The sequence below is a fragment of the Magnolia sinica genome, chromosome 18 (genome assembly GCF_029962835.1).
Source record: "Magnolia sinica isolate HGM2019 chromosome 18, MsV1, whole genome shotgun sequence".
Lineage (NCBI taxonomy): Eukaryota > Viridiplantae > Streptophyta > Magnoliopsida > Magnoliales > Magnoliaceae > Magnolia > Magnolia sinica.
Window position 1 is genome coordinate 45736096 of NC_080590.1, and position 235071 is coordinate 45971166.

General features: G+C 39.7%; 3 protein-coding genes across 11 annotated transcripts; all 3 read right to left on the minus strand.

Annotated features, from left to right (window-relative positions):
* Positions 1-14332: 14332 nt before the first annotated feature.
* On the minus strand, positions 14333-70586 carry LOC131232602 (lycopene epsilon cyclase, chloroplastic). Its single transcript, XM_058228946.1, has 11 exons — positions 70118-70586; positions 66900-67071; positions 45841-45976; positions 45627-45737; positions 45448-45550; positions 35481-35624; positions 35289-35396; positions 19770-19866; positions 19555-19686; positions 17288-17420; positions 14333-14794 (listed from the first exon to the last, which is right to left on the minus strand). Exons 1-11 carry the CDS (start codon positions 70409-70411, stop codon positions 14629-14631), a joined length of 1596 nt encoding a protein of 531 aa, XP_058084929.1. The 5' UTR covers positions 70412-70586; the 3' UTR covers positions 14333-14628.
* Positions 70587-94935: 24349 nt separating this feature from the next.
* LOC131232259 (transcription factor GTE8-like) lies at positions 94936-130142 on the minus strand. 6 transcript variants are annotated; one of them, XM_058228487.1, is made up of 13 exons: positions 130047-130142; positions 120045-120132; positions 117651-117833; positions 115828-116558; positions 115639-115693; positions 115421-115561; positions 114824-114858; positions 114634-114706; positions 114482-114541; positions 109803-109924; positions 109533-109599; positions 95845-95963; positions 94936-95745 (listed from the first exon to the last, which is right to left on the minus strand). In XM_058228487.1, exons 3-13 carry the CDS (start codon positions 117667-117669, stop codon positions 95542-95544), a joined length of 1626 nt encoding a protein of 541 aa, XP_058084470.1. In that variant the 5' UTR covers positions 117670-117833; positions 120045-120132; positions 130047-130142; the 3' UTR covers positions 94936-95541. The 6 variants fall into 6 exon arrangements, 5 of the variants coding, with proteins under 5 accessions (XP_058084470.1, XP_058084473.1, XP_058084474.1 ...); XM_058228490.1 differs by having other exon boundaries at positions 130052-130069; XR_009164828.1 differs by having other exon boundaries at positions 95726-95745; positions 109533-109658; positions 109794-109924.
* A 42999-nt stretch (positions 130143-173141) lies between these two features.
* Positions 173142-215075, minus strand: LOC131233997 (uncharacterized). 4 transcript variants are annotated; one of them, XM_058230939.1, is made up of 13 exons: positions 214628-215074; positions 207574-207716; positions 199936-200052; positions 195325-195439; positions 193172-193309; positions 181715-181810; positions 181514-181627; positions 177570-177638; positions 177309-177379; positions 176919-177012; positions 175942-176106; positions 175741-175830; positions 173142-173372 (listed from the first exon to the last, which is right to left on the minus strand). In XM_058230939.1, the coding sequence occupies exons 1-13, from the start codon at positions 215018-215020 to the stop codon at positions 173280-173282; spliced, it is 1698 nt and encodes a 565-aa protein (XP_058086922.1). In that variant the 5' UTR covers positions 215021-215074; the 3' UTR covers positions 173142-173279. The 4 variants fall into 4 exon arrangements, with proteins under 4 accessions (XP_058086922.1, XP_058086923.1, XP_058086924.1 ...); XM_058230940.1 differs by having other exon boundaries at positions 175942-176070; positions 214628-215072; XM_058230941.1 differs by lacking the exons at positions 181514-181627; positions 181715-181810 and having other exon boundaries at positions 214628-215075.
* Between the last annotated feature and the right edge of the window lie 19996 nt (positions 215076-235071).

Here is a 235071-nt window from a genome sequence, read left to right on the forward strand (position 1 = left end):
TCCAATACATTCCAAAGATGACGTGTCAAACAATCCTTTAATCACACGATGCCCACGATGGTGTGAACCTATTGAATGACTTACAGTTTGTACAAACTTTGTAGACTGGCATGTAATGCATATTTATCTGGACGTGCATAGCACCATGGGTTCCATACTAATATAATTTAATTGGAAAGGTATTAGGAAAGAAACCTAAGTTTTGATTGAATTTAGATGCTTATTTAGCATATTGGCAAGGCTTTTGTCTTGGTATTTAGCTCACAGGCTGGTCTCTACCATGCTGAGTCTAATTTTTACACCCCTATTTTTAGTATAAGAGAAGAACTTACTTTGGTAGGGTTTGAAGGATACTGCACAAGCACTTCTAAATTATCTAAAAATTACATAAATAGCCTACAAGTAAATATAAATTGTCTAAATTAAGGGTTTAGATAACAGAAATACTCCTAAGTTCATGGAGCTGGGTAGGAAAATTTTGAACCATTAGTTACTAAGCATGTAGAAGCCTCTTAATTACCCATATACACTTATGTTTTAAATCCTTTTGCATGTCCTTTTAAAATGCAAAGTTCACAACGCTTAGAAAACTACATGAAGAAAAAAAATACCCCTTATGTTATATATTTTATAGATATACAATCGAATATTTTATATTAATTACTTTTTATGGCTAAACTAGAAGATCCTATCTAACTCATATAATGAAGCCGTCATCATTGTGGTCGTTGTCACCATCATGGCCTTGTCCTAGCTATGTGAGGTCCATAAATTAGTGGTGAATTGATGGTTCCATCACTCACCATGCGTTCCTTCCCATTGTCATTAGCCTTACCCCATTATAAGAGGTAGAGACCGTAACAACCAAAACTACTTCAATTATGCTACAAAATTTATGTGTATGCCCCATATAGCTCAAATATATGGTAATTTCCATACCTATAATATGTGGCCATGGGCCTAATTTGAAGCTGAATTTGATAAATGGAATAGGTCGGGGCAATATTTTGTAAAATTCTTTGTCAATGCCTAGCTTTATAGCCCAGAAAATGTACCTTTTATGAGTGTAATAGTCTCGATTAGACCTGAAATTACTAAAGTTGAATGTAATCTACCACATTTCAATGCAATGCTTAAGTTTATACATCTACCCTCCCGAGATGCGCCTAATTCCTAAGGACAACAGTGTTCAAAAGGAACATGAATATGCTAAACAATGGGAATTTACTAACAAAACATAAGTATATTTGTTAAAAGAATATATGAAAAGCCTACTGTAATTCAAATGTTTTGTTGATATATTAAAATCAATTCAAGACTCACATAAAAATTTCTTAGTTTGATAATGCAATATATATATATATGTGTGTGTGTGTGTGTGTGTGTGTGTGTGTATTGAATTCCAAACTTTCTTTTCTACTTATGGTATTAAATTCTAAATGTCTTGCTCGTATACACCTCAGCAAAATGGAGTTATGGAATGCAAAAATCAGCATCTCCTTGATGTTACCTGCTGCATTTTGATTGAAGTGATAATTCCCAAAGTTTACTAAGATGGGATAATACTCACGATAGCATACTGGGAAAATAGGATGCCATCTATGCCTCTGGTCAAATGTTCTCTGCTAGAACTATTAATATTCACCAAGTTGGTATTTTATCTTCCACCTAAAATCTTTTTAACTACCCACACCTAGATCCATAGCTCAACTGGCAGACTGAGTGGAGATACCTTGTTTCAACACTTAAGGTCTTGGTATCGATCCCTAGCGGGGGTGGCTAACATGGAGTGTGTGTACTGACATGGGTGTGTACTAACCAGCTAACCCAAAAATAATAAAATAAAATAAAATAAAATCTTTTGACTGCCTTTATTTTGTACGTGATATGAGTCTTTTTTGGGATAAGTTAGACCATCGCTTTGTTCAACGTGCTTTTTGAAGAATATTTCCCCATGTAAAAAAGGATATAAATGTTACTATCTCACTATTTGGGGCAAATATGTTTCATGGGATGTGGCATTCTTTGAGAGTATCTCATATTTATTATCTTTAACCCTCCATCAGACACTCTTGATCTCTCAGTTATTGATGTAGATTCTCATATTGCAAGTGTTACTTACCATCTCACCACCATCTGATCATTTGGTACCAGATCCCACGGGTTTTGATCATAACCTTCCCATTACCATCCGAAAGGCCAAACTTGTGGTAGTTCCACCTGCTCGGAATCGGTCCACTATGCATCCCATTGATAATGTGGTCACTTACTCTAATGTTTTTCATTCTTTTACATTTTTTCTTTTTATATTGTTATCCATTTTTATTCCTTCTAAGGTAAAATATACTTTGGAGGATCTCTAAATGAAAGTAACTATGCTTGAAGAGGTGGCCACCCTATAGTATTAAGGAACTTAGGCGTTGGTTGATTTGCCCACGAGCCGTCATGTTGTTGGTTGTAAGTGAGCATACACTCTAAAATATATCCTTAATGGTTTCGTTGCTCACCATGAAGCATGCTTGGTGGCCAAAGGTTTTAATAAGAAGTTTGACATTGATTTTAGGACACTTTTTAACTAATGGTTAAACTAAATTCCACTTGTGTCCTCCTTTCTATTATTGCTCATCATCGCTTACCTCTTTATCAATTAAAATTAAGAGTGTATTTCTTCATAACAACATGCAGGAATAAATATATATGAATATTCCTCATCATTTTAACCTTCAGAGTCTATGGGTAAAGTGTGTCGGTTGAAAAAAAAAGAAAGTATTACATAGCTTGAAATAGTTTCCACTTATATGGTTCAAGCACTTGGTTCTATAATTGAGAACGTGGGTTTTTTACGGTGTTTCTCTGACCATTCAGTCTTTGTTAAGTGGCCTGCTTCTTTTGTTACTATCTTGATAGCTTAACTTGATAACATTGTTTTTAGGGGTAATGATGATGTTGCAATTTGCCCAGATAAAGGACTTATGAGGCTGTAATTTTGAGATCAATTATTATTATTATTATTATTATTATTATTTTTTAATTTTTTGTCTTTTACATTACTTTCTTGGCATTGAGGTTAGGCGTTTAAAAAAGGTCTTCAACTTAAGTATACTCTTGATCTTCTTCAATCCACAAGTATATTTAGTTTAAATCCATTTGATACTCTTATTGAGGTGTTGGGATTGTACCTTAGAAAACCAATGTTTATTTGACTTATTTTAAGCATGTTTCTCATTCATTCATCGACCTAAGTGATATGTGTGAAACATGTTTATTCTTGTGAGTTTATAAGGTTTGTCTTTAAGCATCATGAGATTCGACACAAATTCTTATGGCCAAGAGAATATTGTAGTCCATAGATCTCAGTACTTTAGCCATGACACATATCTTTAGACATGTATGTGTCATTCAAATTGGTCATTTTATTTGAGGGGATTTACTTACTGTCAAGATGAACAATATCTATCATTGGGCCCTAGTTGGTGTCGTTGTGCATTTGTCTTACCCCACATGGGTATATTTGTATACCAAATAGCTCCTTTGATGAAGCCTTTATACACTTACATTCGTAAAACCTCTTACAAGTAACTAACTTGGGAAGCTCATTATGACCAAACTAGAAGATACTTGCTATTACACTACGTCTATCAAATGTTTAACTTGAGGATTTGTAGATGGAGAGATCGTGATATATACTGCTTTGACTCGCTTTATGAGGCTACTTAGTGACTATTGTAAGTAGGTGTGATTGGATGGTTTCATCAGAGTCCTCAAAATCCATACAGTTCAACATGGGATCCACTTGGTCTGCTCGGAACATTAGAATGTGGGTTGATCTTATGATTTGGACTATCCATCAAGTATTTTAAAGACTATACAACACTTTTTTAATTTTTGATTGGTTATGTTTAGTATCTATCAAGTACTTTAAAGACTATACAATACTTTTATAATTTTTTATTGGTTATGTTTAGCCCAGCACACATAGCCCAATGGAACACCACCATGTGTTAACATGTCTATCGAGAAAAGAGGGCCACTACGAGAGAAGGACATATGACTGTTGCACGAGTGGCACGTGACCAAGCTACATAAAGCCCTACCAATACTAAAAATCTTGTAATCTAACATATGCATGACAAGCCCATCTCGCAAAATCATGATGAAAATGAAAATTTTCCAGAGATGATTGATGCTTTCACAAAGATTATGGAGGATTAAGAAACAGAATCTTCTATAATCAGAAGAAGATCAGGGCATGATGGCATAAAGAATCCAAATCTTATTGGAACATGGCCAAGTAACCTATGAGAAATGTCAAGGAAACCTCGACTCAGCCACCGCCCTCTATTTCTATATAAGTAGCATTTTATGAAGAGCTTTGGGCCCTCGCCACATACAACTAATCAATCTCTACAATGCAACGCTACCTATCCTAGTTTTAGCTTAGACGTTCCACTTTTGTCCAGTCATTATGCAGCAAGTCTAGAATTCTTAGTTTAGCTTAGATCAGCTACTGTCTAATGCCATTGTTATAGTACGCTTTAGAAGTAGATTAAATATCCACGATCTTCATTGTCAGATTCCGTTGATCACTGAGTTCATACTTAGTTGACCACTCTCGTCATACAAACTACACACTATAGTTGCTCTGTTCATATAAACAGTTGTAAGTAATTTTTTTTAATTTTCTCTATTTAATTTATTTAATGATTATACTGTTTTTACATGCAAATCAATAAAATTGGCGACCCGGCCTTAGTTGTTTTAATCATAATCATTCATTATCACATAACTGAGAAACCTGAGAACCACAATCACTATTGAAAGAAAAAGTCCGTAGTGCAAGGCAAAAGGATCCTATTAAAGGACCAACCATTTCCTTCATAAATTGCCTAATTGTTGTAACATTGGTGACTAAACAGTTAGATCAGTCTTCTCAAGTCTGATCCTAATCCCGCTAGTTCTAAGGTCGTGATGATGTCATAGGACTTATATAGGAATATGACATCCAACCTAATAACTGACGAGTTGTTTAACCAATTTACCAGAGACCTTATGCCCATTAGGTTGATCGATATTTTGAATCAACCATGATCAAATATATCAATCGGTTCATTACACAGTGTGGTGAAGTATCGACCAATGACTTTTTGATACTCAAGTTGTTTGGTAACTCCTTAACAAAATTGACCATAGCCTTTATACATTTGTTTTGTTCGATAGAATGAGAGAAGGTTTACATATAAGCCCACCATGATCGATAGTGTTCATCCATCCCATTCATCAAGAGTGCTTCACAATTGTTTTCTTTGACACAACTCTTCACTATTGATCAGGTTTGCGGGGCCACCATGGTGTGTATAAGAAGTTATGCAAATTCTAAGCTTATGTGGGGCCACTATGATGTCTATCTTCCATCCAACCAATTAGACATGTGTGCCTCACTAGGATAAAGGGATAATAAAAGAGTAGACCTAAAACTCAGGTGGACCACAATGTGTGAATAAAAGGTAGCCTTATTTTCCATTGCACCTATGTTGTGGCCAACTTGAATTTGGGATAGATTTGATTTCTGTTGTGCAGTGAAGTGGTTTTAATATACACATTACTGTGGACTATGCAAACAACAAGAGTGGTATAACTAGGCTAACCAAAATAAAACCTTGTATGTGCATCCACGCATCGTACGGTTCAGTAGTCACTAACAAAGAAAAAATCTTTCAACCTCAAGGTCACCATATAGGCCCCCCCCCCCCCTCCCCTTGTAACTACTCAATAAATTAAGGTGATTTAGTTTATTGCCCAAGGAATCTTATCTTAACTACATAAGTACACATGTCAAAGTGATGCACACATATGAGAACAACACCCACATGATGAGCAAGTGGGTGTGATTTTTGGACCGTATTTCATTGAGAATGGGTTCTACCTACAATTCTTCCAGATCCTATACAAAATGCCCCTCTCATCTGACATTAATGAGTAATATTAATATTTTTCTCACATGTAAGTGTAGTCATCTTCAATGTTTTCCGTATTGTTATCAATGGTTGTATCACACCCTTCATATATGAAAATATATTTGGTTATCATATGGAAAATATTGGATGTATCACGTAACGTATCGTTGTTTTAGGAAAACATGAGAAAATATTGGAAAATTGTTCAAATTTTTCAATGAAACCTCGACTCAGTCACCACCCTCTATTTCTATATAAGTAGCATTTTATAAAGAGCTTTGGGCCCTCGCCACATACAACTAATCAATCTCTACAATGCAACGCTACCTATCCTAGTTTTAGCTTAGACGTTCCACTTTTGTCCAGTCATTATGCAGCAAGTCTAGAATTCTTAGTTTAGCTTAGATCAGCTACTGTCTAATGCTATCGTTATAGTACGCTTTAGAAGTAGATTAAATATCCACGATCTTCATTGTCAGATTCCGTTGATCACTGAGTTCATACTTAGTTGACCACTCTCGTCATACAAACTACACACTATAGTTGCTCTGTTCATATAAACAGTTGTAAGTAATTTTCTTTAATTTTCTCTATTTAATTTATTTAATGATTATACTGTTTTTACATGCAAATCAATAAAATTGGCGACCCAGCTTTAGTTGTTTTAATCATAATCATTCATTATCACATAACTGAGAAACCTGAGAACCACAATCATTATTGAAAGAAAAAGTCCGTAGTGCAAGGCAAAAGGATCCTATTAAAGGACCAACCATTTCCTTCATAAATTGCCTAATTGTTGTAACATTGGTGACTAAACAGTTAGATCAGCCTTCTCAAGTCTGATCCTAATCCCGCTAGTTCTAAGGTCGTGATGATGTCATAGGACTTATATAGGAATATGACATCCAACCTAATAACTGACAAGTTGTTTAACCAATTTACCAGAGACCATATGCCCATTAGGTTGATCGATATTTTGAATCAACCATGATCAAATATATCAATCGGTTCATTACACAGTGTGGTGAAGTATTGACCAATGACTTTTTGATACTCAAGTTGTTTGGTAACTCCTTAACAAAATTGACCACAGCCTTTATACATTTGTTTTGTTCGATAGAATGAGAGAAGGTTTACATATAAGCCCACCATGATCGATAGTGTTCATCCATCCCATTCATCAAGAGTGCTTCACAATTGTTTTCTTTGACACAACTCTTCACTATTGATCAGGTTTGCGGGGCCACCATGGTGTGTATAAGAAGTTACGCAAATTCTAAGCTTATGTGGGGCCACTATGATGTCTATCTTCCATCCAACCAATTAGACATGTGTGCCTCACTAGGATAAAGGGATAATAAAAGAGTAGACCCAAAACTCAGGTGGACCACAATGTGTGAATAAAAGGTAGCCTTATTTTTTATTGCACCTATGTTGTGGCCAACTTGAATTTGGGACAGATTTGATTTCTATTGTGCAATAAGGTGGTTTTAGTATGCACATTACTGTGGACTATGCAAACAACAAGAGTGGTATAACTAGGCTAACCAAGATAAAGCCCTGCATGTGCATCCACGCATCATGCAGTTCCCTAGTAGTCACTAACAAAGAAAAAATCTTTCAACCTCAAGGCCACCATATAGGCAGGCCGCCCCCCCCCCCCCCCCCCCCCCCCTTGTAACTACTCAATATATTAAGGTGATTTAGTTTACTACCCAAGGAATCTGATCTTAACTACATAGGTACACATGTCAACGTGATGCACACACATGAGAACAACACCCACATGATGAGCAAGTGAGCGTGATTTTTGGACCGTATTTCATTGAGAACAGGTTCTACCTACAATTATTCTAGATCCTATACAAAATGCCCCTCTCATCTGACATTAATGAGTAATATTATCATTTTTCTCACATGTTAAGTGTCGTCATCTTCAATGTTTTCCGTATCGTTATCAATGGCTGTATCACACCCTTCATATATGAAAATATATCGGTTATCGTATGGAAAATATTGGATATATCACGTAATGTATCATTGTTTTAGGAAAACATGTGAAAATATTGGAAAATTGTTCAAATTTTTCAATGAAACTTCAGAAATATTATAAAGATGTCCATTCACACTTAAAAATCAAAACATCACAAAAAATAAGCGTAAATAATATATTTTCTTTGTATAGGGTTTTAATCCATATATTATCTAACTAAACAACTATATTTAAGATCAATTTATAAATCATAGAAGATATGTATAAAAACATACACAATTAATTGTTTTTCAAAATTACACGTGGTACACAAGTAATTGAAATTAAACTATCAAATTATGTCTCGTAATCCAAAATTTAGGTTAATTTCCTCGTCCAAACGAGATTGGTTGACATTGCCCAATTTCAACAAGCAACTATCCATGAATCAACAGCCAGGATCGTTCAAATAATTTAATTTGGGACTATGACTTAAAAATACTAGGTCCCACAATTTAATTCATTTAATGTATGACATGTGTACAGTTTCTTAGTGCATGTGCATTTAAGTATCTAAGTGTTACATGTGCTACTAGGGTATTGTCTAAACCTCATTTTAAAAGAGGTTGCGTTTGAAGTGGGCCCCATCATGATGTTTATGTGAAATCCTCCCAAACCACTAAGTCAGTCACCCAATGTTAAGCCCGAGGCCCAAAAATAAACCCCTCCATGTTTCAAGTCGATCACACGATTGGAAACATGAACAGGGCGACACTCACCCTTCAAAATGTTTCCCTTGGTGTGGCCAACATGAATCACGTTTGGGCATGATTTTTCAAGCCATGCCTAATTTTTTTTGTGGCATCTAATGGTTGGAGTGGATTTCTTATAATCATCATGGTGAACCTTGTTAAAATCAAGAGTGGGAGGCTCTCTCCAAATTGTTTCCTTTGGCGTAGCCCACTTGAATCACAAGCCAGTCTGAAATTTTTTTTGCCCTGAACATTACGTGGAATTACATATTAAATGGTTGGAGTTGATCTTACATGCACATCAAGTGGGCCCTATGAAAAAAATAAGAGTTTCCCTTTTTTTTTAAAAAAAACAATATATTAGCCTCTTACGCCAAACACCACTATGTCACCGGATCTAGCAATGTGGGTGGGACCCTGACTGTGGGGCCAACCTCAATGTATGTGTTGTACATCCACGCTATACATTCCTTTTGCTATCTCATTTCAGGGCATGGACCGAAGAATGAAGTAGATCCAAATTTAAGTGGACCACACCACAGGAAATAGTGGTCATTGAATGCTCACCCTTAAAAACTTCTTAGGGTCCACCATAATGTTTATTTGCCATCCAAATAAGGTAACACAAGCTTGGATGAAGGGAAAACATAAATACTAGCTTGATACACAACCTTTGTAGCCCACAAAAAGTTCTTAATGGTCAATCACTACTATTTCTTGTGGTGTGGTTCACCTGAGATTTAGACTTGCTTTATTTTTTGGCCCATATACTAAATTGAGCTAGCAAAATGGATGAATGACCCGGATATACAACTCATACATCGAGGTGGGCCCATGGTGATGGTCCCACCCACATTGTTGGATCGATGTTGTAGCTAATCCACGGTCCAAGGGTGCCCAAACTTGATTTTTTATGGGGCCCACTGTGATGTGTTATGTAAAATCCACTCCAACCATTTGATGTGTAATCCCACCTTAGGCCCATGCCTATGATTTTGGTGGGCCACAACAAAAGAAACAACTCGAAGAGAGGCATCCACCCTTGATTTTTTTAGGACCCACCATGATGATTATATGAAATCTACTCCAACCTAGATGCCACAACAAAATTTAGGCATGGGGCATAAAAATTAAGCCCAAACATTATTCACGTGGGCCACATCAAGGGAAACAGTTTGGAGGGTGAGTGTTGTCTTATACATGTTTCCAATCATATGGTCCACCGGAATCACGGTTGGGGCTGATATTTAGATTTGGCCCTACGTTGGGTGATGCATCTAGTGAATGGGTTGTATTTTACATAAACATTATGCTGGGGCGCACTAGACTCGTCGATCCCTTTCTCACATAGACACGTGCCAAAAAGGAAACCCTTTATTTATATTTAGCACAATATTATAATATCTTGCAATATTTCCCATGATATAAGATTTTTTGTTTTTGTTTTTGATACTCGTGTGTATTGTATAGGCCAGGTGTGATATCCGTATTATTGGCCAATAATGTCGATATTGCAAACATGGGTTATCCTTGATCTTTTTTATTTTGCATAGCACATAGGGGTGGCGATGAGCCAAGTTGAGGCTATTAAGCCTGATTGATCACGACCAGATCAAACGGTCCAAAAGAAGCCACGTGATAGCCATGCTACCCGAAGTGTAAAAGAACTTCAAAGTGATGAGATTTGGACGCATACATATGAGAGAATTAAACGTTAAAGTTTTATTAAAAGTAACTTTTTGCAAAGTAAGTCCTATCGACGTAAGTATCTAAGCAATCATTAAACTTTAGAGTCTCACCAAAAGCAACTCTTGATACAAGAGCTAGTGACATGAGGAATCGAACAAGTTTCCTACCTAAGAGCCCAATGACGTGATGACTCTAATAAATTGTGGCAAATGAGCTTCAAATGGAAGAGCTAAAGGCACACTTGTGGGAGAATTAAATGTTAGAGTTTTATGAAAAGTAACTCTCTGCAAAGTAAGTATATAAACAATCATCAAATGCTAGAGTCTCACTAAAAGCAACTTTCAATGCTAGAGCTTAATAACACGAGTACTAACAAATTTCCTATCTAAGAGCCCAGTGACGTGACAACTCCAATAAATCTTTCTATGCATGATCGGAACAACAAGAGGCGTACATGATTTCTTGTACATGTAGTTTAATACAATGGGTTATACTTTTGTGGAGAATTAAAAAAATTTACATGGCTAACTATTCAAATATCTAATATTGTTGAACCATTCGTAAAGCAACCACCTCTCAAAATTTATAGAAGCAACACTCGAAGAAAAGCTCTAGGCCCAAGCCATAAACAATCAATATCTCTACGGCTCAACACTGCCCTTATCTTTTGCCTTCTATAGATGTTTATTAATTTAGCATCTTATCTTACTCACTCCACTTTTGTCCAACTATGTTGCAGCAAATCTGGATCCATTAGTTTAGAATAGCTACCGTCTAGCGCATCACTGTTGTACATACTTAGGAAAAGGCTAAATATCTATGACCCCATTGTCGGATTCCTAAATTATCAAGTCCATACTTGATACATTATCAATAACATACTGCTAACTTCATACCACGATCATCTAGTAGTTTCAATGACCCAAGTCGTTATAGGTATTTTATTCTCTCCATTTAGTTTATTTTTCTTTTTTATGATTGTATTGCTTTTACATTCCAATTAATAAAATCAACAATCCAACCTTAATTTTACTTTTGTCCAATCCTTATTGTTTTATCGAGAAACCTAATACGCTATCACCATTAAAAGAAAAATCCTTGGTTCCAAGGTAAAAAGATCTCATTCAAGACTAAACCTCCCATTCTAAAATCACATGATCGTTGTAACAATTGTCAGCTGAACAATCAAACCATTCTCTACAAATCTATAGTTCGAACAATCAAACCATTCTCTACAAATCTATAGTTCTAATCTAGCTAGTTCGACGTTTATGGTCACAAGCATTCAATCGATTCGAGTCAAATACGACTTTAACACACTCGACACTAATCTAATTGCACAAGTTTAACCGAATTCAGGCTTTTCATAATACATGTGGACACGCATCTAGATTGAACAACAACATGGGCCTGCCAAAGTAACTCAAGGCTTACCCCAAAACTTAAGGCCCTTGGCTTGACATTGGTAAAAAGATCTCATTCAAGACTAACCCTCCCATTCTAAAATCGCATGATCATTATAACAATCTTCACAGATCTATAGTCCTAATCTACTTAGTTCGGTGCCGAGGGTCATAATCATTTAATCGATTCAAGTCAAATACAACTTTGGCACGCCCGAAACTAATCTAATAACACAAGTTTGACCAAATTCAGGCTGTTCGTAATACATGTGAACACCCGTCCAGATTGAACAACATCGGCCGGCTAGGGTAAGTCAGGGCTTGACCCAAAACTTAAGGCCCATGGCTTGAGCCTGGAATGGGCCTTGCATAGGGGGCCCAAACCCAACCCAAAAAAATTGGTTGGGTCCAAGCTCGACCTGATCTGACCTGATACTGATACTGGCCTAAAATTGATAAAATCCCAATTTTTGACTTAAATTTTCCTCATCTGCCTGTTTTATCAAGTGGGCCACACGTGCACAAAGAAATAAACATGATCCAAGGTACATTATTGCCTAAGAATTAGAATGGCATATTTTTAGGATATTACAACATGTACGTATAAAATCGGGTCAGTTGGATCAGGCTAAAATTACTTGCGCCCAACCTCGGCCAAAAATTGATGAGGCCATTCCAGACCATGTACAAGCAATAGGTCCAATCCCAATCGAAAGCTGGGTCAGACAGGCTACCCGGCCCCTTGCCACTCTCAGTTGCAGCACATGCACGAAGGTGCCTACCTGTTGAACGATTTGGAACTTGTACAAACTTTATAAATTGGCATGTACTGCATATCCGTCCAGACGTGCACAGCACCAGGGGTTCCCTACTGACTGAGCATTATTGCAAAGCTATTGGGTTAGCAAGCTGAATCTAGATGCTTATATAGCAGGCTAGCCAGCCAGTTTGTCTCTGCAGGGCTTGAATCCAGTTTTTACACCCCTATTTTTATTACAAGAGACCTTTGATACTCTGTTAGAGTGTGGTGGATGATGCTCAAGCACTTATAAATTACCTACAAATTGCATAAGTAGCATACAAGCGAAAATTAAACTGTCCAAATCATGCGTCTTAGTTTAGATGTATATTGAACAAAATATTATCCTTATTGGTGGACATGAAAATAATCTAATGGTGCTATTTTCAACAATTAAGTGTCCGCGAATAAGAGGTTCAAATTGTTCAATCAATCTGATTTTGGGACTGATTTGGAACAATGGTTTCCACATTTTACTCACTTTACTTCGTGTTAATGTGTGCCACATGCACGATTTCTGAGTGTCTGAGTGTCATGTGTCATATTCTACCAGTGTATCAAATAACTCCCCTGTATCAGAGGAGCCTAGCTCTACATAGAGTCCTCTTCCCTGTATCTCACCATTGAAAGATGGGTCAGAATCTAGCAAGCATTTCATTTAGAATTTTCAGAGTTCATTCCCTTCGTACAATGCCAGGAGTGAGAAGTCAACAGTTTGCAGGTTTTAAATTTCTACTAGTGAGACAATGCTTATGATCCAAACCGTTGATATAATGGGCACATTATGAATGGTACATGAAAAAAATATCTCTAGATTGGAGAATCCAAACCATTCAATTGGTGGCCAGCATTTTTCTTTTTTTGGTAATTAGGCCGCCAACTAGTGTAGATACTAATAAAGAAAATATACTGTAAGCCCATCAACTAAGAAATTGATAAAGATTTGTCAGTTAAGATCTTCCAATCAACGGGATTTTGGTAGACGTGTTGGTCGTTTTGAGGCCCATCAGTTTGGATTAGGAAGGGCTCCACTTGCACAACTTGAAAATCTGAGCAAACCTTCAATTTTGGTCACCAATTTCACTGTTACAATCCTGAGATACCTATTATTTTCAGTTATCCTCAACTTTTAAGATCTTTGCAGTCTCTTTTAATCCTGTAACTAAAAATAACTGTGATTTTCAGGCTATGATGCACGGGAAAAGTGACCAACAAATCGGATGATCCAGAATCACATTCATGCATGCCATGTGTCAGCCGTAGGGTGGATGAGCTGCCACATTTTAAAAAGTTGTGGTCAACACACAATAGAGTGAGCCCATTTTCCATTTGTATTGAAAAATAACATAAGAGACTTCCTCTTGGAAATTCAGCAAATTGGAAAAAATATAATGATGTGATGACATCAATGGAGGTTGTTTTGCAGGTTCTGTTTGAGGTGAGATGAGGACTTATATGATACATGACCCACATTGTTGCCCATTACATGGAGTTTTTCAATTCGGACAAGTGAGGCCTAGTGTTCAGTAATCTAGACCACTGTTGGGCCCCATTGTAGATGGACCATGACTATCTCCTTGATGGGAACTTGTGGCCTACAAATACACAGTTAAGAAGAGAAATACAGCAACAGTCCACATTCGACTAAGAAATGTCTCAAGATTGGTAGCTGGTATCTTCCATTCAAGATATTTGTGCAGGATGGTTCATCCATGCTGGGTCTCAATTACCGAACCATGGGTCAGGACTGAAAACCGGTGTACTGTGCAAAGACGCTGATTGCAATTTTTATGTTCATTTACATTGCATTGAAATCTTCTACTGAAATCCTGGAAGACTCCAAGTTTCCACGTGAAAAGGCTCTGAATTTATGAGATCTCTCGATATAAGGATCAAGTCCATCAAGAAAGGGCCAGGAAAAAAAAAAAAAAAAAAAACTCATACATAGAATACATATATATATATACAAGGATCGAACGCTGAGGGAGAACTTGTGCATGGTGTAGTATTACTACTTTATATGAGAAAACAGCGCTGGAATACGAAGTGGGTAAATCTATAGGGTGAGATATGTTCTTACCAAGATTGCCCCAGTTGGATCTGAAAAGAGATGCCTGACTAGGCACATTCGCATGCTCTGTGGTGCAATTACAAACATGTATAAAGCAAACCATACGAGGTCGGCTGATGAGAGTGTGGATCCAAGGAATCCCTGCCACATCCTGCAGCATGGACATCAATCATCTGGTTGGAAGGCAAGCAAATGATAGGCAAATACAGTTCCAGATAGCAGATTCGATGTACATTCAGGGAGCACAAACAAATACAAGTAATGTCGGAGGGAACTGTAATGACTTTCTTTGTATACAACATTGACATTGAAGAACATCAAGGAATGTAGGAGAAAAGAGACTTTGATTTCTGGAGGGATGAAAAACCAACAACATCACATCCCTGTTATCCTGAGTTTTCAATTACCTAGGATAACTATTCATCAAAATATGGAATTAATGAATTTAAACACATATCAGGATTGCCTGGCTTTGCTGTCACTGTTGAGAGCTTCAAGAAGTTGCTTCTTCCTTACATTCTCTCTTTAGGTAACTCTTTGAGATGGTGAAGAAAAATGTGAGAGAGGAAGAATTGCATGTATAGCCTCTTAAGAGCCCTAAATCCATCAAGAGTCCTTGGGTCTCAAAGCCTTCACACTTTTTGAAGGTTCACATTTGCTAGGATTCCACCACATGATCAAGTGGGAATTGTGCCAGCTCATGTCATGTTGAATATGATCACATTACAAATGGGCCCCACTGCCATGCTCATCCATCTTAACAACCTCATTTTGGCTTCACTCATCCTATGAACATGTTCTTTAACTGCCCAACATTCTATCCTATAAAGCATGGCTAGTCTTATACCTATCCTATAAAAATTTTCCTCAAGTATAGCTAGTATGCGGCGATTGCACAAAACTTTAGAGGCACATCTATATTAATTATTAAATATATAATAAAATTACTAAAAGTACAAAAAACCCTGCCAGTGGGAGTTTAATGCTTTCACTGCCTGTCCCAAGCCTAGATGTAGGGTTGGGCCAGGTTGGCAGCTGGTATCAAACTTCCGCCACAACTTTTATCATGAATCATGATAACATAATAATAAATTATAAATATAATAAAAAATACAAAAAATAAAATAAATCATCAGCATCATTTTCTTATCCTCCTCCTTTTCCTTTTCCTTCTTCCTCCTTGTCCTTTTCCTTCTCCTCCTTGAATAGGGAGAACGGTTAATGAGTCCAAAGCAATGTTTTAAATATAAACGATATCGGCTGATATATCCCACGATATATCTTGTATCCCACCTGTGTGATACGAAACGCACAGGTAGTGTTGATATATCCCACATGTTCGATCTAGTGAGTATTTTCAATTTATGGTCCCTTTTTTTATTGAAATTATGTTAAATTGGTGATAAATGGTTATAAATCCATTGGTTCTTCATGTTTTGCATGAAAAATTATGGAATTAGAGTTTTGATTTCGATATCCATTGGTTCTTTATGTTTCCATGTTTTGTTTTGAATTTTTCTTCAACCAATTGTCAATTGAGACTAATTTCGAAGTATTTAGGCGTATTTGATAAAATGATAATCACATACACTCTAATTTTGAAATTTGAGTATAGGTGGTCTGATTTGGGGAAAATTCGATTTTCCCCAATTTCTCCCAAATTACTTGCGATATTGCACTCCAAACATGAAATCAAGCATATACGAGGTCTGATCTACTGATTTGTCGAGTCCTCGCCAATTTTTGAAAAATAAAAAATAATTTTAATTAAAAATTATTAAATTTTTATTTTTTTTCGAAATTTCCCTTCAACCAACTGTCAATTGAGACTAATTTCGAAGTATTTAGGAGTGTTTGATGAAATGATCATCACGTACACTCTAAATGCTTTGCATTCAATTTGAATATAGTTGTATTAGTTCAGTCAAACAACGCAAAGCTTAGGACCCTATACAAAGGAACCCTATTCTGTGAACTTCCTTTTTGAGATATTATTTAAAAGTGTGTACTAAGGTCTTTTTTTATAATACCTGAAGTTTCATTGAAAAAATAACCATTTTCCCAATGTTTTCCCATGTTTCCCAAAAAGTGCGATAAATTACCCGATACAAACGATATATCCTGTGCAATAACCGATATGTATTTGTATCCCAAGGATGCGATACGTAAAGCGATACCGATATTTCGAACACTGGTCCAGAGTCAACCTAGGAAACAAACCGAGTCACTTTAAAACCATGAGAATCATGCTCAGTCACATTGAATTGACAGGTTTCCAATCTAGTAACCCAATCAACGTTGGCCTTGTTGACTTGGATGTCTCTCATGTTGACCAGCCTAGTTTGCAAAATATGCATGTGCCCGTGTCCAAGTTAAATATGCAAAAAAAAAAAAAAAAGAGCACGATTGCAGACAATCATAACATTTTGTATCGAATGGGAGGCTGCTTAACATTATTGACATCATATTCATGTAATGGCTCATATTTGATATTTTTTGTTAGTAAATCTGAATCCAATACAAAGAGTGTCAAGGAACAAACAATATCCATTTTGTACTGACAAATGAGTTTAAGAATGTAACACTATTACTCCATGAAGCTAGCATGAATGCAGAAATGTGGAACTTGGAAGTCTGAACATACCAGTTAGGTAAGCGGAAAAAAGTATTGAAGAACTCTCTGATACCCTCAATATCCAACTGCAAAATTAATGCTAATCCAAAGAGAAAGAATGATCTCTGGCGCTTTCTCTCTTGTGGCCAAAGAGTTTTCCATGCTGACAGAGAAAAAATTTTTTTTATATAAAACAAGATTACATAGAATAGTAGTATGCTCATAAAATCACAAACTATTATCATCATGGATGCTTAGCAGCACAACTATAAAATATAAATTATGAAGGATGGTTTTGAGATCCGCGTGCTTTAGTTATAAACCTGAGATTGATAGATATAAAATGGTGAATGACACTAATCTAATTGTACGACCAAAAGAAAGGGAAAATTTTACCAAAATAAGGCCTTTTTTGTTAATATAAGCCAAAACAGAACTAGGGCTTGTCTATTTGCACAAAAGGCAGGGCTTACAAAGTATTTGCTTAGCAGGGTCAATCTTGTACAGACTCAACCTAGCTAAGAAATGCAAAGAAGATTCACGCAAATGCACATTGAAGTTTTAATAGTATTTTGAAACATGCATGCCAACATGCTGCATGTGTGAGAGATTCAGGCCATTCACCAAGTAGGCCTCACCACATACATGCTGTAGCCCATAAATAGACTAGTCAGTGCATCAAATGAGCCACACATGTGCGTTGAATATGGGACACTAGTTATGTATTTCTAACTATCTTTTCTTATTGGTGCACCACAAGTGTACTCAAGTTATTCAATAACTGTAATGGTGATAGGGGCCATAATGGCTGTTACAACCCTTGTAATAGTCGTTGCGGCCCCCACCCACCCAATTTCTTTTTTTCTTTTTTCCTTCTTCTTCTTCTTCTTTTTTTTGAAAAAAAAAGCCTGTATCGGCCCGGCCCCATAACAAACTGTTACAGGTCATTTTTTTCCATATCAGTTGTTACAGGCCCGTAAATGTGATGGTTCCCACCGTTACCATTACGGGAACCGTTTTTGAAACCTTGATCGTACTTTTGCTTGTAGAATGTCATCTTTGACTTCCTAGTTTAACCTTTTATTCATAGACTACAGTGGGGCACAGTATGGATCAATATTTGTTGGGCCGATACAATGAGTGGTCTAACAACCAAGGGTGGGCCCTTACATGGTAGATGGTCTGGGAATTAGACTTTAGCACAGTCCCATGGGGTGAAGATTTTTTTGGGCCCGAAGGTAGTTGCTAGAATGAGTTTTGCAAGATTAGGATTAGGCAAATATTGTTGCAAATCATAACATATATGCAAATGAAGGATTTTCAGCCCTGTTTTGGCCAATATTAAACCAAAGGCCCTATTTTTTATAATCTTCCACAGATAAAGGAAAACAGATCAGGGCAATCATAGATGCTTAGGAATTTTTTGGTCCCAAAATAGTTTTTAGAATGAGTCCTGCAAGATTAGGATTTATAAACACACACACATGCACACACCACACGCACGTACACCCACCATCAAGCACCATTTTGGAACACACATGCACGCATGTGCATGTGCGCACACAAACCCTCATGGAGCACTATCTTGGAGAACACCTACACCAGCAAGCCTGCCTGCACTCGTGCGCACACACTCATAGTTAATTCCACTATAAAGGAGCAGCTAATATTGTATGCTAGTACTTAAATATCATATAAGGGCATATGAATGATGAGCTTTCAAATAAATAACATTGTGCTTAATAATATGACTTAATACCCTCATCGATCGCCAAGTTTCACCACCCTTATCAACTGCAACTCAAAAGTCCCAATTGATCACATGTGATGTATCATATCCTTATGTTTGTTCATAGCCTTATAACATTCATATATTTGTTTGATGGCAAATTATCAAATTGTTCAAGTAGTTTATATTAACAAAACCTTAGTTTTGTAGTTTCTAGGGCTATCCTTTAAACCCTAGTGGAGTCCAGAAATACTCCAATGTAGATGTAGGTAATTGTTCAAGTAAAATGTAATTGCAATACCCATGATGCAGTGGCAAGAGAAACAAAAAGGCAGTCCATTATATCTACTTAAAATACACTTGAGTTAACACCATTCGACACAAATACTCTCTATTAACTAACTATTTTTAATGAGTTGTGAGTTACTGGATTTTGAAGTGCCATTATATTGAAAAGCTAATACTAATGATTATAATTGTTATGATGATGACGACAAATACATGATGGTGCCACTTGTTTAGCAATAAAAATGGTTGTCATTGACCAATATAATGTGGATACCCATACCTTGCGTCGACACATTCTCAATACTCTTTTCCCATGGAACAACATGCTTGGAATAGGTATGCCGCTTCAAAATATTTGCAATTGCAGAAGCATAAGCTGGAGCCTCTGACAAGGACCGTACAACTGAATAGCCTGTTTTGATGTAGGTAATCAACACAATCACTTGCAAATAATTAAAACCATAAAAATAGTGGGTAAAGTTGCAAGTTTCTTGCCAGTGGCTGGGTGCACCATACTGGCTGCAGCACCAAAGGCAAGGTTCTTTTGCTGTGTATTTGGTAAGGATCCACCAACAGGAATATAAGACCACTCCTGCACAGTAGATCAAAAGATAGAACTCATCAGCACATGGTTAGTAAGGGGTAGTGGGGATATTATGAATATAATTCAATCACCAGCATTCCTACATGGAAATTGTTTTAAATACAATGAATCTTTTAATGTTTATGTAATTTATGCTAAAAGTGGTTCATTAGATTAGAGGACTATGCAAGGATGCAGAAAATGATTGCTTCCATGCAATTACATAAGAGTGAAATCATAAACATGAGACGAAGATGAGATACCTGCTTTTAAAAAAGCAAAAACGAAAAAATGTACTAGATAAGTCAAAAGCTGAAGGCTGAGCCTCTAAACAAATACAATGAATCATGGTGAAAATTTGGCATGTAAAATGTACAAAAGGGAGGGAGGTGAAAGTAAGAATGCAGGATATGATGAGGTGGGCATGCATTGTGGTAGACAGGTGGCTAAACACAAATCGCTTGGCTTTTATGCAAGCAACCCAAACATTTATTTTTGGGCATTTGAAATGCTGAAACGAAGAAAAAGAGCACCAACCGGCACAAACATGTAGTCTACAAAATGATGACCCAGTTTATATTTACATAAATAAATATAATACACATCATCATATATAGGCAAAATAGTGAAGATGCTTTCAAGTATCTTAAAACTTCTAAGAAAGTTAAACAAGTACCTAGAAGTTGTAGGCTGAAAAACGAACAGCAGTATTGAACTATATAAATCATCAGGATCATATTGCAACTACTTAGGTTTGGCTTTGCTTATACTATTTTTTCCAACAATCCTACGGACTTTTCCTCAGTAAGTAAACAAACCTTCATATTCCTTTTCACAACCTCAATCCAAGTCCTTTTAGGTCTTTCTACCATCCTATTTTCAATCCCTTCAAATCCACTCGATGTTCCCCTCACTAGAGCCATCTTCAGCCTTCTTTCATTTCACCAAACCACATCAATCTGCTCACCATCATTTTGTCTTTTTGGGGATAACTCCTAGGTTGCTTCACCCTTCAGGTGACTTCGTTCTTAATTCCATCCTTTCTAATGTTCCCACATGTCCATCTTCACAACCTCATCTCTGCAACACTCAAATATCTGCTCATGCCGCCTTTTATTTGCCCAAAATTATGCCCCATATAACATAGCAGGTCAACTAATTTACCTTATAGAATTTTCGTCAAGTTCCATAGGCAAGTGATGATGACCACAACACCTCATAGGCAAATCCCAATTCATCCTCCAATCTCTAGTTCTATTGGAAACATCCTCATCAATCTCTTCTTAATAATAGAGCCAAGTAACAAAAAACGTCACTGTGAGGAATCTCTTGACCATTAGTTCTAAATTTAGTCTTGCCTCTATGATTGCCCTTAATCAAGCAGCAATCCAAATACTCCATCTTAGTTGTGCCAATTGTAAGCCTCTAGACTCATGAGCCTTCGGGTAAATGTTCTACTCAAGTGTCGCTCCCTCGAATCATGCTTTGAACTTGTGCTCCCACTGTTGCTTCTTAGAATTTTATCCTTGCTAAAAGTTTGAAATAGATACTTCCTCACCCTTGCACTCGAATCTGATGCCACGTCCCTTCACACTTAATGCAATTATTGTTGACACGTGTGTACACGTGTGGCCATATGGCATGCTCCGATCATTCCATCCACCCTCGTTCTTCTTGTAACAAAGAGGAGAGGAGCTAGTTGTGTGGGGCATGCATTCAAATAGGGAGCGTTTTCTCCCGGAATGCAATGAAAGGCCCAAATGAATAGTGAAAACAGTGGCTATCTATGGAAGCCATGGCAAGAGAAAAAGAAATATGGGGAAGGACATAATCTGAGAACCGTTTGTAGAGATAATTGATGCATTTGGCAATCCAGTACCAGGTGGCAATCCTCCCTATTCGACCTGCATCCGCGTGACACTTCATCCCGTCAATTGCTCTTCATTAGTATTAGAGCATAGGTTCGGGCTGGTGGTTTTGAGTCTTGTTGGCCAATTGTCTTTTCCTCTGTACATTCTGAACACATTGACTTCTTGGGTCGCTCATTATCATTAAGAATACTTTGAAGATCTACTGTGCTAAGCAGATTATTCTTGCCAATGTGCTCTCCATTAGAGTCATTTGTAAGCTCTCAGAAAAGCTTCTCAAGAGGAAGAAAGGAGCACCTCTTTGTTTTTTTATTAGCCTTCTGGTAAATCTTACTTTAATCAACCAGGAACAGAGAAACCAAATCATTGATTGCTTGTATTTATCTGCATTTATTGTATCTGTCAAGCTCACTCCAACCCAACTAAGCTACTATCATAGGTTTCTTTAGCAAGCCGCTGAGCAACTAGGACTTCTTTAGCCGAGCCAAGCTACCATCTTGGATTTCTTTAGCCAAGCTATAGAGCTAATTGGAAGTTGTTTTTTAGCCTAAGCTACAAATCAGATCGACTTGATTCATGTGCTTGTTTTTTAGCCAAGCAAGGCCTAGTCAGCTTTCATCAAGCCCAACCCATATACGCTAGGCCCAAGCTCAGTTGCACCCATTTAAGATCATTTTATCAAATCATAGATAGTCCATTGCAGTGTTTGCAGTATCGATACTATTGGCTGATATATCAGCTGTTATTATCGATATTGCACTCCAGGGATACGAAACTTCCCTGGAGTGTAACTGGAAAACCTAAAATCCTATGCATCGAGTGATATATCGCAATGTATTGGCGATATTTTCCAATATCAGTGAGTTATCACGTCTTTTTTCTTAAGCCTTTTAGTTGGTATCATTGATACCTGTCGATATCGATAGATATCAACGATACCACGACAGGTATCAATGATGCCACGCAGGAAGCCTCCTGTTTTCTTAAGAAACCCCCCAAAACCCATTTTTTTCCCAATTTTCCCCTCAAATTTCTTATTTTGAAGAAGCTTTCAGGTGGATTTTGGTCCATCTTTTGCAAGGATTGGGAGAAAAGCCAACATTTCAAACCGAATTCATCATTTTCTCGGATTTGGGGCCGTTTCTCAATCGGTGAGGTATTTTTCTTTTTTATTCTTTAAAAAATAAAAAATAAAAAATAAAATAAAATAAAATAAATCATAGAAAGGTATAGTGAAAATGTTTTGCAATGAAAATCAAGGATTTCAACCTTTGATTTCAAGATTTGAGGGTAGGTGGACCAATTTGGGGAAATTTGGGAAAAGTTCGAATTTTCCCCAATTTCTCTCAAATTGTTTGCAATCTTATACTTCAAACTTGAAATCAAACATGAATGAGGCATTGAAGCTCGACCTACTAATTTATAATGTTTTTGTGAAATTTCGGGATTTAAAAATAAAAATAAAAATTAATAAAAAAATTATATTTTTTTTTCGAAATTTCACTCCTACCAACAGTAAATTGAGTCCAATTTTAGAGCATTTAGGATTATTTGATGAATTGATCATCACATACACTCTAATTTCGATATTTGAGTGTAGGTCCGATTTGAAAAAAAATGGGGATAATTCGAAATTTCCCAAATTTCTCCCAAATTCGTTGCAATATTAGACTTCAAACATGAAATCAAACATGTATGAGGCATGATCTACTAGTTCATGTAAATATTTATGTCTTCAAAATTAAATAATATTTTTTAATTTTAAAAAAAAAATTCCAAAAATTATTTTCTACCAACAATCAATTGATTGCATTTTCTGAGCATTTAAAGGTGTTTGATGATTTTTCCGAAAATATAATTATATATTTATTTTTAAAAAAATTAATAAATGTGATTTTTTTATGCAGTGTACTACTTTTGCTTACATAATGTTCATTTGTAGGTAAAACATGGTAGGAGGAAGAGGAGGGAGACAACCTGATATTGGATGGAGGTGCAGCTAGTCTATTCCCGATAATCAATTCGGGAGTATATGTAATTTATGTGGCCACGTGTCCAAGAGTGGGGGCTAATATGCTTGAAGGAACATTTAGCGAGAGGGTATCGCAATGTTTTGGACTATCCTAAGTGCCCATAAGATATGAGAGTAGAAATGATGGTTGTGTTAAAAATATGTGAAGATAAGAGATGACTGAGCTACGTGGGAGAGGGAAATTAGGGAGGAGTTGGGGCGGCCACCATTCGTAGGTGAGGATGTAGTGGATCTTGATGACGAGAATGATCCTGAATACATATGCATAGTTCAGGAATCCATACGAGATCAATGGAAAAGGGATTGAGAGAGACAGTGGGAAGAAAGTAGGCCTAGATTTGAAGGGTCTACCCATAAGCATGGTAGGAGGAGTGGAGCAAGGGGAGTGGGACAGGGGGTAGTTTTGGGGGTGGTGGAGGGAAGGGTCGTAGGTGAGGAGGATTATGGGGTATGAATCGTAGCAATAGCCAGTGTTTTGAATAGCATGTAGCATTCAACCCCCTATATCATGTAGCGAAACCTATGTCACGTGTAGCGTAAGCAACACGATACTTCCACTTTTTTATTTATTAAAAATAGAAAATATATATATATATGTGATAAATAGTAAGAGAGAAAATCTCCCTCTTTTGAGTTTACTGAAAAACAAAAATTCACAATGGATGGCCATTTAACCATAGTTTATGGACAATAAACACTGCACGGTTGACAGGTAGACTATAGGACCCTGGTCCTTTGTTTCACCTCACAGTCAGACGTCTGCTAATTGGCCTAACCCATGGACAAGTCCGCCGGTGCCCAGTGCATCCGAGACCAGTGTTCAAAATATCAATATCGCGTTACGTATCGCACCCTTGGGATACAGATACGCATCGGTTATCGCATGGGATATATCGGTTATATCACGTAATGTATCGTTGTTGTTGGAAACATGGGGAGACATAAGAAAATTGGTTGAATTTTTCAATGAAACTTCAATAAATATTAAAAAAGGCATCAATACACACTTATAAATCAAAACATTACAAAAAACAAGTGCATATAATAGGTTTTCTTTATATGGGGTTCTAATCCATGTGTTGTCTAACTGCATTAATGCAAGTATATTCATATAATTTATAAATATAAGAAGACGTGCGGAAACACAAGCAATACATTCAAAAACAAAAGAAGAATCATTAGATCATGTTACATACATGTTTGATTTTATGTTTAGACACAAAGATTGCAACTGATTTGCGAGAAATTGAAATTTTTTATTTTTTATTTTTTTATTTTCCGCAACTCGGCTCATCTCCTCCAAATCTCGAAATTGAAGCTCCCAATCCATAATTTTTCATTTATAACAATTCGACACTAATTTTACATGATTTATAGAAGAAAAAAAATCGAAAAAAAAAAAAAGATCATCGGATGGAACATGTGGGATATATCCCACTACTTGTAGGTTTTGTATTGCATAGGTGAGATACAAGATATATCTTGGGATATATCAGCCGATATTGTCGATCCTTGAAACACTGCCTGATACTTATGCCATATCAACCGCATCGTCGCCACGAGAGTAGAGGTGCCACCCGTGCGCCAATCCAACGCTCCATTAGTCAGATATGGCCCATTGAATCCACAACCCAAATCGTGTACCTTGTTGAATAAGCAACCCTAGTGGGCCTAGGCCCAACAGGCCAAAGCCCAAGCCCATGGTTTAAGGCCCTTTAAGCCCATAGTCCAAAGACAATAGCTACAAGACAAAATAAGGCTCCAACACACACTAAAAGACAAGAGAAGCTCTCTTCTCTAACCATCATCATTACCCATCATGAGAGGTGGTCCATGCTTGTTGCCACCTCATCTCACATGCAACCAATGCATGGCCTTGGAATGGTCATGTCACCCTTTTCCACCAATCATACCTCATTGGCATCCACATCACATGCCATCTCACCATCCACCACTTTAACGGCCAATGTATGTCATGCCACCATCCTACTTGGCCAATGTGTGTGCTAAGCCCTTCCACACCATTAATCCACCTCAACACCCCAAGCACCAATAGGAATTTGTAAAATTGCCACCAAGACTTTCCACTATCCAAGCCACCTCACCGATTCTCTTCTCTTTGCACCAATGACATTTGCACAAAATGCCACATCACATGCCACATCATACCATTTTTCTCTATATAAGAGAGGGTCTCTCTAGCATTTCTCCCCTTATAACACTTACCAAATTCCCTAAATTTTGAGAGAGAATAGTGAGTTGTGGGACCAAGGAGGTGGGCCAACCATCAAACTTAACAAGGATACAAGCCATCAAACTAAGGTGGGTCATACTCCCCTCCCCCGTTCTTTCCTTTCTTATGGCTAGGTGGGACACCTCTGTGGGGCGCACCAAGGATAGCCACGCTGTCCACTGGCAGCATGTGGGGCTCACTAATCATGGGACCTCACCCTTTCTTTCATAAGTTCAAATTTTTGGTACTTGGTGTGTGTACATATATATATATATATATATATATATATATATATATATATATATATATATATATATATATATATATATATATATATATATATATATATATCAACTTTGTGACCTCGTCACAGGCCCTACCCACATCTGAATCGGGGTGCTGTCACTTGGGTCTTGTAGGTCTCATACCAGAGTCCATGATCGGCCTCTTGGACAGCCCATGGCAAGCCCCACACGAACCGGGTGCAACATCCAAAAGTGGACTGAAACAAATAATGCAGATTTCTATGCACAGTTTTTGCAACTACCCTACTATAGGCCCATCACCACAGATTGCACACACATGATCGAGCCCTGTCTTAGGGCTTTTGGAGCTCATAGACAGGACTATCCGGGGCACTTGAAGGTACGCCAAAAAGTGACCCCACATGATTGTGGGATATGCCCAAAAATGGGCCGAACCCATTTCTGCACTGCACTTTCTGCACAGTTTTTCCAGGAGCTCATGTTTGGGCCCTTGCCATGATTTGCAGACACACATTCAGCAGGCCTCACCTTGTGGGTTTTGAAGCCCATACATAGGGCTACCAGAGGGTCATACCCCTTCGCTAAATGCAGGCCCCACATGATCACAAATCAGACCCAAAAAATGGCCCGAACCCATTTCTACAACAGAAATCGTTTTGAAACAAAACTTGGAAGCCCACATCTGTGGGGTCCATCACCTGTCCAAGGCTTCTATTGGCCCATCTAAGCCCTGTGCATGATCCACTGATCACGGTGTACCCAAAAACTAGGTGGGCCACCTATGGAGAGTAGATCCAAGCCATCCAAATTCTAAGGTGGCCAAATCTATCCCTATATTTTCGTCCTCCTTTTTGTTTTGTATGTTAAAGTGGGCCCCACCATGATATTGTGGTGGTGTTTGGATGGCCCCAAACCATATCTAAGTGGGCCACTCTCTTTGAGGATTTATGGGAATAAAATCCCTTTGAGGATGCATGGGAATACAATCCACCATTGAATCCCATGAGGCTCACTTCCATGTATGTGGTTCTACATGATTCTTTGTTACTTTAATTGTGTTTGTGGGGCCCAAATTTTGTATGATGATAGTATACTTCATGAAGACTGTATGTACCAAAATTGGGATCAATGTAATCTGTCTAACCTATTCATCCGATTTATGCAATTTGGGCCATGTTTGTTGTCGGTGCAGTGGTCAACACTAACACCCCTCAAAACGGACCAGATTGTGGGGCCCTTAGATATCTAATAGATTCCAAATTTTGTAGGATGACAGTAGACTTGATATAGAACGTGTCTACCAAATTTGGGGTCAATCCGATATGTTTAACCTCTTCATTTTATTTATGAAATTCAGATCGGATTTGCAGTCCAGTGCAGTGGTCAACACTGACACCCCTCAAAACATACCAGATTGTGGAACCCTCAGATATCTGATAGATCTCAATTGTGGGATGATAATAAACTTGATATAGAATATGTGTACCAAATTTGGGGTCAATCTGATATGTTTAACCTCTTGATTTGATTTATGAAATTCAGATCAGATTTGTTGTCCAGTGCAGTGGTCAGCAAGGAAACCCCTCAAAACAAACCAGATTGTGGAACCCTCATATATCTGATAGATCCCAAATTTTGTGGGATGATAGTAGACTTGGTATAGAATGTGTGTACCAAATTTAGGATCAATCTGATATGTTTAACATCTTCATTTGATTTATGATAGACCAGGTGGCCAAGTCCACTGCCGATGGTCAAGCAGGGAAAACAAATGCAATCTTCATTGACAGAGTGGGTGGCCGAGTCCACTATCGTGTGTCGAATGGGAAGGGGTGTGACAAGCACAACGTTTGCCTCATTGGGAAAATAGTGTCACCCACATTGTTGCGTGGGGGCTTAGTCCCGATCCCGCGTGTGGCAAACATGTATATATATGGGCCATTGTGAGGGAATTGCACCGGAGTTGATTTTGATTACGGATATAGTTTTGGCTATGATGGTACATACGCGATATGCTGACAGGTATGGTATTCGTGCATTCAGGATTGCAGATGTGTAAATATAGTCTAGGTACACATTTGTGGGCCACGGTCCCGAATAGGTATGGGACTATTCAGGATCAGGAGTCTATCATCCTGTAATCACTTCGCACGTTAAGTATGGGACTAACGTGGGTTATGACCCTTGGTATGAGACCCCTATCGGCCCGCTATATTGCGCACTATGACTCAACCATTCATTTTGTATTCTTTTGTAACATGCCACTTATGATATCATGCCTGTGATAACATGTTTAACATGCTTAGCGGTAGTTTATTATGCCTATGTCTATGATATCTCTCGCGATTGAGGAAGGTTCATGATAAGTCGTGCTCACCTTCTGGCACATAGTATGATCCACGAGCTTGTTGCTCACACCCATATTTCCTTATGTGCTTTCAGGACATTAACAGGCTCAAGGTGCCTATAGGCATTGATGGACGTCCTTATCATAGTTTTCCTTCTATTTTGGAATTTTGGACTTGTAAACATGATGTACTTTGGACTTTGATGATGTAGTCGTTTTGGGATGTTGATATTTTATATTTTCATTATAGATGTGGTTCTCTCTCTCTCTCTCTCTCTCTCTCTCTCTCTCTCTCTCTCTCTATATATATATATATATATATATTCCCACTTCCACAAGTCGGATTTGGAGTTTGGGAATTTGGTGAGCCCGTTCGCCAAGTTTGGTACATGACGAGGTAGTTAGAGCAACCTAGGAACGATGCTTGGGAAGCTGGAAAGCCCGGCTGCCAATTTCGAGGCGTGACAAGGACATTATACACAGCACATACTACACTCTATAATTGACAGTACACGGTGTATAGTAGTGGCCCACATGATGGACTGAACAGTTGGAATCTATACCATACGCACACCACAGTGGACCCCACGCATGTAGCCCACATGATGGTTGGATGGGTCAAATGCATGTCACATACACCACAACAGGCCCCACACATATCTTTGTTAAAAAAAATCCATAGGAACTGGCCTCCTAAAAAAGAAAAAAAAAAATTGAAAAAATAAAAAATAACCACAAATTTCCATCCAAAATGAGAAGAAAACTTGTTAAGAGAGATTAAGGAAGAAAAACATACCTTGAATAGAGATTCAATCAATCAGAATCTGATTTTTTTGAGCTATGTGTCCGTACGACTATGAAAAGGGAGAAACCTAATTCCTCCATTGTTTGGGCTTCAATGCTCTTGAAAATACAGCAATCGGATGTTCTTGCAGGGCCAATTCAACGCCTAAAGTTTCATCTTCAATGAGCTTTTCGATCGAAAGAATTAAAAACACTTAAGAGGGTTGGACCGGGAGTTGCGGCGTTGAGATAGGGCTTTCGAAAGAAAGCTCTATTCGAAATCCTTATAAGTTAAAAGCTTTTTAAAAAATATATATATATATATGAGTCCCCCACCATATATTTTCAAAAGCCCTATTTGAAATCCTTTTAAGTTAAAAGCTTTTTTTTTAAAAAAATATGAGTCCCCCACCTTATATTGAGAGGAATAAACTCTCATCCATACATTTGGAGGCCCATTTCTAAATGGTTTCGATTGTTAAAAAGGTTAAGTGAGCACATATTTATAATCTACTCATTGCCACATGTGTGAAGGATGGTCTGGATAGCTCGCCTCCACATACTACCACGTGTGAGAAGTATGGGCCATCACCATTTTAAAACAGTTTGTTTACTCACAACATAAAAGAAATCTTTTATTTTAAAGAAAATGGAGCATGCTCCTAAGGTGTACGCAACACGTTACGGTTGCGTAGCGTATGCAGCTACAGGGGAAACGCACTATTTTAAGGTGTTACATAGCATTTTTGGTACACTACGCTACATTGAAATTCAAAACATTGGCAGTAGCATGAGGGTGTTAGATCTACATTTAGATCCGAGGATGAGAATGTACGTACTAGAAGGTCGGGGGGGGTGATTGGTTTAAAAGATACGAAAGGAGATGTTTAGTAAAAGGGATGTGAGGAAGGTGGGGAAGTTTATAGCAATGTTTTTTTTTAAATATATATATGATCAAATCCTGGTCAATGTTGTAGCGAGCCCGCACTTCAATAATATCATAAGTGAAGTGCAATGTGAGGGTAAGGGTGTGTTACCGCCCACGCCTCGTGAGATCAAGAGGAAGTACCAGTATGCAAAAATGAAGACTTGCGTGGATTCATATAGACAATCATGGAGATGTATGGCGGCACCGTCATGTGTGACGATTGGACAGGACCGATGAGGATATTGGTTATAAATTTTATGATCTACTATACGGTACAGGCAGTATTCCTAAAGTCCATAGATACCAATAATAAGATTAAAAATGAGGATTACATTAACAAACTAATGCACAATGCCATACAAGATGTTGGGAGGAAGAATATTGTAAAGTTTGTTACAGATAATGGGAGTGCATTTGTCAGGGTGAGGAAGGATATAATGGACAAGTATTGTATGTATTGGACCTCCTGCGCAGCCCATTGCATCGATCTCATGCTAGAAGTGATCGGGGATAGGCCATCAGTGACGGTTGTTATTACTAAACTCATCACGATGTTCACAACCCCAAGTGTAGGGTTGCAATATAGTAATAATCTCGATAAGACCGAGGTCGAATCCACAGGGTTTGAAACTTGTACATTTCTGAAATTAACTAGAAGTAGAACTAGAAGAATATGTGAAACTACTTCTGAACTATTTGGGAGAGTAATTGTGAATAAAGTAATTAAAACTAAGAATTTAAAGGTGAGAACTAAGGTGCTAAGGATCCACTTGTAGTGATCAGGGAGCCCTCTTGCTTAATTCAAGTAACACAATTAGAATTAGAGTCTTATCCTATACAATTAGAAAATACATCAATAAAACCAAATCTGAAATTCTATTGACCTAATTCTCAATGAAGGAGAACTATGATAATTGGCACGGATTCCATCACCAAACCATGCCGAGGAAACAATGGCAAACAACAGGATTTACGAATCCCATAATCTCAAACCAGGAGAATTGTGAAGATTAGGAAGGATTCCATCACCCTACCATGCCCAAGGGATGATGGTGAACAACAGGACTTACTAATTTCACAATCTCAAATCAGGAAAAGAAGATACTCAAAGCTATTGCAGGTCTACTATAATTTGAGTCACAATAAATCATTAAAAACTGAAAGTATTCCTTAAATATTAAATTAAAATCCATGGAGTTCAACACAAACATAAATCAAAGCAATAGAAACATCCCATCATGCTACAAGCTTCACCTCTTAGCCCTAGCTAAGAGGTTTAGCCAACCATAGAAATGATTGGACCAAAGTCTCTTAAGAAAAACATGAAAACAACTAAGAAAGAAGAAGAAAAACTCTTGGGGACGGCTTCTCCACTCTTTTGCTTCACTCCTTAAACCCTAGAAGATGTCTAGGAACATCCTAGGGAGTCCTATTTATAGCTGTGGAACTCCAACAACTTTCGCACCTAGTTGGAAAATTCTAGAAACCGCCTCAAATATACGCAGTTTAGTAAAATAGACTTCACTCTGCGCAATTTCATAGAATGACCCAGAGTTTCAGAATATGCTTTTTCAGGACAATTTCAGGATTCCTTTTCTTCACTTCAAATCTTTGATTCTCTTCATTCCTCACTTGGTTTTCTTGGATCTTTGGCATGTGAATTCTTCAATCTTGGTCTCCTAAGATCCATCTCTTGCCTTGGTGATTCTTGAGCATCAAATACATGCTTTTAGCACGATTTTCAATCCAAGCTCTTAAATTCACCTTACGACACAAACACGAGTAAAATAGAACATTAAGCATTATCATGTTCATAAAACCAAGATATAAATGGGGGATAATATGCAATATTTGACCCTCAACACACGACCTTTATATACAACCACACATTGTTATTATCTGAGATGCGTGAGACATGTGATAGAGATATAGTGCTCGCCATAAATTTTATTGCCTTAAATAGCATCCTCGAACACAGCAGGGGCTATGAGCCTACAAGAGGTTTTCAACTCTCGAGAATACACAGATTAGAATAAGAATGAGAAGAGAGTAGCCAAAAGAATCAAGGAGCTTGTGTTGAGCAACACGTTCTAAGAGTGTATGCGCAATGGGGTGGGTATTTTGGAGCCCATTTATGTTGTGTTGAGGATGGTCGATAACAAGACAAACCCGTCGATGGGATCGTTATATGCGTCCATACAATTGATGAAAGACATCATCCAAGCTAAAGCCCTTAAGGCATATAAGTGGGTGCATGCAATACTTGATGATCGTTGGGAAAAGACACTTTCTCACCCACTTCATTAGGCCGGTAAGTAGTTATATGATTTATTTTGTTCGTTTATATGCTTTAGTACTTTGTTAGTTCTTCGCATATCATGTATCCCTATTTTATTGTACTGATGTGTAAATATTTCAATCATGTTGGGTTTCAACATATTTCCTTAATCCCAAATACCACTACAGTCAAAGACAATTCATTGAAGAGGGTTGTACATGAGGTGTCCGATCACTTATTCCCTCATTGTCCGAGGAAAGGCACCTTCGGTAATAAAGTAAATATGTTCCGCACTTACATTCTCTATATCTTAATCTCACCATTCCATACTTATTATTATATGCCATCAATAGATTGTTAGATTCCGTGAAGCAATTGGAATATTCAAGTGTGAGGTCGCAGTGAGGTCGAGGAGTTAGATGTTGGCACATGAGTTACTGCATTAGTCCCTTATTAGAACTTAAAGTTAGTTTTCATATTATTTTAGCAGGTTTGAAACTAATGGAAAAATACATATATAATTCGCAAGCAAATGGTGGGCCATGTACGAGCAGCAACTGGTTGTCCGTATACTCACATAGACGGTGTCCTCCTCACCCTGTGAAAGGAATTGGAGCACATTCTCCCTCATTTACATGAATAAGCGCAACAAATTGGGGTATGGGTGGCTTCAAAAGCTAGTGTATTGCCACTACAGCATGAAGCTATGAAAGAGGCTACTCTGCTCGAAAGGAAGAAGAAAAGTGCAGGACTCATTGAACCCGATGGCAGTTGGACATCATGCATATGTTGAAGAAGGCGAGAAGGACCCACTTTACTAGTGGGTTAGGTCAGATGACTTGGATACTTTGGATGGGTGACCGGAGCAGCATGTGGCGACGAAGGCGGCATCATAGGAGATTGATGTTGACGCTCATGTGGAGCAGCAGAGATCTCCTAATGAGGCTTTTGACCCATTGACAAGGATTTTAGAGGGCATCCCACGTCAGTCACTATTACATGGGACACATGGTGGTGAGACATTATCCGACATTGAGAACGAGACAGAGAGTGATGTGGGGGGAGGGTCTAGTGATGGTGATGACAACGATGATGGTGACTCTAATGATAACGGCAATGATGGTGATGGTAACGACGATAACGTGTCTCGTCTTGGGAATCGGTTGCAAAGGCCTGTTAGCCCATTCACTGGGAAGAGAGGTATTAATCATGCCCCCTAGGATAATGACCATGGTTCTTGTCTGGATTAACCACGGCCCTGACTTGTCATTAAAAAAGCATACACGAGTAAGAAGCTACTAAAGAATGAGACACGACAATTAACAGAATTAGAGGAGCAGTGATTGGCAACATCCATGAGGGACACGCACGATCGTGGGAGTATCAGAGGCTCTAGATCTGGATCATGGGCGAGGCAGAGGAGCTCGAGTTCCAGGCCACAGTATGGATATGGATCACAGACACAAGAAAGTAGCTCAAGTTTCGTGCCATAGTATGGATATGGATACAAACCTAGTGGATATGTGACGAGTGACTCCAACAATTATGATTATTCGTTTTTTTATTGTGGTCAAGAGTTCACCTCCGCATACGGGCAACGGTATAGATATGGCCAACAATATGGATACCTAGGAACTCCATCTATGCCCATCCCCGATCCATATCAACCACAGATTGTGACGATTACGCAGTACTCACGGATGGGCATATTGGTTCAGTTCGGAGAGGATGAATACCAATGTTATGTCAGACAGAATCTTAATTGGTACCATTCTAGTATGACCTAGGCACAATAATGTCAATTTATGGAGCAACAATACTTTTCGCAGCCCCATCGAGATGGAAACAATGATTACGAGCCACCACACAGCTCTATGTGGGTCTAGGCCACAACCACTCACATCATTCATAGGTATATTTCTCAAATTTTACTTCTTTTACTTTTGAATGAATTGGTTGTGTTTTCATACATCTTCTTACGTTTATATATGTTATGAATTCAATTTAAATACAGTTGCATTGGTTGAATCAAACAGAGCATAGCTTAGGACCCTATACAAAGGAAACCTATTATGTGCACTTTTTTTAGATGTTATGATTTAAAAGTGTGTATTAAGGTCTTGTTTAACAATCCCTGAAGTTTCATTGGAAAATTCACCAATTTCCCAATGTTTCCCCCACGTTTCCCAAAAAGTGTGATACATTACCCGATACAAACAATATATCACGTGCGATAACCAATATGTATTTGTATCTGAAGGGTGTGATACGGAACGCGATACCGAAATTGCGAACATTGTTTCAAACACGTTGGTAGAAATTGATTTACCAATAATCTATCCCAAAGGAAGAAATTTATCAGCCAGCAACAAAATGAAACCATCGATGTGGAAAATATGATGCCAATAATCCCAGGTACAAACATGCTCAAATCTCACCCAAATACATACCTAGAGAAATATGGTGAAAGTTGAAACATTACATATTAGCTTAAAAAGATTCTTTCCATTACTATACTCATCGTCGATGCTAAACAAATTTTGTTTTATATGATGCAAATTCTTAATTGTCTTATTTCAGGAATCTGATTAAGTTATATTGTATGAGACTTTGAAGGACGCATGTGCATTTTTTGCATTTGAAATCACCAGAACTTGGATATGTCAAACAGATGATAATTTAGCTCAATGAATTACCTCTTCATAAGTTTTCATAATTCGAACACCCATGCTCTCCAAGCGTGACATAAGTTTTTTCTTTAATAGACCAAAGGGCATGGCATTTCTTGAGGCCAAACAAGTTTCCTGCAAGCAGATTTCTCTAAATGCTAGAGTGCATTACTGGAACAAAGGCAAGCATATTGAAACATAAAATGAAATATAGCTAACCTCAAAAAATACTCTTGTTGGTGACATGGGCATGGCATAAAGAAATGTTGGATGCTCTGCTTCTTCACATTGTGCTTTCTGTTTCACGAAATCTCTATAGTCCATGAAAACCATTAAGCTAGGATCATATGGATTATTTTCCACCTGGAAATTTGAAAAGAAAAAAAGAGAAAAAAAGAAGAAGAAGAAGGAAACTGGCTGAAACTTCAACAGATTAACATGTAATAGCAAATTTACATTGCTGAAATTTCCTTGAACATAAAATAGTGGCTATGATAAATTGAAAAAAAAGAAAAGAAAAGTTCATGCTATTATATCCAAAACAGAATAGCTTTCTACACGGTCCTTCACAATAACAAATATGTTATAGTCTACCCCCGAGGACTATGGGGACTAACCACCCCTTGCTTTTTTTTTTTGTTGCATCAACTCCCCTTGTTCAGTAAACCAGCATAAAATACCACCTACCATCAAAGGAGAAGGTAGAATAATGGGCTTGAGTAATTTTTTTTCTTGCAATTATGCCCTTCTTCTTCAAAGAGGTTTGCTAATTCCTCATGCTGTCATGCAACTCTACTAGTTGCAACCTAAAAGGCTGGGACATGTGTCAGACATCCACAACATCCATACCATGAACCAAGTTGACCTACCATGAAGACAACCTAGCTCGAATCACGTCCTTCCATTGATAATGCCCACATATATGAACGATACGTGGAACGTTACCTTTTTTCTTTTTCTTTTTCTTTTTCTTTTTTTTTTTTGAGAGGTAACAACGACTTCATTAGAAAACCTGCCAAAAGCGAGAAAATGATACAACAATAAGAAAAACAATCAAAGAAAAGCTCAGCCAAAGCGGCCTTTACATGAACATCCCAACTCATCACAAGACCTTTGATTTTACTAATAACCACATCTACACTCTCACAAACATTCCTAAAGCATCACCCATTCCTAGCTCCCCAAATTCCCCAAAAAACTGCCATAATAAGCAACCTCCAAACAGCTTTCCTGGCTTTGCCACACCTTCCTCCATGCCACACCCAGAGAAGGTCCTCAACCGACTTGAGCATCACCCACCTGGTGTGAAATCGACTGAGGAAATGATCCTAGAGGCAAAAGGGCAATGAATGAATGATTGATCAATTGATTCCTCATCCTTGATGCACATGAGATAAATATTGGGAAGAATTAAAGCTCTTCTTTGGAGATTGTCTATCATATGGATCCTTTTTCGGCCCACAAGCCAAACAAAAACCGTCACACGGGGAGCTCTGTAAAACCACTGATGGGACAGATGAGGCGGGCCAACAGGATGAGCTATCTTCAAAATCAACCAGAAAATTGAGTTGACCGAGAACTTCCTTGAAGCACTCCACACCCGAACAATCGAGTCACTAGCGTGAATCACAGGCTTGACGGTCTTTAGGATATCAAGCAACCCAGCGAACTCCTCGATCTCTACCTCTGACATGTTCCTACGAAATGGAGAGGCCCAAACCACCAAACCCCCAACTATAGAAAAGCAATATGTCATCACTATAAAGCGATCAAGAGCAAGACAAGCTAACCTCGGGAAGAGATCCTAGAGCGCCGAATCAGCACACCAAACATCGACCGAAAATTGAATACGAAGCCCATTACCAAAGCACCAGGGAAATGCCCCAACAAACCAGATAATTAGTCTCCACAACCGATTTTCAGAGAACCAACACTCTGTGGAGAGAAGATCCCTTCGCAAACCATCTGCCCACCTAAGTTCCATACTTAGATGCCACCAGTTCCCTCCAAAGCCTACCCTCCTCGACCACAAACCTCCAAATCCACGTCCCAAGAAGAGTAGAATTCATAACATCCATAACATCTTTCTTAACGATGTGCCAAATTTTCTAGAAGAAAAGAATAGGGAATCAGTTGCAGTTGGCAGCCTTATCGTTGCACATGGAACTTAAGGCTGCAAGCACTTCTTCCTTCGAAAAATTTGCCTCCCAAGCGAGTACACTTCTCCAGACAATAACATGTTTAAGTCAAGCCTATCCAACCTAGGTCTCCGCTATTGCTCTCCTGACAAAAGAATTTTATGGGAGACTATAGAGTCCCAAATCTTGCTTCTGTCCAAAGAGCTAGATTCGCTAATAATCAAAATAGAAATCCTATTCCCACGAGCATGAGCTCTGGTAATGCTATGGAAAAAACGAGTGTTCATCTCCCTCTTTAAGCCATAGCAATCTAGACCCTTGCCGCCATTTAATTTCTTCTTCCTTAGCCTGATTGGCAAGATGAAGAGACAAATTAGCCCTCCTCACTCTGCCCTCTGATGAATCATCCCCCTCCTCTAGAAGATCTAACTCACGAATCTCTTCTACCATCAAATCAAATTCTTCCTACCTAGCCCCGAGGACTTCTTTTTCCAAACTTGAGCTTTTCTTTTATCATCTTTAATTTTCTGCTTATCCTGAAACCGGCATATCCGACAACCAAGAAGGACCACCATTCCTCCACTAGCTGCACAAAACCTTCAACTTCCAGCCAGTACTCTTCAAATCTAAAAGGTCTTAGGCCCCAACTCCCCTCATCCTCCTCTAGCAAAATAGGGCAATGATCAAACGTGATTCTTAGAAAAGCACATGATTGACCAATGAAAATTTGTCAATCCAATCAGCAGAGACCAGGAACCTGTGCAACCGTGACATGGACACATTTTCTTGGCCATTAGACCACATGAATCTGACCACGCCATTGTCTAAAAAATGTGCGTGACCAAATGATGTACCACTCAAATTTGCCAAGTTGGCATGTCTATCTGTAGTTAGAGGCAAGGTTTAAAGTATTGTCTGAAACTAGTACGTATCACCCAATACATACGAGTATAGCCCATGAAGGATATGGGGGTGTTGGCCCTATATCAGCTTGAAACAGCCCAATATAGGGCAATACTAGGTGATAATGGTATCAGTGGTGAACAATACATTATGTAATACACCCATTTCAAACCTTGGTTAGAGGTGCCTTATGTTTGAAGCAAAACCCTTCTTTCAAAACCAAGGAACACTGAACATTTGCTGAAGTGCACATGCAACTCTACATGCTGACACGGCCAATAATGTGTGTGTGGGACATTCAAGCCTTGTATCACCTGGGCTGACCATGTAGATTACTCAACCAAAGTTCACGTGGGTCAGATTGGAACGTCGAATGTGGATAATTTTTCTAATTGTCCATGTCTTTTAGTATGTACCTGACCACTCGATGGCTCATCTAGCCTCATTTCATGTTAGGTCATCCATGCCATAGGCCCCACAAGATTCAAGGCTTGGGCCTCCATCCATATGCCAATTTAACAAATATGACCACATGTACAGATGTGTGCAAGCTTAGCAAAGCAATTAAAAAACTACTTTAAGTGTATATGTAGATCAATCCAGATCGTCTAAATTGTAGACCGTTGGTATAGACCATGCATAAAAGTCGCACTATTTAGTCAATCCTCACTATCCAATTGATATGCTATCACAAGGATGTTAAAATAATGTCAACAATCAAAATTCAATATACGGAACCAGATGATTAGGATTCTAGCCATGCTCCATTCACAATGGGTCCTAATTTGGACAGTCCATATTGCCACACATGCATGGCACATGTACAATGGATGATTCACTATCATCTATGCCCTTCTTCAATAACCCATATGAAGAACCCTCTTTCTCTCTATCAATGTGAGCAAGAGCCATTTCCCCAAGTGGCTAGTCAGTGGTGATTGTTGGAGAAATAAATGTTATATATTTTATTTTCAAAGCTGCCTCAAGACACTATACTATTTTCTTAATAAAATAGGTTGGGGAGTTCGTTAATTCCTAAATATCAATTTCTTCCTAATATTTTATTCTCATGCTCTTCTCAAATAACATGGTATAAGAGCTATGGTTTCTCCAACCCTAATTTTGCCATCATCCCCTCTTCCTCCTTCCTTTTCCCCTTTTCTTTTCCTTTTCTTCCCTCCTCCTCAGGGGATTTCTCTCCGACCGCTGGCAGCCACCAACGAGGGTTCTTCACATGGGTCATTGAAGGAAAGCATAAATGGAAAAATACATAAACAATTAATGGAAGCACTTCACTAGATGATAGGAAGCATTTTAAGAAGATTTTGCAAAGAAGAGGGTTAACTAGAAGAAAACTTAAACTAGCGGTGGATGAGTTTGTAAGTATCATATTCGAGGGGGCCTTGGTCCTTTTCCCTATCCTATATACTATCATCATCTTCATCATCATCATCATAGTCTTGTCCCTACTATTTGGGAAGGCATTACAATTTACAAATCATGTTTCACTAGTCAATCCTATATAAGGTCCCTATGTTCGATCAACAAACAATATTGTATAAAGTATGATATTATTGATATGCATCGGCATAAATCTACCAATAGCTTATCAATTACTAAGAAACTATGTGACAATTCCTCTATAAATGCATAGGATTTGTTAACGGTATCTTAACCAGAACTATCTGATACATTGAGAAGATTAAGGATCTATCAGATGTTCTTTTTCCCCAAAAACCACCCTCCCCTCAGAACTTAAAAATCTTTTGTGAAATTATCCCCCATACACAAAAAGGATTCACCTTGCAACAAAAAACAATAACATCAACAATAATTAAAAAAACAAAACAAAACAACAACAAAAAAAGCCTTCCAATGGCTCAAACCTGAGCATCCAATTTCTCAAAAGTGCCTATGCACCCTGGACCAAAACTATGATTGGGAAGAAGAACAGGAAGCCCAATTATGACAAGAAGGAGAAGACGGAAAGACTCAAAAAGTAATTTGTTTTCGTTGACATCAGAAGTCTACAAACAAGAATCCACATGACAAACCCTCAAGTTTTTACATTAAAAAATGAGAAATAACATAAAAATGAAATAGGGCTAGACTTCAATACTAATAACTAGTCTCTAGTTCAGGACCTAACTAAACTACCCAATTACTTGAATTTCTAATTCCAAAAAAAAAAAAAGGAAGAAGAAAGAAAGAAAGAGAACATGAGCATCAACACACTTATAATTCGAAGGTTGAGCGGAGCAAATTCTTGGGAAAAAAAAAAAAGGAATTTTAGGACAATGATCCTCCTAATTTGATTTCTGGAACAGAATCTTTCTTTAAGCCAGTTATTACCCCCTCTACACTTGAATAAATTGCAAATGGATTCAGGAAATTTCTCCTCCAGAATATAACAGAGTCAAAAGTATTGCGCAACAATTTTGCACCGTGTAAGGAAATCCCAAAACCTTAAAACTAGATGGGCCAAAATGATGCAAGACTTTGACATTTCTGTCTATTCTCACAACGTCCTTCCTACTCTCATAAAGTATCTCTCACTCTCACGAAGCATACTCCTCTCAACACTATCACAAAGAATGCTACTTTGAGACATCTTAGACACTCCCTACTCTCTAGAAGGATTTCTTCCTTATTATTTCTCTTTTGCTGGCACCTTTTACTCTTTTAGATACATGCTCCACAGATCTATTTCTTCCCTCTTATTTATGTCTCTGTTGGTGGCACCTTTTACTCTTTATGAAACTCCTCAAGAAGAATGTTTTATGGATCTGTTTCTTCTTTCTTATTTACAACTCTTTTGGAGACATCCTTTACTTTTAAGGGATGCCCTAAGGTGCCCTTCAATTAGTGGAGGGTACCACTTATGGTTGTCTCACACCTTACCTTTTCATTTCACACATTTTCATCTCTTTTGAATTTAGAACCATTTCCTTTTACATCTCTACTGGTCAAACTTAATTCAAAGACAACTACCACATAAGAATACGCATAGCATCCAATTACTGGTAGCCAACTGCCACATAAGCATCCACATGACACTCTAACCATTGGTATCCAGATGACACACATTGCCACGTAAGCATGCGGTGTGGAGACACATGTCATGTGACCCACGTGCACATTGTACTCTCAAGGTGCATGCCACATTGTATCCACATGTCATCCACACGCACAAACACAGCCAAAGTTTTAAAGAAATAACAAGGAACATTTTCAACCCTAGACTTGTGGGTAAAACCCAAGTAACCTAATCAATAAGGTCGCTACCCATATGTGATAAAAACCAAATTAGTTTTGTAAATAAAGACAGTGATATATTTTGTAAAACATTTTGAAAGTTAATTTATTTTGAAAAAGAAAAGAAAAGAAAAGAAAACTCCAAAGTACAACACAAGTTACATGGTGGCTTGTATTTCCATTGTGCATGGAATCAGTTCCAATGCATATTTTACATGTTATCAAATTTCCATTGTGAGGCAAACAAGCTCAAGAGTCAAGGCACTCAAATGGTTCCAATGCACATATAACATGTTATACACACTTGAAATTCAAATTGGCCAGACCAAAATACAGTTGCAAGAAGTGCGAAGGGAAGCAGCAACAAATTTGAGTGGGGGAGCAGGGAAGCATCTATTCCAAAATTATAGCAAGAACAAACAGCAAGGAAGTGGGAGCAGGGGCATGATCCATGGTAGAGTGGCACCTTAGTAGAAGTTGCATACAACTACAAACCCAAATAAGAAAGGTCCAAAGTGTTCTTTAGCGCAATCCATTATCTACGCCTTAAAATCTTTAAACAAGCAACTATAGCAGAATGCTCATAGATAGAAGGGATCACTACTTAGATGAGATTAATTTAACAAATATAGGAAAGGGCAGTGTTTGAAATATCGATACTGTCGGCCAATATTATCATTATCGCACCACTGTGAGATGATACACTCGCGATAACCCCCGGAAGATACCAAAAAATCCAAAATCCAGATATCGGCTGATATATCGTCGATATCGCACCAAAAAACCCAAAAATTTGAATTAGAAAAAAAAAATTAAAAAAAATCGGAGAGTACCTGGCTGTAGCGGTGATCGGAGGTGGGCCATTCGACAAGTACGATTTTCTTGCCATTTTCTTCAACTTCCCTCTTTCTCGGAGATTCCGGCGAGGAATCAGGCCGGACCAACGAACCGTTCCTTCCAGAACGAGATTTGAGGGGTTGCGTGCATGAAAGACGGATCGGAATGCGTGGATGGGGGTAAAAATGGAGAGGGAAAGTGAAAGAGGGGCGCGGATGGGGAAATCGGATTGCATACTGAGTCACTCAGTACGCTCTTATCGTACTGAGTAAACTCTGTAGGGCCCACTGTGAATTCATGTGGTTTGTCCACACCGTCCATACGTTTTTCTAGATCATTTTAGGGGTTGAGCCCAAAAATAAAGTATATCAAAATCTCAAGTAGACCATACCAAAGGAAACAGTGGAAATATTGATTTCCACCGTTGAAATATTTATAAGGCCCCCAATGATGTTTATTTGTCATCCAAACTGTTCATAATATCACAACGACATGGATGAATGGAAAAAACAAATATCATCTTGATCTAAAACTTCTATGGGCCCCCAAGAACTTTTCAACGGTAGACTTCAATTCAAACTATTTCAGGTGGTGTGGTCCACTTGAGCTTTGGATATGATTAATTTTTCATTTAAAGCCCTGAAATTATATGATAAAACGGATGGACAGATTTGATAAAATGCATGAATGATAGTGGGCCCCACAGAGTTTACTCAGTACACTGCGCAATCCGCTTCGGCGGATGGGGTAAAGGCTTGTCGTGGTGCGTTAGTCAATACGCTTTTATCGTACTCAGTAAACTCACTTGGGCCCACCTTTAATGTATGTGGTCCATCCGCGCCGTCCATACGCTTTCCCATCTAATTTAAGGGTTGATCCCAAATTTTAAAAAAATATAAGATCATACCACAGGAAACAGTGGTGATACTAATTTCCACCGTTGAAACCTTTCTCCACTGTTTTCTATGGTGGGGTCCACTCGAGCTCTGGATCTGACCCATTTTTTGGCTCATGCTATAAAATGATCTCTTCAAATGTATGGACGGTGTAGATAGAAAAAATACATCATGGTGGGACCCACGTAACTTGGTGACGTCTTGTGCAACGGGCGTTCATATGAGATTGTGTACTCAGTACGCTCTTATCTTACTGAGTAAACTCTGTTGGGCCCACCGTGATTACACGTGGTTTATCCACGCTGTCCATCCGTTTTTACTAATCATTTTAGGTGTTGAGCCCAAAATTGAACCATATCCACAACTCAAGTGGACCACATTACAGGAAACAGTGTTGAATGAACATTGACCATTAAAAACATTTTGGGAGCCATAAAAGCTTTGGATCAACCTGATATTTGTTTTTTCCCTTCATCTGGGTCTTTAGGACCCAATCAACAGATTGGATGTCAAATAAACAGTACAGTGGGCCTTAGGAGGATTTTAATGGTGGATATCCAATCATTATTGTTTTCCTTTGGTGTGGTCCACCTGTGATTTATATCCCTTTGATTTTTTGTATCAATCCCTAAAATGATCCGTAGAAATGGATGAACGGAATGGATGAAACAAATACATTATGGTGGGGCCCACAGAGCACCGACCACCAGCCATGAGGCCGGTGTCAGGGGGAGTAGCCAATCCGCGTGCGGAAGATACTGACGGGTTGCGTAGCCAGACTGGCTACTGAAGTGACGCACCAAGTTCTGTGGGGCCCACCATGATGTATGTGTTGTATCTACACCATCCATACATTTGGGTATATCATTTTAAGGCATGAGACAAAGAATGAGTTAGATCCAAATCTGGAGTGGACCCCAACACAGAAAACAGTGGGGAGAGGGACGCCCACCGTTGAAACCTTCCTAAGGTCCACTATGATGTTTATCTGAGATCCAACCTGTTTATAGTTTATAAGTTCAAACAGACATGAAAGAAAGGAAAAAACAAATTTTAGCTTGATTGAAAACTTTCGTGGCCCTTACAAATTTTTAATGGTGGGCGTCACTCTCTCCACTGTTTTTTGTGGTGGGGTCCACTCGAGCTTTGGATCTGACTCATTCTTTTTCTCATGGCCTAAAATGATATCTCTAAATGGATGGATGGTGTGGATACAACACATACATCATGGTGGGCCCCACAGAACTTGGTGCGTCACTTCAGGGTCCACCATGTCATTTACTTTCCATCCGACTTGTTGATACGTTCATATACACACCTGTATGAAGTGAAAACATGCTGGGAATAAAACAATCACAGCTCTGTAGGGTAAAACATGCTGTAAATGTAATATCTACTGTTCATCCGATGATCCGTACATACAAAATATAAGCCTGATTAAAAAACTATTGTGGGCCACACCAATGGGAACGATGTAAAACTTCTTCCAAATTATAAATTCACGTCGTGAGGCCCACCTGAGTTTCTTTTATCAAGATGAATTTTGTACCTTCTCTTTATTTTAATGAGTTACACCTGATTAACGGCTTTGATTGAAGGTCCACATCATGGTGGCCCCTAATTGCTAACCTAGTGTTGGCATCAAATCTCATTGTTTCATGTGGTGTGGCCCATCTGAGTGGGGGATCTATCTGATTTTGATATATTTATAAATATCATGCATTCAATTTAAATATAGTTGCGTTAGTTCAGTTAAACATCGCATAGCTTAGGACCCTATACAAAGGAAATTTATTATGTGCATCTTTTTTTTTTGAGATGTTATGATTTAAAAGTGTGTATTAAGAGCCTTTTTAACAATCCCCAAAGTTTCATTAAAAAATTCAACCATTTTCCCAATGTTTCCCCATGTTTCCCAAAAAGTGCGATAAACTACGCGATACAAACGATATATCCCGTGCGATAACCGATACGTATCTGTATCCCAAGGGTGCGATACATTGTGCGATACCGATATTTCGAACACTGGGAAAGGGATTGCTATATAAATAGTAATATCAAAATACAGTAAGATGACATTGAAACATTTTGTGCAATGTGAGTTTTGTATAGAATAATGAACCACAAAAACATTGTCATAATTTAGACATGTCTTACCTCAACCTCCACACCATAAGCTGTCTGCACAGAGACACGAGGACCACCTACCTCATACTGCAATAGTTTCCCTGAAGCTGCTCCAGATGCAACAATAGCAAGCCTGTCATAATGGCAGCAACAAATTAGAAACTTATACTGCTCGAAGTTCAGTGGTAGTTCAGTGTATCTGATGGCACCTGCAAGGAATCATAGTGTTGCCTTCACAAGCAACAAGACTATTACCATCATTTTCTTCAATGATCTTTTCCACTTTTGAATCTAGGTATGCAACACCAGACTCGAAACACCTGGAGAAAATTAGTAGGCATCAGGTCTCACTAAATTTCCCAGGCATGAAACAAAAATGAGCTGGAAACATGCAAAATATTTAGGGCAAACAGTTGTCCTTACCTCTTCAATAACTCTTCATGTAGCAAATGTCGACTAACTCGACCATAAGCACGGCCGATAACAATGGGATCATCGCTATCAAGATATACAATTGTATCCTGCCAAACATGCTCAATACAGCCTTCAAGCCCAAGACCTGAAAGAGAAAATGTTTATCTTCAACTTAAGTAAACAGTCATAGTAGCTAGGAGAATCTCAAAATGGATCTAGGAAAGGCACTTCACATTATTACAAAACTAACGAAAGGATAAGAAATGAGATCTTAGTCAATGCATGTTATTCTATTGGAATGCACGTGGTCGGAAATGTTCGGAGATGGAGGACTATAGTGTTGGTATATGTATTATTGTTGTATTATTGATCCTGTTTTTGTAAAGTATGTACTACAGATTAAGGCATTTAGTCATGTATACAATAGAGGCACTTTCGCAGTCTTTATGTGTGTGTGTGTGCGCGCGCGTGTGTGTATTTAAAGGGAACAATGCTTAATTATAGATTAGTTATGAATTTCAAAGACTCCTCTCTTATTGACAAACCGAACAAATTTTTTCCTCAAATCTCAAGGGAAACTTAGTTCAATATGTTAGATTATGTGCACCTATCAAACCTGTTGGACACATTCACATTTTATTTTATTTTTTGTATGTTCTTTAGATTTTATTGGTGATTATGTATTGGAAATTTTCAAAACTTAGCGGAATTTAATGTTTTTAAAGAACTCCAGATTTTAACTAGTTCAGTAAGGATCCACGCTTTTGATAATCTCAGATTTCTAAAACCCAAAAATCTTGATTATCAGTTTAGATTTTACTTGAACCGAAGGAGTGATGAAGAACTCAAAACCTGTCGATGCCATTCTTCTAAACTAAGAAGTTCCTCACTGATCAATCCCAGTTGAAGGAAAGTGGAGAGCCCTCACGTCAGCCCACAATGTAGGGTTGAGGAGATGCACGTCCACATGCAGGTGGATCCCACGCTCATGCACGCATGATGAGAGAGATGGAGTTCTCTATCTATGCACTGTCTCTCTCTAATTCATGTGGGGTACCTCTTCCTTCTGGGATAGAGTCTATTTATAAAGGGGGATTAGGGTTTCAGGGATGCACTAGCTATGGTACTCCGCCACCCTACAGTTTTCCATAGTCCCTACATGAATGGAATCATGTAAAACTGCCTTATCGATGCATATATATCTGATTTGATCGTTCCATTGCCATGGCCATCCACCAACGACCCATCGCCCATGCCAATAAAGTGGTGGACCATCATATTATCATCAAGTGCAAAGAAAACATTTTTAACTGTCAAAACAAAAGTTTAACGGTTGAAAACATTTACAGTCTTTTAAAACCTTTTAAGTGTTGGACCCAGTGAAAAAACCACCTGATGAACCTATCTCTTAGATCTATGCCATAAATGTGTTCTTAGGAAACCAGTGGATTGGCCCATGTAATGATCAACAAGCCTTAATAGTATTTGGAAAATTTTGGAAGTGCAGCGTAGTTAAATGTTTTTCAAATTTCCATATTATTAATTAAGTTCTAGGATCTCCATCTTTGATATCTTTGACTTCAAAAATCCCAAAATCCAAGTGATGACTATTTTAGATTTTACCTGAACGAAGAATGCGCGCGATGTAGTGGATCCATGGTGTGCCGTAAAGGCCGTTACGTAAAGGTAACAGTGGCAACCGTTACACGTTACGGGGTCATAACGGTCATAACAGCCGTTATGGAAAAAAAAAATGACCCATAATTGCAGTTAACAGTACGTTACTTCCCCTATAAAGGCCATAATAGTTCTATAATGGTTTATTACGAGACATATACAGGTTTTTCATACTTTTTAATCAACATTGTGGGGCACATATAGGTTTTTCGGGGTTTTTTTCAATAAATAAAAAAATAAAGAAGAGAGACCGTAACGGCCATTTCGGGGCCATAATAGTCGTTATGCCCCGCATCATAAAGGTAATGGTGGTGGCCGTTACGGCCACTGTTACCGTTACAGAACACCTTGAGTGTATCCCTTGTTGGCTCATGCAAGGATTAATGGACCGTGATTGATGCACCCAGCCACACCCACTTTTATCAGCCACATGGTAGCCTCAGAAAGTGAGCCAAACCACATATAATCAAAGCATTGACCCTCACACATCCTTAGGTTTACGGATTTATCAAGTTCCAATACATATCAAGTCTAACAGTCCAAGCAAATGGCCTCCTAGACTAGTGACTTGATCTCGATCCACCAGTGCAAGTGCCCAATAGGTGCAACGAGATCCTATATCCAGTATTTGAAATATCGGCATCGCATTACGTATCACGCCCTTTGGATATGGATACGTATCGGTTATCGCATGGGATATATTGGTTGTATCGCATAATGTATCACTGTTGTTGGAAAAATGGAAAAAAATTTGAGAAATTGGTCGAATTTTTTAATGAAACTTCAGTGATTGTTAAAAAAGACATTAATACACACTTATAAATTAAAAAATTATTTAATTTAAAAAAAAAAAAAAAAACAAGTGCATATAATAGGTTTTCTTTGTATGGGGTCTTAATCTATGTGTTGTCTATCTGAATTGATGTAAGTATATTCAAAGTTTATTCATATAATTTATAAATGTAAGAAGACGTGTGAAAACACAAGCAATAAATGCAAAAGCAAAAGAAGAATCACCAAATTAGGTTACATACATATTTGATTTTATGTTTGGACGCAAAGATTACAACCGATTTGCAAGAAATTGAGATTTTGATTTTTTTCATTTTCTGCAACTCGGCCCATCTCCTTCAAATCTCAAAATCGACGCTCAAAATCCATGATTTTTCATGCAAAACATAAAATATCATAGATTTGTAACAATTTGACACTGATTTAACATGATTTATAGAAGAAAAAAAATGATCGAAAATCGAAAATGCTCACTGGATCGAACATGTGGGATATATCCCACTACTCATGTGTTTCGTATTGCACGGGTGGGATATATTGAGGGAAATATCAGCCGATATTGTCGATACTTAAAAACATTGCCTGTATCTATGGCACACTTACACTCCCATATGGGATTGGGCCAAGGCAAACTGATGGCAAGTCATGCCTGGTGGTGTGGACTTTCAATGTGACCCAAGTCAGTCCCCTCACAGATTATGACCATCATATCATCATGTATGACCATAGGTCTTCTATCCTAAAACCCGTGATGATCATGGTATAACAAGGCATTGAGATCCATGGACCATGACTTTTCCTTGGGCAGTGACCGTAATGTCCAATATTGAGTTCCCAAGGACAACCAGAGTGATGCAGGACCGATGAGTGAATTAAGTAACATGTGAGATTAAGTAACCGAATTAAGATATAACAAAAAAACATAAACGTTGCTATATTCATCACAAATAGCATGAAAATCAATTGAAAATCATGCATAATCCTGACCCAAGGTACCAACATCTTAATACAAGATCATTGAATAAAAAGAAACTAGATCTAATGGATGTAGGGACATCCAATTAGTATAGGGTATAGTCTATTTCAAAATAGGAAACCTAATACAACCTAGGGTGAAAATTAGAGTTTGGGTAATTTTGGGAAAGTAGGAAAATTAGGGATTTTAGGTTTAGGGTTAGAGTTTGGATTGTGGATGGGTATGGGAAAGTTGGGTTTGGTAGAAAACGAAGATTTGGGATGGGAGAAATAAGAATTCGAAAAAAATACCTTGATGGAGAAGAAAAGAGAAGATGGTGTGGGGAAAAATGAAAACCTCACACCTCCATTGATGAAGATTAGCCTCGCACCAATCTTCACTCCAAATCACATAGAAGTATCTGCAAATCACATGAAGATGGGAGAAGAAAGCAAGAGCTTTTCTCTTGTGTTTTTAATCACGAAATTCAATGGGAGAGAAGTCAGACACACCCCTCTTTTTATAGATTCAAGAAGTTTCAAAAATTACATTAAAAAATAAAAAAAATAAAAATAAAAAACCCTATCATGTGAATTTTAACGAAAATAGCCCTAGTATAAATAAAATCAACTGCAACACTCGTAATGTGTCCAAATATAAAATAATCAAAAACTAAATCTTAAAATATGATAAAGTCTAAAACTGATGTGGACGATCAACTATCAAAGGCCCAATCATGTGATCTATGCAATCCAATGGCCCGATTGTCGTGCCCCTTCGATCCAACGATCTGGATCACTCCATAAAGCAGCCCATGTGCATCTTCCCAGTATGGGATCTTCTAAATGCTCGCACATGCACATGGGGTCTTTAGCACGATCACGGGTACTCGCCTAGCCACAGGGAAATCGATGCAGCTCGCCTCTTCCTCTGATACGTACGTAAGGGTGTACGTGACGTGATGTCCTCATCACAGAGGGTCACTCTTCTACTTATGTTCATGCACGTTTAAGGCACCGCCACATATTAAGGCATAGAAATTTGTCCATCTAGGACCCTTAGTCATCATGATCTACAGTTGAGATCATCATTGTCACGTCCACATGGTTTGTGAATTGGGCTCACATTGGTTTTCCAAGGCGTAAAAATCCAACAAATAGATGCACCCAACCACACAAACTTTTTGCTGGAACTTTTGTTGGCCATGCGATAACCTTGTAAAGCGAACCAAAGCATATATAACGAAGAACCTAACCCTCGCATGTCCTTATGTCTAAGGATTAATCACATTTTAGTGTGCCCACAAGTTAATCATAGTCTAAGCAAATGGGTTTCCCATACTAGTGACTTGATCTCGATCCACCAATGCAAGTGCCCAATAGGTCCAAACTAGGATCTTTTATCCATGGTACACTCACACTCTCATGTGGGGTAGGGCAAAGACACACCGACTCAAAGTCGTGCCCGGTGGTGGAGACCTTCCATCTTGATTAACATCAATCCCCATTATAATGATGACAATAAACCCTAGGTCTGTCCTATAACTTGTTAGAAGGTCATGGTATAAGAGAGTATTGAAGTCCATTGACTATAACTTTCCCTTGGTCAATGATTGTTGTGTCCAATCCCAAGCTTCCAAGGACAACCAGAGAATCCATCCTCTACTTAACCCATATTTATGTACATTTAGGGCTTGTTTGGTTTTTCCAATTATTGGTATTTGGAGGTAAAAAGTCATCATTACACCAAGCCGCGCGTTTGAAAATCCTGAATTCGGACGCAGTTCTGACAGCGTCCAAAACGGCGGTAAAGACGCCTTTTGCAGAGACGGGATTTTACTACTCCCTGCAGACGGTAGTTCGCATTTGATGGTACTGACACCGTCAGTTCGGTGGTCCGCATGAGCACCGATCGTGCTACACACCCTGATATCATGTTTTAAAATTCAAAAGCAAGCCCTTTTCTTCCGAACTCACCAACGCACTCGTCCAGTAACAGAGCATTCGACCTCAGGCCAGGTAAACGATGCACCCTTCTACCAGATATCTTTTGCCTATCATCAGTTCTTTCTTCCCTGTGTTTACTGTCCAAACCTCTGAATGATTGTTCATTGCTCGATGGCTATTTGGTGGTAAGGCTTTCATCTTGGCGGTCATCGGCGGCTTGCGCATCCTCTATTTCCATACTATCTCAGGTATTGAAACAGTGAAAAATGCATTTTAATCCAAATGTATTGCTCCTGTTCATCTTCATCCAGATCACACGCTGAGCTTGATGTCCGTCTATTCGGTAGCTTGCATGTTACTGCATGTCTATTGCCATCTAACATTTTACCATTTCCATGATCCCACTTGCATTGCATGTTTTTGGAATGTCATCTTTTCCATTTGTCGTCTTCGTCACTCGATTTTGATGTTCATTGCAATCTCCATGGCCTGATCCGTCTGCCTTCTTCTACTAACATCTTCTCCAATACCCCACTTAGGTATTATATGTATTATGATTCGGTTGAAAACCCCTTTATTTCACCCCTTTATTCCACTATATTTTTTCTTTAACATTTACGGTAATTAATCTTTTACTCTATCATGCAGAAATATCCTCTACCGTCTACGACTGACATCCACCCCCCGCCAGCAGCTACGGCAATGCCAGAACAGGTAAGTCATGTGGCTCTGTTGAATGACTGGAGACCGTGAGTAAGTTAGTAATTCGTTTATGAAATAGAAGCTGATGTCCTGTTCTGGCTTGTTTCAGACACTTGTGGCCCACATGTTTGACATTGATCCTGTAAAACAAAAAATGGTCGGCCATCATATGGGTGCTGACAACCAAATAGGCCTTATGTTCTCCTTCTTCTACTTTCACAATGAATATACTCATTGCATGCCTCTTTCCTTGATACATTCCTAGTCCAATAGGCCCATGGGATACTCGCTCGGCTGTGTGTGTAGATATCAGAAGTTATATCATCTCTGTCATGGTTAACTGAACATGCTGAGACTGATTTCAGCTATGTGTAGCTATCATTTGTCATTCCTACAATGCCATGGTTAACTGAACATGCTGAGACTGATTTCAGCTGTGTCTAGCTCTCATTTGTTATTCTAACAGAGCCATGGTGAGACTGAACATGCAGTGACTGATTTTTATTGTATATGTAGTTATGATTTCTTACATCATCTCATGCTCAGGTTAACTGACCATGCTGGGACTGATTTCAGATGTCTGTGTAGCTAATTAATCTCTTACATCATCTCATGCTCAGGTTAACTGAACATTCTGAGACAGCTAACAGCCATGACATATATTTGTTCTACTATCTGAACATGGTTACCTATCATTTCTCATATTATCATTTTCATGGTTAACTAAATAAATAGAGACAGTTATCAACCATGACTCATATTTGTTCTACTATCTGGACATGGTTATCTATCATTTCTTATATTATCTTTCCCATGGTTAACTAAACATGTTGAGACAGCTATCAACCATAACAGATATTTGTTCTACTATCTGAACATGGTTGCTTAGCATTTGTTATATTATCTTTGCCATGGTTAATTGAAAATGCTGAGACAGCTATCAACCATAACAGATATTTGTTCTACTATCTGAACATGGTTACTTACCATTTGTTATATTATCTTTGCCATGGTTAACTGAAAATGCTGAGACAGCTATCAACCATGACTGATATTTGTTCTACTATCTGAACATGGTTACTTACCATTTGTTATATTATCTTTCCCATGGTTAACTGAACATGCTGAGACTGATTGTAATGTGTGTGGCTATCATTTGTCACTCGTATAATGCCATGGTTAACTGAACATGCTGAGACTGATTTCAGCTGTGTGTGTAGCTCTCATTTGTTGTTCTAACAGAGCCATGATGAGACTGAACATGCCGTGACTGATTTTTATTGTGTGTAGTTATGATTTCTTACATCATCTCATGCTCAGGTTAACTGACCATGCTGGGACTGATTTCAGATGTCCGTCTAGCTAATTAATCTCTTACATCATCTCATGCTCTGGTTAACTGAACATGGATGGGACTGATTTCAGCTGTGTGTGTTGGGGTGATTTCTTACATCATCTCATGCTCAGGTTAACTGAACATTCTGAGACAGCTAACAGCCATGACAGATATTTGTTATACTATCTGGACATGGTTACCTATCATTTCTTATATTATCATTGCCATAGTTAACTGAACAAATAGAGACGGTTATCGACCATGACTGACATTTGTTCTACTATCTGGACATGGTTACCTATCATTTCTTATATTATCATTGTCATGGTTAACTGAACAAATAGAGACAGTTATCAACCATGACTCATATTTGTTCTACTATCTGGACATGGTTACCTATCATTTCTTATATTATCTTTTTCATGGTTAACTGAACATGCTGAGACAGATATCAACCATGATAGATATTTGTTCTACAATCTGAACATAGTTATCTATCAATTTTTATATTATCTTTGCTATGGTTAACTGAACATGTTGAGACAGCTATCAACCATGACAGATATTTGTTCTACAATCTGAACATGGTTACCTATCATTTGTTATATTATCTTTCCCATGGTTAACTGAGCATGCTGAGACAGCTATCAACCATGACAGATATTTGTTCTACAATCTGAACATGGTTATCTATCAATTGTTATATTATCTTTGCCATGGTTAACTAAACATGTTGAGACAGCTATCAACCATGACAGATATTTGTTCTACTATTTGAACATAGTTACCTATCAATTGTGGCCTTTATCTCATGCTCGCGTTAGCTGAACATGCTAAGTCTGATTGCACACAATTCAAATGCACCTCATGTAGAACCTAAACAACCCCAACATTTTCGTCCCCCTTGGCTGACTGTCTCTCTAAGCCAGTCAATGAACCTATATAGAAGAAAACTACGACTCATTTCCTAGTGCGGAGTTGACAACAACTTCAACCTCACCCTGAATGGTCTAATGGACAGTCTCTCGATTGACAGCTTGGAAATACGTATGATTTGGACTAGGAACTGAAGCACCAATATAATAATTTCATTTAAGAAGATATAGGATACCAAATATAGACTGAACCTTTCAAATTTCCCTAGACCAGATATATGGAATTGGTGCTGAATATTGATGTGTTTGATGCTGCTGAATCAACCGAACAGTCGGTGTGTTATACAAGAAAACAACAAAACATGGATGCACATGGATGAACGGAGGACGAATTGGCTGCCTTTGCAGCTACGGTTGCTGCAGCAACTATAACAATTGCAGTTGGTGAATATTGCAATAATATTTTATTTAAATCACCCTTCAGATTTAGAGACTTTGAAAGAAAGAAGCTAATAAATGGGATTATTAGAGCGGGTGACAATGAGTGTGAAGTACAACTTAGAATGAACAAAGCTACATTCTTCAACCTATGCTCGTTTATGAGGGATAGAAATCTACTTCCAGACGGAAAACATGTATCTATGGAGGAACAACTTGTCATGTTCCTTCACATGGTAGGACATAATGTTAGAAACCGTGTCATTGGGCATCGGTTTATAAGATCTGGAGAAATGGTGAGCCGCTATTTTAGTAAAGTGGTGGATGCTATTGTCGGATTGTATTCCGAGTTCGTGAAACTCCCAGGTGTGGATACACCAGTCGAGATCCTAGTCAATCCTAACTGGAATGATTACTTTTAGGTATATTAAAATCAGATTATGCAATGTTGCGCAATGTCATATACTTTATCTGTTTTCCTGATTATTCATGGTGAAAATAGGACTGCATTGGTGCAATTGATGGGACTCATATACCCGCCTATGTACCGGCATTAGAAAGTGCAACTTACCGTAACAGGAAAGGGGTACTTTCTCAGAACGTGCTGGGTGCATGTACATTTGACATGAAGTTCGTATATATGCTCGCCGGATGGGATGGATCAACTTATGATGCACGCGTCTTACAGAGTGTTTTGATACATTCCATCGATCGGTTTATTATATACCTGCAGGTACTGAGTCTATAACTGTCTGACAGGCAATTGATAATTCGATTTGTCACACAATTAGATCGATAATTTATCGTAATTAATTGTAGGTAAGTATTACGTAATTGATGCTGGTTACGCTCATTTTTTGAGATGTATGGCTCCTTACTGTGGTGTACGGTACCACCTCAATGAGTATCGCACAGGCCGCAATCCTTCCAATAAGAAAGAACTATTCAACTATCGACATGCTCAACTAAGAAACGTTATAGAGAGAATTTTTGGAGTATTGAAAGCTCGCTTTCCAATCCTCAAATCAGCTCCGCCATACAACCTTCTCACGCAAGTGAAGATAGTCATCGCATGTTGTGTTTTACACAACTTCATCCGTATATCTGGAGGAGATAGTTTGGTAGAAGATGAAATCGCATCTACAGATGTATTGGAGAGTATAGATTTATCTCCATGCAATATTAACGTGACACAATATAAGAAGGACGAATGGGCGACATATCGAGACAATATTGCAACTAGGATATGGAACGAATCTCATCCCGTGAGTCGTATAGTTTGAAATTTGAATTGTAATTTGACTTTTTACAGTAGGTAATATCATCACATGACTATACTGTCTTGCCTAGACGGCCTGTGGTAGAAGATCCCTATATACTTTTGGATGATTGTAATGATGAAAATCCCCATTTCTATATACTATCTTCAGTTTTTACGTATTATATTTCAGCTATTGTAAATTAATGCATCCTCATGACCTAGATGCTTTGGTTGTACACGTTACACTAAATATGCTTATTGTGCTATTTTTAGATTATCGAAGTATATAATGACGATGATATGAATCCAAATAGGCAGGACAACCAAACTACACCAACGAAACATTCTAGGCAAGGTCGGTGTGATACACCCCGAAGGACATTACGCAAATATAAATCGAAATTGCTTGATGAGAACGTTATGTCAGGTGGTGTTATGCACTGGACCGACCAAATGGATGATTGTCTCATCGATACATTGATGGACGTGGTTGTTAACGGCTGCAAGAGTGCAAACGGATTTAAAAAGGAAACCTATAAAATAGTTGTGGAAAGTGTTAGGAATGCACTAAGGATATTAGTTGTGGAGAAGCATGTTAATAATCACCTGCGAACACTAAAGAGGTTGTATTTTGAGATTCGGGACACCCTAAACACGAGTGGGTTGGTTGGGATGACGATAAGAAGTTCGTAACTGCGTTAGATGATGTCTGGGATGATTACATACGGGTGAGATTGATAATTTCATTTATCATTTATATTGTCCAAAACTACTCGATTGAGGTGTACTAATCAATATATTTCTATGTCTTTGTCAATAGTCACATCCCTATGCCCAACATGTTCGGGGGAAATCGGTAAGAAGGTACGATGACCTCGTGTTCTTATTTGGAAGTAACCGAGCTACTGGACTTCGTGCTTCGACTGGAAATATGCATACACAAAGGGGTACGAGAAAGTATCACGATGACGATGTTACACTGATATCATCGGTTGATTTTAATGACGATACACTTGTTCTGTCAAGTGACGATGTGAGAGATAGTGGACATAACATCCAATGCTCATTTCAAAGTCATGACGGTGCGCATATTGCAAATAGAAGTCTGAATCATAATGACAACAACTCCATCAACACGGGCAGCACAATCAATTCTAGGAAGAGAGGCAGATTAGAACGCCCTTGCGACATAATTGGCAAAGGGATGAGTGAGGTGGCAGATGTTGTCAAGTCCCTGGCAATAACATTACACAAAGGGAAAGACATCATACGTATGGAGCAAATTGTATCTGCAATCGAGCAGATTGATGGCTTCATAAATAACGAAGTCGTACGCACAACAAGGATCATGTCCAAAGATGAACAACAATCTGCATCGTTTCTTTCGCTTCCTGAGTCCATGAGGCTTGACTTTGTGTTGATGATACTTGCACCAGATCAGTCTTTTGACTGATCTTTTATCCACTAATCTTCTCTTTTAGGATATTATCTTGATATGGCTGGTCAGTCATTTGGTTTTTTTGACAATATTTTGGGTTTTCTAAATGAGCTAGTGAAGTATACTAGCTGTTGAAATGCTGGATGCATTTTATTTTTATTTTCTGCTATACTGTTTTACTGCTAGCAGTGCTGAGAAGCAGCTGGATGACTGTATATTTTTTTGATGATAACTGTCACGTTTTTGGATTCGGGCCTGTAGTTAATGCTTATTCCTCACTGCCTAAAAACCTGTATTACCTGCTCTTACTTTAGACGTAACCTTCATATTATGTCGGACTATGCTCCTTATATCTGCATAGGGTACGTACTAACTATGTAGGTCTATTTACTCACAATATCAGGTATGATGTAATCTTCATGGTTATCTCAAGTATTCTCTACTCTAAATGCAAAAGGCCATATTTCATATTGTTGTTCTATGTTTCCTACAATATTTAAGCAACACACCACTGATATTTCTCAATATGTGCAGATGCCTAAAAAGGTTTACGTTGTCTTCAATAGACGCCGGTCAGGTGTCTACCATAACTGGGAGGAATGTCGTCAACAAGTGGAGGGATACTCGATGGCCCGCTTCCGTGGATACAAATCCACATCAGAGGCATTCTTTCAATGGAAAGAATTTCACGACAGTATGGATGTGACAAATGCATCCACACTTGAGACGCAGGAGGATCGTGACAGCAGCGGGTCCACGTTTGGACGGCGTTCTGTGACCGCTCCCATGAATCCTCTACCGACTTTCCATGGACCATCCTTTTACTGTCCATCTGCTAGTGGGAACTACATGCGGGAGGACATTGATGAAGATACAATGAATGCACTTTCGGCACTGATTATGATTATCTTCGCCTGCCTGGTTCTAATCCTCACCATTCACCTCATGTCTTGGCGGTACTGATGGCTGGGCACAGTGGTTGTTTAATTAGGTTGATGTAGGTTTGGCTGTAAAGGCTTTTTTTCTTTGGAATGTTTTGGACAATATTTTCGACTTTAGTTTGCATCGTTGACACTCTTTTTGTTTTGGGCATAATATGTTTTGGACTTTCATGTTCTTGTAATACATAATGGATGGCTCTTTCAGGTAAACCGGGATACCTAATATTACAACATCTACTATCAGGGGTATATGGTCTATCAATACCCTTCTACATGATAGTGTGCAGATCTCCATGTTCATCCATTTTCATCACAGGTTGACTCTGTGTAGATAAAATACACAGGTATGGAGAATAGTTAGATCCTATGCTGTTGCATTGTCCACTATATGCAGATGGACGTCAGGATGCTGGATTTGGGTCCTGGTCGTATAAGACCCTGAGTGGTCCGATGCTCTCATTTGTAACCTCCCAAACATAAACAGTCTGTTTCAAAAAAACAAACAGGTGTTTTGAGTAGCTGTATAACTGGAATGGTGGACACCATAAGCCTATTAACAGACTGACGTGACTAGTACAATGTATTTCCAAACAACTGGTCATAGAGTTATTGTCTATTACACCCTGAAAATTTCAAACAACAAGCGTGGGAAAGCAGTATCCCGATACTGCTCCAATGATTAGTAATACATGTAAAGAAGTTATTATGATGTCTTTACAGCCAATTATAGTGTAATTTGGAAAACCAAACCGGCCCTTACGAAGTGTCCATATATTAACTACGGCATATTAATCTATCTATCCAGGGCACTTGGTCATCATGGTCTACAGCTAAGATCATCAACATCACATCCAAATGGTCAATGGATTGGTCACATTGGTTTTCCAGGGCACAACTTCAACAATCTCTCACTTGCCCTAAAACCAATCTATGCTCAAATCCCTCAAGCACAAATGTCAAACCGGACTTCTTACCCGAGAGGATTGAGAAGTCACATTGGTCCTCTCAAGAAAGTCCATACAAGTCCTCTAATGGTAAGTCCCACTGTCTAACATATGCAATTAACAATAAAGTAGAAATAGTTGCGCATAACAGCAATTCCATAGTTGTCGCATCTATAGCATGCATTTATCCCATGACCATAACCCGGTCATTTGACTATTCAAGTTCACTAAAGAACTACATGATCCATTGAGAGAGTAAACTTGTGCATCCACAATTATTATGGAACTGACCAGCATGTATCATGCTAAACCAGATAGTGTTACCATGAGAGTGACATAAGCAACCCAATATTGACACCCCCACAAGAAGCCACGCATCCATATAAGTGGATCTAGAGTCATATATAAACAAAGGTCGTTCTAACATGAACATCCTCACTATGAGCAATAAACCAGGGTCATTACAATGTACTTTTTCCTCCCATTGATTAAGAGTTCACATCTCTAGTCTCATCCAATATCTATCCAGTCTAGAATTAAGAAACAATTTGCTATAGGGATCGGATTTGAGCAAGCCAACTATGCCTTTTGACTTCTGTCCCTGAGTGATACTATTAGGTCAGCTCATCTAAGCAACACCCAAAACCAACCTTTACCATGGTAGGAACATAAATACTAGTAATGTATCCCTCCATCACATACAATGTGATCAACATCTCATCCCTAGTGCTCAATGCTCACTATCAAGGTGAGATCAATTTGTCATTCATTCACAATCACACCACTTGTCATGTGGGAATATGTCTCTTTTGTGATTCATAAAGTATCACCAAGTGACACAACCAGAGCTTTGTTCTACATCACCATCACCTATCACGTGGGTGGTGATTACCATCCTTTCACAAGGATCGGGATGTGAACAATGATTGGAGCAACTTCACTTAGTTCCATCATCCAGACATCCCTATGAGGCATTAATCCCGATCTTTCACTAAGACATTTTATTCTTTGCATGTCCTATGATGGAGTTATGTGTGTAGTGCATCATATCCATCTAAGGCGAATGAATGGAATATAATGTTCAATGCTTGACACGAGATTCACCTCAGAGAGTGTAAGTATCCAATCATATCACATCTATAACATGAATCACACACATCTCATGGCCATAGTAAAACATAAAGTACGAGGAATCAAAATCAATCATCTTGTTAGAGTCCTTTTATATACATTGATACACCATCCTCTAACGGCTTGAGCTTTTAGAGAAAGTGGTTGTTTGGCATAGTATCAGAGTGGAAGGTCAAGTGTTTGAATCCTGGGAGCGGCAAATATGCCTCAATTAATATATTTTCCCACGAGGAGCCGTTTATGGTGTGAGTTGTGAATGTCCCTCCACTTGGGTGTGAGTTGTGTCCCTCCACCCTTGCCTAGTTTGTTTCCGTGCGGAGTTCCACTCCGCACGTGCAGGGGAGTGTTAAAGTCCCTTGATATACATTGATACACCATCCTCTAACAGCTCGAGCTTTTAGAGAAAGTGGTTGTTTGACACATCTCACATGATTAAACCACAGTTTCTTAAAAGAACAGTAATCAGCTAGTTTTTAAACCAAAACTATAGTATGTAAATTGGATCACAAACCCTAAACCAAATCTATCATGTGATCTACATTGATGCTCCTAGTCCTCAAAGTTGCTCATCTGCTCCTGGCCTATACACACTCATCATGTCTTCACCTTCCGGCATGTCCCTTTTGAGTCTTTGCATCAACATAGTCATAGTTTAGCAATTTGTTAGATAACATGTTAAGCAATCCTTAGAATCTTAGGAAAGTGAGAGGAGAGAGTCATTCCTGCATTTGCCTCCCAAGCTAGTTGCTTCTTGTAGGTCGTGCACTCATTCTTGAAGTGACTCAACTTCCCGTAATGCCAACAACCACTCTTGTTCTAATTGCCCTTTCCTTTCCGCTTTCCCCTACCCTATCTACCAGCAAAAAACCTCTTGCTCCTGTAGGGTTGTTGTTGAGGGTCAAATATTGCATATTAGACCCCATTTATTACCTGATTTTACGAACTTGATACCGTTTAATGCCCTACTTTAATTGTGTTTGTGCTATAAAATGAAAATAGGAGCTTGGACTGAAAAACAGGGTACTAAAAGCATGGATTTAACGCTCCGAAGTCACCAAGGCAAGGGACGAACCCCAGGGAACCAAGATCGACGGATTTACACGCCAGAGATCCGAGAAAATCAAGAAACTGAAGCTCAAGTGGCTTGAAAGTCAGCTAGAACGCAAGATCACACGGTTTCCACCATCTGTTCAACTCAAGACTTCATATATGGCTTGAGGAGCATAGATTAACTGTACACATCAAATTTCAACCATTGGATCCCTGTGGAAGTGACCCGACGGACAGATCAGCCCATAAACTATTGATTTCGGGCCCACCTGTTATCCGGATATGCTTCAAAATTGGTCTTGACGAGTTAAATGATATGACATAATGGATGGACGAAGCGGATCTACCAAAACATCACAGTGGGACCCATGTACACGGCATGAGTGTGCACGGCACACGTGCACAAGATGCGCACCGAACCAGGGGAGTCGGTCAGCGTACGCTGACCTGACTTCCAGCCTTCAAAAACGGCAATTGTCGTTTCTGCTGCCGCAACCGACGCAGGAGGTTCTTTTGCGGAAGCCGGTGGACCACCATCATGGCCCATATGAACAATCTGAACCGTCCATCATGCAGAGGGGTAAAAAAAGGTCAAACCGATATTGACCGTGTGTAACCCTACACGCGCACGTGCCGGCCACAGCGGCCACAAATAGACTGCCCTGCAACGTTCAAAACAATTACAACATGACTAATTCAGTGGACCACATCAAAAGCAATCCAAAAGCAGTCATTTCTGACCGAAATTCTGAGAAGAATCCGGTGGACGGAGTGGATTTCTCAAAACAAAATCGAAGTAGGCCCCACCGACTTCAACAGCGAACCCATCTTGCGCAGGCCCTGTTTTCCGCGTCCGGACGAGTCCGGGATTTGCGGCGAGTAGTGGGTCACGATCGTTAATCGTTTGAGTGATCCAGACCGTCCAATGTGTCCACAGGGAGGCCAATACCCTATCCATGATGTCAGTTTCGAAATAATTGGACAGTCGGTCGCGCAAACCGAGTTCAAAAGCAGGGTGTTTTCGCTCCTTGCGCAAACCGCCTCTCTGCTGCGTGCCTTGCGTAAAGAGGTCGGTTCTCCAAGCTGACTCTCTCCACCGTCTTCCGTGCCTATAAGAAAGATAGAGAGAGAGAACGGGGAGGGGGATCAAAATCCATCCTTTGGGACGTGAGCACAAGAGAGAGTAGAGTTTGTTTTTATTTTCTTTCTTCTTATTTTTATTTTTATTTTGTTTTGTTTAAGGGATCCAGCCCATTCATGTTGGGTTGAACCTCTTAGCTAGGGCTAAGAGGAGAAGCTTGTGGAGTGATGGGACTAATTCTTATGTTTGAATGAATTTGATCTTAGTTGATAATTAAGGAATGCTTTTAGTTGTTAATGGTTTGTTGTGACTGAAATTACAATAGATCTGCGATGGCTTGAGTATTTCCTTTTCCTTTTTGTGATTATGAAGTCAGGAAGCCCTGTTGTTTACCATCGTCTCCTGGGCATGGTTAGATGATGGCACCCTTCCTACCGTTCATACATCTCTTAGATTGACTGTAGATCGGTTTAATTCTGTTGTTTGCTTTGTCTCATAGATATGGTTTTGTGATGGAATCCATTCTAATTTACTTCAATCTTATCTCTTTAAAACTAGATCAAAAGACGTTCAGATTTGATTTTCAAGTTATATCTTCCAACTGGATGAAGATGGGACTCGAAGTCCAGTTGATTTCATGAATCGACCGTGGATCTCCCTGATCTCTACAAGTGGATCCTTGGCACCCTAGTTTCCTACCTTTAAATTTCACAATTTTTAGATTAATATTCTCACCATTATTCCCTCATACTCACTTGATTTAGATTTCATCTTATTCTAGTTCTAGTTCTGGTTACTTTCAGATTACGTACAGGTTTCAGTCCCTTGGGATTCGACCTCGGTCTCACCGAGTTTATTACTACATCACAACCCTATACTTGGGGAGTGAGCAATCGTCACCCTGATCCCCTTGCTCTTTGCCTCTCTTATGTTTCTTGGGATTGGGCTTGCTACCAGATGGACCCTCAGTCAAGTGTGCAACTAGCGACTTCTCATGCTTAGCGTTATTGACCTTATAGAGAGCATTAATTATGTATGGAGTTGTCTCTGAGTATTTCTGATCATTCATGTTGTAGTTGTCGATGAATCTAGTGTAGATGGGCGTCTAAGACATGAGAATTGCATTCATCAATGTGGTTCCTCGTTGATAGCCCTAATCATTTCAAGTTCGTTAGTTATCTCAAACAATTTTACCACATGCTCGCTAACAAAAATGTCCTCCTGTAGCTTCGTGTTATACAATTTACTCTCGAGGGCTTGTACCTGGGCAGCAACTTGGGAATCGAATATTCCCTTTAGGCGAAGGTAGACATTCCTCACATACATCATGTTTTGCAACTGATTGCAAAGAACATCAAAAATCAAGGCTACTATGCATACTTTGGCCCTCTGAATGTTTCAACAGTGGGAAGAATCACTGCCCCCCCCCCCCCCCCCCTCTCAAGGATCTAGCTGGAGATGAACGGTCCTGTAAAGGGCTCTGTGGGGCCTACTGTGATGTATATGTTTTATCCACACCATCCATCCATTTTTCCATATCATTTTAGGGAATAAGGCAAAAAACCAGACAGATCTAAGGCTCAAGTGGGCCACACTACCAGTGGGAATTAGGTGCTTACCATTGAAAACTTCTTGGGGCCACAGAAGGCTCTGATCAAGCTGATTTTTGTGTTTTCCCTTCATCCCGGTTTATGTGAACTTATGAAGAGGTTAGATGGTAAATAAACTTCACAGTGGACCCCAAGAAGGTTTTAACAGTAGTTGTTCCATTCCCACTGCTTTTTGTAGTGTGGTCGACTTGAGCTTTGGATGTGCCTCATTTTTTGGGATCACGCTCTAGAATGATCTGGAAAAGTTGATAGACGATGTGGATCTGACACATAAATCATGGTGGGCCCAGAGAAGTGCTACACGTTAAAAGTTGGGTTGTGTATTTTTTTTTTTAAAGAGTTTACGGAGCGCATTCTGGATTCACCATAAAGCCAGGCCTCCTTAGTGGAAAAGATTTTGGTGGGGGGGATCACGGATAGGGGTGAACACGAACCGAGTTAGCTCATTCGACTCGACTCGAAAAAGCTTTGAACCTAAATTCGAGCCGAGTCGAGCTGATTTTTTGAGCTCGAAAAATTTTTCGAACCGAGTTCAAGCTTGCCCGAGCTCAACTCGACTCGAATCGAACCCCAACTCGAATTAAACTCAGATCGAACTAGTTCGGTGACTCGGTTACTTTGATATTGATGTTGCTCACCAAGTGTTTGATGAAATGACTCAATGTCGGCTAGTGGCAAGGAAGGTATGTATATGAAACAAATACCATTTTTCCGTGGTTTTGATGTTGCCTATAAGGTGTTTGATGAAATACTTGTTGCTGTTTTACATACAGTGAGAAGCTGAAAGTGCCCTACACGCGTTTGTGAAAATGCCACAAAGGCTCGATTTTGGCTCGAACTGGCCCGAGCTGCTGACCGAACCGAGCCGAGCTGGCCAGTCAGGCTCGAGGACCGAGCCAAGCCAAGTTCGAGCTGGGCTCAGCTAGTGGCTGAGCTGAGTCAAGCTGAGGCCAGCTCGACTCGGTGTACACCCTTAATCACGAAGTGCTTTCCAGGTTCAACGTAAACAAACAACTCTTAATGTAGATCGCTTTTTGAGTTCCGCATTTCATGATTTTCTTCGGTGTTAACAAACAGGCCCAAAGTTTGATATCAATAAAGTTATTTTTCCCTCTCTACTCCATTATTCTTGTGGATATACTCTTTTCCATTTCTTTGCTATTTTCTCTGCTGCAGGAAGTTTTTATGTTCAAGATCCAATAAGATCAAGCTAAAATTGTTTTCTAAAGTTATTTTCAATCTCTTAAAATTTTCTCCTGGATTATGCATGCCAAAGACCCTCTTTGAGTCTTCTTGTCAAGTGGAATCAAAATCATATTTTATGCTTATACAACGTGAAATCTTGAATGGTTCTGGATTTGGAAACACATAAAGTGGTTCAGTGCTTCCGCTGACCAAAAACAATGGGGACTGCGACTAGAAATTTGCAGATAGGTATTGAAACAAAAGCAGAAGTTATAAACGGGTTGATAGCTGAATAGATTAGGCTTAAGTATCTGCCTGTTTTAAAATGCTACATAATCAATTCAGGGCAACACTCATTAAAAAGGGACTTCGCTACTTCCTCTAGGGCCTGCCAAGAAATCACATCCATATGATGCAAATATCCAGTTTTTTAACAATTTACATTTCCAAATAAAAGCAAGGCATCTACTGCCCAGTTCACAACTGCAACTGTTTCTCAAGCGAGTTCAAACACCCACGCATTATTCAGTCAACTTAGCTACATTGATTGTTGATCAGCTTTAGGTCATGATTTTTTAGGTTCATCTGATTGCCTCTTCCTCTGTCATCCCTACCTATAGTTGCACAAATGTGAAGAGAAGTGCCACAGATTCAGGTGCGGGAGTGGAGAAGCATCTATTTCAAAATGTTAACAAGTAAAACAGCTAGGAAGCAAGGTGCCGCTATGACCTTTTTTCTTTTCTTTTTCCCTTCAGAACTGTATCGGCCCCACAATGGCTGTTATGGGCCATTTTCTGTAACAGTCATTACAGCCCCGTAACACATAACGGTTACCATCACCATTACGTAATGACCATAACTGCCGTCATGTAACCTTTTTTAATACCTTGCTAGGAAGTGGGATCTGGATCACAAGTTGGTCTAATTGAAAGAACTAGAGACACATCAGACCCAATCTAACTAGAGAAGTCAATGCCTGAGTTTGAGAAGCTTCTGGACCAGTGGGCCTAAGCCATTCACATCTAGGCATGCAAAAAATCACAAGGTATCAATTATGTTAGGAAAGAACAAATTTCAATGGTACTAAATACAAGGAAAGCATTGTGGATGATTAGGCACAAAAGCATAAACATGTGGCATAAAACACTACTTGATAATGCACATCAACAATAAAAACTAAGGCTATCATGGGCCGGTTGCGGGCCACGAAAAATCAAAATTCAAATTGGCTGGGTCTGAAAAGATCAAAATTTGGGCCATGGCCAACTCCATGCATGTCCCGTTGACAGCACTAATCAAAAGATGCCAACAACTATGCCAATAAGATAAGGAGCCTATATATATATATCATTTAGGGGAAAATACATGGAAAAATATGATCGAAACGAGCTATCAATAAATTTTGTATGCTTCATAACAATGGAGAAAAATATAGGTGGCGTCTTCAAAATGATGTACAAAACTCATAACGGTAAACAAAAGAACAAGAGGACATACTTCCTGTACAAGTACAACGGCAATTAACAATATGTGATGCTGTAGTTTCGCAGCAAATATGAAATGATAAATAGAAGAGCCTCTCAAAATTAAATGCTAGCATTTTGACATGTCCCTAATTTGATTCTGAAGCCAGGTATATGAATTCAAGGGGAAAATTAAATAAAGAGTTCATAGCTGATCCTACTACCAATTCAAACAGAGTATACCTTTAAATTCATCCCGCCATACACCATAATTATTTGTAAATGGAAGGTCTGGCCCAATAAGGCCAACGCTCAAGCCTTGTTTAGCAGATTCTGCAGCCAAGGAGAGACCAGCTGGACCACAACCAATCACAACCAAATCCAATAGAGAATTCCCAACAGATATGGGTGGCAGCTGCAAGATACATCCATCTAAATGAGGATCAATAAATAATGACTAGAAGCAGATGAATTGAAAACCTAAAACTATTAGAAAGCCAATAAAAAACAACAACAACAACAACAACAGAACATTATTGAATTGGAATGAGTTGTAGACTAAAACTTTCGCATCAGCAATTGGTAGTAATAATTTTATACATTCAACATAGTACAATTTGTAAGCATGCAGTGCCAGCCAAACCTGCTGAGCATGATTGGAAAGTGTGCATGCAGGTTAGTTTTGACTTCGGGAAGAATAGCCATTGATCATAGCCTTGTTAGTTCACTAATGAGACAAGATTCAGTGGTATATAAACTACAAAATTTATTAAAATACTTGCACCTAAGCTAGTTATTATTGAAGACAATAGTATCCCTACCAAAGAATCAAATAACAAACTATAAATAAATGCGCTAACATATCCCCTCAAGCAAATTACATGAGCACGTAGAGATTGTCCCAAATGTAGGGGAACTTCTCCTTGAATAGGTTTTAGGAAGAATGTCTTCTTGTCCCTTTTACCAGAAATGCATCCCTGGCCTAATTAGCTAGGCTAGGCCTCCTATGTTCTTACTTTGAGAGTCTACCATGTGCCGTTCCAAGAGCCCAGGTAAAAAGAGGGTTGACATCTGGTGGGCAGCTGATTGCAGAACTTTCTCCAATCAACCATTTAAAAGTCAACTTCAAATTGTTGTGAGAAAGGCTAAGGTGGTACTCATGATGCAAGAGGTCCTCTTTCCCAAACAAGTAGAACAGAACATTTCCATCAGCCTAAGAACCAATCTGAACCTTCACCAATCCAAGCACACTCTTAGGATGACCCAGCCCATCATTTAATCACAAATCTCTCCAAATTGAATGCAAAATGTGACACATCACAAAATTGATAAATCCTCAACTTTGGATGACACCAGCATTTCAATCTAGAGAAACTAAAAAACCTACGTTCCACACATCACAAACCTTTAGAGTCCAAGAAGAACTCACAAAATAATAATGATAACAATAACAACAAACAAATTTTACTAAAATCAGCACCCTACGTGAAGAACAAATTCAGCAACATACTTACAACCAGAACTGTACAACAGTATTTTTTTATTTTTTTTAACACACCCCACACAGTCACTCCTTAGTGGAATTTCACCCTACATGAAGAACAAATTGAGCAACATACTTACGACCAGAACTGTACAACAGTTCAGTCAACTATAAAGCCCCACAACTACTAATCTAGCTGTCAATCATCAAACTAGAATGATTGGATGACCATTTGATAGGACTTCCTAGCACATCCAAGATCAGTCAATCTAAATCTCCGAATAGGAAATTATGGCCATGTTGTCAAAAACTGTCTATCTAGAGCTCCAAGACATGAGTAAACTTTTCTCGTGTTTTGAGTTGTCATGCCAATTTGGCAAAGTTACATAATTGCAAGATTTATAAATGTGAAACCACAACCTAGTTCCACCCCAAAACAACTTAGGCATGATCTCATAGGCCAAACCACTACATATTTGACAAGGACAAAGCTGATTCAATGGCCGATTAGTCTACTGGGGGTACTCGAGAGGAGACTCGACTCATGCCAACGAGAGCAAAATTTGAAGCTGACCATCAGCGGAGCTAATGATGACAACATAGGGGTTTAGAATCAAGAAATGACTGTGGGAATGGTAGACAAAATCGCAAATCAAATGGCATAATCATTGATGATGGAGGTTGGGCCAATGATGAAGCGAGTACAACAACCACGACATTTAGTCAAATAGCATCTGAAGTGACGGATGTGAATGGTTGTGATGTATGTAATGGCGAATCACCTTGGCTTTGGTTGAGGGGCATTTTCCAAGGGCAAATTTAACATTTTTTGCATGCTAAGTGAGAGGCATTTTTCCATGGCAGAAAGGTCCTTTTACCTTTAGTTTCTTGAACTCCAAGTTAGGGCATGGTATCAAAGCGAGAGAGATGGTCATTTAACTTTGAACCTAGAAGGGTTTTCCCTTGTGCTTGCAATATGGAAAGAAGATGCATGTGTGTGTGTGTGTCTCTCTCATGGGGAGAGTTTTCTCCAATTTATTTCTTCTTATGTTTTCGCATGGGAAAGAGAATAGGTGGGATAGTTTCTCAAAGTTCTCGTGGTTGCGTGATGAGGAGAGGTGGGTTTTCTCTTCTTTTTTCTTCTTCTTCTTCTTCTTCTTCTTCTTCTTCTTCTTTTTTGAGCAATGCTTCCCTTGTATCTTGTCTTCCTCATTTTGCTAGTAGAATGATTTGCCACTGCTTCCCCATGGAGGTAGTCACGTTGTGATGGCCCATGTTAGTCTTATGTTTCCTTCTCTACTTATTTCAATGTGAACCCAAAGCAATGATGATGTTTATTTCACATTATCTTCACACCATCAACAAGAAACAGAGTTGAAGCACTTCGCAATTGGGATCTCAGTTCAATTCCCCAATTGTGAATGGCGAGCTCCCAGTTCCGCCCACTACACGCACTGAGCAATGTCCCACACATCAACATATAGATTCCAATGCAACAAACTCCACCACAACCCATTGCAGACTGGACCCAATACACGCAAAACCTTTCAAATAATGGAAACAAATCAAATAGATGTCCCACTCCCTTGCGAACGTCGACCACTTGCTGAGAACCAATTGAGCCACATTTCCTCCTATTAGCAAGAAAGTCATGACGAGTCAACTTGCTATTCCAAAAGGCAAAACCCATTCCACAGGAGCTTTCGATTCACTTGGTGAAAAACAAAGAAATGTGGCTTATGCTGCGAAGCAGCATCAACACCTCTCTCCTAAAAAAATAAAAATAATAAAATAAAATAAAAAACAAATAAATAAAGGTAAAAGAGCATCTGACAAGCTAGCATTGTTAAGTTCTATAAATTCCAGCAAGAGATAAAGAGGACTACTACTCTTCCAAGGGATCTATCCATCTACCGCTAGCTATATGGACCACAGCTAACAGTCACTGTCATTCATGAGAAATTCAAGAACCCCCAACCTGATCAGCGATCTTGCATTGCTTCTCCGCAGGCTTCCGCTCCTGCATTTGAACAAACAGTAGTTGAGTGCCTCCTGCCTTGATATAATCTTCCTCATCGGCGAAATCATCCCTGACTGCAGTGTAGCTCTGCTCTCTCCCGTCGGCGCTTGTCGCAACGTACAGAGACCGTCTTCTCTGCTGCTGCTGCTGCTGCCGCCGTTGCTTAGTGAACACTCTCCTTCTCCGGAAGGAAATCCAATCTGGGCAGGACACTGCTAGGGCTGCTGAGTGACGAACACCAAAACACTCCATTGCTGTGATTGTGAGAGAGAGAGAGCGTGATGGACTCTTTCAAGATCTTCTCTCACTCAGTCTTTCTGCATCTCTCTCTCTCTCTCTCTCTCTCTCTCTCCCCAGAAAGTAATGAAATGAGAAGAAAAGAAGGTACTAGCATTCACCCTCTCGGGAGTTTCCGGATAGGGAGAGGAAGGGAAGGGAGTCTCATTTGCTCGCGTGACAGAAAGCGAACGGTTACCGCCATCCACAGCTGTCCACATGTCCGACTCTCATTGGGTGGAACTTTTGAAATAGCAGCACTCGGATATGAAAGGGAGAGGATTAGCTACGGCCCCGGCCTCACCCAACACAGTGCGGCCCTGACTGTGGGGCCCACATTGATGTACATTTTGTACATCCATTTCGTCCATACGTTTTATCAGCTAATTTTAGGTTATAAAACAAAAAATGAAGCAGATCTAAATCCATGTACACCATACCACAGGAAAAATTAGTGATTGACCATTAAAAACTTCTTATGGCCCACAAATTTTTAGATCAAGATGATATTTTTTCTCCTTAATCCAGGTATTTTTGATATTATAAACATTTTCGATGGAAAATAAAAATTACGGCCGGTATTTCAGTGGGCCTAGAAAGTTTTTAATGGTGAGCGTTCAATAACCACCGCTTCCTATGTGTGGTCCACCTGAGACTTTTATCTTAGTTTTCTCCTCATGATCTAAAATAATCTAAAAAGAACCATGGAAAGTGTGGATATATGTCACATACATCAAAGTAGGCCCCATGGTCTGGGCCGCACGGTGGTGGGTAAAGCCGGGCCGCACCTAATCCGCTCGCGACATGAAGTATAGATAGTCTGGCAGACGTCGATGGATGATACGCAGTCAGTTGGAAATTACTCCAAACTAGCTTACGTGGCATAAAAATAATTCAAATTAGACCTTAAAGTTATTTTAATATCTTAGATATATCGTTAACCAAATATCAATCTTATTCGGTTATTTAAATATTATATTAATGGAAATTTATTGGATGGTTAGAAATAAAAATATCCACTAGTCTTGTTTCAATGGATGAATCAGAGGTTAGGATTATTCAACCAACCTTATTTGCATGGAGTAACTAAAAAGGACGGGACTACGCAATTTATCGGTTTAATTGGGTTATTATATGCCAGGTGTACTATTTTTAAGTGCCTGCGTATTAAGCGTCATACGCAGCCGGAGAATCAAATAACTCCCAGTGAAGTAGAGGAAAAAACCTCTGACAGTCTGGCAGAGAATGGTGGATGATACTCGGGCACTCCGGAGATGCACACTTGGGATATGGGTAACTCAAATAGAACCGACCAAATAGTGGGACCCACTTCATACGGTTCATAACTAAAGATTATGTTGCATTTATCGCTTCACTTTCTTTTTCTCTTTTTTCTTTTTTTTTTTTTTAACCCACGCGCACACACTCAACACACTCACGCGGCGCCATGGTGGGATTTCACCACCTATGATACTTGAACTCTTGACCGGGTGTCGAAACTCCCGAGTCTACCCCCGGAGCAAGTGTAAGGATCCGATTACACTACTAATTTGGACAGTTTAATTTGAGTTACACGAATCCCACGTCTACATTTTCAAGCGCATGTGTGTCATCCTTCATGTTTTGCCTTGAGTATCAAATAGCTCCTCTATTAAGGATAATAGTGTCGACAGGCCGGGCCTAGGGTAGGTCTCGGCCCGGGTTTTGAACCGTTTCGGCCCGAGCCATCGGCCGAGCATATTCAAAATTCTGATTTTTAGGCCGAAGCTGGCCCATTCACACCCTAAGATGATACAAGGGCAGACGTGTTACACGGATAACAGTACCGTAGGGATCACCTTTATCGTATGTTGTATATCCACGCAGTTCATCCGTTTTTACAGCCCATTTTATGATATTGTCCCAAAAACTAGGCATATCCAATTCTCAGGTGGACCACACCACAAGAAGCAGTGATGATTAAATGACCATCGTTAAAAACTTCCCAATGCCCACCGTAAGCAGATCCGGAATGTTTTTTTGCCATCCAACCCTTTGATAAGGTTAAACAGAACGGGATGAAGATAAATACAAAGAGTAGCTTGTTCCAAAATTATCTTGGCCTGCAAAAAGCTTTTAAAGGTCATTCACCTCATTTACAGTCGTATGGCCCACCAGAGATTTGGATAACATACTTAAATGAGCCGAAAAATCGGATGGACGGCGTGGATATGAAACATATTAATCAAGGTGGGCCCCACATGATAAGGGTAACACCAACTAAGCGGTTAACCAGGTAACAGCTAATCCCACACCCAGATCCATAGCTCAATTGGCAGACTGAGTGGAGATACCTCGTTTCAACACTTGAGCGGGGGTGGCTAACATGGAGTGTGTACTGACATGGGTGCGTGCTAACAAGCTAACCCAAAAAAAGAAAAGAGTTACAGTTAATCCGCTCCCATAATACAAGAGTGGAACTTTGATAATCTGGCAGAGTAGAATGCTTGATACTCGAGCACTGAGAAATTAAAGGCATTGAATACTAGTAACTAGATCAATGTTGGATGGATCTTTAAGTGAAAATTACATTGGGCACAATATTGGACATTTAATGGACAGTCGGGATAGAAAACAGTCAACGGTCCTAATTCAACGAACTATTGTCCATTAATCAGAGGTTAAGATCATCCAATCAATCTGAATTTTGGGCTGATGACCTACTTTAACTGGGACCCACAATTCAGACGAGTTGATTTTGTTAAAATGTGACACGTGTATGGTTTACAACCGACTGCTTATCAACCATCACAAGTTCGTGCTTTCATTTGGTACATGTTGATGATCGATGCAGTGATCCAAACCATCGGAATGATGGGGTTGGCTCATGCACTAAATTCCTTCAAGGCCCACATGAAGAGATGACCGGATGATTGGAATCGTCTATCTTCTCCATCCCACCGTATATGAACTTGCTGCTGAAATAATCATAATTTCAAAATTATTTTCTGAAGATTTTGTGAGCCATTAAAAATGTTATTTTCAACTGTATAAATGCATCCACACATTTGTAATGGTCATTGTTACGGGAAAAAGGGCTGATCAATTGAAGAAGATCAGGTCGGAACCTTACACACTCGATCAAACCGTGCAAATAACAGCAATTTCAGACTCGACCTCTGACTCTGAAGTCGAAAAAGAGACAAGACAGAGCTCGACATCCTACAAGCAAGAAGGACCATAGACCTCTATGAAAGGGACTCAACCAAGGAGATAGCTCGGTATAACCCAAGTCGGCAAGCCCCAGGTCGGTGCATCCTAGGTTGATACACTTCAGGTCAGATCAGACCACCTCCTACTGAGGTCCGACCTCACCCAAGATCCTGGCTGAAGATCTAAGAAGCTTATTGTAATACAGATTCGCTTGGGACGAGAATCTAGAGTGGTCATTACGTCTCCCAATAAAATTGAAATCCTACCACAAATATATCCTACTAAATGAGGAGATCTCCCTTACACCACCCCCTCTCCTCACCTGTATATAGGAGTCCCTTTGATGGTGAAAGGTACACACAATTCTATGCCTAAAACCCTACTCTCAATTAGACCTAGATTCCTCAGCTTGATTTGGCATCAGAGGGTCCCTTGTTATAGTCAGGGTCTCCTTTGTTTTCTTCTTGTGCAGATACACGAAGATCTAAGGAAAGCTAACTAGTTTTCTGCATCAATAGTTTGGCACCATCTGTGGGAACGACATCGAAAGCTGTTCTCATCTCATCATAGTCCAACAATGGCAAAAGAGAAGAAGATAGCTTCGGCCTCCTCTATTGCACCTGACCTCGCACCACCGGAATAGTCTGCCTACCACTGAGATTCTTCTTCTCAATTGCAGGCTGATTCCACGCTTGTGGAGCTGATGCAACGATCTCAAAATCGATGACGACGACTTATATCCCTCGAGTAGCAAGTTAAAATGTTGAACAGTAATATGAACTCTATTAAGTAGATGTTGGAATAGCTACAGCCCCGTCCCACGCAGGGGGCCGGGCAAAATGGTAGAACCAACAGTTTAAGAGCTCCTTGAACCATTCGACGTGCCTGATACCTCCCGCTAGAGTTGGTAACTCGAAACGTCAAGACTGATACCTTCTCACGTCTCTAGCACTATCGCGCTGGACCCTTCCGACTTGCACCATGAGTTGGATATAAAGAAGCACGACAAAGCACCTGAAACAGTGGTCGAGGCTATGGCTGAAAGTGGTAAACCCTGGGAATTCGAGCTCAATGACCTACGAGGTCAGATCGGTGACATACGGCAAGCTTACCGCTCAAACGCCTCGACCTCAATGGAGGCAATACTAGAAGAAACCGAGCCTTCGTGCACCACCGACATCATGCATATGCAACTCCCGCCGAGGTTCTATATGCCTCAGATTGCCCCATACTCCGGAACCACCGATCCAGTCGAGCACCTGAAATCCTTCAGGGGTTGGATGGAGTTGCACGGCGCATCAACCACAATCATGTGCCTTGCAATTTCATTAACCCTGGTAGGAGCAGCTTGGAAGTGGTTCTAACAACTGAAGCCACAATCGATTAGTTCTTTCACGCAGCTCAGGGAAGCCTTCATCACTAGCTCTATTAGAGGGAAAGAAAGCCTCAAGTCAGCTTCCCACCTCCTCAATATCGTTCAGAAAGAAGGTGAGCTATTGAAGGATTATATCAAGCATTTCAACTTGTAAACGATGCAAGTACAAGCACATTCGAAAGAAATCGCTCTAACCGTTATGATGGGAGGCTTAAGAGAAGGAAGGTTCCTATTCTCATTTGATAAAAACCCTCCAATGATGATGGCCGACCTCCTCAATAGAGCTCAAAAGTACTCTAACGCCAAAGAGCTCTTCAACCTACGGAAAGCTGCTCGGAACAAAGAAAGCTCGGCTAGAAAAAGATGGCCTAAGGAGGAACCCACCTTAGGCAACGACAACAAGAGAAGGAAAGATGATGAACCGCCAAGGAGCCAGCACCCGAACAGACGACCTGACAACAGGTTCATCTCGTACACCCCTCTCAACATAATGCCTGAGCAGGTCCTCATGGAAGTCCAAGACAAACGGATCCTCAAATGACCGAACAAGATGAAATCTGATGCCGACAGGCGAAAGTACTGTCACTTCCACCAAGACCACAACCACTCAACTGGTGACTATTTCGACCTTAAAGAGAAAATTGAAGCCCTCATCCGCAAGTGCACCTATGTAAATATGTCAACAGAAGGGAAGAATGGGTTGATCCAAATGACCAGCAGCCCACCAACAATGAACCTACCAGGAAAATCTGCACGATCTTCGATGGACTTGCTGGGGGAGGAGATTTGAACCGAGCTCAGAGAGCTCATGCCCGAAGTATCAGTCACTCCAACTTGAAACATCAGATCCATGTCACCAATAGACCTTCGAAAGAGCAAAAAGTAACGCCTTGCGATCTAACCTTCACTGAAGAGGATGCCCAAGGAATTCACCATCCCTATGACGATGAACTTGTGATTACTATGACTATAGTTAACCGCAAAGTGTTTTGGATCTCGATGGAAACCGGAAGCTTGGCCGATATCCTCTTCGCTGAAGCGTTCGACAAAATGGGAGTCGGACAGTCCCTACTTCGAGCCGTCAAAACTCCCCTGCTGGGATTTGCAGGAGATAAGGTTACATCAGAAGGGTCAATTCAGCTCCCAGTCACCGCTAGAGATGGGCAAAACCAGACAACGACCATGATCGATTTCCTAGTGGTAGATTCTCCTTCCGTCTACGATGTCATTCTCGGACGACCCTCACTCAACACTTTTCGGGTCATCGTGTCAACGTACCACCTTGCGATGAAGTTCCCTATCGAGCATGGTACCGGACTAGTTAGGGGAGACTAACAGGAAGCTCGACAATATTATTTTATGGCATTAAGGACTTAACAACAAGCAATGACATCACCTCCCTCGATCCCCGAGAAGATTCAACTGAGAGATGGCGCCTAGTGGAAGACCTCATACTCATCCCGCTCAACGACTCCGACCTGACCGGAACAGTGTAGATCGAGTCGTTCCTAACACTACCATTACGAGATGAAGTTATGAGCCTCCTTCGACGATATGACGATATATTCGCGTAGTCTCATTAAGGCATGCCTGGTATCAGCCCGGAGGTTATAATCCATAAATTCAACGTCAACCCCGACTATTGACCAATCTGGTAGAAGCGAAGAGCATTCGAGCCAGAACGATACACCATAATCGGAAATGAAGTCGAAAAACTCCTTAAGGCCGACCTACTTCTCAAGCCTACTTTGCAGACTTGGAAGTAGGGGGGCTTACTGTTATGGGAAAAAAGGGCTGACCAATTAGAAAAGGTTAGGTCGGAACCTTATGCACTCAACCGAATAGTGTAAATAACAGAAATTCCAAACCCGACCTCCGACTCCGAAGCCGAAAAGGAGACAAGGTCGAGCTCAATGTCCCACCAGCAAGAGCGACCACAAACCTCTATGAAAGGGACCTAACCAAGGAGATAACTTGGCATAACCCAGGTCGGTACGCCCTAGGTTGGCACGTCCTAGGTCGATATACTTCAGGCAGATCGGACTGCCTCCTACTGAGGTCCGACCTCGCCTAAGATCTTAGCCAAAGATCTAGGAAGCCTATTACAATACAGATTCGCCTGGGATCTCAGCCGGGAATCTAGGGTGGTCATTACGACTCCCAATATGATTGAAATCCTACTACAAAGATATCTTAGTAAATGACATCTCCCCTATGCCACAGCCTCTCCTCACCTATATATAAGAGTCCCTTTGATGGTGAAAGGCACACACAATTCTAAGCCTAAAATCCTATTCTCGATTAGACCCAGATTCCTTAGCCTGACTTTGGCATCAGAGGATCCCTTGCTCTAGCCAGGGTCTCCTTTGTCTTCTTCTTATGTAGGCACACGAAGGTCCAAGGAAGGCTAATCAGTTCTCTGCATCAATAGTCATAATCATCTTTTCATCTTTTTTAAGGCTGGAAGTCTGGCGGGTTCAACCCGATTGACCCGTAATCGACCTAGCATTGGATTGGGCTCGGGCAGGATGTATTGAGTTTGGTCTCGAGATAAGGCTATAAAAACACCAACCCTCGATGAAACTTCGGACGGGCTTGGGTTAAGGTCTTGGGTTGCCTGACTTAACCCGAACTCCATCGACATATAAGTTATAAATTATAATTGAGTGTGGATCGTTCGTGTTGAAGGCCCAGTGCCACAGGGTCTCATTGGTACACACCATTTCCAATGACTTGAGCTAACAAGATATGTCGGATTTCTCTCTTTATAGACACCCCACCCAGGCTAATATCTTGAGAAGGCTAAGACAGTCCGAGAACTATGACCCTAATTTGCACCCGAAACCCTAACCCGCACCCCGAAACCCTAATCCGGACCTGAAACCCTAACTCGCACCCCGAAACCCTAATCTGCACCCCAAAACCCTAATCCAAACCTCTAAACCCCACCTTAACCTTAGCCTAGATCCTGAACCCAGCCAATCCCGAATTCTAACCCAAACCTAAAACCCGTCAGAATCAGAATCAGCATGGAAACACAACTGTTTGAAGCTAAAAGCCCGGAAGTAGACTATCAAACGAGCCAGCGCACCAAACAAGGCCCAGCAGACAAAGCATGGCCTAAGCCTGGCCCGAGCGGTAGTTTGACTACCACCGGCGGTACTCAGATTACCTCCACTTGTAAGGTGCGTGTGTCCTCCGAGCAATAGCTGTCTATGCGCCTGAAAGTCAACTTTCTTTTGAAATTACCCCTCCAGCCAGTACTATTTACCTTTTTACCAACACCAAGAACCAATGGGAGTGCACCACATGGCATTTCTTTCTCCTCAACTACTCACAAGCTGCCATGTCAGCTTTCACCCTCCATAATCCTAAAAATTACCACAATGCCATTGGAAAAGGCTATAAATAGCCATCTCCTCTTCTCATTTTCATTCAACACTCACCAACTAAGAGAGGGAGAGAGAGAAAAAGAGAGAGAGAAAGAGAGAGGAAGAGAGTGAAGGAGGGAAGGAGCTCTCAAGCCTTCAAGTTTATATCTTACCCCATTCAAGTTTAGCTACCCCCTAACCCTCCTCTCAACCTTTTCAACCCATAACCCTAGCCCAGATTGGTTATGGTTCAGTTCATATCTTAACCTATTCAAGTTCAAGCTAAAAGACTCATCCATCTCATATACAAGCATTAATCATAACACTTATTCCCTTCTCAACCCCCTTACTCCTCTAGATTTCTAGTGAACGTATGTTCTTTGACTTGCCGTACATTGGATCTTGGCATATCAGAAATTCCTAGCAATCTAGTCCATTTTTCGTACTTCTTTGCATAAGCATCATCACATCTGCCTTCTAGACACGCCGTTGGACGTATGCTATGGCTTGCAGAAATCTTGGATCTTGCCGCATCAGAAATCCATATGTGTGCATGGTCCTATCACGACCATATCATCCGTCTCTTGAGATTGTTTACCACACAAAGTAGAGACCGTACATTCGTACGGGTGGAGAGGGTGCCTAACACCTTCCTTATTTGTAACCGAGGTCTCTTACCTGGAATCCCAGATCGCAGACCAAGAGTCAATCTAAGGTAAGAGAGTCTTTAGATTTCTCCAACCTTACATATTCCGCGGGTTCTAGTCGATTGCAGGATTCTGAGATTAATTGGCTAGTGGCAACTCCAACATCCACAAATCAGTCCAATCACTTTACAATTCAAGACCAAAAACATGCCCATCAGCGTGGGCGCCGATTCCCAGTGTTCACAATCTCCCAAATAGATTGCGTGCTATACAACATGATTTTTAAAGTAGTTGTCCTATATTTTAGCTTCTTTGTTTAGAAAAAATAAAATTCTTTACCATAAATAAGTACATATATAATTACTAAAATCATATATACAAAAATAAGACATGTATCAAAATATAATACACTAATGTAATAACAATAATATTAGCATGTATCCGCCCGGCCAATCCGACCAAACCCACTTGAATTGGGCTTGAGTTGAGAATTCCCAACCGGAGATTGGGTTGAGTTGAGTTAAGATTTGAGGTATAGAACCTTGGGTTGGGTTAGGGTTAGCACCAACCCAACCCAACCCAACCCAACCCAACCACTTTTAGCCCTAATCTTTTTAGCAAAAGTTTCTTACGGTGGCCAGCAAAAAAGTAGAGCCCACAGCATGCACAGCTCCGATCATCAGATCATCTAAGCATGTGAGCTCAACGGGGACATGGGAAACGAACTCATTGGAGGATGCTAGAAACGGAATGCTTAGCGTTTTATCGATTGATTGTGAACCGTTGCTTTATTTTCTTTCTTAATCGTCTGTCTCTTGGCCACTATATTTGAACGGTTGGGACTTTTCCAATGGGGGAGATTTTTGGTACATCGTCCATCCATATCGAGGCCCATCATATCAATGGTTCTGTGAGTGTCAAGGCCCACCCGTATTTCTTCCTTCAATGCCTCCTCGCTTCAGGCCTTCTTTGCCTTACTCCTTGTGCATCATAAATGAAGGGTCCTGATGCTCTTGTCTGTAGGGCCATGGTTTGGTAATCCAGACTACTGAGCTGATGGGCCCCACCATTAGTTGGGGATGTTCCAAAAATCTTCCATATCAAAAGTTACTAAACCTTCCATCCGTGGCCTAGAAATACATGGTCAGGAGAAAAACAAAGCAATGGTCCAGGAGAAAAGGGCAAAGATTGGATGTTTGGATTTCGAGTATGGAAAAATTCGCGGTGATCTCCCATATTCTGTGGGTACCGTAAGATCAACAGTCTGGATCACCGAAAAATGGACCCGCTTGTAGTAAATAGGCGCATCAGACACTGAGATGAGAGGAACGTGAAAAGCTAGTCACTGCAGTCGCTTCACACGTGGGCACGCGCGTGTAATGTTGGAGCCTCTCATCAGGTGATCCTCACTGTTTTGGTGCCAAGTGTCATTAATCCGGCCCGTCTGATCATAAGGTATGCCACACGTGTGCATCCAACTTGGTACGTTGTTCGCAAGGTTACGTTCTCAGGCATGTGCGGTGAACGTTCAGTAGCCCAAGGTCAGGCCAGTCCACTTATCAGTTGGACCACACATGCACACTGAATGAGGACCGTTCGGTTGTTTTTATAGCAAGTCTGCCCGTTTCTCATACACATATGGCCCACCTGACGAGTGGGCAGTCCTGAATTTTATTAGGAACATTCATCATGGGGCACACATGATTAAAGGTCCGGATCTACCACATGTTTGTGAAGTTGGCACACTTGGGACTCTTTAACCGCATGGGCAGAATTGGACGCGAGTTTAAGGAGTTCATGTAATCTAAAGGCTCCGTCAGGCCCACCGCGATGTTAATGTAAGATCGACCCCATCCATTGATTTTGCCAGCTCATGTTAAGAGAAGTAGCCCAAAACGAGGCAGATCTAAGCCTCAAGTGAGCCACACCACAGAACCAAATGCCCACCATTAAATCCTTAGCGGCTCACCGTGATGTTTGTATGCCATCCAACTCATTCACAGGGTGAATCCCACCGGGATGATGGGAAAACACAAAACCAAGCTTGATCGAAAACCTTGGCGGGCTTCCAATTCCAACTGTCTCTTGTGGTATGGGCCACTTGAATCTTGGAACGGCTTTAATTTTGGCCTTTTGGGCACTCCACATAGAATGAGTTGGAGAAGGCGAGGAGCTGACAGATGGAGTGGATTTCATAAAGACATCGCAGTGACCCCACACTTTAGGTCAGAACTCGCATCCTCAGCTTTCTAGAGCCCTTAGGAGATTGACCTTGGCACTCGTGAGTACAGCTGGGTAGAGCTGCGCACCCGACGGCTCGGCTCGACTGGATTGACTCTGACTCATCTAACTCATTTACACCTGACTCAACTTGAACCAAATGGGTGAGTCGTCCAAACCGAACTCAAATCGACTCAAGTCTGAGTAACCCACACCCAAATCCATAGCTCAGCTGGCAACCTGAGTGGAGATACCTCGTCTCAACACTTGAGGTCTTGGCATCGAGCCCTAGCGGGGGTGGCTAACATGGAGTGTGTGTATTGACATGGGTGTGAATTAACAAGCTAACCTAAAAAGAAAAAAAAAGAAAAAAAAAGTCTAAGTTACCCAATAACTTGACCCAAAATCCAATCTAGTCGGATTCGATTCGATACGAAACCTGACTCAATTTGGATTTGGGTATATTTATAAAAAAAAAAAATCATAATTTTTATTCTAACTACTCTAACCCTACCATTGCACCTGACCACGACTCAATCCCAAAATCTCTCTCCCTCCCTCCATCATCCTCATTCTCTTCCATTTTGGACAGTTTAATGTTAGATAGATAGTATGCTTTTATATAACATATTTAAATGCACATACCTGATCTGCGCTCCATCTCTCCATTTCTCTCTGGATATGTTTCTTCCTTTTTATTTCTCATGTCAAATATCTTCACATTGCTTAGATATTTGACACAATAATGAAATGGACGATCAACTTATTTGGAAAGATATGAGAAGATGCTGCCGGAATTTTAGTGTAGGTGTTGAAATAAGAATATGAAAGTATTACAATTTATCTAACTTTGGATGAGTGACTAATTTAGAGTTTAGTATCTAGTGCTACTCTAATTTAGTGTCTTTCAATTAGTAGATGACTAGTGAGGAATTTTTTAATACTCCTAGCAGTTTGTCAGTCACTTCACCAATGATATTGGAAGAAGGATTAGGTCTAGAAGATGAAGAGATGTCCATTAATATTAGTACCTCACAGTCATAAAGTTTAGTAAAAGCAAAAAAAAAAAGATCTATAGTGTGGGAAGATTTTGAAGAAGTAACCTTAAAAAACGGCGCAATGAAGATACAATGCAAGCACTGCAAGGCTCAATATGCTAAACAAGTAGATGAGTCAACCATAACTATGAAGAAACACCTTTTAAAGTGTCATAAAAAAGTGAGAAGTCAGACCTCAGGCCAACATATACTTTCATTTACTCAATCTTTGGTTTATCCGTCGCAAGGTACGTTATCCACATACAAGTATAACAGAAACCATGTGAATGAGTTGATGGCCAAATTTATTATTGTTAATGAAAAATTATTTCAGATGGTGGAGAATCCTTTTGTCGAATTAGCAAGAGGCCTTAACTCCAGATACAGGAAGGTCTCCCTTACAACAATAAAGAAAGTGTGCATGAAGATGTATGCAAGTGAGAAGGTCAAGTTGAAAGTACAGTTGGAATCGCTTTTCCGAATCAGCCTGATATCAGATTTGTGGACGATATCCAATCAACAAAAGGGATATATGTCACTAATTGCCCATTATGTTAATGCCGAGTGGAGGCTTTGCAAAAGAGTTATAAACAAAATGGGTATATGTCACTGACTGCCCACTACGTTGATGCCGAATGGAGGCCACCGATGACTTGTATTTTGGTGGAAAAATATTTTATGTTAGGTATTGTGCTCACATCCTAAACTTGATTGTATAACATGTGCTTAAAACAATTGAGGTAAAGATTAAAAATATAAGAGAGTGTGAAGTACATACATGGATCATCTTCACTATTAAATACATAGAATAAGATCATAAAACGGTTGAATTTGTTATCTCAGAGAATGATGAAGCTGGATGTCATGACACGTTAGAATTCAACTTACGAAATATTGGATTTAACGATAACTTTTAGAGATGTATTTTCTCACTATGCGAACCATAATAGTGCGTATTAATGGTTGCCTTCTAATGATGATTGGACAAGAGCTGAAGTAGCTTGTAAGTTCCTTTTAGTTTTTTTACGACACAATGAAGATCTTTTTAGGAAGCAAGTATATCCAACAACAAATATATTTCTGCCAGAACTTTGAAGAGTAAAAGATGTTTTGTACAGAAGCTATTGTGGACTAGACTTTATACAATTAATGACTTTGGGAATAACTGTTGCAGTCGTTCTTGATACTCGATACAAGATGGTCATGGTTATATTCATTTTTAAAAAGTTATATGGTGAGAAGAGTTCCATTGAAGTCGATAAGATTCCTGATGCTGTTGAAAATTTGTACAATCTCTATGTAGAAACTTTAGGAGCCGCAAAAGGCAATACTGTAGGACAGACTCCTCCATTGGGTTCTAGTTCTAGCATTGATGTACATTGAAACACGATCGGTAATTTCATGTCTTTCATTGCACAAGTTGAGACTCAAATGCAGACAACCCAAATAGAATTCAACCATTATCTTAAGGAGCCAGTTGTAAAGTATAAAGGCGAAGAATTTGATCTTTTAGACGGGTAAAAGTCGAAAGCTCTTGAATCACAGTATGCTGTGCTCTCGTTAATAGCACAGGACATATTATCATTTTCAATTTTAACCGTCGTGTAAGAATCTACTTTTAGTACGGGGAGTAGGATTATAAACAAGTATTGAAGCTCACTTACACTAGAATTAGTTAAAACTCTCATTTGTACATGGGATTAGTCGTGTCTGATCTAGAAAAAAGTTAACTCTGTTGATGAAGAGTTCAAGAAAGAAGATAGTAAAAAGCAGGATGAGACATTACCTGTAACAATTGCACGAAGCAAGATGAGACACCGCCTTCTATTTCTCTTACATTTTATTACGATAATTCAATGGTTATTATTTGTGGACTTGAATTGTATCATTTGATGGGTAAGTGGATATTTTCTATGCTTATCACTTATCAACTTATATATTTTAATATTTATTTTTTATATTTTTTTCTCTTTTCATTTATGCTTTAAATGGTTTCTTAAATCTCAAATGGTTGGTCAATTGCGTTTATTTATCTTTATTCTTTAATTATTTATGCTACATCAGCCTAACCAAATATATTTTCTTTTAAAATACAAACTTATAAATATGTCATCGGAAGATGATCCATCGATGGATATTTGGGATTATGGAGCCCAAGTCTACTCCCAAGACGAAAGGATAAAGTTGCAATGCAAGTTATGTGGAAAATAATTTGTAAACAAAACAAATTAGTTAAAATTACATTTGGCTTGTCGGGGAGGAGACGCTGCCCTATGTAGCAAAGCTCCTCAGAAAGTTTGAGATTTATTTCGAGTCATTCTCGACTCAAATATAAAGGCTTTTACCACCCCTTCTCCTACAACCACTACTAGCCATATAAGATATATAAAGTAGGCCTATCATAATTGAAGAAGGGTTAAGTAGAAGAATTGTCCCCACAGTTAGTAAAGAAGAAGAGGATAGGCTATAAACGAAACAAGAATAACATGATTATAAATAAGTTGTAAAACAAAGCTTGAAATTAGCATCCAGGATCATACAATAACATAAATCCCCCCGAGACAATATGATGCTGAAACAGGCACGAGTATGAGACATAAGCCAAGATATAAATCATCAAAGTTTTTAAAAAGTCTTGTAGCATTCTATAGGCAATTGGGAATCCCTTACAAATCAAATCATAAAAAGATACTGAAAAAATTTGTTAAATCTACGAATGAGGATGATGGAAAGGCATCTCCACCATCTAATTCAGCAGAGGTAAACAATTATCTTTTAGATACCTCCAGCTTGGACTTAACCCAAAGTTTTTCCATAGTTCAAGTCATAAAAAGAAAACTAAAGGATGATTCTGGCGACGAAGGTGGAGGAGGGGGTTACTATTATGGACAAGTTTACTTAGGTTACACGCCATAAATGCATTCATTATATAGAGGTTATTGAATAAATGAATGGTTTATTAGTTTGTATGTGGAACTCCATTTGATATTCTGAACATATTTTTGATTTTTGATAATATTTATTTATTTTGTTCATTTTATGGACATGGTTTATTTACTTTTGATTTCAAAACTGGATCAAGTCGGGTTAGCCCTAACTTTGTTTGACTTGACTCGATGCCCAGCTCTAGGACAAGTCTTCTTTACATCGCAACATGCAACAAATGCAATCGGGCTCATTTTATTTTTTGCATCGCTAATCTCATACCAAAATGGGAGAGGAAAGGAGAAGTGATATAAAAATGTAGGCTTGTTTCATACACATGATTTTGATCATTGAAACATTTGTGGCATATCCAAGAGTGCTTTTAAGCGATGCCTGTATTTTGAACAGGGCAGGTTGTCGATTACTTTTAAATCATTTATTCTTTTTTGTACACAAGTGAGCCACTTAATGATCGCACTGAGCCCTTCACGACTAGTATAGTCTGAACACCCCAGGGCTAGATTTTTAAGCATGGGCTTAGCCCTCGAGTCAAGTGTTTGAGCCCAAGCCCTAGAAAGCTAGCCCGACGACTCGATCCAACTCGACCCGACTCGGTACTTCTGACCGGGTCTAACTTGGTCCGAATTAGTTCAGGCCAGATTCAAACTTGGATCGGGTCATGCATCTTGGACTCGGTACCGAGTCGGGTCGAGTTTGGGTTAGGCCTGTTTCAAAACCGTATCAAGTCGGGCCAGCCCTAACTCGGTTCGACTCAACTCGACCACTCGGTTCAGATCGACTCACCCACTCGGTTCGGATCAAGTCGGGTTCTAAACGAGTCGAATAAGTTGAGTTTGCCGAGTCGAGTTGTCCAGTGCCGAGCTCTACTCGTGAGCATCTCTATGGCCTGTTGATCTATTGCTCGTTGGGCCATTGAGAGCCATAGGCCATATCTTGGCCTTTACATCTTGGTAACTTGATATCCTAGCCTTTTAATCAGTTTAACTTTATCCATTTATTATGTAACAAGTATGCTATTATTGGAAATGTTATTGATGAGGCGAAAGCTATGGACTTATTAAAGACGACAATGGATTCAGATAGGGTGAGGCCAATGTTAGGATTGCCAATAAGCCAGGCTAGCTCAACTCGGGCCAGGCTTGGGCTAGAGTATTAAGACCAAGGACTCACCTAGAGCTTAAAATTCAAGCTCGTTTCTCAATTGAACTAGTTTTCAACCATACACAACAGCTTGAAAACCCAACACGAATTTGGCCCACCCCATTAGGGTTCACAAAGGTGACTTCGTAATATATATAATGTATAAAAATCTTCATTTATGCCATTACACTCATAATTGTTTTGTAGCCTGTGATCGGCCTAAGAAACACCGGGTTTGAGATGGACTATTTTGGCGCTATATGTGTGTGTGTGTGTGTGTGTGTGTGTGTGTGGAAATGGTACTATGAGGTCCACTTCATGGGAAGCTTCCCATGAGGTCAAGCCCATCTTGATATGCAATGGACATCCATTCCATTAATCAAATGCCCCATTCCATCGGAAGTCATGGGCCTAAAAATCAGGCCAATCCATGATGTAGGCAGGCTACACCGCAGTCAACAATTGAGTGTGAATGCTTGACCATTGAAACCTTCCTAATTGTCACACCCCGAAATTCGGTACCCGAGTTGGCTACGCCCGAACCCGAATTTCAGGACTGTGAGTTGACTTTAAACAAAATATACACTACAATCCACATTATTTTCATGATTTTTACAGCAATCAGAGCAATTAAAAGAATAAAAATCATTGTCATTAAATAATGTCCACTAATCAATCCTTGAAAATCTTCTTACATTAATATTTAAAAATAAATAATAATAAAATACATTGAATTTTAATTAATATTTAAATAAATAAAAGGAAAAGTCTTCGATCTTGTCCAATTGACTCTTCATACACAAACCCTGCAAAATAATTTATAAGAGTGTGAGCGCAACGGTTCGTAGGGTCATATCATTCCCAAAATTGAAATTTCTACATCAGCATGTAACGAAGAATATAATATGAAAACTCGAGTCGTAGTGTGTAGTATCGCATGCTGGTAGGGGCCTCGCACCAATGGCCATAACTCACGTTAGTCCCATTCCTAACGTGAGAAGCGATTCCAAGATGATAGACTCCTGATCCCGAATAGTCCCATACCTATTGGGGATCGTAACTCACGAACGGGCACACCAAAACTGTATTTACACATCCACAACTTGAATATAAAAGGACATTAATATTCTACTAATAATAAATGAAATTCTGAAAATGAATTAAAAAAAAAAAAAAAAGCTTTTGATCCGTTTTTGGACTTTACCAAGGCAGAGCACCCGTGCGCCCATTTTAGGGATTAACCCAAGGTAGAGCACTATGACCATTTTGGACCTCCCAGGGCAGGGCACCGTGCATCCAACATTTTAGGGAGTCGGGGCAAAGTACCCATGTGTACATTCACTTAATCTTAAATAAAGAAAATGCAACTTTCATCCTGAAACACTGGTTAGGGATCGAATATTTAGATATGACACTTCCTGGAACATGAGCCAGGAGTCGAATGTCCACAATTGCTAAATTTTAAAATGCGGTACAAAATAAACATCCCTTTCGAGAATGACCCGAGTAGAGCACCCATAACAACTTGATCATTTCTAGGGTAGAGCACCCATAACTTACTCATATTTAAAAGAAGGTAGCAATAATCAATTGAATTAATTTCATATATTAATAATAAAAAAAATGCATTTTATTTTACGAGCACCCAAAATCAAATAACTTGAATCAATAATGTGAAATATTAATTAATGGAAATCAAAGTACATACTAATGTAGGCTTTTCAACCGGGAAGATCACCTACCTGATTTAGTGTGACATATCCTATGTATGGCTGGATTAGGCGAGAAGATCTAAGATCGATACAAATGCGGTCCATTCGGCCCGTTAGATCAAGTTCAACTCAATTCAACATAACGTCACTTGGACTAGTAGCACTCGGTAAATATTTTCAATATAAATGATGTCATCCCTACACAAATTATACATGCTAATTTATTAAGATCTACACCAAGGTTTCTAATTCTTTAATATTAAAATATAAGAAAATAACACATTAAATCACTGAGTTGACTCAGTGAGTCGACTCGAATCAAGGCTACTTTAACGTATGAGGTCAAAGGATGGAGAATAGAAACTTAGCTCATAAATGGCTCTAAGTCAGAATCTGAAATCAGTTCGGATGATCAGACCAGCGGGTCATCGGGTTGACTCACTGAGTTAACTCGATGAAACTGCCTGCTTCTCTTTCTTCATTTTATCTTTATCTTTTCTTCCTTTTATAACTATTTTCTTATCTTCTCTGATCTCTCTCAATGTTACTCTCTCGATCCTCTTTCTCTTGTTGATGGAAAGACTGATTTTTGGCACCGTAAGGAAGACAAGGGTCGTCAACGACGAATTTGCAACCAGTGAGTTTTTCTTCATTTTGAGGTTGATGGACGATGTACATTGGTGTATGAAAGATTGTAAGTGCATGACAATGAAGGTCCAATGGATTTTTGCTAGTGGGTTCTTGGTTTAAAAGTTCTACACGTCACGAGCTGTTGACGTGACCTTCTTGGAGTATTTTATAGTGTTGAGGATAATCCCAAAGAATTTTGAATAGCTTAGATGTTGTAATGTGAGAATGATGGAGAAAGAAGTAGGCAGTTATTTTAGATGGTGTGGTCCACCTAAGTTTCAAATATATTTGATTTTTTGCACAACCCAATACCTCAAGGGATCTATTAAATGCATGGCCGAATCTCTCATAAATGCTCACATTATTAGGTGGACATTTCAAATTAGTCCAACCAGCAGTGGATTAAATAGTAAAAAAACAACGGGTCCATGCACACGTAATGCCTCCTCATGAAATACTTTTTAATACCAAGTTGTATGCAGGTACAATAGGAACGCGTGTCAAAGATATGACTTTTGCATCAAATCTGACCCATTAATTAGATGTTATCAAACAAGCCCCACTAATTAGATGCTATCTTCCAAAAATTAGTAAATGGTCCTTGTTACAAGAGCCATACATGTGAATTAAATTTAAACAGTTGAATTTGATTTTTAACTGCTCACTTAAAAAAAAATAAAAATAGAAAGCTTACTTTTTTTGATAGAAAATGTCTAACTATTGATTAAAGAAAAATTATAGTTTACATTCGTCATATACTTAGCTCTCTCTCTCTCTCTCTCTCTCTCTCTCTCTCTCTCTCTCTCTCTCCATCTAACACTCTCCCTCCCTCTATTACATTTTCACGGGGGCTTGGTATCTCTCAACTAGCCCACCATTAATCTTTGATAGGGCCCACCATGATGTGTATGTGAAATCCACTCTGATTATTAGATGTGTAATTGCATGCTGGGCTTAGAGCTAAAAAATCAAGATAATTGTGATTTAGGTGGGCCACACTAAGGAAAATAGTTGGAAGAGAGACATCCACCCTTGATTTTTACAAGGCTTATTGTGATGCGTATGTAAAATCTACTCCAACCATCATATGCCACACCAAAAGCTAGGCTTGGGGCTAAAAAATACGGCCCATATATGATTTAAGTAAGCCATACTAAGAGAAACAATTTGAAGGGTGCGCTTTTCCTTGTATATTATTTCCATCTATGTGATCCCCCACCAAAACTACGAATGTGGCTGATCCACAGGCCCTGAATATAACATGGGGTAACACGCCTGGTGGTTGGGGTGATTTCAGATGAACACTATGGTGGGGTCCACCTAAGCCACTACCCATTTTCTGAAGTGCTGTGTATCAACTCCTCTCCTAACATTTATTAGAATTAATTAATTCCTAAATTAGGTTATTAATTGGACATACAACTATTTGTGTGTGCCCACTCTCTCTCTATATATAATGCTCACCTACTCATGGGTTCTCATGACAATTTGTGAGAACTTTTTAAGAACACATCTCCTGTAATATGAGCCCAAAATCTGAACCGTTCACGTGATGCAACACCCCATAAAACCCTTGGGGCCCAACTTTTACCCTTATCCAAAATTTTGGTAGGCCATGGCAAAAGAGAGACAAATCAAGGGAGGAAACTATTTTCTTTTGCCATGGCCCACCAAAGTGCTCACCAAAGTTTTGGATCAGATGGAAGTCGGGACCCAAGAGTTTCATAGGGTGTTGCATCATATGGATGGTTCAGATTTTGGGCTCATATAATGGGAGATGAGTTTTGACAAAGTTCTCACGAGAACTTGAAGAACTTGTGCGTGGGTGAGCATCTCTCTCTCTCTCTCTCTCTCTCTCTCTCTCTCTCTCTCTATATATATATATATATATATATATATATATATAATGGTATTAAATGGTTCGGGGAGAGGAGTTATCTTACCTCAATGGAAAAGGGGTTGGCGGCTTGGGTGGGCCCACCTTAGTTTAATGTGAAATCCACCCCAACCATGGAGTGCGTGACCCCATGTCAGGCCCAAGGATCGAAGATTAGCACCATCCAACTTAGGTGGGCTACAAGATTGGAAACAATGTATAAGATAAAGCTCACCTCTAAATTGTTTCTCTTGATGTGGCCCACCTTATTACAAACATACCTAACTTTTAGACCTCGAGGCTAAATTTTAGTTTTGATCTAATAGTTGAAGTAGATTTCATATATTCATCACGGTGAACCTTGTGAAATCAAGTGTGGACGTGTCACTCTTAACTATTTCTCTTAGTGTGGCTGTCAGTAGCATTGGTTAGCGTGACCTTCCACTCTAAGCCTTGTTGGAATATTTGGTTGAATTAAATAGACTATTAAAATTCGAGAACCAAAAAAGAAAATAAAATTAGAGATAAAAAACTTATATATTTGAGTCGAGGGGTGACGTGCGTCACTCGGCTTGAAATCGAATTTGCTCCCCTTGGACAGTGTTCCAAGTGCAACATGTTTTCAGAGCAATCAACCTCCAGGATACAACGACTATGACCTGGTCCCAACGGTGCACTCACTGTACGCGGGCTCGAACCACTTGCAGTTTAACCCGAAAGTACTGAGTTGACTTAGCGATGAACTCAATAAAATTCTTAGAAACAGAGAGAGTTTTATAAGAGGAGAGGAGAAAGGTTTTTCGTACTTTTAAAAACAGGAACGGAAGTCCTTATATAGACTCCGAAGTGGTGCATAAGCACCCTTTAGAAAGGGTTAGGTCCGTTGGGTTTAAACCCAATAGATGTGACCAACCAGAACAGACACATCTTTCTGGTTTAAAACGAAAAAGCGCAAGTGCAAGTATACTCTCGCAACTAAAGTCTCGCGAGTACCTATACATACACACCCATGCGAGTACACTCGCACCGCACCGCACCCGCCCCGGCGCCCACTCCCAGCTCGTCCCGTCCCGTCCCGCATGCGCATACGGACTCGGACTCGGCTCGGCTTGGCATGCGTGCCTGTGTGTGGTCAATAGCATAGATTAGAGCTATTAGCATAGCCCCCTCCATAGGACCAAATTTACATACCCTTGAATGAGGCTCAAGCCACAAGGCAAAAACTCTATCTTATATACAAGATATTTTCCTTTGTCAAATCCAATGTGGGACAAAACTCATAACTCAAAAACACTAAAAATTTCAAATGTAGAGGGAAATCGAAAAATTTGAAAATCAAAATTTTAATGTTTATTTTGAAACAAAATACAACAATCCCCCACATGTTTCAAAATAAAAACTCTTTCGGGTTAAAGTGTAATAATTGTGTAATGGTGCTGGTGTCACCATAGACTTGAACCGACATTAGAGTAAGCAAGATAGGTCTATAGGAATCAGGTGACACCATAGTCGTGAATATGAATCCTTTTAATGTAAATCGCAAGTACATGCCACTCACACAACTCTTTCTCTGCAAGTGATTTTGCGGTTCGGTGCGTTTCGGCCATACACCATTATCTGAATTTTATGAGTGCTATAGAGAATTCACCTACATTCTCATAGGAAGCGACCTTCACCTTCACACCCATATATGTGAATTCCATCAAGTGTATGCAACAACTGTATACACTACCAAATATATGACTATGAATTCATTAAGAGTTCTAAAAAACTCATCCTTTTGCGTTGCTGCTCGCACTGTACACCATAGAAGGAGCTCATATAACTCAGTGCAATCGTCTACCTCGTGTTTTGTTGTTTACCCATTGAACCTATCTGAAGGGATCTCCACTTGTATAGGTTGGGTTGCCGACACTAATAGCTCATATATTAGGTCCAGCCCCATTCCCTTCGATGTATCATTGACTAACCTTTTAGATAGTCCTTTGGTTAGAGGATCTGTTAGATTTTTTTTCTGACCTCACAAAGTTAATAGAAATGACTCCATCATGCAATATGTGTTCCACTACGTTGTGTCTGAGTCTAATATGCCTGCCTTTTCTATTATATATTTTACTCTTTTCTTTCGCTATAGCTACTAGACAGTCACAATGAATAGACACGGCCGATACAGGCTTTGGCCACAATGGTATATCAGTTAAGAGATTTCTAAGCTACTTGGGTTCTGATCCATCATTTTCTAAAGCAATTAACTCATATTCCATTGTTGACTGAGCGATACATGTCTGGTTGGTAGACTTCTAAGAGACTGCTTCTCCACCCAAAGTGAAGATATATCCACTAGTGGATTTTGTCTCATTTGAATCATTGATTCAGTTAGCATTACTATATCTTTCTAATACAGTAGGAAAACTATTACAATGTAAACCATAGGCCATACTGCCTTTTAGGTATTTCAAAATCCTAGACAAAGCATTTCAATGCTCTTTTCCAGGGTTATGAGTATATTTACTTAGCCTTCTTACTGCAAAAGTTATGTCTAGTCTAATGCAGTTTGTTAGATACATGAGGTTATCAATTATTCTGGAATACTCTAATTGAGACATTATTTTCTGTATTTTTCATGAGAGTCACACTGTAATCATAAGGTGTATTGATAGGTAAATAGTCAAAATGGTTAAACTTTCTCAATAATTTCTTAACGTAATGCGATTGTGATAATATAATAATATCATCTTTCCTAGTTACTTCAATACCCAATATTACATTAGCATCTCCTAAGTCTTTTATGTCAAATTTAAATGACACGAATTTCTTAGTTGCAACAACTAATTTAATATTAGTTCCAAAAATAAGCATGTCATCAAAATAAATGCATATAATAACATAATCATTTACAGGAATTTTACTATATACACATCTATCTACATCATTTATATGATAATCGTTTGATTTTAAAACACCATCAAAATTTTCATGCCATTGTTTAAGACCTGTTTTAAACCATATAGCGATTTAATTAGTCTTCATACTTTATTTTCTTTACTTGATATCTTATAACCCTCAGGTTGCTCCATATATATTTTTTCTTCTAAGTTTTCATTTAGGAAAACCGTTTTAATGTCCATCTGGTGTATCACCAGTTTATATATGGAGGCTATCACTATTAATACCCTAATAGTTGTAATCCTAGTTACATAGGAATATGTATCAAAATAATCTATTTTTCCTTTTGTTTAAAGCCTTTCGCTATCAACCTAGCCTTAAACTTATCAATAGTTTCATCTGATTTTAATTTCTTTCTAAACACCCATTTACAGCCTATTGGTTTGTTTTCAGGTGGTAGGTTTACAAGTTCCTAAGTGTTATTAAATATAATAAATTCCAACTCATCATAAATTGTTTCCTTCTAAAAGGTTGTATCTGAAGAGTTAATTGCTTCTGTATAGGTTGTAGGATCATCTTTTACTAAGAAGGTGAAAAAACTACCTCTTACGTTAATTTCTCTTCTAACCCTAATACTTTTTCTTGGTTGTATCTCTTCTATTACTTTCTCGTAAACACTTTTACTTGTAGATGCGATATCTAATTCATTAACTTCTTCTATTCCTATAGATTTAGATTTCATAGGGAATACGTTCTCAAAGAACTCTGCATCCTTAGCTTCTATAATTGTATTATGATTTAGAATATTATCTTTAATATTTAAAACTAGAAACCTATAGGCTGCACCTGTAGTCTTGAGAACTTATCATACTTGATGTGAACGATATACGTGAAGCAGCACCTCATGAAACCCAGGGGCCCAATTTTTTTACTTTAATCCAAAACTTTAGTGGGCCATGAAAAATGAAAACAATTTTCTCTCTTAATTTGCATTTCTATTTCCTATGGTCAACTAGAATTTTAGATCAGAGTGAAAATTTGTCCTTTGGGTTTCATGAGATTTGCATCACATGGACCGTTCGGATTAGACACCCATGACACGTGAGCTACGGTGCCCACGTGCGTAGGTGAGCATGACTCTCTCTCTCTCTCTCTCTCTCTCTCTCTCCCTCTTTATATATATATATATATATATATATATATATATATATATATATATATATATATATAATCCATTACATGAACAATTTGGATGATTGAAACATAATCCATTCTAGTGGTTGTCATTAAACAAGACATTAATGTTGAACTGCAACCACTTGCAGGTGTCTTTAAGCCGTCCACTTGATGGTTGGACCACACCATTCATCACTGGCCCATACCTAGATTTCAAGCCTGGGCCAGCCCAGGGCCCCCAACCTAGAGCTATAGGGCAGGGCCGGGCCACACCAAACAACCATAGGAGAAATTGAGAAAGTGATTTGACACATTTAACAAAGTGAATATGTGTGAGATGAGGATCAGTCAAATGGGTGGGATGAGAGCATTTCAGTTCCTACCATACAAATTCATAAAAGAGAAAAATAGAAAGCTCTGACAAGCTTACACGCCTGTGCAATAAAGCTCATGCACACGCCACATGTGCCAGCATGGCAAATGGGTGCTAGATCCAATTCCATCCATCAGGTTGGTCTGACCTTCTACATTTTTTTTTCCCAAAAATAAATCTGGTCCACTAAGCATGTGGACCCCAGTATTAGTAAAGGTGGATGAGTTTGAAAGCCTCAACCAGGTTTTTCTGAGCCGTAGATTTTTTGTGCAAATTGCAGCCCACCTGACCAATGGATCAACCCAATTCTTGGGACAGGGTATCAATATAGTGGTGCCATTCTAACTGATGGATTAGATCTCACACTTATCATGCCATGATGGCACGTGTAGCATGTACGTGAGCTTTATTGCATAAACGTGTGGGCTTAGCCAAGCTCTATAAATAAAATCATCCCCCAAAACACACCGAATTTTACATACATCTCTCTCTCTCTCTCTCTCTCTCTCTCTCTCTCTCTCTTCGCTACGATGACCCACTGATCCAATCGGCCTCATCTTCCAGATCATCATTCTTCATGAACAGACCTAACCGTTCCAACGGGTTCAAGTAGCAACCGTCGATGGCCATGGCCATCATGGGTTGATGGTGATTCGGCTGAGAATACACCAGCATCTCGAGATCTTTAAGTATCTCTTGGTTCTCATCTATATCAACGGTCTTTTCCATCTGAATGCATGCATGAAGCAGCAAGACAAAAAGATCACTTTCACAAACCTAAAAATAGATCTTTTGAGATGAAGAGAAAATAAATGGATAAAGGCTTGCCTTTTGCAGTGCTATGCGAGCTGCTTCTCTTTCTCTCTCCCGCTGCATTTTTAACCTGGCTTCCGCTCTCATACGTGCAGCTTCAGCAGCTCTAACTTGTGCTTCCATCCTTGCCTTTACTGTTCAGTTATTCAGTAAGACAAGTAAATTAAAGCCATTCAGCAACATGGACTGTACATTTCTGTCCTTGACAATACAGCAACATACAGCTATTCCGTACCATGATTTTCTACTCTCAGGAATAATTCAAACTAATGAAGCATTCACAAAATAAAAATAAAATCTAATATGTGTTTGTCAGTATCGTTTACAAGGGGCCAAATTATAGGTAATTTTCCTAATATGCACAGTACGGTGTGCCGTAACAGCTGTTATGTAAAGGTAAGGTTGCAACTGTTGCATGTTACGGGGTTGTAATGGCCATTACAGCCCATTACACTCTCCGTAATGACCGCATAACAGTCCATTACAGGGCCAATACAAGTTTTTCAGTTTTTTTTTTTTTTTTTCAACAATAAAAAAAGAGAGACCATAATGACCGTTACAGCCCGTATCATAAAGGTAACAATGGTGGCTGTTACGTCCACTGTTACCATTACGGAATATCTTGATGCAAACATGTTGGAAAACCTGAAAATTCATACTTGAAAAGTCTGGTCGAGTTAGACTCAAAGATAGCCAAAAACTAGAAAACACACAAAAAGTAAGAACTCGGTAATTAATAAGGGATGACTGCAGTGGTCCCAAGGTGCAATGACACCCTTGTGCATCTGGTGCTTTTAGATGCCATGGATCTTCTAAAAAACTGGACCACCCATTAAGTTCGGTCGCCATGAAAGTCTGGCACCAACTGGAGGAATTTTTCCATCTGATCAATGTCAAACAAAAACGAACGTTTTGGATTTAGGTCCAATAATCAAAGTGAATGGTCCATTCGATAGAGTCCACTTTGGATAACGTCTCCGAGTTAGATTCAGCTTGGCAAGCCTATGGTTATATAGACGGAGAGGCCAATGTTTGGAAGGTTAGCATCCTCCAATCAATGTGATTTGAGCTTCTTCACCGCGTGTGTGAAAAGTAGGCTGAACCTAATGGGCAGTCCATATCAATAAATAGACCATCTGCATCTCTAAAAGTGAGAGGAAAACTAACCATTTGCTCTAAAAGCTCAAACTAATAGAGTGTGGCAAATCAATCCCTTTATCTCACAGCCCAGGCCCACATCCCATGGGTTAGGTCCTTATCCAAATCCCCCTCGTGGGCCCCACATCACATGGGTTCCGCATTATACGAGCCACCCACCTCACATGGGTGGGGCCCACATCACACGAGCCACTTGCCTCACACAAGCCGCCCACCCCGAGTGTGCCCCTGCATCCCACACACGGGCCACCCACCCCGAGTGTGCTCCCGCATCCCACAAGCCACCCCACTCGAGCACGCCCATCCTGAGTGTGCCCCCATATCTCACAGGCCACCCTGAGTGTGCCCCCGTATCTCATAGGCCACCCCACTCGAGGCCGGTGTGAAAATACCCCTGCATTAATCACCCTCGGCGAGGAGTCTCGAACATGAGACCTCCTGCTCTGATACTACTTTGACGCAGGATAACTAACCATTTGCTCTAAAAGCTAGAACTGATAGAACATGGCAAATCAATCATTTTATCTCATAGCTCAGGGCCCACATGTCATGGGTTAGGTCCTCAGCCAAACCCCTTGTGGGCCCTACATCACATGGGTTTTGCCTCACACGGGTCACCCACCTTGAGTGTGCCCCCGCATCCTACAGGCCGCCCCACTTGAGCCCGGTGTGAAAATGCCCTTGCATTAAAAAGCCTCGGGGTGCACAACGACAACGAGCATCAATGTGCCTTGGGACCACATGAGCTTCTACCATCTAAAACCATGCAATTTTCTAGGGCTTTGGATGCCTTCGATACTTGATTTGTAACCTATGTAATTTGGAAAAGGGCAACATTGGGCTTTTATAGTCGAATTTGCCCATGCATCTGTATGACTGTATACAATAATGGAACATTATATTTTAATAGTATATTCTAATTAGTTATATGCTAAACAATAACAAACCTAGTCATTTTGTTTTTTGAGAGGTAACGCTACTAGGGATTGAACCCTGGATCACTCACACACACACAACCCTGTCTCTACCACAGCTCATGCAATCAATTTTTATACATACCTTTAAAAAAATCATTTATTTATACATGAGAAGTTATTATTTGTATATGATCAGATAATAATAGCAAAAAAAAAGAGGTTCCTATATGAGTCGTCTAAGAATGTTGAACACAGAAACAGAACCACCTTGGCACTTTTTCTTGACAGGTGATAAGAGATTTTATTGAAAAGGAGAGAGAGGAGTCGAAAGGCTGTTACAAAGCAAGCACATTACAAAATAAATCCAACCAACAAGAAGGAAATCTTTCTGGCTTTGGAGAGCTATCTCGGACACCTCTACCCAGGAGCAAACAAGATATTTTACTCTTGATATGGTCATCAGGACCAGCACACTTTATTATTAAAAATGTGGCTGTTCCTCCCATTCCAAACAGCCCAAAGGATAGCTACAAAGCAAAGACCCCAACATAAACCGTTTTCACCAAGAAAATTTCACTCTCCAAGATGCCACAAGCTGCTCAATGGATGAATGCATCACCCACACCATATTGAACTGTTGAAGGCACCAATGCCAAATAGCCATCATGTAGAGAGATGAATGAAAAAATAATGGACCATTTCAGATCCCTAAGGCACATGGAGCATCCATTCTAACCAGTATGAAGTTCCTTCTGCATATAGTCAAAATGCAGTCTCGACCCGCTAACCAAGAAAATGCAATCACCCAGAACGGTAACGGTAGTTATAACAGCCACCGCCATTACTATGGTGTCAGGCTTCTTCTTTTTGAGAAAACCCATCTCGGCCCCGTAATGGACTGTTACAGGGCCGTTACGGGTCAATTTTTCCATAACGTCTGCAACGACCGTTACGACCTTGTAACGCGTAATGGTTACCTAATGCAGGACATGAAAATTTAAATATGCTATGCAAGATTCCAGGATTTAGATCATACTAGTTGAGAAACAATCACAGAAAATTCCACATCCCACATCAAGTCAAGCACTCAACAAGGGAAATCTATGCGGGTCCAGGCCTACACATACTAGGGCTAAATCAATTAAAGTTTAAACCAAACAATGCTCAAAGGAGAGTAAATTCATCCATACATGCACATAAATATTTCCCCAATCCAAGGGATTCACAGGTTTCAATTCAGAGAACCCTAGAGTTGAAGAAAAGGGCATATAAGTTGGGACTTAGGACAATCTAGGGTTAGGGTTAGGGAAATCAGGTGGGAGATGAGTGAAAGAGAGGAGAGAGAAGACCTGTAGCCAGTCCGCACGTGTGGACAGTGTGCAGGGCTTGACGCACGTGCGCTGGTGGCTATCCGCATGTGTGGGGCCCACGAACCCAAAAACCGCCACCTTGGGTCTGGTCGGCCAGGGCTGGGCCACACACCCACCAAGTTTCGGCCCGATCCGATGTCCGGTCCGTGCGTGGTGTTCCGCTGAAGTTTTAGCCCTCCCGTAGGGCCAGATTCTAGAAATCTGCTGTAGAAATGGGTTGGCTGCAAAATAACTGTAGATTTGAAGGTTGGATGATTGTAGGATTAGGCGAATATGGATGGTAGGAGATGAGGGCGATTTTGGATGGGTGTGGCTTCGCACCATGGTAGTAGCCCTTCGTAGAAGGGAGGGCTTCACACCCAATTAGGTTTTCACAACTCAGAAAGGAGCAGGGAAACACAAAATTTTTATTCCAATCATTAATGAGAAAAAACCCTACAAGGGGTGCCTATTTATAAGAAAACCTTATACCCCAAAAAGCCGCACTATGTGCGCATCCTATGATTTAGAGACGAAGTAATCACAAATAACAACTAATCAAAACAATCTAAACCGTCCATGACGTTCCTAACAACAATAATAACCAAAACTCAAAGTACTAGATCATCTCAAATACTGGACCACGATCATGAGATCCCATGGTGGGATTCACATGATGATCGGGTCGACTCCAAGGAACCAAAACATAGTCCCCTAGCTAGGGGGTCCCCCTTGGATGTCGTCATCGATCTAGATCGATGGTGGGGCCCTCCTCCATGCGTACATGCATAAGGGGGCGTGCGTGTGCGCGTGATGTCCCCATCAACTCTCCCCGGCTGCAAAGATTTCACCACTGGCAAAACAAAACTCCTGAACTGCTTCAAGATGTCAGGATTAAGTCTCTGAAGCTCCTCCTCAGTGAGCCACGTACTGTCCGAAACTGGGCGTGACTTCCACTTAACCAGGTACTCATGAAACCCGCCGTCCGACGTTGATACTATCTGATAGTCCAGAATATCCTCTATCTCCTCTTTGAGTGTAGGAATGGTTGGTATGAGAGGTAGAGGCTGAGAAGAGGGGTCGGGAAGAGGCCATGGATCAAGGGACAGGTATGGAGAATCAGGATGGTTGGGCGAAAGGCTGAACAATGTATCGGTGGTCCCCTGAAAAGCAACTAGATCCTCCACATTGAATGTGAAACTAATTCCCATGGAAGGTGGAAGATCTACCACATACGCAGTGAGACCGTTTCATTTTATAATTTTAAATGGTTCAGCGCTACGCGCGTGTAATTTACGAATGGCTCCCTGAGGGTACCGCTCGGGCCTGATGCGGAACATCACAGAGTCCCCTACATTGAATTCCTTGAAACGTTTATGCTGGTCTGCAGAAAATTTGTAATGTTCATTACTAATAGTGATCTTTCCCTTGATTTCTTGATGCAATGAATGAATGTGATGCGCAAAGGACTCTGTAAACTCTGGTGGCCTATGGGACTGACATAGGGACAAAATCAATAGGCTTCTTAAGTTTATACGTCCCAAACTGAATGAGAACAACATCAAACCAAAATGTGTCTTTATATGATTCAAACTGAATAAGAACAAGACAACGGTGTGAGACTGGAATGGAAGTTTCATCAACCTAAGACACTCTATAGGGTTGAGGATGGGCTTTAAGTTTCAAGCCCAGACGGCTCACAGTGCCAGTTGATGCCACGTTGGCACAACTATTGCTATCCACGTTCATCTTGCAGCTCTTATCACCACATTTTGTGTTAGTATCGGAGATCGTGTTGAGGCGCCAATCGTCGGTATTCTCTGCTTATGCAAAGGCGCAACGCATAACCGCAAGGGTCGCAGACGCTTGCGCTCCCTCTTCCTTATCACTAGGGGCTTCTGCTGGCTCATATTCTTCCTCCTCACCGTTACTTTTTGGGGGCACTACTTCTACTTGCCTCTCAATAAGGAACACCTTGGTGCCCTCTTTCGTGCCACACTGGTAGGCAAAGTGACCAAACCCCTGACATCTAAAACACCTAGTCGTCTCGCTTCTGTGCGAGCTAGATCCAACAACTTCTTTACCCTTATCATCTTTGGGCCTAGACTGAGAGCTACTGAAAGGCTTATACTGATATCCAGTGCCAGGTTTATCCCCAGAAGGGTTGGCCTTAGCGTTAGAATCACGAGACTCAAACCGCCTTCCCACAGATGCTTTTAGGTATTGCTCTACCTCCAACACTACTTGATACATCTGTTCAAGAGTGTCAATGTCCTTGGTGAGCAACTCTCTCCTAATGTCAGAACGGAGGCCCGTCTTAAATCGAGCAAGAGTACGGGGTCCTTATCAACTTTACAACGGGTCAAGTACTCTTCGAACTTTTCAATGTATTCAGCAACACTCATGGAACCCTGTCGAAGAGACTACCATTCCTCAACCAACCTCAAGTGATAAGAAAAAGGGAGGTATTTTTCCTTAAGAGTTTCTCATTTCTCCCCAATGGACTATTGAGAGCTCCCTCGATCTTTCTTTCTTTCGCTATACAGTAGCCCAAAACCTCTTTGCTTGGCCAACAAGCTTCATCTTGGCGAATTGAACTCAACGAGTATCCGAATGTCATACCATTCAAAATAGTGGTACATATCCGCCAACCAATCTAGAAAAGCTTTAGGGTCCAAGTGGTCATAAACGTAGAGGTATCTACTTTAACTCCCTTAAAGAGTTATGCATCGGGGTCATAGTGGTCTTGATGTCCCTCGCGGGGTGGATGCATGGGTGTGCGCCCATGACCGATTCCTTGGCTACTTCCATTCCTTGGTCTATCTTCCTGACCACCTGCCTGAGATAGGGCATCTTCCCCAATGGTGGGGTTTGCCCGGGCGGAGGTCTCTAATTGGGTAACGCGCACATTAATTTGTTCAAGGCGATGGTCAATGCGTTGTTCCAAGTACTTACCCAAAGACTCAAAACTGTTAGGTTAGGTTGTCCATTGATTCTTGCAATTGCTCCATGTTTAGCATAGGGTGCAAACCAAAACCACGACCAGTACACGTGGGCATACAACTACTCCTCAACTCAAAGACCCTCTAACACAACCATATGCGTCTAAATGAGACTAAATGATTTTACAAGACTCCATGATGAGAGTTAATAAAAACTAAATGTGAATAGACTAAACCCTAAACATGCAATGCATTCCCCTATAAAAACCCTAAGCTCTGATACCAAATTTGATGTAGGACATGAAAATTTAAATATGCTATGCAAGATTCCAGGCTTTAAATCATACTAATTTAAAAACAATCACATAATTCCACATCCCACATAAAGTCAAACACTCAACAAGGGGAATCTATGCGGGTCCAGGCCTACACATGCTAGCACTGAATCAATTAAAGTTATAGAATAAACAATGCTCAAAGGAGAGTAAATTCATCCACACATGCACATAAATATTTCCCCAATCAAAGGGATTCACAGGTTTCAATTCAGGGAACCCTAGAGTTGAAGAAAATGGCATAAAAGTTGAGATTTAGGACAATCTAGGGTTAGGGTTAGGGAAATCAGGTGGGAGATGAGTGAAAGAGAGGAGAGAGAAGACCTGTAGCCAGTCTGCACGTGTAGACAGCGTGCAGGGCCTGACGCACGTGCGCTGGTGGCTGTCCTCATGTGTGTGGGGCCCATGAACCCAAAAACCGCCACTTTTGGTCTGGCCAGCCAGGGTTGGGCCACACACCCATCAAGTTTCGGCCCGATCCGACGTCCAGTCCGTGCATGGTGCTCCACCGAAGTTTTAGCCCTCCTGTAGGGCCAGATTTTGGAAATCTGCTGTAGAGAAGGGTTGATTGCAAAATAACAGTGGATTTGAAGGTTGGATGACTGTAGGATCAGGCGAATATGGATGGTAGGAGATGGGGGCGGTTTTGGATGGGTGTGGCTTCGCACCACAGTAGTAGCCCTTCGAAGAAGGGAGGGCTTCACGCCCAATTAGGTTTTCACAACTCAGAAAGCAGCAGGAAAACGCAGAAATTTTATACCAATCATCAATGAGAAAAAAACCGTACAAGGGGTGCCCCTATACCCCAAAAAGCCGCGCCATGTGCGCATCCTATAACTTAGAGACGAAGTTATCACAAATAACAACTAATCAAAGCAATTTAAACCGTCCATGACGTTCCTAACAACAACAATAACCAAAACTCAAAGTACTATATCATCTCGAATAGTGGGCCACGATCATGAGATCCCATGGTGGGATTCACATGATGATCGGGTCCACTCCAAGGAACCAAAACACAGTCCCCTAGCTAGGGGGTCCCCCTTGGATGTTGTCATCGATCCAGATCGATGGTGGGGCCCTCCTCCTTGTGTACGTGCATAAGGGGGTGTGTGTGTGCGCGTGATGTCCCCATCATTACCACTGTTACCGTTAACCGTTTTGGAATACCTTGCTTGGAGGGGTTTTCAATCTCCAAATACAGTCCGTCGGGCATATTGGGTTGTCATCACCTTTCATCCAATTATACAAGGATTTTACCGAAAAAAGCCCCAAAAGATTCCCACCTCCAAATTATTGTTGTACGAAGCGTGAAGCGAAGCGACCACAAATTCGGGTGCGGGAATGGGGAATCTTCTCTTTTAAAATGAAAGCAAGCATAAATAAGTAGGAAGTAGGAGTGAGAGGGAGAGTTCAAAGCGAGGATTCAAAGTAGGAGCAGCACCAAGTTAGAAGGATTCTGCAAGTGAGCTCCATATCACTCTATCCCCCCTCGAGGGGTCTAAGGACACCATAGAAAGTCATTGTTCAACAGCCTTAGGAATTCTGCCCACTTGGCCTCCAAGAAATTCTGTCTCGATACAGGGGACCAACTCATTTCCCCAACACACCAGCATAGTCACCTTGGCTCTAGGATTTACGGAAATGGAAAATAGGCGACTAAAGGTATGGTGGAATCTCCACTCTAGAGGTTGTCCCAAAAAAAGAATTGAGTGCTCATCACCTACTTCGAAGGTCATAACCCTAAAGACTAGCTGTTCTATTGAGGTGATGCCCTTCCAACATCATGCTGGCACATCACAGTTTCAAAAGGTGACAAATGCCATGTCATTGTTACATAGCACATGACATTTTATTTTTTTTTTTGAAAGATGAGGAAAATATATTAAGAAAACAGAGGGAGAAGGAGATCCTCTCCTAACAACAAGAAAAGAAAAGAAAAAAAACAACGGCATAGCACATGACTTATGGATCAATTCTTGAGAAATAAATGAATAATGTTCTCACAACTCCCAATATCCATGATCATTTCACTTATCTTTCGATCAGATCAGTAGTGGGTATGAAATATGTTGGTAAGCAACCTGGCTATGGTGCCCAAGGAGTTGTGATCACACAAAGGATGACCAAACTCTTATTCTGGTCAGCATCGAGTTCTTCAACCATGTTCTGTTTGTTTGGTGCTTAATCATATACAGTGTACAAGCTAGTAAGTGAACAAGTGCCTCATCTTCTCCAAATTCACATCATCATCTCTGCTTTGGTCATTCATTGGATCAGCTGCATCCACACTTGCACATCAAAAGAACTTGATACTATGACCTTCTAGAGACATTAGCCACACTCCTACTGTCCTACATGTAACTCCACCTCCCTCCACAACAGGATCCAGCCATCAGAGTGAATTTGTGGATTTGTTTCCAAGAGTGCCTCCCCACAGAGCACTAGGTTTTGATGATTGGACAACCCCTATCTCCCATTTCCTCCACATAGTCCCTTGATTTAATTGTCTTCGACTTTCACTGTTAGTTGATAGGTTCTGGATCATTGACATTCACAAGAGAATGCATAGAAACTTGATCTTCGGTCAGTGCTCATAGGCGCTTTTCATACCTCGTTATAGCCCAATGTAGTCATTCACCTAGGTCACCAAACCTACGTCTATTGCCTGGGCTATGGTCACCTATGCCTTCATAAGATTAGATAACAATATCAGACCTAAGAAACAAGAATGTTAAGACCATAGATTTATGGTTTACACTTCATAAATTATGATGGCTTGATTGATATGAAATTGAAGACCTTTGATGGTTCAACGGTTCATGCCCAGATTTCTCAAATTTAGATGCCTGTTGGGTCTTGCGCAACTGCAAATGGAAAAACAATAAACACAGGAGTTCAATTATCCATCAAACTTGCCAATGTCTAAGCAGATACAAGTATCTATAGTTCCTTCAGGTATAGTTCCTTCAGGTACAAAGTAGGTGATCCGCAATCTAGTTCCCACCGTTTCTCTTTTTTTGAACAATCTCAATCTAGTTCTCTTCAAACTCATGCTCTGCAAATCCTCAATCTGGTTCCCTCCGTCTCTCTATTTTGAACAACCTCTTCAAACTCATGCTCTGCAAAAATGTCCCTCCCTCCCTCCCTCCCTCCCTCTGAAGTTCCCGAATTTTAAAATTGCCAACTGAGCTTCTAAGATTACTAACATAAAATTTTCTAACAAACCCTTTTTCAAACAAATAAAACTCCCCCCTAAAATAATAAAAATGACTTAGCAATTCTAGTCCCAAAGTAACCTCCATACATACATATATAGGTAAAAGGATCTATGAGGTTGACCTCATTGGAACTTTTCATGAGGTCGAGCTCCGTGGACCCCACCATGATGTGTGTTAGACATCCACGCCGTGCATTTGGTGGGTCCCCTCTAGGTCATGGGATGTCCCAAAAATTAGCTGTATCAGAAACTCATGTGGGCCACACAATCTGAAACCATGTAAAATCATGGGTAAAACATCAAAAAGTACTTGGTGGGGCCCACCTGAATTTTGGAATGGCCTGAAATTGGGTGCCCCCTCATCCAAGTGGGACACACACAATGGATGGGGTAGATGTTTGAACCACATTTCCGTGGGCCCTATAAACAATCTGGAAGGTTTCATTGGGTGGGCATCCATTCTCAACCGTTGTCTATGGTGTGGCCCACCTAAGTCATGGATTTGCTTGATTTTTAGGTCCATGGCTCACCATGGAAGAGTGTATCTAATTGATGGTGTGTATGTCTGACACAAATTAGTGTGGCCCAGAAACTCGCCCGCATAGAACATGTATGTGTGTGTGTGTGTGTGTGTGTATATATACACACACACACACACACACATATGCTCACACAACTAGTTGGAGTAAAAAGGAGTTGCTGACTTGGGTGAGCCCCACCGTGGTCTTAACCATCAGGTGAGACACCCCATGTTAGACGGCCCAGGGCCCAAAAATCAGCTCCATCCGTGGTTTAGGTGGACCACATGATTGAAAATAGTGTACAAGCAAAACTCACCCTCCAAACTATTCCCTTGGTGCAGCTCACTTGAATCATGTATGGGCCTCAATCCTAGCCTTTGGTTTGGCATCTAATGGTTGGAGTGGATTTCACATGCTTATCACATTGGGTCCTATAAAAATGAAGGGTGGACATCTCTCCCAATTGTTTTCATTAGTATGGCTTACTTGAATCACAGGTCAACTTGATTTTTTTGCTCTGGGCCAGAATGGGATTACGCATCTAATCGTCAAGGTGGATCTCACATACACATCATGGTGGGCCCTATAAAAAATGAAGGTAGGTGTGAGTCTCACACGAAAGCAGATTGCTTGTGGCACCTGCCACAAGGATATCCTTGTGGCATGACGTGGCCCAAGCCGTGGGACCCACCATGATGTATGTGTTTTATCCACGTTGTCGATCCGTTTTGCCAACTCATTTTAGGGCATGGGCCAAAAAATGATGCAGATCCAAAGCTCAAGTGGACCACATTACAAAAATAGTGGGGATGCCCACCATTGAAAACTTCTTAAGGGCCACCAAGATGTTTTATTTTCCATCCAACCTGTTCATAAGGTCACACAGACCTGAATGCAGGGAAAACACAAATATAAGCTTGATCCAAAACTTCTGCGGCCCCCAAGAAGTTTTCAAAAGTGGGCATTCAATCCCCATTGTTTTTTGTGGTGTGGTTCACTTAAGCTTTGGATTTACATCATTTTTGGGATCATGCCCTAAAATGAGTTGGCAAAACAGATGGACGACGTGGATAAAACACATAAATCAAGGTGGGCTTCGTAGAGCTTGGACCACGTCGGGCCACAGTTAATCTGCTTTCGTCTCGCCCTAGGAAGTTCCCGAGAAAAGGTTTTTTTTTTTTTTTTTGAAGACACAGGGTGTCCCCACCTCTTTTTTGAAGTGAGACTAATATCCCGCGGATACATGCAATCACCCACACAGGGTGTCCCCACCTCTTTTTTGAAGTGAGACTAATTCCTGCGGATACACGCAATCACCCGCAACCTAAGAAAAGGATTTCTTAGGTTCAACCAGTTGGACCACGAGCTACAATCCACCTTATCATTACTTCCAAAGTATTAAGTGCGTGTGACATCCAACCCTTTCAATATGTTAGCCCCAGCAGAAGGATTGTCCGGTGCAATGGTTAGTAGTACCAACACATTGAGTGGTCCACACCATATAAAATAACATTTAGACGACTTGTTTTATAAGTTGTAGTCCACTTGATGTATAGATACTACTAACCATTGCACTGGATGATCCTCATGCTGGGGCTAACCTGTTGAAAGGGTTGGATATCACACGCACTTAATACTTTGAAAATTATGATATGGTAGGCTGTAGCTTGAAGTCCGACGGTTGAACTTAAGAACTCCTTTTCTTGGTAATGTTTCACTTTTCTGGAACCTACTAGGTCTAAGACGAATGCCCACCCTTCATTTTTTATGAGCCTACCATGAGGTATATGTGAGATCCACTTTGACCATTACATGTGTAACCCATACTGAGCTCAAAGCCAAAAAATTAGGTTGACCTGTGATTCAAGTGAGTCATACCAATGGCAACAGTTGGAAGAGACGTCCGCCCTTGATTTTAACAAGGCCGAACATGATGGGCATATGAAATCCACTCCAACTATTAGATGCCACACCAAAAGCAAGCTTGAGGCCCAAAAAATAGGCCCATACATGATTCAAGTGGGCCACACAAAGGGAAACATTTTGGAGGGCGAGCTTTTCCTGTACACTGTTTCCAATCAGGTGATCCACTTGAACTATGGATGGGGCTGATTTTCGAGCCTTGGGTCTAATATGGGGTGACTCACCTAATGGTTGGGGTGGATTTCATACTAGCACCACGGTGGGGCCCACACAAGCCGGCAACACCTTTTCCTCTTTGAAATAACTTTTATCAGCAACATTTATTAACATTAATTACTCCCTAAATTTAGGCAACTAGTTGGACGTACTAGTTGTGTGATTCCGGTGGGCCACACAATCTCAAACCATGTAAAATCATGGCTAAAACATCTAAAAGCACTTGGTGGGGCCCACCTGAATTTTGGAATGGCCTGAAATTTGTGTGACCCATCATCCCAGTGGGACACACAATGGATGGGTTAGATGTTTGAACCACATCTCCATGGGCCCTATAAACAATCAGGAAAGTTTTAATGGGTGGGCATCCATTCTTGATTGTTGTTTATGGTGTGGCCCACCTAAGTCATGGATTGGCTTGATTTTTAGGTTCATGGCCCACCATGGAAGGGTGTGTCTAATTGATGGTGTGGATGTTTGTAACACATTACAGTGGGGTCCACAGAGCTTGACCTCATGGGAGCTTCCCATGAGGTCAACCTCATAGAACCTTTTCCCACATATTCTATATATCTATATGTGTGTGTGTGGACTTAATAATAATAATAATACAACAAACACACATGTTGTGTGTTTTATGAATTTATATATAACAACATTGTGAAGATAATTAGTCCAACCCAAGAGATTCCTGCAGCTACACAATATCAAGATAATGCATGTTCATGTCATCTCCATCAGAAATAGGCATAACCAAAATGGCATCTATGTTCTTCTTGTTCAGTGCAATGAACAGGGTACTTTTTCTCCAAGGTTATTCCATGTAAATTTCAGTGATTGCAAGTTTTCGATCAATCTAGCAACTATAGCCAATTACCAAATGTAATTTACTAATAACATATCCTCCCCCATGCATGCATTGGAGCAGTCATTGTACAAAATGCTATGAAGGTGGCATTTACGTAGTTCACAGAAGATTGTATGTTAAATAAAAAATATACACATGCTCAGTCTCCTGTTCATCTATTTCAAGTAAATCACAGCAGGAGCATATGCACAGATACAGATGCATTCCAGTGTGTGTGCAAATATCTATAGTTGTGTATACCATAGTTAAGTTACCTTCCTGCTCCTTCTTTTCCAATTTTTCTCTTTCCTGCTGCATTTTAAGTGCATCTCCTTTCTCTCCCTACATGATAGGGGAAGAATAGTAAGGCCAAGGTCTAAAAGGAAATGAACAAATTGTGGGTGGGTGACTCCAAAAGTAAAGCTACAAACCGTTTCTAAAACTACCAAAGCAAGGTTCGATGGTTTAGAGAGAGAGAGAGAGAGAGAGAGAGAGAGAGAGAGAGAGAGTACATTGATTAGGAGTGTTAGAGAGAGAGAAAGTACATTGTTTAGGAGTGTCTTCTGTTGTGCTTTCACGATGGTATCAGCAAAACGGCTCCTCAGCATAGCAGCACGGAGAGCCTTGCTGGGTGAAAGTTGCTCATCATAATGAAGATCCATAGTTCCTGAATTGCAAAAACACTAAAAGGGATAAGAGGTGTGGAAACACCTTGATGAAATCCTCATTATGATTGTAAGGAGGATTATAATACGAGAATTCAAAAATACACTGATGGGGACATCACATAAATTTGATGCAGGACAATGCTTTTCTACCCTAGGATGATTATAAAAATCAGATTCTACTTGATGTGAGCAAGAACAATTAAACTTCAACAACTACATGCACATCCAAATAAATAACAAATAGAAATAATGCTAAATCCTAGGCTAATACATTAGGAACTAATAAGAGACTGGAGAATTAGAAGTCCCAATGGAGTTGAGAAACTCCACATTAACATAGAGTTAGGCCATAAATCAAAGGGACTCACTAGTTCCCTAAAGGAATTAGGTGTAGGTTAAAGTATAAGTTGAAATAGGTTTAGGGATTTGAAGGAATGGATGGAAAACTGAAATTAGGGTTAGAGATTTTGGGTTTAAAGGAGAATTTGGGGGTTTAGGGTTAGGGTTTTGATTTGCAGGGAAATTTAGGGTTCTAGGGTTAGGGATTTTGGCATAAGAGGGATGGGGAAATAAAGGGGGGTTCAATGGGGCAGCCGCACGTGGCTAGTTGTGCGTGTGCGAATGGATGAAGGAGATGGGTGCGTAGGGAATGAGAGAGGGATGGGTTAAGGTTGATGGATTGAAGAAGAAAGAAATAGAAAAGAAAGATGGAAGAAGAAAAGATTAGGGATTACGGAGAATACCTCATAGGGATGAAGAGAGAGAAGTTTGTGGATTCACACCACATAGTGGCCTTGGATTCACACCCATAGCAATCTCATAGAGAATTCAAAGAGAGAGAGAACTTTTAAATTATTTTTTTTAAATTCAATATGCTTCATAGAAAAAAAAAAAAAAAAACCAAAGGGGAGGAGATTGATCACACCCACCCGTGCACAAGGAATATCTCCGATAAGGTCCCTACTCTCGATTCATTGGATTCACTTCCTTTTCCTTGGAGGTGTAGTACGTTGGGGCTATGTCTCTCCGATCATGCCATAACCCTCTGACCAAGCATTGAAAAGCTCCGAGATGACTAAGTCATCTAGAAATCTTGGGGTCAGCAGAAATCCTCTAACCATCCCTTCCTGATAACAGGTCAGTACTCCACTCTGCGAACACCAACCAACATCGGAGAGGGAGAGGATTAATACTAGTCGGCGAGTGTAGCAGCAAAAACTGACGATGCCAATGATGACTCTTCGTATACACACGATAACCAGCACCCCTAGGGGGGCGTGTGAGGCTTTATAGCCTTTTTAGGCCACAATGACCAAAATGCCCTCTCCGTTTTTTGTGTTTCCAACTACGTCCTATATCTCAAATAATGTAATAAAACCCAAAATAAAAGCAAATAACTACAATATATGTAATCCAAACCACTAAAATAACAAAGTAATGCACAATCCTAAAATCTATGATGACCCATGATCAATGGTCTGATCAAGTCATTTATGCGATCCATGGTCCAAATGTTCTCCTCTAGCAGCTCGCATGCATCTTTCCAGTGTGGAGTCTTCCAGATGCGCGTACATGCCATGTGGGGTCTTCATAACGGGTACTCGCAAAGCCGCAGAAAGACTGGGGCCCGCCCCCTCTGATACATGCGTAGAGGTGCACGTGATGTAATGTCCCCATCAATTCTCCTCAGCTAAGAAGATTTTGTCACTTGCGAAATAAGGATCCGGTACCGCTCAAGTAAGTCTAGATCGACGCTCCGTCTCTGTCATCCATGTACTATCTGAAGTCGGCCTGTTCTTCCACTTGACTTGGAATTTCGAAAATCCTCCTTGATGTGTGGAAACTACTTGGTGAACCAAGATTTCCTCAATCTCTTCTCGCCTAGCAGGTATAGGTGGCAAAGGTTAGTTAGATGAATTCAACAATGGCCATGGGTCTTGGTATGAGTTTGGGTCACTATGAAGTGCTGGAAGAGGTATTTGGAGTACTCTTAAAAGAAACAAGATTTTTCACATTAAATGTAGGACTAATTCCCACGCAAGGTGGAAGATCTATAACATATGAATTAGGACCAATTCGCTTTAATATCTTAAAAGATCCACCTCTAGGAGCTTGCAATTTCTTAATGGCTCAATGTGGAAACCGTTTTGGGCTAATACGGACCATCACATAATCACCTACTTGATACTCTTTGAATCTACGACAAGAGTCAACAGAAAGTTTATATCATTCATTGCTTGCATTAATCCTTTGTCTGATTTCATTATGTAATGCATGAATATGCTGTGCGAAGGACTCTGCAGACTTTGATGGCCTATGTGATAATGACATGAGAATGAGGTCAATGGGTTTCTATAGGCTTGAGTCCATTCGAAGTTGTACATGGTTATAAGCCTAGGAAACCCATTGACCTCATTCCCGTGTCATTATCACATATGCCATCAGAGTCAGTAGAGTCTTTCGCATAGCATATTCATGCATTACATAATGAAATTAGACAAATGATTAATGATTAATGCGAGCAATGAACGATATAAACTTTATGCTGACTCTCATCGTAGATTCAAAGAGTATCAGGTAAGTGATTATGTGATGGTCTATAATAGGCCAAAACGGTTTCCACATAGAGCCGTTAAGAAATTGCAAGCTCGTAGTGCTAGACCTTTTAAGATATTAAAGCGAATTGGTCCTAATGCATATGTTATAGATCTTCCACCTTCCATATGGATCAGTCATACATTCAATGTGAAAGATCTTGTTTCTTTTAAGGGGACTATAGATACCTCTTCTAGCATTTCCTCTTACTTCACAATGACCCAGACCCGTCCTAGGAACTATGGCCATTGCCTGATTTGTCTTCCCAACTTTTGCCTCATTTGCCATCCATACCTGCTAAGCGAGAAGAGATTGAGGAAATCTTAGATCACCAAGTAATTTCCGCACATCAAGGAGGATTTCAAAAATTCCTAGTCAAGTGGAAGAATAAGCTGACTTCAGATAGTACATGGATGACAGAGACGGAGCTTCAGAGCATCAATTCAAACTTACTTGAGCAGTACCAGAGCTTTATTTCGCAAGAGGCGAAATCTTCTCAGCTAGGGAGAGTTGATGGGGATATCACATCACGTGCACCACGACGCACGTATCAGAGGAGGTGGGCCCCAGTCTCTCTGCGGCTTGGCGAGTACTTGTTTTGAAGACTCCACATGGCATGTACGCGCATCTGGAAGACCCCACACTAAGAAGATGCATGTGGGTTGTTAGAGGAGGACATTTGAACCATTGGATTTGATGGACATGACGATCGGACCGTCAGATCACATGGATGACTTGATCGGACCGTTGATTATGAGTCATCATAGATTTTAAGATTTTGCATAACTATGTTATTTTAGTGCATAACTATGTTATTTTAGTGGTTTGGATTATATATAATGTGTTTATTTACTTTTATTTTGAGTTATATTACATTATTTGAGAAATGGGACGTAGTTGGAAACAAAAAGAACCGAGGGCATTTTGGTCATTATGGCCCAAAAAGGCTATAAAACCCACCCGCCCCCCCCCCACCCCCCCCCCCCTCTTTTTTTTTTTTTTTTCTTTTTTTTTTCTATGAAGCATATTGAATAAAAAACAAAAAAAACAAAAAACAAAAGTTCTCTCTCTCTTTGAATTCTCCATGAGATTTTTTTTTTTTTTTTTGGGTTAGCTAATGAGTACACACTCCACTGTTAGCCACCCCCACTAGGGAATCGATACCCATGAGATTGCTATGGGTGTGAAGCCTTCCTTCGTGAATCCACAAACTTCTATCTCTCTTCATCCCTGTAAGGTATTCTTCATAATCTCTAATCTTTTTTTTCTTCCATCTTTCTTTTCTTTTTCTTTCTTCTTCAATCCATCAACCTTAACCCATCCCTCTCTCATTCCCCACTAACCCATGTACCCATCTCCTTCACCCATTCCCACGCACGCGCACACGCACAACCAACCATGTGCGGCTTCCCCATTGAATCCCCCTTGTTCCTCTTTGTTTCCCCATCCCTCTTAAGCCAAAATCCCTAACCCTAAAATCCTAATTTTCCCCCAAATAAAAAACCCTAACCTTAAATTCCCAAATTCTCCTTTACGCCCAAAATCTCTAACCCTAATTTCAGTTTTCCTCTTTTCCTTCATATCCATAAACCTATTTCAACCTATACTTTAACCTACACCTAATTCTTTTAGGGAACTAGTGTGTCCCTTTGATTTATGGCCTAACCCGATGTTAATGTGGACTTTCTCAACTCCATTGGGACCTAATTCTCCAATATATTATTAGTTGCTAATGTTGTTATGCATTAGTCTAGGATTTAGCATAATTTCTATTTGTTATTATTTGGATTTGCATGTAGTTGCAGAAGTTTAATTGTTCTTGCTCACATAAACTAGAATCTGATTTTTATTATCACCTAGGATAGAAAAGCACTGTCCTGCATCATACACACTCATCATCATCACAAGGATGGGTACTTAGAAATTAGAATTGACAAAGTGGCCTTCTCCACAAGAAGCACCTGTCATAGCAGAACCAGGACTAGGTCGAAAATTTTCTTCCACAAAACCACCTCCAAACCCTGCATATTTAATGCCCAAAACAATGTTAATTATCTATCGATGTAAATAAGCCAGAAAGGAACAAGCCTTCTACAATGATGAAAAGGAAGACCTTTCCCACAGTCAGAATCAGGATCGTTACTCCACTGTGTGCTGGCTGTGGAATTCTTACATGCTAGACGATCCTAGATTTGAACACAACGCTTCAATTAAAGCTTTCATTTGCAAGTGATCTGAAATTGCAGTCCTTCAGGAACGCTCAAGATAAAGTATCTTGATAACAAGAATAAAGGCATACGTACCAAGTTAGATGCATGACATGCACGATCTTTTCTGCCTGAAAATTTATCAGAAGATAGGTCTGAATCAGAACACAAGATGACCAAATATATCACATGTTCTGTATATTATTGATTGAGGTTTTTGAAGCTCACAAACGTGTACAAGGGATACCATCTCCATGCCCCATGTCTGCCAGCTTCACAGACAGGTACAATATCCAAGCCAACTGCTAACTCCAAGTGGGTCCAACCTAGAAGATGCTCTCACCCAAAACTCAGGCTTGGTCCCTTCATCAGGTGGGCCACAATGTTAGAAATAGGTGGATGGTTAGAAAACTTGGCCAAGCTTTCTTCAACCGTACATTTGTTCCATAAACTGTCCTCCCACCTGATTAATGGACAGACCTGATTCTTCGGCCAAGGGGGGGGGGGGTGGTGGGGGTGGGTGGGGGGTGACCCTCTTGATGGATGGATTGGATCTCATAGATATGTGCTGTGCTGGTGCACATGTTGACGTGTGTGTGAGCTGCCTTGTACATGTGTGTGGCTGTAGCAAAGCTCATTAGTCATCATTGAAAGACAGATCAATGAGACAGTAAATGGAAAAGGATAACTAACCACTTGATGAAGCTTGCGTGAAATCATTATGGTGGCTGCAGCGACAATCCATGCTGTCACATGAGCCATTTCTGCAGGCAGCAGCAGGGCTCATAGGTGTATAATCTTTAGAATTGTGATAACTGTTACTTCCACCTTTACCTATATGGCATCTTGCCAGTTAGCTCCTGAAACAAGCTGTATAGCAGGCAATGCCAAGAGCATATGCTAATTCATACCTCTGAGTAATTCCTGTTTAGAGCCATATGCACACCTATTATCTACATCTGTGGACTGTACAGAGAAAACAAATAGCAAATAAATGTAGACGAGTCGCAGAAAAAAGACTAAGAGAAAAAGGAGCAATATCGAAAAAAGAGCAAATAAGAATAGCGTAACAGCATTACCCTCCTAATAAAGCTACTTACTTTAGCAGATCTTGATTCTGGACAACTTTTTATGATTCTGTCCAATTCCCACAGTGCCTCATCATCAAGTGCATCAAAGTCCACCTTGATTCTATCTCTGCTTTGACCAACAGAACCAAACCTCCGAAGAAATTTAAGCAAGTGAGGTGGTGTATTTCCATCCAACAATTCCGCCAGGTCTTTCCTCAGAATGTGCTTCTCTGTGAATGTCATCGACTTTCTGGGAGATGAAGTTGAGCAGTTAGGAGATGTTCTATGACCACTTCGTCTTGAATTGAGTGTTTGCTTCTGTGTTTTCTTCAAAACTGGCAGTTCCAATGTTATAGAGCCTTCCACTCTCCATGTTGCCTCCAAAGACTTCCATCTCAAATTAAAGAAACCATTTAGTTCCTTCGCAATGATGTGAACTTCGTTTTGTGGAGGATTATATCGCATTGCATTGGAGAAAGTTAATCTCACATCTGCAGCGAACTCTTGGGCATTCAAGTACAACCTATTTTCCAGCTTAGATTTTATTGTACCCAAGTCCATGGGTTCGGAGATGATTGAGAAATAATCGGGAATGTTCAACTTCACTGGATCGACCGGTTGATTAAACACCCAGCCAGCTGGATGGGTCATTAGCTTCTTCAAAATACCAGAGCAGTGCTTCATCACAACACCATCCATTGGCTGTCCCTTCTTCCCCTTTCGACAACCCAATTTCCCCATGGTCCCACATTTATTAGCACCTGTCACAACGGATCCCAATCAAGTAACCAGAATAATTAATGAGAATTGACATATATCACATGCATTTTATGTTCTCTTTTCTTAAAAAAGAAAAAGAAAAAAAGAAAAAAAAAAAGGAATCCTGCAGATAGTTGATGGACTGAGAAATGGATGTTATAAGTTTTATCAGTTTACAATGTCTCATATAGTAATTAGCACCTGCCCAACCGCATCTCTCCAACCAAGATTGTATTGTCTACATGTGGAAGAACAAAGGTTCTACCCTTCATCTGGTTGGTTAGAAGAACAAAGGCCAACTATAGACAATCTAAGGAAGAGAAATATGTTCATTACGAATGGTTCCCCTTTGTTCCCTGTTCTTGCATTGTTCCTTTGCTTAGGAGGTGTGGTGGCAAATCTTATGCCTATTCGAGGAGGAACGGGTAATGCCTTGGTCCATGGGGGCATTCTTGCAGGCATGGCATGAAGGGGGGCAGGGAGCAAGTCTAAGAATGAGAGATGGAAATTAGCAGTCTTGGCAGTGCTTTGGGCTGTGTGGCTTGAATGCAACAATCATATCTTCAAGGGACAAGTTATGCCCCGATAGGGTGGTTTCCCTCAAAGCGAAAAGAATGGTTGTGGAATGGGCCATTAGAGCTAAGATTCATGAAAAGTCTCTAGGGGATGTATCATAGGTCCTGAGGAGTTTCCTATGATACTTTGTAGCTTCCATGGATGACAGCTTCTCATCCCTTTGTACCTTTTCATGCATTGGAATAAAACTTTTGGAAATCTTTAAGAAAAAAAAAAAAGGGTCTCATATAGCAATTATTGAGGTCCATGAAAAGGATGTGGGAAATGGGAAGCGAGAGGGGAAACGAGATTCTGTAGTTAATGACAAATACTGGACAAAATAACATATAGCATTAACAGAACAGCGATCCAGAGGCCACTAAACAATTTCCGTAATAGAGGGAACTATATTAGCCAAAACCTCTTCCACACTCTACTTCAATTTTTGGTAATGCAAGCCTACTGGTGGCAGGCACGGGTAAGAGTTGAAAGACCTGAAAATAGGGGTGGGTCATTAGGTAACTTTATTTGATTCTCACCTGCAGAGGCCATGACCATGACTAGAGATTTCTCTGTTAGCCTGAGTAGAGGATGGCACCAAGAAATCACTATAAACAGCTTTCGGTCTGATTCTCCAGCAGGATCATCACAAGCAGCGGAGAAAGAGAATGCTCAAAAAAGCTCCATCCTTGTCTGCAGATAGCATGAACATATCGAGTAATCTGCAAATATCAAATGTAGAGGATAAGAACAACCAGATATCAAGGAATAAATGTCCATAAGATAATAAAATTGCAATTAGTGCCCATGCCCTGCCAATCTTTTTGTCCTAGACCAGCCAAGCTATCATCAACGCTCAGCTTGGGTTCTTCTAGACCAGGTGCTCAGGCATAGGATTGCCAAGAAGAGGATTCATTGGTATGCATATATAATCACTGAAAGTCCATTGGCAATATGATGAAAAAAGGTGCAAGTTGCTTAAACAATATGGAGTCCGCTTCAGCAAAAGGACCAACGCACCATGACATGTTCAGTGCATTCTAGGTAGCACAATCTCCCCTTAAAGAAGAAGCTGTTTATAATTTAGCCACAAAGTGTAAACCAATGACAAGGCTACATGAGAAATAGTTTTTCATTTTAGTTTTTCTAAAAACTCAATTTTATTTTCAAGGAAGAAGCAACTCAACAAATAGACTAGGGGTGAGAATGGGCCAGACTAGTGTCGGATCAAGGTTGGCCCCAGCCGGACCTGCCATAATTGGTCCGAAAAGGGCCGGGCCAAATCAGCATCAGCATTGTAAGATCAATGGGGGCAAAATTCAGACCAATCCACTCATTAGGAGGGTCAAAAACATACATAAATTCAAACCATTGGGATGTTGCTTGCCCAACTAGGGAAGATTCTGATTTTTGCACCATGTGATTTTTATGTTGTGACTTTTGCACAACTAGGATGTTCTCCACAAAATAGACATATAAATCAATTTAGAGCCAACGGTCTGGGCTAGGCCGGGCCATTCATCATTGACCTAGGCTTGCCCTGACCTAGTCACTAGGTCCAGACTTCACGCTCGGACCCAGCCCCGGGCCAAGCTTTGGGGCCCAAACCCTGGCCCTACAGGGCTGGGGCTGGGCTTTTGAGGCCCATTTTACCCTTAAAATAGATCACAACCACCAGCCTTAACCAAACTGTACATGGAAAAATTGAACACAAGTGATGATGAGTTTGGCAATTGCTTATTTCTTCATCATAAAACCTGTGTAACCAGTGAATACAATGATGCATGTTCTACAACTATTGCTTAATAAAAAAAAGTTTCATCATACCCGTAGAACCTATGTAATTTGAACACCAAGACATGGATCCGAGGCCAATGCATGTACAAAGTATTGGAAATGTGGCTTCAAGAAGATAAATTTCCAACACATCAACAAAAATATATTAAAATATTAGATTTAATTATTCATAAATATTTTGCATACATATGAAGTGGTGTACAAAGGCCAGTGTTTTGCACATGACATTTGGATACTTGGTATACACGACATCGTGCTACAAACTGTTTAATGTCACGGTCTATACATGACTAGTAGAATTTTTTCTCCAGCATGGCCAATATTTTATCTCTTCCAAAGTGTGCACCTAGTCCTCCGTGTAGCTTAGGCAGGATCTTCTCTTGCAACGATCTTTCGAAGATGCATAAGTGAGAACCCTCGAATAAATATCCATTGTGTGAGATGAATTTATAGTATGGATGTCGGACATCACTTATATGTCAAGCGCCTTGCTAAAAACAGGGTCCTATTTATATTGTTCTTTTAATTCCCCGAATCCCACGACCTCCAGGGTGAGCGTTCCTAATAGAACCACTCTCCTACTCAAAGCCTCCGCCACTTAGTTTTGACTTCTAGCCTTCTGACACAAACGTAAAGTATATTCTTGTAGAAAATTTATCCTCTTCACATGATAAGCACTCGGTTTCTTTTGGGAGTTGATATCTCAATGTCTAATGGTCCGAGTATAGAATGAATTCCTGATGAATCTGGTGATGCCTCCGATCTCGTAGCACCTGGACCACTACATAGAGTCAAGATCACACGTGTAGTTCTTCCATGCATCATTAGAGTCTCACTAATGAAAGCGATCAACTTTCCTTCCAACTCAGCACAACGTCAGTGGTAACATCTGAAGCATCGCTTTTCAGTTCAAGGACTTCATTGAAGTCCAGAAGTGCAAGAACTGGAACTTCTGGCATCTTCTTAGTTATTTATTTATTTATTTATTTTTTAATTTTATGGTACTGAAGTTTTGGTCCGTCACTTTAATTTATTCGAACTTACATCGTGCATGCCATCAGTGACAAGTGCAATAACTATAATAAAATTCCAGATAAATCTCTAGTAAACTATTGCCAAGTTGTGAAAGAATGAACCTTCGAAAGGGTTCATGGCTGGGCTATTCCGCAATGGCCTTGATTTTCTCTAGGTCAACCTTGATCCCTTGTGCAGATTTAATATACCCTAAAAGCACAACACAATCAACGAGTAATAAGCACTTTTCAAGTTAACAAATAGTGACTCCTACTATAATACATCAAATATTTTCCATAAACGATTAAGGTGAATAGATGAATCATGACCAAAAACAGCAGTATCGTTAAAATAAACAGCTAAAAACTTCCACACGTAGGGGTGGAGTACCTCTATCATCAATCTCATGAAAGTACTTGGCGTATTTGAAAGGCCAAATGGCATGACGAGCCACTCATACAGCCCATCTCAAGTTTCAAATGCGGTCTTTTACTCGTCCCTATGCAAAATATGAATCCGATGATATCCACTCTTCAAGTAGATCTTTGAAAAGACCCTTGCTCCGTGCAACATGTCCAACATATCGTCATATAGGAAAGCGATACTTGACAATAATCCGGTTGATTGTATGACTGTCCACACATATCCTCTAAGATCCATATTTCTTAAGGGTTAATAATATGGAAACAATAGATGGTGACATGCTCTTCTAAATTAAACCATTTTGTAGCAACTTGACAAATGCTCAGCTGGATTCATTCAGTAGTTCGTAAAATTCGGTAGAATCAAACCCAACACTAAATCAGTGTGGCACTGAATGTTCCTCATAGGAGGAAATCCATCTGGAAGTTTTTTGGCACCAAGTCTTCATATTCATGAAGGAGCTCTTATATAGGAGGTAGAGTGATGCAGGACAACCCTAATTATGATGCATGCTCATGGACACAATTAAACAGCGAAAATAAAAGGAATAAATGATCTAAAATTCTAACAGTAATTATCAGAACTAAGAAAATCATAAAGGAAACATGCAATGGAGCGGGCCATCACTACAACCATGGGTTATGGAATTCAATTACTACTTGGGTTGGATCCGGCGAGGGATGAGACCTCCCGATCTTGCATGGTCATACCCAATCAATCAATGAAGATCACTAGTCCGAAGAACCAAGAAGTTTCTCGGATTAGGGATTTGAGAATTTGGGGATTTAGGGTTTAGATCGGTTCTCAAGATTTTGATCGAAGAAGGATTAGCCAAAACTGGAAAATAAAAGGAAGAAAATTATTACCTTTAAGAAGTTGGAGGGGTACAAGAAGAAATTAGAAGAAGAAGATCAAGGGGAGAGAAGAAGCACCATTAGAGAGAAGAGAGGATGGAGGCAACCAAAGGGTTTGCTTTTCATTAATCAATAGTTGAAATTCGTGTTTAGGGCTTTACCCCACTTAAATAAGCAAATAAAGACATAAAATTACTAAAATACCCCTAGGATAAGCAAATAAAGATATAAGATTACTAAAAGACCCCTAACTAAGTCAAAAAATGCGCAAATAACATAAGTATGGGAAAGTTTGGGCGCTCGGTCTTCTTTCTCCAATCTTCCTTCACATGTGTCTTCCCTAAGTGGGGTCTTCTATATGTCCAATCACATGTGAAAGGTCTTCAGCTCCTCAATATTCGCCTATCCACAAGGACGGCACTTGTAGTTGGCGCTTTCTTCTTTGGTACACCTTGAATGCACCTGTGTCCGCATCAATTCCCCTCGGGTGAGAAAAACTCGACTCCGACGAGTTGAAACTTTTGTAGCGCTCGAGTAGATCTGGATCAATACCTTGCAATGCGTCGCTCGACAGCCACGTAGATTCAGACGATGGTTTGTTTTTCCACCTGACAAGATACCTTTGGAAACCCCCATCTCTCGTGGATACTATCTCGTCATCCAAGATTTCCTCAATTGCTTCTTTATGGGTAAATGGGTGGAGGAGGTGGTGGAAGGGGTTGGGTAGCAAACTCAGAAAAAGGCCATGAAAGGGACGATGTATCGACAATAGGAGTATGGGCACGGACTAGATCTTCCACATTAAAAGTTGGATTAATGCTCATTTCAGGTGGAAGGTCAACCCGATACGCGTTGGACCCAACCTTTTGTAATATCTTGAATGGTCCAGCACTACGCGCTTGTAATTTCTTTGCAGATCCTTGAGAGAATCGCTCTGGCCTTATTCGCACCATTACATAGTCTCCTTCTTTAAATTCTTGCACTTTACGATAAGAATCAGCTGAAACTTTATAATCATTATTGCTCTTATTTAACCGCTGTCTAATATGTGTATGCAAATCATGAATATGGCGTGCGAATGCATCGGCTGACTCAAAAGACCTTTGGGTAACAGACATAGGTAAGAGATCTATGGGCATTCTAGGTTTATAACCACTTACAATTTCAAAAGGACTCAACCCTGTAGATCTATTAACTGACCCATTATAAGCAAGTTCAGCAGTTGGTAAAATTAGGTCCCAAGTTTTAACATGTTCACCCACTAGACAACGTAGAAGATTTCCAAGGCTACGATTTACCACTTCAGTTTGACCATCTGTTTGTGGGTGGTAAGCAGTAGAAAATTGCAAACGAGTTCCCATAATGTGCCACAGTGTCTTCCAAAAATAGATAGTAAATCGAACATCACGATCAGACACTATGGTTTTAGGTAACCCATGGAGACGCACCACACCATAAAAAAAAAGACGAGCAACATGAGACGCATCTGACGTCTTCGAACATGGGAGGAAATGCACCATTTTAGAAAAACGGTCCACAACGACAAAAACGGAATCGTGCTTTTTTATAGTCTTGGGAAGCCCGAGCACGAAGTCCATACTAATGTCCTGCCACGGAGCATATGGCACTGGCAATGGCGTGTACAGCCCGATATTTTGCTTTCTTTGCTTTGCCAGCTGACATGTTCGACACTGCCCTAAAACTTTGGCTACGTCTCGCTTGAGGCTTGGCCAATAGAAACGATCTTCCACGAGGGCAATAGTCTTATCACGACCAAAATGGCCAACTATCCCTCCTGAATGAAGCTCCCAGATGAAGAATTCACGAAGGGACATACGGGGAATACAAAGTCTGTTTCCCTTGAAAAGAAAGCCATCTTTAAGAACATATTCACCCATAATATGCTGGTCACTAGAGAGCGACGCGTAAGTACCCCCAAAATCAGGACATATGGGGTATTCATTTTTCAGTTGCTCAAATCCGACTACCTCTACACTCAAGGAGTTGAGCAACGCCACTCTCCTACTAAGGGCATCCGCTGGTTTGTTTTCAACCCCGGCCTTGTGTTTCAAAACAAACGAATATTCCTGAAGAAATGCTACCCACTTGGCATGCCTTGGGTTGAGTTTCTTCTGAGAATGCAAATATCTTAAAGCCTCATGGTCAGAAAATAAAACGAATTCTTACGGTAGGAGGTAGTGTTGCCAATGTCTCAGGGATTGCACTACCGCATAAAATTTTTTGTCGTAAGTCGAGTATTTTTGTTTTGCCTCATTCAGTTTCTCAATGAAATAGGCCACTGGGTGTCCTTCTTGACTCAACACTCCACCTATACCGTCACCAGATGCATCGCACGCTACTACAAAGACTGTATAAAAGTCAGGTAGACGCATGACAGGAGCTTTCACCATCTTGCCCTTAATTTCTTTAAAAGCCTTAACGGCGGCTTTAGACCACACGAACTCTCCCTTTTTTATGCACTCGGTAATGGGAGCCATGATCGTGCTAAAACTCCTAATGAACCGACGATAAAAAGTTGCTAGGCCGTGAAAACTTCGCACCTCATGAATGTTCCTTGGTTCTAGCCACTCAACTATGGCCCTGACGTTTTCAGGGTCTGCGCGCATCCCTTCAGATGACACTATAAATCCTAAGAACACAACTTGGTTAGACATGAATGCACATTTCTTAAGATTAGCGTACAACTTTTCCTTCCTAAGGACACTACAGACCTTCTTTAAATGTTCAAGGTGTGATTCCTTAGTGGTACTATAAATAAGAATATCGTCAAAGTACACCACTAGGAATTTTTCCATGAACGGCCTCAAAGTTTGTGTCATCACCCGCGTGAAAGTACTGGGTGCGTTAGTCAAGCCGAAGGGCATGACCAACCACTCATACAGCCCATCTTTCGTCTTAAACGCCATCTTCCACTCATCTCCTGGGCGTATACGAATTTGGTGATATCCACTCTTGAGGTCTATTTTAGAGAATATAGTGGACTTGGCCATCATGTCAAGCATATCATCAAGTCTAGGTATAGGGAACCTATACTTGACAGTAATTTTGTTTATGGCACGGCTGTCCACACACATGCGCCACGTGTTGTCTTTCTTTGGAGTCAACAATGCAGGCACGGCACACGGGCTCATACTCTCTTGGATGAAACCCTTTTGCAGAAGCTCATCAACTTGCTTCTTCAACTCTGCATGCGCTGCAGGGTTCATCCTGTAGTGAGGAAGGTTCGGTAGAGTAGACCCTGGGACAAGATCAATGGCATGTTGTATGTCCCTCATAGGTGGCAACTCATTCGGTAAGTCTTCAGGAAATACATCACTGTATTCCTTCAGGATCGAGGTCACCTCACAGGGCAACTCTGATGGAACCTCAGGTGTAATTTCTCTAGCCATAAGGGCATACACCATAAAATCCTCCTTAGCCTCTTTTTCAAACTCTCTTGCGCTGATTATATGTAAAGACTTAGGTTTGGATTTCCACATTTCTCTAAGCTCACTTGCCTTCTCATCCTTCTTCTTCCCTAGTGTATTCTCAGGTGGCATGGGATTAAGTTTGATCTTTTTACCATTATACATAAAAGTACACGCATTCAAACGGCCAAAGATCGTGACATCATTATCGAATAGCCACGGTCTACCTAGGATAACATGTCCCCCACATCCATAGGTAAAACATCACACCACAGGGACTCTTTGTATGACCCAAACTCGATGGGGATTAGACATTGCTGGGTGACAGGTAGGGATGTCTTGTCAACCCAAGAAACTTTATACGGGTCTGGATGAGGTGTGGATTTCAATTTTAAGCGATCTAAGGTGCTAGTGGAAATCACATTCTGACAACTTCCACTGTCCACTATCACCTTACAATTCTTTTCACCACACTTGGCAATAGTGTAGAAGATAGTGCTTCGACGCCAATCAGCACTACTTCTAGACTGAGCTAACACACGCCTGACTACTGCAAGCGTTGCTTCTCCATCCACTTCTTCATCAGTAAGTCCTCCTTCAGGGTGATACTCTTCAACTTCATAATCACCCTGGTCATCTCCACCCTCGTGGGGCTCGCCTATAACTAAGGCTCTCCCACGGCTCTTCGTAGGACACTGATTAGACATGTGGCCAATGTTGCCACACTCATAGCACCTCACTTGGCTCATGTTACTAGGACCGGCACCAAGAACCCCTTTGCCCTTGTCCTCCCTAGGCCTAGGCGGAATGGTCGCCTGTGCCCTAGGTTGACTACCAATATTAGGTCTAGTTCCTTGGGAACTAGATCTAGCACTGGAGTCTCGGGACTCAAAACGACGAACGACAGGAGCCTTCAGATATTGCTCTAACTCCTGCACGACTTGATATGCTTCATCTAAGTCCGTTAAGGGCCGAGTAATAAGCTCGCGCTGAAGATCCGCACAAAGGCCCGTCTTGAAATGCGAGAGCATTACTAGAGGGTCTTTTCGGATATCACATCGCATCACATACTCTTCAAATTTAGCGATGTAGTCAGCGGCAGGCATTGACCCTTGGTGTAAGGATTGCCATTGGTCAAGGAGCTTCTGACGGTATGAGAGAGGAAGGTACTTCTCCTTTAACTTTTCTTTCATCTCATACCAATGTGTAATGGGGGCTCTACCAACTCTCTCTATCCTACGCTCGGTGTTAGTCCAGAAGAGCTTGGCTTGACCCACAAGCTTCATCTTAGCAAACCGCATTTGACGGTTTTCTGACATGCCATACCACTCAAAGTAGTGGTCCATGTTAGCAACCCAGTCAAGGAACGCATTGGGATTCAAGCGTCCATCAAAACTCGGGGCCTCAACTCTCACACTCTTCATCGCACGCTCATCTGGATCATAACGGTCTTGATGACCATATGTGGCTGGTGCCTCTCGCACCACACCACGACCGTTACCACGATCTCTATCCTCACTACCACTACGTGTGGCAGCGCGTTCTTCAATGATTCCTTCCACTTGGGAGTGTGCATCTTCCCCTACAGCGGGGTTTTCCTTTTGGGACGCCTCTAGTTGCTCCACCTTAGTCATGGTAGTGGCAATTTGGTTCTCAAGGCGGGCAAACTCACGCCTTTGACCCACTTCTAGAGCGGTTATCTTTTGTATCAATTGAGCAAGTTGCTCAGATAACTGCTCGTTATTCATGGTAGGTTGAAGTCCGAAACCTCTACCTCTTCTCGTGGGCATACAATGAAGACTTGAACCAAACTCTACCTAACTAGACTACTAGGTGTTATGACTTTCAAGATGAATGCGATGAATGCAAAACTACTATGAACTGACACAATTAAGTTGAAACAGGAAACAACTCAAATCTGAAAATTTTCCAAATTAGGAACTTTCTAAACCTGGAACTTTCCTAAGTTAAACCTAAAAATCAAAACCCTAATTTGATAACTCGATCTAGACAAAAACCATGCAAGCCTAGACTTTGATACCAAATTTGACGCAGGACAGCCCTAATTATGATGCATGCTCATGGACACAATTAAACAGCGGAAATAAAAGGAATAAATGATCTAAAATTCTAACAGTAATCATCAGAACTGAGAAAATCATAAAGGAAACATGCAATGGAGCGGGCCATCACTACAACCATGGGTTATGGAATTCAATTACTACTTGGGTTGGATCCGGCGAGGGATGAGACCTCCCGATCTTGCATGGTCATACCCAATCGATCAATGAAGATCACTAGTCCGAAGAACCAAGAAGTTTCTCGGATTAGGGATTTGAGAATTTGGGGATTTAGGGTTTAGATCGGTTCTCAAGATTTTGATCGAAGAAGGATTAGCCAAAACTGAAAAATAGAAGGAAGAAAATTATTGCCTTGAAGAAGTTGGAGGGGCACAAGAAGAAATTAGAAGAAGAAGATCAAGGGGAGAGAAGAAGCACCATTAGAGAGAAGAGAGGATGGAGGCAACCAAAGGGTTTGCTTTTCATTAATCAATAGTTGAAATTCGTGTTTAGGGCTTTACCCCACTTAAATAAGCAAATAAAGACATAAAATTACTAAAATATCCCTAGGATAAGCAAATAAAGATATAAGATTACTAAAAGACCCCTAACTAAGTCAAAAAACGCGCAAATAACATAAGTATGGGAAAGTTTGGGCGCTCGGTCTTCTTTCTCCAATCTTCCTTCACATGTGTCTTCCCTAAGTGGGGTCTTCTATATGTCCAATCACATGTGAAAGGTCTTCAGCTCCTCAATATTCGCCTATCCACAAGGACGGCACTTGTGGTTGGCGCTTTCTTCGTTGGTACACCTTGAATGCACCTGTGTCCGCATCATAGAGCATCATATTGTTACATGTCTTCTTTAGCAATCAAGACACAACTGATGCCAGTTTCCTTGCTTTCCTCTTCAAACTTTTCTATACTAAGCAATTTTTTACCCTCATTGTAATCAGATTTAGGTGTTGGAAGATGTTTCATTGAATGCAATGTGATGTAAACACCATCCTCGATGAAGGAATAGGTGTTAGATGAGTCAAATGCATCATATCTCATTCCCATAACCATGGTCTCCCAAAATATGGGATGCATTCATAGGGATCTTGTCACACCATACTTCATTCTTGTATGTAGGTCCAATCGAGAAGGAAACTAAGCACCTAAAGTTAACAGAAAGTTTTCTCCCTTTCTTGTACCAACGAATCTGTGAGACGATGTTCTCACTGCTCCTCCTATCTACCAAAATCGTACACATCTTCCCTACAAGAAGTGCAAGTGGTGTGGAAGATATTGTGTCGCAACCATCGCCTCTCATTAATTACTTGAGGCGTTGATAGCATAGCTCGTTGAATAACCAATGAGTTGTTCCTATTATATATATATATATATATATATAAAATACATCTTCCCCAATATATGCCCCATGCTTATATGCATGTTCGTCATATTTTGTGTCATCTTTGGCTTTCATTAACATGTGGTTTAGAGTATCTTCAATATATTCTCATTCCTCAGCCAAATTTATTGTGGATTGATGTTCAGGACACTGTAAAAAAAAGGGTATCCCGGTTGCCTACACTTAAAGCATGTGAAAGGAGTATTGTTTTACTCCATATTGGGTGCATTGACTCCTTGTCCATCACCACCTCCCTTGGGCTAGGGTCTGGGTTCATTGTTGGATGTTGGTCCATCGCTCCTCGACTTATGGGAGGCCCCACAGTTGCCTTATGTGGAAAGTTAGCATCCTGCCCAATTCATTGTTATCGGTCCTTGTGGGGCACCAATCATCTCCCAAGTCCTAATTAATTATCTCCTTGGCTTTTCATGGAATTTTGTATGAATCGGACATCTTTAAAATATATTTGAAAGCCAATTCATTTCTGGTGCCCAGGTTAAGATCATTAAGATATCTTGAAATCTTTTGGTCTTCATACTAATGAAACCTTGCCCGTGATATCAATCTTGGTGTATTTGTTTACTGACTTATTCCCTTGGCATAGATTGTAACATCGTTGATAGAGGTCATGGGCTTAAGTCATGGGTAAGAACTTTTTTTTTTTTTTTTAATATCATTTCTTAAGGATTACCATTCTCCTTACCTTATTAAATTTTTTCGGCTAGGAGATCGACCCACCATGCTAACACGTGACCAAAAAACTTCATAGCTATTAACTTAACTTTTCGATTGTCTATAATTTCCTTGTACTTGAACACTTTTTCCACCTTGTTTAGCTAATTGATGGCAAACGACCATGAAATTCTGCAATTTCTACCATAATTCCGAGCTCTCTATTCTTCACAAGCTGAGGTTGTTGGGACCTTCCCGGCTACATGTCCACATACTCCAACCCCAGTCTATGAATTCCCTTCACACTAGAGCCTGTCCAATTGATTAGTAAGATAGCGTATGTGTGAGTTAATCTACTTGCTCTATGAGTGCACAAATCAATTGGGTTACTTGCGAAAACTCTTCCTATATCACCCCCTTCAAAGCCATTAGGAGATGAAATAGAGTTAAAAATCCTTCAACGATCATGCTACCAAAATGGTGAATCCGGCTATCAAGTCAATGAGATCTCCACACTCAAATCACAAAGAAATTGGCAAGAGTACACTCAAACGAATATTTGAAGATAAACAGAAAAATAACTTTAATGATATCAGACCTCTTAATTTTACAATACTTGAGAAAACTCACAACACAAAAAATGTGGAATGCCTACTTCCTCCCCCCCTCCCCCCCACCCACCCCCAAATAGACCACAGGGACAATCCTATAAATAATTAATGAAAACCCCCTAACTATTAAATTGATTTCAAATCAATCTATAATCTATTGAAGATAATAAAAATCCAACAACAAAGATTTGGCCTAAAATTGCAAAAACAAATATACTAAATACCCCAAAAATCTTCAATCATATCTTCCACATCAGCCCCCAAACTTCCACAAAAAGCAAATGTAATCTTTGAAAATTAGGCCCTAAATTGTGCAACAAACAGCCCAAAATCAGCACATGCCGGGTCCTACAGTGGGCCATCCGGCAACATTAAATTCATCCACAACCGATCACCTACAACTGCTTGTAGGTTAACTTTCACATACAACCCTTTCTTACACAAACCTTTTTCCCTCGAAAATATATGATATTTTCAAGGGCAGAATTGGGAATCGAAATTCCAAGGCGAAAAACAAACGGGCTGTAGCCTACAACAGGGATTGTAGTAAGTACGTACAACCGGCTGTAGGTTAAATTCCCTTCACACGCACTTTCTACAAGCATTCTCCTTTGAAAATACTTAATACTTTTAAGGATAAAAGTGGAAAGAAAAGAATTCTGAGGAAAGGATGGGTCGTACCGTACTTCCAGTTGTAGGAGATCGGTACTCCGTCTTCTATCTTTCACTGGGAGGGAAGCTGTGTAGGAGATAGCTTTTGCTGTGAGAGAAGTAACAGAGGGTTTTGCGCTTTTGCTTCACGAGGGTTCTTTCGTTGTTCAGGCCCTCTAAAATGGGTTGGGCTGGGCTGGGCGGAGACTTTCTTGGCCCAGCCCATTATCAAAAGACAAGTAGCAAACCCGGCCCAACCCACGAGCTAAGAGAGTAAGCCCAGGCCCGATCAAACCCATCGGCTTGTTGGGTTAAGTTGCGAGAAGCGGATTGGCTGGTGTACGACACATCACCGATGTGGCTGATGTGTTGACGTCACCAAGTTCTGTGGGTCCCATCACGATGTATGAGTTATATCCAAACCGTCCGTCCACTTGGTGATCTTGTCATAAGGCTTGAGCCAAAAAATAAGATAGATCCAAAAATCAAGTGGACCACACTAGTAAAAGTAATGGAATATTGAACGCGTGCCATTGAAACCCTTTTGGGGGTCACAGAAAATTTGGATCAATATGATATTTGTTTTTTTCTCTTCATCCAGGTCTGTGTGACCTTATGAACAGCTTGGATGGAAAGTAAACGATACAGTACTCCCTATTAACGGTGAGAATCATTGTCCCCACTGCTTTTTGTAGTGTGGTCCACTTGAGCTTTTGAAATTACTCATTTTTGGTATTAGGACTAAAATGATCTCTCCAAATAGATGAACGGTGTAGATATGATAAACACGTCATTGTGGGGACTATGTAACTTTGATCTCCTTTGAACCGTTCCTACAACTAGGAGCACGAGGAGCGTCAGCGCTCGTCTTCGCACGACACGTACCCACACCAGCCAGTCCGCTTCCCTTTAAGTTGGCCATGTTGTATATGTTAAATCTATTCCGTCCATCAGGTACAATCTTCGATAATAGACATTGGGGCTTACCATGTTGTATATGTGTAATCCAATCTATCCATCAGGTGCAGCCTTTGATAATATGTATTGTACATGTGTAATCCAATCATCCATCAGGTTCAGCCTTTGATAATACGTATTGTATATGTGTAATCCAATCCATCCATCAGATGAAGCCCTTGGTAATACATATTGTATATGTGTAATCCAATCCATCCATCAGGTGCAGCCTTTGATAGTAGGTACTGGGGCAAGAAATTAGCCAGATCCACAACATAGGTGGGCCAAATCACATGGAACAATGGGGATGGGTCACCAACTATAGGTTTAAGACTTAAAAAGGTTTTGTGCACAATTTTACATTGTTTCCACTGGTGCGGTCCATATAAGTTTCTGCCACTCATGTGTCGCCCCATTGGAGCCCACATGCTGAGCTGATCCGATGATCATAACAGCCCGTGTTCTGAATTCTATACCAAACGGGCCATTGTAAGAAACTCATGGTGAAATGTTGGCTGCCATCATCGCCTTATGTGTAGATTACTTTTTGATGGCTCACATTCAAGTATAGAATTCAAAGGTGAGGATCATGACTTGAACGTGACTAAGGATCATGGCTCATGTATGATAATATCAAGATGGACGGTTCAGATCACAGGGCTTGCTCAACGTGTGGGCCCAATGTAAAGATAGTGAGACCAGGCCGGGTAAAACTACTAGGCCATGGGCCCATCTCACTGGGTCCACGGGTTCAGTCTATGGGCCGTCAATTTGGGTCCACAAAGCGAGAAGGACGCGTATATATGCACGTGCCAGGCCAGCCCACTTTTACGGTTGAAGTGAGGAATTATATGATACACCGCCCTAGTGTTTACACAATATGCACATGTCTTTATTTTGAAAAGTTAGGCCTATTTTTTAGTTAATCCAGACCCTTGGAATATTGTCTCCCACTCTGTGTGGGTCATGATCGAAAATGATCTTTGATAGAAATATTCTAACCTTTTTATTTATGGACTAAAGATAGATGGTCCAAAAAGATCCACATTCAATTAAAAAAAAAAAACATTATCAGTATTTTGTTTCTGGAATCTTCCAATCTAAAACGTTTTAGGAAGCCATTCATCGACCCTAGCATGCGACAGACCAATGGTCTGGATTACCTAAAAGTGGGCCCCACAAAGCTACGGGGTTTTTGATCTTTACCATTTTATAATTGCACATTATGATATGAAACTTCACGTGAATGGTAATTTTTTATTATAGACCCGACCCATCGCTCACTTTTATTTTTTACAACCTGAACAAAATCTATCTTATAAAATTAGACTTCTACATGTATAGACAAACTCATAAAGTCGAAAAATACTCTAACTTTTTTCAACTATTTTATCGTAAAATCAAGAGTATTTTCATCCAAAATTCTCTTTCTGTATCCTAAAAATTTACTTTGATAACATAAGTTTTCAGCTGTTGAAAACAAAAAACATACAATGGATAAATCTATAATGCTAATTTTTCCCTTGAAAATATCTGCGCTATTGGAGAAATTGACCACTGTAGATGCCACCTTTTATCTGGCATCTTTTCAAAGCGCTCCCAAACTTCACTTCCCCCTGTAGTAAACCATTCTGTATGGACACACTATTTGTAAATAAAAATGCTCGTCTTCAAGGTGGCTAAGCACTTTTAGCTATAGTTATAAACCGTGGCCATAAGTCAGTAATGCATGGGTACTTGCCCTACAAATAGTATGTCCGTACAATAAAGTTTACCTGGGGAAAGTAGAGTTTGGGAGCGTGTTGAAAAGACGTTGGGTAAAAGGTGGTAATTACAGTGGCCAATTTCTCTCGCTGCTGCGCACACGTTTTAAACGTGATAGGAATGCATGACGGAGAAGACGGCACATGTAAGGGGTGCTTTCTTTCACACTACTTATTAATAACATGGGAACCGTTAAATAGGTGGGGATGCATCATAAAGATCCCTTAGCCACAAACGAGGATGGTCCATTCATCAGGCGGACTACGCTGTTAAAATCAACGGACAATCGATGGTTCGTCTGAATGCACGTTGTGGCTTTCTTAGGGATAGAATTGTTGCAATTTTTGGTCCAGGTGATCGACATGGTATGGTCCACCATCATACTACTTGGATGTTCCAATTTTTGCTAGCCGTCAGATGAATCAATGGCACGACTGTACATTGGCGACCATAGGTATGATACTCTCGATCCGACCGTTGCCTCTTTTAGATTTGTTTTTGTTCTTTAGTACTTAAATCAACGGTTTAGGATGACGGCCTAAAATGAAGATCATTTGCTCTCTATTGGCTTTTTATTGCTATTATTGTAATAACCATTACTCAATAATCATACCATTTAGGGGTGTACACTAGTCCAACCGAGTTGAGCTTAGCATAGCTCGACTCGAGTCGGCCACTAGCTGACCTCATTTCGAACTTGGCTTGGCTCAGTTCTCAGGCCTGATTGGCCAGCTCGGCTTGGTTCGGTCAGCAGCTCGGGCAAGTTTGAGTCAAGTTCGAGCCAAGATCGAGCCTTTGTGGCATTTTCTCAAACACATGAAGTGCACCTTTAATTTCTCATGGAATGTAAAACAACAATATCGTTTTACAGGTATTTCATCAAACACTCAGCAGATAACATAAAAATCAAGATACAAGGGTATTTGTTTCATATCCATACCTTCCTTGCCACTAGCCCACACTTTGTTGAGTCATTTCATTAAACACTTGTTGAGCAACATCAATATCAAAATAACAGAGTCATCGATTTGATTCGAGTTGGGGTTTGATCCGAGTTGAGTCGAGCGCGGGCAAGCTTGAACTCGGCTCGAAATATTTTCGTGCTAAAAAAATTAGCTCAACTCTACTCTAACTCAATTTTGAATCGAGTCGAATCAAGCTTTTTCGAGTCGAGTCTGGTGAGCTAACCAAGCTAACTTGGCTCATGTACACCCCTAACCATGAAAGAGGTTGGCATGAATAGAGTGAAGGGGATTGGGTACTACCTACACCAGGACCTATCTAGTGATGGATAGTCCTGTTAGGGCTTTGTGGGGCCATGGTGATATATGCATCTTATCCGAGTTGTTCATTCATTTGACAAATCATTTTAGATTATGAGTTTAAAAATGAGGTAGATCAAATGCTCAAGTAGACCACACCACGAAATGGTGGGGATTGAATGCCTTCTGTTAAAAACTTACGGGCTGTGGAAGTTTTGGATCAAGCTGATATTTATGTTTTTGCTTTATGTAGGTCTATGTGACCTTGTGAACATGTTGGATGACATATAAACATTATGATGGGCCCTTGGAAGGTTTCAACACTAGGGTCATTGTCACCACTATTTCCTGTGGTGTGGTCTACTTGAACCTTTGATATACCTTCTTTTTGGGTTCATGCCTTAAAATAATCTTTCAAAATGGATGGGTGGCTTGGATGAAATACAAATATCACAGTGGCCCCAAAGAGCCCTTGAGAGACAGTCATCTCTAGTTAGGTCTTGTTGGGGTAGTACCCAATCTGCGCACCATTAAGAAATATTGCTATATGATATTTTGGGCCTTTAGCATTTGAATCTCATCATCTTTCAATTATTCATTTATGATGAGTTTCACTTTGTACCGCAGAAAGTCAATGAATGAAAGCACTCAATTGAATAATTTCAACATTGGATTTTAGAAGCCTAGCTAAGCCTTCAAATTGCATAGACTGATCATAGAATGCAGCTAGTAGGTGATCCAACAAGGAACTAAGCTAATTTTAGATTATATAAGTCAATTATAATGCAGAAAAAGTGAAATAACACACTAACTAGTGGGTAAGAGCATATAATTGAGTTTTGCTGTTATCCCATCTTTGCTCAATTTTCTGAAAATTGAATTGGTTAACTGGATTTGTCTCATTTATTGTGAGGAATGACTAGACTACTTTGATGTAAATTAGCCCTACATGGGCAGGCCAAGCTGGCCACCTATCCCATTGCTATTTAGTTCCTGCAATTAATGACATTTGCATGTGGGAGTAATGGGGTGAGCCATTATGTTTATTTTGAGTCAGCACTTGGGGTGTGTTTGGCTTTCCAAATTCTTATAAAATGCAAAGTAATGAGTCATTATTATCATTTTCAGGTGTTTATTTAAATAAAAATTGTGGCTTGTAAATCAAGAATTAAAGTATACACTTGTAAAGAAAGTAGGTAAAGTAAATTATGATAATTACAAGTTTATATTATAAAATTATTATTTTTACAATAATTTCTACGGTAAAAGAATAATGTAACAAAATTATTATTGCAGTCAAATGCAAATGATGTCTCCACACAATTACACGAGTAAATAATTATAACCCATTTACAACGTTTTACCGTTGTAATTGAAAAACCAAATAAGCTCCTGAGTGAATAAACTCCAATTCTAGTTATATTCATCATTTAAAACAGAAGAGGTGGTGGAGCCCATAGCACCAAAATGTGGCACATGCATCTCTCTATAACAAATGTGATAGCATCACATACAATCCAAACCATCCACATAATTTTAGTTATTGTGGATAGGAGATGGTTGAAAATAAAACCTTATGGTATAATACTTTTTGTAGGGTCAATGGTATTCAAAGCAAGGTAATAAACAAGATGATCAAAATTCAAGTTTTGGTTTCCATAAGTGATGTCCAAACCTTTTAAATGGTGAGATGACCTATCATCAAATTAAACCATTCATTCATTCATAGAATAGAGCATGCCATAATACAAGAATCACACCGATTAGATGATCCTAATCCTTTGAATGGGGCTAATCTGTTACAACCATTAATTGTTTATGAGCCATAAGTCACATGATTCAAATGATCAAATCAAAGTGTCACTTTAGAACATAAGAAATACAAAGTGGGATCCATCCACTAGATGTTTCGAGATGATGATTGTACCTATTTTGTTTCTTTAGTCAAATTTTGACTATCCATTTTCATGCTATTGATCGGAAGCCTAGGATCATCCCAGAGGCACTATTTTTACACCGTGGCTTGCTCGTTGTTGTACGAATAATTAAACAGTTCAGATTAACAATATATCACCCTATGTGCCATTTAAAAGGTTTGATTCGATATGGGACCTTAGCAAAACCCTATTTTGAAAACACAGGCCATCCATGATATATGCCTCCTTAATCATGACACTCTTTTTGAACTTTTCTTCTCAAGAATTTCAAATCCATCACACATAGACGTCTCTTCCCATCGACGATCGACCTGCCGTGCATTAGAGGAGCATCTTTTACCTTCTCTGACCATCAATCAACAGCAATGACTCGTAACTGAACCCGACTCATCATTGAGGTCCATAGTCACCAACGCAAAGCTGATGGGTACTTAGACCTGGATACTTCTGGGTCCATTATCTCATTGTCTAATACCCAGACTTGGTGGGACCCAATTCGACAGGACCATGCACCTCGGCCGGACCAATTGACAGCCCTACCATATGGCGTATTTCCTAATTCTTTTCTATATGCCCCAATTGCGAACAAAAAGGAAAAAATAATCCATTTACAAAATTCTAAATCTCATACAATTCCCAAATCGCCCTAATCATGAAAATCTTTTAACTTATAGTTAATACATTGTAAAAAATGTAGCAAAATCCTATCCGCCTGATTATGAAAATCCTCTTTATAAATCTATAAATTTCATAATACAATATATCTCTCTCATTACGTCTTTGGCTTAAAATCCAAAGGCCGTAATGCCATGATATTAACACAATTTGAGACAAAAGGCCATTAAGTACATTAAAATCTCAAAAATACATAAAATAAAAAATCTTACATTCCATGAATTATATCATTACAATTCCATGAGCAAAACTTAGAAGGATATTTCCTTCCAAATGGGGAATTGAGTATAAATATGTGTACATACAACAAAAGTAAATTTAAAAGAAAAAAAAAGGGGGAAAGGCATATGTTTTAATTTATCGGCAATCTATGTACCAACATAAGATGTGAAGTGGTTGCTACTCATTACCCTCCGGCAAGCAAGCGGAGGAAACGAACCCTGCCTAATTGAATACTTCTTCCTCTTCGCCTCTGGAATTTCGGGCTTTTTTAGATCTTCGGTGCATTTTACGTCAGCTATGGATGTGAAAGACCGTGATTTGCCTGAGTAACACTTTGATAACCCTCTTCTGCTATAAAATATAAAATAAAAAATATCCAAACCATCAGTGAAACTGCACTTTCCTTTTCGTCTAAATGAAAGAAAAATGCTTGAATGATTCGCGCGAGGAGAGATAGAAGGGGAACCGACTGTGCGTTTTCCACATCTGAGCCATGTACTTGTTGTCGCTATAGGTGAACATTCCATGTCCAAAAATTCAGGCTAGCCCCCTTGACTGGTTGGTCGCATTTGTAACAGTCCATTTGGATGCGCGGCTCATCTGACCGCAAACTAGCCTGATTAATGGACCAGGAATGTTCATAATTACAAGACCTGACTAATGAACGGTCCGGATGTATGCCATATTGGCATGTAAACTGCAATTTGCTTCTTAAATCTCTCCTCGGCGAGTTTTTACTTAGGGGGGAGATGATCAATGCAGAAGTCTTACTTCCTTGGAAGGTTGGATCGTAAAGAACCCATGTCGAAATTGGTTGAATCTTCCATCTGAACCTTTTGGCTGCCTGAATCCATGAGAGAAAGGGAGAGAGAGTTTGCAAGGAACAACGAACGAAGGTGATGAAATTTGAGGCTTTATAACGGCCTTGAGAAACAAACCGTTAGGAGTAACGGTCATACCTAAATTCCGGACAGGCATTCGCGCCGTGGACAGAAATTATAAGATACACCACCCAAGGTTTCCCATAGTTAGAAATAGCGAAGTTCTCGATTTTGACAAGAGAGGCCATGTTTGGATAATCCAGACCACTAGTTCGGATTTCAAACCGTGATGGACCACACCCCAAAATCCCATCAGTAGGATGATCGTGATCTTTCGATCTGCGGCCTACAAATAGACAGTTAAGACTAGAAATACACAAACGGTCCACATAAATGTCCAAAAATTGGTAGCTATGCTCTTCTAATCTTGGACCTATTTGGAGACCATTCCATCCACAGTGAGATGCATCAGTGCACCGGTCTGGATGACTGAAGTTTGGGACCCACTTCTCAGAAATGAGAGTCCGAGTATACTAAGAAAGCGTGGGGGTCGAGAAACATGTGACTCCCCTCCCATGGTTTGAATAGGCAGAGAGTTCGATAAAGGAGGCCTGGCTTGTGGTTTCAAGCCACTGATGGTTGCATCCACAGCCCTGTCTAGGGCCTCTCCTGTTCAAACTGATTGGGAACTGATCACCAAAAGCTGGTTTTAGGTTAGCTTTATCTACAAACCATCACAAGTGTTGTAGAAAGCTCCTGCAGCACCCAAGCTTTGTGGGCCCACCGTGATATATGTGCAACATCCACTCCGTTCATTAGTTGTGCTACCACATATTTAATGTACTAATAAAAATAAGATCTATCTAGAACTCACGTGGGCCACACCATGGAACGATATAAAATCACTTGTAATACATCTAAATTCACTCTATGTGGTCCACTTGACTTTTGAAATAGCTACTTTTTTTTTTTGGGTTTCTCCATCACCGCGGAGATCACCTGATGAACAGGTTGGATGGAATATAAAAAATTCGGTGGCCCGTGGAAGGTTTCTATGGATGGCTTGGATATCCCGTGGCTTCTGTGTTAGCTGACTTGTACAAACCTGTGTATTTAGTAAACCTCTTGCAGTAGGTCTCTGCATTTGGTTCAATTACAAGTTGGAAAACACAGGTGACTTTGATCATACAACAAATAGTCTAGTAATTGATCCAGACCATCTATCATGTGGGTTCCACTCTTGATTGCCTTTCCCTCTTAAAAAAAATCACTTATGTCAGGAAAAATGGACATTCCATATTAATTATATTACAAATAATGTGATCATGGGTATAAACCATCAATCATGCTGGTTCCACCTTGATCACCCATCACCTAAAAAAATGTTTTTTTTTCTTCTTCTTTCTTCCCGATGATCCTAATAGTCTGATCAATGGTAAGGGAAATGGATGGCTCATATGGATCATATTGTTGTGGTTCGATTTCAAATTTGATCACATGATTAATGCAGGCGTGTCAGAATTGAATGTGCGGCTCAATTCAAGCCGAACAACTACAACCCTAAGTGCCAAGACAGGTGGATACGTCGAAAATCGACCGTATATGACCGAATTCTAATAAGATCGGTCACCTATTCAGCCACTTGCACAGCGTTGCTTAAGATGATCAAACGATAGTTAGAGGGTGGGGTTTGTTCTCTAAAAATGAGTCATACATTTGCCTTCCATACGAAATAACTTTTTCTCTTTAATACAAAAAAAAAACAAAAAAGAAATTCTTACAATCGACCGCAGAGAACAACTGCAGAATGCCTCTTTGGATGAAGAAATATACTTGATACTTGAATTGAATTCAATGTATGAGTGTAGACTCAGATTATAGTTAAAATTAATGACTACTTAATTACCACTATGGATTACACTAAGGAATGTAAATAACATGTAAAGGTAAAAGATTACACTATGGAATGTAAATGACTGATAACTAAAAGGATAATTGAAAGATAGATTTGGTTTGGCTGGTATTAGACAATTTTTTCTACTGACTTCCTTTGCTATTTATAGCCTTAACCTGACTATCTGGATACTTCTCACTTTCAGATAGTTACTATAATTGTTTCAGCACGACCACCATTCACTTGACCACTTTATCTTAATGGATGATGTGACACTGCTCAATAAACACCAGCTGTATTGCCGTAAAATCCTCTTCGCACACCTCTAAAGATCTTCAAATATACCATGGAACTCCCAAATAGTTACACACAACCGCCCCTGATTGGCTCTTATAGGAATTGGAAGAAATAGGGATGAACATTACCCACTATGTCACTTCACCTTTGGGCAAAAGGTGAAAGCGACGTATGGTCCCTCATGAATGCAGTCGTTTGTGGGACACATGACGACACCTCAGTTACCGTCTTTGACCGAAATAATTCTGAATGTCGATTCCAATATCTTTTTTGAATAAAGAGCTATTCGCATGGCGATACATGTACAAGTTGTTGAGGGTCAAATATTGTATATTATCTCCAATTTATATCTTGGTTTTATGAATATGATAATGCTTAATGATATATTTTATACATGTTTGTGTTGCAAGGTGAATCTCAGAGCTTGGATTGAAAAGAATGTTGAAATCATGGATTTAATGCTTAAGAATCACCAAGCCAAAGGTTGGATTTTAGAAGGTAAAAAATGAAGAATTCACATGCTAAAGATCCAGGAAAACCAAGTGAGGAATGAAGAAAATCGAAGATTTGAAGAGAATTTGCATAACTCTCGACTAGTTGAAGCTCTGGCTTAACCAGTCAAAGCTTTTCCTCGACTAGTTGAAGATACTTCAACTTGAACTCTAGTAACATAAACTTCTAATTTCACGCAATCCTCGACTAGTCGAAGGTTGTCCTCGACTAGTCAAGGGTGTCATAGACAGCACATAGACTGCGTAAATTTGAGGTGGTTTCTGAATTTTTCCAAGTCAGTTCGCAAGGAGGCATTTCACAACTATAAATAGGAGTCCCTAAGATGTTCTTAGGCATCTTCTAGGGTTTGAGGAGTGAAGCAAAAGGGTGGAGAAGCCGTCGCTAAGAGTTTTTTTTTCTTTCTTCCCTAGTTGTTTTCATGTTTTATTTAAGAGACTTTGGTTCAATTATGTCTATAGTTGGCTAAACCTCTTAGCTAGGGCTAAGAGGTGAAGTTTGTAGCGTGATTGGGATGTTTCTTTGCTTTGATTGATGTTTATGTTGAACTTCATGGATTCTAATTTGATTTTTAAGGAATATTTTTAGTTTTTAATGGTTTGTTGTGACTCAAATTACAATAGATCTGCAATAGCTTTGAGTATCTTCTTCCTGTTTTGAGATTGTGGGATTGGTAAATCCCATTATTTGATATCGTCTCCTGGGCATGGTTTGGTGATAGAATCCCTTCCAACCTTCATAATTCTCATCCATTGATAATTATGTTAATAAAAGTTTAGATTTGATTTGATTGCTTTATCTTCCAATTGGATAGGATAGGACTCTAATTCCAATTGTGCTTTTTAAATCAAAGTAAGGTAGCATCCCAAGAGCTACAAGTGGATTCTTAGCACCCTAGTTCCCATCTTTAAATTTACAAGTTTTAATTACTTTAATTATAATTACTCTCTCAATTACTTCAGAATTAGATTTAAATCTTCTTTTAATTATAGTTCTAGTTAATTTCAGAAACGTACAAGTTCAGTCCCTATGGATTCGACCTCGAGCTTACCGAGATTATTACTATATCTCGACCCTACACTTGGGGTTGTGAACACAAGTATCATACCAAATGAGAAAATAATGATCCCTAATTAATGCACCAGATTTTTGACTGATATATACCTCATTTTTGAAAAACATTCTTCTTCCTTTTCTCTACTCCTTCATCTTCAAAGTTCAATCTAACCTTCTCGTTCTAACGATGTCGGCTTCCTCATCTTTTGCTCCTCCAAATCTTTTAACAATATGATCTAATAAATATCTTAGATGGCCTCTCTGAGAAGTTTTCCAACGAAATTATTTTCAAATCACCCATTAAAGATTACTATTGCTTTGGACTGTCTTTCTTTTAAGGAGTCGAGCTTGATAAAATTTATTCATTGGATTCATTCTTCTTGAACTTCCTTGGTGAAATAATATTAATTTAATTTGAATCAATTCCAAAACCATCTAATGCTCTAAAGAATCCCCGATCATGGCTGAAACCCCTGCTAGGATGGGAAGATTGGTTCGACCGCGTTACTGCCCAATAAGAAACTTCTTGGAGATTGTCCAACATCTGTGAATGCATCAAACTGTCACTTTGTAACTATCCATTGAATCCTCCTCTTCTTACCACAATGTCAATGTTTTGGAGACCATCCACCAACACATTCTTCTTCGAATGTGGTCCTATGAGTCCTATAATTTTGAACATCTCTGCCCTCACCCAACTCCTTCCCTTCAGTGAGGTAGTCTTCCCAGGCTTTCACTTAGAAGGAACCAAGACATTTCACCAATAAAGCTAGTAAAGCCTATTCACACTTCATGCAAGTGTACCATAAACATGAAGGCATGGTTGATTATGAAGAACACATGGCCTTCTCACTGCTTTGGATATGTCGTCATTTGCTTTGTATGAATGCTCTTTAGATTAACACCGAATACGGCCAACTAGCTGAGGTGCTCCCATAGGGTCAAAAATTTACACTTGTACCCTTTGTGCTCAACCACTTATATAGAGACATTTGTGAAGTAACTACCAAAGGTCTATATCTTGACAGAGGATCACTATGGCTCCTCCAAATGTGGATCTATGAATACTTTTTATCTACTCTTGTACATTCTCCCATCCCCTTCAATATTATTTATACTTCTTATGGTCACTGGGCTATTCATTATCATCTGGAGATCCATAGATTCTCTGGTTATATGGATTCCTTATTATTTCCTCTTAATAAAGGTAAATGTAATGGAACTTTTACCCATTTTTTACTCAAAGAATTTGGCATATCTTGGTTCATAGACTATTTTAAAGATAATAATGAACAATCAACATTTTAGATGCTCCTCGCCTGAGAAAGTTACCTCATCTATAGGAATCTTCCCTATGGTCGTACTATAGATATTGGCAAAAATACCAAGCTAGAATTGAGCAGTATTGTTCAAATTTGCTTGCTCGACAATTCGATCTCGTCCAATGCATTTATTTCTTATTCATTCAAAAAACTTGCAATTAGCTCCTTTTCTATCGAACGATTGCCGATCAAATCGATATCTATCGCTCCATTCATTCTACTTTCTAGTTTATTAGTATGGCTTTTGAGCTTCTCGGCTTCCCAAACCAATTCTAAATAATGGATACTTTCTGTAACTGGTGGTAGAGCCATTACAAACAACTGGTTAATAAATCTCTTAAACGCATCACTGCTTAGCTTTATTCCTCAATGGAGTTGCAAGGAAACAAGAGAGTGGCATCCCAATCGGCCACAACCTCTAGCTGAAAAATAAATAAACCGAAGAATAAGCCGATTGATGCCACTACTATAACAGCTCCTACGAACGAGACAACTTCAAAACCAAAATGCCAAAAAGTTATAGTGAAAGTACCTGTTCTCCAAAAGTCTCTGCCTCGGCCATCTCTACCTGCTCCCAAGGGTTCAAGGGCTTCCTAAAATGTTCCAAAGGGTTTAAGGGCATAACTAGGGTTTGAAGGAGATTCGAGGTTTGTTCGAATCAGTAAGATAATCTATTTCTTATAATTCTGCTTTCATAGTGCATTACTCATTGCTTTGTGCCGCAGTTTTTTCCCACAAGGGTTTTTCCACATAAAATCAGATTGTTCTTGTTTGGGTTTGTTTGTGCGATTGCTTATACTTCGCTTGATTTCGCTATGTGTGCTTCCACGGTTCCTAACAAGAAATAAATGTTAAAACCTTTAGAGAAGATGGGGAGAGGGACGTACATGCCCTAACCCTCTTTTGAGAAGAGGAAGGGCATTATTGTCATTTTGAATAATTGATAGGGATATTTTCATCAAGAGTGACCAAAAAGTTTAAAGCAAATTCACTTACACCATTTCGCATTAAGTGATATGTAAGGGAGGAGAGCCATTAAATTTTTTTTTTTTTTTATATTATTGAATATCAAAATTAAACAATTAATTATTGGATTTGCCAAATTCCATGAATAAGTAAAATAACTTAAAATACTAAATTTCAATGATAAGTGTTGAAAATAAGTTTTATCAAAACCCGTATAGGCTAAAGAGGAGGAGAAGAAGAAGAAGAAGAAGAGAGAGAGAGGCTAAAGAGGAGAAGAAGAAGAAGAAGAAGAAGAAGAAGAAGAAGAGAGAGAGAGAGAGAGAGAGAGAGAGAGAGAGAGAGAGAGAAGTTACGTTTGGATGCCCAACTCTTTCCCTTATATTAGGTAATAAAAATAAAAAAAGACAAAACTACTCTTACTAAGAATGTTAATATTCCCAACAAGTCCCAAACCAATATAAATCATTAAATATAAACAAGAGACTAAAAACAAGATAGGTGGTCCATATAGTGGTACGACCCACATCCTCATCTGTTAACACTCTTCCTCAAGATTGAACATAAATGTTATCAATGTCAAGCTTGGAGTATATGCGTGTAGACTAATTGTTATAAATGGTCTTGGTGAACACATTCATAAGTTGATCTTGAGATTGAACATGGGGTGTAAAGATTTCAGCACTAGAGATCTCACATATGAAGTGACAATCGGCTTTAATATGTTTAGTTATTTCATGATAGATCATATTATTTATAACACATGACGCTTCTTGATTATCACAAAACAACTACATAGGTAGATTCACAGCAAGTTCCATTTCCTCCAAACAATTTTTTGGTTTACATTAACTAACAGATAGTATGAGTTATTACTCTATATTTTGCTTTAGCATTTGACCTGACCACAATACTATATTTTTTACTCTTCTATGTAACTAGATCTCCTCCTACAAATGATCGCATATCTACTAAAGAACCTACTAAGTTTGCATCAGAGTACCTTATGATCTGAAGATGATTGATCCATCTTTACAAAATTACCTTAGCTGGTCCTCATTTAAGATATCGTAGAATCTGAACAATTGCATCCATGTGAGTTGCCTTCGGAGAGCTCATAAACTGACTAACCACACTCATAAATTAAGATATACTTATACGAGTAGTAGATAATGTAACACCCCGAACTTTTCAATACCCAAGTATTGAAAGTTCTCGAGTATTACCATGAAATTTAACTCATTATGTACATGTGTATGATACCAATCTAGCTAGCCTAAACTTATATCTATTCTCCAACAGGAATCTGACCGTTGGGAATAATCTCCATTCATAAATCAAGCCATCTGACCGTTGATTTTGAGATAAGATCATCATATACCCAAGTATTCTCACTTGTCCATCATAACCAACCGTTCAGTCAACTATTTACTGCTAGATAAAGATATCTGACCATCTACTATGAGTTTGGATCACCTGATTATAGTAAACTAGCTACTTGATCTCAGCATCTGCTCGTACACATATTGAATAAAGATTCCGGTCCCTTCATCTTATTCACCACCTATGAATTTGCTTAATATATCATAAGAACTACAATCCGAGGAACTTACACATGTGAACAAGTTACTTTAATCTAACAATATACATGTTCCACTGCTTAATCACTCCAAAATCCCACTTTGTGTTCATCCGTTTATGAAATTGACTATACACCCACTTACATACATGATTAGAGTACTAATCATTAAGTTTTTCTATTTTTAAAATGTCATATGACCATCCATTATGTTAGTTTTTTTTTTAACACACGCACACTCACACTAGTGAAATTTCACCACTTATGGGTACTCGAACCCTTGACCGGGAGTTGAAACTCCTGAGAGTCTACCACCCGAGCAAGAGTAAGGACCCAGACCATCCATTATGTTAGTTGATATATTTACATTCTCTTAATTAATTTGGTGAATAATTCTTTATTCATAATGATTTAAATATAATTTCTTTTGTAAGAATTACTTAGAAACATTCCTATAACCATTTAGAACCATTAGATTTCTCAAAACTCTCATATCAATAATAATTACAAAAATGCCATTAACCTAGACCCTTGAATTTTAGATCACATGGTTCTCATAATCCATTTGATATGAAATTTTATACCATATATATATATATATATATATATATATATATATATATATCATAAAATAACCATACATGTTAAATTTTGGCCCTTAAATCATTGTAAAAGTGACCCAATTGACAAATCGGCCTTTTTACCGTTGATTTTGGTGTCCATCAATGAAGAAACCTCGTGGGTAGTCATAGTAGAATATTTTCTTTCATATGAATGACTTGGATTGCACACAATATGGACTAAGTGTGAAATATGAAGACTTCACTTTGGTAGGCTTTTCCTTAGCCGTGAAGTTATCCTTTCGAGGCTTACCAACTCCTTATAAATCTGCATCTTCCGATTTAACTACTTCCTGCCATCCATCGCAACTCAAATTTGGACCACACTTTGGTCTCATATGTTTATGAGGTTATACAAAATTTAGACCTCGATTTATGATCCTACACTGTTGAATGTTGAAGCTAGTTCTTTCCTTTTGGTACAAAAAGTGAAATTTTAGATTTAAGTCTTTTTTCACTATCGATCAACCACCAAATTTCTTCCAACTGTTTGCCTATCCTGACTATATATTTCTCCCAAAATTGAGCCCTGATAATCAAGTGTAGATCGTTAATTGAAATTAAGTTCGTTTTGGCACCCATAGGGAGATTTTTCATGATATGGCAATTTAAATTTTGGATCACCAAGAAAATCATATAACCCGACTCTATTCGACGACCTTGACACAATGGATGAATTATATTTAAAGAAAGATCGTCATAAAAGGGCAAATTGGAGAAACCCAGTACAAGTGGAATGTGAAACACACCCTTCTCACACGCCCACTCCTTTATAAAGGAGTGTGCGTCCCCTCTCCACTCACATTCCAAAATCTCCGAACACCTAAGGAAGAGATAGAAAGAGAAAGAGAAAGAGAAAGAGAGAGAGAAGGAGAAAGGGAAAGAGAAGGAGAAAGCCTAGACGCTATCATCCTCTTCCTTCTCCACATGTGTAGTGTCTCCCTCTTGCTCAAGCGATGTCGTAATTCATGTAGAGGCTTTTTTACATGGATATCTACCTAGGGTTTAGATTTAAGGCTAAGGTGATAGATTTCTTTAATACTTACACTAATTTGAATTGATATGATTTATTTTGTTTTTGCATACTTTCATATTACTGTATTTTTCCATGCAATTGATTGGTTTACCATTATAAATTATTTATCCTTTTGAAAATTATGTTTAAGGTATGATTTTAATTATGCGTGTTTTTTTATTAATTTATATAGGGTGATGGATACAAGTCTTTTCCTTTGCCAATTTTGAGAGTGACACGTGCTCTACTATATATTGAGTTGACCTTTTGCTCCTCTCCCCTTATTCTTGTTGAGTTAGCCTATTTGCTACGGTACTCTTTTCTTTTATTGAGATAACTTAATGTTACTTTCTCCTTTATTAGGTTAGCCTTGTGCTACCTCCCTTTATGGTTTGGGCATGTATCTTGAAATTCTAAAACTCCAATGGTTTGACTTATTTCTTTATTGCTGCAAGTAATGTGTTATAGGCCTCATATATAGTGGTTCATATATATTATCGTACATGTAATGCGTTTTGGGTAGCAACCCTCTTGGTCGACACGTAATCCCATGGGTTACTGAGTGGTGCACAATCGATGGAAGTAAATCGTCATGTGTGTTACATCACTTTTCGGGATTGGATGTTGCAAATAGTAGCTCTATGAACACATTGTGTTACGTAAATCTCTCAATCGCATTATTGTGTTGCCTTGAGATATTCACATAAATTCACGTTAACTGTAAGCCCTGTATCCTAGCCTATACTATTCCGTAGGCTTCCGCGGTCCTCCCGTTGGAATTCTGGTGACCCATGATGCGTAGACAACAATTGCGCGCGATCCTGAGTTGTATCCCACATTCTAGAGTCGGCTCGACCCGAAACTTGTACCCTAGTGACCTCGCCGTCGCCGCGGTTCTGACACCGCGTATTACGCGCCAGGGCGATACCTAGGCCAGGAGATGTGGGCCCGCATTCAATTCGACGGAAACCCCACGCATTGTGAATCCTGAGAGAATCTCTACCCTAAACATCACATTAATCCATCAATCAAAGTCAAGTACAACCCATCACTCTATCCTATCTCCAAGTACAAGCAACCGCTCCCTCTCCCATTCCCAAAGTTAACCAAACTCATACTCTCCTTACACACCCATCACTCACCCATCACACTCATCCCTCTCTCCCTACATCACATCTCTCTCTCTCTCTCTCTCTCTCTCTCTCTCTCTCTCTCTCTCTCTTATTCTCTAACCATTCCCAAGCAAGAAAGCCAACGTCTAAGCAATCCCTAAAGGAGAGACGACCCTAAGTGTGGCCTACCTTCCTACCACCCAATCCCACCATCCAAAGTCCATCTCAACCGTTGAAATTGTCCCCTTGGAGTTCTAGGATGCATTGACGGAAGAAGGAAGAAGAGATCTAAGGTGGGTGATTTTTTTTTTTTGTTTGGATTTGATGATTAGAGGGCCCACATATGGTGGGACCCATCTTGATGTATGTGATTGTAAGTTAAAGGGGCCCATAGTAGCGGGGTCCCTCCTAGTTCCACCAATCTCTCTCTTTTTCTCTATTTCTCTCTCTCTCTCTCTCTCTCTCTCTTAGTATTGGAATGTGGCCCACCTGATCTAGACCATCCGATTGCGGGACCCACCTTATGTACGTGTGAATCCACACGTCCACCCATGACAACCTCATGTGTATTAAATCCAGGGCCTGGACGTTAACAGCACCAGCAACTGTAATATAATACATTATATAAATATATATATGTAATATATATCATGTGTGGTGGCCCCACGTAGGACCCACCTGATGAGAGAAGGGGATTAGCTGACATCATTACAGCAGCTATATAGCTACTGTACTGACGTCAGCAAGTCCATCTGGCCTGATCACGAGATCTGTGTTGTATCCAGACCGTCCAGCTATCTGGACTTGGTCGTGGACCCCACCCATGCTATAGGTATTTGATCCAGACCCTCTAGCTGTCTGGACGTGGTCATGGACCACCATGATGTACGTATTATATTTCAACCGTCCATCTAGACGCTGGGTCCCACATACCGGTCTGCTAGTGTGGTATTGACGTCAGCAAATTTCAGTGGGACCCACTTGATGCGTGGACTCCATCCACGCCATTCGTCCATTTGGATGGAGCCCACTGCGTTATATGTACCTTACATCTATACTGTTCATCACGGTGGGGACTACCACCTTGATAGCTGATGTCATGACGTCAGCTAGTACGGGGGGACCAACTTGCTGTGAGGCACACCATCCACATGTGGACATGGGGCCCTGATCTAGTGTTTTATCACCATATCTACACCGTAATACATGTGTTTTAGCTGCGCTGTCCGCCTGATGGGACCTACATGATGTATATGTTTTAATTGCACCGTTCATCTGTGGGCCCACACGTGATGTATGTGCTTCACTCACACCGTCCACACGTGGACGTGGGTCCCACACGTGATGCATGTATTTTACATCCACACCGTCCAGCGATCTGGACGGTGTGGAAATCACGGTGATGTAAGTGCTTTATCTGCACCGTCTGTCTATGGACCACTCGACGTGTGTTGTGTCCAGCACGTGCATGTGGACCCCACTAAATGTATATGTTGTACCTGCACGCTGTCCACCCACAGTGGGAGCCCTCCTTGATGTTTGTGTTCTCCTCGCAGTCCATCTGTTTTGGCAGCGGGTGAGGCCCACCTTGATGTATGTATTCCATATCCACACCGTCCATATCACAGGATGGTGGGACCCACGCAGTCATGTAGCTGCTGTGATTGCATTAGCTAGTGGGACCCACGTTCCTATGAAGCTGCTGTACATAAATTCCATTCATCTAGACGGTGTTGCATGGGCCAACCCTTGATGTATTTTGTGACCCATCCGTCAGGTCCACTTTGATGTATTTTGTGGTCCATTCAAGAGGCCACCTTTATGTATTTGTAACCCATTGATGAGGCCCACCTTGATGTATCTATGACCCATCCATGAGACCACCTTGATGTATTTGTAGCTCATTGATGCAGCCCACTCGATGTGTATGAGGCCCATTAGTGCGGCCCATTGATGCGGCCCACTTGGCATATATGAGGTCCATATAATGAGGCCCGACTTGATGTACACGAGGCCCATTATGATGTGTATTAGGCCCCTATCGTGCGGCCCATTGTGACGTATATTAGGACCATGACGTGTGACCCATTTGATGTATTCGAGACCCAGATACGTGGCCCATTTGATGCATACGAGACCCATGTGTAGGGCCCACCTATTGTGTATTCGAGGCCCATGGGTTGTGGCCCATTGTGATGTATTTGAGGCCCATGGGCGAGGCCCGATGTGATGTATGTGTGGCTGTTACGTTGCGTATGAATCCCTTATGTGGGCCACTCATTGGGAGCAATGTTGGTTAGATGTCTACGTTGATGGGCAATGATAGTTAGATATCCTCATTGCGACCTTCCCTTAGGCCTTGTTAAGCCCATTCTTACCAATTCTAATTGTTGTGACCGATTGCCGATTCCGATTGATGTGATCGATTTGCCGATTCTGATTATCGATCGATTTCGATTGTCATGACCGATTACCGATTCTGATTGACGTGACCGATTTGCCGATTCTAATTATCAATCGATTCTGATTGTCACGACCGATTGCTGATTCTGATCGACATGACCGGTTTGCCGACCAATTTGTTGATTCTGATTATCAATTGATTTCAATTGTCGTGACCGATTGCCGATTCCGGTTGACGTGACCGATTTGTCGATTCTGATTATTGATCGATTCCGATTGTCATGACCGATTGTCGATTCTGATTGACGTGACCGATTTGCCGATTCTGATTATCGATCGATTTCGATTGTCATGACCGATTGCCGATTCCGATTGACGTGACCGATTTGCCGATTCTGATTATCGATCGATTTCGATTGTCATGACCGATTGCCGATTCCGATTGACGTGACCGATTTATCGATTTTCATTATCGATTGATTTCGATTGTCGTTGCTGATTGCGATTAGCGATCGAGGCCGATTATCATGACCGGTTGCCAATTTCGATTGACGTGACCGATTTGCCGATTCCGATTATCGATCGATTTCGATTGTCATGACCGATTGCCGAGTTCAATTGACATGACCGATTTGCCGATTCTGATTATCGATCGATTCCGATTGTCATGACCGATTGCCGATTCTGACTGACTTGACCGATTTGCCGATTTTGATTATTGATCGATTCCGATTGTCATGACCGATTGCTGATTTCGATTGACGTGACCGATTTACCGATTTTGATTATCGATTGATTTCGATTATCGTGACCGATTGTTGATTTCGATTAACGTGACCGATTTGCCGATTCTGATTATCGATCGATTCCGATTGTCGTGGCCGATTGCCGATTAGCGATCGAGGTCGATTATCATGACCGATTGCTAATTCCGGTTGACGTGACCGATTTGTCGATTCTGATTATTGGTCGATTCTGATAATCGAGGCCCATTCTAAGTGTCGAGGCCGATTCCGAGTGTCAATTCTTATTGTCGAGGCCTATGTGATGAGGCCCATTGTGATGCATTTGAGGGCTAGGCGATGGAGCCCATTGTGATGTATGTTAGGCCCATCGTGATGTGTATTAAGCTCTTGAGTAAGGCCCATAGTGTTGTATATCAGGCCCTTTGTGAGGCCATGGATCCATTATATGTTAGGATCTATGTGGGTCACTCATTGGGGGTAATGTTGGTTAAATGTCAACATTGTCGAGACCGATTGTCGATGCCGATTGTCGGTGCCAGTTATTGATACCGATTATGAGTATGTGACAGCATAACATCACGATAGATGCCCATACGCATCATCTGCATGTTTATTATAAGATGTGGTTGACCATTACATATGACATTGGGCATGTTGTTATGAGGCTCCCTAATGGGCAGAGATTATCTCACATGAGTACACGGTATGCGCAAGATTGATGCATGACTGGACTGTATGACTCATGCATCTTGCATTATGTGTTGTGATTATTGTACGCCCTAGCGACATCAGGGTCGTAGCCTCCACAGGTATTTCTGGATGGCCAGATGGGACACTGAAAATCTGTTCTACATGGGGTGCTATAGATATCCCTGGGTGAAAGTCCCTAAACTCTCTTAGTTTCAGAGGTTGTTCGAACATCTAAACCGAGTGGATACATGGGCGCATGAGGGCCGTATACCGTTAGGTCGCGTCTCCCACTATGTCGTGGTCAGTTGGAAGGGGGTACGGCCTTACCTGCCCAAGAGGAGGGGACAATGCTAGGCTGAGTTTGACCAGCTCGAGGAATAGGTTCGCTATCGATGAGCCGGGCCTGATATTGACAGGCGGATAGTGAGGTCTCTTCCACTCACCTTATTGCGCACGATGGGGCGACAACCTAGTTTGGAGGTAATGGACCCCGATGATTTTTCAGAGAGGAACCATACTGATATGTGGACTTATTGAGTAGGAGTTGCATACTCATGCATTCATTTCATTCACTATTCACTCGGGCTGGTGGTGTGCAATTAATTATTGTGTACCTTCGCATGGCTAGGATTTGGGTTGGGGGCGCTACTAACCTAAGATCAGGAGTTTACCACATTGAGTCTGAGTATCCAAATTTAGGTATGAGACTAGTTTGGATAGAAGTCTCTTGTGGTGGACCCTGTAGCCTGTGATACTACGTACTATCATCCCGACTTTACACTCCAACTTGGTCATTTCATTCGCATCGCATATTGCATTGCATCCCCAGCACACAGTATTTGGCTTACTATCTCTGCATTGTATAGCTGATATACATTGCTTCCTCAGTATATGATATTGGTTTAGTATATTTTTGCATCGCATAGCCTGGATAAGGCTAATGATATTTATGGGCCTATCAACATGTTTTCTCATTATTCTGATATTGTATGATTATGAGATTGTCAGTATTTCCGCTTACTCCGATTACTCTGATATTGCTTACTTGGCACTTACCTTGTGCACACACTTTCACCACTCACTAAGCTTTTTATAAGCTTATGTACGATAGATGCGTGCAAGTGGCGTTAGGTTGCAGCAGCGTTAAGCTTAGAGCATATAGCGGACCTCTAGAGCTTTGATTTTTGATATACGTATTTCTCTTTCAGCATTGTATTCAAATGATTATATTAGTGGATATGTGATGATGATGTTGCCTTTGTGATTTGGGTAAACTCGTGGTTATGCTTCTTACGAGATAAATGTATGTTGGAAAATCCTCCTTATAGGATCCCAGGATCGGAATTTGGCGTATGGGCGTTGGGAGCCGAGAATAAGATACTACGGAGGTTGTCGGCACTGGATTCGGCGATCGGGATTCTTATGAGTCTGATCTCCGGGTTTGGGGCATGACATTAATGTTGGACACGTTGATGAATCTCCGTAGTATGGGATGTGGAGCGAGTCGAGTTTTATATGAATTATATTTCACATTATCATGATTACTATGTATGATGGACCGCACACACTTTACTAAGCATGCATTCATATACATATTAGTTGCGTATACTGATACCACTCGTAGTGGTGGAGTACGAGATGTATTAGAACCCTCACAATTTTCTTATGAATATCTTAAATTATTATTAACCTTAAAAGATAACCATCACTATGAGTAGTCCAACCATACAAATATTGCAAGTGACTTACAGGTTGATGATATGACCGATAATCATTATATAAAAGATTCTTTCAAAAAGAAAAGAAGAAGGACAACTTCACGAATTGTTTTATTTATTTCCTACCACAAACTTTGATAATGTAATAGGCTCCCATTGAGAGGGCATTAAAGAATTATTTGTACGCTTTTTATTCGAAAGGAATAACGAATGTAGTCGATTTTATTTTCGTGAATGGTTACCTTCGTAAATGTAATTGGATATGATTTATCTTTTAAAAAAAAACAAGATGCGGTTTTAAAGCATCTAATTTTTACATTATTAACACCCGAAATTCTCGGGCACGAGTATATACTCAGGCCGCAAAAATTCGGGATGTTACAGATAACTAGGTAAGTTTCCTTACCAATCTTTTAAACCTCATTGAGTCTTTAACTATATTCTCCTTAATCATCAATAAGTTTGTGATTAGGAACCACTAATGTATCGATTGACTTAGTATTGAGAAAATCTGTAACGCCTTGAAAATCGGGGGTCGAGCAGGTACCCAACTCCTGAATTCCAACGCATCACTTATGCAACATAGATAATGATGATTTAATGTTATCCATATTAGTACATAAAACATGAATGAGATTAAGCTAAATTAGCAAATCATACTCCAAGGACAGTTGAATTTACGCAAACGGAAGACTGTGATAAGTGTATGAAATGTATAAACTATTGTAGGTCCCCAAAGTATGAACGTATTGCCAGGTCAAATAGTTACAAGTATTGTTTCAAAATACAAAATGTCAAAAATGATGGTCCACTACAAGTATAAGCCCTGGAGCCCCGTCGATCAGAACGGTCTATAAAAACCCGCCTGAATACTGCATATATGAGAATGCCTCCTCATCATCCTCAAGGTCCGGCTCCGCCTCGCAGGCTGCACCATCATCTGAAACTACAACAGAGTCTGGTTGGTGTTTAAAACACCGTCTCGTAATGTGAGAGTGAGTGATCAACTCAGTGGAACCATAAAGCAAAGGTTAACATGTTATCAATTCAGTCAAGCAGTAATGATAAAGCAATACAATCACACATCCCTAAGTATTCTGATTAATGCAAGAATGGTATGTATAAATGATGCATGCCCTCGTCTACACTCCCTTTGTGATCTTCATCTCACGGTCGCGCATGTCAGTCACTTCCTCAGTGCTCTACCCAAGGCCAAACGACACATGTAATGCGGTGCATGAGCGTGCTTACCAAGTTTTTATTAGTCATTTTCATACAGAAGGATTGGAAAACTAAGGTACCTCTCTTATATCATTTTCCAAACAGTGATCCATTCTAGGGTCGTCAGTCTTAGTAAATCTCATACGATGTTGCGGTTACAGGTGGCTACAAAGGGCTCGTCACCTCGATGCATGCCTGGTTTATACTCTTGTTTATTATGACAAGGCTCGTTACCTCAGCGCAATCTTAGAGTATGCTCGAGGTCACTACGAATGGCTCGTCACCTAGTCGTAGGCCGACAGCTCGAATATAGTGTCTCATACCACCGTATTCCGGTCACTAGTCTGGGTTGCTCACTGGTCACTACGGGGAGGCTCGTCACCCCAGCGTAGGCCGACAATATGACCACAGTGTCCTATACCACCATGCCCGGCTCATGAGTCTTAGCGGATCGAGGTACCAAGGTTAACGGGATTTTCACTGGTGAGTTTGGTACCTTAGGTTCAAGCAGTAGCGTTCATACATGGTGAACATACATCGGGTCAATCGGGTTACTTGACGAGCTTGACTGGAACGAGCACACCTCGAGTTGATCGACATGAAGTGCGTAAGCACTCCGTGTGGCCTAACCACTGTCGACAACCAAAGTACGGCTCAGATTCATCGAACATTCCTGCATGGTGAAACAACCTCAGCCAACTGGTCAGAACCTGTTACCGATTGCCTGGACTATATCGTAGTCCCAACCACATTCAATTATGATAAGTAATCATATGAGAAAGTCAAAGTAGTAATGGATCAATAATTCAAATCATACAATCATTCGAGCATTTTATGGAATAAACATGAATTCACACATATGCATTACATGCCTAAACAGACACTATAGTATAAAACACATGGAGGAAATCATACACATAATTAAGGTAGTTGAGAATCATATCTCAACACCCATACAAAGTACAATTAACTAACTACTGGTTCATTTAGACATTCTTACAAACACTTAGTCTACATATTCCAACATACATGACGTATGTTGGTTATAATATATATTAGGGCAAAACCTTTCAACAAGGAGTTGTCACATATACAACAAGCATATATGCACGACAGATAATCATGTCGACTGCGAATCCAAAACCATACGTATTTAATTATTTCAACAAATATATAGAATACACTATACTCGACATAGTTCATACGTATTCGTAAAGCGAAACAAACATCACGTCTGGCATGTGAAATAACACCCATGATAGTAATAAATCATTATCCGGCATTGAAAGTTTTGAAAACCATAACCTAAATGTATATAGTCCGCACCTTACGCCGGTAAACACGTAACAAATTAATTAGTTTTAGATACTTAGTCTCTGTCAACTGCAGAATGGCAACCTATAGCATGAATTAGGTTAGCTATTTTACCACTTACACTATATGATACCCTAAAACAGATTAGGGTTAGGTTTTTCTTACATAAGAACAAAATCGGAATCGCCCGTGTTGCGATACAGGAATCGTGGTTAAGCACGTGGAGCGTCAGGGAAAGATCCCGGCAACTAACTCCCACTCTCACTCATTTCTCCTCACTTTCTCCTTCTCTTTTCTCTCTCTTCTCTCCCTAGGGTTTGGAAATTCGTATGTGGTGAGAGAGAAGTGGGTTTAGGCCTTTATATAGGCCCAGGTCTGATGGAAATGGCCCCAGGCCAAGGTATACTTAGGTTATATCCAAATGGCGTCTGTTTCAGTCCAACGGAGTACTCTGGTGGCCCTTATTCTGCGTGCGGTTGGACTTAAGCTCCTTAACATTAGATCTAGGTCAGGCTAAGTTTTCAGTCCGATCAGATTTACAGATCAACCGTGGCGGACCAGTTTCAGTTCGACGGTCACCGGTACTCGATCAGGGCCACAAGTGCACTGACATGTGTTGAAAATTTTTCCTGATCTGAGGGTGTAACTGGGTCAGATTCCGACGGTCTGAATCCTTAGATTTGGCTTGTAAGTTAAACGACTCAATTCACTTAAGTCCCGGTTCATTTCTTAAAGATATTCGCATTTCTCACCCACTTTGCTCCGGGCTCAAGTTGTGTGTTTTTGGATACGATTAGGACTTGATTTCTAAGGTGGTAGTCAAGTCCAGCAAGGTAGTCATAACGGTATAGTTTCGCGGTCATCAGACTTTCGATGTGCGGTCCAGGTCCGATACGGAGTTTCAAAGTGCTCCCAAGAGCAACTGGGGTTTGAGATGGATATTAAGTTTTAAGGTAATGTAGCGCTAACTGTTCTACTCGTTTCGAGTCTTACAGATCGTATTTAAAGCGATTAGCGCTAACTTCACCGGTAATATAATTTAGCACTTAGTTAATCCTCGTCTAATTTCTAAAGGTTTCGGTCCTGGGTGATTTCTGCCTGAGGTAGTACTCGAGTCTTTGTACGGATTTTTCCGAGACGTTACAAAATTTGTCTCCATGAGCAAGTCCAATACATATTTCTGTTGAGATAGATTAATCCTTCATTAGATCTAGCAACTTTTATACCAAGAAAGTATAACAAATTACCCAGATCTTTTATGAGAAAATGCCGCTCTCTATCTCCCTATTGTTACTTCCTATAATAATAGTATCATCAACCTATAACACAAACACAATAAGACCTAAAATGCCTCTACGCACAAATGCGAAATAATCAACATGAATTCGAGCAAAGCTACAGTTTAACACAACTTTATTGAATTTATCAAACCTGCACATGGTGACCATTTCAACCCATAATTTGCCTTGCGCACCTTGTAAGTTTCTCACCGAGCAACAAACCCAAGTAGTTGTTCCATACAGACATCCTCTATAAGATCACCATAAGAAAATGCATCTTTTTTATTTATTTATTTATTTATTTTTTTTTTTATTTTTATGTTAAGTTCTTAAAGGGACCAACGATAACTAACAACCATGAGAAGTATAACAAGAATAAAATTCAACTTGGTAACATGAAAGAACATTTCAGTATAGTTAATACAAAAGGTCGAGTCTATCCCTTAGCAACCAAACAGGGCTTTTAAACATTTAATGGTACCATTAGGGTGAAACTTAATTGTGTACACCCATTGACAAATAACATGTTTACCGACAGGTAGATTGGTTAGCTCCAAAGTATTATTCTGATAATGAGTAGCCATTTCATCTTCCATTGCTACTTCCTAGTATGACTTGAGAATATAATGAGAGAACAAAGATGCAATAAATCCACAAAAAGTGGGAGATAAGCACTAAAAAGAGATATTTGAAGATATGATAATCAGTACATACACGCTTACCCTTCTTCAAGGCGATAAAAATATTAGACTTATTTGGAGGGAAGGACATATAGTAGATGGTATTTCATGATTGGTCACACTATCTTTCCATATTTGTCATGAGAACCAACACACAATGAGGAGTCAGTAGAGGAAGGAGATTGGATGATGAGGACATCCGAGCACCATATCAAAGGAGGGCTGAGCCAGTCTCCTTATAGGTAGATGACCATTATATGGGGCCCACTTGACCCAGTTTATATTCATAGCCACGTTGAAGACCCCTCGTGTATGTTTATACATCTTTGAAAACCCCACACCGGAAAGATGCACGTGGGCTGCATATAGGAGCTTAATGGACATATCAGACAGTTGGATCGAGTGGACAAGATGATCGGACCATTGGATCATCATCATCGAACATCTTGATCATGGACCACATTGGCTATGAAATAATTTAGTTGTTTATATTGTTTACATGCTTCACTATTTTTTGTATAACTTATATTTGTGTTAATATTAGGGAGTTATGAACAACTTTTAATTTATTAAGCGTCTTTATGTTGAGAATCTTATTTGAGAGCGGATTTTTATAAAAAGTCTTTTTTTGAAACTATAAAAGACAAAGGGGGGTGTGTGAAGCCCTATTACTTATTTTGAAAAAAATAACTCGATGTTTTCTTTTCTTCGTTTGATTTGAAGAATATTTCATGTGATTTGGAGTTTCTGTGGTGTGATTCCATTCCCCATTCAATGGAGGTGAGAGGCTTCCATCTATCATCTTCCTTGTGTCTTCCTTTCTATAAAAAAGATATATTTTTCAAAAAAAAAATTATCTCTACTATTCTCTTCATATATAAAACTATCAAAACCATATTTTTCTTTAACTTTTCATCATCTAACTTCAACCACAACCGAAATCAACCATTGAGGACCCCAAAACCGTACCCAACGATCCACACATATGACTGTATGGCCACATGTGCAAGCCCTTGAGCTAATCATATGAACAACCCCCCAATCCATTGAATTTCCCTTACTTCCCCCATCAAAACCTTTTGATTCCCCATTCGTAATTGTACCTATAAACCTTAACCTTAACCCTACATTCTCTAATTCCTTAATTTTTCTAAAATTTCAAACCCTAAATCTCTAATTTCCTTGATTGACCCAAAATCCATAACTTTCATTCATCCAAAACCTTAATTCCCCTCCACCAATACTTACATCCATCAATCCCCTCAACCAATTCACCAAATTTAGCCCCAATTTCATTTTCCCCCAAATTATAAAAACCCCTAATTCTAAAATTCTCAATTCCCATGAACCCTAATTTTTTAAAATTCAGATTTTTTCTTTCTAACCCTGATCATATAACCTATAAATCAGTCTCTTGAGTATGGAATATGCCTATACTAAATTGGAAGTTCTATCCTTCCATCGGGCCTAGTTTTAATTGATTTATATAATTTCTTAGCATGCGTGCATGTGATTTAGGTTAAATTAGATTTTATTTCCTATTGTTTACTCTTAATTATGTGGTCATCTTTTATTAATTAAATTACTTTATGAATTTTTTTTATAATCTCCATGTTGCATGCTAGCATTAAATCATTTGTCCTGTATACTACTTCGCCTTCTTATCTATTTTCAGACCCTCCCACGGACCATGATCCAACCCCTAACCTATGGCTTTACCTGACCCATCATCCCAGTCTTTACCACCCTTACCTTTTCTAACATTCTGAATTTTTGCGGCCCGAGTACATATTCGTGCCTGAAAATTCTGGGTGTTAATAATGTAAAAATTGGATGTTTTAAAATCGTACCTTGGTTTTTTTATAGATAAATCACATCCAGTATATTTACGAAGGTAATCATTAATGGGAATAAAATCAACTGTATTTATTATTCCATTAGAATAAAAAATATACAAATAATTCTTTAATGCCCTCTCAATGAGAGCTTATTATATTATCAAAGTTTGTAGCGAAAAATAAATAAAACAATTTGTAGTTTTATCCTTCTTCTTTTCTTTTCGAAAGAATCTTCCATAAAATGATTATCGGTCATATCATCAACTTGTAATTCACCTGTAATATCTGTATGGTCGGAGATGGTCAATGTCATACTCATAGTGATGGTTATCCTTTAAGATTAACAATAATTCAAGAGATTCGTACGAATAGTGTGAGGGTTCTGGTACGTCTCATACTCCAAAACTGTGAGTGGTATCAGTATGCACAATGTGTGCTTAGCAAAGTGTGTGCGGTCTATCACTCGTAGTGATAATCACAATATAGAATATAATTCATAGAAAATCTGGTTTACCCCGCATTCTTACACTACAGAGATTTGTCGGCATGTTTAACGTTAACATGGATTTATGCGAACATTTCAAGGTGACACAACAATGCGATTGGAAGATTTACGAGACACGATTTGTTCATGGAGCAACTATTTACGACATCCAATCCCGAGAAGTGATGTAACACGCATGACGGTTTACTTTTATCGATTGTGCACCACTACCCAACCCATGGGATTACGTGCTGACCAAGAGGGCCGTTACCCGAAACACATTACGTCCACGATAATATATATAAACCACTATATATGAGGCATATAGCACATCACTTGCATCAATAAAGAAATAAGACAAACCATGAGGGTTTTAAAATTCCAAGACACATGCTCAAGCCATAAAGGGAGGTAACGTAAGGCTGACCTAATGAAGGAGAAGAGTAGCAATAAGCTAACTCAATAAAAGAGAAGAGTAACAAATAGGCTAACTCAACAAAAATAAGGAGAGAAGAACAAAAGGGCAACTCAATATAGAGTGGAAGCACATGTCGCTCTTAAAATTGACGAAGTGCAAGGCTTGTATTCATCACCCATATAAATTTATAAAAATCACGCATAATTAAAATTGTACCTTAACCATAATTCATAAAAAGATAAATAATTGATAATGATAAATCAATTTATTGCATTGAAAATTACAATAATATGAAAGTATGCAAAAACAAGATAAATCATATCAACTCAAATTAGTATAAGCTTAAAGGAATCCCTCACCTTAGCCTTAGATCTAAATCGTAAGTAAATCCCAATGTAGGAAAGTTTCTACATGAATCATGACATTGCTCGAATAAGAGGTAAATACTACACGTGTGGAGGAGGAGGATGATGGGCGACTAGGCTTTCTCTTTCTTTCTCTTTCCCTTTTCCTTTCTCTTTCTTGGATGTGGGATCATGGGCGTGTGAGAGAAGAAGGGGATACACTCCTCCTTTTATAAAGGAGTGGGGGTGTGAGAGGGGGTGTATTTCACATCCCACTTGGATTGGATTTCTCCAATTTGACATTTTTTAGCAATCTTTCTTTAAATATAATTTGTTCATTGTGTCGGGGCCATCGAATAAGGCCGGGGTATATGATTTTTTTGGTGATCCGAAATTTAGATTGACCTATCATGAAAATTCTCCTAACGGGTGCCAAAATGAACTTGATCTTAATTAACGGTCCATACTTAATGATCAGGGCTCAATTTTAAGAGAAATGTGTAGTCACGATAGGCAAACGGTTAAACAAAAGTTGGTGGTTGATCAATGGTGAAAAAGGCTTAAATATGAAATTTCACCTTTTGCACCAAAAGAAAGGAACTGACTTCAACATTTAACATTGTAAGATCATAGATCAAAGTCTAAATTTTGTATAACCTCATAGTCATATGAAACCAAAGTGTGGTCCAAATTTAAGTTGCGATGGACGGCATGAAGTGTTTAAATCGGAAGATCCAGATTTATAAGTAGTTGGTAAGCCTCAAAAGAATAACTTCACGCCTAAGGAAAAGCCTACCAAAGTAGGGTCTTCATATTTCATACTTGGTCCATATTATGTGCAATCAAAGTCATTCATATGAAGAAAAATATCCTACTACGACTACCCATGAAGTTTCTTCACTCGATGGACACCAAAATCAACCGTGAAGGGGTTGATTTATCAATTGAGTCACTTTTGCAATGATCTATAACTGAAATTTGACATGTATAGTTAATTTATGATACATAAGCATTGTATAAAATTTCACATCAAACGGATTGTGAGAACCATGTGATCAAGAATTCAAGGGTCTAGGTTAATGGCATTTTTGTAATTATTGCTGATATGAGAGTTTTGAAAAATCTAATGGTTTTACATTATTATAGGCATGTTTTTAAGTAATTCTTACAAAAGAACTTATATTTAAATAATTATGAATAAATAATTATTCACCAAATTAATTAAGGGAATGTACATATATCAACCAAAATTATGGATGGTCAAATGACATGTTAAAAATAGAAAAACTTGATGGTTAGTACTCTGATCATATCTGTAAGTGGGTGTACGGTTAGTTTTGTAAACGGATGATCACATGTGGATTTTTTGGAGTAATTAAGCGGTAGAAATGTACACCGTTAGATTCAAGTGACTTATTCACATGTGTAAGTTTCTCAGATTGTAGTTTTGATGGTGGGTTCAACATATTCATATTCAGATTGTAGTTTTTTAGAGTGATCAAGAGGCAGAAATGTACACCGTTAGATTTAAGTGACTTATTCACATGTGTAAGTTTCTTAGATTGTAGTTTTGATGGTAGGTTCAGCATATTCATAGGTGGTGAACAAGATGAACGGATTAGAATATCAATTTGATATGTATACGAGCGGATGTAAATATCAAGTAGTTAGTTTACTATAATCGGGTGATCCAAACTCAAAGTAGATGGTTATATATCTTTACCTATCGATGGATAGTTGACTGAATGGTTGGTTATAATGGACAAGTTGGAATACTTGGACATATGATGATCTTGTCTTAATATCAACGGTCGGATGACTTGATCTATGGATGAAGATCATTCTCAATGGTCAGATTCATGTTGGAGAATAGATGTTAAGTTAGGATAGCTAAATTGGTATCATATACATATTCATACTAAGTTAAACTTCATAGTGACACTCGAGAACTTTCAATACTCGGGTATTGAAAAGTTCAGGGTGTTACATTCTACCCCCTTTAAAATAAAATTTCATCCTCAAAATTTAATTACTTCTATCAATCTCACTGATTCATCATGCTTAAGTTTTCAATGTATTCCTCGCAAGGTAGATATATATGTCTAGGTGCACGTATAATTGACTACATGAAATCGGGATGCTACACCTTTATTGTCTGCTCGAAGTAAACAAGTTGATATACTAGATGTGCAAGTGGTTTCCACTCACCATAGGGGATTTCAGAAATTCCTCGTCAAGTGGAAGAATATGCCGGTTTCAGATAGCACGTGGATTATAGAGGTAAAATTATCGACTTTGAATCCTGACATCCTTGAGTGTTATAGAAGCTTTAGTTTTCCAGAGGCGAACTCTTCTCAGCTGAGGAGAGTTAATGAGGACCTCATATCATGTACGTCTTTGTGAACGTATCCGAGGAGGCCGACCTTATTCTCTCTATGGCTAGGTGAGTATCCATGTTGAAGACCCCATAATGCATGTACAAGCACTGGAAGACCTCTATTGAGTGTGAAATATTGCAAATTTTCCCCTATTTATACATTGGTTTTATAAACATGATAGTATTTAATCGATTTAATTATGCATGTTTTCATATGCGAGGTGATTTCGATATCTTAATGTAAATTAATACCAGAAGAAAGATTTATACTCAAAAGATTAGTAAATAAAGATTTGGAGGTTTAAAAGTCATTAATGAAGAATTCACATACCAAAAATTCAAGAAAACCAAGTGAGGAATGAAGAGAATCAAAGATTTGAAGTGAAAAAAAGGAATCCTGAAATTGTCATAAAAATAAACATATTCCTGAAATTATCCTGAAAAAGCATATTATGAAACTCCGAGTTTATTTTAGGAAACTATGAATAGTGCGTAAACTTGAGGTGGTTTAAACTTCGAGTCTATTTTGAAAAATTGCGTAGAGTGCATAAATTTGAGGCAGTTTTTAGATTTTTCCAACTCAGTGCGAAAGTTGGAGTTCCGCAACTATAAATAGGACTTCTTAGGATGTTCCAAAGCATCTTCTAGGGTTTATAAAGGTCTCAAGGAGCATATACAAGGGTGTAGTATCCGCCAAAGAGTTTTTCCTCTTCTCTAGTTTATTTTTCATGCTTTGTTTAAGAGATTTGGTTTCAATCATCTCTATAGTTGGCTACACCTCTTAGCTAGGGCTAAGAGGTAAAGTTTGTAGCGTATTTGGATGTTTATTTTGCTTTGATTCTTGTTCTTATTGAACTTCATTGATTTCTAGTTTGATATTAAGGGAATATTTTCAGCTTTCTATGATTTATTGTGACTCAAATTACAATAGATGTTGTGATAGCTTTGGATATCTTCTTTTCCTGTTTTAAGATAGTGAGATTGGTAAATCTTGTTGTTCACCATTGTCTCCTGGGCATGGTAGGGTGATGGAATCCCTTCTAATCATCACAATTCTCTTCCATTGAGAATTAGGTCAATGAAAAGTTCAGATTTGATTTAATTGTTTTATTTTCCAATTGGATAGGATAAGACTCCAATTCTAATGTGTTCCTTGAATTAAATAAGGTAGCATCTTGATAGCTACAAGTGGATCCTTGGCACCCTAGTTCCCACCTTTAAATTCATAACTTTTAATCAACATTATTTATCATTACTTTCAATTATTCAGATTTCAATTCAGATATTTTTGTAGTTCTAGTTATTTTCAAAATACGTACAAGTTTAGTCCCCATGGATTCGACCTCAATCTTATCGAGTTATTACTACATTGCAACCTACACTTGAGGTTGTGAACAACCTCACACTGAAGAAGACATCCAATCACAAGTCAGGAATCAAATTAAAGGAGTTGAGACTGTGCCACTTGTAAATATTAGCCACGCCTTAAGCCATATTGTAGAAAGTGATGATTGGCGTGAGAATTCAAGTTTCCATACTTATGTCAAGTGTGATGGCAAAAATTGTAAGGTAATCATTGATAGTGGTAGTTACATCAATGTGGTCTCTCCTAGCACTGTTGGCCACTTAGGTATGTTAGTCGTTTCTCACCCTCAGCCCTATTGGGTCTCATGGGTTTATGCATCTTCGATTCTGATTTTTCAGCGTTATCTCATTCCCATCTAATTTGGTTGTTATACGGACGCGCTATGGTGTGATGTTTTGCCTATGGATATAAGCCACATCATTTTGGGCAGGTTTTGTTTGAATGACAGGGACACAACACTATTTGGTCCCTCGAATACGTGTTCATTTCTATATGAAGGTAAAAGGATTGTCTTGAAGCCTCTCATGCCCAAAAAGTACCCTAGAAAATGAGGACGTCAAGAAACGTGGTCTTAAAGATGTGACAAAACTCCAGCTTAAGTCTCTTTCTATAATTAACGCCAAAAAGTCTAAAAGAGATTAAAATTGATTTGACGTTTTATGCCCACGTAGTAAGGTTACTATAGAGATGCCATCTGATGTTACACCCAAGGGTAGTGTAAAGTTACCACCTGAGGTGAGTCTAGTATTGGAGGAGTTTAGTGTTGTTATTTTAGAGGACATACCGGATGAGTTAACACCCGTGCAGGCATTCATGCATTGACTCTACCAAACCTACATAACGATGAAATGAGCCCCAGGGAGGAAGTGGATTTGGAAAGACAACTAGATGAGCCTAGGATTCCTATAGATTGCATACCCATGTTAATGTTCCATATGCCTTCAGAGTTTGCACATGCATCTACACGACATACACATAACTTGCATGAAGAGATTAGAAAAGGAATCAATATAAGTAATAAAACATATAAAATGATTGCCGACTCACACCATAAGTTTAAAGAATTTGTTGTGGGTGATGAAGTCATGATTAGAATACGTCCAAAAAGGTTTCCACAGAGAACCATATAAAAAATTTACAAGCCCATAGCGCTGGACCGTATAAAATCATAAAAGATTGATTCAAATGCTTGCTTGATAAATCTTCCACCTAACATGGGTATCAATTTCACATTTAATGTGAAAAATCTTATACTATTTCATGAACTTTCTCCTAACCTTCACATAAACTTTAATGATGATGCCCCTGACATGTCCTATAACTCATGGTCATTACTTGATCGTTCTTCTCAACCTCTACCACATGTACTATCCATACCTACGAGAAGAGAGGAGATAGATGATATCTTAGATGAAGAAGCGGTTTCCACACGACATGGAGGTTAATAGGAGTACCTTGTCAAGTGTAAGGACATACTAAAGTCAAACATTATGTAGATCATAGAGGCAGGACTTCAACGACGAGGATCGCTTCGAGCATCACCGCAACTTTATTTCACTAGAGGCAAAATCTCCTCAACTGAGGAGAATTGATGAGGACATCCGAGCACTATACCAATGGAGGAGGGCTGGGCGAGTTTCCTTATGGCTAGATGACCATTACATGGGGCCCACTTGGCCCAACTCACATTCCTAGCCACATTGAATACCCAATATGCATGTTCATGTATCTTTGAAGACCCCCCAGTCGGAAGATGCACGTGAGCTACATATAGGAGCTTGATAGATACATCGGACTGTTGGATCGGATGGACATGATGATTGAACCATTGGGTCATCATCATCAGACATCTTGATCGTAGACGCCCATTGGCCACAAAATAGTTTAGTTATTTAGATTGTTTACATGCTTCATTTATTTATTTATTTATTTTGTATAACATATATTTGTGTTGAGATTATGGAGTTATAAACTACTTTTAATTTATTAGGAGTACCTTGTCAAGTGTAAGGGCATACTAAAGTCAAACATTACGTAGATCATAGAGGCAGGATTTCAACGACGAGGATCTCTTCGAGTATCACCGTAACTTTATTTTACTAGAGGCAAAATCTCCTCAACTGAGGGGAATTGATGAGGACATCCGAGCACTATACTAAAGGAGGAGGGCTGGGCGAGTTTCCTTATGGCTAGATGACCATTACATGGGGCCCACTTGGACCAACTCACATTCCTAGCCACATTGAATACCCAACATGCATGTTCGTGTATCTTTGAAGACCCCCCAGTCGGAAGATGCACGTGAGCTACATATAGGAGCTTGATAGATACATCAGATTGTTGGATCGGATGGACACGATGATCGAACCATTAGGTCATCATCATTAGACATCTTGATCGTAGACGCCCATTGGCCACGAAATAGTTTAGTTATTTAGATTATTTACATGTTTTTTTTTTTTTTTTTTTTGTATAGCATATATTTGTGTTGAGATTATGGAGTTATAAACAACTTTTACTTTATTAAGCATCTTTATTTTGAGAATTTTATTTGAGAATGCCTTTTTGTAAAAAGGTTTTTTCTGAGACTAAAATAAAAAAGGTTTTGAAGAAAAAACACTTTGTATTTTCTCTTCTTCATGTGATTTGAAGAATACTCCATGTGATTTGGAGATTGGTTGTGGTGTGATTCCATTCCCCATTTAACTAAAGTGTGAGGCTTCCATTTATTATCTCCATTCTCTCTTCCTTTCTATCCAAAAAGAGACATTTTTTTTTTTTCAAAAACTTCATCTCTGTTTTTTCATTCCTATCCAAAACCATCCAAATCATATTTTTTTTCAATTTTTCATCATCCAATTTCAACCATAACTGAAATAAACCATTAAGGACCCTAAAACTTTAGCTAACGACTCACATGTGTGACCGTGCAACAACATGTGCGAGCCCTTATGCCAATCGTACGAACAACCTCTTAATCTCTTAATTTTTCCTTGCTTCCCCCATCAAAACCCTTTAATTCGCAATCCCTAACTCTACCCATAAACCCTAACCCTAACCTTAGATTCTTTAATTCCTTAATTTCTCCAAAATTTCAAACCCTTAATATCTAATTTCCTTAATTGACACAAAATCTAAAACTTTCCTTCATCCAAAACCTTAATTCCCCTCTATCAATACCTAAATCTATCAATCCCCCTAACTAATTCATCCAATTTAACCGTAATTTCATCTTTTTTCAAATTCTAAAAAATCATAATTCCAAAATTTTTAATTCCCTTTAATCCTAATTTTCCAATTTTTATATTTTTCCCTTCCTAACCCTAATCATAAAACTTACAAGTCAGCTTCTTGAGTGTAAAACATGTCTATTCTAAATTGAAAGTTTTATCCTTCCATCGGGCCTAGTTTTAATTGATTTATGTGATTTCTTAGTATGCGCGCATGTGATTTAGGTTAAATAATATTTTATTTCCTATTATTACTCTTAATTACGTGGCAGATTATCATCTTTTGTTAATTGAATTACTTTATGGACTCCCTTATAATATCTATATTGCATGTTAGCATTAAATCATGTGTCCTGCATCATTGGATTATGACATGCCTTCATTAATTGCGACATGTATAATTACAGTTTGCACGTCAAGAGATTTACTATCTTTTGAGAAGAACAAAGTGGATTTGAAAATTGTACAATCTATAATACAGTCTTCGAAGTGAAGAATTACAACAACCATAACCTCTTTATGTTTGAGAGTACTTATGAAAAATATATTTAATAGCTTTAAGATCTAATTTATTATGACCTAACTCCAATTGATGAACAAGACATACAAAACTAAAAACTTTACGAGGCAAAGAAAATAACTGAGGATCTGGAAGTAACATTTGATGAGGTGATTAACCCATTAAAATGGTCAAGGACATTCGATTTATTTTTTTTTAAAATACAATGTGATACTGCATCACTCCAAAAACATTTGGGAACATTCCATGTAAATTAATAGAGCATGAGTCACTCCAAGTTGGTAACAATTTTTCTGTTCCATGATATCATTTTGTTGTAGGGTGCGGGCGCATGATGTGTGATGTAGGATACTTGTTTCCAAAAAATATTAACTAAAGTATTGTGATATATATTCCTTAGCATTATCTTCTTCTTCTTCTTTTATAATGATGACAGGGTGTCCATGCCCTCTTTTGAGGCGAGACTATTCCTTACGGATGCACGCAATCACCTGCCAACCATGGGCATCGAGTAATCCATGGGGAGGGAAATCGAACTTGTGTCTGTGGGGAGCAGACCCAGTATTAAAAATATAGAATAATTCGGATATGTCTTTCATCAAATAAATCCAAGTCATTTGTGGAAAATCATCAATAAATATAAAAAATACTTATACCCTAATCTATTGAAAAGTTTAATCGATCCCTAAACATCTGAATGGACCGAAGAAAAGGAATTGAACTACGCTTTTCCACATGCGAAAAGGTAACACGGTAATGTTTACTCATTTTACACACTTTACACCAAAAATTGACATAAACAATAATAAAGGAATAAAACCTTTGAGAATCTTAAGGATGGATAATGGAGACGGTAATGTCACTAATAAGGAGAAAAATTCTTCTGCACAAACAAGATAGTGGTTAAGATAGTACAATCCTTATGTTTATATCATCTATAAATTTTTTTCTTTGTTCTTAGATCCTGAAAAACACAATGTAAATGATAGAAAGTCACAAAGTAATTAAGAGATTTTGTGAGTTAACTAACAAACATAAGACCTAAAGGAAATTTAGGGACAAAGTACAAATGATAATGAAATGGAAGAAGTTGGATGAAAATACCAATTTCACATGCTTTGGATTGGATACCATCTGCCAAAGTGACTGATGAACCCGTTGACATTGTATTAATCAAGGAAGAAAGCACTAGATTCAATAACCCATAGAGTAGGGAAATTGGACCCTAAATACGCTTTATCTAAGGTCACAAATGTATCTATAAAGGTATAAGTAGTAGAAACATGCTAATTTCGCATATTTTTTTAGCAACTTGAAATACACTTCATGAGTGAGCATAATCGTCTCTCTTGACATACATCGTTGCTAAGTCATAGATGTAGAACTAACCAAATGAGACTCACTACTCTCGATGATATTAGATGCCTGATTAGTCCATGTCGACTTTCCATGGAGATCCCAACATGTTTTAATAGAATGATTTGTAAGCCCACAATGGTACACTTCTTAAGTCCACGACTTCTACCATGTGCTTCTCCCACTTCATCGCAACCACCTTAATTACCTCTGTTATCATGATCATCATAATAAGATATGCTAAAGTAAAGTTGCCATTAGCTTCAGTTGCAGAGCCAACATACACATATTAGGAATGTTTTCAATATTGGCATATCAACTCCCTTGGGAACAGAAACATATCAGTTATCGCATGGAAAATAGCGGATGTTTCGCATTATGTTGCATTTTTTTTTAGAAAACATTGAAAAATATTGAAAAATTGGTCGAATTTTTCAATGAAACTTCGGGGGAACATCATTACAGACTTAGAAATCAAAATATCACAAAAAACAAGTGTATATAATAAGTTTCCTTTGTATAATGGCTTAAACTATACACTGTCTAACATAAGTTATGCAACTATATTCAAAATCAATTCATATAATTTATAAACCTAAGAAATTGATTAAAAGTGGAAGATTTGACAAAAAATAAATTTTTTTTTAAAGTTTTTTTTCCCTAGAAAACCCAATTGTTGTTGTCAGTATTGTTGTATTGATGATACTATCATTGATACATGATCAATACATTGTGAACAATTGAGATACAATGCCATAACATTCGTGGATATCCAAAAGTCTCACAACTTCCCGCAAGTTTCATATTGCTAGGGCGTGATATCAATAATATTTTGGCTAATATTATCAGTATCGCAATTATTGGAGACAAACATATACTTCATTAAGAGATCACACATCTTTTCCACTAAAAAAAATCAATGTACAAATATGTTTATATTCATATTTCAAACTAGATAAAATCTTGGGTGCAAAACTTCTTTCACTGCTGATGTTGCTTTTAAATTAGTAATAAGAGGTTAATACACATTCAGCTCCTTCATACCTTTAAGGTCTGAAAAATATTCAATTAGTGATTTATTTCTTTGTTGAAGCTCAAACGTTTCTTTAAATAACTAATACATATGAGAAATATTTTGTTGGATGAATACATCTCTCATAATGTATCCAAAAACCATTACATTTGCGCTAATGAATGGTTCTATACTATTGCACAACTATAATCTGAGCATTCTCTTGAATCCATTGATTATACATACTAGCACTCTATTCATGCTTTTTAGTGGTCAAATATTTTATTTTTCCCTTGATAGTTAAAAACACTCGGATGGATTTAGATCCTCGAAGATAGTTTGTTCCATTCAATTGCATAAAAGTTAATTGGACCACTAAAAAATTAGACGGATTTATAAATCGAGTTCTCGAATCACTTTTCATCTCTATTGGAATAGGGGATTAGAATAAATACCACAAGTTCATACAAACACAAACTGACCTTTCGCGTAAACGTTCCAATCAATTGTGAGGGTTGATCACAAAGACATCATTCGATGAAGGTAAACAGCCCACACATCCACATATTCCGATAACACACAAGGGAGGTGATGCTCACAAACATTTCATCCACCTTCTCACACAGACAATTATGAAGGTCCAGCACAATGAAAAAGAAAAGAAACCGTAGATTTCTTTTAAAAAATTCAGCACAAGAGGGATGGAAAAAACAAAATAAAAGGACAGAATTACAGGATGGTAGAGAGATGGGTAAGATCAGAAACATGTATTCACTAATACCATGTAGATTTATTGACTAAAGAGAAATGAAGAGAAGAGAAGAAAAGATAGAAGAAATTTGGGAGGAGAAATAAAAAAAGAAGAGAGTTAGGGTTGGAGGCTCCCACTCTTCTCCTTTATATTACTAGTAAAAAAATAGAGACAAAGCTACCTAACTAAGAATGTTAATATTCCCAACAAGTCTCACACCGATATAAGCCACAAAATAAAAAAGAGACTAAAACAAAGCTACATGTGGTGCGCAGTGGTATGGCCCACATCCACATCCATTAGGTGGATCCTACAGTGGTAGCCCACATCCTCATCCATTAGCAGTTTCAACATCCACATCCATTAGCAGTTACTATCGAGTTGAGTCCTCCAAGTTGGCTCGACCAAAATGAATGTCGAGTGGCATCAAGTTTTCAGGTTTTTAAACCATGGTGCACGACCGGAACAATCTAGCTGACACAGCTCAAGTCCTAATGTGCCAGTTCTTTCTGGTCTAAACCAATTATATAAACCAGACCAAGAAAAGAAAGATTTCAAAAAAGATTAAGAGGAAGTTACCTCAGTGCATAGTATCAAAACTATAAAAAATCCTTCATATCAAAATGTTCCTGAGATTGTTTCTTTCAGAATATGGGCTTTACCTTCCCCTCTTATTAGCATACGGTGCACATACAGCATCAATAAGACCTGATCCTATGTCTCATGTGCACTTTGACAAGAAACAAAATGTCGTCAATGTCACTAGGATTATTTTATTTATTTATTTATTTTTGCTGAACTTCACAATATGGAACTATTTCAATACGCATATACACGAGTGAGAAATTAGATGCATTTTAGCTCTGAAATACTGCTCCTGTTGTAAGAGTTTTGTTTTCTACATTCTTTTGAGCATGCTCCAAGACAATTATTCAAGCACCAACAAATATATTTATGATCTTTACCATTGTTAAAAGGCTTGTCAACTTGGATCGACTTGTTCAGCCCTGAATCAAGTTAGGACTTGCTTGTGTCAAGGGTGACCCAGGGTATCAAACAAGATCGGTACTACTGAATCTGGGTCGACTTGGATGGATTGAGTACTACCAAATCCGAGTCAACTCGGACAAATAGAATTGGACTTGTCTGAGCCATAAACCATGATTTTTACTGAATTTTATATTATGGAAATTGTTTAAAGAAAGATGGATAGAATAAATTAAGAAATTACCTGAATTTTAGATGCAAAATATTTGATCTTCCATTGTAAGATTGTTGTTCTATATGGTTGATCGCATGCATTAAGATTTCTCTAGCATTTGGTCAAATTTTCCATAACAAATTGACGGAAATTGAAGTAAGATTCGAACCGTACACAATACTAAAACATGTACAGGAGGAGGCAAAGGTAAACTGAATACATCAGTTTTTCAAATTGGAAAATGACAGTTATAGTTTTACAACACCTGAAACTATCTATACAGTTGGTACGCTACAGAACCATGTTGGTTATGATTTACAGAGTTGCCTCATAGGTGTGAGCAGTCTTGCAAGTGGAAGCGGCACGTATGCTTTAACCAAAGTCCCATTCTCCATATATTCCTGAAAAAGAAGAAATCATGTCAACAACGAGGGAATTATATGATCCTTGAGGCAAATAATATGCAGTGTATGTTCAGGTTTTCAGTTTGTACAAGTGGGGTCCCTACTCACGCGTCATGGCTCAGTGGTAGACTGTGCATTTCAACACTGAGGTCATGGGTTTGAGTGCCCATGTGGGGTGTTAAAAAAAAAAAAAAAATCCGTTTGCACTAGTGGAGCCCATGGTTTTGCGATCCATTGCATTGGTCTGTTGAGGTCCAGTGAGGATAGATTATTCCCTTGAAATCTCCCAGAGAAAATGATTCTAGCCACCAATATTGGGCCTTTTTCAGTTGAATGTGAACAGATGCTGCATTTCTAACTGTCTATTTGCAGGCTACAAATTGAAAGGTTGGGATTGTCCTATTGATGATATTTACAGGGCATGATCAATTGACAATGAATCCTAACATAGCAATGAAGTGGATCAGTGAACCATGGGCTCCACTGGGGCAAACTGAAAACCTGTGTATGTTGTGCATATTCTCACCTCGATGATCCCATAGTTCCTCTAGCATACTTATATGCAACTCTTCCTACCAATGTTATAAGTATATCATTAGAAGCCGAGGATTTGGCTATTTGGGACTATAAAAAGCAAAAGGAAAGAGAAAGATTTGACTATTCAGGACTGGAAATAGCAAACAGAGTGAAGGGGATATGAGCCCCTGCAGAAGCAAATAGTACTTAATAGTTACAGATTAGATGTCATCGGATTTTAAGTTGAACCCAGCTTACTACTGACATAAATAGGAGAAAACTGGGAGCAAAAAAGTTTAGAGAGGGAAGGTCAAGAACAAACAGGGAATGAGGAAATTCCAGGTATAACTCTAGGCCGTACACTGCACTTTACTTTTAAACTTTTAAGACTCAAAAGGCATCTTCGTCCCTTCACTTGAAGAATATTACTGGTAAGCTTGGAATGCATGACATACATGCACCAGCTTGAGGGGGAGTTGTTAGTGTACACAGTTCGTGGTGTACGTAAGAGCACCATATTGTGGGAATATCTTTTTTTATTTATTTTTATAGCTTTGCCAGGCACACAATAAAGCTCATGTACATGTCACACATGTGCCAGCAGGCACAATAGATCTGAGATCCAATCCATCCATCAGAACGGCAGCACTATATTGATGCCCTAGCTCAAGAATTGGGTTGATCCACTGGGTAGGTGGGCCACAGTTAGCAAAACAAATGCATGGCTCTGAAAAAACTTGGCTGAAGTTTTCCACTCCATCCATTTGTTTCTGATATTGGGGCTGAAGTGATGGATGGACCTGATTTATTTTCAAGAAATCATGTACAAGGTCGGACCAACCTGATGGATTGATTGGATCTCGCACCTATGTGCCATACTGGCACATATGGCGTGTAAACAAGCTTTATTGCACGCATGCGTGTGCTTAGCAAAGCTCTTCTTTTGATTACATTGTAGTTAATTCTACCTTATCATCTTGTAATCCAGGTTTATTATAAATGAAGGTTTATTGGAAGGTGAGAGCTATCAAATCCTCCCTTATTTCTTTCTATATCTCCTCCTCTGCGTTTTCTTTTCCTTTTCCTTTTCTTTTTTCTTTTTCTTCTCTCAAACTACAAAAATAGTAGACAGTCTAAGAAAAAATAATTTGAAAGATGAGAATTTTGTTGAAAAAGCAAACAACACAAGGACAACACACAAAAAAGAAAGAAGCACAAAACACGGAAAAAACAACAGAAACAAAAGAAAGCCAAAAGCTACAAGGAGGCTGCCGCAAACCCAACGAACAAAATTACGGGGCCCAATCCAGGAAGAGAACTAAAACTCTAGAGAACACTCCCATGGCTGAGACTGCTTGCAAGTTCTTTTACCCTGTTCAGTGTTTTTGCATATGTGTATCCTACTTGATAGCTTGCTGGCCTAATTTTTTTTCATTGGTTCATGGTACCTCAGCTGATGCACTGATCAAATATTCTACAGCATGCCAGGTTGGCACATGTGGATGCGTGTATAGGTGCATTTGAGGCTAGAAAACCTCATGATTTACATCATAAATAGTGCCCTAGAGAAAACAATAATGGTATAGGAAGATGTACAGTAATCTCTTAATTAAAGATGCCAAGTTCACAATACTCATATTAGAGACACGAGTTATCAGCACTTCACCCAACCACCAGCATGAGAGCGTGATGTTGCCCATAAAAATATTTTTAAAAAAAAATGCATGATGGCACATGTGCATGTTCACTAAAACAGTTATTTGACAACAAAGAAACATTTAGTTATCCCTTTCCAGACACTAGAGAAACCAAGTTTGCATAGTTCCACTTGTTCAGGAATGATACTCACAGTTTCCTGTACCATTCCAACCTGATGTATGGTATTGAGGAGTTCCCCCTTCTCATATGGGACCAAAGCTTCCACCCATACCATAGAGTCCTGTTATAAAGCAAGTTCTTAAGAATTTACTGGTGGAAAAGTACTCTTCAAGTCAACAACTAACAAAAACTAGCTATTGTTAGGGAAACAACTTAGAAATCTAACCCATACTTTCAGTTTTTCTTGAACAGCATTGCAGAAATCCTGTAGTCCATCACCATTTAGAGCTGACATGCAAACAATATCTCCTCTTTTCTCTGCTTCCATTTTGATTTTGTGAGGATCACTAGCTTTATCAACCTGCAATAAGCTGTGAGCAATGATGCGATGTCCAACCTTGACAACAGTTAATTTCTACATTAGACAATGCTGTCATTTTTTGTATCATACATTTCTGAAATCAGCACAGGTTGACATTATTGGCCCTATGATACCCGGATACGGATATAGATAAGCAGCAATTGTGAAATGACTGTATTTCTTAGAATCCCAGACACATAAACAGATACAGGGATCCAATTTTTAGCATTCTATTTATATTTAATTATATGATTTTTACTTAAAACATATGACCTGTTTTATTAACTATTAGTTTTATTGAACAAGGCATTGCCTTTCTATCATGTTAGATTCAATGAAACAATTAATCTATCTACAGTGAGAACTTTTGAAACATTGTACAAATATGCATAAATACGTGTGTATGCATGAATGAATGTATTATGAGTTGCATACAAGGAATCATTAAGATGTAGAAGAAAAAAAAAAGGCCTAATACAATATGATATGTTCAAAACATAGCCTAAATATATCCCACAGGTATCAGGTACCAGTATTAGCATTCAATTGTCACATGATACACTTGCATGTACAAGCATCTCAGCACCATAGTACAGGACATTAATGTTAAAATGGAATGATTGCCGAACTAAAAAGAGCAGTACATGGGGATATTCGCATTTCCACATTTCTCAACAAAAGAACAATAATGCCATGTGCTTGTCCCTAAATTTATCCCACAAACAAAGAGATGTAACTGTTATCATACATCTAATGCAGTGTCTCAAACAGAGGAAAAAGAAAATAAAGTATTGCTGGACCAAACAAATTGAAGAAAGAACAACAAAGGAAAATATATCAAGACATACCTTGTTCCAAACCATTAGCTTCGGAATTGATGCAACATCTAGTTCAGACAGAACTTTGTCGACAGCATCAAGCTGTTGCTGAGCTAGTGGATGGCTGAACTTGGTTACAAAACAGATTATAAGTAAACATGACCAATCAGAATGCAAAAGAACCATATAACAAGGTTTGAAATGGGTGTGTTACATAACATATCGTTCACCATCGATACCATTACGTATCGCCCTGCGGGCTGTTTCAGGACAATACAGGGCTGATACACCCGTATTGTTCATCTTGATACTGCTACATATCAGGCGATATGTACTGACTTCAGATGATACTTTAAACCTTGGTATGTGCTATTTTGTTACCTGAATACAGGTCATCAACAGGCTCATAAAAAATTGTACCTGATATCCACAACATGCACCAAAAGCGAGGACTCTGATATTTCCTCCAGTGTTGCTCTGAATGCAGCAACCTGTAGCAACAACCGGTTTAACAATACTGGTGAGAATTCAATGGCTTCATATTCCTATGATTGATTTGTTGAGTATCCAATAGAAGCTCTTATTTTAGAGCGTCCATGCCAAACCAAATCAGCCAAGTTTAGATATGAACCCAAACATACAAGTATAATTGGCAGATTTTGAAGTTCTAGAAGAGCTTACAAGTGTAGTTGGTAGCTTCTGGATGAATCCAACAGTATCTGTTAGGAGAAACTCCTTCCCATTATTGATCTGTACAGGATGCCAGCAAAAGAAGAAATTAGGGGAGAAAAGAAGGCATAAAGAATGTACTGCTACAATAATTCTGGCAAGAAAAGCAGACTACCATACACTGCACAAATAGGAAATACAGCAGGAACATTCCATAACCAAAGGATATGATGCCAACTGGATTCAACAAAGTTTCTGCCAGCAAGATGCTCAGAAGGCAATTGGAATTAAGAGGGACCGAAGAACTCATATAAACCTTCACTATGAGTTTCGGGTAAGGATGTAATGCTAATCAATGTTTTAAAACCCGGACTGGACCCCAGCTGCCGGTCCACCCAAGGAGACCTCTTCAGATCCATTCCAGCCTAGAACTCTACTTAAGAAAAATTATAAAAATGAAAGCATTTAAGGAGTAATCTACAAGTAGTATAGTGGTTACGAAGTTTAGTTTTTGAGTACAGGTCATGATTATATATATATATATATATATATATATATATATAGAGAGAGAGAGAGAGAGAGAGAGAGAGAGAGAGAGATGCTCTAATGCAGGACTGATGCATGAACTAAGTAACATGTGCCATCGAATAGCCAAATTAAGATATTTAACAAAAAAACATAAACATTGTTATAATCATCACAAATATCATGAAAATCAAAAGAAAACCATGCATAATCCTAGCTTAAGCTACCAACATTGTAACTCAAGATTATTAAATAAAAAGAAACTAGGATCTAATGGATGTAGAGACATCTAATTAGCATAGGGTATAGTCTATTTCAAAATAGGAAACCTAATACAACATAGGGTGAAAATTAGGGTTTGGGTAATTTGGGAAAGTAGGTAAATTGGAAATTTTAGGTTTAGGGTTGGGGTTTGGATTGCGGATGGGTATGGGAAAGTTGGGTTTGGGAGAAGACGAAGATTTGTGATGGGAGAATTAAGAATCTGAAGGAAATACCTGGATGGGGAAGAAAAAAGAAAATGGTGTGGGGATAGATTGAGACATCGTACCTCTGTTGATGAAGATTAGCCTCGCACCAATCTTCCTTCTAAATTGCATAGAAGTATCTTCAAATCACATGAAGATAGGAGAAGAAAACAAGAGCCTCTCTCCCTCTCTAAAAAAAATAAAAATAAAAAAATTTATATATATTATCACGAAATTCAATGAGGGAGAGGTCACACGTCCTCCTCTTTTTATAGATTCAAGAAGTTTCAAAAATTACAAAAATCCCCGTCTTGTGAACTTTAACGAAAATAGCCCTAGTCTAAATAAAATCAACTAAAACACTCATAATGTATCCAAATATAAAATAATAAAAAAACTAAATCATAAAATATGATAAAGTCTAAAATTGATGTGGACGATCAACAATCAACGACCCGATCATGTGATCCATGCAATCCAATGACCCGATCGTCGTGTCCTTCCGATCCAACGGTCAGGATCACTCCATAAAGTAGCTCATGTGCATCTTCTCAGTGTGGGGTCTTCCAAATCATTGTTGTCATGTGCGATCGCATATGCACATATCCATATGCAGATCGCATATGCGATCATGGCATATGCGATCTGGCACATGCGATCACATATGTTGCATATGCGATGTATGCGACGCATACAGCATATGCGATCGCATATTGGCCATGGCACATTGAATTTTTAATTTTATTTTTTTGCCAAAAAAAAAAACATTTTGTCTATAAAAAGGCTTCCAAATCTCCTCTATTTGCAATATTCTCACTCCAAAACTCTCTTACTCTATTTTTCTCTTACATTTCTTAATTACAAGTGGTCTTAATCTCCCTCTCTCTTGTATTTCCTACTTCCAAGTGATCTCTCTCTCTCTCTCTCTCTCTCTCTTGGAAGTTGGAAGATCAAGATTCAAGCACTTTTAAGTTTCAAGGAAGACATCTTGTTGATTTTCTACCATAATAAATAAATAGCTTGTTGATTTTGTTGTTACTTCTTGTTAACTATATTGTTAAATGTGGATGACTTGATGTTTAATTCATTGTTTAATTGATTTTATTTCTTTCAAATGTATTTTAAATATGTAAAATTAGTTATCTATGAACTTAGAAAAGTTCTCCTCAGTTTCTTTTTTTTTCTTTTTTCTTTTTTTACAATTTTTTGAATTTTTCCCTAAGACATATTTTTTAATTTTTCAAAAAAAGAAAAGAAAAGAAAAGAAAAGTGATCACATATGTGATTGTGTGCGATCGCACATGAACGCATATGCGATTCGACAACATTGTTCCAAATGCTCGCACATGCACATGAGGTCTTCAACACGATCACAGGTACTCGCCTAGCCACAGGGAAATCGGCAGGACCTTCTTCCTCCTCTGATACGTACGTAAGGGTGTACGTGACATGATGTCCTTATCATGCTCACCTGCGACCTTTGCACACGTGTCATGGGCCTAAAATCCGAACGGTTCATGTGATGTGGCACCCCATGAAACCCCTAGGGACCAATTTTCACCATGATCCAAAACTCTGGTGGGCCATAGAAAAGAGAGATGCAAATCAAGGGAGGAAATTGTTTTCTTTTGCGATGGCACACCAAAGTTTTGGATCAAGGTAAAAGTTGGGCCATGGGGGTTTCATAGGGTGCTGCATCACGTGGACTGTTCAGATTTTGGGCTCACATCACATGTGATGAGTTCTCAAAAAGTTCTCATGAGAACTCGTGAGAATTGGTGCGTAGCTGAGCATTGGGCTACACACACACACACACACACACACACACACACACACACACACACACACACACGCTGGTCTCTAACCTCATTTGGTCGAGGTTTTAAAATTCTAGTACTAATGATGTCTTAATTGATGCAGATATCCCCACTTATTATTGCCTTAAGGGTATCTTTATCCTTTTCTACTGATATTTCATTAAATACCTTCTTGTTCTATAATTCCTCTACAAGCCAAGAAAGTATTTTATCTGCCGTTCGTTTTACAATCTACAACCACTACCACACCAGAATTTGAGCTTGTCTAGCATGCAGATTGGACATTTCAGAAAACCAGGAAGTATCATAGGTTTACTAAAGTCAATTCATATTTTTTCCCAAACCACTTAAGTTTTGCAAATTCTAAGGAAAATTTATAACATATTAATTACATATCTACATCATATGCTTCTTTGTGGTATATGTAATATCAACATCATAGCCTTGTCCCAATCATTTGGGGTTGGCTTCTTTTTCTCGTGATTGCATGGCAAAATTTCAATGACAGGCTCCCTACCTGACATCAACCCTTCTTTACTCAGGCTTGGGATTGGCTCAAATCTCTACAAGGCATAGTTACAAATTTTATGACATATAAATACATATATAAATAATTCTGCCTGGAAGCATAGATCCCTGGCTACTCAGAGTGGGATTGGAGGAAGGACTTTCATCTCCCAGTGTGTATCCCACATGGGTGATCAGGTGCTCTCTGCTCCCCAGTTTTATTTGATGAGAAGCTGATCAGTTTTCCTGCCTAATGAATCTCCTGCATGGCCATGGCTGTCTTTGGCGGTTAGAGACAGATTGGTTTGGAACATTGACAGTTCAGATTGTTTTACGATGAATCACCAGGTGAATGGCTAGTACTTCATAGTTCGACTTGAATTTAGAAACAAAAGCATGACCTCTATGATAATTTTGAACTTACTTTTCCATTGAGAATCCAAATGCAAAATTACATGAGGAAATATCCGCATTCCAACAACACTAACAGGTGCTGCATTGATTCTAGAATTAAGTGATAACTTGCCACCTATATCGCAAGCCCTTTTTCTTTTGAATCTACCTCCAGCAATAACTTCTAAATGAGGTGATTTCGCAAGAAGCTTCTCACTCCAAGGATTCTTTAAAAAGATTAATTGACCTGAACTCTTCTTGTAGTCGGATCCAGTGTTGCAAACAGTCGATCCTCTGCTAGTACATTGGCTCCAGTCAACCGATTCAGGAGCGTACTCTTTCCAGCATTTGTGTATCCAACCTGAAATATTTCACAATGCATCATACATCAAGGATCACTAGTTTCATGACTCCAACGTAATGTCAAATGGTCCACATTTCTGCTTACCAAAGACACTACAGGGACTGGTACAGATAAACGGCGGGTGCGATACTGCTTTCGATGTTGTCGAACAGATTCCAACTCTTTTCTTAAAACACCAATCTGTTGAGGCCAAAGAGTTGGGAATGGCACAACATAGTTATAGATGAGCATTAACAGAGGCAATAGAAACTTCACACACACAAAATCATATTTCTTTAGTATGAAATGCTTCAACATATATGTAATATAATCCAATTCCAATGTACCAAGACACAGCATCTCTTTTCAGATATGAACCAAAAAAAGATTATAATCACAAGCAAGAGACAAATTAATTATTTCCCCTTTGGTTCCACTATCTTGTACAAACCAAGGCCTCCATTTGAATGGATTGGCTATTGGCTCCACGTGCATTAGGATGCATATGGTGTCATGCTGTGCCAAATCCATACAAATGGAGGCCTTGGTTTGCACGAGATAGTGGAACCAAAGGGGACCATGTGATGTCACAAGCCTCTTCCAAATAAGAAAATCCTATTTGTCACCACTTCACCAGACCACTGTAGGGTGTTTGCCTATCCAGCTGAAAAACGTATATGCATGCTAGTGCGCACAACTCTAAAGCAATGCTAAAATAATTACTGAGCATGCTAGTGCGCAACGGCTTTTCAACAGCCATTGCTTGTCTGCTTCAAAGCCTATAGGAAAATGGGCTAGAGTGCGCATACGTTTTGAAGCTTGCTTGCTAGCTTGAACGCTTATTATGTAAAACAAACTAGCCAATCAGTAGTTTTGAAGCTGAAAACCACTTATCACACAAAATGCCCGCATCAGTAAGGCGCTAGCACGTTTTATTATGAATGCTTTTCAGCCAGCAAGCTGAAAATCCGTTGCGCGAAGCTTGTTGGGGAAAGAAAATGGTAAGTGGGCAAGCGGCAGAGGTGGCTATGATCGGAAGACAGTAGTCAGCGGAGCTAGAAACAATGGTGTTGATGATGATGTGGAGACCTGACACATGAATAGAGATGAGGCCCGGCAATGGTGGATGAGGTTGACGCTGCAAAACAGGGTTCTTGCAATGGAATGGGGGTGGCAGATGGGCAGCAGTGACGGTGGCAGTGCCTCCATTACCAGTGATGCTAAAATGAAGAAGGGGAATGGGAAGGGAGAAGGGGCTAGGGTTTTGTAAACAGAAGTGGCCCACTAATTGTGTCGAGGAAAACAAGTGGCTGTTGCTGCAGCGGCGAGGAGGGCAGCGATGATGAAAGCAAAGGAGTTGGCTGCCGGCAACGACATCAGTGTGACTACCAGCAATGAGAAGGAAGAGAGAGAGATCAGTGGCAGTGATTGGTTTTGATGATGCTGATGGTGTTGACGTTGGGTGGCAATCAAAGGCCCCAAATTGTGAGCTCTGATACTATGTTAAACAACAAGAGACTACTACACTGGAAAATGCATTGTATCTATTCCATTAACAATGAGAAGAATATATAGAAGAAATGGGAGATCCTATAGAGATCTATAGGAGATCCTAATAGATACACTTATTAACAAAATATAAAAGATAATCTTAATTCAGGAAATTACCCTAATTTACCTAATTTACTCTATCATAGGGAATTGAAATAGTGCAAAAATTCCTAAAACAGAAAGTGGGTGTAAAATCAATCAGGTCAGGTCTAACTAGTGGCTTCCAAAACATAAAGTAGCATATAATATTCTTTAATAGCGTAATTCCTCGGGCCAACATGGCATAACGATTAGTTATTAGAGAACCTACTGTAAATAAGGAGATCACTATTGTTGGATGTATGAATGGTAAACAGTCTAACTCATTGGCTTATGACCTTTTTTACGTAGGGGTATTTTAGTAAATGTGTTATTCTTGTTAATAAAAGAGAGCTTAGCTGTCTCCCTACCTTCCTCCCTCCCTCCCTCTTCTTTATCTTCTTTTATTCCTTTTATTTTGTGACACCTATACATGCGGAAGGGTCAATTCCTTTCTATGTAGGGAAGTCGAGGAAATCGGGTTTCAACCCTGAAGTCAAAGAAATCAACTTCCTTATCTTCTTTTATTCCTTTTTTCTTGTGACTTATATCAGTGGAAAGGTTCTATAACTTTCTGCATAGGGAAGAAGAAATTGGACAGGTTTGGTGGAATGTTCTTTTTGCAAGCATCCAACTATTAGAGTAGCCACCAATCCAATAGAGGCATTAACTTATTCAATACAAGCAAAAAAGGTTGAATGCTCAAAAGATGAGAGACGGCGACGGCGAGAGAGACTTTAAGAGCAGAAGCACTAGAGCGCTGTCATGATTCAAGGACGACGAGTGAAGGCAATCGAAGGGGAGGGGAAGAAGCAGATCCTAGAGTCTAGAAGTGCGGGAGAAAATCTATATTCAGAGAAGTAGCAACGACAAAAGAAAGTCGGGTCAGAGGGATGTGTCAAAGGGGTCGAAGACAGGACAACCTTGAAGCTTAAAGGATAACAACAACCCCAAGGGGCCTAGGGCAGAAGCAAGTCAGGCAGAGAAGGAGAAGTCACAAGGGAAACATCCAATAGGATTTTAGGGGGGGTCTTCAAGTGGTCTCTAGAGGGCCAGTGGGAGAGGTCTCAATGCCCGAAGAGGACCAGATGGTGGGTGGGAAAGAAGCTTCCAACACCGGGAACTCTAGGACCCATTCCAATGCTCCCCACCCCGTTTGTTGAGAATTTTTCAACAGTTTGGACGGATCTGAATTTCAAGTGAGTATTTGGACGATTTAAAAAAGTAGCTTAGGTCATTAAACCTTGAAGGAAGGGATCGGGCGAGTTGAGGGGTTACACTTTTGTCCACTTGGAGAACTCGAAGGATGTGGAGTTGGTCTTGAAGAATATGAATGGCATACGCTTTGAACGATCGAAGCTAATTGTTTAGAGGGCAAAATACAAGCCCGATTCGGTGAACCAACAAATTGCAAATAAGGAATTGATGAAATGGCAAGAGGTTGGGATGAGGGCGAAGATAGGGGTTGAACAAGCAGGGCATGAGGTGGGGCCGATGAAGGGAGGGGTAGCTAGGATAGGGGTCTCATTTCGAGATGTGGTGTTACTGAACTAGAGGGGAGCTAAAGGCAACGAGTGGGGGGAAGATCATAGTAGAAGAGGGGATGGGGAGGAGTTGTGGGGGAGGGTGGTGAGATGGCTATCGGAGGAGCGTGGCGGTGACCCAGTGGTGAGATTCCTTCCGACCATCATTATCTCAACATTGGAGGCTCTCTAATGGAGTCTGATAATGACGGCGGATGGGTCTTCGATCAAGGTAGCTAAAAGATGAATGATTGTGAAAAGGGGGTGTGGACGAGACCCTATTCCACATAAAATGCCTATTAAGTAGCGAGTTATGCTTCTCTCTATGAGTCAGGAGGCGAATATTGATAAGGTTCTTATGGAAGTGGCTCTATGGCGGAAGGATCCGATCGTCAGTTTGGCCAGATGGGTTAACAGATCAACCTTTGGATGGGAAGATGAGTGGTTCAAACTCTCCAACATCCCATTTGAACTGTTCTTCCTCAAAACCTTTTTGATGATTGTCTCTTCTTTTGGGCACAACTAATGGAGTTGGATCTGGTGATGGAGAAGAGCGATGAGGTGAGATGGGCCAAGCCACGGACATTGTTTGAAGTTTCCTCAATATTATCGAAATATCCCCAATATTATCTGTATCTCTAGCTCGACAATAGCGATAACATTGTATCGATATAACCAATGTATTGCCAATATTTTCAATTGTGTAAATTCTAGTTTTCGCTTATATTGCCAACGTATCGATATCACCAATATTTTCGACTGTATAAATTTCAGGCGTCGCTTGTATCACCAGTGTATCGGTGATATTTCAATAATATCGCCAATGTATCGATATCGCCAAAAAATTGTTTATTAAAAAAATTCCATTTCAAAAATTTTATAGGCGCATGGTTGTATGCATTGTTCAATTTGTCAGTGATAATGTCGATGATATCGCGACACTATCGTTATCATAACATGGGCAATATCGAGACCACAACCTTTTGTTTTGTTTTCAGTTGTCAATGATTTCTTGGCAAAATATCATGTGTTGTTGATATTCTGAAATATCGATGGAAGGTTGGATGGTTGGATGGTTGGATTGATTTCTCACAACATCAAATGCTTTTAGGCCCCCATTAAATGGAAACTTATTTGGTACGCATTCTGTTTGCAAAAGAATATATATATGCAAATATGTATTTTAGCATCTCCTAAAGTTTCACTTAAAAATTCCACAGTTTTCCTCATTTTCCCCACATTTTCAGTTATCAGTGATACGATCAGCGATATCAATATTATTTCCATATCCCTAGCTAGCGAAACTTGTAGCGATATTGATACTTCGAACACTCGTTGCAGGTGATGAGAAAGTAGATGGTTCCAATGCTGGATAGAGTCTTCATGGTGGTTGGGGAAGTCAGGATCCCTATCTTAGTGGAGAGAGAGAGTAAGAGTGACACCCCATCAACATGCTGAAAGCATTGGAAGTGGATTTTATCGATGTGGGGAGGCTAGTAATGGGGGACTTACATTGCCTAGCGATGACGGTGTACAACTTCCCATCTCTCACGGGGCACTGGAGAGGGGTTTAGACACGTGGCGATCATCAACCACGTGTGGAGGAGAGGCTAACGATCAAATGGAGGTTGGGCCACATGTGATGGATGGTCACGAAAGATTGACGGTTTAGAACAAGGCTCGGTATCCTGACTTGTTGGTTTGGGCACCTTTTGAATGCTCAGTTGGCATCTTAGACGCCAAGCCTCTGATTTTGTTAGGTTTGGAGCTGTAGGCTTCGCCTTTGCTAGACACGTATCTCGAAGGATTGGGTTTGGCGAGGTTCGAAAGTTTGAATTACACTTTGGAGACACAAGTGCCTCAGTCCACAAGTGTGACTTTATGATCGGAATTCGCACGTATGGTTTCTCCCTTAAGTGATGGGGTGTGCCTCAACGACTTATATACCTACTCAAGAGACTTTTTTTTTTTAAAAAAAATTCTAGAGCTACATGGTATGAAGTCATCTTTCGAGCCTACACTCATGATGGAGATTGGTTGTCCGACCCCTTTGGAAATTGATATGGATGACGAGCTTCCTACAGTTGATGATTCTCTAGCTCTGGTTCTTATTGAAGAGCACACAAACTTCAGAAGGTTGGTGCAAATTGAATCTCCTTGAGGCAACACCAAGGGTTATCGCAACAGAGCTATCAAATGAAGGATTGGATAGCAGGAAGCATGGGAAGTGTTGAACATATCTTCTTAATGTGCGGTGGTAATGAATAGAGGAGAAGAGGCCTCGATTTCGTAGGTTGAAGCTTCTTCGTTTCGGGTTGACGTCAACATTAGAAGCTAAGTGGAATTAGTGGAAGGCAAGTGGTAGGTCAGGAGGGAATTGATGCACGTGGGGCAAGCTAGTTGGGGTTACTTTTGGTGATGGAGACAAAGATTATTATGATCTTTTGTAGTTCGTGGAGGCTCATGGTGGAAGGGGGCAGCTTGTTGTATCCCCAAGGCAACTCCAAAGACCTTCATGTAGCAAAAGAGAATTGAAACATCTTCATTCTTCGATTTCTTCTGAGGATGGAGTTAGAATGGGGTGCAGGGCAAGATCCTTGTCCAAATGAGGATCCTGTCCTAGAATGTGAGGGGCTTAGGTTCCAGAGATGAGAGAATCTAAGTTCGGGATGTTTGCAGAAGGGCAAAGGTGCAGGTGTTATGTTTTCAAGAAACAAAGCTTTCTGTTTTTTAGTTTGGATTATTAGAGTTTGTTTGGGGCTTGAATGGGAAGGATTGGGTGTTTGTTGAGTCGATTGGGTCTGCTGGGGGCATTTTTGTGGCTTGGGATTCAAATATGTGGAAGAAGAATTCTTTGTTGGGTGGCAGGTATTCTTTGACAGTTTTTGTTGTTAGGGGTATCTGATGGGTTCCAATGGATGCTTACGACCGTGTACGGGCCCTTTAAGAAGGATGCCTTTTGTGATGAGTTGAATTTGGCCAAGGGATTCAACAACCATCCATGATGTGTGTGTGTGTGTGTGTGGAACCAAATTCACTTACAAAAATCTTCAAGGGGAAAAGCACAGCACGATAAGTATGTCAACTTTCTCAAGACGGGTAAAATTATTCCCTGGAAAAAGGTACAATGAAACCAAAGGAATGTTGAATCAAATGCATCAGTTGGACATTAAAGTGGAACATATGGAGGTTACAAAGGATGAGAAATATCTTCGTGGAAAGCTCGGGCTAGATTATGCTAATATTATCAAGGAGGAGGAACTCAAATGGAGACAACGTGTCTCGGGCCACTTGGCTTAAAGAGGGGGATTAAAATACAAATTTTTTCGACAACATAGCAAGTGCATGAGATAGATGCAATAAAGTGTGTAGTGTGGTGGTGGAGGGGGATAGGTTTGATGAAAAAGATAATGAGTGCAATGCGATTGTTAGCTTTTATGAAGATTTGCTCACTGATGAAGGTTGGAAGAGGTCTTCTTTGGAAAATTTGCACTTCAATGTTATATCTTCAAAGGTCACTGAATCGCTTGAGAAGACCTTCTTTGAAGATGAAGTCAAGAAAGCTATGGATGCTTTGATGAGAGAACACCTAGTCCAAATGGGTTGCCATTAGCTTTCTTCCAAATTTTTTGGAAGATAGTTAAAGGGGATGTTTTGGAATTCATGAGGGGATTTTATTCCCAGGGAAGACTATCCAAGGAAATAAGGGCTTCATTCATAGCGCTTATTCCAAAAATCCCTGGAGTAGAAAACCTAAAAGACTATCGACCCATTAGTTAGATCGGGAGCATTTAAATTCTTGCAAAGGTGCTAGCCACAAGATTCAAATGGGCGTTTTAGGGGGTCATTTCCAACAATCAAGGGGCTTTTATTGAGGGAAAACAAATCATTGACAGTTTACTCATCACCCAGGAGTGCATTGATGCTAGGTTCAAGCAAAGATTGGGAGGAATAGTGTTTGCAATATTGATAATATTGGCCAATATTATCGATATCGCATGTCAGCGATACGAAATCGGTGGGTAATAACAAAAAAAAAAAAAAACTTGTTCCTAAATATTGACGATATCACAATATATCGCGTGATATCAACATTTTTTTAAAAGCTTTTTACAATGTATCGACGATATATGTCGATATCAAAAGATATTGTCAATACCTCATAAGAAACGCACGTGCCCTCTCCAAAACGCCAAAAATTGATTTATTTTTTTTCCAAAATTTCTTCAGATTTCTCTTTTAACCTCTTAGTGGGTGAATTTCGGTCCGTCTTTTGCTTGGATTTGGGAGAAAAACCTACATTTGAAATCAAAATCAAGATTTTCTTGCATTTGGAGGCGTTTCTCATCCGGTGAGTAATTTTTCATTTTAATCCTCTCTTTTTTTTCTTCTTTTTTTTCTTCTTTTTTTTTAATATTTAAATCATATAAAATGAGTGTGAAATCATTTTTAAAAAAAATTAAAAAAAATCCATCATTCTTCATGTTTTGCATGGAAAATCAAGGATTTCAACCTTCGATTTCGAGACTTGAGTGTAACTAGCGTGATTTGGGGAAATTTTAAAATTTCCCCAATTTCTCCCAAATCGCTTGCAATGTTACACTCCAAACATGAAATCAAGCATGTATGAGGCTTGATCTGCTAATTTGTTAACTTTTTTTTTTTCAAATTCCGGAAAATAAAATGATTTCTAATTAAAAAGCAATAGAAAATTATTAAAATATTATTATTTTTTTTCAAAATTTCCTTTCATTCAACCAGTTGTGAAATGAGACTAATTTCAAAGTATTTAGGAGTGTTTGATTAAATGATCTTCACATACACTCTATGTGGGTCTAAGCTACAGCTAGTCACATCATTCATAGGTATATTTCTTAACTTCTACTTCTTATTTTGCTTTTGAATGAATTAGTTGTGCTTTCATACATGTTTTGAATTCAATTTGAGTATAGTTGCATTAGTTTAGTCAGACAGTGCATAACTTAGGACCCTATACCAAGGAAGCCCATTATGTGCACCTTTTTTTTAATTTTTTTTTTTTTTTTTTTTTTTTTTTAAATGTTATGATTTAAAGGTGTGTATTAAAATCTTTTTTAACAATCCCTAAAGTTTCATTGAAAATTTCAACCAAAGGACAGTCTATAAGTGTACACTGCGACGATGGCTCCATACGGATAAGAGCGGGGTAGATGGGTTCTCTATTTTCAGATCACATTTGTTTTTAGAGAATTTCCTCTACCCTTATCTGGAGGTGAATCAGAATAGGAACGCCCTCACCTCGGAGGGGCTCTGTTGCCCTTTTGATCAGGTAGATATTATTACAAAGAATCTTTGTAATACTATCTATCATCATAGCATCTGAAATAGAAATTTTATTAAAGAAAAGTGGCCTTTCAAAGCCCCCCTTTCCTAATTAAAAGATACTTTCAGCTCCTTATGTGCTCTTAGCTCCTCTGCTATTAGTTTAGTATGGTCCGCCCTTACTCAATTCAGAATCCTTCCCAATGTTTTCCCATGTTTCCCAAAAAGTGCTATTAATTACGCGATACAAACAATATATCCTGTGCGATTACCGATACATATCTGTATCCCAAGGGTGCGATACGTAACGCGACACTGATATTTCGAACACTGGGAGGCATGGTGTGCAAGCTGGATATAGAGAAAGCTTATGATAATGTGAAATGGACTTTTTTAGGCTACATGCTCGGGAGGGTTGGTTGCGGGTATGAGTGGAGGAGGTGGGTCAAGGAATGTACGAGGTCTTCCAAGTTCTCGGTGTTGGTTAATGCTCTCCAAACAGTTTCTTTCAAAGTTTGCGTGGTTTAAGACAAGGAGACCCCCTATCCCCTCTCCTCTTTGTGGTGGGGCTGAGGTTTTGAGTAAAATGTTGGATCGTAGTCAACAAATCGGCATCTTTAGTGGCTTTTCTGTCAGCAAATTAAGCCCCCCGGTATCACATCTCCAATTTGCTGACAACACGCTATTGTTTTGCATGGTGGAGAATTTGAGAATGGTTATCTTGTGTTTTGAAGCTGTTTTAGGGCTGAAAGTTAATGCCACTAAAAGTGTTATGTTAGAAGTTCAGGTGCCTAAGGAGGAGCTCGCGATGCTTGCCTTGGTTTTTGGCTGCAAGGCAGGTGACTTCCATCCACGTATCTTGGATTGCCTCTTTGTGTTGGCAAACCGACTAAGCGCTTATGGGATGTGGTAGTTGAGAGGGTGGAAAGAATGCTTGCTAGGTGGAAGAGTAGGTACCTATCTTTGGGGGGTTGCATTACTCTGATCAAAGCATCTTTATCTAATCTCCCCGTGTATTTCGTGTCTCTATTTCAGTGACCATAGTCAGTTTTGGACAAAATTGACAGGCTAAGGAGAGACTTTGTGGCAAGGGGCGGAGGAAAAAAGGAAGTTCCATTTGCCTAAGTGGGACGAAGTTTGCAAGACCTACGAGTGAGGGGTGGGCATTAAAAATCTGGGAGCAATGAATAGGGGAAGTGGATGTAGAGGTTTACGACGGAGGAAGATGCATTGGCGAAGTGGATGTGGAGGTTTGAGACGAAGGATATTATTGTTAGTAAATATGGGTGCAACGAAGGTGGTTGGTTCACAAAGATTCTTCCTTGTATAGGGCTTCTTCAATTTAGAAAGGGATTGTTTTGGTTAAACCAAGTCTTGTTAAAGGGGTGCAGTTCATGCTTGGGGATGGAGAAAGCATCTTCTTTTGGAAAGACATTTGGATTGGGGAGGAACCTTGGCACTCGCGTTTCTCGAGGAGTGTCAGCTTATCTGTGAACCGTAATGTGCTTTTGGGGCATTGCTACTCAAGAAATGGTGCTAACGTCATGTGGGGCCCTCCTTGTTGCCTTTACATGTCTGATGAAGAGGTGGCAGAGTTGGCTTCTTTGTTGAATCATATCAAAGTTTGCCACCCGTCCATTGGTGAAAAGCACATGATGTGTTGGCACATGGACAAATCTGGATGTTTCTTAGTCTGGTCCTTTTACAAGATGCCTCACTCTTAAGGTAGCAGTGGGTCTACTAATGACTCTAATGATACCAAATTTATTTGCCCCTCTGAAAGTTGTGGCGTTTGTTAGGTTGGTTGGTCGGGACAGATTCTTGACTGTGGATATCCTCCAGAGCAGGGAATGGTTCTCCCAAGAGTTCTTTTCTTGCACTGTCCAATGGCTACCTTCTTGTGGAATAGCATCCTATCCACTTTCCACATCAGTTGGGCTTGCCCGAGCTCTATTGACTTATTCTTTTTTCATGGCACGGGGTGGATCTCAAAAAGGGGTCGAAAGAAATTTGGCGTCTTTGCCTCTTGGCAGGGTTTTGGGTAATTTGGGAAGAAAGGAGTGGGAGATGCTTTCGGACTTTGAGCCACTCTCTTGGGTGGGCCGTCTTAAAAGCAAGGGGCCTAGTTATTGAAATGATTATTCTTTCTCATGGTCTGGGTGGTTGCTTGCCCTTCGTTTGTATAGCTCCTTCGCCTTTTTGGCACTTGTTTATAAAATTTTTGTTATCTTTCAAAAAAAAAAAGTTGAAGAAATTGGGTTTCACCCAGAAGTTAAGTAATTCTGATGTCATTTAATTTGTTGCTTAATTACTAAGAAGTACAACAAGAAGAAAAACCATGAAGATTGTAAATAGGGATGTAAGGGGATAAAAAACTAAAATAATAAATGAAGATCATATTTTGGAACCTAAGGGGAATGGCTCAACGGACAGAGATCTTACAAGAAATTGTGAAGGAAAAGGAACCATGTATTGATGCTGCAGGAAACAAAGATGGTAAGGTGGATGACGATACAATTAGGAGATCTGGGGAGAAAAAAAATCTCTACCAGCTAGAGGAGCATCTAGGGATATTTGATAATTTCAGGCAGTGAGGTTGCAAGAGCTTCATTTCAAGTAAGAGCTGATGTGAGTAAGCTTGGGGAATGTTGAATGTCAATAATGTCTTGTTTTTTAGAGAATGATTTCAACTGGATTTCGACATTTATACATGGACCAACTTAGAGAGAAGGCTATTCATTGAGGGGGGTGGACAGCATTAGAAACAGTTGGAATCTTCCGTGGTGTTTGCGAGGAGACTACGACCAAATTTTCACATGAAAAATTAGGACAAGTGCACATCAATTCCATCATGACATTGTTCTATGAGCTTATGAACTATCAAGGTCATCTGATTCAACAGCAAACTAATACCAAATAAATAGTTAACATTCAAACTAATACCAAATTAATAGTTAACAATCTCAAATGCTTACAAAATCCAAACAACTGAAAAGGATTTCACCAAATGATTTAGAATTCCAAATATATGAGGGGAATGGTCTAATTTTTTCCAAACTGCACAGATCACAAATGATTTTTGAATTGGAGTGCACTGCTAGATACTTACCTGAGTTCGTAAGATACGCTTGTCCACTTCGATTTGTTTCTCACCCATCCCCTTGACCCTCCCTCCTGCCTGACGCTCAAGGTGAGTCCACATTTTTGTCAGTCGTGGTAGCTGGTACTCCATCTGTGCCAATGCAACCTACATGACAATACTCTTTTCATATTAATTGAGTGAACAAAAACACTAAATGCCTCTAATCTCAACATGATCAACATGCCATATCTACATTGCCTGTAACACTTTGCTTCATGTCTTGTAAGAAAGTCAAAATCCAAAATAAAATAAAAATTCAGGGACTCGAGATAGTATTGAATAATATGATGTGGTCTGGTACAACAAGTCTATTGAAAACCTTTGATCATTTCCATCTGCCAACACCATTTAAAAATAATAATTCGCATTGGCCGAGAGAGAAACAAAGAAGCCTGACAATGAGAAATTAAAACAATGTGCCACATAAATAATTTTAACATGACAAGTTTCAAAAATACACATGCTTACATTTATATCACATGTTGGTCGAGCAGTGAGGATGGACGATATTGCAATTGTCATGTAGCTACAGTACAATAATGTCAAAATAGACTATGAAAGCGATGCCGATGTTGGTAAACCAAACCAGGATCTGCAATCCAACCACAATAGGCAAGGGGAGGACTATGTCATGCTCACATCCAGTGGCAGAGATGGTAACTGAAATTTATTGAAAGCCAACAAAGGAAACAAAAACAGACCAGATGGAGAGAAATCATCCACTCAATACAACAAAAACTGCAATCCCCAAGAACCTTCAAAAGTCCGTGAAGGCATACGGAAAAAAATAAAATAAAATGAAGAAGAAGAAGATTTACAAGACTGCTCAATTGACCATCCATCTTTTTGCTTTCAAGAACACCTCAACAGAGGAAGTATCCCGAAAGGTTATTGTTTCATTCATGCCAGATCGTCAAAGGGAGCCCTCACAGTAACTTCAATTCATCTTTTGAACATTTACATTGCTCGTGCCAAACCTGGAAATAATTAAAAAAAAAAAAAAAACTCAATTGACCTAGGAATAACCCACTCTATCCCAAAGAGATCACCAAAAACTACCACCAAACTGAGCTAAAAAACTGCAGCTTATAAACCAATGATTCACTGGATCCATGTCCCTCGTGCACTTAATACATTTTCCTATTAATTAACATCATATACTTCTATAAAAATAAATAAATAAATAAATATTCTATGACCATGACCCTTCTCTAAATCACGGTGGAAACATCTAGAAACCTACAACATGGTGACTGTCCCTCATGCACATAATAGACACATTAGGAATGATCATTTATCTGCTCCTCAAATGATCATTTCCTTTTTCCTTTTAATTAACATCAGATACTTCTATAAAAAAAATAAAAATTCTACGACCATGACCCTTCTCAAAATCTTGGTGGAAACATCTAGAAGCCTACAACATGGTGAGTTTAGTCTTTCATGCTCAACCGAAGTGCATTGAAAATTATTACCATGTTATTTGAAAGAAAGTCGAAATGGTGAGACACTCATCTTTCATGTTTTATCCCAGCTACAAATTGCAGATGTTTTATCATAGAGCTAACTAAAGAATGACTACAGTGGTTTCAAAGCAAGAGAGACATTTTAGGTTTCCCCAAGGAGCTTGCATTGTACTTCGTTTGACTTTTGTAACCTTGTCTGTAGTATTGTTCCATCACTTCTTCTTCTTCTTTTTTGTGTGTGTGTGTGTGTGCGCGCATCTCCAAATGTTACTAATAATGTTGTTGAACTTCTTCTCTAGCAAAATCTGCAACAAGGAAATATGAAAAAGAGGCAATGACCAAACAAATCTATAAAAAGGACAAAAGTAACAAGAAATGTATCATTTTTGTCTTGCACTCTGGAAGAAACTGAAATTAGCAAATGCAAAGTAAAAAACTTAGCTGAATTAGTCCTCTAACATACCTCAAAGGCACCAAAAGCTACATCTTTAACTCATCAGATTCTGCTAGTCTAAGATACACGTTCCTTAATATGTAGAAGAAAAGCTATGTATACCAAATCCTTCCATTTTTTGTTTATCGTAACCCTAAGCTGACCACCTAAGAAGTAAAAATATGGTATCTAGTATGACATATTTAACACGATATACTTGCCTGTAAAGCCGCTTCATGTGTTGCAGCTCGTTGGTTAAAGATATCTAGAATGAGGGCCGTCCGATCACAAACACGAACATTCCCACCAAAAGCCTTTTCCAAGTTACGCAATTGCCTGGAAATATTTTTTTTTAATAAGATCAAAACAAAACAAGAAATTGACACATCTAAACATTCAGCTACATGCAAGGTTTTAAATAATGGTATCGGTCTGCATATCGGTCGGGCATGTCAGACCATAATCAGGTGCATGTCAGATGATAGGGCCCATATTGGCTCTTTTAATGTTTTTTAATGTATTTGCTAAAAATATTCTCTATTGGCTTGACCTGCTAAAAGTCAACCAAATAGGCCATAGTCATACACAAATCATGCAGGGTTCCATAAATTAGGGCCACCATTATATCAAAATGCAACAAGCGAAGATGAAAAAATAAAATAGTTTTCCCCTTCTAATTTTACCGAAAGTGGTTCATTCCACTTTAATTCATCAAATATCACTCAAACCTTGTTTTTTTTTTTTTATCCCAGTGTTCTCCTAAACAGTGTTTGAAGTATCGGTATCGCTACAAGTTTCACTGGCCAGGGATACGGAAACAATATCGATATTGCTGATAATATCGTTGATAACCGGAAATGCGGGCAAACGTGAGAAAAACGGTGGAATTTTCAGTGAAACTTCAGGAGATGTTAAAATGTACATATTTGCATATTTAGAAAAAAAAAATAATAATAATAATAAAAGAAAATAAATAAAAATAAAATAAAAAAGAATGCATATATAACAAGTTTCCATTTAATGGGGCCATAAAAGCATGTGTTGTTGTAAGAAATCAGTCCAACCATCCCATCCGGCCTATTTAACCATCCAACCTTCCATCCAAACATCCATCGATATTACAAAATATCAACAACACGATATTTCACCAAGAAATCATCAACAATTGAGAAGGAAACGAAAAATTGTAGTCTCAATATCGCGCATGTTGCAATATCAATAATATCGAGATATTATCAATGATAAATTGAACATTACATACAACCATGTGCCCATGAAAAAAAATTATTTAACGTTGGCGATATTATTGAAATATCATCGAGACACTTATAATACAAGCATTACCTAAAATTTACATAGTCGAAAATATTGACGATACATTGGCGATATTGATGCATTGACAATACAAGCAACACCTAGAATTTACATAGTTGAAAATATTGGTGATTACATTAGCGATATTAATATGTTGGTGATACTTAGCGATACATTGCTAATACTTGAAATTTCCAATACTACCAACATTATCGGTATCGCTACCAGTGTTATCGGTATCGCTGAGCTGGAGATAAAGATAATATCGAAGATATTTCGATAATATCGGAGATAATTCGAACACTGCTCCTAAATGACACGGTGACCGAAAAAGCGGTAATGGTGCAAAACAAATAACAAATTCCTGGGAAAACTAGGTACAAATAAAACTGATAATAAGTACAAAATCACATACGGATGGATCCTTGCCCTAATACCAATGATAAAGATCCATATGCAAGTCCAATATGACCTAGTTTAGATGAAGAAAGTAAAGAAAAGCTGGAAGAATCATGGATCATATGATTTGTGGCACCAGCAGCTATAACCAAGGAGCTAGAGGAACAAGAAGATGCAAGAAAGTCAGTTAGATGTACTTGTCTTATTAATAGAAAATTTTACTGCCATTGCATCACTGGAACTCTGGGAATTGAAGCTAGACATCGAAATAGCCAAAGGGTGACCAATCCACCCACTTACAAATGGAACTAACCAGACCCACTCTGTGAAGGTGGTTAGTGAATACCACTTGCTCAATGTTCTCAGACGATCGAAGAGAGAGACCCATACCGATAAGTGGTTAAGGAAATGAAGGAGGATATCCCCCAGACCCAAGTTACAGAAATGCTCGAACCAGACTTCTAGATCTACCAGAGAATAACCTAGTCGAATGGTGACAACCAGATTCCATTGAAAGGAATTCCAGGCCTTGGAAAGGATCCTCGATGAAGGGACGACTTGATGGACTAACTTGAACCCTAGCAGGAGGAGTCGAAGACTAGACTCCCAACAAAGCTTCTTTAAAGGAACCAAATGTCCCTCTCTAGTGCTCACCACCTTCTAGCACCGAGGTCAGAGTCTAACAAGGTGGTGCTTGCAATGAATGGCCCTTAGCAAGACGAGGATCCTCTGTTGCACGCAACTCCTAATTTACCTCTTGCGGGCCGAACTGAGTTATTTGAACCCTCAGCTCCTTACTATTAAATCCTGACCGTTGAGACCCTTAAGGGCATCTTAAAGATTTTGCTCCTCCATACTAATGAAAGTGAAACCCCTAATGGATGTCAATCCTCTAACTCTTAGGATAACAACCTCCATGACCCTCCCAAACTTGCAGAAGACATGAGCGAAGTAAAGTTCCATCCACTCTTCAGGGAAGGGATCCACAAAAAGAGTGGGAAACTCACTCAGAGGAGCAACACCCTTCTTCCCTAGCGTTGGTTTTACCCTTCTCCTACCCTTCCTAGTCGGGATCCAGACCTTTGCATCCTCACCTCTGTCGTGGTTTACAATTACACCCGCATTGGAAGCTGTTAAAACCTTTCAATGTTCTCCTACTATCCCGAGAATCAAACCGCCTCTAACCTCTTGTCGAGGTGTTCCTTGAAAGCTGGACGGATCAAGCAAAACACTACAAATCTTCCACGTCGCCTCTTCGAGAAGAAGTGACCCGGTCGACGGGGATGCCCTTTGACATCTTTGTTAGCTCTCTCATGCCTTGAAGTTCTCACCAACCTCGAGCACTATTAATGCAACAACATTTTCACACCGGGTTCGAGTGGGGTGGCCTATAGGATGCAGGGGCATGCTCGGGGCGGGCGGCCTGTGTAAGGCGAGTGGCTTGTGTGAAGTGGGGCTCACGAGGGGGATTCGTCCGAGGTCATAACCCATGCGATGTGGGGCCTGGGCTATGAGATAAAAGGATTGATTCATCATGCTCTATCTATTGGAGCTTTTACAGCAAGTGGTTAATTGTCCTGCATCAAAGTGGCATCAGAGCGGGAGATCTCGTGTTTTAGACTTCTCACTGGGGGTGCTTAATGCAGGGGCATTTTCACACCGGACTCGAGTGGGGTGACTTGTGGGATGCAGGGACACACTCGGGATGGGCGGCCCCTATGAGGCGGTGGCTCATGTGAAGTGGAACCCATGTGAGGTGGGGCCCACAAGGGGGATTCGAACGAGGTCCTAACCCATGCAATGTGGGGCCTGGGCTATGAGACAAATGGATTGATTCGCCATGCTCAATTAGTTTGAGCTTTTAGAGCAAGTGGTTGATTGTCCTATGTCAACTATCCTTGAAGACACCTCCCATCTCCACCCTCGGGTGAGGATTCAAAAGAGCAATGCATCTTCAAGTGACAAGTTGCATGTTGTCTGAGAAAAGGCCAACCAAAACTACGATAACTACATTTTTCCCCTAATGCAACACCCATTCACTCTAATAAACCACAGTTCCAACTACTTGTAGCAAAAATAAAAAATAAAAAATTGTCCACCAATGCAACGCATGGCATATGCATTCAGTTCCTGTGAAGTGCACGGTAGTGCGCGCCCGCGCGCACACACACACATATCATTGCTCAGGTACATAGGCATGGTTCCTGTGAAGTGCACGGGTGCGCGCGCGCGCACACACACACACACACACCCATATATATCATTGCTCAGGTACATAGGCATGGTTCTAGTTGAGCCTAAGTGGTAGGCTTCATGCTATAAGTGCTTATAGGTATATAGAAGTAAATGTGCATTGACAACAAAAGCATTGCATGGGTAAACAGGGTCCAAAATCCTTACAAGAATGAGTTTTAAAAAAAAAAAACAATTGAAACTAGAAAAAAATGAATGAGCCAAAAGAAATAAATATAACTGCTTTGAAAAATTAAAAAATTAAAAACCAAATGAATTCAAACAAAATCTAGTTGTGAGTTAGAAAAAAGGAATGAAGAATACTGAGCAATTCTACAATGCGTATGTCCCTAAAAGAATGCTGTTCTACAGCGGATTTACGGCTTCTGCACAGACAAAGTTCAATTATGGTCCATGATGGTTGCGAGACCAACAAAGAATCACAATATCAAAGTTACAAAACCAGGCCAAGTGCATTCTTTGTCAAGATAGAAGATAGGCGCATTACAAACTGCAGAATTTTTTTTACAATAAAAGAGAATCAGTTGAAACCTTAAACCCAAATATTCTCTTTATGGCAGCTAGTTGGGTCATGCCTCATGAATTCAGAGAAATCTCTTTCACCGATCTCATGAGGTATTGGAATTTGCTTCTTCAGAGAGCAAGCCAGTCTGAAATCCGTTATTTGATGATTGGTTTCTATCTTGTATTGTTCTGCCCTTTGTTTTTGCATTTTAGTCATGATTTCTCATCAGCTCTCAGCTGCCCCTTGTTTCCTTTTCCTCTTTATTAATAAAATTTTAAAAAGACAAAAGGAAAAGGATCAGCTGCACAAATGGAGCTTGATGTACAAACAATATGCAATCACTGCAGGGGCAGTGGCTTACCCTGCTGAAAGCTCATCATCAAATATTATAGTCTCAACATCAAGGGCATGAATTGCACTCTTGATTTCTGCAACCTTGCCGGATCCTATATATGTCCTTGAGTTAGGAATAGAAAGCCTGCACCAAAAGTATTAGAAACTATTAATCCAGGAGAGATTAGAAGAAAACATTCCATAATGTGACATGTCTTGATATTCAGAAGCTGAATGCTGAAGACATCTAAAAAACTATAAATGATATTTAAAAATAAGCAAGCAAGGAAACCAGAACTAATATCCAATCCCCATAATGGATGTTCTCATACTAAAAATATATTCTTATCAAGCACCACATATCATCAGGCCTACTAATAGAAGATATACAACACAACCAAAACAGAATAAGCAAAGCACATATCACTCATCCAATCTCTGCCTAGATTTTACTGACTTATGTAGAAAATACATAATAGAACATGTCAACATTCTATACAGTACCCATATTGCCAATCTATTTGAAATTGAATGGATGGCAGAATAATATTTTCCATCAAAGAAAGAGGTTTAGCTACTATTGGATAAAAAGGACAGATGGACAAAAATATAATACTCGTTAGCAACTTCAAATTCCAAAACAGCAGTAGAAACACATTGGTTGTGTTGGCTGTGTGGTCATTTTAATGCTATCTGTTATCCCCAAGCACTGGGATTTTTATTGTCAATACCGGAAATAACTAGGATTTTCTGACTCAAGATATATAAAGGTATTTAGAGAGCACTTCGTAGGGACAAACGAGTGAAACTGACATGAAATCTTGTAAAAGGAATGCATGCTTGAAGAGGAAGCCATGAAGGAGGGACTCGATCATCATCTGTAACCTGCTGGACAACATCATGGTGCTCGAACTGCACAATATCTTCAGTGGGGCAGGCATAGTTCAGGATCGGCATATCACAAAAGAGAAGGTTTCTGGGGCTACCAGAGGTTCCACGTTTGTGCAGTTTCAGTTGGAGGAAGCAAATCAGGCAATCTGGATTGGGAAGTGCAAGAAGTTTGGGGCAGGGAGATAGAGGTCAAAATGGCTAGTTTCGGTCCAGATCACCAGAAAGGAGAATGGAAATCAAGTCATCTGAGGGGAAACCAGAACGATGGGGCTTCAGAAGGATCCGAAGGCCACAGTCATGCTCACTGAAATGGTGCTAGAGGATAAAGGGGTCAAGCAGGCTGAGGATCCCCGTTGTCTTCAAAGAGAAGGGTAGGGAGAACAGGAGGTGGACATATGGCTGGGGTGGAGTTTAATGTTTTAAACAGGTGGGGGTGGAACTACCATGCAGAAATGGAGATGAGGAAGAAACTTTCCTTGGGTTTGGTAGTGGAGGTGGCCTGTGCCAATGTTTCAGCTGAGTTAGTGCTTGGCTGGAGCTTAGATGGAGGCATAGTTCTCTCTTCTGTTTCATTAGGACGTTCAACACCTTCAAAATATGGATCAAGCTGTCGTCTGACAAAGAAGCTGAAAGGTTGTTGCTGAGAGATGACATCTTCTAGGATGGTCCATTCAAACAACTGTGCAGGTGGACCGATCAACTTTCATTGGAAGGGAGATTTCATTCAGCAATGTCGGTCTGCTTTCAGGTGTCGAACTGTTTGTGGGCAATTTTTGAAGAGAAGTACTTAGATGTTGCATGCGGCTTCTCTGCATCTATTTCTCATTCACTGGCTCGGCCTTTGAGGAAAAAGAAGATTTTTGTAGTAAGATGGGCCCAGCCACCCCTGACTGCTGCAAGCTAAATGTGGATTGTGCATCAAAAGGGAACCCCGGTATATGTGGTGGTGGAGGAATTCTTAGGGATCACAATGGCCAGAATATTTGGCCATTCTTGGCCTACATAGGAGTCTTGCTCAAATAATGTGGCACAGGCTTGTGCTTTTCTCCTGGGTCTTCAGTATTGCGACAATTTGGATTTCTACCTAGTCTTTTTGGAGAGTGATTCCAAGTTTCTTGCAGATCTATGGGAAGAAGATCATGGTTCTCCTTGGGAAAAAAAAAATGGTCGTGGTGGTCTCAGGCTTTTCTCCTGCAATTTCAAATGGGCATCCAAATTTCTCATATTTTCTGTGAAGGGAACAATGTTCCCAACTCATTGGCTAAGGTTGGTTCTTCTGCTTGTCAGGATTCTTTCTTCCACTCCATCCAGGAGGTGCCATACCAAACGAAAGTGGCTCTCTTCTCAGACTGGCCCAACCCATCAGGCCTGGCCTAAACAGTTCAAAATCTGGGCTGAAGCCAACCCCAGCCCCGACACATTGACAGCCTAATGCAGGGGCATTTTCACACCGGGCTCGAGTGGGGTAGCCTGTGGGATGCAGGGACGCACTCAGGGTGGGCGGCCCGTGTGAGGCAGGTGGCTTGTATGAGGCGGTACCCATGTGATTTGGGGCCCACGAGTGGGTTTCGACCGAGGTCCTAACACATGTGATGTGGGGCCTTTGCTATGAGATAAGGGGATTAATTCGTCATGCTCTAACCGTTCGAGCTTTTAGAGCAAGTGGTTAACTATCCAACATCAAATTGGTATCAGAGCGGGAGGTCTCGGGTTCGAGACTCCTCACTGAAGGTGATTACTGCAGGGGCATTTTCACACCGAGCTCGAGTGAGGTAGCCTGTGGGATGCAGGGACACACTCGGGGTGGGTGGCCCGTGTGAGGCAGGTGGCTCGTGAGAGGCGGGCCTCACCCATGTGAGGCAGGTTGCTCGTGTGAGGCGGTACCGATGTGATTTGGGGCCCACGAGGGGGGTTCGACCGAGGTCCTAACCCATGCGATGTGGAGCCTGAGCTATGAGATAAAGGGATTAATTCACCATGCTCTAACAGTTCAAGCTTTTAGAGCAAGTAGTTAATTGTCCTGCATCACAACCCTACCGAATGGGCATTCCTAGTATCAGAGTCCATATGTCTCTTAGCTTGGTGTTTCGGGCATCTGGCAGCTAACACCGCTTGGGAGCAAGTGATGAGGAGGGAGATGGTGGAGCACTGAATCAGGTGGACCACAATGCATAAGGCGTGTGCATGTGAAGGGGAAAATGTCAATCACATCAAGGGAGTGCATCCTCATGGTAGCATTGAGAACCGAGGTGTAACAGCAATGAGTAGTTAGATAATCACAAATGAAAGAGTAACAGAGAAGCGTATGCTGGTTAAGAAAAACCATAGAAAGGGGGGAAATCGATGTAAGTGAGAGAATAGAGGAGACATAAGACCTTTGTTTAGGGGTAGTTCGGCCATTGTAAGGGAAGACAACTCACCTAATGTTAACAACGAATTCACAACACAAGAAAAAAGGAGTTGAGAGCTGAGAAGTGAAAGTTTGGAGCAAGATGAGGTTTTTATTTATTTATTTATTTATTTTTTTCAGAGAAAGGAGAGGAATCATCCATGGTATAGCCGACATCTGAATCTCTCTCTTTTACAATCCATCACAAGTTGGGTAGTGAACTGCGATAAATACCCAAGTATCTTTGGGACCATGAAGGGTTTGGTGTCCGGTAATACCAATAAGCAATCTAGAAGACGAAAGGAACGTGCTTCATGTGAATATCTTTACTAGCTACTTTCTTCCCAAACAAAGCAATAATCAAATTTCTCATGCTTGGTGCAGGCATGGAACACAGATTAGCATAACCTACATGCCACTGATATCATCACACTACAAGTGGACGGATCTTGGAGAAATACATCAACCTTGCGCACAAGATAGCTATCCAGATATCCTGAGAAACAGTAAATGCCATTAATCGATACTCGACTTCATCACAGGAACGCGCTATCATAAGTTGTTTATTCTAAGTCAATCATATCAAAATGAAGCCCAGATAAACCCAACATCTAGTCAATGAATGTTCAACATTGGGACAGCCAGCCCACTCCCAATCTCAGAAGGCCCGAGTGGTGATGAACTTGGTTGAAGTAGTAAGCCATTAGAGAGCATCATTAATGTATGCATAAATTGACAGATAAAATTAACTACTTGTGCAACCCTAGTTGTCTTAAGCACTATAGTCTACGGTGCACAAAATGGGTTGGATAGAGGAGTCTGGCATCGAGAAGAAGCTCCAGCCGAATATATTCAAAAGGACTTCCAATGGCATGCAAGATAACATATCAGTTTATTTAAGTAGTTCCATGGCATATTTTATCTCCAAAGAAATGACCACTTAGGAACAATGCAGCCTCAGCCTCAAGGAAACAATGAAAATCTCTGAACTTCTCCGTGTCAAACTATGAAGAGATGAATCGAATGAGATCTATTAGAAGAGTTGTAGATTCTGACATGAGGATTATGTATGGCAAAAGAATCAACATGGCACAAGTCACATTGAACACACATAAAAGAGTTAATTGTAGGTAAAGCTAGACTTGAACAAGGCAGGGCTAAACCGATTAAACCAAAAGCCCTAAAGAAAATATGATAGTTCATAAAATGCCCTTTAGAAGCATATCGACAAGGCCAAGAATACCATATTCAAAATCTGGAATCTGTTAAGAAAGAAACTTATTCTAGTGGAAAATGGAATATTTTGCAGAAATGCATTTTTCACGTCAAGTTAGTGACTAGACCATCCAAAGGAAAGAGCAACAAAAAAAAAGCTGCACAAATTGAAGCAAGCTTGACCATTGGATAAAGATTTCATCAGAGTCAACATCAAGCTAGCAGAGAGATCAGCTGGTGCCTCGACTTATCCATTCAAATGATATTTCACCTTACACACCCAGGGACTACCAACCAATATTCATCCTGCACTGCTGCCAAATGAGAGTCCACATCACTGCTAAATGAAGAGTTACAATCTCCTAGTACATGGCAGCTTTCTTTTAGTGTTTTAATAATTAGTCATCTTCTGCATTTCGGCATTTTTCTGCCAGCCATTGGTCATGTGCCTTTTGTCTCCGTCACAAAGTTTTTTTATTTTTTTTATTTTTTCAGTTCATACTTGCATCAATCCTAGGTCGTTTGGGATTACCCATTGTGTGCGAGCGTGTTGTATGGGAGTGTGTGAGCATGAGTGTACATGTGTACACGTGTGTGGCCATGTTGAGTATGTGACCAATTATTAAAACACCAAAAGAAAGCCACAAAGCGAGATCGATAGCAGGAGATGACCCCATCGTCACCCTGACTCTCATGAAATGAGAAAAGGCGAGTAAAGCAAAGAAAAAATGGGAAAAACTACCCCAACAAAACGTCACCAAAAGACAATAAAATCCCTATCTCTAAGCACCATGAAATCAAGATCCCATTAAAGACAAGGAACACCAAAGCCCACTCCACAGCAGGGCTGCTATTGAGTAAATTAGTGAGACAAGAGAGGACACTTGGCCATCAAAATTCTAGCATTCCTCACTCTCCAAATACTCCACAGACTAGCGAATGGGAACAGCTTCCACAGAGAACTCCCACATGCAGAGAAAGGACCATCAGAGCAAGCAATGACATAAAAAACAGATCTACCAACAGGCAACAGCCCACAAACTCTAGCAACTGAAAGAAATGGTCCCAAACTGCCCGTGAGACTGGCAAGAAAGGAACCGGTGAACAATTGATCCCTTGTCTTCTGCCCATAGAGCACGTATTGGCAGCACGATGTTCCTCTTCTTTAAATTGTCAACAACTAGGAATTTGCTCACCGTCGTGATCCAGCATGAACAACTAAAGCCTGGGAGGGATGGGAGCTTTCCACATAGGCACATGGGTGGTGGGAAATCTTGGATATAAGAGACTTAGATGAAAAGTTTCCCCCTGTCGACCACTTTCCACACTTCCAATCTTTGCATGAGGAATCAACATTAGCTTCATGAAGAGAACCCATAAGGATGGAATAATCCCTCATTTCTTCTCCATCAAATCTCGTGGAATGACTGCATTTCCCAAAAGCTCATAACATTTGTCAAGGATGGCCTCTTTGATCAAAAGCTAAAGAGAATAAAGATGGGAAAGGGACTACCAACTGAGAATCCCAAGCCAAAAACATCTTTCCAAAAATGGATCATGTTTCCTCAACCAACAACAAACAAGCCCCCTCAAACAAGTGACCAGCTTTGTCCATGATTGACTGTCCCTCGAGGCTGGATCTCCTACCAATCAAGTCTATAACCCTTTTGACTCTGTGTTTCTAGCCAATGACTGCGAGAACGACCTCCCACCTCTCAACTTACCAATTTAGGAAAGATGATGTCTCTCCACAAAACTTTTGGCTCTTCCCAAAACTCCATCTCCATTTCCCAAGAAGAGCCCAATTCTTCTCGCTTATCCTACCCACCCCAAGATCTCCTTCCTGTTAAGTTTTTGCACATCCTCCCATTCGACAAGGAGAAATTTGTGCCTCTCATCTCTTCCCTCCCACAGAAAGTCCCTCTGGATTTTCTCAATTCACTTAGGCACACACACGGGAAAAAAAAAAAAAACAACAACAACAACAAGAATATTAATTTCACATAGAAAATCTCTTTTATATTCACTCCATAATCGGAACCAAAAAAAGAGGTAGCATTCACATTTCCCACAATCCAGACGCCAAGGTACTTCATTGGGAGAACCATGCTACATCCTAAAACCCTAGCAAAGGATTCCACAGCTTCTCCATTGATGACAACCCCGGAAAGGACACTCTCCCTCAAGTTAGCCCCGAGGTCTGACACCACTTCAAAACACTGAAGGGCGGCAAGGACACTCTTCCTCAAGTTAGCCCTGAGGTCTGACACCACTTCAAAACACTGAAGGGCACCTTCGGTGATGGAAAACACAAATATCAGCTTGATCCAAAACTTATGTGGAACCCAAAAAGTTTTCAAGTACCTAGAAGCCTTGCACAAGATCAGTGTGGCATACATGAATTGGCGGGAAACCATCACCTAAAGCCTACCAATCTTGACGCCTCTCACAAGATCCAGGGCAAAAGCCTTGGATATCAGCATGCTCAAGTGCTCGGCCACAATATGAAGACCTCTAGATCTAGGGAAAAGGCCTATTGGGGACCCATTGATCAGAATACAGAACGAAGACATACTGAATTACCGATGCATTCACTAATCCCAACCTACCCACTAACTTCTGAAGCCCATCCTATGGAGAGAGTAAAGCTAGAATTCAGAATTTAATATGATGTATGCCATTTCCATATCCACTTTGCATAACACCCCAGCAGCCCAGCTTCACTACTTTTGCTTCTTGAGTTGATATATTCATTGACTACTAAGATGCCATCAGTACTAGTAACTTGCAAAAATGCCCAGACAGAGTATCAAAATATCAGTCACAAATGTCTACAAATAATGATCATAACGCCTTTTGACTGTCCTTTTGTCTCTACTATCTAACATTTCCACTCAAAGCAACCAATTTGGTCCTTGGAACTAAAACTCATTTTGTATAGGCAGCAATCAGCTCCAACGGAATACAATTGGTAAAAAGATGGAAAGGATAATACGGAAAAGAAATGCTCGTAATGACTTCTTCAAAAAAAATGCATAATGAAGTGTCCTCACATTCCCCATAAAATGGAAAGTGAAGCTGTTCATAAAGATACAAAACAATGTTGATCTGACTGGAATGTTATCCATCTTTTCTTACAGAAGTGTTAAAAAAGAGAGACCAAGAACTTACTTCTGTGAAGTAGAACCAACGACCATAAGCCCAGCAGTGTCTGCTAGCTGGGCTAGCTCCTTCAGTGATTCTTCTGTACTAAAAGAATTATCTCCATCACTTTTACGTTCAACACCAACTATGTATGCTTTTTCTTCAAAGACCTGAAAGGGTGAAAAGTCAAGCCTAATAATTCCTTGATGAATATAGAATTTCATGGACAAAAGAAGAAAAAAAAAAAAAGCAGGGGTGGGGGGGGGTTTGGTTATAAACATGCTCTGTATGATTCCTTGTACAGAAGCTGTTATCAACTTTGAAATAATGTTCATACAAGTAGAAATTAAGGTATTTCAGTTGGAAATGGTTTCATGGGAACATCTTCCAGACCTCAATGCTTTGCTAAAGGTGTTCTTCCAACAGAAAATGAGAACTTAGAATCCATGACTCTCGAAATTGGTAAAAATGCCGACGAATTAGTTAATATCCAGAATACTCAAAGAGAGCTTTATTCAAGCACTGTTCAAGTATAAAGACACTTGCATGGAACTATGATCAGATGCCAAGTTTATTTGAACAGTTAATAACTCCCAGTATTGCTATGAGCCTAAACTACAAGCAGTGAGACAAGTTGCAAAAGGATGCAGCCTGATGCTTGAAGAGCATATTAGAATGAAAAACGCAAGTTATTACAGTTGATCTTATTCAAGTAGGACATTCAAATACAAAAGAATGATTCAATCTGATTCAGCATTGACGTCAGATGTTTAACCGCAGATGTTCCCAGGATCACTTTCTGTATTCAAATACGCACATCCCTATTGATAGTGCCCCTCATTATGGAACATTTTCCTTCCTAGATGACTCAAGCATTTATAATCAGATAGAGAGTAGTAACCAATTAGATCAAGATGAAGACAACATTCATCACTTTAATGGTCGTATGCTGCTATAAAGTCATGGAGTTCCTCTCAAGATGCAAGAGCCAATCATCAGATGGCAATCATTGCCATCTTCTTTGATACCCAATAATGAAATGGGTACATAAGAGATGAAATGCATTTCAACCAAACCACGAGAATGAGGTAATCAATGCTTCTCAACAAAAATGAAACAAAACAAACAAAAAGGAAGAGAGGTTCCAATGCTCTTGCTAGAGAAGGGGCGATGAGAGGATCACTCGACAGTGTTGCTATTGAGTACTATTGAGAATATATGTATACTTTGTATTTTATTTTTTTCTTTGTGTGTGTATACCTTATATACTTTGTTGGAGCACCAGTTGTGCTTTTATTTTAATGTTATGAGAGTTGTGTGAAGAATGACAGACAACAAGTTGCCCTAGCTTCTTTTCTCTCTCTCTCTCTCTCTCTCTCTCTCTCTCTCTCTCTACCATTTCTCTTCCATTTTTCCTACAAATTTCTTATTGAATCTACTTCTACTTGGTATCAAAGCCCAAGATTCTTCATGCTGGTTTGTTCTTAGCCACGGCAGTTTGTTGAGATCAGCTACCATACAGCCCACGTCAGCATTTGTACTATCCGTACGGATTAAGTGGTTAATGAAAGGTATGGTTTGATAGATTCTTGATTTTAGAAGGTTTTTGGTGGATTTTTCTGAGCATGTTTAAGGTGTGTTTTGAGCTCCCCAAGGTATTTTTTGGAAATGGCACATTTTGAGTTTTTTTTTTTTTTTAGATTTATTCAAGTTAGATGGTTTTTTTTTCGGAGAAAGGACAGCATAGGGCTGGTTAGTTTGGCTAGTATTGACCACCCATAGGAGTGTTTTGCTTAAAGATTGAATTATTCATGTTCTTTGGGGGGATTCATGGTGTGGTTCAACCCTTCTTGGGTTTTTTTTTTTTTTGGGTGTGAAATCATCTGATTTCATGGAGGGTTGATCTTCAACCATTTTTTCGACATATTTCTGACTTTTCCTCTTAGCTTTGGGTTTGTTATGTGGGAATTCCCTATATCTAGATTGTGTGGGCCATTAGCTATACATTGAAAGTTTGGTGTATTAGCCATATCGGTGTTTTCTTTGGATAGTTGTTGTGTTTTATATATTGGCCACCCTCTGCCCTCTTTTTGCAACCTCGCATGAAAGACAAGCTCACTTCCAGAGCTCTTATGGGGCCTTCAGATTCACACCCTTTGTTGATTACTGTCAAGTTGAATGGGAAAAATTACTTGCAATGAGCGCAATTTGTCAAACTTTTTTTTAAAAGGAAAGGAGCAACTTTCTTATATTTTAGATGATCCTCTAGATTCGACATATGAAGTATTTAAAACCTGGACAAAGGAAAATTACCAGGTCATGGCTTGGCTTCCAAACAGTATAAAAAATACCATTCGCAACATATCTAGGGAGTACAAGTTGATAACGGACATTTGTAAGTTTCAACAAGAATTTAGAAACCTGAAAGGGTACTTTACTATCATACGTGGCATGTGGTATGAGCTGGATATGTACCACCCTATCCCATCTCATTGTACCAAGGTATTCTGTAACGGTAACGATGGCCATAACAGCCACCACCGCTACCTTTACGATATGGGTTCTAACAGAAGTTATGAACTCCGTAACAGCCGTTATGGTCTCTTTTTTTTTTTTTTTATTGAAAAAAATAACTTGAAGAACCTGTATCGGTCTCGTAATGGACAGTTACGGCCTTTATGGGGGGTGTAATAGACCGTTACAAGGGCTATATTAGCCTTTACGGGTTATTTTTCCCATAACAATCGTTATGGCCTTTACGACCCTATAATGTGTAACGGTTGCCACTGTTACCTTTACATAATGGCCTTTATAGCCCCGTAACAGCCTTCATGACACACCATGCAGTGTACTCAAGATCATATACTCATTTGACAACAATGTAAAGAGACTCCAATCATGCAGTTTCTCTCTGCCTCAATTTAGAAGATCAAAGTGTTCATGGTCAGATCATAGCTATGGAGCCACTTCCCTGTTTGCCAGTTGTTTATTATCATGTTCAGAGAGTTGTCGTCTCGTCTTCTATTGCGCCTATTGTTACTAATAGATCTGCATTCATAGCTAGCGATCATTCTTCTTCTGTTGCGCCTATTGTCATTGCTTATGGTTCTAGTTCTCAAGCTTCACGTTGGAGCACTCCAAGTACCAGTCGTGCTCATGGCTATGGTAGTCAAGCCAAAGGTCAGGCTCTTGACATAGGCGGTCGTGGTAACCGTGTTTTTGGTGGATGTGGGCATGGTCATGATGGCTCCCCTCATTAGTGTGTTCATTGCAATGGCACTAATCATATGATTGATTGATGTTGGGATATCATTGGACACCTTTCATGAGCAAGAGCTTATATAGCCAATGTCATATCATCGGATTCTAAGAAAACTCAAGTACCTTTAGGTTTGCCTCACAGGATGACTACTTCAGGTGACTCGGTTATCATCTCTCAAGAAGTATATGATGCATTAATGCACTGCCATTCTTGTGACCCAATCTCTTCTTCCTGTGCGAGCTTGGCCCAGTTAGGTACTGCACTCCATGTGTCCTCCTCATCTCCCTGGTCATCGAATTTAGAGTCACGTCTCATATGACTGGTAAGCTTCATCTTTTCAATCCTATGAACCTACTAATCAGCCTAGTTTTGTTGACTTGAGGATGGTAACCAATCTCTCATATCTGGGACTGGTTCTATTACTCTCTCCCAACATGCGGTTATCCTCTATTCTCCATGTTTCACCTTTTCCCTTGAATTTGTTATCAATTAGTTCCCTTACTAAATCATTACAATGATCCATAACATAATTTCCTTCTGATTGTGTCTTTCAGGATCTTCAGACTAAGCGAATGATTGATGGGGGCAGTGAACGTGGCAGGACACTTCCTTAATGATACCCCTACTAGTCCTATGAGTGCTTTGTCATTAGATAGGGATTCTATATCTAGATGGCATTGTCGTTTAGGCATCCAACTTTATCAAGATTGAAACTTGCTTTTCCTTCTATTATTGCCATTAAACCTTTATGCTGTGACACTTGTGAGTACTCTAAGAATGATAGAACTGTGTTTCCTCGCAATTTGATTGAGATGAAGCTTGGGCCTTTTAAATTGATTAACTCTGATGTTCAGGGCCCTGCACATATGTCTTACGGTACAAATACTTTGTACATGTCATTGATGATCATTTGTGCATGACATGGATTTATCTTATGAAATTCAAACATAAAGTTTTAAATATGTTCGAGGCATTTTAAAATGAAATTGAATATGTCATTTCATTCATGAAAAAGTGGTAGCTGAAGAAATTGAAACTCCATTCATTCATTCGAGGGAGCAGCTAGCCTTTATGTTCACTAAATCTCTTGGTTGGGACAACTTGCATCATCTAGTCGACAAGTTAGGCATGATTGACATCCATGCTCCAACTTAAGGGGGAGTATTAAGTACTATCGAGAAAATATATGTATACTTTGTATTTTTTATTTTATTTTTTTTCTATATACCTTATACACTCTGCTAAAGCACCATTTGTGCTTTTATTTTAATGTTATGAGAGTTGTGTGGAGAATGACACACAACAACTTGCCCTAGCTTCTTTTCTCTCCTCTCTCTCTCTCTACTCTTTCTCTTCTACTTTTTCTATAGATTTCTTCTTGAATCTACTTCTACTGTTGCTTCTTAACCAGTCAATTATGTTCAATTTTCTGTGCTTTTGATATATTTTCATTCATAAAAAAGAACAAAGGCTAAAAATCCCAGCAGGTTGCTCGAGAGTTCACATGAAAGAAGAATTTAATACCAAAGAAATGCACACATTGTCAAGATGACTTTTATGGGAAAAGTACTTTGCTAACCAAGATTTTTCTTTGCATCAAACTAACGTAAAGCTTCCTGCACAAAAATCTAGATGAAGCATACATGTGATTTTCTTGGCTTATCAAAGCAATTGGAGAAAGGTTTGTTTTGTATGTTATGGAAGGCCTTATTATCCATGTTCTGAATATTGGTATTGGGGGGCAAATCAGCCAAGCTGAAAAACAATATGATATGAAACGCATCGAACCACCATATCAGACAAAAAGGGTCATTAGCTTTTCCTTTTTGGCCCAAAGGCCATTGAAAAATTATCAAGAAGACATGGAAAAAATGTTAAATGCTATAATCTGTCATTTTTTATGTTTTTAACATGTACCCAATGGTGTGTCAGGCCATTCTTTGACAAGAACGTTGTTTATCAAACAAATAGGCCAAAATTGACCACAAATCAATTTGATAGCTTAAAGGCCTGCTACATTGAAATACAAAAGAAAAAAATGAAAATGAAAAAAACAAAAAAGAAGTGGTAGCTTTCCTCTTATAAGGTTTTTTTTTTTTTTTTTTTCAAATGATTTACTCTGCTTCAATTCACCAAATCACACTGAAAATCTTGTGTTTTCATCCTTAGATAGGCCTAGATCTTGTATAAAATGAGTTTTTTAAGCTTAAAGCCTGCTACATTGAAATACAAAAGAAAAAAATGAAAAAGAAAAAAAAAAAAGAAAAAGAAGTGGTAGCTTTCCTCTTATAAGTTTTTTTTTTTTCCAAATGATTTACTCCGCTTCAATTCATCAAATCACACTGAAAATCTTGTGTTTTCATCCTTAGATAGGCCTAGATCTTGTATAAAATGAGTTTTTTAAGCTTCCTTTATGGCCGTACTGGCCTATATCATTTTAAATGGATGTTCACCCCTGCATTGCCTAATGAAGGGGGCCAATAAATTTTCTAAGGATATGCTAATACGGACATATCATAACCGATTTTCAAAACCATGCTTATTATGGCTTTGAGAAGTCCTCTTGGAGAGGAATCACTGGGTCATGCTCGTCGGCGAACATACAGTTTTCATATGCACAAAATTTCCGACAGGTGGGCCCAATGTTTCAGGATCCAAACCGCCAACCTTATGGCTCACACCATGGATGAGTGATTTCATAGAGATCTCCCATATTGGAAGGTCCCAACCCTTCAATTAGTGACCAGCCAATAGATAGTTAAGAGACAAGGTATATAAATGGTTAAGACTATTATGGTGAAACGACGAAGTCCCACATGCAAGAAGTTGGGTATCCATTAGGGGCTTCATTTATCTCTCCGATACCTAAGAAAGAGGGGGCAAAGTCTGTCGCTAATTACCAGCCAATTAGTGTAATTGGTACTATATACAAGATAACTACCTAGGAGCAGGACGATTAAGAAAGGTCATAAATGGCATCATCTTTGGCTCTCAAAGTGCCTTCATTTGAGGATGGGATTTACCCCTCCAAGCTTTGTCGGGCATGAGTACCCAATTACATGATGTAAACAATTTACAGGTTATCCAAACACCGACAACTATTAAGCTATAAACATATTACAGCTTAAAGACAAACATGACAGGCTACTTGCAATTCATTTACCACTTACAGATTTTATAGGCATCCAAGCTACCATCCAAACTGCACCTTAATATATATATAAAGCTGAGCATTGGGCTATGAGGCATGCTCACCTGCACACCTTTGCACATGTGTCATGGGCCTAAAATCCAAACTGTCCATGTGATGCAGCACCACATGAAGCATTGGGGTGTGTGTGTCCCTTGATTTGCCTCTCTCTTTTGCCATGGCCCACCAAAGTTTTGAATCAGGGTAAAAGTTGGGCCCTGGGGTTTCATGGGGTACTGCATCACGTGGACGGTTCAGATCTTGCACTCATATCAATGGAGATGAGTTCTCAAAAAGTTCTCTCTCTCTCTCTCTCTCTCTCTCTCTCTCATCTCCCAAAAAGTTCTCATTCCTCTCTCTCTCTCTCTCTCTCTCTCTCTCTCTCTCTCTAGATACATACATATATAATATATGGTGGGCCATGGCAAAAAAAAAAAAAAAACATTTTGCTCCCTTGGTTTGCATCTCTCTTTACTATGGCCCACCAGATTTTTGGATCAGGGTGAAAATTATTCCCTTCGGGTTTCATGGGGTGCCACATCACATGGACCGTTCGAATTTTCGGCCCATGACACGTGTGCAAAGGTGCGCAGGTGAGCATGCTTCGTATAGAAAGAGAGAATTTTCACCTCTCTGCCATTACGCAACTTGAACCTATCGGAGCTGACGTCATCCTCCGCCGCCCTCTTCTCGTCCCTATCGGAAACTCTGGAAGAAGATTTTGGCGTTTCTCCCACCTCTGGCGTAGCTTCTGCAACTCCATTGCTACTGATTCCACGAGCTTCTTCTTCCTCCCCGTCTTCTTTCATCCCGGCATCCTCCTCGACCGTCTCTATCAAAACAGTGTCCCTCGTTTCCATCTGCTCTTTGAGAACTCTGGTTACCGGAACTGATTTTAACCGGTAGGAAGATGGAATTGGCTTGTTCAGGGACAGGAAATAACCGGATTTCCATGGATTTCTTGTTCTTGGAATTGAAGCTGGTAGAGGATTTGCAGTGGAGCAGACGCAGGCGTTCAACATCCTGACAACTTCCCCTTTTCTCTGGTTCCTTCAAGAACCCACACGTATGCGGATTTGCTGAAATGGGCAGCGTGAAAAATATCGCTGAGATTTGAAAATATCGCGATATTATCGCGAGAAATCAACTAAGTAGCTCACCGTGATATTTTCATCTTATCATTAGAAATATCCTGGTTATGAGAAATTTGCGACCGTGGACTCCACCTTTTTTCCAATGGTTTTTTGGAAGCAATACATACTTAACTTGCAAACTTAGACCTCCACGTACGGACACCAAAATTAAGGACGAAAATACCCTCTTTTCGCTGCCACTTTCACCGTGTTGCTTTCCCTCCCCTTTCCACCTCTGCTTCCATTGCTTTCACCCCTTTCCACTACTGGTTTCACTGCCGGTTTCTTAACAGCATTGGAGTGCATCCTCCCTGTACATCGGCAATCACACACTCTTCCGAAAATGGTGGGTGTAGTAAAGAAAGCACGCACCACAGGTATATTTTAAACTCTATTGGGCCCACATTGAATGTATGTAGTATATCCACGTCGTCCATCCATTTATCTATCTAATTTAAAGGGTTGGGCCCCAAATTGAAGCATATGAAAAGATCAAAGTGAATCATACCACGGGAAACATTGTGGATAATGATTTCCACCGTTGAAACCATAGTAGGCCCAATAGTGACGTTTGTTTGTTATCAAACCTGTTCATAAGATCATATAGACATGGATTAATAGAAAACACAATTATAAGCTTAATCCAAAACTTCTGTGGCCTCTAAGATTTGATCAACAGTAGAAGTTCAATTCAAAATGTGGTGTGGTCCATTTGAACATTGGATACGTTTAGATTTTTGGGTTCAAGCCATGAAATTATCTGTTAAGTTTGTCCCGCTCAATTCCATGTTTGCCCTGCTAAATTTCATGTTTGCCCCGCTCAATTTCATGTTTGCCCCGCTCAATTTCATGTTTGCCCTACTCAATTCCATGTTTGCCCTGCTGAATTTCATGTTTGCCCTGCTGAATTTCATGTTTGCCCTGCTGAATTTCATACTTGCCCCGCTCAACTTTCAGTTTGCCCTGCTTAATTTCATGTTTGCCCCGCTCAATTCCATGTTTGCCCCGCTCAATTTCTAGTTTGCCCCGCTCAATTTCATGTTTGATCTGCTGAATTTCATGTTTGCTCCGTTCAATTCCATGTTTGCCCCTTTGAATTTCATACTTGCCCCGCTCAACTTTCAATTTGCCCCGCTCAACTTCATGCTTGCCCCGCTCAATTTCATGTTTACCCCGCTCAAGACCGTGACAACTTGTGTGAACCTGACCCCATCTCAAGTTGGGCCAGTTGATCCAAACCCAAGTTGTAGTAAGGGATAGGTTGGGTTGGGTTGAAGGCAGCCTGAGCCCAACATGACCTCTAAAGGACCCAACATATCAGTTGTGAAACCTGAAGAGAAAAATTACAATGATTAGTAAATCAGTTGTTTTTGTCATTCCTTTGAATTTCAAATGTTCCATTTGTACAACTATACAGTTCCTTGTTTGATATTTATTTGTCAACACATCAACAAACAATATCTTCAATAGGATGGCTGATACAAGTAGGCACAAATTTTGAGTAGGGAGGTGGACTCAAATTTACAAATGTCATATGAGACTCAACCATGGATAGACTTTCAACTAGTATCAAGTTCAACTTTGGTGTTGTAGAAAGTCACATGATCCACTACTTCCCACCTCTTGTGATGAGTGCAACATACAATTGATGAATTGATCTTCTATTGAGCTGTGTACTTCGTATCTTCTGCAAATGTTTAATGTGGTTAACTGCTCAATGTGTGTTTAATGTGGTTGATTGCTTAATCTGTGCAATGTTCTTTTTTGGTTGTTGGTCTCTCTTGTAGGAATACTTGGTTCCTCAAGAATACGTACGGACAATGAGACAGTCCATGCTAAATTGATGCCTAGTTTCTTCTTACGATCAAGTTTGTAAAGTGTTCATGAAAGAGCTCGAAAGTATGCCGCATGAATTATGTTCTTTTTCTTTCATTGTTTGTTAAATTCTTTGTTCATATCATCTTGGGTACATGAGATTTTTGTTATAGTGGCCTATGTTATACTCTATTTTTGACTTTCATGTTCTTATCTTTGATTTTTTTCCTTCTTTTTTGTTGTGAAGAGTAGTTTTATAGATTGATTAAATGCTCAATTGGTGCAAAACTCGCCAACTGAATGAAGCAATCATTTTATGAAACAGTTTTTTGTTGAGTTTGATCTTGTTCCACTAGCAAGTGCTTCCCTCGCAAAGGTTCATGTTGCTCACATGCATGGTGGCCAAAAAGTTGTTGTAAAGGTAATTTTTTGGCGTTCTTCCATTTGCATAGGCAACTAGAGCTTCAAACTCCAGATTGGAAATCTCTTTGGCATACATTTGGAACTTTTCATATTAAAGGTTACATTATCTATGGTGTCCCAACGCTTTGTTTCTTTCTTTGTTTCTTTTTTTTCTTTTTTCTTTTTGTTTTGTTTTATTTTATTTTATTTTTTAATTTATTTTTGCATCAGGTGTGACGAAGTAAGTTGATAAAGTAATAGTACTTGTGGGGAAAGGAGATGAGAACATGACTGTAGACTTATGGCTACGGATTATAACTGTAGCCTAGATTGTCAATAATATCGATCATAATTCGATAATATCAAAGATGAATGCCAAATTGTCTAGCAACAAAATTCGAAAAATGGATGAATTTTCGATATTATCGAGAATGGTTCGATAGTATCGAGCATAAGTCATCAACAATATCAAGCAATGATAGATAGTATCGATAACTAATACCGAGTAATGACCGTAGACCTATGGCTACGGATTATAACCGTAGCTATTTGTTGTGTAGCCAGTCTGGCAGCAACCCCAACCGTGGGACAAGACATTAAATCGGGGTTGGTTGCCAGGTCGGCTACGGTACCTATAGCTACGGTTATATAATCCGTAGTGATAGAGGGCCGCCAAATCTTCTTAGACCAACTTACTTAAGAAGCAAGGGTATTTTCGTCCTCAATTTCAATGTCCGTACCAACAGGTCTAAGTTCGCAAGTTAAGTTTGTTTTGCTTCAAAAAAACCACTGGATAAAAGGTGGGGTCCACAGTCGTAAATTTCTCCCCTGTTATTGATGTAAAAAAAAAAATAGAATAGGTTAATTTTAACCTAGTCATTTTAAATTACGTATCAAAATTTGAAAACTATTTAATTTTTATAGTAAATATTTTTCAGGCCTGTGTCACAAGTCACAACTAGCAAGGGTAGTTATTCTTCCTTGTTTGTCCAAACACCCTATATTATGGACATTATGGATTATTGCACACAAGTACATGTGTGCATTTGATATATGTATACCTTAACATGTGTCACATTTATTAGTGATTAGAGATTGACATTTGAATTTGGACAATAACACAGGTGAGATGTTGAAACATGTAACACTTGTGTATTAATATGACTTTTATTTGTATCGGTATAGTTACAACATGTCATTGACAAGTAATTCCACCTCCCACATCGGACACCTAGTATATAGTATAATGATCACATATTCATGTAAACATTCCACCTGAAACATGGACAAGCTATTCTTTGAGCTTCATCTTGACTTCAATAAATTATATCTTACTAATTTAGAAATCATTGAAATTTCAAACGGGTCGAACTGGGAGCATACTCGGTATGTCCTAGAGACAACCAATGAACCTGATCGGGTAGCGCCAAGCCCAATAGCAATTCGGTCACGCCGTGCATCTAAACTCTAAAACTCTGAAAACTCTATGTACGTAGCAACTGAAACATTTAATGTAACGTCCTAGATTTTCGCTATTTTGGATTTTCAAAAAAAAATTTGAATTTTTTTTATATAACTAGACTACGTCGTCACTTACTGACCTGATCGGCTAGCGCCAAGTCCAATAACAATTCGGTCACGCCGTGCATCTAAACTCTAAAACTCTGAAAACTCTATGTATGTAGCAATTGAAACATTTAATGTAACGTCCTGGATTTTTGCTATTTTGGATTTTCAAAAAAAAATTGAAATTTTTTTATATAACTAGACTACGTCGTCACTTACTGACCTTTGATGCTGAATCATATAAATTCGATTAATCAATCATAAAATAGAGCCCATGATTTGTTCACATCACTTAAACATCAAGTTTAGCCCCATGATTTATTCACATAGGGCCCAAATCTAAACAACCTATCACTGAGTAATCAAAACAACCACAATTAAATAAAGATCTATCCAAAGTCAAGACAACTAGGGGTCATATTTTAGTTAACAAACCAAAGTAACCCAATTATCCTTTCTACCTAAGAACCAACGGTTTAGAGTGATTATGATCGAATCGCCATTTTTGCTAATTGTGAATAAGTCACACTATGGACTTACCTAATCCAAACCCTAATCGTTGCATACACAAAATCTCCCTACCCAATTCATTTTAAAAATGCTTTGATTATCCGAACAAGTTCTAAACCGCTCATTAGTAGGCGACTAAACTTGAGGCTATAGAAAGACGTTCATCTTAGTAGGCTTGACGTTCATCGCGGGTAGTGAACCAATAAAGTGCCTAGAACTGCTCAACTTGGACCAGAGGCCGAATGCTTGGAATACACAAATGCCTTATGCTAAACTCTGAAACTTAAGTGAAATAGATCCCCCACTCTTTTGCGAAGTGTAAATTTTTTACCATTAGATTGCAACCAAACTTGAGATACGAGTTAAAGATATTTCACTGCTCATATCTATATAGTCACAGCCCCGATCGAGTATTGATGACTGTCAATCGCAACTGAGGTTCACATGGTTGATCGAAGCGTCCGATTGCCGCCTGGTTGTAATGAAGCGTAGATCCCATATTGAGGCACCTACCCCCTGGTGTGGATGAGTTAGTAGGCCCCCGAAAAGACCCAATAAATCAAAAACAGCCTCCCCAAGGGCAAGTTTAATGGAAAAGCGAGCACCGGGCCTATTTGTGCACATTCCTGACACTATAAATAGCCTCATTCCCCACTCTCTCTCTCCCATACAAATTTTCATTTGCAACAAGGGGAGAGAGAGGAGGAGAAGGAAAAAAGAGGTGGAGGGGGCTTATTGGAGAATTCGCCCACCACCACTAGCTGCAACGCAGCTGCGACTGCGCCTCACAACCGAAATTTGCCTCGGCAACAAGTAGAGGTAACCATTGAGCCTTTTCTTGATATTTGGGCTTTGAAGGCTGATTATATGTGCCCTTGCAAGCTAACCACGCTAGTGCAGAGCACCGGCAAGCCGATCCACGGGACCCTTGCCCTAGCAGCGAGTCCGAAATTCGACATACCACTCCAAGGCGCAGACCATTACTCCTAGGTTACTGCTTATCAAACTCCGTGTCATGATTAATGATTTGTGTCATGAATTGATGAATGCATGCTAACCTATGCATACTTACATGACCCGTTTACTTTCCATGAATTGCTATCCATTTGTAATGAAGCCTGTATGTTCAATTAGTTGCTAAAATAGGTTGAATTTGCTAATATGTTGTTGATGCTTCCTACTACTCACTTTCCTATGCACTCAATTTGCCTTACCACTCATGAATTTTTATGTTAGTCGTAACATGGCCTACATGTTCGATAAAATGTCCAATAGAATAGAATTTCCTGATTTATTGTTTGTATCCCTCCCTATAACTACGTTGTTAATTTATTAGTGTTATTGATTAACCGGGACTACTTGTGTAGTCGGGTTAGTCGACAAACCATAGACCTACGAGGGTGGCCCTGACCAAGTCGGTTGCCCTAAACTAATTTGATTGACCCGGGGTGAACACGAACAACCGATGTTGAGGGTCAAATATTGCATATTAGACCCCAGTTATTGCCTGAATTTACGAACATGGTACTGTTTAACAGCTCAATTTAATCGTGTTTGTGATGTAAGGTGCATTTATGTAACACCCTGGTTTTCAGAACCCGAGTACACGACTCGGATTCCAAGAACCTAGGAGTTAGCTGATGATCAACCAATAAATCAAAGTGCGATATAGCGGAAATGAGAATCATGTCATAGATATGGCTTCAAAATAAGAACAATATTCGGGCCCACCCAGCTGGGGGCCACTTACAAAACCTCAAGTTTCCTTAAAATCCGAATGTACTGAAATAGAATAGATGACTAAACTACTGATTCAGCTCGTAGTAGGCTGCCACCTCCTGCTGCATCTCATCATATGGCTCCTCCTCGACGGCCGCCGCCTCCAGACCTGCCTCGTCCTCGACGTTTCCCGTACTTGCGTCCTCTATACGGTTGAATATTGATGAATGAGTGGCCAGCTCAGTGTGATCTCTCCTCAAGATTACACACCACCGCCCTAAACGAGGAATAGCATAAAGCACATGGATAATCCAAAACACAGTATATATAGTCTTATTAAATGCATGAATGCATGAATGCAATCATCGACCCGGGTAAATCATCCGGACGGTCGGTGCCCCAGGAAGAATATCCAGACAGGCAATGGGGTCGTCACCCATGGATGTGACTGGTCGTCAGCGCAACACTCAGCGTAATCGCATGGGCATGAGGATCCAAGTCATCATCATAAATCGATCGGCTGGTCATTAGCGCAACACGCGGCGTAATCGTATGGGCATAATGATCCAAGTCGTCGTAGTATGTTATGCATGCATGATTTGTCAGCCCATTATTAGTCCAATTTCAATCAACCGTTTGAATAAGCTCACGGTCACTACGGGGAGCGCAAGGCCCAGCGTAGGCTGACGGCTCGGGCATAGTGTCCCATTACCACCATCCCCGGCCCATGAGACTACCGTCTTAGGGTGTGTGTAGTGCCCACTAACATGTGGTCAATCAATTTAACATAAGGGGCCACCACCAATGCTGACTGGGTATGAAACGTTGAAATCATCAAATGTGGCATTTAAAACATGGCGGCATAAATGATATAAACCGCGGTATTTAGAAATATTGTAAAGTTCATCCCGAGTCAATTAGGTGAAATCCCGCATGGATGGTATACCCTATGGTCAACACCACAACCCAAAACCTCCATGTCAGGGACCTACATAGATCACAACAAGTCTAATTACACCCCCAGCATGGACTCTCCTTTGATAGGAATTCCCCTTGAGAGATTTTACCACTATGTGTGTCATAGCAACATGTATCACAATTTTGAAGGGAAATAAGGAACAATAACTGAAAACGCATGAGATACATGACATAAATGACCGGATTATTCACTTAGGTAGTACAAAGAAATAAATATTTTGAATAATGGTAAGCATGGGGATTATCATGTTAAACAGATAAATCAAGTTCCATACACAATTCATCATTAATCTAGTTAACCATTTACACCACTAAAACGACTAAAATTACTATTTCAAGTCTAGTTAGGGATGGAAAGCTTAAGGGGAGGAAATCATCACCAGGCAAAATGTAGAGTGCTCCTGGGTGTAAGTCTCCTTGAGAAGGTAGCGAATTATCACTCACGTAACTTCCTGTACAATTTCATTCATATTAAACAGTGAGTCACCAAGTTAAATTGATGAGGATAGGTGGAGGGCTGGGAAGCCTTAAACCAAGGTTGTCTTGAGCTATAAACAGAGGCGCTCCAGCCCGCCAAACACGTGCCACCTATTTAGTGTAATCTGGCCCGATTAGCACCCACTTTTGCTACATTCAAGCATCCAAAAGTCGGGCCAAGGTGTAAATAAAACGTTTACACCAAGTCGGGACTACAGCGCAGGAAAATAGCCAAATCGTGGTGGGATCAACTGTACAGACCTCACGGATAAGACACTTATCCCGGTGGGTTCTATGGACGAGCTTGACACCTAGTGTGTGTGTATATATGTATATATATATATATATTTATATATATATATATATATATATATATATATATATATATATATATATGTATAGGTTATATACATAGCATATATGTACCACATAATACATATGCACACATTAAATACATCATATATGTGTTATCACAGTACCTACGTATACATCCCATATTTTATATTTATGTCACATGGTATATATGCATGCACCATATACATAGTGTATATGTACCACAGTGCTGACGTATTTACTACATGTTATATTTGTGTTACATGGTATACGTGTATGCACCAAGTACGTAGTGTACATACCTCGTCCAGATTTTGGACGGTCCAGGGTCAACACCAAAGCTAGGTGGGGTATGCAGCAGTCCATCCATCACTGCACGTCCATTGGTGGACGGGTTGGATGCAATGCTCACAGGTAGGTGCGGCCCACCGCGGTTGCTTGATGGTGCGGCCCACTAGGATTTCAGTTAGGGGGTTCGACGCTGTGCATCCTACCAGCATTTTGGGTAGGGCCCAACATGGCGGCGGCCCATATGGTCTGAAGGAAGGACCAGCGAGCAGTGCCTGGGTCGATGCAAGGTGCAGCCCGTTAACTTTGAACGAGGCCCACCTGCAATTTTTTTTGCAGAGCTAATACAAAGCAGCCCACCCAACATGCTCTTCTTGCTGAGAGCTGCTTCCATGTGGTGTCTGACTCTCAGTTCAGAGAGCAACTGACCTCCGCCATCTTCTCCTGGCCTGATTTAGCTGAATAGGCCTGCAGCAAGCCCATGAACTACGGCTAGCTTCAGTCCAAATCCCAGCCATTGTTTTGGCTCGTCTTCTTGGTTTGGAAGACAGCCATGGTTGGCCTGTCTACAACACCAGACAGAGCTCCCTACTCGACCATGGCCTGACATGCGGCCGTCATTTGGGATTGTTGCCTGACTGAAAACCCAATCATTGCTCGGTCAGTTTCAGTTCCAGAACAGGGCTGTTGTATGGCCTGTTGTAACACACATCTTCAGCTCCGAACAGGAGTCGATGAAGACTCGTCTTTCAACTTATCACTTGGTCCAGTTTCAGCCATTATTGGGCTGATCTTAGACCCGAGTTACCACCACTGTTTGGTTCCAGGTGACATCACCTACCACTAGCTAAAATATGAGAAGCATATGAAGGAGAGGCTATCAGGAAATAGGAAACAATCAAGAGGAAATGTCCTCCCTTGAAACAGTCGCAGCATCTCACCTGGGTCAGTTTCCCCTGATTCCTTCCTCTTCTTCTCTCACTCACTCTCTCTTGCTCGTGGTGCCACTACGGGTCCACACTGACCCGACTCAGCCTAGTTTTTCCCACGGCTGAGGCAGTGCAGGGTGCACTGAGTTCACCTGGTTGGTCCTCTCTTATCTCTCTCCTTCTCTCTTCTCTCTTCTCTCTCCTCCCCACTCTTTTTCCTATCTGCTTCGTGAAGCTACGATCCCAACTGACCCGACTCGGTCCAACCTTATAGGGACTGAGTTGGAGCAGTGGAAACCGAGTCCACACTGTCGGCTGGCCACTCTCTCTACACACACTCTATCTCTCTATCTCTCTCCTCTCTCGTTGGTGCGAAACCCAAGGCTACAGGACTCTTTATATAGAGGGAGAGGGAGGGCACCAACGGCTAGAAGTGCACTGACTGTGCACGGCTGAGATCTAAAATCAGATGTGCATGGGGTCTATCCATCCGTTTGGATGAAGAGTTGACCTTGAGGCCCACCAGAAAAGCACTCTTTCAGATCTGGTGGGGCCCATCTTGTCATTTCGTGTGGGTTTTCAATGGGGAAGATGATCCGATCTTTAATGGCGGATCGACGATTAACGTGCATGGGCACGATCTGATCCATCAGGTCGGTCCAGATGGGACCCAGGATAAGCGTGGGGCCTATTTCTCGTGTCCCAAATGCCCATCTCCTCATATCTCACGAGAATCTCCAATTCTCGTGAGATGGAGCTCGAGTTTTCGTCTCCATTGGGTCTCGCCTCGCACCATCGACAGGGATGGAGCCACGTGTCCCCAGGAACGGCTAGGAGAGATTCCGTATCTCTTTCCCGGAGTGGAATGCCGCTCCTTGCTTTTTCTTACACGGCCCTTGCCCAACCATTTCTGGAACAGAGGGAGCACGCCTCTCTGTGGAAGTTGGATGGCTCAGATGGCGCCATCGGGCCGATCATGAACCGTCCAAGTAATCCCAGATGGGTTCCATTCAGCGGATTTTCGCCACATGTAATGCAATAGACGGTGGTTTCCCATCTTTCTCGTCCGTTTACAGCGGCCCACAAAGCTATACGGTTTTGTTAAGCCGGGCCCCTTGGAGAAAATGAACCGTCCAGATGGCTCGGAAAGTGGCTAGGGTGGGCCACTTAGAGGTCCAAAGATCCATCATTCAAAAAAAGAAATGGCGGGAAAAACGCCATTTTTCGATTTTTCGAGAGAGGGTCGGTCAAAGGCCGTTTGACCGACCCCATAGTTCCAGCGCACGTCGTGTACATGTGCTCTCGATGTACACGCACCGCGTGGGGTCCCAATGGGACGTTAGTGCTCCCATCCACACCGTCCATTCGCACTGGGGGACCCTTATAGGGGTCCCTACCGACTTCTGGGTTGTTGGTAAGGCCCAGGTGGGCCGCTATACTCCTCTTTAGGCTATTATTGGTCCATATAACGCGACCCGACGGTCCAGTGGATCTGATATTTATTTTCAACGGTTAATATCCCATACTGGTCGTGATGAAGGTTTGATTGCCACTAACAAATCCTCAGACATTGGAGATACGTGTGTCGTAGCAGTTTTCCATTAACACAAGTGTTCTAATTTAAAGTGTTTAGGTAATCTCACCCTTTGCGTATTATGGGGCGCGTTCCGGCACCTGGAGGACTTGGATGGATGACTTTAATTTCAGTTGGAACTTCCATCCTACATGGACCAAGTTCAAGTCAGCTGATTAATCTAACTTAACTTAAGTTAACGTGGGTTTACAAGGGTAACACCTGAGTACCAGAGGTACGGGGTGTTACAGTCTACCCCCCTAAAAAAAAAAATTTCATCCTTGAAATTACCTGAGGTGTGCTATCAAACAGGTGAGGGTATTTTTCCTTAACTTCTACTTCTCGTTCCCACGTTGCTTCTTCTTCCCCATGGTGTGACCAAAGAACCTTGACTAGAGGTATAGTCTTTGTCCGCAAGACATGCTCCTTGTGGTCCAAGATACGGACAGGTTCCTCGATGTAGGAGGCGTCATCTGTCAGCTCGATCTGCTCCCAGGTACGGGGTGTTACAGTTTACGAGCTTGGACTGAATGCACCAAGGCAAGGGACAGACCTTAGGGGACCAAGATCGATGGATATATACGCCAAAGATCCGAGAAAACTGAGAAACTAAAGCTCAAGTGGCCTGAAAGACGTCCAGAATGCAAGATCACAGAGTTCTCACCATCCGTTCGACTCGAAAATTCATACAGGACCTGAAGACCATATATTAACCGTACACGTAAAAATTGAGCCATTAGATCCTTGTGGAAGTGTCCCAACGAACACTTAATCCCCTAAAACCCTGATTTAAGGCCCACCTGCTGTCTGGATACGCTTCATCTTCAGTCCCCATGGTTAAAATGAGATGATAGAACGAATGGACGGATCAGATTTTACAAATACGTCACCTTGGAACCCACACAAGCGACGTGTGTATACGGTGTGAATATGGCTGGATGTGCACCATAACTCAAGAAATCGGTCAGCGTACGCTGACCGATATTTCTTTAAAGAAATTTCCAATTCCAGCGCCTTCACCGCCGATTGCCATTTTTAGCTTGTGAGCCCCACCCATCACGAATTCTGATGATCAGAACCTTCCATTGTGTCCAAGGGGTGCCTATAACCCTCACTTAGGGTCCTTTTGGACCCATGAACGAACGAACAGGCAGATTACCGTCCAAACAGAAGGTGGACGGCGGAGTAGAAGAACTTGTGGGCCACATTGAAATCAGCTCGGTCTGGGTCTGTCTGGATGTTTTTTCGTCATAAAGACAATGGACGGCATGAATTTTTCATGCAACGTCTTTCTGGGGCCCACCGATCATCACAGCATCGGTCCGTAAGCTCTACTTCACAACAGAGAGTTGCGGGTGATCCTTGTGGGCCACCATCCTGCCTCAACGGTCCAATCCGGACCGTCCATCAGAAGCCCACGCTTCCTATAATCTAAGCCTAGATGAATGAACTGAAGGAAGTAATGAAGATTGGTTTTCAAACCGTCTAAAAGAAGACGAACGGTGCAAGAAAAAGCTCTATGGGTCACACCGAATACAAGCCATACCACGTCATTTCTGACTGATTTTTCGTTCTTCATCTAATGGACGAATTGGATTCTTTCGCCGATATCAGGAATGGGCCCCACCAAACAACCAGCGTAGGCTCTGTTACGCACGTTGCTGTGCGTAAGGAAAACGCACGCCTACTGCGTTGCGTAAAGAAAACGCATGTAGGAAGTTCTTCCACCGACTTTTCTCTTCTATAAAAATGAGAGAGAGCAAGAGAGAAAAGGATTCAGATCCATCAGTCGGTTGAGAACGTCAGTAGCAGAGAGAGAGACAGGGAGTAGTTTTGTTTATTTGTTTTAATTGTAGTTTTTTTTATCATGGTTTTCCAGAGATCTAGTCCAATCATGTTAGGCTAGACCTCTTAGCTAGGGCTAAGAGGTGAAGCTTGTAGTGAGATGGGAGACTCCATTTTATGCCTTTAATTTAATTTTAATTTATGAACTGAACTTGATTTTAGTTTGATTATTAAGGGAATGTTTTTAGTTTTTAATGGTCTGTTGTGACTAAAATTACAATGGGTCTGCAATGGCTTTGAGCATGTTCCTTTCGCTTTTTTATGTTTATGATGTCAGGAAGCCCTGTTGTTTACCATTGTCTCCTGGACATGGTCGGATGACGGTACCCTTCCTAACCTTCATAGCATATTGATTGGTTGGTAATTAGTTTAATTTTGTTGTTTACTTTGTCTCATGGTCATGGTTTGGTGATGAAATCCATTCTAATTCATATACATTTCATCTCTTGAAAACTATATCAAAGGAAGTTCAGTTTGATGGTTACACCCTTCAACTGGATGAAGATAGGACTCTAAGTCCAGTTGAATACTTAAAACAGGCATAAGATTTTCCTGATCTCTACAAGTGGATCCTCTGAATCCCTAGTTTCCTACCTCTGAATTCCTTAAGTTTTAGTTCCTATTTCACCATTCTACACTCATATTCACTTGATTTAGATTTCATAGTAATCTAGTTCTAGTTCTACTTAGTTTCAGATTACGTACAGGTATCAGTCCCTTGGGATTCGACCTCGGTCTTACCGAGTTTATTACTACATCACAACCCTATACTTGGGGAGTGAACAACCGACAGTAGTCGGACTACATGAGATGCTTACACCTAATGCCTGTTACGCCGAAGTTCGCCCGAGTCAATCGAACTAGCTTAATAGCTGACCGACCATGTGTGTCCACCATATACAATCATACCTACCTGAATCTGGAGCACTCCCGTACCTATGAGAGGCCTACTGATAACCATTAATGACACGATCCTCGAGTCTCAAGAGCCGGGCGTGGTGTTATGGGACAACGTGTCCGTGTTGTCAGCCTATGGTGGGGTGACGAGCCTCCCCGTAGTGACCAATGAGCAATCGAGGAGGCTATGATTCTAGTACATTAAACTGTAATGATGTTGCGACCGCTCCACAATTGCATTTGGGTGACGACCCTTACATCATTTATGGGCGCCCTCCACCCGTCGATGGGCGGCCTAACCCTGTGCGTTCGGGTTGTGTCATCCGGGTCTTGATTGATTGGTTGGTCTAGTGTTAGCCTTACATTGATTGAAGAGTTGTCGTGTAAGTCGTAAAGGATCAAGGATCGCAGGCACAGATCTGCTACGACCGTTTTAGGCCTAGCAATCTAGATAAGACCATTAACTAAATGGAGGTGTTCTAGCTCCCCCAAGTTTGCTGGATGAATGAACTTAATTAAGTACTCAGCTAACATGAACATTCATCGTATTAGTTTAGGCTATGGCAACTTGGGCGTTGCGGTCGCATGATGAGAGAGTGTTGGCATTTGCAAATGAGGCATCAAAGTTGCTTACGAGGGAGTGTTGGATTGTGAGGGCATGCATCATCTCATGACAACATGCACGTGCATTAATGTAACGTCTCGAAAAAATCCATACAAAGACCCGAGTACCACCTCAGGCAGAAATCACTAAGGACCGAATCTTTTAGAAATTAGACGAAAATTAATTAAGTACAAAACTGAATTAATCAGTAGATTAGCTTGAACCGCTTTCTATATGATCTGTAAGACTTAAAACCAGTAGAATCGCTAACTCTACATTACCTGAAAACGTAGGATTAATTTCAAAACCCAGTTGCTCTCGGGAGCACACTGAAACTCCGTATCGGACCTGGACCGCGCGTCAAAAGTCTGATGACTGCGAAACTAAATGCTTATGACCGCCTTACTGGGCTTGACAACTATCTCTGAAATCAAGTCCTAATAGTATCCAGAAACGCACAACTTGAGCCCGAAGCGAAGTGTGTGAGAAAGGCGAATATCGTTAGAAAATGAACTGAAACTTAAGTGAATTGAGCTGTTTGCTTACAGGCCAATTTTAAGGTTTCAGACCGTTAGATTTTGACCCAATTACACCCTCGGATCAGGAAAGATTTCCAACACATGTCAGTGCACTGGTGGCCTTGATCGAGTACCAGTGACCGTTAAACTGAAACAAGTCCTCCACGGTCGATCCACTGATCCGATCGGACCAAAATCTTAACCTGACCTAAATCCAATGTCAAGAAACTTTCTCTGGACCGTATGCAGAAAAAGGGCCTCCAGATGAGCTCCGTTGGATCGAAACAGGCACTCTTTGGCTATAACCTAAGTATACCATGGCCCTAGGGCCATTTTCATCAGTTCTGGGCCTATATAAGGACCTTTACCCACCCCTCTTTCATTCCATACGAAATTCCTAAACCCTAAGAGAGAGAAGAGAGAAAAGAGGAGGAAAATGTGAGGAGAAGTGAGAGAGAGTGGGAGATAGTTGCTGGGATTCGATCCCACCGCTCTACGTGCTGAATCGCCTCTCCCGTGTGGCTACATCAGCGATTCCGATTCCATTGTTGGGTAAGAAATCCTAACCCTAACCTTTTTTAGGTTTCTAGATAGAGTAAATAATGAAATAGCTAACCCATTTCATGTTATAGGTTGTCGTTGTGCCGTAGACGAAGACTTAGTGTTCGAACTGAGTTCGATACAAGTTTACCGGCGAAAGGTGCGGACTATAAACATTTAGGTTATGGTTTTCAAGGCTTTCAATGTCAGTTAATGATTTATGACTGACTTGATTGCTATCACATATGCTTAGATGCGATGATTTCCATGTATTACACATATATATAAACTATGTTAAATATAATGCATTCCATGTGTTTGTTTAAATGTTTGTATGAATATGAAATCATGATTTATGCTTATAATGATTGTTGTTTGGGATTACATGATTGTTGTATGCGTGGTAACTCCCTTGTGAAAGGGTTTGCTACAATACATATTTTAACTAATTTATTACATGTATGTGATATGTGTAATCTAAGTGTTTGATAAAATACCTGAATGAGAAAATGCTTGCTGAAATGTATTTAACGAGGGTGTTGAGATAGGATTCTTAATTCCCTTATCTATAATTACAGTTTCCTTTATGTAACTTATCTCACTATTATGTGATTCATGGATGAAATGCATATGTATGATAACATGTGCACTACGTGTTTGTAGAAATGTTCAAATGAGATTTATGTTGAGATTGGTTGTCGCATGCTGTCTTTGACTATCACATGTGAATGCAATTGTTTTAGAGTATGTGATTGGGCCTACGATGTAGTCTAGGCAATCGGTAATGATTTCTGAATCAGTGGCCGAGGTCGTTTCGCCACACGAGACACGTTCGATGAATCCGAGTCGTGTGCTATTTGTCAACAGTGGTTAGGCCACGTGGAGTGCTTACACGCTCTATGTCGATTAAGTCAACGTGCGCTCGTACTAGTCAAGCTTGTCAAGTAACCTGATTGGCCTAATGTATGTTCATTATATATGTACGCTACTGCTTGAATCTAAGGTACCAACTTACCAGTGAAAAGCCTGTTTAACCTTGGTACCATGATCCGCCAAGACTCATGAGCCGGGTATGGTGGTATGGGACACCGTGGTCGAACTGTCGGCCTACGCTGGGGCGACGAGCTTCCCCGTAGTAACCAATGAGCAAACCAAACTTGTGAGTCGAATACGGTGGTATGAGACACTGTATTCGAGCTATCGGCCTACGATCAGGTGACAAGCCTCTCGTAGTGACCTCGAGTATACATTAAGACTACGCTAAGGTGACGAGCCTTTCCGTAGTGACTTTGAGTATAAATTAGGCCTGCGCTGAGGTGACGAGCCTCTCTGTAGCGACCTGGAACTTGCCTATCATATGTGACAAACTAGGATTGACGACCTTAGATGGATCATTGTTTGGATAAATGATATAAAGGGAGGTGCCTTAACTTCCCAACCTGCTGTATGAATAGGTCTAATTAAGAACTTGGCTAATCACGTACATGCACCGCATTGCATGTGCTTTTGGCATATGAGTTGAGCACAATGGAAGGGATGCATGCCGTGATCGTGAGATGATGTCGCAGAGAGAGTGTAGGCGATGGCATGCATCATTCACACAAATCATCCTTGCATTAACCAGAGTACCTAGGAATGGTTGTTGTATTGCTTTATCATTATTGCTTGAATGAATTAATAACATGTTAACCTTTGCCTTATAGCTCCACTGAGTTGATCACTCACTCCCACTCTTGGATGGTGCTTTAAAACATCAACCAGACTTTGTTGTAGTTTCAGGTGATGACAAGACTTACGAGATGGAGCCTGCCTTATATGATGACGAGGAGGAGTTCTCCTACATGCAACTCTTTGGCGGGTTTATGTAGACCTGGAGTTGCGCATCGGGGCTACAGGGATATGGATAGATGACATTACACTTCATCATTTTGTATATTTTAGAATTATACATGTAACTATTTAACTTGGTGACATGTTCATACTCTAGGGACTTACAATCACTTATATGATTTATATACTTATCATAGTCTTCTGCTTGCGTAATCTAATTGTCTCTGGAGTATGATATGCTAATTTGGTATAATCTCACTCATGTTTAATGCACTAATACGGACAACATTTAATCATCATTATCTATGTTGCATAAGTGATGTATTGGAACTCGAGAGTTGAGCTTCTGCTCGACCCCCGATTTTCAGGGCATTACAATTAATAAGAGTAATTAGTAACTGGTTGTTTAAGTTGTTTTATCATTACCCGTGCTAGTGGAGTTGATAACATGTGTAACTTACAGTAAATGGAACCACTGAGCTGATCACTTACTCTCACTTTGAGACAATGTTTTAAAATACCAACAGACACTTTTGTAGATGCAGGTACTATGGAGTATGATGCGTTGGAGGAGGCGCACACAAACTCGAAGGAAGAGTCCTCGTACTTCCAGTTGCTGGGTGGGCTATTATAGGTTGCCTTAGGGCCAACGATGAGACTTTAAGGCTGAGACATTTTATATTTTGGAACTGTATATATTTTACCGGGATACGGTCCTGTACACTGGACGGTATTCATTTTATTTAACCATCTTGTGTGTGGTCCAACCCATCAAAGGCCACACACACAAAAATCCTTATTATAGGATTATTTATATCCATTATCAATTTATTACATTTTTTGGCATTATTATTATGCTCTCTGCGTTATTATTTGTTAGTATTTGATTATGCGTATGATTATTATGGGCTAAGTTTTTACATTAATTTGTATTTTGCTAAATGTTAAGGTATATTGATTGGAATTACAGTTAATTTTCATTTATTTATTTTATTAACATGTTTGTAATTACAATTTGTTGAGATCACTACTTTTTTGTTGCACAGACTACTGTAAATTAGTTGCAACAGTTAATCCTAGGCTCACCTTAAATATACTATTGTGAAAAGAAATTAAAAGAGCTTGCCATTTATTATTGGATAGTTTGTTGGATTACACGTGTACATTTGATGTAAGCTTTTCATTCGATGTTAGATCACATTTGTATTTTTTTGGAATTGTTCCATTATTTGTTGTACTTAATTTATTTGTTGGATTTGTTGGATATTATTGTTCTACATTATATGTATTTTAAATCTATATATGGGACTACTTTTTTGGTCCACTTGATGATTGGTTTAGCTTAAGAATTAGCTCAAATATTCATCCACATGAGCTAAATAAAATAACATATTTAGTTTCAAGCTTTCTCAAGTGATTATAATATTTTGAAATGATTCTCCAGTACTCCAAACTCTACTCCATGTGAATATGTAACTTTTTACCTAAAACTAACTTACAAGTTACACACCCTGATCCACAACTCAAGTGGTAGATTGAGTGAAAGATACCTCGTTTCAACACTTGAGGTCTTGGTATCGATCCCTAGTGGGGGTGGCTAACAATGAAGTGTCAACTGACAGTGGGGTGTACTAAGAAGCTAACAAATAAATAAATAAATAAATAAATAATTTACAAGTTACCCAAACACAAAATCCAATTTACCTGTAAGTGATTTATAACTTATATCTAAACATGATTATCTATAAGTGACTTTAACTCATAGGTGACTTTCCTGTCACTTACAACTTAAAAAAACTTACAGGTGTCCAAATAAGCCTTAAAGGGTTTAAATAATGAGAGGACATAGATGTTTTAATACATATGCCCTTGTGGTTAGAGTAGCTATAATAAGACTTCTTGTTGCCAGAACATCTATTCATAACCATCTTATTCGTCAAATGGACATAAAAACTATATTCTTAAATGGTGACTCAGAGGAAGAAAGATACATGGAATAACAAAAAGGATTTGTCCTACAAGGGCAAGAGAAGAAGGTGTGCAATTAAATTATTATATGGTTTAAAGAAAGCCCTAAATAGTGGCATGGGAAATTTAATCAAGTTAGGATGTCCTGGGCCTAGCAATCTAGATAAAACCATTAACTAAATGGAGGTGTTCCAGCTCCCCCAAGTTTGTTGGATGAACGAACTTAATTAAGTACTCGGCTAACATAAACATTCATCGCATTAGTTTAGGTTGTGACAACTTGGGCATTGTGATTACATGATGAGAGAGTGTTGGCATTTGCGAATGAGGCATCGAAGTTGCTTACGAGGGAGTGTTGGATTGTGAGGGCTGCATCATCTTATGACAACATGCATGTGCATTAATGTAACGTCTCGAAAAAATTCGTACAAAGACCCGAGTACCACCTCAGGCAGAAATCGCTAAGGACTAAATCTTTTAGAAATTAGACGAAAATTAATTAAGTACTAAACTGAATTAATCGGTAGATTAGCTTGAACCGCTTTCTATACGATCTGTACGACCCAAAACTAGTAGAATCGCTAACTCTACATTACCTGAAAACCTATGATCAATCTCAAAACCCAGTTGCTCTCGGGAGCACACTGAAACTCCGTATCGGACCTGGACCGCGCGTCAAAAGTCTGATGACTGCGAAACTAAATGCTTATGACCGCCTTACTGGGCTTGACAACTATCTCTGAAATCAAGTCCTAATAGTATCCAGAAACGCACAACTTGAGCCCGAAGCGAAGTGTGTGAGAAAGGCGAATATCGTTAGAAAATGAACTGAAACTTAAGTGAATTGAGCTGTTTGCTTACAGGCCAATTTTAAGGTTTCAGACCGTTAGATTTTGACCCAATTACACCCTCGGATCAGGAAAGATTTCCAACACATGTCAGTGCACTGGTGGCCTTGATCGAGTACCAGTGACCGTTAAACTGAAACAAGTCCTCCACGGTCGATCCACTGATCCGATCGGACCAAAATCTTAACCTGACCTAAATCCAATGTCAAGAAACTTTCTCTGGACCGTATGCAGAAAAAGGGCCTCCAGATGAGCTCCGTTGGATCGAAACAGGCACTCTTTGGCTATAACCTAAGTATA

Excerpts from the sequence above, each read along its gene's own strand:
- LOC131232259 (XM_058228491.1), bottom strand. Across the intron at positions 115,694-115,827 it reads CAGAATCAAGATCTGCTAAA|TCCACAGATGTAGATAATAG; the intron begins GTAAGTAGCTTT and ends TTCTCTGTACAG. Across the intron at positions 114,707-114,823 it reads CATGTCATGCATCTAACTTG|GATCGTCTAGCATGTAAGAA; the intron begins GTACGTATGCCT and ends GTTCAAATCTAG.
- LOC131233997 (XM_058230939.1), bottom strand. The coding sequence starts at position 215,020 with ATGTTGAACGCCTGCGTCTGCTCCACTGCAAATCCTCTACCAGCTTCA. Across the intron at positions 207,717-214,627 it reads AGTTGCGTAATGGCAGAGAG|GTCTTTGAAGAAAAAGCATA; the intron begins GTGAAAATTCTC and ends TCACCCTTTCAG. Across the intron at positions 195,440-199,935 it reads GATGATGAGCTTTCAGCAGG|GCAATTGCGTAACTTGGAAA; the intron begins GTAAGCCACTGC and ends AAATATTTCCAG.
- LOC131232602 (XM_058228946.1), bottom strand. The coding sequence starts at position 70,411 with ATGGAGTGTTTTGGTGTTCGTCACTCAGCAGCCCTAGCAGTGTCCTGC. Across the intron at positions 35,397-35,480 it reads CAACAAGAGTATTTTTTGAG|GAAACTTGTTTGGCCTCAAG; the intron begins GTTAGCTATATT and ends ATCTGCTTGCAG. Across the intron at positions 14,795-17,287 it reads TTTTTCCGCTTACCTAACTG|GATGTGGCAGGGATTCCTTG; the intron begins GTATGTTCAGAC and ends TCCATGCTGCAG.